Source organism: Nilaparvata lugens, chromosome 5 (genome assembly GCF_014356525.2).
Source record: "Nilaparvata lugens isolate BPH chromosome 5, ASM1435652v1, whole genome shotgun sequence".
Taxonomy (NCBI): domain Eukaryota; kingdom Metazoa; phylum Arthropoda; class Insecta; order Hemiptera; family Delphacidae; genus Nilaparvata; species Nilaparvata lugens.
In genome coordinates, this window is record NC_052508.1 from 28,910,211 (window position 1) to 29,198,568 (window position 288,358).

At 34.1% G+C, this 288,358-nt stretch overlaps 9 protein-coding genes, 1 long non-coding RNA gene and 1 other non-coding gene across 19 annotated transcripts in view; 3 read left to right on the top strand and 8 right to left on the bottom strand.

Annotated features, from left to right (window-relative positions):
- Positions 1-13,002: 13,002 nt before the first annotated feature.
- Positions 13,003-22,076, bottom strand: LOC111047346 (acidic leucine-rich nuclear phosphoprotein 32 family member B). Its single transcript, XM_022333082.2, has 3 exons — positions 21,344-22,076; positions 16,249-16,390; positions 13,003-14,607 (listed from the first exon to the last, which is right to left on the bottom strand). Exons 1-3 carry the CDS (start codon positions 21,455-21,457, stop codon positions 14,558-14,560), a joined length of 306 nt encoding a protein of 101 aa, XP_022188774.1. The 5' UTR covers positions 21,458-22,076; the 3' UTR covers positions 13,003-14,557.
- Positions 22,077-32,871: 10,795 nt separating this feature from the next.
- Positions 32,872-45,131, bottom strand: LOC111060847 (peroxiredoxin-5, mitochondrial). Its single transcript, XM_022348532.2, has 4 exons — positions 44,473-45,131; positions 41,565-41,699; positions 35,866-35,997; positions 32,872-33,450 (listed from the first exon to the last, which is right to left on the bottom strand). Exons 1-4 carry the CDS (start codon positions 44,605-44,607, stop codon positions 33,259-33,261), a joined length of 594 nt encoding a protein of 197 aa, XP_022204224.2. The 5' UTR covers positions 44,608-45,131; the 3' UTR covers positions 32,872-33,258.
- A 14,013-nt stretch (positions 45,132-59,144) lies between these two features.
- LOC111053159 lies at positions 59,145-63,554 on the bottom strand. The gene is made up of 2 exons (XM_022340010.2): positions 62,354-63,554; positions 59,145-60,726 (listed from the first exon to the last, which is right to left on the bottom strand). Exons 1-2 carry the CDS (start codon positions 62,396-62,398, stop codon positions 59,710-59,712), a joined length of 1,062 nt encoding a protein of 353 aa, XP_022195702.1. The 5' UTR covers positions 62,399-63,554; the 3' UTR covers positions 59,145-59,709.
- Positions 63,555-63,911: 357 nt separating this feature from the next.
- LOC111053162 (classical arabinogalactan protein 9-like) lies at positions 63,912-101,882 on the bottom strand. Of its 3 annotated transcripts, XM_039428099.1 has the most exons (4): positions 101,856-101,882; positions 94,616-94,744; positions 65,699-66,204; positions 63,912-65,047 (listed from the first exon to the last, which is right to left on the bottom strand). In XM_039428099.1, exons 1-4 carry the CDS (start codon positions 101,865-101,867, stop codon positions 64,861-64,863), a joined length of 834 nt encoding a protein of 277 aa, XP_039284033.1. In that variant the 5' UTR covers positions 101,868-101,882; the 3' UTR covers positions 63,912-64,860. The 3 variants fall into 3 exon arrangements, with proteins under 3 accessions (XP_039284033.1, XP_039284034.1, XP_022195705.2); XM_039428100.1 differs by lacking the exons at positions 94,616-94,744; positions 101,856-101,882 and adding an exon at positions 68,749-68,902; XM_022340013.2 differs by lacking the exons at positions 94,616-94,744; positions 101,856-101,882 and adding an exon at positions 67,373-67,677.
- Positions 69,105-166,494, top strand: LOC120351314. Of its 5 annotated transcripts, XM_039428106.1 has the most exons (4): positions 69,105-69,308; positions 158,954-159,064; positions 161,531-161,624; positions 163,113-166,494. In XM_039428106.1, the coding sequence occupies exons 2-4, from the start codon at positions 158,968-158,970 to the stop codon at positions 163,168-163,170; spliced, it is 249 nt and encodes an 82-aa protein (XP_039284040.1). In that variant the 5' UTR covers positions 69,105-69,308; positions 158,954-158,967; the 3' UTR covers positions 163,171-166,494. The 5 variants fall into 5 exon arrangements, with proteins under 5 accessions (XP_039284040.1, XP_039284035.1, XP_039284039.1 ...); XM_039428101.1 differs by lacking the exon at positions 158,954-159,064 and having other exon boundaries at positions 69,149-69,308; XM_039428103.1 differs by lacking the exons at positions 69,105-69,308; positions 158,954-159,064 and adding an exon at positions 159,912-160,365.
- LOC120351313 lies at positions 78,553-81,652 on the top strand. The gene is made up of 2 exons (XM_039428097.1): positions 78,553-79,944; positions 80,663-81,652. The coding sequence occupies exons 1-2, from the start codon at positions 79,023-79,025 to the stop codon at positions 80,911-80,913; spliced, it is 1,173 nt and encodes a 390-aa protein (XP_039284031.1). The 5' UTR covers positions 78,553-79,022; the 3' UTR covers positions 80,914-81,652.
- LOC111045651 (serine/threonine-protein kinase meng-po) lies at positions 121,483-133,249 on the top strand. The gene is made up of 2 exons (XM_022331096.2): positions 121,483-121,650; positions 129,770-133,249. The coding sequence occupies exons 1-2, from the start codon at positions 121,616-121,618 to the stop codon at positions 130,899-130,901; spliced, it is 1,167 nt and encodes a 388-aa protein (XP_022186788.1). The 5' UTR covers positions 121,483-121,615; the 3' UTR covers positions 130,902-133,249.
- An 18,661-nt stretch (positions 166,495-185,155) lies between the features above and the next one.
- Positions 185,156-212,752, bottom strand: LOC111045652 (luciferin sulfotransferase). Of its 2 annotated transcripts, XM_039428098.1 has the most exons (8): positions 212,278-212,752; positions 200,625-200,817; positions 197,448-197,544; positions 194,719-194,902; positions 193,763-193,883; positions 192,219-192,313; positions 189,117-189,314; positions 185,156-185,483 (listed from the first exon to the last, which is right to left on the bottom strand). In XM_039428098.1, the coding sequence occupies exons 2-8, from the start codon at positions 200,815-200,817 to the stop codon at positions 185,451-185,453; spliced, it is 921 nt and encodes a 306-aa protein (XP_039284032.1). In that variant the 5' UTR covers positions 212,278-212,752; the 3' UTR covers positions 185,156-185,450. The 2 variants fall into 2 exon arrangements, with proteins under 2 accessions (XP_039284032.1, XP_022186789.1); XM_022331097.2 differs by lacking the exon at positions 185,156-185,483 and having other exon boundaries at positions 186,289-189,314.
- Positions 212,753-216,183: 3,431 nt separating this feature from the next.
- On the bottom strand, positions 216,184-225,737 carry LOC120351315. 2 transcript variants are annotated; one of them, XR_005571308.1, is made up of 2 exons: positions 225,174-225,737; positions 216,184-220,007 (listed from the first exon to the last, which is right to left on the bottom strand). It is a non-coding gene; the product is annotated as an uncharacterized LOC120351315 (long non-coding RNA). The 2 variants fall into 2 exon arrangements; XR_005571309.1 differs by having other exon boundaries at positions 225,128-225,205.
- A 1,205-nt stretch (positions 225,738-226,942) lies between these two features.
- Positions 226,943-288,358, bottom strand: part of LOC111045646 (roundabout homolog 2) — a 340,611-nt gene continuing 279,195 nt past the window's right edge. Inside the window, exons 4-19 of the mRNA XM_039428107.1 lie at positions 255,331-255,484; positions 254,320-254,450; positions 252,575-252,583; positions 252,170-252,430; positions 251,321-251,598; positions 250,856-251,063; positions 249,394-249,707; positions 247,068-247,304; positions 242,512-242,737; positions 241,477-241,592; positions 240,245-240,575; positions 233,450-233,718; positions 232,083-232,230; positions 230,085-230,221; positions 228,719-228,958; positions 226,943-227,158 (exon numbers count right to left, since the gene is read on the bottom strand). Of these exons, the coding sequence (XP_039284041.1) occupies positions 226,958-227,158; positions 228,719-228,958; positions 230,085-230,221; positions 232,083-232,230; positions 233,450-233,718; positions 240,245-240,575; positions 241,477-241,592; positions 242,512-242,737; positions 247,068-247,304; positions 249,394-249,707; positions 250,856-251,063; positions 251,321-251,598; positions 252,170-252,430; positions 252,575-252,583; positions 254,320-254,450; positions 255,331-255,484 (3,260 nt within the window). The 3' untranslated portion in view covers positions 226,943-226,957. The remainder of the gene's footprint in view (positions 227,159-228,718; positions 228,959-230,084; positions 230,222-232,082; positions 232,231-233,449; positions 233,719-240,244; positions 240,576-241,476; positions 241,593-242,511; positions 242,738-247,067; positions 247,305-249,393; positions 249,708-250,855; positions 251,064-251,320; positions 251,599-252,169; positions 252,431-252,574; positions 252,584-254,319; positions 254,451-255,330; positions 255,485-288,358) is intronic.
- LOC120351719 lies at positions 227,428-227,590 on the bottom strand. The gene has a single exon (XR_005571495.1). It is a non-coding gene; the product is annotated as a U1 spliceosomal RNA (small nuclear RNA).

Sequence of the window (288,358 nt, forward strand, 5' to 3'; positions counted from 1 at the left end):
GGCTGGATCTTTCAGAATGATCGATTTTCTAAGAGCCTGTACATCGAATACCTATTGCTCTCTTATTGAAAATTAACATGCTTTCCCTGGCTCTTTTGTAATTCAATTACTCAATGATAATGAATTTGATAAATCGATCATTGAATAAGGAATTAAAAACGCGAAAACATTGATTGTACTATAATATTATCTCTCTCACAACCCTTTATCTTGTCTGTGTACTGTATATTATATGTAGAATCAATCAATAGAACATTTTGCCTAATCCCTCAGGAGGATCTCTTTTTTCAGGAAAATTATGGCTTTCACATACTTGATCAGGGAATAGTTTTCTGGTTGAATCTCTCTAATTGGAAACTACAACAAAATATAAGGACGAATATACAGAGTGAGTCATATGTATGGGAACCCTTCAATAAGTTGGAGACTGTTGTAGATATAATACTATAACTTCCAGGATAAGTTATTGGTCAAATACTCCACCTTTGGATGTACAACTGAATTTCAACCCCTCATAAGGGGGTTACTTAGGGGTTGTAACTCGAATGGGTGTTACATCATTTTAAAGGCCTTTTTAAACAAGAAAAATGTTCTATGATACTTGTATCCGAAATGGTGGCTGATTGAAGTTTTAGTTTTTAAATAAATGAGGGGTTGTAGCTCAAATATTTTGAATGTAAACACCCATTGTATGATACGTCATTTTAAATGCCTTTACAGAACAAGAAATATGGCATCAATAAAAATGTTCTATGATACTTTTATCCAAAATGGCGGTTGATTGAACTTTATCAATAATTAATTCTTTAAAAACTAAAACTTCAATCAGCCATTAATTTGGGATACAAGTATCATAGAACATTTTTATCGATGCCATCTTTCTTGTTTCAAAAAGGCCTTCGAAATGATGTACCACACAATGGGTGTTTAGATTTAAACTATTCGAGTTACAACCCCTTGGTCATCCCCTTATGAGAGGTTGAAATTCAGTTGTACGTCAAAAGGTAGAATAATTGACCAATAACTTATCCTGAAGGTAACAGTATTATATCTACACCAGTTTCCAATTTATTGAAGTGTTCCGATACATATGACTCACTCTATATTGAAGCTTGCATACCGCGTGGGGAATTCTCAATAATTGAGAATTGTATTGAATACTTGCTTTCGTATTGTGAAATACATATTTCTAATTTATTATTTGTAAGAGGAATTCTCAATAATTGATACTTGTTCTCTTATTGTAAAACTATCATACTTTATTTATTTGTGAAAGGGAAAATCAACTCTTCATGATCCAATAATAATGTATTTAATGAAAATGAATCATAAATTGGAAAGTATACGTAAGAATATGAATTCATACCATAAGTATCCCACAATATATTCCTTCTTATAAACTTGATAATTCTATAAGACAAGTGATAGGTTGAATGCCTGTTTGAAAGACTACGAAAGGATGACAATCTCTTCAACCAAGTCGGAGGGCATTTCTATTCTAGAAATTAAACTCTGATACACTAAAAACACCAAACACTAAAATGTGTGGTGAATTCAAATTCTTTTCAATCTCCACATTATTTTCCTATAACTGGAGAGATAATAGTTGGGCGTATTTGAAGATATTTTTCCAAATTGCAATTTATTCTGTTTATTCTGTTTATAATGCATTTATGATGTGGGTGTTATACTATCACCCCATACTCTCTTTTGTTTCATATTGAGGGTTTCTACCACATAGAGTGTGAGTGATATATATATGATAAGAATTATGTTTCTAGATTGTGCCTTGGTAACTGAGTAGAACTAATTTTTATTCCGAAGTTCTTCATCGAAAACTCAATTGAAATTTGATTGTTGATCAATCCAATTGATTGTTTATAACAAACAAAATCATCAAATATCATAAGGAAGGAAAGTGGTGCGCTTACCATCTTCATCCATTGATCATCCACATTCGCCTTCCAAATCACTGATGGAATGCCCTGCACTAACAACCTTTATTCTCTGCAACCGCTCTTGAATTCACTTTTATCAAATTAATATTAGCTTTTCCTTTATATGTCTTCTGCATTGAGATTGGTATTAGAATCAATTTTGAAAGGATAGATATTGGTTGAGTTTGCAGAAGAATATCACAATGAACAAAGGAAACAGCTCGAATACAACGTAATAAATAACGAGGAAGCTCAAGATAACTATTAAAGTATTCAAGCCAAGCCTAATTATTATGATGATAAAACAGTGATTGATAAAATATAGGCCTATATCATTCAAATTATTACTAGGAGAGAAAGGCTACATTCAGTATATTTTTTCAACTTTATAATTGTTGGGGTATTAAAACTTTGAATAAAACCCTCCAGTATGAAACCTTTAAAGCCATTCATCTTTTCAAATGTTGCCAAATTAAATCTATCTATTCCTTCTACGAGTATCCCTTCTCGTAGTATCAAATGAGAGTTCTTTATCTCCAAACTGTTATGCCCTTACATTATCGAGCATTCTGGAAGATCAAGGAGTTCAAAAGTGATGAGTTTCTTAAAAAAAATTGAAGATAAATATTGTATAAATCGTAGGAGATGTCGATGAGACTTGAAAGTTGTGTACTTTTTGAGAAAAAGACTCACTAAGTTGCTCAATTTAACATTGAAAAGATAGGAAGAATAGACTTTTAGAGCATCAATGACGTCACACCGACCAGCTGGTTTGGATTTGTTACTGCGCATCTTTTCGTGGCCACTACCTTGTATTCTAGGTAGATTGGTATTAACTTTGATAGTGAGAAAAGTTTTAACAGTATAAGTTGGCATTTATTGCAAAGTTGCTATTCAGTGAATGGCGGACTTGGGTAGATTGAAAATATTACCAATGCTTCTTCGTTTAATCCAATCTTATGTGGGTGACATACGATTTGTTTGTGTTGAGACCTTGTTAGTGAATACAGTAGATCTATTTTAAATCCAATCATATAAAATAATATGGACAAAGAATAACAGAGAAATTTATTATTTTCGTATTGCATGCATGACCACTTTTCACAATTCAAACATCAATACTACATTTTTAATAAATTCCAATTGTATTTAAGATGAAGCTTTGAAACTTGGTATGGCTTTATTTAAAAATAATAATAATAATATTATTTTAAATAATAATATGGACAGCTTGTATTTTTTTTAAAATCTATAGTTGCTCAGACTCGATAATAAGTTTTGCTAGAGGACCGGTTGTTGGCCGCCCTGTCGTTCAGTGCAAAACAGATTACAAGAATACACAGCGAACTATACAGAGTGTTTCAGAAGTACATTTTAGGGTATTGTTCCTGGATGATAAGAGACTAAAAATGTCGTATTTGAAATGTCCAAAACTCAGCGGTTATCCTTATAGCTGCCATTTTGTTTTTTCACTTAGAAATATTTTTATCTCAACAACGAAATGTTGTATTGATCTGAAATTTGGCAGAATCATTATGCTATAAGACTAAACTTTAAAAAATAAAATAAAAAATTTTCGATATAAATTTTCAAAATGACGGCCATTTTTAATTTTTGATTGCAAATTTCACGAAAACCGTTTACTATACAGAACATTTACAAGAGACAAAAAAGTTAGATAATTTTATCAAGATTTCAAGGATTTATTAAGATTGGTCAGAGAATAACAGAGAAATTAATTATTTTCGTACAGCATGCATGATCTTGAACAAAAAAAATGACCTTCTGAAAAACATTTTAAAATCAGCTGGATGGCCGTATGGAGCCATACCAAGTTTCAAAGCTTCATCTTAAATACAATTGGAATTTATTAAAAATGTAGTATTGATGTTTGAATTGTGAAAAGTGGTCATGCATGCAATACGAAAATAATAAATTTCTCTGTTAAGGATTCCGACACAGCCCCTTCCAATATCACCATCCGCCAGCAGCCAGGGCAGACAAGTCGGTAACGAGTTTGCAAAAAAATCCAACTTGAAATTTACTTCGTTCGTAAAGCCAGGTGCCAAGTTTTGTGATATTGTGCCGGATAGATTGGCAGACTTCGGCAGTGATGACGTGTTGGTGATTCAGGGAGGCACAAATGATGTCAGTAGAAATGAAGCAAACGACGTCCTGACAGGTCTGCGAAAGAGTCTGGCCGCTCTCTACGGAACCAACGTCATAGTATTCTCAATTCCACACCGCTACGATTTACCGGACTGGTCGTGTGTAAATGAACTGGTTAGAAAAACTAATATAGCCATGGAAAAAATTTGTAATTTATTCTCTAATTGTAAATTTATTGATATGAGTCATCTGGGTAGGAGATTCCACACATCTCATGGTCTGCATCTCAATAAATTAGGTAAGAAAATGATCTGTGATAGTATAATTGGATGCGTGCGTAGTAACTTCCTGTATAGAAAATCGACTCCAGCTATTCCTCTCTATAGTTCTTTTTTAGTTTAATTGACATAAGTGATACCGAGGTAACTGAATTTACAATACTTCTCGCTCAAATCTAGTTTTTGACAGTGACTCTCCTCTTGACAATCTACATCCAGATTTTAACCCAATCATTCCCACATATGAATCCAAAGATATTTGTTATGGTAAGATATCTACTTTTCCTCGTCAAATTCCAATGAATAAAAATAGAACAAATGTTGATAAGGTCTCCATATTACATCAAAATGTACAACACCTACCATCACGCTTGGAAATGTTAAATATCAATTTAGATGAGTTAGAGCCTGACATAGTAGCGATTTCGGAACACAAAATGTCAAATTCTGAAATAGAAATACTCAATGTTCCGAAATATCAGATAAGCTCAAGCTTTTCTAGACTAGAATGTACTGGAGGTGGGGTCATGATCCTAGTACATAATAAAATATTTTCCAAGTGTAAATCTGTAAAGTTACCAGCTATTTTGTCAATAACAACTGAAAAAGAGTTTGAATGCTGTGTTACTGAATTCACTCTTGATGGTTTAAATTTTGTAATGGCTTGCTTATACAGAACTCCTCAGCATTGTTTTTTGGATCCATTCTTAGAGAAGTTAGAAATTCTACTTGAAATTTTATGTAAAAAATATAAGAAAGTTATTTTAGCAGGAGACATAAATATCAATGTTTTAGAGAAAAATAATACTTATAATAAGTTAATGAATGTTCTCAAAATGCATAATATGATTTACATGATTGATTTTCCAACAAGAATAACAACCACATCCGAAACAGCAATAGATAACTTTATTACGAACATTGTTGACGATAGTTTAAATGCATCGAGCATCATCACTCACATATCGGATCACGATGCGCAACTGCTTGAGATCCGAGGTGTGAGTGGCGTTCTTGATAAACCAACTAGGAAATTTTATCGTAGATTTGATGAAAGTCATTTGGAAGTATTTTATAGAGAATTAGCAAATCTGAATTGGATGGAGATTTATCAATCACCGGTTGATGATAAATATGATGTCTTCATCTCAGTATTTTCACATTACTTCAACATTCATTTCCCAAAGATACTAAGATATAAAAAGGATAATAACAGCAAGATTAGGATGAGTACTGAGGTGATTGATAAAAAAAATGAATTATTAGAGTTGGAAAATTTACATAGACGAACTAAAGAGAAGATTTAAAGATTCAAATAAAAATAATAGAAAAGCTCTCAAACTTATGATACAAAAAAATAAACAGAAATACTTTGATAAAAAAATAATGGATTCCAAAAACAAGAACAAAATAGCTTGGAAAATTATTAATGCTGAGGTGGGTAAGAGTAAAAAGAATAATTCTAATTTAGGTGTAATAAGTGATGGTGCACTTTCAACGGACCCTCATTGTGTTAGCAATATTTTTAATGATTTTTTCGTTACAGCAGTTGACAATTTTGTAATTCCGGATATTCCTAAAAGTTCGATACCTGTATATGTACCAGTTTACAAAGTTGTCAAACTTCCTTAAGATTTAGATTCAATCCTATTAGCGAGAGTCAATTAATAAAAATAGTAATGTCATTTGAAAACAAACACTCTTCTGGTCCGGATGACATTCCAATGACAGTTGTCAAAAAAGTTTTACCAGCAATAATCAAACCACTAGCACATATTGTAAATTCCTCCCTAATATCAGGCCATTTTCCTAACAAACTGAAGATAGCTAGAGTCTTTCCAATATTTAAAAAAGGTAGTATCACAGATCCTGGTTGTTATAGGCCGATAGCATTATTGTCAGTATTTTCAAAAATTATTGAACGAGTGGTCTATATTCAATTGATGGAGTACTTAGAAATAAATAATTTATTGGACACAGAACAACATGGCTTTCGTTCAAAAAAATCAACAATTACAGCAGGAGTGGATTTCATAAATACAATAATTAATAATATAGATAAAGGAGAGAAAGTTGTTGGCACATTTCTGGACATGACTCGTGCATTTGACAGTGTACTTCACGTTGTTCTGTTACATTCGCTAGAGGATTTAGGAGTACATGGAAAGGAGCTTACTTGGTTCTCATCTTATTTAATTGGTAGACAGCAATTTGTAGAAATATAGCATACTCAAGAGAACAGTAACCATATATGTAAGAGAAGCTATCGCTCTGACCTGAAAAGTTTAAAATATGGAGTACCCCAGGGTCAATTTTGGGTCCGCTATTATTCCTGTGCTATATCAGGGGTATGCCCAATGTGGTTCCACCGCAAGCCTCTGTATGCCTATATGCGGATGATGCCAATATAATCTTTACTGGAAAATCGACTGAAGATGTGGAGCTCTCATCTGCTATAGGCCTGTCCTCGATTAATGAATATTGAATAGCCGGAATCTATTATTGAACTCAAGCAAATCTATAGTTGTCCCTTTTATGACTAGGCAGAGTAGGAATGAATTATGCCCAATCATAGCAGTGAATAACGAGCTTCTAGAGTCAGAAGAGACAACAAAATTTCTAGGCTTGTTAATAGATAGCAATCTTTCATGGGATAATCATGTTTGCCAAGTTATAAAAAAAATATCCCCAGGTCTGTATGCTTTGCGTAGAATGTCTAATTTATGTAGTATACAGACACTGAAATCAATATACCACTCCGTAATACATGCGCATCTAGCTTACGGTCTATGTATTTATGGCAGTACTAGTAAGAATAATCTTGATAAAATCCTCAAACAGCAGAAAACAGCTATAAGAATCATGCTCAACCTAAATAGAATTGACTCAGTAAAAGTAGCGTTCTCACAACTTGGAATCTTGACAGTTTATGGCCAATACATTTTTGATGTTATTATCTTCTTCAAAAACATTGCTGGTACAAACTTAAGGAATAATACACACAATTATAATACGCGTTTCGGTCGAATTACAGAAAGACACAGATTACATATCTTTGAGAATAAAACAATTTACAGAGGAGAGAAATATTTTCTGAAGCTACCAACTAGTTTAAGAGTATTAGAAGATTCTCAAATATTTAGAAAGAACTTGAAGGAATATCTGGTGAACTTATCGTTGTATTCGTTATATGAGTTTGACGCTAATTTTTAAATAAATTATAAATTTCTTTGTAGTCTAGAGATAGCCTAGCCCTAGAGTTGTAAAATTTTTGACACTATTCATATGTACATGTACATTATTTTATGAATAAAGACAAATTGAATATTGAATATTGAATATTGTTATCTTTGACCAATCTTAATAAAAGAGGTATCCTTGATTTTATTTTTTATAGCATAAATATCCATGCCAAATTTCAGAACAATACATCATTTCGTTCTTGAGATGAAAATTCCTAAGTGAAAAAACAAAATGGCAGCTATGGATAAGGATAACCGCTGAGTTTTGGACACTTAGAATACAACATTTGTAGTCTCCTATCATCCAGGAACAATACCCTAAAATGTTCGACACTACTTCTGAAACACTCTGTATATCTCTCTCCCTATTCTCCTCTTACAGCTACAAATTCGAACCATTTTCATTACTGAACTACAGTACAACTATGTTTTATCAAAATTGTCGATTGACTAGATATTTTAATTTATATGTTCCAAATAAATTCAATTTTGAGTAAAATATACCTATTCTTGGGTACCTATTGATTTTACTTGTTTTTTTTAGGAAGATATCAATACTCATTAAAAAATACTACCCAAGTACTTTGTAATACCAATCTTAAATTGAAATTTCATGAGTTTAATAACTGGAATTGAGACTGTATAAATAAAAAAATCCAACACGTTCAGTGGTCACCATTTAAGATGAAAAGGCACACGGCAATTTTTTTTTATTTCTTCACAATAAGACAAACCCAAGAAAACAAAGAAGGTAATATCATTAATTTGTGATCCAGAAGCCAGATTCATGAAAATATGCTTGGTAGTAGTGCGTAATTCAGTGCGCGGTTGGCTGTCTATAAAAAATAATGTGCAAACTTACAAGAATGTAGGCCTATCGGTGTCTATCAGTAGGCCTATGGCCTACAATAACGGTTGGTATGCCTGCAATAACGGTTGCTTTCTAGTGGGTGAAGCACATGCACATATATCAATGTCGTCAACCTATTCCGTTTTACAATATTTGAAAGCTTCATGAAAAAAGCATGAAAATGTACTCTGCGCAGGCCATAATAGAATAATCAAGATTTTTTTTGCCTGCCGCTTCTATTCAAATTAATAAGTTGAAATAAAATAATCCAGCAACCTTTAATATTTTATTAGTGCATAGCATGTTTCAACTCATGAAAAAATGTCAAATGTCATGGCTCTCATTTCTCCCATTTAAAGATTGTTCTCATGAATTGAAACATTAATTCCGAGCTCGGAAACCGGCCCTGGGTTTTATTGGTTTTATAGTCCACTGATTCGCAAAGTTAGTAGACAAATTATTAGTCTACTAACTTTGACTGATTCGTATGATACTTTCACCTGTAAAACATTAACGGAAATACATTTTTTTATTAAATTTGGCAGAGCTTGATATGCGGCGGAACTGAATTCCGGTACTAGGTAACTCTCTCAAGAAAATTTAGCCTAATATTGGAGTTTTGAAGAAATTGAATATTCAATGCCACAAACTATGAAAAAATAATAGAATACTTCAATTCAGAAAGTTGTTTTATAGAAATAAAACCTATAATACCTATTAAAAAAATCTCTATTAGGCGTAGGCAGTTAGGACTTTGAAGTCCTCTCTACCACTCAGCCTTGAAAATTCATCCTAATTTCATTTCATACCGATTATAGTCCTCACTCGCCATGTCGCTTGCCACGTTTGTAACCAGCTTGGCCATGTTGTTCTTTCCACTTGCCATCCACACTGCAATGTGAGTGTGACGAGTGTAGATGATATTAATGTGGATGCTTGGCTTGCCTCGCCTCGACAAAAATCGCAGCGAAGGCAAGTGAAGGCGAGCGCTGGCATAGAAGCCATCCACACTCTTGCAATCGTCGTCATTTGTACGCATTTTGCGAGAGTGTGAAAGCGGCATTACCCAACGCCAGCCATTCACAATATTCATATACATGGTTCATTGAGCCACATTGAGCTAGCCCCTCTCATCGGCTGCGCAGCAGGGGAATTCTTCCTTTCTGCCGGCGTGAGAATGGTTGTGGCGAATTTTCAAATATTAAATAGATAAGATTAGGAAAATGTAAAAAATGTAGAATGATTTGTTTTGAATACTTCGACTGATATTTTCGCAGTATTTGCTGTTTTTGACTAGTGACCCACCTTGGTTGGATAACTCGCTCATGAACTGCTGTATTGTAATCTTTAAAACAGCAATTCTCAACTAAACGAAGTTGGTGAGCTAAATATTTCTTTCACAAGAAAAATTTGACAGTAGGTTTCATTGGGGATCCTATGTGAAGTAAAAAAATACTCTGTCGCTTCAACATGTTATTTGTCCCTAATATTATCAATCCAGATTTTTTTGTGATAAATGATTTCGATACAGCGTTCCAAGAGAAAATGAAAGACATATATGATTTCGATTCGGTACAGAGTAGGCAAAAACCGCACTTTGATATCTCAAACCGATTCAGTTTGTTGATGTATAGCTTATTATTTGTTAAAAGTCGTAGCCTAAAACATGTAGCAAATTTACCAAAGTGTACCAAAGTGTTCAAAATTTGAAGCTGATTGATAATTTATTTCTATTGTAGAACATACAATCCCACTGACGGACAACGACTTTGGCCTTGAGTCAAAATTAAGAACTCGCTGACGCTCGTTCTAAGTTAAGGCTGTGCATAAAGGTCAAAAAAACTTTCTACAGGTGATATTTTCCAATGTATTCCGATTTGTATACTATCAAGCAATCAAAATGAAAAAGTTCTAGGCCTATCAGGAAATGTTTTTTTCGATAATTACCCTACCTTTTGAGATACGGTGTGAGCGCATTAATAAGTTTAAATTTTTGGGACAGATCATTTCAAATTCGGTAAGAGATAAATTCTTGATGTTGATTGAATAAAACAAAAATATTCTGAAAATATAAATTTTTTAAAATATTATCCAATTTACTAAAAATTACCAAAAATAACTTTCATTTGAGTAACATATAAGTACCTAAATACCATGAAGAATTCTCAAAATTTCATGGATTTATCTCTTACCGAATTTGAAATTAAATTTAAACTTTAGGCGCTCATATCTCAGAAAGTAATGATCGGAAAAATAATGTTTCCCTAGAAAGAGAACGTTTTTATTTTGATAGCTTGATAGTACCGGTACCTATACAAATTGAAAAATGTTTTGTAAGTTTTTTTAGACTTTCAAGTTATTATCAAGAGGCAGAGCCTAACGGCTCATATTTTCTCAACTCGATAGTAATTCCTCATTCATTCGGTTCTGGGTAGCGTGTGTATTATTGTCAATATATGTACCTATAATTATACTGCTGAGATGAAATACCTTTTGGTGTGCCATAACGTTACCTGAATGGCTGGCAACAAACTTCTTTTGGCCGCAACTATACGAGAGGTGTCTTCAAAATGCATGGCCTCTTACATTAAATTTGTCTTCAAAACTCATGACCTTATTACATTATGGGGCGGGTCTATGATATACGTTATTGAAGGGTGACCACTTGAGCCAACTCTTCTGATGTTACTGCTGCAATCAGCTAGACGGCGGTAGTAGAAGAGATGGATAGGCCGCAAGTGCCTCAATGACAGGGCTTGCTTTGCATGGCCGCCTCGTTCTTTCAACCTAACGCCATGCGATTTTTACCTTTGGGACTTCAAGGATTGTGTCTACGTGCCTCCACAACCAGTATTTATTAAGGAATCTGATTGAAGCAGCTGTTGCTACAATATTATTGAAGACACACTTATCAATGTAGGCTGGATGTGTGCCGTGTGGCTAAATGGTAGGTAGTCACATTTATAAGGTTCTTAGTAACACTGTGAGTTACTCTTTCATTTGACATATCATTTACAACTCCAAGTTCAATGTAATATATATCATAGAGTTAAAACACCTATATTCACCCATTTATTTTAGAGAAAAACCTTCTTAATGCTTACGTACGTTCCATTTCTCAGCACTGCTTTTCAGGTGACTTCAGTATCATTGAACTGGAAGTTAGCTTTCTATAGCACTGGTGAATATCATCAATAGCATATTTTAATACGGCTACTTCTACTTAAATTATTGATATAGAATTACCATTTTTTTAGAAAACTTTCAATATAAACACTACTGGTTTCAGTTTTTAAGCTGATTTTCATGTGTCCATTTGTCTATAAAAGTTTTTTAAAAGGGGTACTATGTTATTTATATATTAATCAATAAATAGCTCCAAAAGGATCGCTAGACAGATCAGGGTAGAACGATGAAAAAGCCAACAAATCTTGCTTCAACCTTATTCATTTTCAAAATCTGAAAGTATTCTGTTATTTATTCCAATAATACTGAGTAAGGTCGGTCTATAACTAAGCCTATAAAATGTTTCTATAGACCTTAATTTATTGATTTTATCTTCCACGTTTTCCCTTCAACACTATCGCCCATTCCTCAGAAATTCAAATGAAGAAAAATTGAATTCTTCCGAAAGGACCAACTACTTTCATTGAGCATCATCCTCATCTCTATAGTCATGTTGCTCATCAAAGGGATGGACAACATGAAGTTTGCACTTGTGTAAGTATAAAAGTAATGACTTAATCAGCTTATTTTACAAATATTGAAAGCAAAGACTTTTACAAACTTCTAGCAGGTAACCCATGCATGCTTTGCACTGAGGAAAATTTGTGTTCTAAAATGCAATCTCCTTAGGTCCAGGAAATATAAAAAGATTGAATAATTTTTTTTTTCAAAATTACGGGGATAATCTTCACCAGAGTTCAACATTTCCATGAAAAATGAGTTTTCTTGGTCTCAAATCTGCAGCCTTACATTAACTAGTCGCGCGTACGAAGAGCAATTGAGCTACGGAAACACTTTGAGAAAGCTCTGTTTGGTTGGGCTTTTATAGTTAAGTGAACTTTGAATCACAAATAATTCATCCTCATCATAATCCATTCTCGGTAAATTCTAAAATTACCCCGCACGATGACATGGTCATAGTGATCATCATAGTTTTTATGTTTCAAATGGAGCCATCTTGTCTTGCGAAAAGTACTACGCTAAGTTGTTCGAAGAATTATTGACAAATTCGTGTTTTTGGTGAGATTGATTTCCATTTAAATTTCGAAATTATACTTATGACAAATTTGTGATTTTGGAAGGATTTATTTCTATTTCAATTTTGAAGATTATGATGTAAGAACAGTGAATTGGATCCACAAAGTAGTCTAGTGTTAGTTAGTCTAGTGCATATTGAAAAAATATTCCCTATGTCAATGGGAAAATCATTGCAATATGAAAGATGACAGTCAGAATGTTAATTTTTTGAAATAAAAAAATCAATGTCAATCATTGAAATACGATTGTCATGGACCATCATTAATGACTTCAGCCCAAGTAAAAAGGAAGATCGGCATTTGAGAGAATATACTTTGAGAGAATTTACTTTGGAGGGCGTTTAATTAAATAGAAATCAAGAAAACAAAATACAAAAGAGTATGAAAGTAAATACTTAAGAATAATTTTTCAATAAGCATTGGAGGTCAGTCCTTAATTAAAATACATAATTTACAAATTTCATGAGAACATTTATCTTTTGTCAGTTATAAGTAAATCAGTAAAAATGGAATTTACTTAATGGACTTTCAGCAAGAATTAATTACACTAATTTATAAATATTACTGCCCTGTAGTTTTCAATATTAAAAATTGATTAAGTACAAAATGATCATTATTGAGCGCAATGACGACCAGCGCCTGCGCCTCACAGCAGAGCCTACCGAACAGCAGACCAACGGCTGGATCGGGTTAAATAAAGCAAACATCAAACTAAAATAAAAAAAATTTAGTCGATCTATTAAAATTACAAAGATTTACAACTTACAAAGTAGCCTTGTACTTTTTCAGAGAAATAAAAGACCAGGTATTACCGATACAAATTTGCAACTGCGTAGAAATAGTCGCAATGAGCGTACAGGAGGGCTGCCGAGCTAAGACGGCATTTCAACTATGTATTAATTTTCTTGACAAAGGTGTATTACCAACGACTGAAAGGAGGAAGAATTTCTGATCATAAATAAATTATGATGTATTATCAACAATATCTATGAACACACAAATGACACAAATCTACAATATATTAATACTCTATGAAACTCATCAACTATATTTTAGAAACAGTTTATGTATCAAATTACTATTATTCCTTAGAAAAAGAATAAATAAAGAGAAGATCGACCGTCGCATGTATTGGACACTGGAGCGGCGGCCGATCCCAATCTTGTCTAACTTATTGCCAGTCGAGAGCTGTTAATTCCCGGCAGCATATCTGCCGCCATTGCAATACCTTATTATAATAATATCAACAAAGTGGAAATAATAATTAATAATAAATAATGAAATTGATCTCAATGGAAATTGCATCGTGTCTAGAGTTGTTGAACGAGTAGTCTAGTCTTTTGTAAACTATTTTCACAGACCTTATAAGTAAAGAGAAGAGGACGCGGACCCAGGTGCGGCGATCAAATATCCATGTGAGGCGAATGTAACACACCGCACCGCCGAGAAAACAAAAAGACCAGTCCCAAGTCCGTAGCTCACTATATATTATATTATTTAAAATTAAAAAATTATCATAGAACCATTCGACTTTTAAATTAATTTCATTTAAAAATCGTCTGCCTCCCCCTGCTTATGTACGGCAGTCGGTGTTGGAGGGTGGAGAGGTGAGCGCCTGCTCGCCACAATAACATCATAGCAATAATATATATATATTAATAATAATTGTGAACATTACACTCGTAGATTCATTCACACTGAAACATAGCACGCGTTCGTAGCACTTCGTCCAGAATACACTGCTGTGATGAGGCGGCGACCAGGCGTTCACCGCTGCTGCTGCGGCCAGTGGGCGGGAGGGGAAGGCAGGCGGTCACACGCACGCACTCACTCGTCGCTCAGTCCATCTCACTCACTCACACGTATCGCATCGCACTCATTATGCATCCTCGTCGTCTTCGTCGCCTTCTCCATCATCCTCGTCCTCTTCTGCAAACAAACAATGCCAATTAGTTACCATTAATACTATTATCAGAATATGGTGATTATCATTACGGATCACACTCTATTACTTATCAACAACAAGTAATCCAATAATGCATCTAATTATTCAAATAAATTTCAAAAATGTGGGTGCAATGATTGTATCTATTCTACTGTCAAATGAATCTAATCATATCCGTTCGGATATTATCAATCCATAGATCGACTGTTATCAATACTATTTTCAGTTAAATCAAATAGAGTGTAGTCACATGGAGGCAATCACATCTCATTAATCATAAAAAAAATTCTCAAGATTTTCAAGTTATGAAATCGAATTTCAAAAACTTTGTATACAATAGTTGCATTTTACTGGCAAATAAATTGAATAGTTGTTAGCTCCCTGATTGTACATCGAGTTGGCACAAGAGCTAGTTTCAACTGATGATGCAATCCGACATATTCATCAGATTTAAAAATGCCCTTATAAATTCCAGTTAAATAATCCATACATTATTGACAAATAACGGGAGAGGATAACGCGAGATAACTATCTATAGAGCCAATAAGCATTTATACCGGCTAGAACTTTGAGCTATGAAAACTTTACTCCAGATTGATAGCTTAGTCATTTCAATAGTCAATCCGAATCCACCACTCGTTCTACCAAAAAACTCTGCAACATCAGTTTTATCGGGATATTGACCATAGAAACAACTTACAACATTCACCATCTCTATTGAAATTCGATTTTGTCAGGTAATTTTATTAGTATACTAATATAATCTACATCAAAACTGGGTATGACAAAAAAAGCAATGATTTTGGAAAAGTTGACCCAATCATTTGATGTAGGAATGATTTTCCTAACCTTACTCAACAATCAAAATTCATGTGTAGTTATGACTGATTTTAGTTTATGCATAAACATTTGCTTGTGCGCGGGAAATGTGGAGATAATCAAATAAGCATGTCCCAGAGCGGAATTAGATCCTACAGCTAGACGCGCAGCTCAACACCGGCCGACCAGTAATAAACAAGTTATTGTCAGATTCACTTTCAACTGTCACCTTTTTTATGAATAACGCAAACGCTTATCATCCAACCGATGATGACAGTTGAAGTGAATCTCACTAAAGTTGCCGGCCGGCCATGCTGACTATAGACTGTGCAAACCTTAGTTTGCAGTATTAGTCTTATGGAGTACAAACACATTTCATAGAATTCAGAGAACCTGCGAAATAATTGTGTAAGAGAAAGAGCGAAGAAGAGAGTGTAGGCATTTTTTATAGAATCAGCAAAAAACGGCAACAGTGTGCTTCTATTGTTCTATTGAAATAACATTGGCCATATAGCCCAGAGAGTATAGAATGTAAATGATATTACATTCTATCCTCACTGATATAGTCCGTGATGCAAAATAAAAGTTTGCATGGACTGTAGTATAATTCGCAATTTTTATTCACTAAATAGTATACAGATTCAGTATTATTTGGTGCCTCAGTATATAGTGTTCAACTAAAATTCAGTTGAAGTGACTTACTGGTGTATTTTGAAGCATCTATTTTTATAGTTTTAGGTTGACTGATTGTTCTTCATTATTTTGATAATGGATCATTTAAAATGTGGAGTGGGGTGGATATTTACCTTCTTCGCCTAGGTCCTCTTCTCCTTCAGGTAATTCCTCCTCCTCGTCCTCCTCCTCCCCTTCAACATCCTCCTCGTCGTCTAACTCTTCTTCTTCGCCGTTTTCTTCTTTTTTGGCTTTTTTGACATCGTCAACTTTGTCCTGTGAATTACAAACAAGCGAAAATGTGAATCAAAATATACATTTACGTGATATTGAGAGATAGAAAACAAACAGTGTGCAGCCTACCGTGACTATACAATATTAAATTAAAATCAAATATTCACAACATATTAATATCAAAACCACACAAGAATATTTATTCATTTTTACATTGACAGTATACACAAATTATGTGAATTATTAAGGGTCATCAGACCTAGCCCAAAACTGTCATTTTCTCAAATTAAAAAAAAATTAAGGCCCGGTTGCCCAAAATCCGGTTTTCATCATGATTAATTTCACGAGAACCTATCAGAGATAACTATTTCGAAAAGGATGCTTCTCTGAAGGTTCTCGTGAAATTAATCACGATTAAAATTCAACCGGCCTTTGTGCAACTAGCACGAAGTGTTATTCATTTCACTTTTCTATTTTTTCATAAAATACAGTCTAACTCATACCATACAAGAACTTAGAGTGTAAATGTTATGCGTTCCACTCAAACTGGAAATAAAATACTTGAATAGTTGATATGCATACTGCCACGATACAATATCACGTGTTCAGCACAGAAGTTCTTTAGAATTGGATAATTATATAAACTATTGTTGAAAACATGCGCTGAACGGTAAGACCATATATGCTAGAGCAGTGAAGTTATACAATGTTAATTAATAACATTTATTTTCTATTTTTTTTCTCTGGATAGAAGATAACGATCAAGGGAAGAGTGATGACATAAAATTCAACAATGTTTATCATGGCTGTTTCCAAGTTATAGGTAATGATGAGCTCAGTTGATAATTTATTTCCAACATGAATAATTATAATTATTATTGAGCTTCGTGAGTAGTATAGTATCGCAATGCCAAGTGCCAACAATGGTGGAGTACGAGACATTGGAAAGCCCGAGTTGATTACAACCAGTTGTCGCGGCAAACAGAGAGGGGAAGGAGAGCGAAAGAGAAACAAATAGAAAAGAGAGGGATATATATATATAGAGTGAGAGAGCGTTTATACACAACGAGAAGAGTGAGTAGCCCTGTGCGAGGCTACAGGTTCACGACCTGGCCGGGATATGCTAGCCTCGCACAGGCATCTGGCCGCCCCCCTCCCCACCAAGATACCAAATAACGAGCGTTTCGGTGGCTGTTTGGAAAGGAGAACCGGAAAGAGGCACTCTCTACTCTCTTGCTCAAACGCTCTCGCACCATCTCACTCTCTTTGGCGCGATGTTTCCCTCCGCGCACGCTTTCAAAAGCCGGCACACCATTCATGCCTTGTCTGCAGTTGTCAACCACCCTACCGAGGGAGAAAACATTACCCTCTTTCAGACCACAGGGATGTGAGCCCAAACTTTGGCATTGGCAGCACTGCTTGAGCGGGAATCGTACAGCCAACAATAACGATAAGCATAGTATCCACAAAAATTATCGATTACAATGAACTGGGTAATGAATCTCCTCATGCAGTATAATTTATATTATTCTAAAGCAACATTACTGTGTATACTGCTAAAAAACGGCAGTTGAAAGTTGAAGGATATTAGAAAAAGCATTACACAAGCATTCTAACCATTCGGAAAAAATTGTAATAAGCACATTTTATAACTGGAGAGAATAAGCCAAATATTTCATCATGTCGTTATGCTTTTAATCTTGTAAGTTACATGAACATATTTGTCAGAATAAATATTATCTTACTAAGTAGCTTTTTATGTACAAAACATAATAAAATCTAAATCATCTAATACGCGCGTCACTTGGAAGGAATATATATATATTTTTTTAATTAAACTAAAATTGGATAAGTCGAAGAGGCTCAGTCTTAGTTGTACATCATCAATGCCCACGCCGCGCTATGCTATGCAGTGACGCGTCAATCTAGCACATTCCTCCCACAAAAACACCCACATTATTGAGCCTCATATTTAAAAATTTGTCTTTCTCTTTGTACGGTAGCCAATTCGCGACAGGGCAAATCACTATCTGGACTATTAAGCAAACTGTCGAGTATATAGATAATTGGTAATGTGAAGAGGGGGGGGGGGCTTAGTGTCGCTGTATGTTGAGCGACAGCAAATATTGGGAGAAACGTGGCGGCAGTCACTAGGAAACAAGTCGACGCATTTTTCAGTCAGTCTCGACCTCACTTTGAGTGGGAAAATGATTAGCGTTGCGTAAGTGAGAGAGAATAGAAGCGGGTGGTGTCTGTGTGGTGAAAGCAAAGAGAGAAGCAGAAGACGGGGGACGGAGGAGGAGGGGTAGGCAAGAGCAGCGTGTCGATACCGGCCGGCCGGCGGATGGCAAGAGAGTGACGCTCACCCGGCAGCCATCTTGGAAATATGGCGCTCGCAACGCTATCTGTCAGGGCGCCAAGGGCTCAACTGCCGTTCGGTTATCCCTTCCATCGTCGCGATCAAACTCATCATGGCTGACGATCTCCCGCCCTACAAGTCGCAAGACAATCGCGCGTCTGGCGATCGATAGGATCAGACTGAAAATCGAGCTAAATGTGAACTAAATCGCTGCTGCTGCCGCTTCTTCCTTCACGAGGCAAGCGTGCAAACCGCGTTTGACCTTCGCGCGTTGCTAGCGAACGCAACTACAACAACGCGATGCCGACTCAAACTCAATACACACGCAACTTCTCCCCCTCCCACCAAAATAACTACCGTTTCGTCCAAAAAACATGCGAGTCAAGAGAGTAAGAGAGAAAGCATTGAATAAAACTAATGGCTGAATTTGAATTGAGACATTTCATTGAAATAATAATAAGAATTATCAAGAGAGAAGTAGATACTCCAGTAATAACTGATTCAACAACGGCTCATTCAATTCAGAAACGGCTTTTCAAAAAGACATGCTACTGGTAAACAAGGTGACCAAAGTACATGAAGTGGTTTATAACACGGTGACACCTGTTGCATTGTCAGACACGCGATATAAAATACACTATGACTTTATTTAAGTTCATACCTATAACAACATAGTTATTGAAACTTTTGATGAAGGAATTTTAAATTAGGTATTGCATTGTTGACGATTAACAAAACATGTAATTATTTATAAATCTAGTAAAAAATTCTTTTTTTTTACTGCATTTAGAATAGAATGTGGAAAAAAATATCAAAATTCACATGTAATTAGAATGAAGATTCAACTCTCAAATTTATCAAGACCTTATGTATCCTTAACTCCATTCCAAAATAAATCAACAATAAAAAATTATACAAATCTAAATTATATTTTGTCCACGTTAATTTTTTTCCGGTGAGGATGATGCTCATTATGAGCTCCACACCTGTGCGTGAGTAAAGAAACTTAGATGACGAAAGATGAATTTATAATTGTGTTTTAAGTAGATGTATGATAGTTCAATTTATAATAAGCTTTATTAAGCACACCAATCAAATAAACACATTTAAAATTAATGAATAACTCATTCTTTAAAAACTATAATCAATAAACACTACCTATATCAAACATGCAATGACATATAAGAAAAATAGCCTAATGTAAATAATGTAAGAAATTTCCTATATTTCAATTCATGAAATTATAAATTCAATATCATTCAAGTCGGAATTTACGTCAATAGTACTGCATTGTGGAATTGTAAATTAGGCTACTGGGCTCTGTTGAATATTCTTAGGTCAGTTATGAAAATATTGCTTTGTTCACATTGTCAACATAAATGTCACAGTGGAAATTAATAAGAATCAACCGCTTCCTTCCTTTGTGAATTAAGACAATTCTGCATTTGAGGAACAAATTAATAAAATTAACTAGCTACTCATGGAATTAGAAAAATTCTGGATCTTTCATAAAAGTAATAGCCTAAGTAAATTTACAATGTTGTAGACTTTCTTCAACTATGTTACAATTAGTAATAATGTGTAATAACCAGTAAGTCATTATTTGTACTATTGTACAATAACAACATATTCCAAGAGAGAAAATTTCACGTTTGAGTGAATAGGTTAATAATAACAGTCCTTTTGGCGCCAATAGATGCTATTATTGTTACTAGCAAGCTAATTTTCAGCATATTATAGAAAAGACAAAAAATTGGTGAGAAACTACTGTAAATTTTATAAAAATTGATTTCAAATGAGTGAAATAATAATGAAGGAATGCTTTGTATTTATGGAAATCAATAAGTTTATGATTAAAAAGGTGTGGAACTTCTTGATATAGCAACAATAATGACTAACATAGATTTAATACGATCGGTTAAGAGTTATGAGAAAAGTACCTATTTGATAAATCGACTTCAACATAAAACTAAAAATTATCTATCAGGCTAGTTTGGCGGCAAAAATGTCAGATAATGGATGCATCTATCACATTGTAGCAGTAAACTTGACCTGAATTGGACATAAACTTCCTACAGTAACAATCTGATCAATAATTAATCAAAAAATTGTAGAGCATCTCTACAAAATTCCATAAGCTTTGTACATCACTGTAATTGTGGGAAGAATCAAGTACTCTTCATAACTGACTTTTTCTTCAAGGAAAGCTACTAAAAGACAACACGCCGCCATCTTAAATGCTAAGTTATACATAGACTCAATAGTGCTAAGTAAAAACGCGGGATATTGATTAAAACATAAGATGAAGGGAATATAAAATTTTTAACAAATTCTAAGAGAATGTCGCCATTCAATTTCAATTTCGTTGAAACAGAAGAGTTTCTTAGTAATTATATAACTAAAACCTGTGATGAAAGTTCGACATACCGGCCGGCTTCACCACATGGCAACATTAGAAACATCAAAAAAATATAAAGAATTTAATCAATTTTCAACTCTCAAAATAATATTGGTGTATCAATTGAGATATAAATTATAAATTAAGACTGGTTGCAAGTAAAAACTAACAACAATGACATTAACTAAGCTTGGCGGCACATGACCAGTAAACAGAAAACTTAATATTTACAACATACCTCTGCTGGCCTTTTTGTTCCTTTAACTTCTGCTTTTACATCACCTCCAGCCTTGTCGTTGTTTTCCGTAACTTTGTCTACGGCGACTTCTGAGTTATTTTCTTTCGTACTCATTTTGACTAAAGTTTAAAGAGAAGTTATAACTTCCACTAACGCACAGCAACTCACTCAACCTGGCTTTGTTCAAAACGAAGATGGCGCGGTCTTGAAGCTCGATATGCCGGCGGTAGGAGAAACTGTTTTCAAAGATTGAAAATTTGTCTTTGTTAACAAAACTTCTGCTTCAAAGCAAACTTAAAAATTATAATAGAACTTTTAAAACCTTAGAATCATCTAATAAAACTTCAAAAATAAATAGGAATTCTGAAATTCGAGGGGTTTGAGAGTGTTTTGTATGTAATGGGTTTTGGGTTCAAGACTACCTTACAAACAAGCATAGGGGAATGTATGCACTCTATCGGCGTCTCCAGAAACTTTTCGAATTGTGCACCAAATTCAAAACTGTAAACAATAATTTATCAGTTCAGCAATTTGAGAATCTATAAGATTTGATCATGTAATGTTCTGAGTTTTTATCAACACTAAAATATTCTTTTTTTTATTCCTCGAGCTGCAATTGAGATAGTATTGTTGATAAACTGCCTGAGTTTACAAGTCATGTATTTTAAGTCAATTCCAAGTTCATCAAAACGATAGACAAGCCAACACTAACAAAATGTTAATAACTTAATCCTTATAGATTCTATTAGATTGAACGGAACTTGACAAACACATATGTTCATCATGTGTATAAGTAATGTTCAATCTAATAGAATCTATAAGGATTAAGTCATTAACATTTTTTTAATAACTTTGGTGTAAACGCAGCTCTATACCGCGTGGATTGTTCATAATAATTTTTAAATAGAAAAAATACCCATAAAAGAATTCCTCATCTTTTTTGTTTGGAGAAAAAGATCAGTATCCTACCTCAAAAATACTGTAACCCATATATGATAATGAATTTACAAGAATAATTTCTTGTTTATATGTTTTTTATACCTATATATAGGTACCGGTACCGTGTACCGGTAAGTTTAAAATAGTGTTGCTCCTTTCACAAAATCTTCAATAGGCTATTTGCACTCGAAATTTGCTTGAATATGATTGAATTAATTCAAGTCCCATGCTATAATTTTGTCAAATAAGCAGTTTTTTTATAAATAGGATAGACCCACTACAGATAATATAGATGAGCTCCACATTTATGAGCAATGATAATATAGCCTAAATTAAAAATCAATGAACCTATTTTAAAGAATACATTCCATGAATAAATATACTCCATGCATAAATCAATGTATCTAGAATGTATTCTATGTACATTGATTTAAATATTGTTCTACACGTGGCTTAGTGTGAGGTCCACTTCATATAGGTAATGTCAGTATTTGATTAATTATTGGTGTTGATATCCTTGTCTATGTCTATATACGGTAATTCTACAAGCCGATAGCGCTATTCGTTTTCTAGCTCCGTGACGTGGCCAGATCGTTTTTTAACTTTGTATAGATACAATTAATTTACAAAATATTCAATCTCAAGTATTGAATTTATTATTAAATAATTGGAAAATATATTTTCTTGACAAATAATGAAATATAATTAATTAGGTACGGTACGGAATTATTTTTATTAAAAATGAGTAGGCTAGTCAATAATATCACATCAGATGTACCGGTATCAGCTATCTTTTATAGAAAGCGTGGCAACGCTGTTCTCCTACTTTTATTCTATGACATTATTACGTGGACCTCACTATAGGCTAATTATATAGGTAATAATAATAATTACTATTATCTTTGTCTACTGAAGCAATGTCCTGCATAGGTGTAGGGCCTATACCTACCCTCTAATAAAACTGTCATGCGTTATTGGTATATGCTAATAATAAAATTATAAGTTAGTATGCTACCGGTAGTGTGAATAGTAAGGATAAGGTATTATTTTATAGGCTGATCATATTTTTTTGCTGAGGATGATGTAAGCGTACTTGGGCAATGATGGATTGCAAACTTAGTTTTGGGACGATTTCAATAAAAAGTTATTATTTTGAAATAAATGTTTGATTTCAAAACCATCAGAGCTGGCTTGAAACAGTCGCCTTTGCAGCAGTGTAACTGATGAGAGGACACTACTGAATAATCTCTTCTCTTCTCTTCTCTTCTCTTCTCTTTTATTTTATTTATTTTATTTATTATTATATACTTATAAAAGGCTAAGCCCCGACAGACTGAAATCACACCACAGCCCAAACTACTGAGCCTAAAAACTTGAAATTTTGCACGATTGTTTATGGTAGCCTGAAAACATCCACTAAGAAAGGATTTTCAGAAATTTGCCCCCCTGAGGGAGCTAGGCCCCCCCCCAAAATTTTGTACTTTTTAACTGCTCATTGCACAGCAAAGTCATGAGGAACTTTTTTGTTCAGCTACGAAATAAAATTAGATCTATGCGGAAAAATTTCGATCAGGAGCACAGGGAGGTCCAGGAGAGGGCATTTTTCGAAAATTTTGATGTAAAATCACACTACAGCTCAAACTAACTGTCCTACAGACTTGAAACTTTGCACAGATATTCTTCAAACATGCTAGACGCGCACTAAGAACGGATTTTGAGATATATTGCCTCTAAGGGTTTCAAAGGATGAAAAAGGATCCTATTAAGTAAGGTTATGAACATGGTAAGGTGAGTGCCATATGGAAATGAAATAATTCATTTATTGACATGTGATATTCTAACATATGTTGTAATCATTGGAAATAACAAAATAATATGATAGAAATTCAAAAAAGAACATCTGTTCTGTTATTGCTTTCTACCTGATTCCACTCAACCTCAATAATATTGTTCTGATAATTGATAAATATGTTTGATATTATTATTAATTTAATAGAAGTATTGTTTTGATAATCAATATTTTTTTCACAAACTCTGTATAATAAATAATATGGCGAATGTGAAACAGCTGCATCACAGAAATTATGTCAACAACATATATATGTTTAGGAAAACCATAGTTTTGAACTTCATTTTCCTGATGCAATGTATAGGCCCAATGTATGGATTATTAATTTTTTAGCTAGAACAGTTTTTTGAGACTGCTAAATAAACGTCTACAGTTTTATCAATGCTGTATCGGCAATACAAAAACGCATGCAGTTAATATGTCTTTAAATAAAGGTGTTGACATTCACATGAATTAATTATTCTCTACCATTTTTATTTTATTACAATTTCAAAATTATTCGAGCCATGATAGAATTATTGACTCACTGTAGAGTCTGTCTAAAATTTCAATATTGAAATGAGGGGTATTTTGGCAAGCTGAACAAAAAATAAGATCCTATGCACCTTTTCGATATTTCCTCAAATGAAAAATGAGTTTTGTGGGTTGTCAAAACTCCCCCTGAAAGGAAAACTATTCAACTTATCCTATCGTTTAGTAAATTAACAATGATTTCTGCGTTGAATAACATGTTTCTTGCCAACAAGAATCGAACTCTCTAAATGGAGGTAGAATGATAAGGTTGACAACTTTCAGTTCTGTTGTTTTAACATTTTTTTTAAACCACTTTCAAAAAGTTCATGTAGTACCTACTATTGTGTTCGAGAAACTCCTGGGGCTATCATAGTTTCACAACTATTCTGTACCACACTCCTATCTCTTGCAGTCGTTAACCATATCTATAATAAAATAAAGAGTTGGCTTATACACGTACGGGATAGGAAAATTATGTTTGACGCATTATCACGTCTGAACTACTGGACTAATCAACTTGAAATTTTGCATATAGGCTAGATTCTTAATTAACCAAGGATGGTTATAGGTCTATTTTCAATTCTTCAAAATTTCATTACGTCAAGTTTTCAGATTATCAATTTTGAAAATAGATCCTTGCGAAGCACGGGTTCCTGCTAGTTCAACATTTATATCTAATATAGGCTATTATAAACAGACAGTCTGTCTACTAACTTTGATTATAAACTACTAGCAGGGCACCCGTGCTTCGCTACGGGAATTGAAAGATAAGATTATTTTTGTGAACCATTTATAATCTAAATTCTACCAAAATTGTTATAATCGTTTTTGAGATTAGGCCAAAACTTGGCATGAAAACTATTGAGTCCAATCATTGATGTGTTGGAAGTGCTCTGTAGAATAGTAGTCCAATTACAGCGAATTTTGTAGAATATTGGGCGGGGTTCGAGAGTCAACCTCGACTTTATTCATTGGCAATTGATATTTCCCGTTGACAGTTATCAAATTAGCAGTGATCATGTTATTTTTGTTTTTGCTTGATGCAATTGAAGATTAAATTCCAAATTAAGTTGATTCGGAATTTGATGACTCTGGTATCTATGGATACTTTGCTTATTCTGGATTTTTTGACATAGCCTGTCGCTTACTTTTTATTTCACTTATCCAAAAGTGTAAAAGCTGCCAATCCACTGATTCTTTCTTCCATGGAAGTCCATTCATACATAAAACTCCATTCATAATAGTTAGTATAACATTTATTGTGGCTGATTTCTCATGTCCTAAACTTTACTATCATAAATATTGAAGTGGGATCATTTTAATGTGAATTTGCATAAATCTGAATAGAGTTTATTCACTTTGATTATTGACTACCATTATATGATTTCTTTCTGATCTTAGCTTGAAACCAAAAGCTAAGGGTTAAAAATTGGGATGTAAACTAACATTTAACTTATTTTTATTTCTATCCAAATTGACAACTTTAGAATTTACTTGTGATCTATCAATATCAATAGGTTTGTCTTGTATCATGTAATGACATCATGAAGGGAAATGGGAGCAGCTGATGGAATATTATGTTTTTTATATTTAGTTTTCAGCTGATTTTGAAACATGAAAATATCAGGCCCAGTAGCACAAAACAATGTTCAATTTCAATCAGGATTAAATTTCATGAGAATTGATCAGAGCAGGGCTTTTTTTAATAGATAGCATCTCTCATTGTTTCTCTTGGTATTTAGTCCAGAATAGGAATAAACAGTGCAACTGGCTCTCTCAAGGCCATGGCTGCGTACAAACATAGAGCAACAGAGGAACCAATACAACAAAAGCTGAAGAAATTAGTCACATTTCTATCACCTCACAATGAACATTAAATTCAACTACCATATGTTTGGAGAGGTCGATTATGAATTTCTTCTGCTATCATCCTGTCACTTTCTGAACCTATTTTACCAGATGTTCCAGAATACTTTAAAATGAGGTCGCCAAATTTGGTATCTACTATAATAAATAATACTATATAATACTTTAATAAACTACAGCTATTATAATCTTTCTCATTTGCTCACACTCTCTTACGTTTTCAACAGACTATGGAAAACTTTTTTCTGATCAGCTGCTACTTGAGGGACCAATAATCCTTTCTCAAGGAACTTCAGCAAATTTTCCCAGAGTTGAGACCTGTTCCAAAATAATGATTTTTTATTCGCAAACCCACTATATTCCTGATTTAATCAAAATCTTTAGAGCCGTTTTCGAGATCCGTCCGACATACATAAATATCCACAAATACACATATTCAAACAGAAATTGCTTACTAAGTATAATTGGCTTCAATGATTATGATTTCATTCAATGAGAGCTTATTTCACATAATAATAACAGCTGGCATCAAAAGCAAAAATGTCAAACATGATTGAAATTGAAACAGTAGCAGTCATCAACATTATTATCTTCATCTGATCTGAAGTAACCAAATTATAGTAAGATTCACATCAATGTGTCAGCATTGTTTGAATGGGGAGCATTGATGCTATTAATAAGAAATACTGCCACTCAACAAACTGTTATGCATATTCCCCAATATTTATAACGAAAGCCACCTTCTATTTTCTTTGGTAAAACAATCAATATCTGAGAATAATATTGATGCATGGGAAAAGCGCCTTAATTCTATGGAAGATATTAATTTATACATTAGGAAAAGGAACAACAGCTATTTGGCCGTTTTAATAAATAACCCCTTTCTTTCGCCCAAGTTAAATTTTGGCCGAATTTCTTCATTCTTTGCAAACAGATTCCACAACGGACACTTCTGAAGTTTTAAAAATACCCTTCATATATCATACTGAATCATTAAAATTTCATTGAAATTGTTTAAGCAGTAATCGCGATCGGATATACAAACAAAATGAAATTAGTCTCGATAGAATAGGATCAATTGATAGAAGCAACTCCCGTCATAAAAGTTTGTTTTATGAAAAATAAAAACTATCTATACTCCCAGGAATAGCTCCGATTGAAGCAGCAGTGCCCAATCAATTTGTTCTCGATAAATGCATTTTGATTAGTTCTTCAACTTGGTGCCAACCTAATGAAGTCATCTCAACTTATTGCCAACCTGTCAAAACCATTAATTTAGTTGCCAGTTGACAACTGTTTCGAGGAGGTACTCTCTCTAGATTATAGATCTATAATAACATATGATATGGACATTTCTATTATAATTAAGAGATTGGGAGAAGAAAAATATACATGCTAAAAGACGAACTTTGAACCCTTGAAAACCACCCTTAGAGTTGAAATATCGCCAAAAGATTTCTTAGTGAGCACCTAGGACTTTTAAGGAAGCTATATTCCAAGTTTTGTTGCAATCCATCCAGTAGTTTTCCAGAAATCGTGATCAGTGAGATAAGAATTTTATAAGTATAGATAATTATTTAACGAAAATCCCAATTAAATGATGTAAATCACCTTAAGACTTCTGCTACTGCAAATAATTATTAGGATTCTCGTTATATATAATAACTATTCATTAATTAGCACTTTAATAAATGCAATTTCTATCTATAACTTTATAATATTATATCCTTCTAGTTGTGACCCTGGGTCCCAGAAATCCAGGCAATTTTTGTTTTAGTAATAATTCTGCTATTGTGACCATTGTAAATTTGTCAGTATAGACACTTAACCTTGGAAGAGTGTTAGAGCTGACTTGTTGTTTTCGTGAAATGACCCTTTTGGGTCCACAGGACCCAAGGATCACGACTAACGTTACTTTTTCATTTCTTTCAATTTTACATTTCTAAGCTATAGTGATTCAAGCAGTCAATGTGAGTCTTGAACAGAGACTTCGAAGAATGTACAAATAAGACTTCTAGATATCGATTTCATGCAGTGATGCTGAAGATAAATTGATATAGTGCAAGATAAGAATATAGACCCTGAGTAGGATGATAGTGAAACCAATGAACTTGATGTGATCCCAGGGACACTAAACCTCCCCTGAAAGTGAACTATATATGACTTTTTATATTTTTCATGTTTTTAGTATTGTTTCATGTAGGTTTTATTATCTATAATAGTATTCATCACTTTATTTTTTACTTTATATAAAATAATAACTGAATGTTACTTTTCACTACCCTAAAAATGCAAGGTTTCATTTTTTAAATTGTAATAAACATAAAATTTTTTATTTACATAAGTGCTCGTTGCGTTCATTATTAACCCTTGGACATAATTAGAATCATAGAATAACATTATATCTTGAAATATTCAATATGGAAGAAGTGGGTCTCCAGGACCCATGGTCACAACTAACGTCAGAAAAAATAGGGTCACGACTAAGATATAGAAATGTAATACAGTGGAAAATATACGCTAAATAACGTTCACGTAGAGACAAATTTCGAATAACAATATAAGTTATTGCTGAATTAGTATAAAATACAATAAAAGTTTCTTGAGATGAGTCATCAGTCATTTTCTATAAGAGAAAGAAAATTTCCAATGCAATATTTTTTATACCTGATCAGGAGTGAAGCTTCATATTTGTGAGTGGCTTTCAGGGAGTGATTATCAATGACTTGTTAATCGAAATGTACATCACTATGTCATAATATTATATCCATGCTCCTTTATGACTAGAACTCACACCACTATATTATATGCGACACCAATAATGAGAAGAATGATGCTCTCGGGGTCCGAGCTTGTCGCGGGCATTGATATAGGTCTCATTGCGCTTATTAGAGAGAGTCAGTAGCATCACATACCTTAAAGGCTACACTTTCACCTTATTCAAATCTGAAAAAAGTAGTGCTCTTTGGGGTTAATTAAAATACAAAGTATTTGCAAGAAAGATTATATAAAAATACCATTCAAGGATGCACTGCGCATCTCAAATATTGAATGTGATAAGATAGATATATATGACTTTGTCGTTCAATTACAAGTAAAATATTAAAATTGTTGACGAAATGAGAGTAAAATAGCTTACCTATGGTGGATGAATTTTCAGACACTCTGTGAATGAGGACACCACATTTTGGTGTATCGAATAGTGTCTCAATTTAATACGCCCCATGAGAACTATAATGCCCCGAGACTCGCTCAGACACCAAGAGTGGAACAGTGAAACAGCGTTCTCCCCATACCTGGTGACTTAAATGTAATTACCTTATTGCTGCATGTAATACGCTAATTAAGCTACTAGATATCAGCCAAAGAAAGCGGTTAGGTACATCAGTATTGTAATATTTTCTCAATACCTCTGTAAATGAGTTGAAACAAAAACTAAGAGGCTCAGCATTCTGATTTAACTGTTTTAGCTTAGTGAAAAACGTAGCAGCAATCTATTAAACTTATTCCTTTGCAAAGTCCACTATTTCGGTTAAAATTTCTTGTGAAGTTTGAAGAGACACCAATACTTGAAATTGGCTGAACGTCTCTGCTGGTGAATAAAATTAATTAATGCCAATTCCAATAAAAAGTCGCCTTTGTCAATTTGTAAGAGGGATGTAAGTTGAAAAGAATTTTTGCAGTTGATCATGATTCTATTTTAAAATAGACTTACTTTGGGATGTGTTGCCCTGAATTTTTTAATGAAATTTGGCCTCGTCAACCATTCGCATCTACTCTGTACACCTGCGAATTTCCATCTAGCTGTTTACCCTGTTGTCAATATTTGCAGTAGCAGAAGTCTTCGGGGTGATTTACATTTAATTGGGATTTTCGTTTGATAATAATGAACCAATTAATATTAATTCAATTTGTGGTTTATAGTTTACATGAGGCCAACTCAACAGAGCTTTCACCAAGTTATTCCGTACCTCAATTGTAGCACGCGCGACAAATGAATGTAAGGTTGCGGGTTTGGGACCAATCAAACTCTCTTTTTTCTGAAAATTTTCAATCCTGATGAAGATTATCCAGGTCATTTTGATAAAATAAGAAATGATTATTCTATTTTTCAATGTTTCCTGAACATAAGAAGATAGCATTTTACAACACAAATTTTTTCAACGTGCAAAAGCACGGGTTAGCAGCTAGCATATATTATAAAAACAAATTATCAGTAAGAAGTGAGTTCTTTTGAAATATTCATAATTTTTTGGATGTTGCGCAAACCCCTAGACAGCTGCTGGAGTCCTCTTATATTACATACGAATCTGCTCTTAAAATTCACGAGACAGGGATTATACTTTATCTTACCTACTACGTGAATCACCCTGAATCTATGACCATACAACAGATCGACGGACTTTCTTCAAGTTTGAAAGTTTCTATAAATTTTCCGTTTTTTTTTTTATGGAAATCATTAAAGAAATTTCAATAGGCCTACATATAAATAGTTCACTGTGTGAATTTCTTAGATTATTTTTGTCCTCATCCACGTAGCTAGATTGATTTTTTCACGTAGAACTCTATTTTCATCTAAGAGGCTCTTCTTAGGATTGACTATGTTAATTTATGTGAATTTGTCACAAAAGCGACTATTATAGTTTATTTAATTTTCAATGATATGTTGCTAAGCGAGCCTATAGTTTGATTCAAGGCGAACGTGTGTTCTGATTAAAAGTACTAAACACAATATATTATGAAACCACGAATTGAAATTGGCAACCACTTTTATAAAAGTTTATTTATAAAAACCACCTAAAAGTGGTTGACAATTTCAATTTGTGTGGTCAATATGGAAAAGTACCACAACATCACACAGAACACAACTGTAACAATATAATATCATGATACAGAATCGCATTCGTATAAAGGAGCGACATTCTATTTACAGATTTCATCTTCCTCCATGAATTCTTGTCAACCAGTTACCAATTACAGAAATATTATGATTTTAAGAAAATTGATGCTAAATATCTATTCGAAAATACAGAATATACTCTTTCAAAACAGTACCAAGTACAGTTGTTAAGGGATAAAAGTGGCTGAGTTATAAATGATAGTACTCCAGCATTACAGTAATCTTGATCTGAAAATCTTGATGTTCATACTATTCAGAGTGTTAAATAGACCAACAAGTTTCGTGAGTGGTATTCTGATATTAAAATGTTCCATTAAATGTCAGTCCTAAAATACTTTGTTACCGAGATAATAATGGCGGATGATTGCACATCTTTCTTCAAATTTTTGTTTTTAAACATTTTTGGCGGCCTCGTGAGAGTATTTAAGTTCAATGAATGTTGAGATAATGAGAAAAATGTAATTTTCCAATTTCAAAATGATAAAACTAGGGTACTTATTGTTTAACGGTATTTTAAATCAGAGGGAAATATAAATATGTACTTTAATTTGATTCTGAAGAAGAAATCTTAAGTTACTTTTTTTGTGTAAAACACAAAGGAGACAGAACAGACAAAAAATAGCACATTTGAAAAATCTCTGCTTCGATTGAAAAACAAAATATAATTATGAGGTTTATGTGCCTTTTATCTCAACAATCATTGAAGTTGCGTATTTCAAATTGGTTTTATGCGATTTCTCAGCTAATTTCACGTGAATTGTTGATTTTAGTACCCTCATAAGGCCACATAGAATATAAAATTCAACTTTTGATAGAAATAAGCAATCTTCCGCCATTATTATCCCGGGAACATAGAATTGTAAAACCTATGTTTACTGGAACTTTTTTCTTTATTTTAATGTAAGAAAACCACTCACGATGTTTGTCTGTCTATTGCTGAAACATTTCATATACATGCATAATATGGCCCAATCGGAAATTTTGAAGAATCTGCTGAGCTCTAATCAATATCATTCATGATAAGTATTTAAATTAGAAAATGCTAATAATCTCCGCCTTTGGCTTTACACACACCGATTTTTTATTTTTTTGAATAAATATCGGCTCTGAAATCGTTCGGCACCCACTTCACGCGTTCATTTGCGCAAGGTTTATTTCAAAGAATAGGATGTTACTAGGAAAACTACTCCCGAACTATCGTGAGAAAGTTTTGAACGTTTTCGAGACAGAAAAAGGTACATTTTGGTAGCAAATCCTCATTTGGATCTTAGAGAAATTGTTGATCGATTATGATTATTATTCCCACTTTCATAAGTATTAATATTACTTGATTACCATGAAATTTTTTTTTGAAAAATAACTATAAATTGATAATTGATTTGAATGAGAGAATCTTTGTTAATTAATACTTCATATATTATGATATCTATATCTTCGGAAAAATTGAAAAATCATATAAAATGGGGTATAATAAAATAAAAATATTTATTTAAAAATTACAATTAGTCCGATTGATCACACAAGAGGTAAGTAATGGAGCAGCAATAGGCTACATAGATTCTTCTAAGAAGCAGAATGATAAATAATAAAGGATAAATTATACATAGAGTGAGATAGAAGATACATGATAGGATAGGGTTAGTTACAAAGACAGTTAGGTTCGATGTATTATAAGTGTTTTAGGAACGGTTTATTTTTACTTGCAGCTATTCAATATGTGTAACATCATTTAGTTGATTGATGCATTATTTAGTTTAATACTATCTGATAATATTCTGACAGCATGACCTAATCTAGAGTAATCTGCACAGAGCATACGAGTAAGGTGATGACTGCTGGTTGGATGGATTATATTTGCAGGTTGTTGGCGAGCGAACAGCTCAAGCCTGTGCCATCGGGCTCGACGTTCACTTTGGTGATCACTCCGTTCTCGACAATCATCGAGAAACGCTTCGATCGCAGACCGCCAAGAGGGGGAAGCACCTGCTCAATGCCGAGACTCTTTGTGAAGTCACCCGTTGGGTCCCCCAACATGCGCACCTGTAATACGAAGCAATACACTATAAAAAATAATATAAATAACAAAAGGAATAATATCGGCATGGACAGTAAATGATGCTGCCAACCAGCCCAATGGCTGTTAACCAAAGAAGAAAGTAATACACATGGATTTTTGCAAATTAAAAACAACAGCAACACACTCGGATATAATAACTATATTTTACAAAGTGATGGTCAACATCATTCAAATGGTAAAGACGCGTGACTCCAGTTCAATCTTCTCGAGTATATTTTACAATATTACTTTGCACTAAGTATCTTAGTACTTTTGTACAAAGATAGAACAGCCAGATCTTGCATTCAATAAGGGTAAAAGACATTTGAAAAGACACATTTTTGTAATTCTTGGAAATGTTATTTCTTTACTAAGTACATACAAGGATCAAAAGCTTGGATTATTTATCCGTGTGCCGGGGAGGAGTCGCTGAGAGCCTGAAAGTACTCGAATGATATTTTCAAAAAAAAGAAACTAATATAATAATAATATGAGTTCGTTTTAAGGCACAAACATAAGTTTATTTATGTATGTTCATCCTTGCCCTATAAACCTCAAAAATTGCATTTTCCAACTTTCACTAGCATAGATCTGGACAGAATAACATCTACTTTTATTCGTGACAGTGTAAAGACAAAGAAATTTTAAAGTCAATTTGGGAAAATTACGGGTGATCGTTTCTCGAGTTATCTGGTGAAGTGGGGATTCACAAGAGACAGGGTTTCCAAAATAACAATCTACATTTTTGTGCACTATTCACGTACAAATATAATATTCAACAACAATGCTACTTCACAATAAAATTCAGACGACATATATATGTTTACTCACTTCCGAACACGTCTCAGTTTTGCAAGCGGCATTGCCGATGTGTTCACACTTGCTCTGCATAGTGGGAGTGCGGCTCAAACCATTTATTGCCATACCAGAGTTGTCCACACTTTATGATGTTTTGAAGTGGTGACCACACTCGAATAGCCTATTTCTCTATTTAATCATAATTACTTCTAGAATAATCTCTTAGGCTCTATGCACATTGTCGCTACTGAAATCGTACGATCAGAGTCGCGGATACTCCAGTCCATCAGACCGTACGACTTCAGTCGCGTGTTATGTTCTTTGCCACTACTCTAGTTGCCAGTAGCCGTTCGACTCATTTGAAATTGTAATAATCGGATTATTTCTACCAAGCCTTTAACTGAATACAGTATGTGCTTTTTCAAGTTCCCTCTACTGCGCACAACTTCTAATTTTATTAAAAACAGTCTAAAATCAATTCTGTTAGTGACTGTCGAGTCGCCAAACAACGCAGTCGTCCAGATGCAGATTCTGGAATATTCTAGTCTGTGTGTACCATTTGAAAAAATACGCTGCGTCACCGAGAGACCGATTCGAGTAACGCTATTTGGGTAGTAACAGTATCAGTATAGCGCAACAGCAAGAAGAAACAACTTTTTTCTTAAAATTGATTGCCGTAAACAAGACGGGCACAGTATAGGCCTACATACTGTCTAACGGCACTACTTTAGATAATAGAATAATATTCACAGTAATATTTTTAAGCCATCTATTCCTACAAATCATAAGAACACAAATGGAGATTATGGTTGTATACAGAAAAAATGTTACTTTTTGAATATCACTCCAGTAAGGTGGCGACCATTACTTTGCAAACATTGTCTAAGTCTCACTGACATGCCGTGACACCTCTGGTGTTATTGCACGAACTTCTTGTGACATGTAGTTCTAACAGTTAACACTACCACCCCTTGTAACTGTTGTTTACCCGTTGTTTTAAAACTGTTAGTGCAAACAGGAATGACTTTCCTGCTTGGAAAAGGCGCACGAGGTGGAAGATAAAAATTTAAGCGGAACAAACGATATGTGCAGATGAAACTTGTGCCATTTTCTAAACAAGCTGTGGCAATGAAACCGCGCTGTTCACCAGTCCACCTCTCCATAGTTACTAACTTACAAACGTGCAGAACGTTCTGCTCACTGCTGCTTCCCCCAATATTACCTGCAAACCCCTTAAATAGACTAGCATTCTTAAATCGTGCGGTTTGACTGCCCCTACTTGTAGCAGTTACAATATTTGTGAAATTATAATTAGTGCACTTCTGTCGAAACGACACCACTTTTACTTCAGATTCAATCTAGATTTTCCATCGACTAACATATTTTTCGAAGTAACCTGCACATATGGAAATGATAACGGTATCACATATAGATAGGACTCACATAAATACATCCTATACATATATTGGACTGATAAGGTTATTTTTTTTCAACCCGCAGTTAAGTTTATGAACCATGAAATTGCCACCATGCCTGACATTACATTTTCAATAATGTTTTTCATATATAAAAAGGACTGTAGCAGGACAGAACATACACACCTTTCCTTGCACTTTGTGAGCCTCTCCCCAAGCAGCCATGACAAAGGGGTCATTTACGGAAATACAAAATATTTCTGAAAAGCCCTTCGCTTTGAAATCATCAGCTGACTCTACGTAGCCTGGTAGATGCGTCTGCAACACAAAATATGAGTAAGTCACACCGTGATCTAAAAATTATTAGACACACTCAAGAGTTTTGGTCAGTCATTGGCCCATATGAATAAAACCAGAGCAAATGCTCATGAGCAAGAGCATGGAGCATAAGGTTTGGCTCATGAGCAAAAGGTAGAAGCAAAAGCATTTGCTCATTTTTATATGAATAAGCTTTACTCTTACCTTATGCTCCTGAACTCTAGAGCAATAATGCTCACGTATTTTAAAGATTTTCCATCAGCTGATTCGCTTTTGTAGCCTTACTTTGTTTTTATAGCTCTCGGAAGCGCTAAATATGCAAGTAGGGGGCACCGCTTGTGTTTGCGTTGTCTGCTCTGTTTTCTATTTATGAAATGAATAGAATTTTAGGTTAGTTGAGTTTAGAATTTTGAAATAATAGCCAATAGCGTGAAAAAATGACATCTCTATAATAATCTTCAGCATATTCTTATGATATCAATAGCCTTCTAATAATCGTCTACACTCTCATCTTCTTAAATGCCTATTTCCTATTTTGTGATGGCTACCTTTATACCTTGATGGTTACCTTTCAGGTATCTTTTTATTTATTCTTTTGTAGGAATAATGGTGATATATATCATGGTTGAATCTAAAAAGAGTTTTATAGTTCTCAACTATTGGTTATGATCGTATCTGGTATATTTTCCTCTTCCTCATACGAATTAGTTGAGCCATTTTACTATGAGCAAAAGGTGATAAGCTGCTCTAGACTAGACTCACCGTTTTTGAAGCATTTGCTTCAAAAGTTGAGCAAATGATCTAGTTTATTCATACAATTTTAAGTATAAGCTTTTACTTTTGAGCAAATGCTCAAACTATTTTTTTGATGAGCATGAGCAAAAGGTTTTGCTCAAGTTTATTCATAGAAAATGGAGCAAATGCTCCATTTTATAGAAGTATAAGCAAATGCTCAACTTTATTCATATGGCCCATTATTTCATTACTAGGTTTACTAGGCTTCATACTGCCTGTGTACAGAATAAATCACACATCAATAATTCTTTTTTTTTTGCTGAGGGTGATACCCACATGAGCTCTAGGCTTGTACGTGGGTAATGAGGCGAATGACAATGAGAGGAATGGACCTACAGCTCAAGGTTGGTCCCGAACCACCGAGAAGCGATTTTACAACTCATGAATCATTTTCAGAGGAGCTGGCTCAAGCGGTCTCCTTTCCAACGGAAGTACCAGGCGCATGATTCGCAACTTATCTAAGCGATAGCTTAACAGCGCGACCATTGAGTCAAACCTCTCCCGGTTATTTTATTGTGTATTATTTTATTTTATATTTTGTAATACTGATTATTTGCTTTTAAATGCATCATATGATAATTGTCGATATGGTTAGTATTATTGTTCATGACTAATGAATAAATAAGTATGTAGGTAGGTATGTATATAATATACTTTAAATGCATACTACAGTCTAAGAAGGTCATCAATATTTTCATAAATATAACCGTTTCAGTAATACTTTTTCGAAACATGAAATTTCACAAGAAAAAACATTCGAAAAAGTTTTTAGCTAAATAAGAAAGGCTTCTTCCACTCTAAAACCAAACTTTTGTCATATGAATTTGACATGTGCTCTAAGAAGTTAAATGTATCTTCATAATACAAAAATAAATGTAACTGAGTCTGTGCCTCTAGAATGGAGTCTTTGATCATACGGTGAGAATAGAATTTGACCTCCTTGAATGGAGTCTTTGATCATACGGTAAGAATAGAATTTGACCTCCTTTTTGCCTGAAGATTACCATAGCTATGGCTAAATGGAAACAGATAACTGCTTCACGTTTAAATAATAATTTTTAATAATGACAATGGAAAAATAACTACGATGAGAAGTTGAACATAGAAATACATGGATATCATGAAATTATATTTCATGATTATATACTAAAACTATAACTTGATAAAAAAAATATTATCAACAAATGAATATGTTTTGTTATCTCTAATGTATAAAGCCATCAGAATATATCTGCTATTATAAGAGAGTTAATCAATTATTCACAGTGGTAAGAGGCATTAAAGACAACAGTCATAAACTATTCAACAACCATCACGCACAAGAAGCCGAGACAAATCAATAAAACAAACAGATTAGTTAAAAATAAACCGTTTCACTTTTCTCATTATTGATCCGATAACTAAATTACTACGGTACCTCTTTCAGAGATGATCAGAGTTTTCCAGTTATTTACTACTGGAATGCTTGCAAAAATTGACTTTATGCTACAATGAATGATTTGAATGAATTACAAAATATTGTCGCACACCTTTTCAAAATGAATTTTTTCAAGTTATTGAAAAAATTTCAATTCTTCAAAAAAAGATCAGTTTTCTACCGCCTTCACCAGCTAGGAGCAGTATGGGCAAATTTAGAACATTACAATAGTATTAATCTAATCGGACTTACCGGTAATAATTTTGTTGTATTTTCACAATAATGTGCATAGTTGTAAGATAACTCCATAATAGGAAATATTCAACTATTAAAAAAAATCAAATTTGTGAATTCGTTTCATTCATATTTTGAAAACCTTTTCTGTTTTCTTATATGGGATCAAGTAAATCAACAGGAAGTATAATTAACAATGTATGATTGTGAACTGTTCGGCATAAAATATCATGATAAAGAAAGATACAAATTATATGGCAATGAGACAATGCATCTAATTCACTAGAGAAAAATTATACAAAATAGAAAAATCGATTGAAGTAGACAAGGTATAGGAATATATCCTTTGCATTAGACAGATGATTAATAATGTGAAAAATAATAAACAATTTAATTGAGGTCAGAACAGATAACTTTTTAGAAAATAACCTTTGGCTTTTAATATTTTATCAATGCCATAATTTTTATAATCACACTAATTATGTTAGCAGTCCTATTTTCAAGTGATAAAAAGCTATGACATAGCAATTTTCCTTGCATAATGACCTGCTTTATGCGAAATTCAAGTAGTCATGATTGCATTTTGATTTGAAGCCCTACTTTGTTTAAAAACCAACATACTAATTCATTATTATCTGCATTTAATAAATTATTCTCTATGTTTAATTCAATGCTTTATGAATTGTTATCACTTTTGTTTCGAATATTATATGCTTTTATTGCTCAATAATTCACACTCAACTGTTAGAATGATTCAAGACTTCAATGATCCTCTGATCAATAGAAGATCTGCTTCTTATTTGTATTCTTGAGATATGATCATATTTTGAAGGAAATTTGATCATACAACATGAAGGTTATAGCTCATATTTTATGAGCATAAGTTTTATAGCCCTATAGGCAGAACAGAGGCAATAAAAGATTCTTATTCTCAGATGCCGTGTTTCATATTGAGAAAATACATTCCCAAGTTATATAGCTAATTTATAGTGCATTATATGGCCATGTACAGTGGCTGTTATTGTATGATGGCTGTGATAAGAGAAATAAGCTGAAAGAGTAAAAGACCTTGTTATTGTAAGGTGCCTTCATTTATATGTTAAAAAAATGAAGTGAGAGAAGACTCGAATTATTAAACCCTCTTGTCAATTATCTCCTCTCAATTATGAATCCTCTTCTCAATTATGAAACAAGATACTTTGAACTTTGAATTCATTCATTCAAATTATCAGACACTTACTAAATTAATTATTTACTGGTCAGGATTCATTATTGAAGATGGATTGGAAATAAATGAGCACTTTTACATTTAACCTATGAAGAGACAAATTGAATATAAATTAAAACCAGTCCACGGTCTGAAGGACAAGGATATCAACCTTGTCAAAATATTAATTGAATAAGATAATAGATAATATTAAGTAAAGATGAAAAACAGGATGAATGTATTACTCAGCAAACATGTGTATACATATCTGCATCAAATTAGTAAGGGCCTTCATCAAAGTCCCCAACCCACAAAAAAAGCTTGGACTATATAAACAACTTTGCCCCCTGTGGGTTGGGAGAGCTTTGAGTCGAACATCATACTCACGAATGTGTATAACACCAGGATTCACCCACAATATCCCTGATTGTCGAAGGAGGCGACTAAAAGGGACCCCAAGGCAACTCCAGAAGTTGCCTTGCCTTCAAACCCACGGGATCTACCCCATCAGGGCAGTTTCGGAGGGGCAAAAAAAAGAAACCCAAGATACCAGAGATGGGTGAAATTCGAGGCCCAAATGTAGGTCAAGAGGCTGAGTCGAGGGTGCCCTAGAGGCGATTTGGCGACCCCTCCTTCAGCGGAAGGACCTACAAAAAAGCCAGGAGTGGAACTCACGTAGGTCACGAGTTTATGGGTGGAGAGGCCAAAACTCAACAATGCTCTAAGAAGGACGGCCATTTAGGCAAAACTTCTTGGGAGAGGTGAGGCTTTTGAACCTGTGAAGTTTCGGAGGGGCAGAAAGAAAAAACCCAAGAGACCAGAGATGGGTGAAACTTCAGGCACAAATGTGGGTCAAGAGGCTGAGTCAAGGGTGGCCAGGCGCCCTAGAGGCAACTTGGCCGCCCCTTCCTCAGCCGGACCTTCAAGGAAGGCCAGGAGTGGAACTCACGTAGGTCACGAGGACTAATCAGTCTGAAGAGACTGCCAAGCATATTACACTGGATTGCGACAAGCAACCAGGTGATGAATGGGATGTTAGCATAGGAAAAAAACTCCTGGTTCTTGTAAAGGAAACAGGTTTTGGTTTGCCTAACTAACATACTACTTGGGAACACAATAAGCTTCGGTTGACGTGTGGGGTTCTTTGAACCTTTGGATACTTGAATCCGTCCCTTCAAAAATAATAATAATAATAGGCCTTTAAACAATTATTTGTTCGGTACTATTATGTGGGTCTTAAACATGGATAATAACAATAATGAAAAGGAAAAGATTAAAGTATTTGGAAATAAAGTCCTGCGTGAGATTTAAGGGTTCACTTATAGGGCTTAGAATATGAATTCTATTCTATTCACACACGAGCAACGGGAATGGGGGAGAAAACATAACAAATAAATTAGGAATCCTACAACAGCGCAGGTATTGTGACTTTACTTACTTACTTGTTACTTCCGGAGTCTTCACCACGGTCCAAGAATTTTGTCCAATTATGGGTGAACTGGTAGAAAAAAGCCGAGGGACTGGCTAGACCTATGCCATGTACTGAGAAGAGTTCAAACTGAAGAAATTGTTGGTGTCCAACCCAAACTCCAGGAAGTCGACCCAGTCAGAGATGGTTGCAACAGGTGGAACGATAGGAGAGGCATGGAGCTACAGAAGGATAATTTATATTAAGGATCGATTTTCCTAGAAGTTTCTAGTTGGAGCGGGCAGATGTCAACTTGGATATAGATGGTCTTAGGATTAAGTTTAACTAGTATACTAAGATTAACAGTAATTTTGAAATTTGATCAGTCTCTCAATGAGAGTAAACCTAGTGACCTTTGGATGAAATAGTCAAAATTCAATAGAATAAAAACATGAACGATGGTAAAGTTGTTGAAAGACAGATAGTGATAAATATAAGATAATAACCTTTGAGCAGCCAGGCGTAAAAGCACCTGGAACTCCGAAAAGTATGACCTTTTTATTACTGGTTTCATCCTGAAGGTTTACTTTGTTGGCTGGTGTGTTTTCGTAAAGCTCAATTGCTGGAATTTTATCTCCTTCCTGAAACAACATAGTTCTTTGAAGTAAATAAAAAACTTTGATAATAGACCATGTAAAAAATGTAATAGACGTTTATCAAATGCTGAATTGTTCTTTTACAAGTTTTTAAATTGAAGACTATTTATTATTTATAGGGGGGGCACTTTAGTTTATGGGCCGCGGAATCTAGCATTGAGACCTACATAGATCGATAGAGGAGATCAATACGAGATCAACCATGTATAACATTGTTGTCGATTTTCAAGGATTAGCTGAAAAAACATGGCGGAAAGTTCAAAATTTTTATATCAATTTTTATTTTTAATAATTTTTTTATGGCTTAAATATGTTTAAAACTAGTGCAATCTTATGTAAAATTCGACGAGGAATCCAATGAAACTAATTTCAGGTTCGTAACTTCAGTAGTTTTTGAGATATTGCAAAAAATGTGCAGAAAAATGCAAATTTTTTGCTTTAAAAAAGGTTAACTTGTTTTCATAATAATTAATAGGTATTTTAAACTATTGGATTTAGTAGAATGATGAATTCTAAAGAAAAAATGTCAAGTCACTTGATAGCCTAAACTCAAAATTGTTCGAGATATTTGGGAAAATAAAAAAAATTGCACACTCAATAAGTTACTCTTCAATTCTCAAATTTAATTTTTCTTTCTTTACTACTTTTTGTGACTACTAAATTGGCTAAATCTCATTGGGATTTTTGCAGGGAATTCATTAAAATAGATTTGAGGTTAGAAATTTTTATAGATTATTAAGATATTTGGAAAAAATACAAGAAAATGTAGTATTTTAGCTTTAGAAGAGTTCAATATGTTTGCATAGGCATAGTGCAGACCGATATTGAGGATCACATTTTATTCAGCTTCCAATGCAATTCAGAAGCTTTAAAAGATTGTAAAAATAATTGAATCAAATCAAGCTTTTCCTAACCTACGCTTTTTCCCAATGTAAGCTTTTCCTAACTAAAGCTTTCCCTAACCTAAGCTTTTCCTTATCTACGTTTTCTCAACCCAAGCTTTCCTCAACCTAAGCTTTCCTTAGACCCAGCTTCCCCTAACCTAAGCTTCTCCTAACTTAAGCTTTTTCTAATCCAAACATTTCCTAACCCAAGCTTTCGCCAGACCCAGCTTCCCCTAACTGAGCTTTTCCTAACCTATGCTTTCCCTAACCTTAGCTTTTCCCAATCTAAGCTTTTCCTAGCCTAAGCTTTTTCCTAACCTAAGCTTTTCCTAAGTTGGGCTCTTTTTAATGCAAGTTTTCCTAACCCATCTTTCCCTGACCTAAGCTTTTCTCAGACCCAGCTTTCCCTAACCTAAGCTTTTCCCAACCTTAGCTTTTTCCCAACATGAGCTTTTCCTAATCTAAGCTTTTCCCAACCTAAGCTTTTTTTCCTAATATAAGCTTTTCCTGAACTAAGATTCCCCTAACCTAAGCTTTTCCTGACCCTAGCTTCTCCTAACCTAAGCTTCCCCTAATCTAAGCTTTTCCTAACCTAAGATTCCCCTAACCTAATATTTTCCTGATCCGAGCTCCTCCTAACCTAAGCTTTCCCCAATCTGAGTTTTTTCTAACCTAAGTTCTCCCTAGGTAGCAAAAAATGGAGTTGCAATATTTTTATTTGCCCAAATATCTCGAACAATTTTGAGTTTAGGTAATCAAGTGACTGGACATTTTTTCTTTATAATTTATCATTCTACTGAATCCAATAGTTTAAAATACCTATCAATCACCATGCAAACAGGTTCACCTCTTTTAAACCAAAAATTTGCACTTTTTCAGACATTTTTTGCAATATCTCAAAAACTACTGAAGTTACGAACCTGAAATTAGTTTCGTTGGATTCCTCGTCAAATTTTACATAAGATTGCACCAGTTTTAAACATATTGTAGCCATAAAAAAATTATTAAAAATAAAAATTTTGAATTTTCCGCCCTGTTTTTTCAGCTAATCCTTGGAAATCGACAACAATGTTATACATGGTTGATCTCTTCTTGATCTCCTCTATCGATCTATGTAGGTCTCAATGCTAGATTCAGCGGCTCATATACTAAAGTGCAGCCTTTATGGGTCCAAGTTGAATAAATTTACACAAACTGAGATAATAATTTGGTTTGTAACCATTCATCAATTCTATTCTAGGTCTATATAATCACAAAAAGTTCTTAATAGTCTCTTTAAATTAAGTTCAAGTTAGGTAGGCGAGTAGTTAATTTTTTGATACGTGGATCACCTTAATTTATTACAAGCTAGGTAGGTAAGATTGTTTCCATAACCTAACTTGGTTAACCAAAGTAATTTTTAACATTCAAAATCAATTACAAATTATTGACGTAAGGAATCACAGATTTCATCAATGAACAGTAATTTAAGTTACTTATATTACCGTAAGTCAAATGTATATAATAATATTCTGATTAAAGAGAATTAAATTATAATTTGAGGTTAACCAATAAACTAACATAACTGCTATTGTAACTTCAACAATTCTAAGTTTACTTAGCCCATAAAATTGTTATTAGTAAGTATACCAAGTAATTAAAATAGTTCTGAAACATCAAACGTCTAAACGTCAGACAACATAAAATGAAATATTATGGGGAACCGGCAACTTGGAAGGCTAAAAATTCTATAATTGTGTAATATTACTAAAATTAGGTCGTATTGTAGCCAATAGGTACTTTAAAAAATTTCTATGATTCAAGCATGATAATATTTGCATTGGTTATATGTTTAGTTATCTAGTAGGTACCTGAATTAAATAGTAATAAATTACCTTAGCGGGCATATTGAGCGAGCAAGACAGATGAATTCGACGTGAAGCTTCAGGTAGGAATGTCCGAGTAAAGGTGTTACAACCGGTATTTTTCGTTAAAACCAAACACAGGTGCTTAGCAAGAATCGATTGCATTTATAAAAAATGATGAAACTGTCCAATATAAAAAGAAAGAAAACAGACTGATGAAATAATAATACGATATCAAACTGCAATGCAATGCCGTATTCAATAACCTTGAGCTTGAATAAAAAATTGATCTATCCGTTGTAGTGTAGCAGACGAACCAAAACGCAAAACTGACATTAGTTTTTAAAACATTCAGCAACTTGAAAATCGATATGGCTTGAAAGAAAAATAATGAGATTTTTTGAAATATGTTATATAATTTTTTCGTGTTAAACGATTATTGGATATTCATGACGCATTGAAGGAAGCGGTAATTTTGAAATAAATTATGTGTGCTCAACTCTAACAGACTACAACCGCTCAACAAATCAACTTATTCATAAACCTTGATTCAATCTTTTAAAAACCAAAACGTTTCTATAATATAGTAACTTATTTTAGTATTTCACGTTTTCTGCACGTCTCGACATTAACGATGAGTATAATAATTTATTCAACATACGTACAGTACAGTAACTATGAAAAAATGAAAAAATACCGTACATTCTCCCCGTTATTTTTTATATATATAATTTTCACCTATTGAGACATCCCATTTTTCCAATTTTATCAAAGAAAAATCGAATAATCCATCAACCTTGAATCTTTTTCAGCACGACCGGGGTCACTTTTGTCACACCTCGCGAAAAAATATTCAAATCTGTTCATCTCCAAATCTTTGTCATCCGAAATCAACGATGTTCAATATGGATAGTCGTAGCCCTGAATCAGGGTAACTTTGATCAGATCACAGAGGAAAGAAGCACTACAATATTTGGAGTGCGGCAAAGTAGGTACTTTGCCGCACTCAAATCTACATTCCCGCACTGGGTGTGGGAATAAGGTATTTTGCATACTATAATATTGATGTGAGAATGAGCACTTTTTTGGGCAACTGTAGAAAAAATGTTTTGCATTTTATCTAATAGAAGAAAATATCCACCTTGCTTGAAATTAATATAGGCCCTTCCCTGCTGAATATAACTATTGTGTTGTTATGTTGCAAATTTGGAGTGTGGCAAAGTACTTTGCCGCACTCAAATCTACATTCCCGCACTGGGTGTGGGAATAAGGTATTTTGCGTACTATAATTATTGACGCGGGAATGAGCACTTTTTCGGGTAACTGTAGGAAAAAAAATTTTTCCCACAGATACCTTGAAAATTGACCATTTCTGCACTGATTGCAGGCCGTAAAGAATCACTTTTCCGCACTAGTGTGCAAAGTGAGTACTTTGCGTACTCTAGATTTGCAGCATGACAACGAAAAATAGTTAGTAGGTTATATGGAGCACCAGTGCAGGAAAATCAAAATTAAGTTGGTAACACTCATAGTGAGGCCCACGTTATAATGACAGTGGACAACGGCATTGCCTTGCCATTATGTGCCTTGATTATAGTTCAATGCTTACATAAGATAAACCCCCTTCAAGCAGTCAGATAAATTTTCAATTGAATTACTAATCATTATAATTCAATTATTATTATTCAATTTTAAATAAATTAAGGCTTTTATTGATAATAAAATTCCACAGAAAAACATTTGATGGATTTCAGGAAATTTTACTCATAATTACCCACTTTTCATATTCAATGGTAACTGTAGGAAAAACTTAATGTGAAATACATGTGCAAAGTTCCTCTGCTGCACTCAAGAAACCATTCCGCCCTCACCTACGGCTTGGGCATAAACGTTTCTTTCGGTGCAGCAAACTGTCACTTTTTGCACTAGTTGCACAAATAACTATTCCCGCACTGGAGCGGAAAAGTGATTCTTTGCATTCTGTAATCAGTGCAGGAATGGCCACTTTTCAAGGTAACTGTAGGAAATAGTTATTTGTGCAACTAGTGCGCAAAGTGACAGTTTGCTGCACCAAAAGAAACGTTTACGCCCGAGCCATAGGCGAGGGCGGAATGGTTTCTTGAGTGCAGCAGAGGAACTTTGTGCACTTATTTCACATTTAATTTTTCCTACAGTTACCATTAAATATGAAAAGTGGGTAATTATGGATAAAATGATGGCTGAAATCCATCAAATGTTTGTGTGTGTGATGCTGTTATTAATAACAACCTTAATTCATTTAAAAATTAATAATCCAATTGAAGTTGAAAATTCTCAGCCAAAGTTCTCATCTTTATTCATTCAAGAATCAGAAAAAATACAGATAAAACAAAAAATTGCATTCAAAATACACGCCAACAGCATGGCTGAATGGCTGAACCGACAAGCGCGCGACCTAGCGGGAAGAATCGTACCTAACTTCGTTTCATCCAACTAAAAACAGTATTCAGATATTTAGACATGGTTAACTTACTAAATTACCGAAAAATAATAAAGTAAACTAAAAAATATTTATAAAATAACATAGACAACAGAAAATATTTTATTGTAGTATATTCTAATGTTATTTTATTAATTTTATTGACATGGATTTTGAACGGTAATTATTTAACCTGAAAATTTGAATTTCATAATGTGTGTTTGCTACATTTCTCATTGCTTATAGTTGAAATAATTATTACTGTAAATAGAAAATAAACATTATTTATTATTAAATGATAAGTTATTATTATTAGATAAACAGTATTCTTGTTTTGGATTTCTAGATTGGGAACTTATCATAAATGTAGGGTAGCCATTGAAATGATTCCTATCTAAATCAAACCACAGTCATTGTTACCAACATATTTTTTGTTTTCGTGCACTAATCCTCCATATAACCTACCAACTATTTTGTGTTGCCATGTTGCAAATGTGGAGTGCAGGAAAAAATTTTCCCGCACTAGAGCGGAAAAGTGATTCTTTGTGTTCTGTAATCAGTGCAGGAATGGCCACTTTTCAAGGTAACTGTAGGAAAAATAGTTTTCGCCACACTTGGATGTAATGAGCTGGTTTACGTGCGTCATATGGAGGCCGAAAGTGATTGTTTTCCGACCAGGCCGGTAAAACTTTATGGCCCTAGGGCTGTAAAATGACCTTGAATAACAGCTGATCGTGTCCGATCTCACAAAAATCATAGAGATAATCTTACAGCTTTGAACACATAGACAAATTAATCAATAAAAAATATTAATGCGCACCATATAAGTATAAGCAAAGTTTTGCTGCAAAACTTTTGTGTTTTTGGATAGGAGAATATTAAACTGTTAGTCATGGGTGAAGTATAACATTTGTGAGGCTCATTGATGGCGAAAAAACATATCCAGACAAGTAATATGGCCATTTCTACACTTGCTGATGACTTCTTGTAGATGAAGTATTATTATAATTGAATCTCATATAACTTTATAATATTCATTCTATTGTCATTTAGACTGAATTTAGAATAATTCTGTCGTTGAATGGTTGCAATATTTATTATCAGCATTAAAAATACTAAAGATTTGCACAAACAAACATTTTATTTGGTGTAGGACATGTTCACTGTCTATTACTGACTTTTCACATTCTATGGTAACTGTAGGAAAAATTTAATGTGCAATACATGTGCAAAGTTTCTTTGCTGCACTCAAGAAACCATCATTCTGCACTCGCCCATGGCTCGTGCGTAGACATTTCTTTCAGTGCAGCAAAGTGGCACTTTGCGCACTAGTTGCACAAATAACTTTTCTGCACTCCAGATTTGCAACATGGCAACTCAAAGTAGTTGGTGGGTTATATGGAGGATTAGTGCACGAAATCAAAAATTAAGTTGGTAACAATGACTGTGGTTAGATTTAGATAAGAATCATTTCAATGGCTACCCTACATTTATGATAAAATCCCAATCTAGAAATCCAAAACAAGAATAATGTTCATCTAAATCATAACTAAATAATCATCATTACGAATTCTCATAATTTAATAATGAAAATAGTTTTTTCTATTGATAATTATTATTTTAACTGCAAGCAATGAGAAAAGTAGCAAATATACATTATAAAATTCGAATTTTGAGGTTGAATGATTACTGTTTGATATCCATATGAATAAAAAAAACATAAGAATACTACAATAAATATTCTCTGTTTATGTTATTTTTATAAATATTTTTCAGTCTACTTTGAGCATTTTTCTCGGTAATTTGAGCAAAAGTCTAAATTTCTGAATCTGTTTCTGTAGTTTTTAGCTGGATGAAACAACCTTAGGTACAATTCTTCCCGCTATGTCGCGCGCTTGTCGGTTCAGCCATCTTGCAGGCATCCCAATCAGCTTTTGGTGTGTATTTTGAATGTGAATTTTTTTTCTATCTGTATTTTTTATGATTCTTGAATGAATAAAAATGAGAACTTCGGCTGAGAATTTTTAACTTCAATTGGATTATTAATTTTTAAATGAATTAAGGTTATTAATAAAAGCATCACACACACAAAAATTCTATGGATTTCAGCCATCATTTCACCCATAATAATTATTCACTTTTCATATTCAATGGTAACTGTAGGAAAAATGTAATGTGAAATATGTGCACAGAGTTCCTCTGCTGCACTCAAGAAGCCATTCCGCCCTCGCCTACAGTTCGGGCATAAACGTTTCTTTCGGTGCAGCAAACTGTCACTTTGCACACTAGTTGCACAAATAACTATTTCCTACAGTTACCTTGAAAAGTGGCCATTCCTGCACTGATTACAGAATGCAAAGAATCACTTTTCCACTCTAGTGCGGGAAAAAATTTTTTCCTACAGTTACCCGAAAAAGTGCTCATTCCCGCATCAATTATAGTATGCAAAATACCTTATTCCCACACCCAGTGAGTGCGGGAATGTAGATTTGAGTGCGGCAAAGTACTTTGCCGCACTCCAAATTTGCAACATAACAACACAAAAAAGTTAACACGCTTTATGACGGTAGAGTGCGGCAAAGTAGAAGAAATGTTGGTAAACCTGAATTATGTTGCTGGCTGGAAATTTTTGTAAAACAGCTGATTATTACCGCGAGATATTGAATAAGAAACAGTAAAGAAACAAGAAGTTTTGATAGTATTCAATATCTGTATTTTATTTCCATTCAAGTTATCATAAACGATTTTTTATGTGTGAGATGCCTATATTTTTAACTGAATACATTGGAAACATTTATCGACCATTTTTATGATCAAGGAATTAAGTATTTTTATATCTTTATTTACTTTTGTGGTTAGGTTACTCATGTTAGTGATACTAAAGCTGTGATTGTTATATTTTCAAAACAATAATGTATCATTAGGTTTGAAACATAAATATTTAACTAAAAAAAAGTTATTCAGTCCTTCAATTCCCCGAGAAATCTCTACTCACATTTTCGTAGAATAGTTGATACAAATTATTATAATTTAGAATCGTCCTTTCTTCAAAATAAGGTTAGTTTTGAAACAGCTATTTCTAATATTAAAATTGGATCAAATGGTATAAAAATATGCTAGCGCGCTTTATTTTGTCTTCCTCTTTCATTTAAAAAAAATTTGAGTTGATATCTTCAATAATAACTGAGATAACAGGAGGAGCACACGGCTAGAGCTTAGCCAAATATAATGTCCATATAATATAATTCAATCACGTTTTAAATAATGAAGTATAATCTTAATATTATATGTTTCATGCTGCTACTGGTCGCTTGGCCAGAAAAGCAAAACGATCAAATTGACATGTTTACTAATGTATTTACAAGAAGAAACAAGCTGAAACTATATTTTTACACTAATTGTGTATAATATTCATTCAGACTCAAACTTGAGGATATTTGGAACTGGAATAAATAGTACACATGAAAATTTCATAGAATGGTCAGGTTAGACTTAAGTCTGTCCTGGGCCTGAGGGCTGATCACTAGCCTAATCCTTGATCAGTCCGGGCATATTAACTTATTTATTCATTTACATTAATAGAAAAATAAAATATAAGCTTACAGCTTTGAACACATAGACAAATTAATCAATAAAACATATTAATGCGCACCATATAAGTATAAGCAAAGTTTTGCTGCAAAACTTTTGTGTTTTTGGATAGGAGAATATTAAACTGTTAGTCATGGGTGAAGTATAACATTTGTGAGGCTCATTGATGGCGAAAAAACATATCCAGACAAGTAATATGGCCATTTCTACACTTGCTGATGACTTCTTGTAGATGAAGTATTATTATAATTGAATCTCATATAACTTTATAATATTCATTCTATTGTCATTTAGACTGAATTTAGAATAATTCTGTCGTTGAATGGTTGCAATATTTATTATCAGCATTAAAAATACTAAAGATTTGCACAAACAAACATTTTATTTGGTGTAGGACATGTTCACTGTCTATTACTGACTTTTCACATTCTATGGTAACTGTAGGAAAAATTTAATGTGCAATACATGTGCAAAGTTTCTTTGCTGCACTCAAGAAACCATCATTCTGCACTCGCCCATGGCTCGTGCGTAGACATTTCTTTCAGTGCAGCAAAGTGGCACTTTGCGCACTAGTTGCACAAATAACTTTTCTGCACTCCAGATTTGCAACATGGCAACTCAAAGTAGTTGGTGGGTTATATGGAGGATTAGTGCACGAAATCAAAAATTAAGTTGGTAACAATGACTGTGGTTAGATTTAGATAAGAATCATTTCAATGGCTACCCTACATTTATGATAAAATCCCAATCTAGAAATCCAAAACAAGAATAATGTTCATCTAAATCATAACTAAATAATCATCATTACGAATTCTCATAATTTAATAATGAAAATAGTTTTTTCTATTGATAATTATTATTTTAACTGCAAGCAATGAGAAAAGTAGCAAATATACATTATAAAATTCGAATTTTGAGGTTGAATGATTACTGTTTGATATCCATATGAATAAAAAAAACATAAGAATACTACAATAAATATCTCTGTTTATGTTATTTTTATAAATATTTTTCAGTCTACTTTGAGCATTTTTCTCGGTAATTTGAGCAAAAGTCTAAATTTCTGAATCCTGTTTCTGTAGTTTTTAGCTGGATGAAACAACCTTAGGTACAATTCTTCCCGCTATGTCGCGCGCTTGTCGGTTCAGCCATCTTGCAGGCATCCCAATCAGCTTTTGGTGTGTATTTTGAATGTGAATTTTTTTTCTATCTGTATTTTTTATGATTCTTTAATGAATAAAAATGAGAACTTCGGCTGAGAATTTTTAACTTCAATTGGATTATTAATTTTTAAATGAATTAAGGTTATTAATAAAAGCATCACACACACAAACATTCTATGGATTTCAGCCATCATTTCACCCATAATAATTATTCACTTTTCATATTCAATGGTAACTGTAGGAAAAATGTAATGTGAAATACGTGCACAGAGTTCCTCTGCTGCACTCATGAAGCCATTCTGCCCTCAGCTACAGTTCGGGCATGAACGTTTCTTTCAGTGCAGCAAACTGTCACTTTGCACACTAGTTGCACAAATAACTATTTCCTACAGTTACCTTGAAAAGTGGCCATTCCTGCACTGATTACAGAATGCAAAGAATCACTTTTCCACTCTAGTGCGGGAAAAAATTTTTTCCTACAGTTACCCGAAAAAGTGCTCATTCCCGCATCAATTATAGTATGCAAAATACCTTATTCCCACACCCAGTGAGTGCGGGAATGTAGATTGAGTGCGGCAAAGTACTTTGCCGCACTCCAAATTTGCAACATAACAACACAAAAAAGTTAACACGCTTTATGACGGTAGAGTGCGGCAAAGTAGAAGAAATGTTGGTAAACCTGAATTATGTTGCTGGCTGGAAATTTTTGTAAAACAGCTGATTATTACCGCGAGATATTGAATAAGAAACAGTAAAGAAACAAGAAGTTTTGATAGTATTCAATATCTGTATTTTATTTCCATTCAAGTTATCATAAACGATTTTTTATGTGTGAGATGCCTATATTTTTAACTAGAATACATTGGAAACATTTATCGACCATTTTTATGATCAAGGAATTAAGTATTTTTATATCTTTATTTACTTTTGTGGTTAGGTTACTCATGTTAGTGATACTAAAGCTGTGATTGTTATATTTTCAAAACAATAATGTATCCATTAGGTTTGAAACATAAATATTTACACTAAAAAAAAAGTTATTCAGTCCTTCAATTCCCCGAGAAATCTCTACTCACATTTTCGTAGAATAGTTGATACAAATTATTATAATTTAGAATCGTCCTTTCTTCAAAATAAGGTTAGTTTTGAAACAGCTATTTCTAATATTAAAATTGAATCAAATGGTATAAAAATATGCTAGCGCGCTTTATTTTGTCTTCCTCTTTCATTTAAAAAAATTTGAGTTGATATCTTCAATAATAACTGAGATAACAGGAGGAGCACACGGCTAGAGCTTAGCCAAATATAATGTCCATATAATATATTCAATCACGTTTTAAATAATGCAGTATAATCTTAATATTATATGTTTCATGCTGCTACTGGTCGCTTGGCCAGAAAAGCAAAACGATCAAATTGACATGTTTACTAATGTATTTACAAGAAGAAACAAGCTGAAACTATATTTTTACACTAATTGTGTATAATATTTCATTCAGACTCAAACTTGAGGATATTTGGAACTGGAATAAATAGTACACATGAAAATTTCATAGAATGGTCAGGTTAGACTTAAGTCTGTCCTGAGGCCTGAGGGCTGATCACTAGCCTAATCCTTGATCAGTCCTGGGCATATTAACTTATTTATTTATTTACATTAATAGAAAAATTAAAATATAAGCTTACAGCTTTGAACACATAGACAAATTAATCAATAAAACATATTAATGCGCACCATATAAGTATAAGCAAAGTTTTGCTGCAAAACTTTTGTGTTTTTGGATAGGAGAATATTAAACTGTTAGTCATGGGTGAAGTATAACATTTGTGAGGCTCATTGATGGCGAAAAAACATATCCAGACAAGTAATATGGCCATTTCTACACTTGCTGATGACTTCTTGTAGATGAAGTATTATTATAATTGAATCTCATATAACTTTATAATATTCATTCTATTGTCATTTAGACTGAATTTAGAATAATTCTGTCATTGAATGGTTGCAATATTTATTATCAGCATTAAAAATACTAAAGATTTGCACAAACAAACATTTCATTTGGTATAGGACATGTTCACCTTCTATTACTGACTTTTCACATTCTATGGTAACTGTAGGAAAAATTTAATGTGCAATACATGTGCAAAGTTTCTTTGCTGCACTCAAGAAACCATCATTCTGCACTCGCCCACGGCTCGTGCGTAGACATTTCTTTCAGTGCAGCAAAGTGGCACTTTGCGCACTAGTTGCACAAATAACTTTTCTGCACTCCAGATTTGCAACATGGCAACTCAAAGTAGTTGGTGGGTTATATGGAGGATTAGTGCACGAAATCAAAAATTAAGTTGGTAACAATGACTGTGGTTAGATTTAGATAAGAATCATTTCAATGGCTACCCTACATTTATGATAAAATCCCAATCTAGAAATCCAAAACAAGAATAATGTTCATCTAAATCATAACTAAATAATCATCATTTACGAATTCTCATAATTTAATAATGAAAATAGTTTTTTCTATTGATAATTATTATTTTAACTGCAAGCAATGAGAAAAGTAGCAAATATACATTATAAAATTCGAATTTTGAGGTTGAATGATTACTGTTTGATATCCATATGAATAAAAAAAACATAAGAATACTACAATAAATATTCTCTGTTGTCTATGTTATTTTTATAAATATTTTTCAGTCTACTTTGAGCATTTTTCTCGGTATTTGAGCAAAAGTCTAAATTTCTGAATCCTGTTTCTGTAGTTTTTAGCTGGATGAAACAACCTTAGGTCGCGCGCTTGTCGGTTCAGCCATCTTGCAGGCATCCCAATCAGCTGTTGGTGTGTATTTTGAATGTGAATTTTTTGTTCTATCTGTATTTTTTATGATTCTTGAATGAATAAAAATGAGAACTTCGGCTGAGAATTTTTAACTTCAATTGGATTATTAATTTTTAAATGAATTAAGGTTATTAATAACAGCATCACACACACAAACATTCTATGGATTTCAGCCATCATTTTACCCATAATAATTATTCACTTTTCATATTCAATGGTAACTGTAGGAAAAATGTAATGTGAAATACGTGCACAGAGTTCCTCTGCTGCACTCAAGAAGCCATTCCGCCCTCGCCTACAGTTCGGGCATAAACGTTTCTTTCGGTGCAGCAAACTGTCACTTTGCACACTAGTTGCACAAATAACTATTTTTTTTTTGCTGATTCTGCAGCTGGAGGCAATATGCCTCGATGTTACAAAAGATTTTTGGGCAGAAGAAACTAAAATATTTTTCAATAAATAATTTTTCATTTTTCAAAGTGGATTTCATTTATTTTCAATGTCATTATTCATTTTAAAAGTTAAAAATTGGTTTCACTTTGTCTAAATCTATAATTATATTTTCCAAGGTGAGACAAAGTCACCCCAACCCAAAGTTAGTAGCCGTTCTGTCTACTAACGTTGACCCCAATCTATGTTAACATTGTTTCTTATTTTTAAAAAATATATCTTTATTATAGTGAAGAAATATACCAACTTTTTATAATGAAAAATACTCTTCAAATATTGCAGAATACAATAAAAAATATTGCAAAAGATTTGTATTAACTCAAGTAGGCTACTATTGATTGCAAACTATTTAAAAATTTAACCCCCGAAAATTGGGACAATACGGTTTACCGTACTGGAATATTGGTGATGATAATTCTACATACGGTAAACTGGGGTGACTTTGTAACAATATTTTTGGGAATTGAAATTTTGAATAGATGGCAATCAATATAGGTACCGTTAGTCGATAAAAATGATTTATATAAGTTACTGGATCAGGCTGAATATTGAAATCCTTCACTGAGTAAGCTAGCAGTATAATCATTGATCACATATCTTCGTTTATAATAATATTGCTAGAAATACTGTACTGTATGTTCTGTTTTAATACTAAAAATAACCTACAATGCAAAAGTTTTCTATTTCAAGCCATTCTTGTTATGATTTGAGAAGAATTCTTATTCTAATAGTGACTTATATAATAAAATGAGTGATAGCCTACCAATTTACCTTTTCAAAAAAATTATGTTTAATCTAAAAATTTCTCAAATCTAATAAAGCTATAGACTATTAGCATACTACAAAAGCCATGTTTGTAATTCCTCTCGTAGAAATTGAGCAATACTGTAATCAAAATTGAAAAAACAATAGGTAGGCCTAATTCAAAGCTCAAGCAACTCAACTTTACACTATATATTTTGACAATAATAGAAATACGTGTTTGAATTTGAAAAAGCTAATTTAAAACAAGGGTAACCTACAAATTGGTTAACCAATAACTAAGAATATTAAGAGAACTCAATGATTACTACCCTTGAAATTCATGATGAAGGATAAAAATTGTATTGGTAAAATAAAATAACAACCCTTTATTCGAAAAAGTAGTTATCAGTTGAATTATTAACGTTTATTCTTGAATAATTCCATTCGACATAGGGATTTCAATGTAAACATGGGTTGAAGTGTACGCTTTTGAACAGCTGATCGGCTGTATGTTCTGGCCATGTAGATAAATATCTAGTAGGCGATGCTTATTGTATTATTCAACTAGTAACAGAATCTGAGCTAGTTCAACTATGGATATTATGGATATATAACAATTGAAATCTAATAAAAAGACAACAATTAAAAGTACTCATATCATAATTATTCTTTTATGAAGTGGGTTTTCCGACAACGAAATCACAGGATGCAACAGGTGGATTGGTTTTATGTTGATAGTTCAACTAATTTATCAAGAATCGACAATATATATATGTACCTATTGTAGAACCTCGATAATGATCAGGGCTACGACTATCGATTGGAGATAAAAGGCTATGGATATTTTTCTGCAAGTTGAGACACCCCGGTTTCTTTGGATATAGATTAATTGACCGAACGAAGTGAGGTCTAAGATTCAAGTCGACGGTTTGGCATTTCTCTTATGCCCGGTTTCACCAACCTCGATCAAATATAGCCTAGCCATGGTCAATTAGACCATACTTAAAATTTGATCACTCGTTCAAACATACAACTGTTCCACCAACCTCCGGATTTATCAAAACTCCGTCGGTCAAATTTGAACATGGTCAACTCTTGTAGCTGTACTTTTCTAAAGTTGGCCAACATGTTTGCTGGCTTGCTATTGGCTACATCTGATTTTTATGAATAGAAATTACTGAGATATTGCAATTTTTCAAATGCTAATGAATTAATAATTATTTTTAAACGAAAATCCAAATTAAATTCTGTAATATAGTAACACCCCATGATACTCAATATCAGTTTCGCTGATCATATTCAGAGGGTAATTTGCGCTGAATGCTCTTTTTACTTTACCGTCAGGCAGTCAAAAATTCAGATTACTGTACTGTTTTGTGTAATTACTGTACTGATTTTTCATCATATTCATTATTTTGGGGCAGACCCCCTGGGCCCCCTTCTTATATACGCCCCTGACACAAACGTTTTGTATAGCCACACATCTACATTAATTTATTATAATATTTCAGATATGAATTGAATACTTTCGTACAAAGAATTTATTTACAAATCACCATTATTTTTGACAATTATTTTATGAACAAAAAATATTCCAATTCTAATGAGATACATTGAAGCAGCAAGGTTGACCTAGGGATTGGATAATATAATAGGCCTACTGTGTAATAAAAGAGTAAAGCAAACCTTTTTCAAAATCTTCCTTTATTTTCTATACTATGATAATTTGCCAATTAAAAGATTCCGAGAACAAACCTAATAAATAACTTACTACAACTAAATTCAATCGCACTAAAAACTTTGAAATATTTCATTGCTTCAGAAACATATGGTAACCTACAAACAAGCAAGGAAATTGATCCAACCAGTCTTTTGACCGTGTTCAAATAATTTGATCGCCCGTTCGGCGGCACTCAAACTTAACCATTGGTTTGACCGTGTTTAAACTTAACTGGTGTTGGTGGAACCATAGAGAAACAATAGCGTAATAGCTCATGCTATCGTTTCTCTATGGTGGAACGAATTATTTCTGATTTGACCAGCTGATAGACTTCAACCATGTTCAAATGCCTTGACCAAGGTTGGTGAAACGGGGCATACCTAAATGTTTATATATTTATATGTTTAAATGTTTATATGTTGCGCATTTACGGCGAAACGCGGTAATAGATTTTCATGAAATTTGACAGGTATGTTCCTTTTTAAATTGCGTGTCGACGTATATACAAGGTTTTTGGAAATTTTGCATTTCAAGGATAATATAATAGGAGAAAGAAGCCTCCTTCATATGCCAATATTAGAGTAAAATCAGACTATAGAATTATTCATCATAAATCAGCTGACAAGTGATTACACAGATGTGTGGAGAAGCTAGTCTATTACTGTATTTGTATAAGGTCTATAGTTTCAATCAAAGACATTAAAGAGTTATTCTTCTTTAAGCTTGGTTTACACCAAAGTTATTAACAAAATGGTTATAACTTAATCCTTATAGATTCTATTAGATTGAACGGAAGTTGACAAACACATATGCTCATCATGTGTATGATAAGTTATGTTCAATCTAATATAATCTAAAAGGATTGAGCTATTAACATTTTTGAAATAAATTTGGTCTAATCGCAGCTTTAAGGTCTTTGGTTTCAATATTTTGTTTTGCAGTCATGGTATTATTATGCGTCCCCATCAGTATCAATATTCTCACATTCGAAAAAACTAATTTAATAGGTGAATAAAAATAAAGAAATGAACTGAATAATGCTGGAGAAATTATAATATTTTTTATTCTAAAAAATTAATTTTCATCAGATAGAAAGATCATCACGGAACTGGATGAATTATATCATAATTATGAAATACAAATTCAAACGTGAACTGAGTTTGTTAACATTTGAAACAGTTGACATCTGGTTCTTGTGGATGAGAATACTGCGTGAGGTCTACTGTTCACAGAACTACTAGTTTAGATAGCTGCGTTGATAGAGCATAATGAGAGTCCTCACCAGAGTCACCATCATCAACATCACCAGAGTCCTCTGGTCCTGTTAGTTATAAAATAATAGCTATAATGAGAGCTGCATTAATTAAGTGGATAGCTTAAGTAATCTGTCTCCAACAAAGATGATTGACTAAAATAATTACCTTTTCCGAATAATTTCCATAGGCCTATAGCCTATAGCTAGGCCTATAAAATATGTTAGTGGGTACCGTAGCCCACGGTATATAGAAGAAGAATATAGAAGAAGTATTTTCATCTAAATACCGTGCCGTAGCCTACTATAATACCTTCAATAGAATAAGAATGACATTATTTTATACGATACTAATTGAGGTACCGTAAGTCAGACCGTAGGTATTATAGGCTTTGCTAGAAGTTTGGAATCGGTTGAAAATAAATCAACTTATACTTCTCAAAAAGAGGCCAAATGGTTGAGCTGGATTCATAGAATCAATTGCATATAAATTCAAGAATGTTCACACATGACTTTATTTGATTTATGACATTATTTTATCTCAATTATAACATATGTGTTCGTTTTTACTGCACTTCACTGTGTTATAGATAAGAAAACCAACCACAGGATTTAAAAATCCCAATAACAAAATGTTTTTGATAAAAATACACAAAAAATATCTTGTAGCCTACACTTGGTTGTACATTGACATCATTAAATATTTTGCTGGATAAAAAGGAAATACCTTATGAAACATGATTCATATCTACGGTACCACTTACCCTATGGGTGAAATTCTATATTTATCTCACATTATAAGCTACTACTGTACCCTACAAGAATTCTCATATGCTGCGATTTTATACCCAACCATAGGTACAAAAATATTCTATGTTTATTACACATAAATGCTCAGTGCTTTATCATCGAATATTGATGAGTTAATTGAGCGATAGGCTACATGGATAAACTATATGACCCTTTTGAATTAGATGAGGTACCATACTGTAATCTGGATAAATTTCATCTAGATTACTTTTACAGGATCCTTTGTCAAGTACAGTGCAATTTCAATTGCTTTTTAGTACTTGGGGATTGGAATCTGATGGGAATAATATGTTACTAACTATTGGAGGGAGAATTGGTGTAAGAAACTTTGGTAGTTGAGAATATATAACCGGTGGTACAAATTGAGGCAAAGCTTGCTGAATTTGAGGTATAACGATATTGGGTATTATATTGAAAATGTCTCCAAACATAAATCCATTGAATTGGGGTTTAAAAGCTTGATTTGACAGTTGATTGTTGAAATTTGTAGGCGGTTGAGCTTGATTTACTACTGTTGCTGTGTTACTTTGTAGTTTGGGTTTAATATCAGTTGGAATAATTGTTGAAGGTGGAAACTGAAGCTGCGGTGCCACTGCTGCCGACGATGGATTTTTCAATAAAATCGGCGGTACCGGTACTGGTACGGTTTGAGTCTGAATAACGGATGAGAGCTCTTTTGGATTGGTAACTACTTGTTTTGGTGGTTCCAAAATGGCGGTTAGAGGTGAGGATCCTGAGTTAACAAGAGATAGTGATTTTTGATCAGGAGGACTACTGTCTTTTCCAGTGACAGAACTTTTTTTAATAATATCCTCACTCATCATTAATGGCTGTTTTATGATTTTATCAGCCGAATCTAAAATTTCCGAAACCGGAGCCTGATCAGATTGAGGTAAAACATTAGGAGCTCCTTTGACATCACTACTGACACCTTCCACAATGTCAGCACTTTTTGATAATGGTTGAGTTATTCCAGTTTCAAAGTTGTTGAGTTGTTCAACTATATCTTGCAAGGAAATAACATTTTCAGTTTCTGCCACTGGTGCTGGTGATGAACTGGTCGAAATACCATCTTTTCCACCATTTTCAGTAACTGTCAATGACTTTGGAGCATCCTTAGAATCTTTGTCTTTCGTTCCAATATTGTAAATATTATTTCTCTCAGTCACTTTTATGATTACTGGCTCTTTTTGCTTGAACCAACCGCATTTGTCAATGAAATTTTTCACATCTTCTACGCCCTTCGTTTCCTTTTGAGTCTGCAATACAATAATTGATGACTTGAATGTGAGTTGCAAATGAAATGATGAGTCATAGTAGCACACTTATATGGATCAACGATTAAGAGAAAGCATTTTAAAAATTGTAATTTGATGAAATTTCTACGAAATATAATTGAATTTTTTCTGAGGGTGATAATGCTAATACGATCTTTAGCTCATAGCATAAGCATGCTTGTGTAAGCTGCGGGCTTGTACGGTACGTGGGAAGTTGATGATTGAAGATGATTGGAGCTTTTTGTGGATTTCGAAACACCAGAAGACTCTGCGTAGAGGAGTTAATTCCTCAAGTAGCCTACCCCTCTCTGTATCTCATTACAATGGAATAGTAAGATAAAATGATTATGGGACAATAGGATAAAATGGAACTACTGAGATAAAACCGCTTCCTTCTTCATATTTTTCTGTGCAGTACATATTAAATTCATACCGTAACATCCCCTAGAACCATAAAGTAAGTAATAATCTTCATGGAGAACAATGCGATGTGGGTGATTGATTTTGATGACTGCTCAAGATAATAATATGTGTTTACTTTCATGAAGAAAGATTATGTGTATTGCTGAAATTAGGCCTGATTAAAGAAAAAGTGAAATTTAACACCAATCGAATGCTTACTTAAAATGAGTTATGATATTCAAGATTATGGAGTATTAGGAAACAAATTTAATTTGCAAATAAGCAAGGATGAATGAAATTTAAAGTTCAACTAGTTTTGCATTATTTCAAATCTGTTTATAATAATAGGTATCTCACTTTTGTTCAGAAAAGTGAGAATCGAGAGATAAATTTTCAATCATGTCAATTCAGTGGAGGTGCTTCTCTGCAATAATTATTGAATAATGTTCTGCGATGAGCGACACTTTTAGGCGTTTTAGTTCACACTTGTAGTAATACTGTACTTGAAATAATTATATACTTGATTATTTCTGTTTAAATTTACGTTTAATAATAATGATTTTTTCCATCCAATTCTATTAGAGTAAATAAACTCTGAGTAAGAAGCTATTAAGGAATGTCTAAATAGATCTGAGTGCTATTAAGGAATGTAATTAAAATTACAGTATTTCAAACTCTTCACAAGCAAAAGGTTTGTACATAGATGAAGCAAGTTGAAATCAAACTACACAGTATTCTACTCAAAGATATCAAATTAAAAATTTAAGTTGAAAGGTACACATTGTAGCCTATACTAATCAGAAAAACATAAGCTAACTTCTATCAACTGCAATATTAATAATAATTACTCTTAGTTTCCAAGTTATACAATGGAAATAAATTCTTGTTCAATATCAGCAATTTGATTATTGGTAAGATACGTTTTAGGTAGTCTGTTCTATTATCAAATCATTAAATATGTATATCTGACTAATATTAGAGCTTTATTCTGTTGTATAACAGTGTATAACAATTCATACTCATCAATGACAGTTTGCAAATCATATGCAAAGAAAAAAAATCGTATGGTACGTATAGAACTTGGAACATAATTTGAATAATAATAATGAAACATTTTGGGCCTGTCACACTGTCAATACTCACCTTAGAGTATTATTGTAGCTGTTGTGATAAATATGTATCATTTGAGTTAAATTGGAAAACTCACCGAGAGACATAATATAGATAGAAGCTGCAATAAGATAATTTTCATGATGACAAAATCAAAGACAGTTCTTAGAACAATAATAGCTCCGTTTTATAATGCAATAATTGTGCAGCATTCAAACTTGCCTCGACTGCGCAGAGGATAAAGATACATTGTATGTGAAGTTGAGTGGTGCTTCCATAAGTTATTGTTCCTCACAATGTAGACACTATTCACTGGCACATTTCAATGATTTATTTGTGATAGTTCAATAGTGTGAGGTTTATCACCTGTGTATAAATTGGATTGTGGATTTTTTGACACGCATATGCATGTGTTGCTGGTTGAGCCTCCCTTTGGTGATACCGTACACTAGGCCTACATCAATATTATTCATATAGGCCTACCGTACAGAATGATTCACATAAGGTGTAACAATAGGTACCGTAACTTGTTAACCGTTCATTTTACAGAGGACAACTTTATTTTTTTTAATGGCAACCCCCATTTTTCATGATATTTCTGGATTTTACATAGAATTTGAGACATTTTTACGATTGTCATTTTTTTGATAAACCCAACGGTTTACGAGCTGGAGGGTAGGCCTATTTTTTGTACGTATTCTTATCATGAAGTCAATAAAATAGAGTTTTTTCAATGATTAATCACCGGTATATCAAAAACCATTGAACCGTCAGCCAACTTTAAATGGGGAGCTTTCCTTCTTTTTTGTGACTATTCACGACATGCCATTTCACATTGAAAATTTGGCCGCCATCTTCCAAAATGGAGGACATTTTTCTTTTTTTAATGGCAACCCCAATTTTCTATGATATTTTTGGATTCTTCAAAGAATTTTAAGACATTTTTACTCCTTTCATTTTTTTTTTTTGATAAACCCAACCGTTTAGGATATGTAGGCTACAGCCATTATAAGCCAGCGTGATACAATATCCATATGATTAAGTGTAGCTTATTATGGCTGGTCATCCGAAACGGTTAGGTTTATAAAAAAAATGGCAAGAGTAAAAAATTAATGTCTTAGTATGTTACGTAAAATCCAAAAATTTCATAAGAATTTGGTGTTGCCATTCAAATAAATAAAGTTGTCCTCCATTTTGGAATATGGCGGCCAAATTTTCAATTTAAAATGTTACAAAAAGAAATGAAGTTGTCTATTTAGTTCTCTGTAAAATGAACTGTTAACAAGTTACCTATTGTTACACCTTATGTGAATCACTCTGTATTGTGTCTGATTAGGCTTGGTAGAGAAATTTCGTGTCTCAATATAATCACTTGGAAAAATAATTAGATTTTTAATAGGATTTTTGATTGTTTTATAAAAGATGATTTTCCAAGAAACCTCCTAATCTTCTAATGCATTATTGTAATATTGTAAATGGATGCATGCTACCGTGCTATAAATATGGTAGAAAATGGTACTAAAAAATCATAAATATTTAATATACAGTATAATCTACATAGTACTCAACTCACGGAATCTGGAAAGTCCCCAAAAATATCCAGAGCAATCATAAGATTCATATTTGATTTGTGTAAATATAATGAAAATCGGGAGAAACATTGAAATACTATTTTATTTACACAATTTGTGTTCTTATTTTCTATCTTAAATTATAATTCCTTCTCAACTCTGAGACAGAGTTAACTGATCAATCTTACAATAAATATTATGCACCTTCAATAAATAAATATCTTATGAATTCTATACTATATACAATAGTTCATTTACTAAGATTATACTAATTTTGACATATTCTTTACAATTTCAATAAAATTTTTACAATAAGAACCATTGATACACTTTTCAAATGTAGTTTTCATCTGAGGAGATGAAAAAAATAGATAACATTTTCAGTGATTTGTAAACCTCTCAAATAAGCGAGGATAGTAAAAAAGTAAATTCGTATGGCTTTTGTTGGTGGGGAGTCCCTTGCGGGAAGGTCTCACCGCCTGAATATATAATTCAAGCCGTCAATGGGCCTTACGACTGTCATACTTCAGCCGGGACCGACAGTAACGTGTCCATCCGATAACAGCGAGGATAATATAGGCGAATAATTGTATGATTAATATAATTTTATTTTATATGAGGTATTATCAAATGAACATTAGCAAAGTTATACATTTTTATGACTAGAATCGAAGATGCTAATGAGAAACTGATTCTTCAAAAACAATCTATGATGAATGGCAAAATGTTTTCATTGAATTTAAAGATATGACAAACATGACGAACAAAGATAATGATTATCTGAAACAAAAATTATAACTCTATAATGAAATCTATCCTGAAGAAACCTGCTCTATTGAATGATACTTCCCTACAAAAGTGGGTTACATAGCAATCTTTTGATTGAATTTTCCTGTAAGATTATTTAATCTTTAGGTACTAGATGTGTCAGAATGACTTCAGTCATTATAGGCAAAAATGTCAGTAAGTCTTTTTGAAAAGTGATTTTTCAAAGTATAGCAGTCATCCAATAATTATAATTTTCGATAGGCACCTATTGAACATCTTCACCTAGCACTCTGTATCCATTTTGATCCGCAATGTAGTTGACAGTTATCCTTTTTCCTTCAGGACTTGTGTAGGCATAGCTTCCCTTCTTGACTAGAACATACTCCCATCCCTCATTGGTCGAGATAAGGCTTCCTTGCTCACTGATAGACGTTCCTTGGTTGTCAGAGAATCTGTAAAATGAAATTTATTAACTGCTGTTTCATTGGAACTACATCTTAAGATAGACAATTTTGACCTTGGAGAGTTGTGATTATGTAATAAAATAAAACAAAATTTTAGAATATAATATGATTAATATCATATTACAGTTTTGAATTCTATATAGGTTTCCGATAGTTTGAAAAAATAATGATCTCATATCAAGATCATTAGAATAAAGCTGTTCAAGATACTACCTACTCATTATATTATATTTACATGTCTGACCCACTTGAATAACATTTCACAAGATTTGAATTCACTATACAAATGGATAAACATATTTAAAGCACAAAAAACTGTTATTTGAAACGTTTTTCAAATAGATTAGATCACTCCCAATTTTTTATTGTGAGTAATTCAGAGTTAAATGTTTTTAACGTTGCCAAAGTGGGTCTTATTTGGAAAACATCTAATATATAAAATAAATCTGGGCAAAATAATTCATTTCATAATAGTATTTCTGCAGATTATCAAACAATTACAAAAACCTACTAATCCCATTCCTATAGTCTGTTTTCATATCATCTAGAGAAATGACCGATGTGATTATATAAAATTACACATAGACTATTATTGTAGTACAATGCTTTTAAAATATTGCTGATAGTAGGCCTACTCACCCATGAGAGTACTGGCCGTTCTTGTCGCGGATGTCGAGCTTTGTGTTTTGAGGCAGAACAATTTCATTGCCCTTCAGTTCAGAGCCTTCTGTTGGAGATGGACCAGCTCCTTGTTCTGGGGCTGAGTAGGTGGGTGCTGGAGCAGCATATGTGGGTGCTGGAGCTGAATAGACTGGGGCTGGAGCAGGTGGAGGTGGTGGTGGTGGTGGAGGGGCAGGTGCTGAATAGACTGGTGCTGGTGTGGGTGGTGGAGGTGGAGGGGCAGGTGCTGAATAGACTGGTGCTGGAGCAGGTGGTTGGGGAGGTGGTGGTGGTGGAGGGGCAGGTGCTGAGTAGACTGGAGCTGGAGCAGGTGGAGGGGGTGGTGGAGGGGGTGGTGCAGGTGCTGAATAGACTGGAGCAGGTGGCGCTGGAGAAGTATACAGTCCCCCAGGCGGGGGTCCATACTCGGATGGTAGATACTGCCCATGCACTAACGCAATAGTGCTGGCTATGATCAGAAAACCCTGCACAAAGAAAATTATACAATTAGTATTTGTGAAAAGTGTGTAGAACTTTTTAAAAATGGTTCATCATAATAATGATATTTCAGCTGTTTATTATTTTATCTGTAGTACATCGTCAACTATCAAAGTTAAGTCCTCCCATTCAGGGTACTAATTATTAAATGTGAGTACCTACCTGTAAGTTTCAGAATAATAACAATGGTCTCCAAAAAAATACATATACTATTTTGGTCTTCATCCATCAAAATTAGAATCAACATTTTCACATAAGCCTATCAAGAAAAAAGAAATTTATAATTTTCAATTATATAAAATGTAATTCCTAATTTATTTTGATAGGGTTACATGAGAGGTTCTTTAATGGAAAAAAACTACATATTACTCTCTGTTTGGGCTTTTAGAACACGACATGCTTTGGCTGATTTTCAAGTGTCAAATGACACATTTATCAACATTATGCAACTGAAGAAATATTATAATTTGTGTAATTTTATTGAAACTATGTGTAATTTTATTTTATTAATAGACATACACAGTACACAAAGATACTCATTATATACGGTACGTACATTAAATATTCTATAATTTAGCACTGCACTACTGTTCCCTTACTATTGAACACATATAGTAGCCTCCCATTGAGTAGCACTATACAATAAAATTGTTTTAATAGGCCTAGTCTAAGTGTCTCATATTTATAGAATGAATATTTTATCATTGATTTGGAAGAAAAATATAATATAAAACCAACTACACAGTTTGCTCATTTCAGTTGGTGTCCATCTCACCCCAAAATTCAAAATTTTAATTGGAAGTAAATAAATATGATTAATTTTCAAATAGATTAATTCGCAAACTATTTTAATGAATATAGACTTTAATCAATTTCTTATACATGAAAAATAATTATATCATTGAATTAATATAGAAAAGAGGATTAAGGGATGCTGTTATAAAAAATAATGGCTGTGAATCTCGGTGTGCACATATGGATGCGATGGAATCACTTCAATGGACATATGGGTAATATTTAATCACTTTGAGGAAAATTAAATACAAACAAATATAAATATACTGATAAATGAACTTCATTATAAAAAAATTGTCGCTACATCAGACACTAATCAAAGATGTAAAACACTTTCAAGATGACTGATTCAATACTCACAAACATGGCTGGACTTGTTTACGATGCACTTGAGATGTCAAGAGATGAACACTATAGCAGTTAATAGTGAATGAGCCTGACAGGGTGCGATGTTCATTTATATGGCGACTGGCAGTTGAGGTTTGATAGTTGGAAAATACGTTGTTGTCTCAACCCCCACCTCCATCACCCTTGCTGCGATGTCCTATCATGACTGCCTAATTGACCTTGACGCATATTAGCCTAACACTCTTTGCCCTGTTTCTAAAATTAGATCACTATGCACTATCGTCTCAAGAATCCTGTCCTTCAGGTTCAGCATCAGTCTCATGTATTTCCGCATTCCGTGCAACAAGGAAGATTGGTTTATGCAACAGATGATGGATAATCAGCAGGTGCCATTTGGTGAATTGGTTCTGATTGCAACGCGGATACTGTTCCATGCTTATCAAATCAGTTGTTCTGAGAACTATCATGCTCTTATCTGGAGAATATTCTATCTTTATACTTTACCAGTTAAAAGGTGTTACCATTTGGAAGGGTCCTAAGTGTGTGCTTGCATTCCAGCAAAGGAAAAAATGTACGTACCGGATTTTACCTTTATATTTTCATCTTGATTGTCTTTATGATTGTCTCTGCGAGAATAGTGTTTTTTTTAATTTTATTATATTCCTTACCCCTCCACTCACTCTGAATACTTGGGATTTATTTTGCTGCTGATAATCAGGTTCAATAAAATTTCAGGAGTGCTTTACAGAAAAACCTCCTGACGTACTAGATATGACTATTACCTACGGTACTCGTCTTTATAAAAGTATAGACTACCTTTTATATTATAAGGAGGTTCTCACTCACAAATAATTTCATCACTTAAGCTGGTTGCCTAACCATGCCACAACATGCTTTAAGGAAGTTTTTTTCATTATTGGTATAAAATAATACTATTACCGTAAGTGAAAGCTGCCACAGTAGGCTACCGTACCAAATTTAACAAAAATCTTCAGACTGGGTAGTTTTCATTCCTGTCAAAATCTCCATTCATTATAAATATAAAACAAAATTTTAGAATATAATATGATTAATATCATATTACAGTTTTGAATTCTATATAGGTTTCCGATAGTTTGAAAAAATAATGATCTCATTGAATTAATATAGAAAAGAGGATTAAGGGATGCTGTTATAAAAATAATGGCTGTGAATCTCGGTGTGCACATATGGATGCGATGGAATCACTTCAATGGACATATGGGTAATATTTAATCACTTTGAGGAAAATTAAATACAAACAAATATAAATATACTGATAAATGAACTTCATTATAAAAAAATTGTCGCTACATCAGACACTAATCAAAGATGTAAAACACTTTCAAGATGACTGATTCAATACTCACAAACATGGCTGGACTTGTTTACGATGCACTTGAGATGTCAAGAGATGAACACTATAGCAGTTAATAGTGAATGAGCCTGACAGGGTGCGATGTTCATTTATATGGCGACTGGCAGTTGAGGTTTGATAGTTGGAAAATACGTTGTTGTCTCAACCCCCACCTCCATCACCCTTGCTGCGATGTCCTATCATGACTGCCTAATTGACCTTGACGCATATTAGCCTAACACTCTTTGCCCTGTTTCTAAAATTAGATCACTATGCACTATCGTCTCAAGAATCCTGTCCTTCAGGTTCAGCATCAGTCTCATGTATTTCCGCATTCCGTGCAACAAGGAAGATTGGTTTATGCAACAGATGATGGATAATCAGCAGGTGCCATTTGGTGAATTGGTTCTGATTGCAACGCGGATACCGTTCCATGCTTATCAAATCAGTTGTTCTGAGAACTATCATGCTCTTATCTGGAGAATATTCTATCTTTATACTTGACCAGTTCAAAGGTGTTACCATTTGGAAGGGTCCTTAGTGTGTGCTTGCATTCCAGCAAAGGAAAAAAATGTACGTACCGGATTTTACCTTTATATTTTCATCTTGATTGTCTTTATGATTGTCTCTGCGAGAATAGTGTTTTTTTTTTAATTTTATTATATTCCTTACCCCTCCACCCACTCTGAATACTTGGGATTTATTTTGCTGCTGATAATCAGGTTCAATAAAATTTCAGGAGTGCTTTACAGAAAAACCTCCTGACGTACTAGATATGACTATTACCTACGGTACTCGTCTTTATAAAAGTATAGACTACCTTTTATATTATAAGGAGGTTCTCACTCACAAATAATTTCATCACTTAAGCTGGTTGCCTAACAATGCCACAACATGCTTTAAGGAAGTTTTTTTCATTATTGGTATAAAATAATACTATTACCGTAAGTGAAAGCTGCCTACAGTAGGCTACCGTACCAAATTTAACAAAAATCTTCAGACTGGGTAGTTTTCATTCCTGTCAAAATCTCCATTCATTATAAATATAAAACAAAATTTTAAACCATTAAATTAATACCGTAAAACTTCTGTCTTCAACTTTATGAATAAAAATAACATTCTTATATGAGATCAACTAATTTATGATGGTTGAACTGACATTTATTAAGAAGATAACTATGATTTATTGATTTTTTAATCACATCAACTCAAGTTTCAAGATTTTTTCGAGAAGATGTTCCAAAGAAATAAAAAAATTATGTAGGCCTAGAATCAGTTGAAAAATAATACCATAGTACCGCACCCTTTTAAAAACTTTTTAATATAAATAGCAAAATAAAAAACAACCAGTTTCGGATATTTACTCCATTTTCAAGTTTTTGAAATTTAGTAGCCCTGGAGGAATATTTTTATTAGAAACTATGTAAAATTATCTTATATTCCATGAAAATTCAGCAACCCAATCTAAAATGGCTGAAGATATTCTACTAAAATAGGTAGGTACCGTAAATATTGCTGAAAGCTCAAATTAACAGCACCAACTCCATAAACATTTAAACTTTACGATTCAGGATTTACAGGTTCTCTAATGTATTTTAGAATTTCTATTGTTATTGTTAGATGTGCAAAATTGATTTTCAATGCTTTTTATTGTTTTTGAAAGTTCAAATAGATCTAAAACAAGATGGTTGAAATCTCACCTTCATTTCACTTAATTTAGACGTTGGTCGTTGGGATTATTATTAAACAATATAAACATTCACAGATTTACAGTCTTTACATGTACAGCCTACACTCAAACACAATAATGATAAATCTCAGTAATCACAGCATGAGGCTCATTACTTCACAGGTCAGGAGACAATATTATGAACTTATTCTTAGCCTATATACGGTTCTTTGAAGAGTAATATAAGATAGGTACGGTACTCAATTGTAAATTAAAGACTTCATTTTATTATTTCCAAAGTAATAAACTCCAATTATTTTGTCTAGCCGAATTTATCTGTTAATCTGATCTCCTTATTTATTGTACCAAACTGCTTTCACTCGGCTCAGAAGAATTTATATCAATGAATAGAGCCGATCATGTTCATGGAAAAAATTCTTGAATTAGATTGAGCAGCATCGCCATATAGGCTACTGCCTGGAGATATCATCGTCTAATCATTGAACATGGTGATGACAAAATAACAATTTTGAAACAGAATATTCTATTTTGTACCTCTATTCTCTGAGATCGGTGAATAGGTCTAACAAATTAAATCTCAATTTGTTCATCAATGAGAAGGATCATTAAGAATACACACATCGATATCACAATAAAATACTAATATCCGGCTACAGACAGGCGATGTACGGTAATTAATGGAGAAGAGGTCACTGTAGCTTTGAAATGTAGATATCTTGCAACATTCCAGTTTGAATTCTGTTATGTTCTTGTGATTCTCTATTATGCCATCTGAGTGAGATCTCATTATAGATTAAACCTATATTGAGTTCAATAATAAGATAGGTAACAGATAAAACATCTCACATAGTTACTGGAAAAAGGTATGTTTCTCAGGTTATACTATAAACAGGAATAAAAAAAAATCAATTTGTGTGAGGAATTGTCTATGATTTCGAATTGGAAGTTTAATTTGGTTTACACCAATTATGTAAACTAGTGGAGAGAGCCTCCACCGAACCTGCATATGTCCCATATGACCAGATGACAAATTCTAAGGAGTGAGCAATATTCAAAAGGACTAGTCGTTGTTTTATTTATTCAATCGATCAAAGAAATTTCTAAATATGTTATAGCTTTATAGCAGAGGAATAATTTCTCATCACAAAGAAATACCAGCAATCAGCCTACATTATAGTATGTTACTTCCCCAAAAGTATTTTCAAAGATGTCAATGTAAAGGCAAAAAGTAACACATACTATGGAAAAACTCTTGGATTGGCCAAACTTGAAGTTTTCCGATAATAACCCCCAGTACCTATACTATTTAATGATTCATTTTAGCCAAAAGTATATATATGTAAGTACATTATAATATGTAATATGTATTACAAAACCAATATTCTCAAATGTTTAATTCTTTCATCGACAATCTAAATAACATTAGCTGTTATACCTATTAAAAAAACAAAAAAATCACAGTAAAATATTATAATTATTTGATGTTGAGAGATTCAAAGAAGGTGTTTTAAAATAAGGGCTTACATTGAGTATTTTATGAATTTGAGAATTTTGTGATTTTGAGATTTTCAAAACTAGCTTTAGGTAATAGTAGCATCTTGCTATTTTCAAGTGTGATTTTGAAATCTATCGAGAAACATTAATCACTTCTAAGGGATTATCCTAATGATCCTTTCACAAGAATTTTTAAATTGATATTTTTATGTTATACTAAGCAGAATATTGATTTCAACAAAGAATTTAATGCTTTTTATTGTCAAGAGCTGTAAAAATAATGAGCCTTTCTCATATATTTCCCAAATGTTCTTTGTGAATTAAATTAATATTGAGTCTATTGAGTTTGATAACTAGTTTCACAGATACAGCCTTCTTGTCTGTGTTAATATCCTGTAAATTTCTCTTAATGAGTTTTTATAATAAATATTATTGACTTATTATAGAAATATTATTCCAACAATTTTGAATTGAACTCAAATTCAACTAAAACTAAACTCCTTCAAAAGCCATTCCTGTAGTTCACTTTTTGTTACAGATAACCTAAAGCTTCTTTATATTAGTGAAAAAAGGCTTTATCACTACAAAAAATTTTTTTTTGCTCTTCAGGGTGTCCCACCAAGGTTGTAACAGCCGTAGACCATAGATTCTACTCGACATTTCTGACAAAAATGATCAGTAAATTTTTTTCCTATCGACCTTAGTTTTCGAGATATATGAATTTTTCGATATTTACAGAATATGACTACTTCCGGTCATTAAATACTCAATAACTGGAAAACTACTGGTCGAATTTCAATTTAAAGGGTATTGTTGAAAAGAGAAAAACCTTTCTAACAAGATTAGTGTAATTTTATTTGTTGTTACATATTTTGTAGTTTTTTATTAGGGCTCAAACTTAAAAAATTCTATTCTTCAAATTCAATGTCATATTTCAAACCGTTTGTTCTCGATTTTTCTTCGGGTAATTATAGTGGTTTCAATATTTCAAAAACTTCTTTATTTCATAAGCTTTCGAATGAGTATAAATTCGGAAAGGTTCCATGATAAAGTGTTTACAACTACTAATATTTGGGATGAACACCTTCAAAATGAGGAAATTCACAAACAGCATGCATCAAGTGATGATCCTAAAGGGTGCAGCCACCTGATTATTGCATCATTTTCGGTAGCATATAGCCTAAATCCTATAAATATGAAATATTAATCATGCACTTTTACAAGATCCAACAAAATTGATTCATAGAATAATAATTCAAAGTAGATGAATGACAGAATTAAAAAAAAACTGATGGCAATCATTCAGATGGTAATCAAGTTAAATATCATGCTCACTGCTGACAGGAATGCAAAATAGCCTTCATTTCTGTTTATGCAACTTCTGCTGCCGTTTATCAAGCTTCGAGTTGCCCGTCTCACTTGTATTAGAGGTGGCTATGGCCGTGTCTTCATCACTTTGAACGTCAATCGAATTCTGAGAATCAGTTCCTATCTGGTCTCTACAGGTTCTCTGTAAACTTCACTTTTCACAACCCTACAAAAGTAGAAAGCCATTGGAGTAAGATCAGGTGAGCGTGGTGGCCAACTTACTGGTCCACCTCGGCCAATCCACCGCCCAGCATAATTGTTATCAAGCCACACACGGACGATTCTAGCATAATGAGGGAGGCAGCCATCCAACTGGAGCCACATATTCTGTCTCAAATTGAGAGGCTTGTCTTCCATCAATTCGTGAAGCTCATTGACCAGAAATTCCATAAAAACTTCACCATTTATTCTTGCAAGGAAAATGAAAGGTCCATGTATGTGTATTGTAGAAATTAATAGCACCAGCTCTTGTGAATGTACTTTAATCTGTGATCTGTCCATAAAATGTTTGAAACACAATCTTGTGCTAACGGCAAAACTGCATCCTAGAAACAGTATCAGGTTCATTGAACTCTTGAACTGGGGTATCATGAAATGGTCGAAAGTTATTGTTCTTCAATATTTTTTGAACTATCATTCTTGAAACATCCAACATCCCAGCTGCCCGCCGGATACTGGATCGAGGATTCTGCTCGAAATACTTTAGAATAAGATTCTCAAAAGCTTCAGAAATTAAGACGGGCCTCTCGAACCTTGAAACTGATCCTAGACCCTCACCATCTTGACATCTGTCAATCTTAAAGACGTGTTATGAGATGGGTGTTTTCGGTCAGGAAAACGTCTCCTGTATACTCTCACTGCCTCTCTCGAATTGCATCCACACTCTCCATACACCAATAACATGTTCATGTACTCAAACAAGGTAAATTTCATGATAATGAACGCGAACCCTTCTTTACTAGCCAAAGTTGATACATATCATGCCAATTAACTGGAAAGCACACTGAAAAGTATACTGAAAATAGGCTGAAACATAACACTTCTTGTTGTTTTATTCAGGATTTACGGTACCTACAGGGAATAAAACAAGTTATTGAAAAAGTCATATCATTGTAGTATGTCAAAATGTTGATTGAAACTTGTGAATATTGTCAGAGAGAAATCAGGTGATTTCACCCTTTAGGACACCACTTGATGCATGCTGTTTGTGAATTTCCTCATTTTGAAGGTGTTCATTCCAGATATTAGCATAATTAGCAGTTTTGAACACTTTATCATGGAACATACATTTTCGAATTTATACTCATAAAAAAGCTTATGAGATGGAGAAGTTTTTGAAATATTGAAACTACTATAATTAGTCATAGAAAAATCGAGAAAAAAAGGTTTGAGATTTGACTTTGAATTTGGAAAATAGCATTTTTTCAAGTTTAAGCCCTAATAAAAAACTGCAAAATATGTGACAACAAATAAAATCACATTAATCTTGTTAGAAATATTTTTCTCTTTCCAACAATACCCTTGGAAATTAAAATTCGACTAGTAGTTTTCCAGTTATTGAGTATTTAATGACCGGAAGTAGGCATATTCTGAAAATATCGAAAAATTGATATATCTCGAAAACTAAGGTCGATAGGAGAAAAGTTTACTGAATATTTCTTGTCAGAAATGTCGAGTAGAATCTATGGATAACGGCTGTTACAACCTTGATGGGACATTCTGTATAGTGCTATAGTTGCTGCATTAATTAGACATCCACCACTACTAATTTACATTCAAGTTAGGGGACATAGGTTTACATAGGTAGGGGATCATGATATTATATCATCAGCCCATTCACAGAAAGCAAAAATCCTGTTGAATAGAAGTATTGATATTGTGGAAAGTTTCTCTAAGGCTGTGCACAAAGCTTTTGGAGACCTTAATGATGTCATTATTTTTAGAGTATTCAATTTCACTAGCAAGTTCCCCAAATGGAATACATTTTCAAGGGAGAACTTTTTTATTATTCTCAGCACATTTTGCGATATTATTTTCACCTTTTTCACTCATTGCCGAATTCAAAACGAATAAATCCATACAATTTTAAGGATATAATATTCTCCAAGATTTTGCTTATCTCATATATTTCTAGGAAAATTCATCTTATTTGAAGAACCAATCTTCAAGTTACTCTATTTATAAAAATAGAATTAATTTCCCTAGAGTTATTATTCTGAGAAATCAAATATTACATGAGATAGAAAATATCTTGAACAATGTATGTAATCCTCAAAATTTCATTAATTTATTTTCACCTATAGGCGCTCATATCGCAAACAGTTGAAATTATAAGAAAAGTTTTTCTTTAGAAATTTGTTTCATTTAGGGAGCTTGATAGTAAAGCGAAATAGCTATTTTGAAAAATTCCAACAGTAAAAAGGTTCCCAAAAGCGTGGTGCACATCCTTAATTTTGAGAACACTACGATTGTCTTATCAATCCAACTTATTTTAACTTATACATGACTCAGGATTATTTTATTATGTAGACGCCTTTGCTGCTTCACCAGTGAAGCTGAAAATGTGCCAATTTCATCATAAAACTATAGGCCCAGTTTTCAATCCTGCTGATTATCTTTTTCACAAACCTTTCGAACTTTCGAAAATTTGGATGATGATGAACATTATTAAAAACTTTAATTTCAATGATGGTAAATAATTATTTTGGTCAACTTCTGAAGGAATTTTCTTGACCGTAGGATAAATGAGGCTAGAACTGGATTCTAGCACCCTGAGTGTAATTAACGCAGTTATAATTTCTGCAGACGCAATGCATTCATAATAATTATGGTTCAGTAATATCTATTTCCAGTTCTTCCAGATTATTTCGGCTCAATATTTTAATAGCACAACAAATACCTTCAAATTCCATCTCATTGCAACAAGGAAAGTATGATTTTTTCCTGTTAAAATTATTGTGTATTCTGGTAGCCCAGTGTTGATGGCATGAAATTTTCATTAGGGAACATTTTAAATGAATAATAATAATACTACTTATCATTAACTGAGAGGTGTTAGAGATGTGACAAGAATGAAGAATCAGGAAAAAGTACTGGATTTAATTAATACTTTTATCAAGTACAAGTCAATAACAAAAATATAAAAAATGAATGAGTTTAGTGATAAATATTGTGAATCGGCTCCACGCAAAAAGGAATCACTATAGAAGTCATACTCGATTCCAATTTTCTCAGCTATACTCAACATTTCACCTTCAGCTTGCAAATTTCAAATTTCAAATTCAAATTTTATTTATTCAAACTCACAATATTCTCAATCAGAATCAATAAGGAAAACAAAAACACACAGCTTAGTAAGATAAGAAATAATTAATGGAAGATTAATAAAATAAATACTGGTATGTTTGATTAGAATAGAAATACGGTAAATTTGTGAATTGGAATGAAAAATACTACCTGCTGGAAGTATACAATACTCCACGTTTGCAAGCAGGAATGAATATCACTTCAACTAATTTTAAATGCATGAATAAAAGGAGAAAGAAAAAGAAAAGAGAAAGAATTGACTAGCAACCATTCACTCTCACATTCACTCACCTTGCACACTTTCCAATAACAGCTCATCTTACTAATGCTTATTGCAAGCTACCAAAATTATATTTAAACTACGAAATAACATTAAATAAGGATTCTAAATGGTCAGACATAAGACCTCTGAGCCATCTAAGAATTCTTTTTTTGAAAACAAGTTGATTTTGAACCCTCTTGATTTCAATTGGGATGTTATTAAAAACTTGGGGCCAAGAAATACAAACGATTTAGTGAATACGCGTGTGAAAGAAGGCTGGCGGACGGAAGACTACCTAATGCTCTACCGGAGGATTGCTGTCCGGGGACACATGCTTAAATTAAAACCGGTGAGTCCGTTCCTTATGGAAAACTAGTTGAAAAGGACCCTTAGGTCAATTACAAAATTCTCAATTACAATTACCAATTATCAATTACAAAATTTAGGAGGGGGCTCACTGTGAATAATATTATCAATGAAAAATAATTTCTAGTTGAAAAAGCCTTCAGCATTTTCTTAGTAAATTTTTCATTTAGAAATACTATCAGCATATTAATTTATCACGATTCAGTATTCATTTAGATTAATTAAAGATTAAGTTACCTGAGATAAAATTCACCATTCAAAAATTATTGAATTTATTAGAAAAATTCAAAGAGCACACCTTACCGAGAGAGAAGTTTACGCCTTTGGGATAAATTAAGTAGGCTATTTCTGTGATATTCATGTTAATGTAATTAAGATGATTATTTATTTAAGATGATTATACAGTATTATGATTGACTAGCAGAGTTCTACAATCAATAAAAAATTATTATTGCAGGTCCTATCCTACAAAAAGCCTGCTGTTGTTAATATTAAAAAATTATACCTATTCTAGTCATATTGAATTAAATTTAGATTGGAAATTCTAAGGAAAATATATTATTTTCATCATCAATAAATCATAGTTCTTTGACGAGACATGATGATCGCAGATCTTGTCCTGCAAGAGCTTGCAATAGGCCTATAATTGTGATAACTTCAAGGTCATTCCAAGGATTTGTGATAGGCATATTGAATAAACTGTGATAATCATACTATAAAATTATTATTATTATAAGCAGAGTTTTAATGAATAATTTATTCGAAAATTATATGCAGTGTTTACATGTATTATTATTGGAGGATAATTTATAATATAATGAATTTATTACGATATTATAAAACTGATATTATATGGATTAGCTCAATAGTCAATCGCTACTAGACTTTTTGTAGATACTCCATTAATAAAAGTTATTCATTCGTGTAAGCAAATATTTCAAATCGAAATAATATTATCTTATACCAATGTTATTGGCTTACAAATAAATTACCTATTTATTATCCAAAGTAACGATATTCTTTGGTTAATATTATAATATATGATATTATAACGATTGCTAAGTGTCTCGATTTGAATGCTTCAACATTTCCAAAATTATTATTTGAACGAACAAGTGGTATATTAGATTAATATAATACCTATAATTCCTTGTTATGGTGTGTTATACTGATGTTATCGAAATTTATGGTAACACTTTATGGAATGATTTACTAGGTTCACTATCTTGTTTAGAGCATATTACCAGTCTAATTTTTTATTTTAGTGCACGAATGTTATAAATTGAGGTAATATATTTTATTCATGCAACATTTTATTGGAAGTTCCATTATCTGGTATTATATTGTTGCATGAAAGATACTACGACATGCTTGAAATGTTGGAGTAGCCAATCATTTGCAAATAAATATTTTTTTTTGGTAATTATATGAGCATATAATGGAATGCAAATAGTAATCAAAATAATTCATTTTAATAGTCTATCGCTTAATATAAATAGAGTATTACTTGTGTTCATGTGGGCAGAAAACTTTGCGATACCTATTGGTTGTTTTCTACAATATTATATTAATTAATGAGCAAGAACCGCTTAACTTCCATCGCGCAGTATAATCATCGTTGTTCATCATTGACTGGTTATTACCTTATCAGCTATACCACTTCACTGCAGTTGGGAACTTCGTTGTTATCTTATCAATTACTCCGATGTTTCGCTTCGCTTCTATGCACTTGAGATCTCCATCGTTGCATTCTTCAGCTATCATTGCCATGATCTTCACTTTGATTTTTCTTTTGTAAAATATGGGGAACGGATTGACGACTGACGTCAGCACAGCCGCGGACGACTCACCCGGCGGACATCCACGGTCCAGTAGTCCTACGTCCATGCAAGAGATCCAACAACGCTGGCCGTCCACTCATCTCGATGTGGCAGTGGCACTTCAGGAAGGAGCGTCGCCCACCAGACTGTCGGCTGCAGAAGCTTTTTCTCCACAGAGGGACGTCACACTGGCGCCTCCTGATGATAAACCATCTTCTCATCGCGAGACTACCGAGATAGGAGCTCAACAATCGAATCAATCAACTTCACCAACCATGGCAGATAGTATGCTGGACTTTTTGAATGAGATACGCAATCAACGGAGAGCGCATCAGGAGGATCTAGAAAGAAGTCTGACCAAAATATTTCGAGAAGCACATGTGGACATGAATACACGATTGGACCGTATGCAGGGAAGCTTTCATTCACAAGTGATAAGCCTAGCTGAAGTTTCACAGAAGGAAGTGATTGGAAAAAATGCGGAAATTGGAAAAGTTATTGTCAGTCAAGTGGAGTTGACTCAAGCGTCAATAGAGAGTCAAGCTTTCAAAAAAAATGACAACTTTATCGCCCTTACAAACTCTGTGGAGGTTGGAGTGGATTCAACTACAGCCAGTCATAGTCTAGTTATCGACTTGAAAGTTGAAAAGATAGAAACAACACAGCTCATCACTACTAAGGAAGATGATTCAATCCAAAGGGAAGTTGAGTTGCTAAAACACGATGATTCAACTGCATCTACGAGGTTGGAGATCTCTACGAAAGGTCGGGATGTATGTCAGCTGAACTTCATAAGCCAACTGCAAAGCAATCCTTCGGTATTTTTTGAAAAAATTGCACTTGGACGAGAATTGTTGATCGAGTTTCATCTTACTTCTGATTCCCTTCGAAAATGGAAAAAGGGTTTCTTTCATCTTCGCACGGGGCCATACACCATTGCTCAAGCATCCAGCCAAGGTGATATCTGCAGGGTGATGTCTGTGGGCGCTTGGTCTAACTTCAGGAGGATCTTACTCCACAGGAGGCTGTTTCCTTTCAAGATTTCTGCTGAATCATTGACCTACCAGAATCGGAATGAAAATTCAAATAAGTTGGCCATTTCAAGACCTTCTATCCTGGAGAGAGCTCCACCGGAAATGCAATCTTTGTCATAGAGGCCTCTTCATCACCGTCGTCGCGAAAGTCTCTTCACTTCATGAATCATCAACCTACGACTCACATGGAATGCAAGTAATAAAGAGTAATTTGTTTGCAGTATGCTCATATTATTGTTATTATTCAGATATCTAATTATCATATTATTATATTGTAAGCCTATATGTAAATGTATCCCAAAGGCGAATTTATGTTATATTTCTGTGTCACCAACTTGAGAATTGTCAAGTTGTGTGTTGTGTCTCCTGCTGCCCATTTAATGTATAACATGTTAATTAATTGTGATACATTTTTTGTGAACTTGAATATCATAATATTCACTATTCGAGAATATTTTTCTCAATTGAAGCAGAGCCTAATGTACTCTATTCTCGAAAAAGTGTATTTTTTGAAAAAATTGCACTTGGACGAGAATTGTTGATCGAGTTTCATCTTACTTCTGATTCCCTTCGAAAATGGAAAAAGGGTTTCTTTCATCTTCGCACGGGGCCATACACCATTGCTCAAGCATCCAGCCAAGGTGATATCTGCAGGGTGATGTCTGTGGGCGCTTGGTCTAACTTCAGGAGGATCTTACTCCACAGGAGGCTGTTTCCTTTCAAGATTTCTGCTGAATCATTGACCTACCAGAATCGGAGTGAAAATTCAAATAAGTTGGCCATTTCAAGACCTTCTATCCTGGAGAGAGCTCCACCGGAAATGCAATCTTTGTCATAGAGGCCTCTTCATCACCGTCGTCACGAAAGTCTCTTCACTTCATGAATCATCAACCTACGACTCACATGGAATGCAAGTAATAAAGAGTAATTTGTTTGCAGTATGCTCATATTATTGTTATTATTCAGATATCTAATTATCATATTATTATATTGTAAGCCTATATGTAAATGTATCCCAAAGGCGAATTTATGTTATATTTCTGTGTCACCAACTTGAGAATTGTCAAGTTGTGTGTTGTGTCTCCTGCTGCCCATTTAATGTATAACATGTTAATTAATTGTGATACATTTTTTGTGAACTTGAATATCATAATATTCACTATTCGAGAATATTTTTCTCAATTGAAGCAGAGCCTAATGTACTCTATTCTCGATTTTTATGTTCTTTAAATGTTATGAGATGGTGCAGCAGGACAATGTGATAAATTTTGTGTTAAATGTAAGAATATTATGTCTCTTTATGTGCCAGTGCAGTTATCAGCACCCTAAGTGCACTCCACTGTTAGGAGTAGCCCTTCTGGTCTGCAAGACGAAATATTTGAAGCTATATTTCAAATTAAACTATACAGTTTTTTGCATTGGATAACTGCACAAAACGTTGAACTAACATGCAATGCACATGGTTGCATGAATGAACAATGATACTCATTGATCTTATATTTATATAAACTGAAAATGTTATCAACACAGACAAAACAAAAACAAAATGAATAAATAAACACATTGAAGAAAATCACTTAAACGAGCAAAAGCATAAAGTAATAAAATCAAATAACAGAACAAAGCAAAAAAAAATAAAAAATAAAAAATTAACCAAAGAAAAATGTCTGTGATATATTGTAAACTAACTCAGTATTATTATTGTTATTAGCATTAAGATTAGTATCATTGTTAAGATTATTATTATATTTGTTAGATGTTATTTAAATGTATATTATTTGTTATTATCAGCATGCCCCACTGTGAGGAAAATGAGAAAGTTATTAGATTCAAAGCTAAACATAGTCAATAAGTAATTATCAAGTTGAGTAGGAGGAAGTAGAGTATAGTAACAGAAAACAATGCACAGCCAACAAACAAGAAAAAATTGAGTAGAGAAAGATTAATCATGAAATAGAAATGAAAGAATAGAGTCCAACACAAAATGAACACATCCAAGAGAGAGAAATAATCAATTGAAAAGACAAGTTTGTCTATGGAATGAATAATGAACACAGATATACAATTTGCAAATTTAATTTTAATTGAATATCATGAACCAAACTGTGTGAGTCCAAAATATAATATAAAGAAGGTTGCTCAAATTGGAATTAGCCTTCATATGTGGCATCACAGATGTTGTCATGTTGGAGATATTGGAGTATGGCAGGCCAGCAAACTTAGTATTGCATCTTCTTTGGTCCTCCGGGCCAGATTATTATTTGGGATTTTCTTTTCTTTTTTTTTAGGTGAGTGGGGCTTGTTGCCCACTTCACTAATTATTGTAATTAATGTGGAGAGAATTCCACTTGTAAAGTCGAAGGGCTTGGACCCAGACTTATATCAATTTTGTACTGATGGTTGATTGTTTCCCATTGGGTACTACCATAATCCTAAAGTGTAATAGTGTAATATCGGAGATGCTTGGCTAGTCTTGCTGCACTTGACCCGATGTGAGGGCTGAAATGTGCTGTATGGGTGAGAAATTGGCAAGACCGTGAGACTCAACCTCTTGCAAATTTGGGGCTTTTATGTGACATCACATTTCATAAGCGGGCTGGCATAGCTCAAATTGATAGTAGCGAGCAGCAATATCAATAAGATAAGATGCCAGCCTGCTATTACTTCGGTTCATACAGCTTTAATTATAATAAAATTCATTTCAATACCTTATTATAGCTGTCAATGTATGTCAAGTTATATTTTTAATAATTATTAAAAATTTACTCTCTCTCTCGGAAAGGTGTTCTTCAGATTATCTCTACCTCCATGTTCATTGTCTATTCCTCTTACATTGAGAGTTCTCTCTTTTACAATTGAGAGGTGTTAGAGATGTGACAAGAATGAAGAATCAGGAAAAAGTACTGGATTTAATTAATACTTTTATCAAGTACAAGTCAATAACAAAAATATAAAAAATGAATGAGTTTAGTGATAAATATTGTGAATCGGCTCCACGTAAAAAGGAATCACTATAGAAGTCATACTCGATTCCAATTTTCTCAGCTATACTCAACATTTCACCTTCAGCTTGCAAATTTCAAATTTCAAATTCAAATTTTATTTATTCAAACTCACAATATTCTCAATCAGAATCAATAAGGAAAACAAAAACACACAGCTTAGTAAGATAAAAAAGATTAATAAAATACTGGTATGTTTGATTAGAATAGAAATACGGTAAATTTGTGAATTGGAATGAAAAATACTACCTGCTGGAAGTATACAATACTCCACGTTTGCAAGCAGGAATGAATATCACTTCAACTAATTTTAAATGCATGAATAAAAGGAGAAAGAAAAAGAAAAGAGAAAGAATTGACTAGCAACCATTCACTCTCACATTCACTCACCTTGCACACTTTCCAATAACAGCTCATCTTACTAATGCTTATTGCAAGCTACCAAAATTACATTTAAACTACGAAATAACATTAAATAAGGATTCTAAATGGTCAGACATAAGACCTCTGAGCCATCTAAGAATTCTTTTTTTGAAAACAAGTTGATTTTGAACCCTCTTGATTTCAATTGGGATGTTATTAAAAAACTTGGGGCCAAGAAATACAAACGATTTCTGGAAACAAGTGGTATACGATTCGGGAAGTCTCAGTAAATCAGCTGTCACTCTCCTAGTTTGATAGCTGGGAACATCCCTGAGCAACGTATGACCACCGTTTCCAGACATCAAAAAGAACATATACAGGACCTTAAACACATACATATATCCAAGAGGCAAACATCCAAGGCACTGAAATAGAGGAAAAGAATGTTCATATCTACCCTTTCTATTTATAGCACGGACTATCGATTTCTGCACCGTTATCAATGGCTTCAAGTGACAAATATAGGTGGAGCCCCAACAATTAATACCATAACTTATTTTTGGATCAACAAATGCAAAATATAACTGCCTAAGAACATTTGAAGGGAGAAATTTATTCAAGAAGTAGAATTTTCGCAGGACGAGTAACAAATAGTTTTTTATGATAGATATATGCTGAGACCAGTTAAGCTTTTCATCAACAATCACACCTGAATATTTTATGGCATTGGTCTGACCAACGACCTCACAGTCACAGTCATTCTGATCACAGGCACCATGCAACTTCAGTGCAGAAGGCAGTGTCCATGGTGTTGTTAATGTGAACAATATATATTTTGTTTTTGTAAGATTGAGCTGTATTCTATTGTGCCTGAACCAGAGCAATAGCTTATCGAAATCAGAGATTATTGCTTAGAGATTGATTGAATAAATGATTAAGTATTTCTTCAAGATACTTACTATGTTTGCGTTCCCTTTGAAATAGGCTGATTGCTTTCTTCTCTACAAGTTGAATGTTCATCTTACATTCTTCCATGGATGGCTTCAAGATAGATTGGGTGAGGTATATAGGCCTACGTATAATATATTATGGTATCTATATACATTATATAAAAGCGAAATGGTACTGATTCATTCATTCACTCACTCACTCACTTCACTTACTCACTCTCTCACCCATTCATAATCAACAGAACTAAAAATATACTAGGTCAAGTTTAAAAAAAATTGTATTGGAAGATAGTTTCGCCTTAAGTTAAGACAAGTAAGTTCTATCTCTTTTCTGTATGGGGCTACTTTTATAGAAATAGAAAGAAAAATAAAATAATTTATTTTCATTGACTTCAAAATGGCATCAATGTCCGAAACATGTTGTGATTAAATATTTCAAAAAGGGTACTAAGATTTCTATTTTTCTTTCTATTTCAAGTAAGTTCTGCCCAAGATCGGCGGGTTTTCAGGCATTTTCTAGGCCTTCTCAAGAACCAATTGACAGATTATATTCAAATTTCGTACAGAAGTTCAGCTAGGTTCTAGAAACTTATTCTCCAGAGGATCAGAACTACTAGATTAACTTTTAAAAATTCGCGGATGGATGAACATGCTAATAGCCTATATCAACCGGGTACATCTGATAAGCAGATCCCTGCTTATCTGATGTACCCGGTTGATATATATATTCTTTGTATCTCCATTCAAACTGGATTTCAAACTGCAGTCTGCTCGGTTGAGGAAGGAAACTCAGTTTCCGAAAATTTCCCCCATTTCTAATGTAAGTTTTTAAGTGTTTTCAATCTATCTATTTCTTGTGTCTCCTGTTTTAATTTATATTACAAACTATTTATATATATACTATATCAACCAGGTGCATCCGATAAGCAGTTTCACTTACTTGCTAACGTTTCGCCATAATAACAAATGACATCCTTGGAACGCCGTTTTAGCTACACTGACTCCTGTGTGTGTTTGGAAGTTCTTCCACGTGGTCGAAGGGAGTACCTCCTCCCCTTTCCTTCTTCCACGTGTTCAGCCTGGCGCTGCTGGGTGAATTCCCGGAGAAGTGTCTGGCTTTTGTGCTGTGTTTAAAATGATTTTCCAAAGGGAAGAGATATTTGTACTGTCATCTCTTTTGTTAAGGCTTCCTTGTTTCTCTATTCCTAAGGCCTCTCGTACAATCCTAACCCGAAAATCTTGAATGTTGGCTAATTGTTTTGAATTCTTAAAATTTATTTTGTGACCTGTGTTTTTTTCATGGTTGTAAAGGGCTGAAGTGGATTGTTTGTTTTTTATGTTCAATTTGTGTTCCTCTATCCTGGCTGATATTCTTCTATTTGTTTGACCTACATACATCTTGTCACTCACTGTGCAAGAACTAATAATAATTGCTAGAAAATGTTCAAATTTGGTACTCAGACTCAGCTGATGTATAAAAATAATGTTCTATTGGAATAACGCTCAAGTTCCGCGGTTTTCGAGCGTTTTCCTGCGTTTTCTACGCCTTCTCATGAACTAATTGACAGAATAAGCTCAAATTTCGCACAGAAGTTCAGAAAGGGTCTGGAAATTCTGTCTTGGGAGGACTTAAGAATTACGTCAAAGATCCCGTATGCCCAATATAGGCGCTTTTACAGCGTTTTCAAGCGTGCCCCAGCGTTTTTAGAGGGTTTTTTCAAGTTTTTCATTGAGTTTTCAAAGCATTTTTCTACATTTTTCAAGCAAATTCATACTTGACAGGGTTAGTCATGGATGTTTTTTAAGTTCTCCATATCATTTCTTTCCCAAATTTTAAAGAACTTTAGACTGAAATACAATGATTCTCATAATATCCTAACCAAGTCTCCATAATTGAGAAATAACTGAATATTAATAAATTCTGATAAAAATAAAGATTTTTGCAACCCTGCACTACATAATTCAAAGAAAACTGGTGATTGGATCGAGCCTGAGAGTCTGTTTCGACTTTGTGACGGAAGAAAGTAAGCTCAAATGAAAAATTCAGGCGAGCAAAGCGAGTCTGCTGATCCTTTTTATGGATTATCCAGCGGGGGGTCCAGATAGTGTAGCCCCCTGGCTAGACGGACGAGGCGAGCGAAGCGAGCCTGCCAGCTAGTATATTTATAATACCTAAATAAATCGAAATTCAGATAAGTCCACAATACGTAGGCGGGGTGAAATTTCAGAATTCAAATAAGTTTTAGTAGAATTAATTTATCAACTTATAGATGTAATTATTCAATAGGCTACTGGTAAACAATCACCAGTCTGAAGCTAGTAAACCAGACAAAATTATGCTTGTGAACCGCTAACTTCACTTCTTAATATTCATCAGATTTGAAAATTCTTAGCAAAAACAAATCAGTTAGATTGGTCTCGAACCCGCAACCTTTCATTCATGTCAAATCAAATCGAAATCCATTTATTGCCAAAGACAAATTACAATTTGTATAGGCCACATCATGAGAACATTACATAAATCATTACATATACAATCATACTACATAAAAACAACAAGAAATCATCACATCAACGTCTTAAAAATTCTCCATATTGAAGGCAAAATATTCATCATTGGTATAAAAACAGTTTCTTATAAGAAAATCCTTGATTTAAGTTTATATTCACCCACTAGTAAGCCTCTTATATGTAACGTTAACTGATTATAAAACCTAATTGCACAAGCCCTAAAACTAATATGACTTGATTTGTACCGACAATATCCGTTTCTAAGGTTCAACCTATTTCTTGTGATGTGCGAATGAACATCAAAATGACTAGAGAATGAGAGCAAGTTAGTGTTTACAAATAATAAACATTGAAAAATAAAAATACACGGAGAACACATAATTCTCAATCTAACAAATAGAGGTTTGCAGTGTGTAAGGGGAGGAACATTACACATGGTTCTTATTGATCTTTTTTGTAACACAAAAAGTGAATGGGAATCACTACAATTGGCCCATAATATAGCTCCATACAAAAGAAGTGAATGCACATAACTATAGTAGACATTTACTAAAATTTTTTGACGCTGTTTCTTTTAATCTTCTCAACATAAAAACACCTCTTGCTACCTTGGGGATAGTGCAGTCAATATTATGACACTTCCATTTCATATTATTTTGTATATTGATGCCTGGAAATTTGACAGAATGCCCTGAATTCAAGTTATTATAAGATACAGTTGAGTTTTACGTTTTGTTCAAATTAAGAGCAAGTTCATTAGCATTACACCAATCAGACATCAGTTCTAATTTTTCATTTAATAAGGTTTCTCTTCCGTTGAGGTCGGTTACGATATTCAGGCACACATCATCTGCATACATATTGTGCTCTCATCCTCAATATTGTCTGGCAGATCATTCATATAGATAATAAACAGTAATGGTCTAGGATTGAACCTTGAGGCACTCCATTAATAACAGGCTTGTAACCAGACATATCTTCTTTAAAATACACAGTCTGAAATCTGTCCATTAAATATGACTTTATAAGTGCTACAGATCTACAATTAAAACCAGAACTTTCAAGTTTAGAAAGTAGAATGTCATGAGAGACAGTGTCAAATGCTCTTGACATATCAAATAGTCTTGCGTTCACAGATTTTTTACCTTCCATACCATTTAGTATTTCCTGAATGAAAGACATAAAACTGCCTGACATGTAGTGTGGTTTTTCCTGAAGCCAAATTGCCTGCATAAATTATTCTTTCATTCTTCAGTAATTAATGGATGCAATATGAATACTATACAATATATATATACTCTCTTTTATTAGGTGAATAATTTTTTTCAAGATTTTCCAGTTTCTCAATGATAGGGATAATTATTTGTATAGGTCTTCTAAGGAACCATTATCAACAGCTGGTACCAATCAACTATACTTCAACTCCAAACTACCGTTTTAATACCAGTACACAATAATTTATCACAGGGTGATGTGTTTATTAGAGCTGGTAACTTTAGATGCTAAATCATATTATCACAACATGATCTTGAATCATGATCATCTTTTCGTTCTTCAGTAGCCGCTCGGCCGAAAATTTCGAAAACATATGTCTGTGAAATGGATTAATAAATAATTATTATTAGCCCCCCTATTAAAATTTCTGTTCAGAAACCATCCCCAATATTCACACAACATATTCCCAAAGTTTCATGCCGTTATGTCAAGTAGTTTTCAAGTCTACTGGGAACAAACAAACACACAAACAGACATCTATTATTTTATAAATAGATTTCCATTCGGCTCAAACAAAAGCCTCTCTAAATGAAGGTACAATGATAAGGATTCAGTTCTGTTGTTTTAACATTTTTTCAAATCACTTTCAAAAAGTTCATGTAGTACCTACTATTGTGTTTGAGACACTTCTGGCGCTATCATAGTTTCACCACTATTCTGTTCCACAGTCCTATCTCTTGCAGTCGTTAACTATATCTATAATAATTATATAAAGTAAAGCTGGCTTATGCACGTACGGGATAGGAAAATTATGTTTGATGCATCATCACGTCTGAACTACTGGACTAATTAACTTGAAATTTTGCTTATAGATTCTTAATTAACCAAGGATGGTTATAGGCCTATTCTCAATTCTTCAAAATTTCATTACGTCAAGTTTTAAAATAGATCCTTGCGAAGCACGGGCTCTTGCTAGTTACCTATATCTTAGGTATAATATTTTATACTTTCTCGGACCATATCCGATACATAAACTGAGTAGTAATTTTTTATAAATTCTTATCATTTATAGAAACATTCATATATACATTTGAATCGGCTCTCCATTGCCGCCCATCGATTACTGCAATTTGATTGGTTCATGCAAATTCATTGATGTATCCATGCGCCTAGGAATATCCTACTTCCTTAATATTCTAATTTATTTTTATTTGGTGGTTTAAGTATATTCATTACAGATAATAGATTTTTTTAGGATTTATAAGTTGTTTCTCCCTCTACAACAATTAGCCATATGCTTCCCAAAGTCCTCCAATTGCATACCATTTGTTTACAATAAATTTTTGCCAAGGTGTCTGGCTAGATTTCATATTATGCGACTTGATCGATTATTAGGTCGCCGATCAGTAGGTATTTTAAGCCTAACCTCAAATTCGTCAATACTCTATATAATATAATAAGTAGCAAATAACATTTCTTTTCTATTCGGCTGTTCTAATTTTAGCCATGGTACCCATTATTATCTAATCTTTCAATTGTTGTTATCACATTTGGCGATAATAGGTTATCTGTTTTACTTCAGACCTATAAAATTCTTCCAAATAGGGATTTTACTTGCCTACAGTAGTATAAGATTTCAATATGTTACAAAGTATTTATCAATTTCCTTATTTTCTCATTTTGCTTGTAAGGTTTGTAGCCATATTGCTCTTTTTTGCTTCTTCGATCCTATCTGTCCATTCTATCCATATCCGTCGATCCTATCCATATATTCCATCATAAATGTTGTATTTATTTCCCAACAGATCTTTGTTATTTAATATTTTAAGAATGCTCTACTTTTAAGTTTATTCAACTATTCCACTCATTATCATTATAGTTTTTTTTTACTTTTTTCATTTAAAATATATTTTTGTTTTATTTTATTTGACTGAGTATTGCTTGTTAAATTATAGTTTAGTATTGTATTGGAGGGTTAAGTGTAAGAGAGGGCCGACTGCGCCCTAACTTCACCCTCCCAGGTATAAAATAAAGGCAGTCATTCTATTCTATTCTACTCTATTCTATATTAAATTTTTTTATTAACTCATAAAAATATAATCAGGTTTTCTTCATAGCAGTGAGATCATCATTGTACCAATCTTTACCAGGGGAGCGCTGTTTATTAGGCTTAATTGTTTCCACAGGAAATAAACAGTTAACATGCAACAAAAACTTATAGAAAATAAAGAAAACTTATCATTAGGGTTATCATAGCTATACACATTTCGCCAATCAATGGATTGCATGAGATCATTAAACTGACCAACACCTTCATAATTAATAACTCCAATGGAAATTTGAAAAATGGAAGACTGTGTCTAGATTAATTGAAGCCGTCACTGCGTGGTGGTCAGAGGCAGTCTGCGGTAAGACTGCTGCATTCCATCTGGAGGGGTGAATTGATGTGATGACATTGTCAATACAAATGCCGGAGTCGCTATTATTATTAGGCCTAGTAATTTCATTGAGAATCATGGTATGCATACCATAACAAGCAAGCAAATTCATAAAATCGATAGTTAATGGATTGTGATTATCGTTTAAGTTTAAATTAAAGTCTGCACAAATCAATACTTCATACTTCATTTCAGACAAAACATGAAGCATCTCGTTAAATTTTTCCAGAAACGTAACAGTGTTACTGGGGTCAGGTACTCGGTAAAGTCATACAACAATAGTTCTTATCTTATCTAGAAATATAGCACAAACTTCAAATACATTTATTACAGATAAATTACAAATTCTGGAGGCTATTTCCCAGGACAAATTATTATTAATGAAAATAGCCGAACCTCCACGTTTCGTCGTTGGCTTACAATAGGAACTACTTAGTGTATAGCCATGCAGTTTTATGAGTTCAAGTTCCTCTCTTAGCTGCTCAGAATTATTTTCTTGAACCTGGGTTTCAATTAGTTCAAACTTATTGCACAAACCCTGACAATTCCACAGAAATAAGTCAATTTTGACACCAGGGTTCACTGGAAGAGCAGCACTAGAGTTGGCTGACACAGGATTTCGTTGTGTAACATCTGAGGTACTTTGTTGTTTCACGTTGATATGAGCTAGATATGAACTTCTTGTATAGGCTGAGCGCATCTAAAAAAGGTCGTTGCGTAGTTATAACTGGAATTTCTTCCTCAGCCTCACATCGACTATTATCAACTGCAATTGGAGGTCCAAGTTCTCTGTCTGTCTCCACGATCCATTTTCCAATGAAGTCCGAGATGTAGCGCTTTCCCATCAAATTGAGGTGAAGCCCATGCGATGTATGGAATCGCCTTCCCAGGCTATTCACATCCAGCAGTTTGACATTCTTGAAAAGTCTACAAACTTTAGCAATATCGATGTTAGTCTTCTCAATCTGGTATTGAATATTGGAGCTGAACGGTAAGTCATATCTTTTAGGAATATTCGTAGTTATAACATTCACATGCGTTAAGTTTGGGAGAAGTTTTTTTATGGAACTAAGTAGTTTATTTAAATTAAAATTGTTTATGTCATTTGTTCCTCCCATAAAAACAACCAGGTCACGCTCCTTCATATTTTCACTCTCCTTAATGCATCCAGCAGTCACTTCTTCGAATCCAGCTCCTGGCTTTATCATACCAGACACCTTGCAAATCACTTTTCTGGAGACAAGATTAACAATTTTTTCCCATGACTGTCTGCAAATATTGCTATTCTACTAGACTTATTACGAGTTGAGGAGACTCTGCTTGTGAATAATTTTGACTCATTTGTAGGGGCCTTCGAGTTCTCGAAGATATTGAAAGGGGATTGGTCGGATTCACACTCTCCTGCATTGTGACCACTTCTGCGAGCCTCATTCTATCATCGGGGAGCTCAGATCGCCTCCTGGGAGACGTATTAGTTTCTTCCCTATTATTTTTTACTCTTGAAACCTTAGATTGGTCATTGGATAGTGCCGTCAATTTTATAAATAATCCATCATGTGATGCCCTCCATTTATCAATCTCCTTGCCATCTCTGTAATTTTCTCATGTCCATGTCTCAGAGTCCTGTTGTCTCTGCCTCTAGCGCCTCAATCGACGTAGACATTAGCATAACTCTCTCTGTCAATACCTTATCTCATCTTGAAGTGCTCTCAATATTTCATTAAGCTCAGCGCTCTGATTATGATTTTCAACCTTTAATTGCTCTATTTGATGATTCTAATTGATTCTCTAATCATGAACATGATTCACTTGTTCATGTTAACAATTACTCCAGAGATTCACCTGGAGAAAGCTCTGTTTGGTTGGACTTGAAGTTTTGATCACTATTTGAATATATTTTTTTATTTATGTAATCAAAACTAATTGAACAAAGAGATTAAAATTAAGCTTATTTTTCATCCTTGATAAATTCACAATCTTTATGTAAAAATTCAAGTTACCACAATCAGTTTATTATAGTTCATGAGTGATAATCCGTCAATCGAGTATTTCCTATTTTTTTGCGGTACAATTATTTGGCTTATAATAATACATTCCCTTATAATATTGTAGTGTATTTCCTATCCCGTACATATGAGCCAATACTCTTCTCTATAATATTGTAGAAGTAAGATAGATAGAGTAATAGAAACGAAAATAGGCCTATAACCAACAACGGTGAATTAAGAATCTTTAGCCTATGCAGAATTTTAAGTTAATCAGTTCAGTAGTGTAGTTCAGACATAATGATGCGTCATTCGTGTGTTTCCCATCCCGTACATGTATAAGGCAATTCTTGTCTTTATTATATTGTAGATAGAAAGATGACCACTCAAACAAATTATCACAAACTGGAAACTTGACGAACTTGACATACTGAAAACCTGACGAATTGTGAACTTCACAAACTGAAAACTTGACATACTGAAATCTGAAGAACTGAAAGCATGCCCAAACCATCCTCGGTAAATCAAGAATCTTTTTTGCAAAATTTAAAGTTAATCAGTTCAGTAGTGTAGTTCAGACATGATGATGCGTCATTCGTATATTTCCTATCCCGTACATTTATGAGCCAGTTCTTTTCTTTAAAATATTGGAGTTATTGTATGCTCTGCATGAAATTATAACTCTAATAACCGAGGCCGATCAGAGTTTGGGTTAAGAAGCTACATCACTCATGTGAAGCCGAGAATATTTTGGAGGACCTCAAAGAGATAGGATTCAAAATTCTGAACGCAAGTATAAAGCTTAAATGGAGAACTACAGAGCCACTAGATATGTTCATGCTTGAGTTTGAAGCAGGAGAAGATGTAAATGAAATTTAAAGAATCACCAACATAATGGGATGCAAGGAAGAAATACAGGCAATGAAGAAATCGAAGCTCATTGCTCAATGCAAAAGATGGCAAGCATATGGACACACCCAATAATATTGCTTTAAAGAGTTTCGTTATGTCAAATGTGCTGGTAAACACAGCCCCAAGGATTGCACAAAGGCAGCTGGAGAAATGCCGAAATGTATTCATTGTGGTAAAAATCATTCAGCAAGCTGGGTGCAGTGTTGCTGTCGAACTGCAGAAGATGCGAAGCAAAAATATGAAAGCCTCATTCAGGACCAATCAAGCAAGTGGATTCGCGCAAGGAGCATATAAGTCAGGAATCTATGAGGAAACTTCAAGATGCTGCTGATGAAATCTCCAGTTGGGCTAAACTGTGGGAAATCAAAGTAAATGAGACCAAGTCTGTCCAAGTCAACTTCACAAACAGAAAATGTGAGCAAATTCCCCTAGCCATCAATGAGAAACCTGTTACATTTGCTAACGAGGCCAAATATCTAGGCATGACTCTGGATGCAAGGTTGCGTTGGAAAGCACACGTGAAGAAAAAGAGAGAAGAGCTAGGTACCTGATGTAGGAAAATCTACTTGTTGATAGGCCGAAATTCTGCTCTTCCACCCTACAACAAGATCCTCATCTACAAGCAAATCCTGAAACCCGTATGGATGTATGGAATCCAACTCTGACATCCACAGAGACCTGGAGGAGGAGTTCGTTGCAACAGAGATTGGGCGCTTCGCACGCAAGCATGCAGACAAGATCGAACGGCATGAAAATGAAGAAGTAGCTCAGCTACTTGACAACACACATAAATACTTCGCAGATCGAAGCGGACCAAGCCCTTCCAGTTGTGTAGTGTTGTGTACCGGTAGTGAAAATGTCAAAAACAGAGCAGTGTTGATTGTGTGAATGTGTCTATTATAATACATGATAATTTATTTATTTATATTACCATATTTTATGTTAATTTCAAGTTAGTTGCTAGATGTAGTAGTCCTGGTGAGAACTACCTATCTTGTTAGTATTCAACTCATTATTATATTAGGAAAAAATTGCTCATTAGTCTTTTTAGACTAGATTGCAATAAGAGAAAATGTCAAGCTCACATTTGAAAACAGTTAGGCTATACAATTAATTTGAATCTAACCAAATAATGAACGGCATATAATTGGTTGTGATACTTACGATTTTAGACCAAATCCAAATCATTTTTCCACAAGAAACAATTGGAGTCCGTTCACCCAGAAATAATGATAGCAAACGGGGTTGTATGTGCAATGAACAGAGCTTGTGGTTCATGACAATGTAACAGAGCTGCAATGGAAATGAATCGTTTGTTGGTTATCTCTTGTTAATGTGTTTGATGTACCAACTGTAGTGTAGCAGAATTTAAGTGTAGCAATGAGCTCTTCCACTCTTCTTTCGTGGAATTATGATGCATTTCTGATTCATCGAACAGATAAATGTGTGATTCACTTGGAATACTATACTAAAAATGGTAGGTAGGTCTACATTCTCTAGGAGATCTGGGAGAAGATAGTTGATTGAAATTGAAACCATTCTGTGCAAAATCACTTTGAGAAAAACCGCCTTCCCAAATAGTGGGAAACTACGTACAAATTAGATCCCATAAAATGTGCTGTGTGACAAGCACTCTATAGAATATTCGGATCTTAAATGCAGTCTGTGTTTGATTTTCAAATAATTTATAGATAAAATTACAATTCTACTCACAAATAATCATTGCCAGAATCAGTTGTTCAATAATTCTAATAACAAAGTTATTTTTCTTGTATTGGAATATTATTTGTGAAAAAAATGTGCCAGTAATTTTAATCTGATGTAGCTAGTCACCTATATTAATTGAGTGGCTCTCACAGATCGAATGCGATGATAGTGTAGAAAGCTGAGATTGATTTCAAAGCCGTTTCACTTTTCTCCAGATAAAATCAATGTTTATGTTCCAATGAATGTTAAACTCTAATAACAGCGGGATTCAAGGGTAAAACAATAACAAATTTTGTCATAGTATTTGTTTAGAGTAAATAGGATCAGATAATTTGATTCACGTAGATCACCATAACAGAATAAGTTTCGTGTAACCTGAATTAACAAGAATCATAGATATCATTCTCAGATACAACTGTAGACTGATTATTGAGAGACATTAGAGGGATCCCGAAAGTTCTCTCAGCCAATAAAAGTTAGTAGAATATGAATAAATTATCACTATTATTGCTTTTATCGTGTATTGGATTATACCTTCAAATTTAAAGATAATTCCTGTTAGATTGAAATTGAAAAAGGATTTGAAACATAGCCTATATGAAAATCTGAAGTTTTGAATTCTCCTACTGTTTATTTAGACAAAAACAAAAATAAAAGCTTAATAAGTCTACAATGAATTATTACTTTCAGTACGGTAACTTGAAAACTTTGGGAAAACTTTTATTTTGTTCTATAATTCCACCCAATTTTTTGGTGTGGTGTAGGGCTCTCAAGCATTTCCAGCTTGCTACGTTTATATTGAAACTTTGACGTGATTAGCAGTCCAAGAAACTGCTTTACGACTTTCCGCTCTAATTTGTGCAGTATTGACGTAAACACGACAATTCAACGATCTTCTTGGAATTCTGTTCCAAATGAATGTTAGAAGAAATCAGCGAATGATGTTGAAGAAGTAGAATTTCATGAGTGAACAAGTATGTTAGCGGAAATACGGAAATAATGTTATGCATTGAAGAGCAATCGGAAACTGAAATGATGCCATTGAACGGAAGTGTGATTTTACGCGCAATTTAATCAACAAGAAAACCTTTCAATCGCTGCACATAACGTTTGTTTGTATTTTCAAAGGAAAATACAGAAAACGATTATTTGGTCTGCAGAGGACCACATTGGAGAACGCAAGTTATAGAGAGAACAGAGTAGCAGAGGAAATACAAAATATTGAAAAGGTTTAATCACATTATCAGGGAATAGGAGATGGAAAATATAGACTACAATATATTCAATACAGAATAATTATTATTAAACGAAAAATGCCGAAGACTTCGGGGTGATTTACAGCATTTAATTGGAATTTTCGTTTAATAATTAATTAATTTAGCATTTGAACATAGTTGACATACTATCTGAGCAAACCTTTAGAATATTAAAGTTTTGAAAACCAGAGTTGTAATACGAGAGTCTCTGAATCTCGAATCTCTAAAACTATAAGATTGCTAAGAGTTGGGAGGATGAAATAATTTCATTATTCTGGTAGTCGAATGCAAGAGAATAATATTATCTAGAAACCCCCTGCCTTATTCCAAGTCTGCCTACTACACATTGCATTATTGTAGAGACTCTATGAATTGCAATTACTGCAGAACCAATGCTGTATCAAACAGTGGAGAAATCAACCTCTCATTGACCTAACGTAGTGAGGTCTATGTTTTAACTCGCATTTTCTTTTGTCTGTCTCTATGTAACGCGATACCATACCATACTCTGATATCAATAAACAGGGTGGGTGAAAAGTCCGAGAACGGCTTAATATTTTATACACAAAGGTATATATATAAACAAGAAAGCGGCAAAAAGAGTGGTGGCACAGGCGAAGGCGCTTTCAAATGAGAACTTCTATGCAAAGATTGAGACAACTAAAGAAGCTCAAAAAATATTCAAAATTGCCAAACAGAGACATAACAACTGTCAGGATATTAACATGGTTAAATTTATAGAAAATGAGGAAGGTCAACTTCTCACTGTTGATGAGGCCATAAAGAAAATATGGAAGGAATACTATAGTCAGCTCCTTAACGAAACATTCCCAAGTAAAGAACTGCAGCCAGCTCAGCCAACAATCGGGCCAATTCCATCTGTAACCTTGGAAGTGGTTGGCCTGGCTCTCCAGGAAATGAGTAACAACAAAGTAACAGGACCAGATGGGATTCCAGTGGAAGTGTGGAAGAAGTTGAATAGCATGGGATTGCTTTTTCTTACTAATATCTTCAATGGGGTGCTAAATGAAGGCATGCTTCATTTAAAAGCTTCATTGTTCCATTCTATAAGAATAAAGGAGATGTACGACTCTGTAAAAACTTTAGAGCAATTAAACTCATCTCGCACACATTGAAAATCTGGGAACATGTAATTAGCAAACGCCTACTTAGAATTACAGCTGTTACTGAGAATCAGTGTGGTTTTGTCCCAGGTAGGTCGGCCACAGATGCATTGCACCCAGTGAGAATCCTTATGGAAAAGCAGAGAGACAACAAATCTGACCTGCACATGGTTTTCAATGACCTGGAGAAAGCTTTCGATCGAGTGCCCAGAAGCTCATATGACAAGCATTGAGGGCACAAGGGGTCCAAGAACACTATATAAACATAGTGAAAGACATGTACCATAATGCCACAACAAAGGTTAGGAGCCCGGCTGGGACTAGTAGGGAGTTCAGTGTAGAGGTGGGGGTGCACCAGGGTTCTGCCCTGAGTCCACTCCTATTCAACCTTGTGATGAACTACCTCACTGCAGAATTGCAGCTCGCACCTCCTTGGGACATCCTATATGCTGATGACATTGTCCTTATCAGAAAAACGCTAGATGAGATGCAGCAAGCACTTGACATGTGGCGAGCCAAACTGGAAGGAGCTGGCCTCAGAATCAGTAGCGAGAAAACAGTTTACATGCACTGTGGTTTTAGTAGCAATGTCAGTCGGGCACCACACCTGCAAGGTACTCCTTTGGAGGTTGTTCAGCAATGCAAGTATTTGGGGTCGATCATCAGCAACGATGGAAGCATTGATGCAGAAATTTCGAGCAGGATTAATACGGGTTGGATGGAATGGAGAGAGCTGACAGGAGTGCTTTACGACAATAGAATGCCCATACACATTAAGGGCAAAGTGTATAAAGCTGCAGTGCGTCCAGCAATGATATATGGTGCAGAGTGCTGGCCTCTGAAAAAGCAACACGCAGAGAAACTTCATACTGCTGAGATTAGAATGCTGAGATGGGCTGGAGGAGTGAGTAGACTGGACCACATTAAGAACACTCATGTACGTGAAGTTGTGCCAATTGCTGAAAAAATAATGGAAGGAAGACTGCGATGGTATGGCCATGTAAAGAGACGCCCACCTGAAAACATGACTAGAAAAGTGCTGGAGATAGAGTCACAGCCAAGGCGCAGAGGCAGACCACGCCTAACATGGATGGCACTAGTGCTTAGGGATATGAGACAATTGGAACTAACGCCAGAGACGACTCAAGATCGCAATCACTGGCGACTAAGATCCAGGAGAGCCGACCCCAAATAATGGGAAAAAGGCAAGGAAGAAGAAGACACAAAGGTAATTTGACGGTGGGTGTGATTGGGGATCCCACTCAAATTGAAAATACTACTTTACTATGACTTTAAAAATCCGGTCCGCCATCTTGGATCCGCCATATTGAATGCAACTTTATTTTTTCAAATAGGAAGGTGGTCATGCGATACATGATTTCGATACGGAATTTTAAGAAAAAAAGAATGGCGAAAGCCGCATATCCATATCTCAAACCGTTTAGAAGATATTCACATTATTAATCAATACTATTCAAAGCAGAAAGGAGAGAAAAAAGTCCGAGAACGACTTAGTATCTAATAAAAAATGTGATTCCAAGGTGGGTGTCATTGGAAATCCTACTCAAACTGAAAATACTACTTTACTATGACATTACAAATCTGGTCCACCATCTTGGATTCGCCATTTTGAATGCAACTTTATTTTTTCAGATAGGAAGGTGGTCATGGCAATTATATTATATTATTATGGTGGCATGAGCTATCTGTATAACTGGAAATTTATTGGAATTAGGCCTACAGGAACAACTAAGTCAACACAAGCTGTTTTGTATAACAGTTATTTTTGAAACATTTGAAAAATAAATCATCAATCTGACTTACTTATATGAAAAATCTAACTTGTTTAAATCTACTCATATTATGCACAGAATATACTCATTCACAGACAATGTTGTGTAAAAATACTCATCAAGACTATTGAAACTGTAAGCTCTCCATCCTGGTTCAATAACTGCATAACTGGACTTTTTCAGTAATGAATGAGTTGAAAGAAAAGTTATTTGTTTCAAAGTGAGTCAGACTCTTTCTTCTTCCCATGTATCCGGATCGGGAGATTATTGTTTACTTGTCGTACAAATTTAAATAGAGAAAACAATCAACAGTTAAACCTCGATCACATGTCTGCTAATCATTTGATAATTGGATTATGAAACTTATTATCTACCTGGGAAAACCAAGTAGGCTGATATTATTTTATTTATGGGATTCTTGCTTCTTCTGAACTGAACAATAGAAGGAAAATCCTTATTCAAAAAACATATTTACCGCAAATTAAGGCTGTAAGCAGTCTTCTAATTTACAAATTTGCTACTCAATTATCTTAGTATTGAATACTGATACTCGATAGTAATACTCAAGTGAAGTTGCTGAGTACAGTTTGGTAAGTAGTTACCGTATGAAAAATAAAAAGTATCACCTTCCTATTTTATATTTGAAAACTAGTCAATATTGTTCAACAACACAACGATAACTCTAAAAGTTTGTGTGTTTCATTTGTAATGCCATAAAATTATTGTAAATACTTTATACGTAATCAGGAGAGAGAAAGTGGATCTCAGCGGTATGTAGTCTATCGTCTAATCTTGTTTGCGATTGGTCCGTTGTCCATTCGCTTTTTATCCTTTGATATCTTCTATTCTAGCAATATTATTCGCTGATTGAGACCCTCGGCTAAATTTTTAAGGCGAGCGAAGCGAGCCTGTTATCAAGTTTTCAATAAAACTTAGACATCATTGTCAAAACATCCTAGGGGTATCATACTCCACAAAAAATTGACCAATGGTCAATTAATCAAGTAAAAATCAATACCCGGAATATATTCTTAATAAAATTAGATAAGATGAAAAATAGTATTGACTGTTTGTCCTTTGAATTTGAGTCAACTTTTCCAAGCTATTTCCAAGAGAAAATTGGAAGAGATGCAAAATCCTGTTTCTTATCTTGGAACAATGATGATAATGAGGTATGAATTTTGTCACAGGCTGTCTCTCGCCTGTCCAAATGTCGCTTGGAGTTATTTAAAACTATCGCACGACTCAAATAGTAAGATGGAAGTGTTATTTTGAATTGTAGGGTTCTATTAAAAGAATAGCATTTATCAATCCTCTTATCCGAAATATCTTAGGCCTACTGCAGATTTTGCTTTCCCAACATTTATTTCTGTTACAATGTTAGGCTTTGGTCCAAAACTTCAATTTTACGAGAAATGGGTCAAAAATTTCAATTACTGAATAAAACCTTATACTTTGGATGAGGGGCGATAATATAATGTTCAAGTCCTATAGGCTATAGAATATGGAATTTGGGATTGCTTAAAATATTGAATAATCACGAGGTAACTCACAATATTTTGAATAACCCAAATAAGTCACAAGGCATGTAATGTAACAGGTCATATATGGCATATAATACGAGTATATATCAAGTGAAGTGTAGCATCCATAAAAAACGTGATGGACTAGTATACAATAGGATGATGACTACTTTTATTTTTCAGTATAGTCTAAGGGAAGAGGCAATGAGATGATAATGATAACATTATAGTTATGATAACAAGGGGCGATGATAAGATTTCAGCGGTTATGTGGAGAAACGGGAAACAAATATTTGACTAGTTTCTGCCAGCCTGGTCACGTTGTCACGCGATGTGTGAGGTCGCAACTTCAGTCTCCTATCGCAGAGCTATGGCTGGTTGTGGCTTCGAATCTCATTGCCCACACATGTCGATTCGATTGCCCAATGAATTGAATTATTTTTACCAGTTCACAGCAATTTTGTAAGTGTTCCGCTTTATTCGAAATATTTACCAGTACATGTACTCGTATTTTGAACAGGTTTTTATTTTATCTCCATATTATAACAATAATTACTCTTGAACCTATTATGATCTCTTGACGTTGATTATGCCAATAATATTTCCTCTTGATCGAATTCCTTGCCTTCCCTCTTCATAAATGAATTCATTATCATTATCCTCTTTCAGAATACTGTGAGACACTTTCAAACAACAAGATATCCAAGCACTCTCATTTGTTGCAAACAGTAAGAAATTCAATACAGTACCGAGTACAGTTTAAAAGTTCAAAATAAGAATTTTGAACTTATGCACATTAATAAATTGTACTGGTCAGATCTCTTGAAGAATCTTGTTTTGTAAAATTCTCCCAAGAATTATGAGTTTTATTCTTATGTTAAATAAATGTTAGCATATTGATTTTCATGGAAAATCCATTTTGGTCTAGGAACTGATATAGTCGAATATTGCTTGTTGATAAGCGAAAGCTGGTTTGGGTAGAATATTGCAGTTCAACAAACTCGTCTGGCCATCTTTCAGGAGCGACAGCCGGTGATGAATAGCTCCATGTAGGCCAAGCTGCTTTGTGAGTTCCGTCGTCGCGATAGGCTTTCATCGTTGAAACGTGCACGACTTTGTTTTTTAGAAATATAAACAAACGAGAATAATCATAACAACTGGCCTGAGGTTTCACATAGATCAGTAGGCCTGGGACGCCGTCAGTCAGTCAACAGTGCAACGGAGGTAGAGGGTGACGATCTCTGGAGCATTGACGTCATAGATGTTTCATAATGATCGCTGTCGACGGTTGATAAAAGACAGAAAGGATGTGAGACAGTTTTAGTGCGTGGATCGGGATGAAGGTGGCAGTATGATGCGGTTTTATAAATACGCCTACGAAGTGGAGAAGAAGATGAACGTGTGCATGAGGCAATGTCCGTGCGTCCACTCGGAATAGATCAAGCCGAGAGTCGTAAAGTAGGCCTGCGCCGCCCCAACACACCGTGACACGGACTGTGCGGACTGAGCCCGTTCGTTCATGAAGCTGCGCTCCTCATCAACCCATTTGGACCGAACGCAAAACGTGGTGCGTGCGACTTGGACCGTTTCGCGATTGCGAAATAGCGCTCCATCGCCTTATCGAGCGGTGCGGCTGACTTCACCAATAGCGGCCGCATGCGTCGGCTGTATCAATTATATTATCAGCCGTAATTGGACAGGCTGCGTAGTTTGAGGCGTACGTCATTATTGGCTGCTGCCGTCTCCTGTAAAGCTGCAAAATAGGTCGCGACGGTTAGAAGAGGCTGCTCTAAAATAAGTTGAGATGTCACGGATGGTATATTTGACTGATACTGTATAAGAATTCGGGAGGAAAACTTCATGCTTGTTTATCTTCTCACGTAATTTTCCAGGATTGGAGAATTATTGAATGCATGATTTCGATTTGATTTTATCTGGTAGTAACGGTCAATGATAAACTAGAATACTACTAAGGAGAGACTTACCGCAAATAATAGCGAGGCAGGATTGATAGGGTAAGATGATACGATTTTTCTCACGTACAATATTCTAATTTGTTCACGTATGGTATTCAAACATATTATTTGTCAAGATAATCCTATATTTAAGTTGATACTCAGTAAGAGGGATAAAAAATACACCTTTCTTCTTCTACTACTACACTCCACTGCTCTCGGTGGTTCGGAACCAATCTGAAATACTAAAATTATGAAGTAACTAGCTTTGAATCTTTGTTATCAATGTTAGATTATGTACTTTCAGTTTTACTTCATGCCCTCAATTGATGAATGTGCATTCTGATTCTGTGGAAACGTGACTAGATAGCCAGGGTCAAGATTATGGCTACTCCGACCGTGCCAAATGATCTTCCATAAATACTTCCTTCATGTATCACCCTATCCTTATCATGTTTGTACAGGGTTGATAGCGTGGGTTGATGTTATGACAGGAATTAAATGATTCCCACCCACAAAGCTGATTAATTTACTGCACAATATTCCATGCTTTGTCGGCGGATTTTCATAGCAATTAAACCCAGGGAGCAGAAGTGAATATGAATGGAGAAATAATACTGATAAGATAATTTGAATAAGAAAATACTGATGTGAATTTGAATGATTGTATATTAATGTCTCCACTATTGTGAAAATGCTCTAATAATACTTGTGGCGTATTCCAGGGAGCTGATAAATGATATCGCGTGCTTCGTAAGACAGTTTCCCGAGTAGGTTTATTCTTGTTAGAATCAAATGATGAATCAATTTCACTCAAATTATAATTAAATCGGAACTGAGTTCACAATGCACATGGGTTGTGAACTTGAAAGAATTGTTGGAAATGCTTTACACCAACTTTTTTTACACATTAAACAATCTGTTTGCATATGATCCCTCAAATGGAAAAGTCCAAGGGTGAAAATTCGCAGAATCTTTTGGGCATTTGTTTCATTCAGACATCAGTAACATGATTAGATGCATCATTCGAGTATGTGTAGATAGTATTATTGTGAGAAGGAAAACTGATTATTTTGAGTTAGGTTAGTGATGAATGGGTAAACAATTATTTTCTCACCAGCTTATGTTTTTGAATTATTTGATGATTTAAAGTTTTCGATTATTCAAAGTCACTTTTTAGATGACAGTAACGTATAATAATAGTTCAGAAAACATTCATCCGTCAGATTTGTAGCCTATTTAACTCACACTGTGTTAGCCTCTCATAGTTAATTAGATTTGGAAATATTATCTCTTGTTTTGTTCTGCATATATTTTAAAAATTCAAAGAAGAGCTTTCTAAAAATAGACTGGTGCATACGTGACATTCCATTAGCAAATTATCTCAACATCATTAGTAGAAGAGATGACCTTTAAGATATTCTTCCAGCTACATTGGATTGCGTAAACATTTCGTTGAACTAGATTGTAATATCGTAAGAACTAAATATTCCGCTGGAATGGAAAGAGAATCGATTGAGTGATTATTTGCTGAATGTTCGCCTAGATTGATTTGATCAATCCTTTTTTCATGAATTTTACTATAATTTTCATTGTCGCAACTATCAGATTATGTTCCAAGTGAGATGCATCAATATTCTATGGGAATAGTATTCATGAAGAATGAGAAAACAGTTACTATTATTCAGGGCTTTGTGAATTGTAAATAAGAATATCATTTCATCGGTTTCTTATTCTAAAATTTTCAAATCAGTATTTCTGGTATGATTTTGAGAAGATGACCTATATTTTCATATAGCATGAGTTCATAACAGAGTAGATGGGAAAGTCTTTAAATTGAAAATCTTTAAATGAACAATAAACATGTATTGTGGTGTTGCTTCCAGCAAAAGTAGAAGAACAACAATAGTTTCTGATTCATGTACATTCTTATTTATAATCAACTGCGAAAATACATTTTTGAAATTTAACACTGGAAGAAAATTAAAAATACAGGCAAACAACATGTCTCACAATTTTGAGCTTGTGTGAAGTTTAACGTCAAAGCTATAAATCATATAGCGCTATGAACATACATACAAATAATTTTGGTAATAGAAACGAGCCATTTTCAAGAGTTCCATTTTGAAATATTATGCCTGTTGGTGCTCATATATGCATTTTCTGTATCTTGCGAAGCAAAAAGCTGAGTGAATGCTCACAGAAACGTTTACTGAGCATTGTAACACTTATAAAAGAAAGAATGGTGAGTCAGAAGTGCTATTTATCAACACCAATTCAGCAGTAAAGAGTATAGTAAACTATTTGGGAGGAGCATCAAATCTGGTATTTCTCTTCTTATCGATATAAATCGATTGCAAAAGCATATTAAATGATTTTCGTTTGTTGTAGTAACATAGTCTTGATATGCATCACAGTATATTTTAAGTTGACACAATAATATTGATTTTGTTGTTACTATCCAAAGAGATATTCATAATTCTCAACTGTCTTATCTATGGACAGGCAAAAGCGTATTGATTATCGCGTGATGAAACAGAGGCGTTTTATTGAATCTACTCAAAATCTCCCAAGGTAAAGAGTTCATTTTATTGGAAATGAAAAGCGTGGGTACCCAGTAATTGTCTAATGACGACTCTGATAATAATATCTTTTACCTCTATTTAGAGAACGTGAGATATTTTTAGGTGAGAATCGGCTAAGAATAGGCCGAGAAAACTCCGGCTAGATGATTTTAGCGCCAGTTGCCTGGACATTAATGAAGTGATCGTTATTATGTGATCATTTAAAATGAAGTGATCATTATGAACTGTATGGCTCGGTTGATTGTCTGGCTATCCGACTTAATCCGCTGGGCGCCAATGAATAACTTAATCTCCACTAATAAGTTTCAGTTTTGATCTCTCTTCTCTGACATTCAGTTTGTCACATGATTATCCTCCTGTGCTCACCAATTTCTCCCCAAAATGAGATATATTATAAGACTGTAAAATTATTATTGAAAAAATTCAATTCTGTTTTCTGTTTAGAGTTTTGATATTGTCTTGCTTGTGTTGGATTTCAGAGTGTGATAAATCCGAATGGGGGGCATTCTTGTACATAGGTACATTCCGAATTAAGGCATGCAAGTTAGGTGAGGCCGGAATTCACATATTTTATTGTATCCCATTCAATATCTCATCTTACAACGCATAAGAGTTTTGAATCAAAACAATTATCCTTCAAGTAACTAATATCAAACGTTTGTCCATCCCTACAATAAGCTATTTTGAGATATTAGTTACTTGAAGGATAATTGTTTTGATTCAAAACGCTTATGCGTTGTAAGATGAGATATTGAATGGGATACAATAAAATATGTGAATTCCGGCTTCACCTAACTTGCATGCCTTGATCTGTTAGGTACTTATTTTTGAAGTAAACTCAATTTTTTTTCAGTAGACTATGTAAATTGAATGGTTTCATTCTGATAATATCAAAAGTTGAGAAAATTGAAACATTTGAGTACGGAAAATGACAATTATAGTTAGATGGCGTTCATTTGTCCATACCCTGATTCAAATTTTGTAAGAAGTTATCCATACTCCATTGAAGCGTTTCACCTATTGCTCGACTTTATTGAGTTGCGTCACACACTCAGGACTTCAAGTGGACATGATATGCTAGAGAATACACGAGGTTTGAGGTAGTTCCATGAAAAATAGTCACAAGGTGAATGGTCCGGTGAACTAGAAGGCTACTTCATATCTCCATGCAACGAAATGAGGCGTCCACGGAAGTTCTGCCTTAGGAATTTAAAAGTTTCTCTCAATGTAGGTATGACATGTTGGAACCATACAGTATTGAGTTTGATACCATATCTCATCTTTTCAATTACGGCAAAAACCAGCACGCAGTGTTGTTTGATAACGATCTGAATTGACATTGATGTTTTCTCATAAAAGCAAGGGTCAATAATGAAGTTTTGACTAACGTCACAACAAACAGTCATTGATATCCATCATTGATACAAAAGGCAAGGTGATCTCTTTTGCTACCTGAAAACTCTGACACCAGACCTGAGCCAGCTAGGTCACTCAATATTATTATTATTATTTATATCACTTGCACGGCACTCTTGTCATCAACTTCTCACTATCTCTACAGGAGAGTTTGGTCAAAAACGGCCTTCGTTTTTCAAATGTTGTTTTCCGTACTTGAACTATATTTCAGTTTTTTCCTTCTCTAATTATCAAAATGGCAAAATCCAAGTTACATACTGGAAATATATTTTTTTTAGTTTCGTTCTAGAATGATTAAGTAACAGATAATCCAAATAATCCATACTTCATTGCCCAAAATACTGTATGAACATCTACGAGAAGAAACCTTAATTGAATAGTCATTGTATAAATAAGAAATTGATCTATCAAATTTTGTTAAAAAACATTTAAAGACTGATGGAAAAAAGCACATACCTTAAATTTTTCATTCATAGTCAATAATACATTATTACCATCACAATGGTAATAATCTAACGGATTTGAAATTTTGCTTCAACTAGAAAAAAAATATTAGATATATTTTGAAACTTAATTTGTATGATTTTGAATTGCCTTGAATGTTTTCTACATTTTATTCACAAAAACAGCAAGATGATCAATGGCTTACAAACCCAACAAGAGGCATGTCTTTAACAATGAACTTGAGAGCTAAAATTCATTTTTCATCTGGCATGTCAAAAGAATACTTGATCTTGTGGGAATTTATTCATTGGTAAAAAAGCGTGAACGTAATTTTCACGGCACTCCCACTCGCTGATTCTATTACAATAGAGGAAAGCAGTTAAGCTAAGTCTAATTCCAATTTGTACCCTCCATTTAAAAACACTAACAAGCGGCTCTACTCTTGAAATGAATCCAGTATTTTGGTCGAACGCATGACTCAGGCTTGAACTAAAGATAGAGAACGTCGGTCGTTCGCCGTATAGTACGTAAACGATTTCGTCTGAACGCTAGAATTAAAGAGGCACTAAACAATTGCTCTCTTTTCCCTATTTTATTTGGAGAGAGTTTTCGAGACTTCAAGTGGACATGATATGCTAGAGAATACACGAGCTTTGAGGTAGTTCCATGAAAAATAGTCACAAGGTGAATGGTCCGGTGACTAGAAGGCTACTTCATATCTCCATGCAACGAAATGAGGCGTCCACGGAAGTTCTGCCTTAGGAATTTAAAAGTTTCTCTCAATGTAGGTATGACATGTTGGAACCATACAGTATTGAGTTTGATACCATATCTCATCTTTTCAATTACGGCAAAAACCAGCACGCAGTGTTGTTAGATAACGATCTGAATTATTGACATTGATGTTTTCTCATAAAAGCAAGGGTCAATAATGAAGTTTTGACTAACGTCACAACAAACAGTCATTGATATCCATCATTGATACAAAAGGCAAGGTGATCTCTTTTGCTACCTGAAAACTCTGACACCAGACCTGAGCCAGCTAGGTCACTCGATATTATTATTATTATTTATATCACTTGCACGGCACTCTTGTCATCAACTTCTCACTATCTCTACAGGAGAGTTTGGTCAAAAACGGCCTTCGTTTTTCAAATGTTGTTTTCCGTACTTGAACTATATTTCAATTTTTTCCTTCTCTAATTATCAAAATGGCAAAATCCAAGTTACATACTGGAAATATATTTTTTTTAGTTTCGTTCTAGAATGATTAAGTAACAGATAATCCAAATAATCCATACTTCATTGCCCAAAATACTGTATGAACATCTACGAGAAGAAACCTTAATTGAATAGTCATTGTATAAATAAGAAATTGATCTATCAAATTTTGTTAAAAAACATTTAAAGACTGATGGAAAAAAGCACATACCTTAAATTTTTCATTCATAGTCAATAATACATTATTACCATCACAATGGTAATAATCTAACGGATTTGAAATTTTGCTTCAACTTGAAAAAAAAATATTAGATATATTTTGAAACTTAATTTGTATGATTTTGAATTGCCTTGAATGTTTTCTACATTTTATTCACAAAAACAGCAAGATGATCAATGGCTTACAAACCCAACAAGAGGCATGTCTTTAACAATGAACTTGAGAGCTAAAATTCATTTTTCATCTGGCATGTCAAAAGAATACTTGATCTTGTGGGAATTTATTCATTGGTAAAAAAGCGTGAACGTAATTTTCACGGCACTCCCACTCGCTGATTCTATTACAATAGAGGAAAGCAGTTAAGCTAAGTCTAATTCCAATTTGTACCCTCCATTTAAAAACACTAACAAGCGGCTCTACTCTTGAAATGAATCCAGTATTTTGGTCGAACGCATGACTCAGGCTTGAACTAAAGATAGAGAACGTCGGTCGTTCGCCGTATAGTACGTAAACGATTTCGTCTGAACGCTAGAATTAAAGAGGCACTAAACAATTGCTCTCTTTTCCCTATTTTATTTGGAGAGAGTTTTCGATTGCTATAAATGCGTTCTAGAGCAAATTAGGTTGTGCAATTTTTAAAGGCAGCTTTACTATCATATCTTCACCTTTTGATTGTGTGCAAGTCTTGATGCATAAAGATTATTACAACAAAAAGGTATAGTCAAGTCATGAAGTGATTTTATAAGGGAATGTGATTGGAGTTTTATTGAATAGTAGAAAATCCTGGGAGAAAACCTTTTAACCCTTTTGTAAGGGGGAAATGAAAATGTCTATAATATTCTTGCCTATAAATTCCTGTTTGCTATACAACTGATCTGAGAATTACTCTAGAAACTTTACGAACATCAAATAACAAAACATTTCACTTCTTCTTGTGACACTCATGTAGCCTATCCTTTATTGAACCACTGAAAAAATCGGCTTGTCATTCCAGTCACACACACATCGATTTTTGGAAGTTCGATATTGTACCGTACTTATGAATTCTATAAGATTGAACATAACTTGATAAGCACATGATGTGTATCTATCTATACACTTCATAAGTTTGCCAAGTTGAATCTTGTGGTATTTATAAGCCGTGTCCACACTGAACAAATGTTCGACAAACATGTTTGTTGAAAAAGTTTGGGCAAATTTTATTATGTTTGACAACAATGTTTTCCCGTGGCCAGTGTGGACGCGTCACCAAACAAAATATTTGTAAGTGGGATGAACAGGTTTTATGTTTACAGCTGTCAACTCTGAAAATGATTGGATAAACAGTAATTTCTGTTCGATAAACAATGATTGTTCAAATTTTTAAAAATGTTTTTCCCTGAATTCCTCAACAAACATGTTCGCCAAACATGTATGTCGAACATTTTGTTCAGTGTGGACACGGCTATAAGTATCGCAAAGAATCGACGTGAGGTAGCATTAACATTCAATGCTAACTGTAATGTTTTATGAATGGCGATCGTTGCAATCAGATCTCATTCATTATTGATATGCTTCTCTGAAGGTTTTCTCTGAACACAAAAGGAATTATATTTATCTATTTATATAAAAGCGAAATGGCACTCACTCACTGACTGACTGGCTGACTCACTCACTCACAGAGCTAAAAATCTACCGGACCAAAAACGTTCAAATTTGGTAGGTATGTTCAGCTGGCCCTTTAGAGGCGCACTAAGAACGGATTTGGACAAATTTCCAAAGATACGCCCAAAATCTGAGTTTTCCAGCTTTTTTTTAGCATTTTCTCAGCTTTATCGAGAACAAATGAACAGAAAATGTTCAAATTCAGTACATAAGCTCAGCTAGGGTGTGATAATGTTGTGTTAGAAGGAATTTGCAATAACGTCAAAGATACGCCCAAATTAGCGTTTTTCCAGCGTTTTTTTTTTTTTGCTTTTTCTCAGATTTATCGAGAACAAATGAACAGAAATCGTTGAAATTTAGTACAGAAGCTAAGCTTGGGTGTAATAATGTTGTGTTAGAAGGAATTTGAATTAAGCATGCTCAAATGAAAAATGCAGACGAGCGAAGCGAGCCCGCTTATTAGATTTTTGGACGATCCAGTCCAGCGAAGCGAGCCTGACGGCTATAGTATAGTATATTCCTCATGTGATGAGTAGTAGGTCGATTGGGGAATTAAGAGAAAACTGATCCATTGACAGAATATATTGAAATGAACAAGAAATATTTTTATAGTGTGTACCATAGAATAACTAGACTAGACATTTAAAGTGTAGTTGTTAATCTATGGTTGTACCTACATTCAAGTAGGTTGCACCTATATTCTTGTGAAACAAGAGAATTTGCAAAAAAAAGTTGGCAGAGTTTCTATATTGTATTATATTGTACAATATACTATCATGCGATAATATAACTTACAATCAAATAATATGCAAGTCATTAATGCCATTAACACGTTACGTGAATGCATTTTTACTAATTATTATGATCCATATGTCCCATTGAATATTTGAAGATTCAAACTGATTGAAAGACTTATAACACAAATATTTTTGGCAGCAGTCGTCGGATATTATTAAAACTAGTTTGATTTTGTACAGGACTTCCAGATTTCAACACATCATCAAAATAGCTGACCGCAGAACGAGACAATAACATTAGGGCATTTATAAATACTTCACTTTTAAAACTAGTATAACAACACATCGCTAAGAATAGGAATTCTTTTTATAACTCGACCTGGAAATAGTTCACAATGATTTTAATAAAAACCATCTATTAAAAACGTATAACACTAGTTGATAGGTCATCTAGGCAGAAAAATGTGGGTCTTCGTTTTGCTTAGATTGGGGTTGAAAATTGAACTCCTAACCATCACTCATCATTATCATTTATTTTCGAGAATCGGAAAAAGATTTAAACCTTTATATTATAATTGATATTTAGGGTTAAGTTGAAATATTTCAATTATTAACGACTATCAAACATAACTTTCTAGCTTTCATCTATATAAATTAAAATCGAGCCTCAAATTTTGACGTTCAATAACTTTTTCATGTGTGCACCGAATTTGATGATATTTTTAGTTGTGTTCGTTATGTTCAGGACCAGGTTAATGGCCTATCAAATTTATAATGCGACTTCAGGACTCTTTCCTACGGTCCTTCAAAGTTTACATCTAATCCTTAAGGGAGAAGATTTGTGAGCTGGCCACACACAGAAATAGAAATCAGCTGTCATAATCATTGCGTCATCCAACAGCCGTCGATAGATAGTAGACAGGAGTGTGTGCTGCTCCATAACCAGCCATGTATTTTATTCTAAACGCCCCGACTAAAAAGAAAATGACTGTTCTGTGTGAAACCATCCAGCAGTGCGGCCACATGTTAAAGACATTGCTTTGTGTCGAATAATATTGTGCTGTCTTCGGTGTTTAGAATTTATTTATTTTCAGTAAATTATTTATTTTGGAGTTGGGTTATTATCTATATAAATGAAATCCATTAAAATCCCCCAAAGCCAGTTACTTATTCAAATATCAGTTACTCTTTCAGTTACATTTATATTAGTTACAGTTATTACATATTTTAGTTATTAGTCACATATTCAGTTACTTATTCAGACTTATTATTAATCGATATTTCTCAATACTTAATTTACTGAGGATGGTTATAGGCCTATTTTCAATTCTTCAAGATTTCAGTAGGTCAAGTTTTTATTTGGACCCTTGCGGAGCAAGAGTTACCTGCAAGTTTTTGATAAAAGTTGGTATTTGAAGTTATTAGTCATAAAAGTAATCAATTTTGTAACATTGAAGCCCTGGATTCTCCAATTACAATTCCGACGAAGCCCTCGATTCTCCAATTATAATCCCGACATCAGGTTTCATCGTCACTCACCAATAATTATTTCAATAAATAGTCTGTGAAGCAAGTAATTTTCCAGCTATTCTCCAATAAGGTCACGCATTCGATTTTTTATAAGAGTTTTGAATCCCCTGCATGTTTTGAGTAAATAAAAGGAGTGAACGGGGGAGCACATGTGATTTATGCAAAAAGATAGCATAGCTTAAATTACACGTCGATAAACTATATGCATGATCAATTAATTTGTCAGTTATGATTTTATCGTACAAGCACATGGAAGAGTATGCTGAACTGATTATTAGGTCAATAAAAAATAATAGGATGGTCTGGATTTGAGGATTGTTAGTATGGGTTATAGATTTTGAGGTGTGCATCCAGCTGAAGTTTGTCATGAGATGCATTAACTATTTGGCGGTACGAAGTTCGCCGGGCCAGCTAGTATGATAATACTATTACATGAGATAATTCAATCATACTTTCATATCCTAATACTGTAATTTATTTGGGCTGAAGAGTCTCAATCCTTAGTCTTTACTGGTATTCAGGATTGAAGGTAGAAGAATTGAAATTATAATGACAACTTATCAAATTTGATGACTTCTAGCTTTTATATGACAATTCTAACACTTTTCAACTTGAAATACTTTCATATCATATCCTATTTCTCTATTCTATTTATACCACTATACTTATTACGTATTGTACCTCAAACATAAAATACAGCTCATTGAACTTCAACCATAGCTCAATAATACTTCCTTCTGCTATTTTATCAAGCTTAAATTGAACTACAATTATTATCGAACTACAAGATTCGCAAGTGAGAATGTCGGGCATTGAAGAGACGCTTGAATGATTCAGTGACAATCGTTCAGAGAACAGTAATTTAGAACTTTAGGAACTATTTCAGGATCGCGTTAATATTAACTTGTTCTATAACTGTCCGCCCGATCAATACCGTAACGGTTGGTGTGCAGTTGCTTCTCCAGTTCAGCACTCTCTATCAGATAGCAATATTATATTCAATTACATTCAGTGACAATGACCATGACCATCGATTGAATAAATTCATCATGAAACTATAACAAGTATGACTTTTAATACATGTAGCAAAGCTTTCGAGAATACTGTTCTGGAGACTAGAGTGAAATTCAAGTATAAGACACTGCTTCTGGCCAAAATGTGTCTAGCAGAATATTTTTCAACAATAGGCTATTCCACAGACCCAAGCAATGAAATTAATGTGAATATGATTAAAAATAAATCCATTTAAAATATACCCATGACGTGGATCGTAGAATTATCATAGAAATGGGGAAGCTTGTAATGATTTTAAAACGATTTGAACGTTAATTAATCGAACATATTTCTCATGAATCGTCTAGGAAAAGCATGGGTGGTGAATTTTTCTTGAAGTATTGAACATTCTATTCATAAAGTTTGATTTTGGAGATAAGACGAGGAATTGATTATCAAATAGCACTAACGAGAAAACTTTTGATTCTATTTTTTTGTGGGGTTGTAATATACTTGAACAGTCATTCAGTCGATACTATACGTTTGTGCGTCATTGAACTGAATTTTATTGTTATATTGTCTACAGATAAAGTAGAATATTATTGAGGCACATATTGGTAGTGTGTACGTTTGTGTATGAGGGAAAAAAGACAATAGAGTATAACAACTTTTTAATTTACTCGGCAGTAATCTTTATGAAAAAAGAACTTTCCATTTATGTATAAAATTATTAATTTGAATTGTCAAGGGGATTCTGAGCGTGATGTAATTATGAATAAAATGTGTTATGTGGAAGATTTGGAGACATGATTGTTAGTATAGAAGCTACTTCAAATTACATCATAGAAGTAGACTATAAAAATTATTACCTATGTATCTCTAGTAGGCTTGTTAGAAATACTATAATATGGTGAATTAGGAAAATACCATAGAACTATTAAATTCTCAAAGTACGTAGAGACACCTAATGGAGAGACATTTAACATGGTTGGAAAGCCATAAAATAGTCAAGCTTCAAAGGGTAGCTCTGTAGGTGTGGTGAAGACCTGTATTGCCATATTGGCATATTGCGTCAATCAACGGGCGAGGGCGTCTACTTCAATAAACTTTCAAAGCTCCTTCATCCTGATAGAGCCCACGCAGGTGAATGCCAATTACAACTTCAACCAATTCGATTCAATCAGACCTGGCCTGGATCAGTCATTGCAACTTTTAAATATTGAACTAAACTTCAAAATTTTGAAATGACATTTCCATATTCACTCAAAATTATTGCAGGTGGAAAGGCGTGGGAGGATCTCTCTCGAAATGAGTTTAAACACAAATTGTAGCAAATAGACGACTCTCTTAACAAAATTAGTTTGATATAAAGTTAAATTGTTTCTCAAAACGAATTCTCGAGAATCTTTGTAGAAAGTTCTTGTAGCTTTTATTGCACTTTATTCATATACTAATTTTATACTTTAATAATTTGAATTCCAATGGAAATTCATTTCTTATTTACTTCAGAAAATCGTTCAAACATGCAAGCACTAAGTCACTCTAATGCTCTGTTCTATTGAACGAGTGAAGGGAAGTTGGTTATTGATTTTCTTTCATATGTGTTAGGATCGTTTCACACATATCCACGCTACACTGAAATAAGTCTTCGGAAGACGTAGACGTCCTATCTCCCAATATTGAAAGCTACGCTACGCTGATGTGAAAGCTACAGATACGTAGCTTTGATTTAACATTGGGAGATAGGACGTATTTCAGCGTAGCTTAGCGTAGTGTAACTAAGTGTAAAGAAACCTTTACGAAAACTAAAAGACAGCTTTGACCAATCGACTTCAAAGTCGATTTTAGACACAAGTTCTTGAAACAATTTTAGACAAAATTCCGTTGGCCAAAGAGATTGACTTAATTCTTTGTCTTTTTCAAGAATATGACATTGATAAAAACATGCTTGTGGAAATTATGAAATATTTTAAAATCCAATTTGCATGAAAGTAGGAATATTATTGAGGCACATATTGGTAGTGTGTACGTTTGTGTATGAGGGAAAAAAGACAATAGAGTATAACAACTTTTTAATTTACTCGGCAGTAATCTTTATGAAAAAAGAACTTTCCATTTATGTATAAAATTATTAATTTGAATTGTCAAGGGGATTCTGAGCGTGATGTAATTATGAATAAAATGTGTTATGTGGAAGATTTGGAGACATGATTGTTAGTATAGAAGCTACTTCAAATTACATCATAGAAGTAGACTATAAAACTTATTACCCATGTATCTCTAGTAGGCTTGTTAGAAATACTATATTATGGTGAATTAGGAAAATACCATAGAACTATTAAATTCTCAAGTACGTAGAGACACCTAATGGAGAGACATTTAACATGGTTGGAAAGCCATAAAATAGTCAAGCTTCAAAGGGTAGCTCTGTAGGTGTGGTGAAGACCTGTATTGCCATATTGGCATATTGCGTCAATCAACGGGCGAGGGCGTCTACTTCATAAACTTTCAAAGCTCCTTCATCCTGATAGAGCCCACGCAGGTGAATGCCAATTACAACTTCAACCAATTCGATTCAATCAGACCTGGCCTGGATCAGTCATTGCAACTTTTAAATATTGAACTAAACTTCAAAATTTTGAAATGACATTTCCATATTCACTCAAAATTATTGCAGGTGGAAAGGCGTGGGAGGATCTCTCTCGAAATGAGTTTAAACACAAATTGTAGCAAATAGACGACTCTCTTAACAAAATTAGTTTGATATAAAGTTAAATTGTTTCTCAAAACGAATTCTCGAGAATCTTTGTAGAAAGTTCTTGTAGCTTTTATTGCACTTTATTCATATACTAATTTTATACTTTAATAATTTGAATTCCAATGGAAATTCATTTCTTATTTACTTCAGAAAATCGTTCAAACATGCAAGCACTAAGTCACTCTAATGCTCTGTTCTATTGAACGAGTGAAGGGAAGTTGGTTATTGATTTTCTTTCATATGTGTTAGGATCGTTTCACACATATCCACGCTACACTGAAATAAGTCTTCGGAAGACGTAGACGTCCTATCTCCCAATATTGAAAGCTACGCTACGCTGATGTGAAAGCTACAGATACGTAGCTTTGATTTAACATTGGGAGATAGGACGTATTTCAGCGTAGCTTAGCGTAGTGTAACTAAGTGTAAAGAAACCTTTACGAAAACTAAAAGACAGCTTTGACCAATCGACTTCAAAGTCGATTTTAGACACAAGTTCTTGAAACAATTTTAGACAAAATTCCGTTGGCCAAAGAGATTGACTTAATTCTTTGTCTTTTTCAAGAATATGACATTGATAAAAACATGCTTGTGGAAATTATGAAATATTTTAAAATCCAATTTGCATGAGGTCTCTAGCGAGGATGTAACAGCATAGGGTTTTCACAAAAGTTAATTTTCTTGGTACTTTCATCCCATTCCCTGCATCGTTTGATGATAGGCTACAAAAACAAATCTGTATATGGACGATGCTAATATTAGAATATCTGTGCGTGTAAAGGACGATGATTATATTGGAATGGAACTTTGAAGGGCTAAACTGAGCTGTCAGGCCCTAATCATCATTTATTCAATCATCAATATTTATTAATAAGCTTTTCAGCCTTTGAAGTGGGCCTACACTAGTTGATTTTAGTTCTCATTCATTTAGAGTTTGATTTTTATTGCTGTAACAGAGATCGACACCCTCAATTTCTTCGACTGATGTTTATCAGGTCGCTAGAATGGCTTCTTATAGCACCTTAATTCCACTTGTATGAGTAGGAATTGTTTGAAATGTTGCCGAGATCAACAATAAAGCAATATCAGGTAGAGTTTGTTGGTGAAGTGTCACTGACTCTCAGCTGGTGATCGAATCTCTCTCTCTCTCTCTCTCTCTCTCTCTCTCTCTCTCTCTCTCTCTCTCTCTCTCTCTCTCTCCAAATTATGCTATCAGGTGTCAAATATCTTGGAATTGACATGTCTTTCACACCAGTAATTGGATAGAAATGACAGCTTCAACTAATTTCTGTACAAGCGGAGAGAGAGAATGTTGTAAATGATATTCCAAATAAATAAATCTGTTTCTAAATAGAAAAATGTGTTTTCAAGTCAGGTCTCTCACCTGCATCTCACATCAATCATTCAGAGCTGACAGTGACCTTGTTGTAGGCCAGCAATGGTTTCAGTTACAGTGTGAAAATTATTAAACTGCTGTGTTGTGTAACTTCATCATTGTAACTTGTAAAAAATTTCATCTAATTGTTTACATGTTCAATATCATTGTTCATTCTTATTGAAATTGAATTTGTGCTATTAGCTCATCTAGATATTCCTGAACTTCTTCATAATATGAGTTATTTCTCCAAATTCCAAATTATTTTTCCAACTGTAAATAGGTTACAGTTGATTATTTCTTGTTTTCCTCTGGTCTATTTCCATTCCTATTCTTCTTTTGTTTTACAGTTTTAACTATTTCATTAAGAATTTCTTTATTAATAATTCCCAGCATAACTCGGCTCATATGTACGGTATCCACCTTCAATCTAAAAAACATAAATTCAATGTCATTGAACCAGAACCAGAAACTATTAAACTCTTATGAGTTTTCTCAGGAATATGACATTCATGATTATTAGATTATTACTGGGATCCATTCACCTTTCCTTCATTGTAGTCTCTCAATTCTCAACTACTTCAAATCTTGACTTGAATTTTATAAATTAAATACTATTTTTTGGACCTTGAGAATAATGGACTCTGAATTGCATGAGTATTATGTGGACTGTGGAGTATTGATCGATTGATTTGTCGTATGACTGAAATTCCTACACAAATATGCATGATATAAACTCAATAAAAACAATATGAAACTTGTAGTACCCTTTTTATCTAAAGCTTTAAAATATTCCAACGATTAGTTTCTACCTACTTTGGCCATTTTCAAGTTAAAAAATAAACTAGTCGTTGAAATGTATCAAAGTTTTTAAATGTTTTGAATAGAAAGGGTATTAGCCTACAAGTTTGATATCGTTTTTATTGATTTGAATAAAGTCGCCAAAATAAGTGAAGTGATTTTATGATATAAGCATGTATGTAAATACAAGAAACACTCAAATTATCAGAGATTTCATTCCATAGTTATTTATGATTAATAGAATCATTTCAAGGTATGTGGAGTAGGACTTATTGAATTATATTACAATTACAATTGACGTAAGTAATGCTTACTTGTTTGGGTATCAACATCATAGTCATGCATAAATAGAAGATTTTTATAGTCAATAGAAAAAAATTAAGAAGTAATTAAAGCATTTTTGTAGAAATTGCTTGATATGAACAGCTCAAGTGAAGAAACGATGCAGAGCTGTTTAGGATATCAGTTGTGAAGTTGTGAATTGTAAATCCTTCACAGATAATACGACGTTTCTGATATTTATAAGAGCAGTCTCTAAATTCCCTCTTTTGCGAATAAATTCACAAAAAATTAAGGCCGTCCGGCTCGCAAAATTACTGGGTTCAAACCTCAGCTCTAGCTCAGTGGTAGAAACATGAATTTTATAAATACAAATAATCACCATAAGGTTCAGTGACCGGTGATTGATAATTCTTACCGCTGCTTCTGTGAAGTTCTTGAAGAATACCAGTGAGGAAATTAAAAGAATATTTGATGACTGATTATCAGTAACCATGCACCACTAGAGAATGATAAGGACCAACTATAGTTGTTTCTAGTTGATTCTTAAAACGCTCGTCGTGAATACAAGTATTCACCAATATACCCTTCCAAAATTCCTTAGAACTTACAACGCCAGTTCTTGAAGCTCTCTGGATCCTTATATGATATAACTGGAACCTTATTAATATAATTTCTCAATATACTTGTTCTGGTAGATGAGATGAATATCATCAAAGGATGATAAATATTGAGTGCTCTGAATAAGATTAATATTACTCGATTCAATAATTTTAAGTGCTGCCAAATATTTGTTGGTATTAAAACAGCTCAAACTGTATATCACGAGATGAGTTAGGATATAATAAAAAATGCTATGAGTTTGTATGCTGACATAAAACACAAAATATATTCCCATAAAAAAGATGTGCATAAAATATTCGATATATCTATAATTCACTTAAATAATCTATTTCTAAAATCTGAATAATTATCACAGGCTTTGCTAATATTCACAATAGTGAGTTTCAAATTCATAAATATATTATATTTAATACTGATACTTATACTTCCAATCAATACAAAATTCTGCAAACAAAAACCGGTTCGGTCTATAAGTTTGATATGATATACTTTGTTCCATTAACAAAATTATAATTAATAAATTAATATTCAAACATGAGATCTCAGGGATTTATATGATTTCGGGCTGTGCATGGAAGTAAGCTTCCTACATATATTAAATAAATTATAAATGTTCTTATGAACTATGTGATATTATTCAACACGTGGTGACTTTTTATTTAATTCAAGTTAATTTGAATAGCGCTTTTTTATTAATTCCCCCACTGTACATAGGCCTAAAACGAGCTCGTTTGACTTATCACTCACTGAATTGAAGTTCTAGATGGTCTCGTGGATTGAATTAATTATTTCCAATAATTAATTAGGTAGGCTCCTTTTCGTCACTGCTGGGCTAACGCGTGATCCAGATTTTTATAAGTTTCTTTCGAATTAAAGATATTTTTATGGGAATCGTTACAAATTACGAACTCTTTGACAGCACTGAGTTCACAGATAATTGACATTTAATACAAATACTTTACATTAAAAAAGGGTTTGGCTTAATAGTTTTAAAATTTTAAAAAAGAGGAAGAAAGAACCCTAAACTCCATGTGCATCCTCTCAGGTCGGGATCTTAAGCCAGAAGAAGGAGGTTTTCAGAAAAATTTGTCTCTTCCACGAATAATTCTGTAAGCTACTCTCTGATTGGCCTTCAATTTAATAAACTCAATGCAATTGGTTGCCTTGGGAATCAGGGCTTCCTCGGCTTTATAATAGAAAAAATTAACTAAAGAAGAGTTTTTATACAAATGTATGGAGTGTTTATCTTAAATTGATTTCATAAATAAATCCTAACATACGATGTTAATACATTTAGTTTTTATATGAGTTTTGTATACTCTTGATTTATCATGCTTTTTTTAGATTATAATAGATATTTATACAGAAATAATGGATGTTCATATTTCTACGCATCGACTTCCTTTAGTATACATAATATATCCTTTATGAGTAAATTTTATATAATTCAACCTGTTATATGGGTTGATCGAATAATCAGCTGATTCGTTCAGTATTGATTCTAGTAATTATCGATTTATCCATGATTACGATACTTATTCAAATTTCGAATAGCCTCCTGTAAACAAAAATTGTAGACTACTCCATCAATCTTATTATCTCAGAATACTTCACTCATGAAAATGATCAATAAGAATTTATGATTCTCAACTATTAGAAACTTGAAATAGGGAAGTTTCAAACCATTCCTCTTATAATTTCAGATTAAACCTATACTTTACTAAATGATGAATAACTAGGTATTTTGATTCCCAAGAATCTGGGAATGATTTGAAATAGGGAAATTTCAAACTTCTTCTTTGAAGAGCAAATTTAGTTTAGTTTCCGTTTAAAAACGAGTGGATTTGGAGAAATAATGAATGTTCGGGGAAGTTGGGACTGTTGATTTAGTGCTGAGGCTGATGAGATCAGACGTTCCGGGTAGACACTTAGGAAGGGGGCGGAGCGTTTGTGAGGCGAACAGACGTTGGGACGCCGGTTGAGCGTCGGCGTCGGTGGTCCGAGGTGCGACGAGGGGTGAGGGACGCCGAGGGGCAAGGGACGCCGAGGGGTGAGTTTGGTTATAAGTACTCTGTGGCAGCGAGCGTCGCTTCTAGTCGGTGCTCATAGCGTCGCCATGTAGTCAGACTCTCGTTCAACTCTTTGGTGTTGCCTAGCTTGTGCGCTGTGTTGTGATAACATGACGGGATACACATCTACATCATCTTCGTACAAGTAAGTTACACAACCTGAATACTGTTTGTTAAGTATAACATTTGGAATAGGATGTATTGGTTGCTGTAGGATAGTTCTATTGTTACTTGTTGTTTTCCTATTGGTATAAGGCTCAACGCAGAAGTTTTTTAGCAATTTGTATGAATAGATCACACATTTTCAAAATTTCTCGTTCAACTTTCAACTGAAAATATTGTTAGGATAAAAAACACTACTTTGTTCAGGTACCCCCAGAAGAGAGAAGAAAACAAACAAAATAAAAATTTACTGATGAAAAAATTGAAGAATTACATATTTTAATGAATAATGATTAATATGATAATAATTTACTTATTTATAATATTCTTGATTTTCGGATGTAGTGTTAAAATCTATTTTGAACTACAATGTTAGTATCCTTAATGAATTTTGATGTACAAGTTGAAATTTATTGTTCCAATAGCTCTCATATATTTGAGTACCGGTAACATTGAAAAAATATTCTTCATCTAATAAAATTGGCATTCAAATATTCTAGAATCAATCAACTATAATAAAAGAGCGGGCTCTTTTCCAATACATTCAATTCATTCAATTATTATAGGCTTGAAGAGGGGGCTGTTTCTTCAAATCTACAATATTTCATTGATTGATAAGATAAAATATTGGCAGTGACAGAATGACGAGATAGATACACAGCAGGCTGGAAGTGGGCACAAATATAGACAAGCAAACATATTGCCGTCATGTTAGTAATGAATTGTGACAGGAAGTCGATATTGTTACGACAATATTCATCAATACTCCAGGGATTACACTAGTTGATGTTGGGCAGTGCAAGAGATAACGGCATCACACAAGGAAGCATAACTGGATCAGAAATAGATTCAACCTGAATTTTATTCTTATTGAACAACTATTAGGAATTTTTATAATTCCATGAAACACGAGAGAATTCTATAATATGATGAAGTACATGGACGAGGGAAGACCTAACTGTACAATTTCTCAAAACCAATAATTTCAAACTCATATTCATTAGGTATTATAAGAAGCTATTCCGCATCCAATGTTCACGATGTATTGTGATAGTTCCCCGTTGAAAGCTCATCAATATTAATGGTATAGATGAAAGCTCGACAAATGATGTTATAGATGAAAAACCAACAACTCTTCTGGCAATTATTATAGTATAATATTACTCTATTATTCCATTCGATTGTGAGGAGGAAGAAATAAATACATATCAGTTGTGAAAGAACATTATAATCGTTATTGGTGTGATGAAAAAATCACGTATGTGATTTGATTCAGGTGTGATATTATCACAGAATATACGATAAATTATCAATACTGAGAACAATAGCCTGTTTTTCCAAATATATATGAAGCTTTCTCAGTTTTCAAAAGTTGGTAATGACTAATATTTCACTGACTTGTTTTTTGAAATGGATAACGACTAGCAGTTTGTTTGACTGTTAATATTTTGGAGACATGCCAGGAAGGTGATGTCAGGAAATCAAGCCAGGTGAAAGATGATTGGTAATGAATAGATGTAATCAATATTGATTATTCTTTTGGGGTTGATAATCAATATCTCATTCAATCTGTCCTTAAAGTCCGCAATCAAAGAATAAAAAATAAAATATAACTACCATGATCGAGTATAATTCTCAGAATTCAATAATGAAGACTACAACAATTTAAAATCGATAAAAAGATCAAGATCAAATACAGCAATCTTTTCCTGATTTCCAACAAGCTGGGTCGAAAAAATGAGATTGCTGAATTGATCAAACTGCAATATTTCCTGGTTCAGATACAATTGAAACTCATGATTCCAACCGGAAGTACCTACATAATTCAAATAATAGAAAATTGAAATAGTTGAATTGATATGGATGAGGAGTAAATCCTACCCGAGATTCGAGTGACTTTCACCGCAGAATATTTAATTGAATTGGAATCGATGACTCACGACCCCTATCTCATAGCATGTGCAGCGGGGTAGTGTGATGGGGGGATGGAGGGATGCTGCTAGAATAGAACAAATCAAGGCACAGTACTGGCCAACGAGGATTATATCGGAAATCCGATTGCGCACGCACGCACACACACATAACTTTGACCTTTCCTAATCCCTTCAAGTTGAGCACGTCAGCTGACTGCTGTCACAGTCGGGTCTCCTGCTCTCCATCTCAATTTCGGGATGGAAGCATAAGCATTACCTCCGACTGCCCAGGCAATGTATCAAACATGCACGGCCCTCTCTTGTTCAGCCTACAATTTTAATCTTGAGGTTATTCATGGAGCGGCTCAGTCGTCAAATGCAACGGGTATTAACTTGATGTTGGCTTTGATCATGTAGCAATAGATAGCACCACTAATTTCAGTGCATTTCGGGGGTTTGATGAATACTAATGATCCTTCTTGGCTTCATTGAGCGACCATGTTAAAACCCCCTCGTCATTATACAGCTTTGGAAAAGTTTGATTGCAAATTCCAACAACTTCAGTAGTTCTTCAACTTTGCCTTATTTTCTGAGCGCTCATACTACCATCGAAAACATCGCTTATCCCTTTATCAGTGGAAGTGAAATATCGAGTTTAGGAGTAGAATGGCTCCTTTGAAGCCTTGCCTTTGAATTTTCAAAGCAAAACTTTCCATAAATTCCTGGAAGGGATTGACTGTGAGTTCTCTGGCCGGATAGTTTTGCTTCTCTGAGGATTACCGAGTGTGATAGAAGAAAAATACCTTCTATAAGTTAATCTTCTCCTTGTGTGATACCATACAGAAACGGAATCTATAGTTTTATAAGCTATAGCTATAGAAATCTATAGATTCAGTTCATTTCTGGTGATACCTTCCATATTGATATTTGATGATTCCGTCAATAATTTAGAATCATAAATTCGATTTTTTGAATCTCTTCATCTATGCCTTCGAAAATGTTGTAATATCTCTTATGATAATATGGTTTGTATTATTGGGAATAAAGCAAAAGTACAACCTAATTCTTCATCTACACAACTCGTAGTTGGCGATGATTCTTGGTAGATGATCGACTCATCAATCCATCTCTATTCTCTGTAGATTAGACGTTCATTCTTGAATCTTCTTCATAGATATTCTAAGACCTTCTTCATAAGATATTTACTCGTATTGTAGTACGAGTCATTGTAGTCTGTAGTGCCATGATTTTTGAATCATTATTAATTGATTGGGTAATTTCATTAATAAGTAACCATCCAATTTAATAATTACCGTTCCGTTTACCCCGCAATCCAATATAAATATGGTATTTTCTTATAATATATTTTACAGTTGTGAACTTCCTATTTGAGATTGATTGAGTTTCCAGATTCTTCATACAATAGGATCTGTGAAAAATTTAGTCCATATTCGACCTTGTGTAGTGTATGATATGCGTCTATTGCATGGACACTGAAGTGATTAATAACGAAAATATATAAGTGAAAGCTTATAGTAAAGATTGATGAATACCCTAAGCTTTTATACTGTCTCAAATTATCGCGAAAGTTTTATTTGATTATTAATAATGACGTTATTTTGATAGTGAATGACATCTGTCTCATACCAGCACGGCCTTCGCGAAGATTGATTGGGGCTCTCCATGATCCCGAGAAACAACATGGATTGTTTGTAATTTTTCCTTCCAAGAGCTGTTTACATAACGATCAGCGAACTACAGCCGGCTAAACAACGATAAATAACACCATACAGGAAAATACTACTTCAACTCAAAACCGATGTTGGGAGCCTCAATAGCTTAGCCGCGAAATACTCGCGTTCTTTCAACAATTCCGTATACAAAAATAATTTGATATTCCAATCAAACTTGTTATTTCCATCAAAGAATCTATCTCTTCTTTAAAATCATGTATTTCCACTGAGAAATCTATCATAAAGGAAAGCTCTCAAAGTAATGTTTGGATGAATCGTGAAGTGGTGTACACTGGTGATCGGAAATCAAAGTGATTATTCAATGCATTTAGGAATAGAAATATAATCCAAGTATTCTAAGTATCTAGGAAGTATTCTAAGCTTTTCTTGATAAACGTGATGTGCAAAGTTCTATTCAGATATAAAAGATGTACGGTACAGAAACAAGAAGTCTCCGTTCATCAATATTGATATTGATCGCAGATCACATACACTACTACCTATCTTCTCCTTTTTTGAAACGAATGAATCAGTAACTCTTCCCGGTCCGGACACAGTTTTTTAGACAGTTTCACTCAACTAATTTCGTCCTGCTATTTAGTGCTTCGGTCAATATTTGCAATAGCAGAAGTCCTTAGATCTATCTATATAGCTTTCTTTGGAAATTCGAATTAATTACAAAAATATTAAAGAAGTTTATCAACTGCAATAATTTCTGATGAATCTTCCATAAATAATTCTTATAATATTGTGTGTTAGCCGTTTCTTGTGAGCTCATCAACGCGGTTCCAAAGTATACTGCTCTTGGAAAAAAACAACTTTTCAATACAGAAACATATTTCCAAAATTGATTTCAGTTTGGAGTTTCTTTGAAACTTTTCGAACTTGTAAATCTTGAAGCTTGGATCCAATCAAAATGATCAATTCTGTATGAATAATTCTGTACTGGTTTTGATGCATAGAATTCGTCCGCTGATACCATTCACCTCTCAAAAAACTTTTTTCAGCTTCAATTCTCCTCATTTTCCCGTTTTTCCAATAATTACCAATTATTTCCCTCTCAAATCGAGCTCATAGTAAATCAATTATAAATAGTGAGTTACATTTTCAGTTTTGTAGATGGATTCGGTCTCGGTAGAGCTCTCAATCAATTAAGCGATAGCTCAGTGAGGCAGTGTAGTTCGATTAGAGACCACTACTGTATTACTAATCAGATTGTCAAGTGCAGTGCTTGAAATGCAGCAGATTTGTTACGTGATTAGGTATCTGGTCGGGGATGGCCAGCTCAATCAATTCACCCGCAGCGATTACATGATAAATATCCGAACGGAAAGACAGCTAGTTGACATTTACTCGGTTATGCACGTTACTCTAATGGACGAATCAGTGGTTGGAATTGGATCACTGCCTTGTTTACATCTCGATAAGTGGTAGCGTCCCTATTTGATTATCTCAATGGAAGATCCGTAATATAATATATCAATTGAGTTTCTATTAATCATAAAACGTTATTATCATGGTTTTAGTAGTCAGAAATATCTAAAAGAAGAAGTGAGACTTGTCAACATATGTATTATTTATTTCGACGCTATTAAGGAGGCGATAGTATCCCGTTTTCAAAAATGTTAATCGAAAGAGGGTGAAGTAATACAATGTATCTAAAAATAATTAAGATATTTTATCTCAATCAGATATTTGTCATAATAACATGATTTGCATGAAATCATAAAGTTTAAAATGATTCCCTGTTTTCTGTTTTCTTCTATTGGTAATGTAGAAAATTGATACAGCAGCACACAGGATAGGTATACTCGGTTTTATTCCTACTCCTCCAGATTCGAGGACTAGAAAAACTTGAACTAATGAAACAAGCTTTGTTAACAGCCTCTTACATAATTTCAATTTTATTACACCTACATCATTTCAGTGAATGATAGTTTTTTCAATAACTTTCTAGACAAGCAAATATTTTTCAGATATATAATGGAATTTCTATTTTGAAGTACTTTATATTCTGAACCTGTGTTGAAAACACAACGCTGATATTTCTATAGTAACAAAATAATACATTCTATTATAGAACCTTATGGAACTAGAGTGACGATAATAATAATAAATTATAGAAGTTACTTAAACTACACATAATATTAACATAATAAACATAACATAAAAATAATATTTAAAGTTACCAACCGAACATAAAGTTTTGTGGTGATATTATAAAGGGAGACAATTATTATTTTCTCTGAATACATCACGAACATTTCCATTGTAGAGTTGAAGTTCATTGGTCTGTTTGTCTAGCACCTCATTATGAGACTCAGTGGTGTAGCGTACAGAGAATCATTGAAGTACGTGGAGGACTCATTAACGAGATATACATCTAAAAAGGGAATGGAAGGGCTGCTATTTTTAGTATTTTCTTGTTTCTGCCATATGACATGTACGAAATACTGTTATTGTTACACAACTCTATTGTCAAGGAATCCACAAGATGAATAAGATGGCATTCTTGATAGTTTCAGATCAAAGTTTCACCAGCCTACAAGCTATAAGGTAATATAAGCATGATGAATCCTATGATGCATTAAAACTATAGCTCTCTCCAGAAAGTTTTGATCGACATTAAGAGTTATGATATAAAAGTATAGTTTTTCAAGCTGGTTGACTAAAAGAAAGGGTTGAAGAAAGATGAAAGTCTATGTTGATTTATGTTCATTCTGAAATAGTATTGCACAGTAGTGGGTTTGATTCCAGCTCGTTTGCTAGTTGTCTTCTGATTTTATAGGCATTGGTGGATAGAGAATACAAGTTTTTATTAAAGGCTCTCTTAGACTATTGTTATTTTTTTCGGTAATTAGTTAATGAAAATCACATTTAGTGACTTTGTAGGCTAGTCAAGTTAACTTGAGAAAGTTTTTCTAGAATAATTTATATTCAATATAAGAGCATGTTATGGAAGGATGAAACGTTGGGAACTGATCGGAAACTTGTCATAATTGCACTCTACGCACTTTGTGCTCATTGCAGTCTCACATTCTGCTTATTTCTCCACTAATTTTGAAATCAGATAACAATTTTAAACTCTCTTGCCACACCATCCTGTCTACTTATTTTTGTCGATTCCTTCCATTTCTATATTATCATCATTGACGTCTGATCAGCTGGGTATTTCGCATTTGGAACTGAGCCACTTTCCCGATTCAAATGCTTCATCTCCATTGTTTACGCAGAGGCTCTGTGGCAGCACTGTTGTCAATCGTAAGCAGGGTGTTATATGAAGTTCGGACTATTATTTTCTGAAAAGTGCTGCTGACACGAATGGATGGATAGCTTCAGACAGGAAATAAGCGGATGTCCACTTTGTCCTATCAAATTGATAGTCTTAACGTCATAGTGAATCTTGTCTTTTTCAAGTACTAGTGTAGTCTAAATTTGGAACAGCTTGCTTTTGATCAAGCTCAGAAAAGTTATTATTCGAAAGAGGAAGGGCTAACTCAAAATAGTTTTGTGTAGCTAATACAATAAATGATGGGGAATTCATGCCTGATAGAATAATTAGTTACAAGACAACCGATATAATATTATCAAATATTGATTTGAAAAAATCTATTTTCTATTTTCTATGCAATACGTCTTTAGAGGGTTTAGACCTCGAGTGCGATAGGCTTTTACTATGAACTCCATTGAAAACTGATCATACACCGAACTTTTATCTATTCCCATGTCTTCTTATTTTTGATGAGACTGAAATTAATTGATACATTCCCTTTTATTGTATTGAGAGTCTCCAAAACATAAGAGTGAGACTGAGAAACAATCTCAGTCTTTGCCCAGATTAATTCGAGATACTGATATAATATTTACGATAACTCTTATAACCATAAATTCGTATCTAGTTCTATCTTTTGATAGAACGTTTCATCTTCAGATAAATATTCAAATTGATTTTTCCTATTGAGACTGGAAAGTACAGCAATTCATATTCAATTGAATTTATACATTTATACATTGATACATTGGCTACAATGTCATTCTCAACTATGAATGATTGGGAAAGGAACAACAGGCTTAAAGCCCAAAACTGTTCCTTTCCCGAATTTAGATAGAAATTTTCCAAAAAATAGGTTATGTTAACACTTCACGATTTTTGTCCAATTTTGAGTCCAAAATATGTATAAACTAGGAATTTAGAATTTAGGAAACCAAATTAAATAAGAATACTTCACTAAATCATCACTAATAACTGAAAAATACTGTATTATAATAATTAAACATTTTAAAACGTGAAAAAAACTCAAACTAGAAACACTTTTGACACCATTTTTCACAAATTCCTAGATAAACTATTCAAAATTGTTGATCAATTTTTATTCAATTGTTTATAATAGAATCCAAATCCAGAGTTTTATTATAATTAGTATGTCTAACATAGTTTACGTTTTGTTTGTTGTAGGATGCGTAACGAAAAGAGCAAGGAGAGTGGCCTGCATCGCATCCAGGAGGTTGAACTTGAGAATGTGGATCTGAATGATGACTATGAAGTGGAAAGAACTCTGGGCGAAGGTTGTTTCGCCAAAATTCTGCTGGCTACTCATCGCAAAACAAGTACTACAGTTGTACTCAAAGCAGTCCACACTGAGATGTCGACCATCAAGGATTTCTATCGGGAGTTTCACTACAGCTACCACCTCAGCCCTCACCCCAACATACTCTCCTCATACCCGGTGGCATTCCAATCTGAGGGATGCTACATATTCGCCCAGGAGTATGCTCAGCTTGGAGATCTGGCCGGCGTGGTGCGTGCGGGAGGCATCCCTGAGGAGTCCTGCAAGAAAGTCGCCCAGCAACTGTGTTCGGCTCTCGAATTCCTGCATTCCAAGCAGCTGGTACACAGGGACATCAAGTTGGAGAACATCCTTGTGTTTGCAGGAGATCTTTCCAAAGTGAAGCTGTGTGATTTCGGAGAGACACGGAAGGAAGGCTGTCTTGTGAACAAAGTACGTGGAACATGGCATCCGTTCTTGCCTCCTGAAGTGTGTGAAACTGTGAAAAACGAAAGATTCACATGTAGGCCAGCTTCTGACTGTTGGCAAGTAGGCATCGTTCTTTTCGTCTGTCTAACTGGTTGTCCCCCTTGGCATTCTGCTGATCTTACATCTGACACAGACTATAGTAATTTCTCGAAATGGCAGAAAAGAAGAACCACCAAAATACCTTCACAATTTCGCAAATTCACTCCAAGGCTTCTAAGGATGTTTAGGCGGCTAATGGAACACAAGCCTGAGAAGCGTGCTTCCATTACTGAGGTCTACAAGTACCTGAAAGACTCGTGGCTGTTGGAGAAGAATTCGTCAGGCTCGCCGGTCGAACGCAAAGACTCTACAAATCTGTACATCGACCATGATGACGACGATGATGACGAGGATGCGCATCACATCAACGACGAGAATAAAGTGAGACTGACCAAACTGCTGAGCAGCTACGGCCTTGAGACCACGCTCGACCAGAAGGCCATGACGTCGAGGATCTGGGAGTGGGTGTTGGCATGTGAATCGAATGCTGACACCAATCTGGAGGGCATATAGGATTGGGAGAAACAAGTCGAGGGCGAAGCTAGCTCTTCCAATCAGGAGCCGCAACAGGAATACGCACAGGGCCAACAGTAAACATGATTTTATCATTCTTTGCAATACTTTGAATCGAGATTTTCCGTATCTGAATTTTCACAAGTTCAACAACCATGAAATGTCCCAAAATAAGTAAGGAAATTAATCTAAAACTTTCAATAAATCATGATTTTTATCAGCCAAGTCAATTGCCCAATGGAACAATGGAAAAGGATATCTTGTGATAGTTCAACAAGGTAATTTATAATGAAAATCATCTGAAGAGTTTGATTACTCCCTGCTGTTATTAATATCTTCCTCAAGTGATTTAAGCTACATTCTTTGGATAACAGAAACATTATGTTTTGAAAAGAAACATTATGCTTGAAAAATCTATTAAGAAAAATACTAGCATTGGAAGTGAATATTATAGTTTTCAAATTATGCAGTAATGCGCATCTACTTGGGTCTACAGTTCAGACAAGAAAATAAATTTTTCTCCAAACTATCAATAGAAAGATTAGAGCCTTTTGATGATGATACAAAATTGGGATAATTTTAGGCAAAATCCATGGATTAGCAGTCCTGTAGATATTTTCGATCAACTATTAAACTTTATTGCCTGAAGCAAACATGAATTAATAACATTTGATAATTCAGGTATTTAGAATACAATGATTTTTGTCAGACCTTATTTGATGATCATTTCCAATGGAACAAATAAATTATAAATCCAAATATTCTTGTAATCAAAGCCAATCATTGATTCTTTTATTTCGCTTAGAGCGATATGAACTATTTTCAGCTGCTCCTGACCCATTTCGGTCTGGAAATAACCGTCAATCTCGAGCTCAGATTCTCAAAAACAAATATTGCAAGATTTATGAAATCAATTCTCGTATCACTGCCTCTGACGACTCAACAACTTAAGCGTATTATATTCCGAGAGCTTGGATAGGAGAATCCTGTGGATCCATTATCAATTTGAATGCTTGATTAATTTCGCTTCCAAATTACTCTCTGAATATTCAGTTTATACGCTGATTGAGTTGAGCTGTGCAGATGAGTCAATTCCACAATTGCCCACTCCACGTCCTCGGCTTGCAAAATCGACTTGATTATAAAACAAATAAAGACTATTCGAATATGAATATGTGATAGGTGATAGGTTAGTACTGAGGTTTTTATACACCTTATAGGAGTTGAACAGGGTTAATGTCTAGTCAAAAAGCTTCCAATATACAAAAAGTGATAACGTTTCTTGAAGGCTTCTCCTCCTACTGCATTTAGCGTAATATTGAGGCCAAAGTTTTGAGAGTACTGAGAAAATACTTTAAAAGGTGATTTTTAAGTGTAGAACTGGTATAACAACATAATTATCATAATTATTCAGTTGAAGTGAGTAGACTAGTAGACCAATATGAATAGTTACCTGTAGAGTAAATCTCTGTTTTTAATAGGTGGTGTATTGTTCCATCTTAGATAATAGCTTACTATAATGTCTGCATAGGGAATATAATCTGAAACTAATTCTGTTGATTCACTCGTCTTCCTTAAATGTAAGAATTTGAAGAGATTTCAAGATTTTGAGAACAAATCAATAATAAATGAAGACTGTCTATCAGAAAGAGGAATATATTTAGTGTATGTAGATTAGTCAGTGTGTCAGTCTTTTGAATTAATCGATTTATCTCATTTCACTCTTATAATGCAGAACGCTATATTAACGCCTCATTTGACATATAGGCTACGCTTAGAAAAAGTGTTTGAGTTCTTAGACTCAAGATTCATTTGTGTAAAATTCGTGAAGATTGAGAGAAATAAACACATTACCAAGATTCTTTGTTCATGAACATTGGAGTTAAGTGTAAATTAATTCATGTTATTGTGAAAAAAATGATGATGAGGGAATTTCGAATTGAGCTTTGAATATAATATGTTTCAATTGCAATTGACTGAAAAAGTAGAATATTATGAATAAATTCATAGATAGATACCGTATAGTAGAAGAGGTATTGTAATGGAAATATATATAACGCACCATTGATTTGATACTAGTCTTTAGCCAGAAATGTTTAGGCCTATGTACCTGTATTGGTGTAATTAGTGTAACTGATCTCAAGACTAGTCTAGTGTAGTAGTTACTCGTCATAATATATTGAAAGTAGTTGCAAACCAGCGTAGTATTATCCCATTAGATAAAAAATGTTATACCAACTGTAAATAGTAGTTTTTAGAAATATGTACAATATTGATGTGTATAGAATTTGATGTTGATACTATTTTTTATTTATTATGTGTGTAGTTTATTACAAGTTTAATGAAAATTGGTTTCATCATTTCAATTCCCTACTTTATAACATGAGCTCTGTGTAATATTGGCTTCCACAATCTTCCATTGTTGGGGATTTGAAGATGAGTATGATGGTGTGTGTGCTCCTGAGTTTCACTATGAACAAGTGGAATAGAAAATCATGGTTACCATTGATTTGGAATGAGCATAGAAATATTAATGCATTGTAATCCTGGAGCATACACGTTTTTGACTGAAGTCAAATACTACTTTTCTTACTACTCCATTGAATTACTCCAGCTCAGATATTCTTACTATACCTTATTATGAAGTCTCAAATTGGTCTTCAATTAGTCTTGTTATTTCTAGATCACAATAATTCCTGATCACGATAGCAATGTTTGGTTAGCATTAATTTGTAATCGTTATAGTTCGAATAATTTATTAAAGTTCAGCGGAATCAAGGATTCAAGATGGAATCGTATGAATAACAATAGCTAAGATTGAAAAAAGTACAGGAATTTCATTGGACTATCATTAAGAATAAAACTCATCCATCATTTATCTGTCTTCCTAGAAGACTTGGATATTGGGATCTTGATTACTATGAAGTATCAATATATTGATAATATATTGCCATACTCCCTGATTGCGCTGATTATCTTGATGTAAGGAATTATATTATTATAATGCCACACAACACAAATTATTCTCAATCCTCTCCTCTATCATCTACTGACCTCTGTATTTGAAGTACAAAATGTCTTCAATTATTTCAAAACAGTTTTTCAAATATATAATGTGACTCTGTGTCATGATGGAACACAAAATACTGTAAAATATGCTGATTCATAGTCTTACACTTTTTAAAAATCCTGAGTTTCAATTCTATGGAAGTTGAGCAACAGAACATAAACTATTATGATTTTTCTATCCAACAGAGTGAGAATTAATTCGTCTTTTATCATTGAAAACAGAAGGTTCACCTACAACAAAACTGGATTGTAAGGGTTGATATAGAGCTGCGTACAGACTTGAGCGCCACGAACACGCGTATTTCATTTCTAATCAGATTATTATATCTGTACTTTTCTGTTTCTGTACAAATAGAATAGAATATATAGGATAGAATAGAATGACACTCCACCACTTAATGTGAATACAGATATAATCAGCTGATGAAGAGTGAAATGAGCGTGTTCGTGGCACTCAAGTCTGTACGCAGCTTTAGACAAACAATGTTGTGTCATGTCACACAAAAATTGGTCTCTCAATTGAATATGATATTGATAATTCCCTAATCATTTATTCATTTTTCAAACACTTACCATTAAAACGATTAAGAGACAAAAACCAGGCGAATTAAGATCTGAAACTTCATTCATGAACGCTTATGTTTGTAGAAAATATAATTTATTGAGATTTACAATCTGGAATTTGAAGGAGCTTTTTCAGAATAACCACACAAAATGTTTCGATATTACACATCTCTTACAGAGATTATCAGGAAAAGCTCTTATTCCGGCTGATCCATCAAACAATTTCTCACTTCAACCTCGTTCATGCACTTGGTAAACTTACGTTGCATGCATCAGTCTACTACTAAGTGTCAGCAGAGTGATATATTGGGTATTGCTGTGTCATGAAAAGTAGAGAATCAATCAGCGGTACTCCACTTTTCTTGTTATAAGGCATGTGAATAAGATTATTTTGCCAAAGTCAATATTTTCTTTCCATAGTCAATTTACTCTTCAGTTGAAGAGACACAGGGAGCATGATGTACGGGTACCAATGATAAACGAAGATGAGAGTTAAGAATAGCCCTATTGGAAAATCATCAAGGTAATTGAGATATTTCACTTCATAAGCTGATATGAGAGGTTAGAATGAGTATACCTTTATTCCGTTTCACATATTCCGTTCATTTCCATCTTCACAGCATGGTAGCCTACTACATGAACTCCACCACTTTCAAACTTTTTAACTCTTAACAAATCACTCTAGAGATTGTAGAACCTTCAACAACAAAATGACTCCATGAACCTATTTACAATATGAATTATAAGAGAACTACTCTTCCCACTCATTAATCAGTAGTAAGACATTGCTGTCATTTGCTTTCATATTTCAACAAATGATTATACTGTTTAAAAATAGAAACTGATTGCATTCAAAATTACGGGCTCATATGATCCTCACAGTATTCTACAAAATCACTGCTCTTTATCATTGAACTGAAAAAAGATAAACCCAGAACTATTGCAATTTTATATTGATTCAACAATAAATTTAGATTAGTAGAAAAAAAAGAAGAAATGGTTAAAATTTCAATCGATGTTAACTGTAGTTTAAAAAAAGCATAATGAGGCTCTTGGTCATAAATAAGCAACAATAATGGAATCTATGAGGAAGCAAAAATAATAAAAAGTTCATTTTGTAATAAGCAGGTATAAAGCTCCATTCGCCTATAATCTCTTCTCCTACCTTGGAAAGTTATTACCTACCGAAACAAAAATCTATACTCATCACGATCTGACTACTCCAGTCGATGTCATGTGGGGTTGCCTATATTACTCCTCCTAACTATGATGTAAAATGAACTATTTCTATGAGAAAAAGCACAAAGAGGGACCTCCTGTCAGGAGTATTCGGAATAACATAACCAGACAGTATAGAAAGTAACCACTAAAGGTTATTTAATAAATATTGTAAAGCCGAATTTGACCTACATTTATGATATATATGCCTTGCTGGCAGCCTGTCGGTAGAGCATGAGATGTGTGAATATTTTTGGTGATTTGACACCTGCTGAAATACCAATAATATACTATTCTTACCAGCTCTTCAAGGAGCTTAAACCAAATTCTGCTATCCGTCACTGCAAACTGCTGCTACTCTATCAATCGGTAATTTTTACCGCTGGATTGACTGGTCTCGCAATTACAGATGTTGAATATGCTGTAGTACTGCTTCGACTTAATACTAAGATTCTGTATTTCGATCAATTTGTTTCCATTTAATAGGTTGATCCAATTAAATAAATCTTGAGAACGTATTATTTCTGAAGATTCAGGGATCGATACTGTATACCGCTGATTTATCCAACTTATTCGATGAAGAATACAGTTGGTTGATAATTTTATTAATTTGTCAATAATGATAATACCTATATCCTATATACTGTGAGTTCACTAAGCCCATGGTTTTTTATATTTGTGACATTTTGTTTTGTTTTGTTTGTTTCGTGGATCTTTGTGGTTTTGTTTTGTCTTGTTACTTTCCTTGCCCTATTACCATAGGTAAGGAAAGTATTGCTTTCCAAAAAAAATTAAGGTACCCTGATTTCAAGTTTTCTATACGTTTCAAGTCCCCCTGAGTCCAAAAACATGATTTTTGGGTGTTGGTCTGTGTGTGTGTATGTGTGTGTGTGTGTATGTGTGTGTGTGTATGTGTGTGTGTGTATGTGTGTATGTCTGTGAACACGATAACTCCATTCCTAATCAACCGATTGACTTGAAATTTTAAAGTTGAGGTCCTTATACCATGAGGATTCGACAATAAGAAATTCAATAAAATTCAATTCAAGATGGCGGAAAAAATGGAGGATAATTACTAAAAAACCATGTTTTTCACGTTTTTCTCGAAAACGGCTCTAACGATTTTCTTCAAATTCATACCATGGATAGCTATTTATAAGCCCTATCAACTAGCAAAAGTCTCATTTCTGGGAAAATTTCAGGAGCTCCGTAATATTCTTGAGAAAAATGGCGGATAATGACTAAAAAACCATGTTTTTCACGGTTTTCTCGAAAACGGCTCCAACGATTTTCTTCAAATTTATACCATGGATAGCTATTTATAAGCCCTATCAACTGGCATGAGTCTCATTTCTGGGATAATTTCAGGAGCTCTGTAATATTCTTGAGAAAAATGGCGGATAATGACGAAAAAACCATGTTTTTCACGGTTTTCTCGAAAACGGCTCTAACGATTTTCTTCAAATTCATATCATATCTATAAGCCCTATCAACTGGCATGAGTCTCATTTCCGGGAAAATTTCAGGAGCTCCGTAATATTATTGAGAAAAATGGCGGATAATGATTAAAAAGCCCTATTTATAAGCCCTATCAACTCAACGTTAGTAGACAAAAGGTTGATCACTCACAGGTGTATGATTCAAAGTGGTGGGGGGAACGCCAGCGTGACGTCACGTGTAGTAAAAATTTTCTAGAGTAACCACACTGAGCATACAGTTTATTCACTGTATCTTCAAATATATCGTCGTATAATCTCCTCAAGATTGACCTAGAACTTTAAAATTCTCCATACTTATAGCGAATGAATCACCGATTCTAATGATGTTGTTAAATATTTCAAGTTTATTCAACTTTTATGAATAAAATGAAGTTGAAAGTTTTCCATGAATCTAAAAACGTGACACGAAAAAGTTAATAAGCTGGAAAAGCGTTAGTAGACAATGTTATACAATTATAATTTCAGATTAACCCTTAAAAAATCTTGATAAACCAATGCATCGCAATAAACCGATAAACCGATCCCGATAAATCCGATGAATTTCATTCATTGTAAATGCACTGAACACATGCTGGTATCGAGCACATGTTCTACGAGAATCAAAATATCTCATCCCCGAAATTCACAAGCTGATGTAAAGCCAAACTACAAAATATAAACACGACCTAGAAGATAAAGAAACCTTAAGGGTTTGAAAGGGAAGGTTAGGAGGTGGGGTTTTTGCTTTTATATGGCAAAATGATTGTATTATTCAAATGTTTTAATAATTATTGTAGAGCAGAAACAGAAAGCTTGCATGTCAGAAAATGTTTGTGTTATATAATTTGACTATACGACACCATATGATTTTCAAGAATGCGATATTCTGCCTACTCTGTACTACAGCCTACGTCACGGCTGCAGTTCCCCCACTCCAATTGCATTTCAACGAAAATACTATAGATGAGTGACCAACCTTCTGTCTACTAACTTTGCTATCAACTGGCATGAGTCTCATTACTGGGAAAATTTCAGAAGCTCTGTAATATTCTTGAGAAAAATGGCGGATAATGACGAAAAAACCATGTTTTTCACGGTTTTCTCGAAAACGGCTCTAACGATTTTCTTCAAATTCATATCATAGATAGCTATTTATAAGCCCTATCAACTGGCATGAGTCTCATTTCTGGGATAATTTCAGGAGCTCTGTAATATTCTTGAGAAAAATGGCGGATAATGACGAAAAAACCATGTTTTTCACGGTTTTCTCGAAAACGGCTCTAACGATTTTCTTCAAATTCATATCATATCTATAAGCCCTATCAACTGGCATGAGTCTCATTTCCGGGAAAATTTCAGGAGCTCCGTAATATTATTGAGAAAAATGGCGGATAATGATTAAAAACCATGTTTTTCACGATTTTCTCAAAAACGGCTCTAACGATATTTTTCAAATTCATACCCTGTATAGTTATTCATCAGATCTATCAACTGGCATGAGTCTCCTATCTGGGAAACTAATGGGGGGTCCACCCCATCCTTGATAAATGGACTTGGTAAATGGTAACCTCCTTCTTGTGCATGAGGTAGGTAGGTAGCGCAGTTCATAAAAAGAACACATAGTCGAGATATTTCATCTATAGAACAGCTGTTTTGACGACTTTAAAAAATTAGGACTAAAAAAATCATCGAGTTTCACACAATTTACACAAAGAAAAAGGACTCTGAAAACATTAATTATATATACACATATACAGAAGTCTGATCATAGTCTCAAATATGAGCAAGGAAAGTTGTGTGAGTGTACCACACCAGATTTTTTTTTTGTTTGTTTTTAATAAATTGAAAATTGAAATTGAAAGATTAGTAAAAGCGCCAATAAGGTGATTAGACAAGTGAGAAGAAGATACATAGCTCAACAGTTAGGATCAATAGAATCAGATTTTAGAAACTACAACACACAGGGATTCTACAAGACTTTTTCAAACTATATCAAAGGTTATACCCCTCAAAATGTATGCTTTCGTAAACAGGATGTGAATCTAGCATTGAATGATGAAGAAAACTGTGAAGAATTAGCCAAATATTTTGAGAATCTCTTGAACTGCCCAGAGCCATTAGAACCTCTCACAGTATCCAACATCGTAGCCCCACAACAGGATTCTGTACCACCATCTGAGGAAGAAATTGTGAATCACATGAAAAATTTAAAAAATAACAAAGCATAGGTGAAGATTGTATTGTAGCTGAGTTTCTGAAAAACCTAGGGCCCAATTCAAGAAAAGAGCTAGCCAAAATTATACAGAATATTTGGCCCACTGAAGAAGTACCAGTTGATTGGAAATGTGCTCTGATTCATCCATTGCACAAAAAAGGAGACAAAACAAATGTAAATAATTTTAGAGGAATTTCCCTACTCGCTGTATCATATAAGGTTCTATCAGCCTGTATTCTTGAAAGAGCGCAAATCCAATTGGAGCCCAAAATTTCTGATTTGCAAGCTGACTTCAGGCCAAACAGATCATGTTCAGAACAGATACTAAATTTGAAATTGATTACAAAGTTGAGGAAAATGCATGGAAAACCAACAGTCTACGTATTTGTCGATTTCAAAAAGGCTTACGACTCAATCCACTGTCACACTTAAGAAATGTTTGTGTGAACAGTGTTATTGATTCATCACTTGAAAGAATCCAGCCCGACCACTTCTAACCTAGGGAAAGGGGTCTAATCAATCTAAAATTCACTGACGCTCATTTGGTGGATAAATTACCAATATATTAAAAAAAAATTATTAAGAACAAAGCAATACATGATTTTCAACAGTCGTTGACCACTACTTAATAATTTTCAAAACCTGAAAATGACAATCTCAAAAGGGAAGAATCTAGGGGATCCAAGCATACCCAGTACGTAACTGAAATCCCCAAAAGATCAACATTGATCTTGAATACAAGGAAAATAAACCAAAACAGATTATAAGCAAGTCCACCCAATTATTACTCAATATCCAATAAAAGAATTAATGCATGTTCAAAATAAAAAGATAAAAGAAATTACTATTCAAGGGATACTTGGATTACCTAAGATTCCACAAATACAAAATCAGTGAATCTCTGATTAGGTTGCAGTCCAATTCGTTCATCTAACATCACCCCAGTAGTGTTGCGGTCAAGTGTTCCTCAAATACACTGCTCGATCATTTCCGACTCAACACGGACAGTGAAAGGAATACAATAATTTATTATCGGGAACAAACTATTATATTCCCAACCTGACAAGGATAAACGAATAACTTCCCCCACTATTCGCCGATTGTTCCAGGTTGGTAGAAAAATTGGAGATGTGTTACCTCGATTCGGCGAACTTTCCAATTGGGAGTAACAAACTCTGGTAGTTCAACAGCATTCGGCAAAATTAGATGGTTATGCCATTGTACAGCCGTGGTCCAACAGATCGTCCGTGACGTCAGAATCAGAATGTCGCCCAGTTCGTGGAGTGTCGGACAGTACGTCGAGATCGTGAATCCCCATGGCGTGGACCGCTTTTGCGGATTTAATAAACAAGTAACAGACGCGTTTGGTTAGCTTGGCTTGTACAAAAGTCAAACGTTAGCAAAGACGAGCATTTACTCAAATGAGACATAAATTAATAGCTAGGTGAACGAGATAATTTGGTAAATGAGTTAGGCATGTTAAAATGCCAAAATTTAAATACTAAAAGAAAGAAAAACAGTTCTTTAACAACACAAAATAGCTACATTGGTTAGAACTCAAAAACCCAAGCCAAAAAACGACGCCAGCTATTCTCTTTCCCAAACAAGGCACAGAGCTTCTTAGATTGCCTGGAAGGTAGACAGCCAGCGCCCTCTACAACTTTGTTAAACCAAACTTTATTGGATTAAAGCAGTAAAAGGGAATTTATTTACCAATCAAATGATGGGCAATAAAACAGTAGAAACAATGGATTTGATAGGTTTATTTAGTTGGAGCGAAACCTCAACTACCAACCAAAGCAGTCGGCAAGGCAGACTGGCAACAAATTTAAAGAAAATTTCCCACAAAGAGTTAAAAGGGAGAAAAACCAGATGGCTTCAGCGGGAACTTTAAATAAATCAACTACCTTGTAATGGGACCATTACATTCACCCCCTCGTTTTGGTGTGAAACACCAGGGAAAATCACAATCCCAGGGTAACTAACTAGATAAAAAAAATAACCTAAGTTTGTGGTAATTCAAGTCAAATAACCCACCGTTTCATGTGCTGCAACAAACTAATAACTTGGTTCCTACCTAGTATTAAGACAAAGAAAAGAAAAGCATTCCCCAAGTGCATTACTTGTCAAGAGAAATATGACTAAGCTTACATTCTATTCATATATTACGCATTTATGTACAACATAATCACGAGGACAAAATGTTGAGACTATCCCAACCCATGTGGAAGAGTGACAGGATGCAAATAGGATTCCACAGGATACCAGATCATGGGATCCAAAGTTTCCAAAATACTGGATAAAATTCGGAAAGTATAAATCATGAAGAAAGGTGCTGAAAGCAAAATATTTGGAAGAGGTAAAGGAATAATTGCAAAAGCAAAACAAAGTGGAATGATTGTAAAAGTAAAACCATGTCAAGTTGACAAAACAAAGGAAGCAAAACTTCAAATAAACCATGTGGAATAGGACGAAGTTCCCAAAGGAATACAACTACTTGAAAGGAGAATTTGTGAGAATCCTGACCTTCCAGGTGGCCAGCCTGTCAATCAGTTTACTCACCAAAGAAATAATTAAGACAGAGATCAATAATAAAAGACGTTAGTCTGGTTTGAAGATTTTTGATTAATCAATTTTAAATATGACAACAAACAGTTGGAAACCCTGAACCAATCTAGCTTTACCTAACAAGTCAAGCAATGACTGAGTGAGCACCGGTTCTCACCGCCATCAACTCAACTTGAAGCAGAAGATTTTAAAAGAAGTGAGCAGCTCCATTCGCACACTAGGGGTTGAGAAAATCTACACAAGCTTCCAAGAGATAAACACCACAAGAAAAATAACATCGTTAGCATACTCTGCTGTTCTTGATTCTAGAATAAGACAAAACCAACAATAACTGAAAAGGGTTTAACTTGACCTATGGTAATTTCCAAAGACAAAGTTCCTAAGACAAAGTTCACATACCTAACCAACTTGAATTCACAGATGACTCTGTTGGCAGACTAACTAAGGAATAAAGATAGTTCTACTATCATAACTTCAAATATCCAAAATGCCTAAGTCTAATATGAAATCAAACAATTTTATTAGAAAAAATAGAACAATTCAATTTGTTCCCAGTGTACAATGTCAATCCTACTTTTATATACAGTCCACAAGTTAACAACTTTCAGAGCCTTGTGGTGTAAAACTCACCAATTATTATACAAAGACTTACCAAATAATTACTAAATAGCACAAGAGCACATACTGCAGTACATCAAGACATTGACTACAACAACAAAATTACAAATCCATGAAGACAATAGGACCTAGCTCAAATTTTCGAGAAATATAGTTATTAACACAAACAATACACCAAATTCTTCCAAGACTTTATACCTCAAAGTCAATGTCCACAGGAAACAAATTCCTTACTCATAACACAACAATGAAAATGTAGTACACAACCACATCGTCAGACCAACAGCTTAAAGAATAAGCTAATACCCAAATATACAAGTATCTATTAGAATAGGAGGGCAGTAAAGATGTCGCGATCATCTATTAATTACCATATTCCCATTACACAAGAATTTTCCAAATGGAAAAAACAAAGTATTCACTGTATTAGATGCTGTCCAGATACAGTAATGTCAAAAGTTGACATGAATAGAAAGAAGACAAGTCAGCTCTACTGAACAAGTTTCCCCTCACGGATAAGAAACAAGTTATTCAGTGTACTTCTTTAGTTGAGATACATGTGCTTTCTGCATATAGACTCCTGTTTCAGGATCATGCAAAGCTGCAGTAACGGGTGTCAAAAACTTCTTAATCAGATATGGTCCTTTGAACCGATAACTAAGCTTACTCATCACTCTGTTAGCAGCACTAGACAGAACATGTGATTGCATGAGCACTAAATCACCTATCTGAAATGGGACTGCTACTCTACGTTTGTTGTATTGCTCTGCCATTCGGGTATGCGCTTTCAACAAATTTCTCCGCGCTTTACGCCAGATCTGCAAGGTGCCAGGCTCCACGGTTTCAGGAAGTATTTCGTCGATTCCCCACGCATTGGTCAAGGGATGATTGGGAGCATGTCGAAACATGAGAGAGAATGGTGTGCACCCGGTACTTTCATGTTCAGCTAAGTTGAAAGCTAGGCTTAACCACTCTAGACTATCACTCCATTTGTGTTGAGCCTCCGCATGGAAAGCTATCAAAGCACTCTTCAGGTTTCGATTTACCCGTTCGGACATGTTAGGGGCAGGGTAATATGGTGAAGTAGTGACCTGTTGGATGCCCAGCTAAAAACAGAAGTTCTTGAAAGCATTAGAGGTGAATGCTGGTGCGTTGTCAGTAACCAGACTTTTGGGAACTGAGAAATTAAAAGAATATTCCTTTTAATGCTTTAACAATAGAGGCAGTATTTCCCTTCCTCAATGGTATTAACCAACAAAATTTGCTGAAGGAGTCTACACAAGACAAGATTTGAGTATAACCCTCAGGAGTTCTAATTAGAGGACCCACCAGATCACAATAAAATCGTTCCAGAGGTTTTGTGACCACCTTGGATGAGAGGAACCCAAAATTGTGTTGTCTAGCAGGTTTGCTTTTCTCACACACATGACATGACTTCACCAAGCGACAAATGTCATTTCTGACCCCAGGCCAGAAAAATTTTTCAAGAACCTTGTTTGTGGTTTTGAAAATTCCTAAATGCCCACCTAGAGCACTTTCATGGAAGTATTTGAAAACCAGGGGTATTAAAATCCTGGGTACTACCACCTTTTTGTCATCAGAGTTCCGTGATTTGACAACAAGTACACCCTTACTCAATGAATAAGGAAATTGGTCTTCATTGTTGATTATCTTGTCGATTACCTCTTTACAAAATGCATCATTCTCCTGATGATGTTTGATTTCAGAAAAGACAAGGGGAAAATCCGACAGTTTCAAATTGTTAACAAAACAAAAGAGAGGTTCTATTTCCTGAGCCGAAGGAGACAAATCAAGAGGTTCCTCCTCATCTTGAAACATGCGGGACAAAGAATCAGCACAGACATTTGATTTTCCTGCCACATGAACTGTTTCAAATTGAAACGATAAAATTCTTAATACCCAACGACCAATACGACCACCTTTGGGGTTGTTGAGAACCCAAGACAGAGCAGAATTGTCTGTAAGCAACTTAAACTTGGCATGTTGCAAGTAGACTTTGAACTTCTCCATCCCAAAAATAGCGGCCAAACACTCCAATTCATAGGTGCTGTAACGTGTCTCATTAGGTGTCAACTTCTTGGATGCATAAGCAATAGGTTGGAGGATGCCATCTGTTTCCTGCGATAGAATTGCTGCAATCGCTGTTGAACTGGCGTCAGTCTGCAAGACAAACTGTTTGGTGAAGTCGGCAGTTCGTAGTACAGGTGGGTTGGCAATGGCCTTCTCAAGTTTGAGAAAAGCCTCCTAATGAATATCAATCCACTCAAATTTGACATTTTTCTTCCTCAATGCATTGAGGGGTGCAGCAATCTCAGCAAAATGAGGGATAAACTTGTGATAATATGCAACCATCCCAATGAACCGAGCAACTCCCTTTTGATTTTTAGGAGGAGGGAAATCTCGAATACTAGTAGTCCTGCTTGGATCCACAGCTACTCCATGTTCGTTCATTATGTGACCCAGAAAAGAAATTTGGGTTTTCCCAAAGCTAGCCTTGTCAGGATTAACGGTGAATCCAGCTTGCCGCAATTTTGATAGCACAATCCGGATGTGAGACAAATGATCTGAAAAATCTTTTGAATAGATGACAATATCGTCGAGATAATGGAAAACAAATTTATATTTCTCTTCTTCAAACAATTCATCCAGAACACTGGACAAAATTTGTGAACCAACTGCCAGTCCAAATGACACGACAGAATCTGTAGGTTGCCCTCATGGTACAAAATGTTGTGTAGTCCCTACTGGACTCATGCAGAGGAACCTGATAATAAGCAGAATTTAAATCCAGTACAGAAAAGAATTTGGCTCCATTGAAGTTGTGAAAGGCACTTTCAATGTTAGGAAGAGGCACAGAATCTAACGAGATACGTTTGTTTAGAAATCGATAATCCACCACTAACCACCATGATTCACTGTCTGAGTCATTCTTATCTCCTTTGGGTACCAGAAAACATGGACTTGAATAATTGGAAACAGCTTCCTCAATTACTCCTTCCTCCAACATTTTCTTTACCTTTTGATCAACAATCTCCCTTTTGATTGGGTTCAGCTGATATGGAGGGCGACGTACAGGCTCAGTTGAGGTCAAACGGATTTTATACTCCAACAAGTTTGTTTTACCCAATCTTTTGGATAATACATCCTGGAAATCACCAAGAACCTCATCTAAACCGGACTGCTCATCCTGTGACAAGGGACTGTTACTATCAAGGACTCCAATAGAAGCAATCAGTGGTGACAACAAAGATCTCCACTCCGTGACAAAGTTGAATTTAATCCGTGGTTTGAAGCCAAAGAAATAGGAATTGTTGAAAAGATTAGGAATCAGCTGGGAAAACTTAATAAAATCACACCCTGGAATGACAGGAAAGGCAACATTTTCGGCAATAAAAAATTTGAAATTCCAGGTGAAGTTTTCAATTCTGATTTTTATCGAGACTGACTTACTCAACACAAGAGGGCTTTTATTTGCAGTGGTACAGACAAAATGTTCTTCAGAGAAGACAATGTGGTCACCATTGGCTAACAATTGATCCAGAACAGAAGAAGAAATAATAGATCTAACAGCACCAGAATCAATCAAAGCTGGTGTTTCCAAAGCCCCTAAACCCAAAAAACAAACAATTATAGGCAGGATTTCATTCATGAGTACTCTAGCCTTATGGTTGGCAGGATGCCGCTTATCCAAACGCCTGCTCCTCTGACCATATTTAGAGATAACTCTATTTCTGGGTTTACCCTTGTATCCCTCCAAGTTGGTAAACAATTTGTTTTTGGACTCATAGTTGGAATTTTCATCAAGACAAGCATTGACTAGTCAGGACCTCTTTGATGTACAGTCACGTGCAAAGTGACCTACCTTCTTACAATTAAAACAAGTTACCTTTCCACTTCCACCAATTGCGCTTGGTCCAGGCAGCTTGACATCAGGCTTATTGTTGGAGGTACCAGCGTGTTGTTGTGCCGATTTTGACCTACAGTTCATAGCAATGTGACCTCTCTTTCCACATTCATAGCAGGTCCTATCCCGGTGTCCATAAGCCGTAGAGGTCTGCCTGACGCTACCGATTCTCGAACTCTCCACATAGGCTCGCTCATTGTCAGCAAAACTCAGGTTCTGTGATAATACACTCATCTCATTTAAAGCTTGAAATGTGGTTGGCCTTTCCTGGAAAATAAGACGAGATCTTTCCGCAGGATTCAAGCCTGAACAAATTGTGTGGACTATTTCTGCCTCAGATAAGTTGATTCTGAGCAAACTTGCAGCTTCCCTGATCGAAACAATGTAACTGCAAAGTGGTTCCTGTGAGCTCTGTAAACGATAAAAACGTTCTCTCTCAATGGCCGATAACAAGCGTTGAGGAATGAAATATTGTAAAATACCTTTGTGAAATTGGTCAAAACTGATGTTTGAATTGATTGCAAAATTCAAACGTTCCCCTAAAGGCCCTACCGCAAAAGGTTGCAACAGCTAAAATAAATGCAAATTACTTACACCAAATTGGCTTCTAATTTTCAATGCCACTCCCAAGAATTTCAATAAAGTCTCAACTGTCAATCCATCAGTGACAGGTACCTCTTTCAATAAAGACTCAACTGGATTCTGTAATTTGTTGTACAAACTTCCAAAAGGTGAAGATGCACTTGGGTCTAAACGAGGGACACCTGTGGAAATTGCTGGATTAAAGTTGAATTGACTAGGTTGCACTGGCATGAATTGATGTGCACCTGCAGGCGGAATGTTCAAGGTCAACCTTGGATTATTTGTCCTGAGAGGAGCACGACCAACTGGCTCAACAGGAATATAAACTTCAGGTCTGCCTACTTTCTGCAAATTTTGTGTTGGAGGCAGCACTAAAGTAGTAGTAGTTGCAGAAGCCTCAGGAACCGTTGGAGATGACATGGCTGTTGAATACGACACTGGTGAAGCTCCGCGGCTAGGAGGTCCAGGTTGCCAATTTGACAATGATGTAACTATCCCTAGTATTTTTTCTATACGTTGATCCAAATCTGAAAGCAAGCTCTCTTTCTTTTCAAAACGGGCAAATGTCAACAAGTGGATAATTCTATTTGTGCAGTGGGACACATTGGACATACTTTTGAGGAAAACCTCCTTCCTATTCTCGGCCTCCATGTCCCCACTTAAACTAGCACACCAGCCCTCTATCCATCCTATAATATTGTCTATTTGACTTAATTCAGACTTGGCAGAGTCGTCAGAGTGATTATACCTATGTAACTTTCTTTCCCCCTCCCCATGCTCTTTTCGCACCTCTCTATACTTCTTACGTAGATCATCTACACTCATAGGTTCAATTTCCTCCCCGGGGATTCCCATGGTTCCAAGTTCAAATTGAATCTGAAACTTTACTAAATGATTAGGGTTAATAGCTCGAGCTAACCAACCTCTCATTCCCCCACCTGAAGCTATTTTCTCCTCTATCTCATGTTTTACTTCCCAAAACATACTTGATGGGGACTCTGTGGATTCTGTTCCCTGAACAGTCTGATCCCTTACTTCCCGGGTGGTATCTGAGGGTTGTCCGGACATATTTGGGATGCTGGTTTCCATCTTGTCAAGCTAGAGCAAGCTAGTACAAAAATAGAAAATAAAATAAAAATATTAATGCCAAAAAGAAAATTTCAAAATCATTGTGTTTTAAGACCAAGTCTTTAAAGTTCAAATTCAAAGTCACTTCATAACTTGAATTCAATTCATACTTCAAACTCAACTCAGAATCCAACAAAAGGTATGCAACATTGTACAAAATTAGACAAAGTAAAATTATCATGTATAAGATTCTATCTTAAATTTTTAGATCTTGTAAGGCACATTAACTAACAGTACTGTCAATATTATTAACATTTCCATGCTAAGCATCTTCAATACTAAATAACCAATGATGATTGTCTATCTCAATACTCTAAATGAAGATAATATGGATGCATTAAATTATTTCCACTCTCAGAAATTTAAATTATCCACACCTGACTACAATACCCTAACCTGTGATTGATCGACAATCAAACCACATTCCTCAGGTCAGACTGGCGGTCAAGCTGTCATGCTTGGCAAGCAATGAATCAATCAAATATATTAAGTAATAAATTTGGAAATATGGATATTGAAAAGATATGTCTGAAAAATATAGAATTTGGAAATTTGGTATAGTTACCAAAATAGCAGAGTGCGGCGCAGCTAACTGTCACACTCAAGAAATGTTTGTGTGAACAGTGTTATTGATTCATCACTTGAAAGAATCCAGCCCGACCACTTCTAACCTAGGGAAAGGGGTCTAATCAATCTAAAATTCACTGACGCTCATTTGGTGGATAAATTACCAATATATTAAAAAAAAATTATTAAGAACAAAGCAATACATGATTTTCAACAGTCGTTGACCACTACTTAATAATTTTCAAAACCTGAAAATGACAATCTCAAAAGGGAAGAATCTAGGGGATCCAAGCATACCCAGTACGTAACTGAAATCCCCAAAAGATCAACATTGATCTTGAATACAAGGAAAATAAACCAAAACAGATTATAAGCAAGTCCACCCAATTATTACTCAATATCCAATAAAAGAATTAATGCATGTTCAAAATAAAAAGATAAAAGAAATTACTATTCAAGGGATACTTGGATTACCTAAGATTCCACAAATACAAAATCAGTGAATCTCTGATTAGGTTGCAGTCCAATTCGTTCATCTAACATCACCCCAGTAGTGTTGCGGTCAAGTGTTCCTCAAATACTCTGCTCGATCATTTCCGACTCAACACGGACAGTGAAAGGAATACAATAATTTATTATCGGGAACAAACTATTATATTCCCAACCTGACAAGGATAAACGAATAACTTCCCCCACTATTCGCCGATTGTTCCAGGTTGGTAGAAAAATTGGAGATGTGTTACCTCGATTCGGCGAACTTTCCAATTGGGAGTAACAAACTCTGGTAGTTCAACAGCATTCGGCAAAATTAGATGGTTATGCCATTGTACAGCCGTGGTCCAACAGATCGTCCGTGACATCAGAATCAGAATGTCGCCCAGTTCGTGGAGTGTCGGACAGTACGTCGAGATCGTGAATCCCCATGGCGTGGACTGCTTTTGCGGATTTAATAAACAAGTAACAGACGCATTTGGTTAGCTTGGCTTGTACAAAAGTCAAACGTTAGCAAAGACGAGCATTTACTCAAATGAGACATAAATTAATAGCTAGGTGAACGAGATGATTTGGTAAATGAGTTAGGCATGTTAAAATGCCAAAATTTAAATACTAAAAGAAAGAAAAACCAGATGGCTTCAGCGGGAACTTTAAATAAATCAACTACCTTGTAATGGGACCATTACACCACAGACCCACACTTTTCAAAATTCTTGAAGAAAAAGGACTAGATCATTAACTAATACAATATCCAAAGTAAAGTTCATGGGAAAACTGTCAAAACCGTTTGAGATAAAGACTGGCGTCAGACAAGGTGATGGATTGTCTCCGTTGCTATTCAACATAGTTCTGGATAGAGTAATGGAGGAGTGGGAGAAGCAACTCAAAGAAAGAAACCTTTGGAAGCCAATCGCGCTTGGGACCAAGAAAAATAATTCACAAATACCTTTAAAGCCAAACCTTATTTGGCTTTTGCGGATGATCTTGCAATAATGGCAGACTCGGGCGAAGTTGCAATAAAACAAATAGAAACTTTGAAAGAATGTGCAGAAAAAGTTGGCTTACAAATATCCTTCGAAAAAACAGTGTTCACAACCACAAACCTAGAAGTTACCAGACTACAAACTAAATATGGAACAATCAACAGGGTTCCAGGTTTTAAATATTTAGGAGAGGTTATTTCGGAGAGATTATCATAACAGGATAGAATAAAGAAAGCTCGTAAAGGCCTAGGGCTGGTGCAATCCATTTACAATAAAAAATGCTTGTCTCTTCACACTAAAATTAGACATTATAATACAGTAATAAAGCCATCAATGCTATATGCCAGTGAGACCCTAAATCTCAACAGGAAAGCTGATCTAAAAAATTTGAAGAAAGAAGAAAGGAAAATAATTAGAAAAATTCTAGGTCCGAGATTAACTGAGAATGGTTATAGATTACAGAAAAATAGCACAGTTGAGCAACATTCAAATATTGTAACAGACATGAGAAAAAGACGTCTAAAATTCAATGGTCATATCATGAGGCTCCCTGACCATAGAATCAAAAATAGTAAAATATATAGCTTCGCTTGCCTATGGAGGAGAATGGATTAGGAATGTTAAGAAAGATCTAGTTTTGGCAGGAATTACTGATGATGAAATTAAAAATAGAAATAATTTCAAAACAAAAGTGAACAAATGGGAAATTATTCCAGAGATAAAAGCACCAAGAGTTGGCACAAGATGGAGTGAAGAAAGAAAAGCTGCATTTTCTCAGAGAATGAAAAGCTGGTGGGCGAACAAGAAAACCGCCAAGTCTAATAAAAATCGATGATCATGATTTTACTCAGCATCTTCCACTTCGGGAGCTCTACGACTAATAATGATAATAATAATAATAATAAAGATTACCAGTACAAGATTGGTCATGCAAGAAGACAGGATTAAAAATCTGGTGTGGCGCACTCACTCAACTTTCCTTGCCGTTATGGAAATTGATCATGTGACGCTAGTGTTCCCGCGCCTCTCAAGTCTACTATTCAAAGATTTCAGCCAACTGGTGACAGGGCAATAACGCTGGAGACACACGAGGTCTGCTATCTCTTCATAGTGAATCATTTATTAGAATCAACAGTTGCCAACAGTTTGCAATTGGATAATCACATTTTCTCGAATTTCAATCTCATTTTCAATTTTAGGTGAAAATGTTACTGAACATTAATTGTAGAGATTCTCATGCTCAATCTTTTCGACTCGAAAGTTTTTGTTTAAATTGTATCTAAAGCCTGATAATTGAGAATCTAAAATCAAACTTTGCATAGATGGGATGGAGCTCCTGAAATTTTTTACAGATATGGGACTTGTGGTAGTTGATAGAGCTTATCGATGACTATTTTAGGTATAACTTTAATTAAAATCGTTCGAGCCGTTTTCGAGAAAATCGCGAAAAACCCTGTTTTTGACAACATATTCGCCATTTCAGCTGCCATCTCGAATCGCATTTGATCGAAATTGTTCGTGTCGGATCCTTATATTGTAAGGACCTTACGTTCAAAATTTCAAGTCATTACGTCAATTGAGAGATGAGATATCGTGTACACAGACGCATATACACTCACACACACACACACACACACACACACACACATACACACATACATACATACATACATACATACAGACCAATACCCAAAAACCACTCTTTTGGACTCAGGTGACCTTGAAACGTATATAGAAATTTAAAAATTCGGGTACCTTAATTTTTTTTGGAAAGCAATACTCTCCTTATCTATGGTAATAGGGCAAGGAAAGTAAAAATGAAAGGAACACCATTCAATCAATAAATATATAATTACAATAAAATCAACGAGCAAAAAATAAAATATGAAACGATAAATGTAAAAAGCAATATGAGAAATACACAAGAAAAATATCACACTTCGCTCAATTAAAATTCTTATTATGCTCAATAGCATCAATTATCAATTTTCAAGATTTTTTTTTTGTCAGCATACATATTACGGATTCCAGTAGCTCAATTATTCGACTCACTTCTGCTTATCGAATTAGACCTTCTATAATTCGAAATCTCAATGATATTAAACAACTCAATAATATTTGATACCTTAAATAAAAAATCTCTGGGCATAGGTTCGGCCGTTAGTGGAAATTAGATAAATAATTTATCTTGTGATCTTGAGCTTCTATAAATCTTTACTATGCTAATAATAATACTGATATTTATATACATTAATTGAACATGTTCAATAATTTCAAGTAGTGATATATAATTTAACATTTAATTCTCATATGAATATATTTTAAACATGACTTTTCCCTTATAATATTACTTGCGCAATTAAGTCTAAATCAAGCTTGATTTTCAAATTATACCCTCGACGAGCTAGCTTTTACGAAATTTATATCAATTCGTAGCACTGAGGATCCTCATGAATAATTATCAACTCACGTGTAGATTTTTCACAAATTCTTGATAATGGCCAGGATTCGTCTCGTGTGTCCTAAGCTTTTTCTGGTGGGCTGCTGTCGTCTTTTCCAATGGGGGCATTCAATTTAATAACTCACGTCATACAGTGACATCACTGAGTTAAATGAATATATTTTTTAAAAATACATAGATCAAACTTAAACTTCTACAAAAATTAATTAATGTACAATAAGGGATTCAGTCTAATGCTCTCATAGTTAGTGGGTGTTCCTGGTGACCTCTGGCAAGCAAGTGGGTTATGGGTCTTCCCCTATTCTTTCTCAACGATACTTCTGACTTTTTGATTTGCATAAAATTCAAATATCTCCTCTCATTGGCGGATTTTAAATACTCCGCGATGACGTAATTAAGTATTGTCAAATAGTTTGTAAAGTAACAACATAGTACTATGTTAAGACTGAATATTTTAGTCTTAAACTCTTATTTTATCTTGATTACATAATTTCGTATATTCTATAACAATTTCAAATTTTTATAAAGACCAAGTGGAGATTTTGAATTGAATAATTTTTAGCGCCGAGCAAATACTGTAATTTGATTGGTACATCCCCAAAACTGTAGTAGGTATTAATACACTCTATTAAAGCAAATCCCATTTCCTTTGTCTTTTTGTTTTGTTTTTATTAATTTTTGTTCATGCTATATGATACAATAAATATTTTTGTGTTTTCTTAATCGTTTTTTGTGACATTTATTTGACATGCTTAGTTGACAAACCCTCTTGTCCTAGTCTTAATGAATGCTACCTAGATGCAATTATTTTGCTAGCGAGTGTCTAATTAAATTGTAGATGCTCAGCTTGGTCGTTATTGATATTGCCGACAAGCGCTGTTTATATAGAACATAACCTCAAATTCACACAATATATTATTATTTTATTAAATAATTGAGAAATAGATTTTCATTTCAAGTTGTTAGCCATAATCTCGGCTTTCCTAGTCGTTATCGCCTTATCTATATCTTCCCTTGATAACACCATTGGTGACAGATACTTTTGCTATTCTGTCTGAGACCTAGTAATTTATTTCAGTTTATGAAATTTCTATTGGTATCAAAATGTACCGTCAGAATATATAACGTTATTCACTGTGATGAGAATTATGTGACAACATAATAAATGATACCACATTGCAATGAGGTGTTGCATATACCACTACTAGGTAGTAACACCAAGAAGTATTGAAGAAATTATGCAAAGTTGCTATTCTGTCATTAAATAGTCAAGTGCTGTGTTTTAAATTGAAATTTTCAGTGAATAGTACTGTAGTTAATCACTGATGATACTTCAATACTTGTTCAAGGAAGTACTCGACTTGAAACCTAGAACAGAGCTTTATCTGATCTACTTATTGTTAAAAAAAGGCTTGATCACAATATATTATCACTAGATATATCTAAATATATCTAAGATCTTAAAATTCAAAATTGTAATGACTTTTCAAATAATTCGTGCAGATGTCAAAGTATTGAACAGGTTTTTCCATATAAGTATCTGGGCGTCATTTTTGATTCCAGACTTGAGTGGATACAACATATTGACTTCCAATTGAAAACCTCACGTAAATATATATTTGCATTCAGGCAGTTTGGAGAAATTCTCAATTTTAACGAACTTGAAATAGCTTATTTTGCCTTTGTACAGTCTCGCCTCTCATATGGAATCTTAGCATGGGGAGCAGCCTACCCATGAAGTTATTCAAAACTAACTAATAACTTCCCTAGAAGTTATTCAAAGCTGGCTTTCCCTCATCTTTATTATTCCAGGAAATTAGAATTTCACCCCTGAAAGAATTATACATAAGAGATTTACTCATTCATGTTTATTAACATTTTGGTTCAATTTTCCTACCATTCTCATAACACGAGATTTACAGCCACAGTTGGGATCAGAACTATCCAGCTGACGAGATCCTTCTCAACAACAAATTGTTTTTCTCATCCCCAGTAATATATCGTAATTACAAACAATTATTTCCGCAAAATAACATTTTTTCAGCTGCAAGTCTTGCAATTTAAAAAAAATGAAATATTGGTTGTTAAGTGAGGAGGAGGCTTTGGCTCTGGTCTTGGCGGGCGGCGGACTCACCTGACTGCAAAATTAACATGACTTCTACTGACTGACTGACTTTACGATACAGACTGGCTATATACGATAAAGACAGACTTTACAATGAAGAATGACTTTCTACAATACGAAACTATGAGAATCATTTGAATGGAATTAAATTTATTATGTATATATAGGTATATTATTTGTATATTAATGTATATTTATTGTATATTATAGGGAAAAATATATAATAAAGGTATCATTTTCAAAACTAGAACCGATTGCACACCGTTGCAGGATCAGGATAATAATCATTCGTTGCACATGCAAGAATAAATATTTTTATCAGTGTATGGTGCGGGGCGAGTAGTGGAACAATTTCAACCATTCAGTGACCGCTTCGGAATACTCCCGCACGCATGGTTATCGCACGTCTCGTAATAATACCGCACCGGTGTTGATCAAGACGCACTTTGTTTCAACAACAGTATTCACTAGATGAGTTTGCTTTCTTGAAAGAAGAAATAATAAATATGATAAGATGATGAATGAATGAGAATCATTGTATTGGATGAAGGCATGAATAATAAATGAAAATAATAAGTATTCTTATAATATATTATAAGTATAAATAATAAGTATTCTCAGTGAAAATGTATTTTGTGATACTTATTCGAGAGAATTCGAAATAATTGAATAGTTTGAAGGTAGTTTCTGAGTGGGACGATGTTGGTTTACAGAATATAGCAATGGGTAGAGAATTCAGAAGTATTTCAACCCCACGCGAGAGGCTCAGTTGCTAGGATTACTGGGCAGCTCTCTCCAGGGCTGGATCTATTGTGACGCAAGAGACAAAACAATGACGTCACGAGTTGCGTCACACAGTTATCGAACTCGGGCCTCCGAAAATTTTACGAGAGACTGTTTAGTTAGTCTACAATGAATCGAGTGGATTTGAGACTCTCCGAATCGATCACGTTCAAATCACCAGCAAATGATCCATTTTCCATGATCCATTATCCATGGGAATGATTCTTTGTAATAATGCTGATAGAACTGCCATATTTCAAACAAGATGATACTATTCTAGGTTCAGGTTATTTCCGTGCTAAATCATGTCTGTTCTTGTTGAATTGTTCTGTGTCAAGCAAGATTTTTCTTCGTGCCAAACTCAAGCATGAAATAAAATTTTCAATATTGATGTAAATTTAAAGCCACTTGTCAACTCTATCACAATATTTTATACTCTTACTTGGGTTAAATCATTCCCGAAAGGCCTAATTATTATTCTATCCATTCATGTATTCCAGAATAACAATAATATACATTTGCTGGCTCTTATCATGACCCTAGTCATGTAGATCTTGGATCACCAGTCCCAAGAGAAATTAGAAAGAAATAACATTTTATTATGTACTTCGTAAGAGAATGAATTACTTAGTTTACGCAATGAACACTATCAATACGTGGTCTACTGTGGTTTCTGTAGGATGTGTATTATACCTCTTGAGCTACGGTACCTTTGATTTAGAAGAGAAGGCTGTTTTTCAACTTTTAAATGTTCTCTTGTAATCGGAAATGATCTCTTCTCAATTGAAATATTATTCATCAAGTTATTTCTTCATTTATTTTTATACAATCACAAATCATATTGGTATGACTGGGAGAGAACAACAGGCTTAACCCAAAACTGCTCTTCTCCAGAATTTTATGAACAGTAAAGTCATTATCATTCTAATCTAGAATATAACCTCTTCTTAAATTCATCGAATTCAACTGACGTTGATAAAGTTGATAGGAGTTTTCAATGTGTAGTGCTATTCATTGATTTCTCTGATATCTCTTCTAACCTATATGCGGAGCTCCTGATAGAACTAGGATACAATCTCCTGAAACGGTTCTCTCCAACAACTGGTGCAGAAAACATTCGATACCTAACCAGTGCATTCGATGTAACTGGCAAAGCCAAATCAAATAACGTCGATATTCTCTCATTTATTGAATAAACAAGATACGAAAATAGCAGCAACCCCGTTCAGACAAGATTCGAAGTTTGCCGTGGACGTTCCCAAAATAGAATTGCAAGGGATGAACAGACGGTTGCCATGGGGATGATGCGATGCTCCCACGCAATTTGTATGATGACTGTGTGCTGTGTGCAACACCCTATCAAACTATCATTCTCTCACAACTCTCAATCTCTCTTCCTCCTACTCATTCTCAGTTTTCCCCTCTTCATTGCCAAATCAAATCTTCAACTGCCTTAGTCTTCAACTGCTATTGAATCTTTTTTTTCAAAGAACTTATTCATAGGCCTACTTGTGATGTTATGATGCAATCCATTCCTGTTCAGAAGCTCCAGCCCATGTATCGAATAATCATGTTCATTCGTTGTAATGTGGTTGAATGATAAATAATTAATAGAACTATAGAAGAAGACAAAATATATCGTTTTTCTTCTTTTAATATTGTTTGAATGGATTATTCCTCAGTTCGTTCATATGGTACTTTGAAATTTATTGAATAGAAAATAATTTTCTATTATTAAAACTGCATAGAATTCTTGAATCTCCAATCATATTAGAGATCTACAGAGATAATGTAATATATTTTTTTCAAATCTACTCCATGTCAAATAATCACATGAATAACATACACTTAATGAGTAATACATTAAGCTACACATCACTTTACATGAATAACACCCTCGTTTCGGTCGTTATATGAGAATGGTAAGTTAAACATTACCAGAATACAAATGCAATTCAATTATAAATCAGGCTATGATGTGGAGGATTCGACGATAGATGCAGTCTAGAAAACATGATTGCATTAATAATTCTAGTTCGAGATTATTCTCATTTTGAGAATATAGGTGATTATCACTTATATCATTATCAAAATTATGATACAGCTGTAATTCTAAAAGTTGTGTTCTACTCTTATGCATCTAGGTCATCAGAATGATATTTAATTAAAACCTTATCCATGAAAGAGGTCCTATTAGATCAATCATGGTATGTAATTAAATCCGATAAGTCCTAATTATTTATTTGATCACTTATCTATGTAATTGAGTCCTCCACGATAACTTAGCTACGTTATTACCTAATGATACTAGTTATTATCGTTATACTCGTTTTTTAGGGCCACTGTTTTCCAGGATAGAAGGATCCATACGAAAAATTACTTCTTCTCATGAATGAATTTTATCAGGTGTAAACAAACTCTACATGATAAAAGCTAAAGAGCTGCTCAGTTTCTTTGATTGTAACTTTCCTGTGATGACAGAGGTATCTATACCAACTTCTAGAGTTAGATAATAAGGCAACTCCAAACTCCATTTACTCATTACAGTACGAGTGAATGAATATGCAATGCTCATCAAGCGAAACGTTTTTCGTGGTGTTCAGCACTGAAAACATTCATCCAGCGATATGACATGACGATATGACATATTTGTCATAACAAGACGATGTAGTGGGAATATTCTCATCAATTCATTTCCCATTTTATATTTTCCCAGAGATACGCTGAATTCACAGTATTTTGATGTTAATATTTCACTCCACATACGAATAAAATACAATAGTTTTAATTATATTTCTTGATTCATGAATTTATAAATTTGAAATTATACAATTAATGAAGAAATTATCCTAATATTTCAGATAATATTCAAGATGAAGTATATAAACTTATGAACATTTTCCATATCAACACTTGTTAAGAATTCAAATAATTTTTCCAATGAAAAGAATGTTCATCAAAGTTAGAGAGAGATTAGGGCAGGCCAGAGAGGTTGAAGAAGAGCAGGGGTGTGTTTGTTTGCTAGTTTACCTGAATTTATTTGAAAAATTCGTTGTTCGAATTCATAGAAAACAGGAATTATTTGAAAAATCATGTTCTGTAGATAGATCTAGATGTTTTTCAAATATTGAATTGATTCGTCGGAGATCCAGAGTTTTAGTTAACCTTTAACATTCTCAAAATGATTAAATCCTTATCAAATGTAAGATTTTAATATTCATTTCTCAGAACGAATGATTGAAGAAAGCCTATGATCAAATAATCGATGTACAGGTCAAAATGCCTTCATGCGTCCGGTGGCAAAACTCGATTCTGTCCTGAAATCAAAGTTCAATGAAATCTGTCTACTCCTGTTTTGTGGAGATCCTCATTTGAAAAGAATGGGTAAGTACTAGTGGATATTCAATTGATCTATCTTTTCCATTGAGCGTTTATTCCAAGTTTGAATAAAATATAACTTATTTTCCATTATTGTCTGATGAAATTTGTGGGAAACAACGTTATTAAATTTATCGCCGTATTGCGAAACCAAAAATTATAGAAGTGCTCATTCATTTATGTATTGTATTTCATTTATCAGATACATATAATTTAACTTAGGTTTTAGATGTTCACTCACTCCTTTTTAGCATCCAACTCGAATTCAATTACAATTTTCAAATAATTATACTAGGTTATTGATATTTCAAATGTTATGTCGAAAGCAATTGTATATTACGTAAAAATTGGTGAATCTGAATACCGGTACATTATACAACCATCAATGAACGAGGAAAGTTCCAAGTGATAAAATTTGTTAACCAGTATTTTAATGGTGGAGAAATTCTACTCGCTTTTATAAATGTAATACTATCTGTCAAAGATCTAATCCTATTATGAGGACATTTTTGCTAACAGTTTGCTGTCCACATCTTATAGAAGTCAAGACGATGATGGAAATATGGCCTCAGGTCAACTGCAAGAATAGGTTGACCTGATAATCCCATCCATATTGGTTTTTTATGCAGATTCTTTTATTAACATCCCAGTGTTCTGAGCTGGTTGAATATTTCACTATCGAGTGATGTCAACCGCTTTTACCTTGTCCATTCTTATGTCAGTTTTTAAGATCAACGATCAATGTGATATCAAATATTCTTTATGGAAAATACATTCTTCTTGCTGAGGTTGATGCCAACATGAAGCTTGTGCGTGTGTAATGAGGCGGATGATATTGTTATGTGATGCCTTTAGAGGGATGGCAGAGGCGAGGGGTTTCCGGAATCTTCTGGTAATCAACACGGAGGAGGCAGGGGGGCTTCTAGATCATTCCAGTGTGTTCCAGTTTTGGTGCAGGGAGCCATCGACCAATAGCAAGCGCGTTCTCGAACCTTCTGGTGGTTTCCATGCATTGTGATTGGTCGGACGTTTCGCCACACCTCCAGACCCTCCTAGAGAGTTCTGCTGCGATAGGCCGGATGTGGATTCTCCACCCTATAGTCTATAAATGGCACGTGTTGCAGTCGGAGTGGAGTTGAGTGTTCGCTGCTTCTTATCGCGACAGAAACGTGATAAAGAGATAACAGACTTTCGTATTGTTTATACAGTTACTTTTCTTGGTGACAGTTATTCTTATACAGTTATCCTTATACAGTTATTTTATTCTAGTTGACGTACGATTGTGATAATTCTGTCTAATTTATTAGGTAGTTATCAGTTTATAGTTGTTTCCAGTTTACCCCCGTGTGTTATAGTGTTATAAGTAATAAATCTAATCAGTATAAATCGCCTCAAGTGTTTTATTAGTGTAGAAACTAGAAACCCGTAGCAATATTGAGAGATGAATGAACCAACAGTTCTAGGTGGGTTCCTAATCACCGGGAAGCGATCTCACAACTCATAAATCACATTCAGAAGAGTTGGCTCAAACGGTCACCCTTCCAACAGGAGTAACAGGCCTATTTCTCCCTAATGAAGCTTAAAGCCCGGTCCAGACGCTCAAGTTTAGCTTCAGTCTTTTGCTCAAGCAAAAGTCGGAGCATGTAAGTCGTTGCGTCTGGACGTAAAACGGATGGGTCTTCAAGCTTAAGTCGTCAAACTTGAAATGTATCGGCCGGGAATCTTTACCCATCAAACCGTCTGTCTTTTGCCTATCCACCAAAACCTTAATCGCGTGAAAATGGAGATAGAGAAATTGTGATTTCAGATTCGGATTCGGCGCCCGCAAATTAATTAAATGCTTCGCGAGTACTTGAAAATAAGCAAGTTTTTCTATCGGTTGTATATAACGCTATTTAACCCTTTTTTTCTTTCTTGATTCTCATGATACTGTCAGAATTTGATGTTTATATTATGATTTACTATCATGATATATTAAGATGTACTATATTGTTGATAAGAATACTATCTACAAAATTCCAATCCGTTTACAATCACTGTGTCTCGAGATATGGCATGTAAACAAAGCCATTTAGGAGTTTTGACGCGCGTGAAAGCTGGTTTGAAGTTTGGTTGACCGTAATTTGATTCTCTGTTCAATCAACGGCTTCTTTCACAGACTCAATTGAGCTCATGAATATAGGCGAACATCAACAAACGTGCAATAAATTGCAAAATTGATTTGTTAATAAATAAGTTAAGATCTAGCTAAATTCAAACAAAAACAAAAAAATCTGTTCATGCGAAAACATATTTATATACTCTTATATTTATCTCCTACTCATCCGCTGATACATTGATCACATTATTTATTCATTTATTCAAACATTCCTGCAGGAATAGAGCTACTGTATCTAATGAAAAATGTTCTCATACATTTTTTTAAATTTTCAACATGATCGAACCAATCCTTTGTGATATTTTATGTTCCAGCCACTAAAAGGGTGCACAATAGCACAGCTATCAAGAAAGAAACGAACCCTATCATTGCACCTTTGAGGAAATTGAGGATCAGCAGGAGTAGCAAGTAAGTTGACAAATTAATTTCAACCAGCAATAGCCTATTAGTCACTTTTGATTTCCTAGTTACCATTTTTGTTTAGTCCTAATGGTGCATTTTTCAGTCCTAATGATGCATTATTCAGTCCTAATGATGCAATGGTGTGTTTTTTAGTGGGCAGGCAGTGCAACAAGCTGGAAAAATTTCTAATTTACAAGCTATCAAAATAAAAAAGCTGAAAGAAAAAGACCTTGATGTCAATACCACTATATTTCTTAAAAATGATCCTACATTACAGAACCAGGTTTCATGGTAACACCTACAACATCTTCACCACACATTCCTCAACCACTTCACCTCAACATATTTCCTGTTACCATGAAACCTGGTTCTGTAATGTAAATTAATTTTAAACAAATATTGTGGTATTGACAACATCAACGACTTCTCCTTTCAATCATGGAGAGAGGAATGAGAGAAATTCTACATCTCTTACCTTACAATAAAATTATTGAATGAAAAGGTTTTCTCCGATGAGTAATTTTTCAGTTATGAGCTTCTAAAGTTAAAATTTTTGGGCAGATCATTCCAAATTCGGTAAAAAATGAATTCATGAAATGATGAGGATACATTTTTCATGGTATTGAAAAAAATGGTTGATTGAATAAAGTGAAAATTTCCTGACAATATACATTTTCACAAAAAATGCCCGAAAATAGCTCAACTGAAAGTCACTTTTATAAATGGAAGAATTCTCTCAAAAAATGTATCTCTTAACGAATTTGAAATAATCTGTCCCAAAAAATTGAAACTTCAGGCGCTCTTATCTCAAAAAGTGATAATCAGAAAACAAATCTTATCCTGAGAAAACTATCTACCGGTATTTCATTTTGATAGCTTTCTATTATACTAATCGAAAAACTTAAAAAGTTATCACCATTAAATTGTTTTTTCAGCCTGTTGTACAGCCGTGAAAGCTTGATGTTTTATAATGATAATTTTCATGTGTAATTGAAGACTCTCGGTCCTACTACCTACTCCTTTCAATCATTGCTCGGTTCATTTGAAAATAACAAAAAACAACATGAAAGACCTAAATCAACATGAAAAAAAATCAATCACCAACAATAGAATCATACATAGCAAGGGGTGGTGAAAATTATGGAAGTAGCTTGATATACTATTAGCAAGTATAATTTGACAGTAGATCTCATTGGGGATCATATTTGAATAAAAATACTTGATTCAAAAATCTAATTTAAAAATTTAAAGTGAATTTTTCAATTCCATAAAGATCCCCAATGAAACTTATTGTCAAACTATACTTGTGAAAGAAATATTTAGCTGTTTTCAAAATTTTCACTAACCCTATCTATAATCTTCACATCTTATTGGAGGTTTCTTTTCCTAATAATAATATTATTTAGAAAGTTTGCATATTTAGACAAGAAACTTGCTTGAAAATCAACTTATCAATTGAATTTTTATATGCTATAATGATTTCCTCTTTTTTAGGCTCTGTACATCATCACATACTGATGGAAGTGAGGAGAGAGTAGAAGGAGATGCATAGGAAAAGAAGCTTAACATGAAGTATATAATTGTAAATATTGTAACAAAAATATTATTATTTTTTTATTATAATTAAAAGTATGAAATTGTAAGTACTACTGTATAAAAAATATTAGTTTGACATTTTATTATAATTTTTATTCAACTTGGTCCAACAGAATATTATTTTATGTATGTCTATATAGAATTTAGTATGTGAAACTTTTTTTATTTGTTATATATTAAAATTTTGAATCTTTCATACATAATATTTTTATGTTTGCTACTCTTTTCAAATTATATAATTAAATCAATTTAAATTCATCCATGCTCATATTCTATTGTTTAATTATTATCCTTTAATCCTCTAGCCCATAATATTAACATTTTCAAATTGTATTTTGATACCTGTAAAGTATAAAACTACAAAAATGTAATAAAAAAGATATGTACAAGATGATACATAACTGATAGGTATATAATATGTACATTGCTTACATATCTAAAACATATCTGTTACATACCTGATCTATATCAGTTATGTATCGGATAGGTAGAAATGTCCGCTTTTGTGATATGTACCAAGCGAGTATCAGTGATACATATCAGTGTTATTCATCACTGATATGTAACTGATACTTATCAATTAAACAATCAGTTATGTATCACTGATAAATAACCGATACTTATCGATGAAACATATCTGTTACATATCACTGTTACATAACCGACATGTATCAATGAAATGAATCAGTTACGTATCATTGATACTTGTTTGGTACATATCACAAAAGCAGACATTTATACCTATCTGATACATAACTGTTATATATCAGATATGCATCCATATGTTTCTGATATGTATTGTAGGTTTCAAGGATACCTTACAAGGAGCATACAGGGAAACCCCAGAAAATTCCTCCTCAATCAAACAATTAAATTACAAACAAATAATAATTTACAAAACAGGAAAGATGAAGAGAAAAAATAGAATAATGAAAATTAAAACTGGAACATATCTTATTTGAAAAAAGAATTGAAACTGAGTACAATAATTCAATTACGCTATGCTAAGAACTACAGGAGTACATACTGATCAAATAAGTAATATTGCTGCTCCTATTACCCGGTTGCCCTCTGTTTATTCCTTTCAAATGTTTCTTGAATCAAATAATTGAACGAGCGTTAGCGAAGTTCTCACTTTTGACTCACTAGAGCTCAGAGTAGTTTTCTGTCTGTTTGTATGTTCGACAAGAATTGATCAATCAGCTTCAAAATTTGAGCACGAATTCTTCGAACCTTTTTACAGGTCAAGTTCGTTGGACAACAGAATTGACTCACTCCTTCGTCTTTTTCAGGATATGAAAATAACATTGAAAGTGCATGAGAGAAAATTTTGTTTTGACTTATCATTCATCAGTCAATTATTTGCATGCTATTTCTGTATTTTTTTTTCATTCATTTGAAGAAGCTGATGCTATTATTTGGCAGTTTTCTCACACACACTGTCAGACAGACAGATTTTATTAATGACAGACAGACAGATGACAGACAGACAGACAGATCCCAAATTACTGGAGGAAGTCATCCAAATGGACGAGCTGGAGAAAGCAATAACCCAATAGAAGAATGGAAAGGCCACAGGCGAGGATGACATCTGCACCGAACAAATTAAACAATTTGGAACTGGGACTGAAAATTGGCTCCTAAACCTTTTTAATAGCTGCCTGTCATCGCTGTTCCTTCCCAAAGCCTGGAAGAGAGCAAAGGGCACTTCTACCAGGTAAACCTGCAGACTCTGACTCTAGCTACCGGCCAATTTCACTCCTGTGCCATCTCTTCAAGCTCTATGAGCTTGTAATTTTCCAGCGCGTTGTGCAGTTCTTTGAGGGGAGACTCATCCCACAGCAGGCAGGATTCCAGCCGGGTAAATCTTGTACAAGCCAGATATTAAAGCAATGGCAAGCAAATTGAGAGTGGGTTTGAGGAAGGTGTCGTCACAGGCATGGCTTTAATAGACCTAACAGCAGCATACAACACGGTCAACCATAATCTCTTGCTCTCCAGGGTTTACAAGATGACTGGAGACATGCACCTCACAAGTACCATCCGTACCCTCCTTCAGAACCGACGATTCTATGTCTGCTTGAATGGAAAAGAAGAGCCGATGGAGAATTCAGAAGAACGGTCTCCCTCAAGGGAGCGTCCTGGCACCGCTGCTATTCAATGTGAACACAAATGACCAGCCTATCACGCCCAATGCCCACCACTTCCTGTATGCCAATGATCTGGATATATTGGTCAAAGATCGTTCTTATGAAGGAGTGGGACTAAGACTGACTCGTGCATTGGAGGAAATATCAGCCTTCTACAAGGAGAGCCACCTTTAACCTTACCCAGGGGAAACACAGGTATGCCCCTTCCACCTAAGATCCAGGGAGGCTAGGAGAAGACTGAACTTTACCTGGGAGGGTAAGGCCCTGGAACACACCGGCTCACCAAAATATCTTGACATGACCCTGGACCAAACTCCGACATACAAACAGCACTGTCAGAATACATCATCAAAAGTCAACTCCAGGAACAGCATCATCAGGAAGCTATGCAGCAGCCAATGGGGAGCAAACCCCAGCATGCTCCTGACATCAGGAAAGGCTCTCTGCCTCTCTGTTGGGGAATACGCCTGTCCTGTCTGGTGTCAATCAGCCCACACAAAGAAGGTTGATACATCCCTTAATGAGACAATGTCGCATTGCAACTGGTTGCATGCAACTAACTCCCATCGACAAACTCTACAGGGCTGCAGGAATGAACACTCCCAAGATCAGAAGAGCCAACCACGAATACTTGGAGAGGTTCAAACAGACTTTCAATGAGAGACACATGATGTACAGTCAGCTGGAGCCATCGCGTAGCCGACTCAAGTCCAGGAGAAGATTCATGAGGTTCACACAGCCAGAACCTCCAGACTGGTACCCACTCCGGGAACCTGACACCACTGGAACCAGTCTGCCATGGATATCCTGGAGGGTGCTGAATAGGATACGAACTGGAGTGGCCCCTGCAAAGACCAACCTAGCGTGGTGGGGCTACATAGCAGAGGATGACATCTACTGCGACTGTGGAGAGGCACAGGACATCGACCCCCTCACACAGTGCCCACTGTGCCCTGTTCACTGCACAGCTGACGACCTCTGGAGGGGGAATGTACCTGCAGAAGACCTAGCCCACTTCTGAGCTGGAAAACTTGGAGAATGTCCGGACACGAAAAAGTAAGTAAAAGTAATTTCGCAGTTGTCACACACACTGTCATACAGACAGACTTTATGCGCCGACACATGATTTCAGCTGAATAATACACAACATTGATTTATAAGTTCTATATCAGAACTTCCGTTAACGTCTGTCTGTCTGTCTGTAACATACACGGAATCAATAATTCTACTTGTGAGTGTAGCAGTTGCTATGACACATTTTTTTGCGCAGTGTTAAATTATTTGTGAGTAGAAACTACTATTAGTATTTACTAAAACCTGATTATTCAATGTATAGATACTCATACATTCCATTTTTGTATCATTCATTAGTATCTTCAAATATTGAAACGGTTTGAAATAGTGTTGTGCGGGTTCCGCCATTAATTTTCTCTTGAAATTCTGTATCGAAATCATGTATTATATGACAACCTTCCCATTTGAAAGAATGAAGTTGAAATGAAGTTGAATTCATATGACTGATGCAAGATCGCGGACAAAATTTTTGAAGCGACAGAAAGTATTTTTTTTCCATTTGGAATTGGATTCCCATGAAACCTACTACTGTAATATCATACTTGTGAAAGATATATTTAGCTGTTTTCATAATAATTCTCACCAGTTATGTATAATTACACGTAGTGGATCTCAGAGATCAATACAACAGTTCATTAGCGAGTTCTTCAATCCAGTGGTTCTCTAGTTACGATACCAAATAACACAACAGCTGTTATAATATTTTGTCATTTACTCATACTCATTGTTTCGTTTTCAAAAAACGATAAGCAATGTAGATTGGAGTAGACATAATCACTTGTGTCTTACGTCACCAACCCGTCTTCTTCCACAACAGCTTGGAAGCTAATCCAAGCGATGATGATGATATAGGCCTACGATGAGAAATTACCTAGAATGTATTCTAGATACATTTAGGCATCTTCCTATATATTTATTAATACACACTGTTCTTCTATTAAGAAAAAAAAACACTTTTTTTTGTTCATGAAAACTAACTCTGTTAGGAATTCTCTCTCAACCTCATACTTCTCTAAGAATGGATATTAATCCGCTTCATGGTCTCTCAGTGATTTATCCTAGACATGAGACCTCATCAAAATGAACTTCTGTATGTGTACACTTCCTATATTTCAAATTACAACAAAATCGTTAGAGCTGTTTTCGAGATCCGTCGGACATACAAACTTACACAGGCTACAGAAATCGCTCGAATAATGAAATAGTAATTCGTGGTCAGCCAGAATTGATGTATCAACATTCAATCAATAAATTATAATCGCAATGGTATCAGATGAAACTTTTTATTATGAAATGACCGTTCATCGATTGAAAAAAGATTGAAATATTGAAAATTATGTTCTCAAGAACGTAATCTAGTCTCCTTTCATACGAAATAGACCATACAAAACTGATCTATTCACAGAGCCTGTCATCTCTCCAAGCTTTAATCAAGGAGTGAACCGTGGGCTGCAGCACCCTGCCTCCCAAACCTTGGCTTCATGATTATCCTGCTTTCTAATTATCATCAAAGAAATGGATGGGATAATCTCTCTTTTATCTTTTTTAGAGCAAGGTTATCACTTGGGAAAGTACATTTTTCTATAATGTCCTTGTCTCAGCAACTTGGATTGGATATTACGTTATAATTTTCCAAGATAAATATGATATATTAAATTGTACAAAGTTATTGAAAATTCTACTCTACAATTTGTGATTATTTCCACAGACAAAGTGATACGAATATACTCTTTTAAGGTTGAAGCAATTCATCATTGTAATTTCTGGATTGCAAATGACTAATTAACATAATTTTCCTGGATTATGTTTCATCGCTGGAATAGTCACAATAATTTGATAAGTAGTAGTCGTTAGGCTATATTCATTCTATGAAATATTCCAATATGTAGTAGCAAAGTCTTCTGTAGCTCCAAATCCCCATTTTATTTTTCAGAACAAGTGATAACTATCTTTACAGAGTTTGAAATTACTGATCACGTTTCTAAAAATCGCTTTCCGGTGTTTTAGAAACCTTCCAAAGCTGTAGGTCAACTCATCTTTCATCTTAATCAGTTCCATTACTTAAGCACAAGTTTGGAAATTGCCTTATATGGGTAAAATTCTGAGAAAACCAGGATATTTTGTAACTCTGAGATGACTTAATGTGATACGAAATTCACGTTACGTTATTGATTCAATTAGAGATTCGATGGGATGTATAATGAGTATACAACCAATCTAAAAATCTGAAAAGTTAAGAATTGACTTTTGTCTTTGAGACCTAGACCTAGAAAAACTCTTCCTTAAATCATTGACGTGTTCAATGAAGTTGTTGGTGATTAGTGACTGGAACTATTAATAACTCTTCTCCAGAAATTGTGAAGCTATTAATGAAAAAGATTGCCTTCTGTGAAAGAGTTATTAGGTTTGAAGAAAATTTCGGATGAGAGCGATAATAGGGTCATCAGCCTGAGCTTGAAAGTGGCTGTTTCTTTCTGCGAAAAATACTCGTTTCTGTCAACAGAGTGGAGAAGAAGCATTTCACAGCATTGTGGGAGCCGTTCTGTGGCACAAGTTTGCAAAAACCAGGATCGTAAACATCGTAGCTTTCTAAACGCTCTCAATAGTCTATTTTCTCATACAGTTGAGTGTCTACTTCTTCAACTCAGAACTTGACAAGAAGTAGAGAAATAAATCTAATCCATTGGAACTCTTTGATAAGTTTTGAGAGGAAATAGAGAACAAACAATGAGTAAAATTCTAGTGAATTGTGAGTACTATGGGAGTTCCAAGTGTGCCGTTTTACATTCTCGAATAAGACAGAATGGAGGAGGAATCGAGGAAACTCTATTCAATTGGAAAATATAGCAAAATTGGACTGTCCTTAATATTCTTAAAACCTCTCCTCCCATGAAAATCCAACTGAGGGGAGAATGAAACTCTAGCCACTGAGCTCCTAGCAACAAATGATGATATTTATCAAGTCACTTATACATTTGGGTGGTGGAATGACCCAATTCTGACCCAATTATAGTAGATCAGGGTCAGTGGTGGAATCTTCGAGCGAGAACTGAGTAATATGTTTATTTTGATTCCAAAATGCAAGTCAATAATGTGGCAACTCCCAGTTCACTTTTATCAGACTAGAAAGAAGTTGCATTTGTGTATAATATTTTCTGCAATATTTCACATTGACTGTAGGTCAATTACGTCACAGTAGGTACTTGTTTACAGACTGTTTCGTACCTCCCACCCTTTCTAAGCCAATTTGCTCCATTCATTACCTTGGCAACTACAACTGTTACACATGACTAATTCAGTACCATCACATTCAATTCAACCCTAATGTGATTCATCTGAATTGATTCGATGTGTTGGATTAATTGGATGCACATCACTTTGTATTGTAATGCGGCTATATTCGGCTTATTATAAACCTACTCAGATTAATGAGATAATGGAATTACGTATACTGGATCAATTCTTATGATAATAATATTGTATCCGCTTGTTGTTGTTCAATCAGAATAACTCCTATTGCACGCTCATTATACTCCAATTTCCGTGCTGATTAGAACGGTTATCGGGTTTTACAAACATTTTTTCTCCTCTCTAATCGTTTTTACAAAGTACAGAAGATTACTTAGTTTGATACTGGAATATCGGGCATGGAAATAGGCGATTGGGAATAAAGATTTGTAAGTCAATGGATGAGTAATTTAATTCTAACTTAATTTGGAATCGTGAACTTGAGTATTGATTCGTAAATTTATTCCCCATATCATAATATCAGCCTATGTTTGCTTTGATGTGAGGGTATCATGAAATGGGGAAAAAATAGGAGCATCACTGATGAAATATTATGTTTTTTTCTCTCAATGTAGTTTTCAGCTAATTTTGAAATATGAGAAACGAAATTGGTTGAAATCACCAGGTTCATTAGCTTTCAAATTAATAATTGATGATCTACTTTCACTTTCCAATATCACTTATTGTTATTTCATTACATCATCCTCATTTTATCACTAGTAATTCACTATTCAAGCTATTTTTTTCTTTCCTAGACATTTCTGATTCAAATATCAATAAGTTTTTATTAGTATTATCATAATACTTCGGTTCTCCGCTTTCAGATCCCGTGAGGAATATATGCTATAGATACTAAATCAGCAATGGAAATTGATTGCAACTCAGTGATTCAGATGCCACATTCTTCCGCTGCAATTTCCGTTCCATCGGGCTGTCACGTATATCTTTCTGTTCCAATATTACCTGCCAGTTGATTGCTGAAGACTTATGGAGCCCTGACAGTTTTTCATTTCAATGTCTTCTTCCGAATTTTGACATTCTGACAGTTAGTATAGCCTATGTCTGACATAGTAGTTTACGCCATGATGCTTATCTACAGAACGAATTGGAATATTTCAATAAGAGACTTGATTCTTTTTGAGTCTCGTGATTTCAATAATATTATCAAGAAACTTCGGGATGAAAGGTATTAAATACATTACATCCAATTTATATGAATTGGATGATCCATATGTTTGACTTTTTCAACCAAACATACAGCTCAATCCATACCGAATATAAAAATTGGTTGTTTTGCAATATCTGATGACTAGTTATTGTTAAAGTGATTTTGAGTTGAGTGTCAAAAAAATGAAATAGTAATTCCTACTTCAGACGTTTAGGGCTAAAAGTTAAGCTTGAGATCATGAGATAATTTACCCAGTAATTAAACGACAGTAATTTATCGCAAACTCCGGGATGAACCAAGGCAACCAACAGGCATTGGCTATTGGCTATTCACCCATAACTGTTTCTATCTCTAATTCAACATGATATAAGCAGTCTTTAGGTTATGATCATAATTTTCATAAATAAGATCATAACAATTTCAAGTCTAAAATATTTATAATCTGAAATTTTGAGTTCGATAACATCCTAGACACAAAATCAAATCACCAAAATATGAAACAATCGTTAAAAAAAATATAAATTTACTCAAACTCCACGACAAAAAATCTGGTGTGCCACACTCACACAACTTTCCTCGCCGTTATGGAAATTGATTATATAAATTGATTGATTGATTGATATAATAAATCATAAATATAAATTGATTGAGATAATATACATGATAGGGAGAGGAAAAATAAGGTAACCTTGTGCTATTCCTCTCCCCAATTTAGATATGGTTACACATAGTCCGAAATAGGTTAATTCTTATTTCATCTTTTGTAAGTTCTTAATGACTATTGAATTTGTATTAGCAACACTCACCTGCGCACAGGATTTTCCATGCAGGTGATTGGTTTCTTTTATTTTTGCTGAAAGTTTTTTTTTGTATATTTATTGTTGTTGAAGAACCGATACAGAATTTTTACTTTCCTTGCCCTATTACCATAGGTAAGGAAAGTATAGCTTTCCGAAAGAAATTAAGGTACCCAAATTTCCAAATTTCTATACGTTTCAAGATCCCCTGAGACCAAAAAAGTGGTTTTTGGGTATTGGTCTGTATGTGTGTGTGTGTGTGTGTGTGTGTGTGTGTGTGTGTGTGTGTGTGTGTGTGTGTGTGTGTGTGTGTGTGTGTGTGTGTGTGTGTGTGTGTGTGTGTGTGTGTGTGTGTGTGTGTGTGTGTGTGTGTGTGTGTGTGTGTGTATGAGTGTATGTGCGTCTGTGTACACGATATCTCATCTCCCAATTAACGGAATGACTTGAAATTTGGAACTTAAGGTCCTTACACTATAAGGATCCGACACGAACATTTTCGATCAAATGCAATTCAAGATGGCGGCTAAAATGGCGAAAATGTTGTCAAAAACAAGGTTTTTCGTGATTTTCTCGAAAACGGCTCCAACGATTTTGAGTCTCAACATTCAGGGGTTTATGGGTAAGGTTGAGTCTCTGGAAGCTGCTTTAGTGACTGAAAATTGGCAACCAGCTATGATTTGTTTGAGCGAGCACTGGCTGAGAAGGGATAATTGTGGGGTTTTGAGCTCTCTTGAGGGGTATTCAGTGAGATCAGCATTTTGTAGAGAAAGTAAGGCAAGAGGGGGAGTTGCAATCTTAGTTAGGGATGATATTTCTGTCACGGTTAGAGAGGATATTAATGGTTTTTCTTCAGAGAAAGTGTTCGAAGTTGCTGCAGTTGAGTCCGAGGGATTGTGTGGTGGTAAAAGAGAATGTTCTGTTGTAGTATCTCTCTATAGAACACCGGATAGTTCTTTGGATGACTTCTTTTCGCGACTGGATACACTTCTTTGCAGATTGAGTTCGGATGTCATGCGGAAAAATATTTTTCTATGTGGTGATTTTAATATCAATGTCTTGGATCATTACTCGATCCAGTGCAAACAATTCATTAATGTGTTCTCTTCTCATGGGTTTACTCTTTTGATCAATAGTCCAACAAGAATTCAATCAGGGCCGTTTTATACTACATCAACTTGTATTGACAACATAATAACCAATGTTGTATCTGAGAGCGTTGTGGGTGGGGTGATTGACTTGGGTTTGTCTGATCATCATGCGATATTTGTCAAGCTTATTGGTCGAAAACAATGTGAGGGTGAGAGGTATATAAGTAAGAGAATTTTCTCAAGCAAAAATGTTGAAGGCTTTTTAGATTTATTGAAAGTGGAAACTTGGGAAGATTGTTTTACATCCTCTAGCTGTGATTTGTGTTTCAAGAAGTTTTTCTCTAGATTCAATCGATGCTTCATGGAGGCATTTCCAATCAAAACCATGAAGATTAAAAAGAATAGTTCAATGAAAAAATGGTTGACTCCAGGTTTGAGGATCTCACTTAAAACAAAAAGAGAGTTGTTAATGTCTTTGAAGAATGATGCAAGGCGGGATCCTAGCTTTCATTTATATGTTAAAAAGTATAGTAAGGTACTGAAAAAAACAATTACTTTGGCCAAGAAAAAATATCTTGATAGTGTGATTAAGCATTCGGATAATGTTACAAAGGCTACTTGGCAGGTAATAAGGAATACTATGGGAAATTCATCTTTCAAAAACGAATGCCCAAAATTGTTTGCGGATGGAGTTTTGGTTGACGAGCCTGTACAGGTTGCAGAATGTTTCAATGAGCACTTCAACAGGAAATCCAAAGCACATAGGTGCAACTTAGAGGACATTAAAGAGTACCTACAAGCATTCAGACAACATAGAATAGAGAATAATAGGGGTATTAGACAGTTCAGATTTCAACCATTATCGGAAGGGCAGGTTCTCAGCATAATGACAGGCTTAAAAAATAAGAGTTCAGCGGGGTGGGATGGCATTCCTATATTTATCATTAAAAAGTCATGTAATCTCATACTTAAGCCTCTAACATACTTGATTAATCTCTCTTTTGATACTGGACATTTTCCTGACTTGTTGAAATACGCTGTTTTGAAACCTTTGTACAAGAAGGGGGATAAGAATGATGTTGCTAATTTTAGACCAGTAGCTCTGCTCTCATCTTTCTCGAAAGTTTTTGAACGGGCTTCTCATACTCAGCTCAATAATTTTTTTGAAAAATCCTCTCTTTTTTGCAAGTCACAGTTTGGATTTAGAAAGGGCAGATCCATTGAAGATGCTGTTTTCGGAATTAACCAGGGGACACTTAAGGCTAGGGATGACTCTGAACAGGCTCTGGGTATTTTCTGTGACTTGTCGGGAGCTTTTGATAATGTTCAACATGATCTTCTATTGCACAAATTGAAATATTATGGTGTAAATGGGAAAGAATACTCTTGGTTCCAGTCATATTTATCGGGGAGGTTCCATAGAGTGTCAATATCTGTTGGTAATGAAACATGCAGCTCTTCTTGGTTACCTATGTCTCAGGGAGTACCGCAGGGTTCAATATTGGGTCCCCTCTTATACTTGGTCTATGTTAATGACATCGAGAGTCACGTCAATTTCAAACTCTCTCTTTTTGCGGACGACACTACAGCTTTAATCACCAGTAGGAACAGTGAATGTTTGATAAGAGAGGCTGAGAGGTGTCTTGCTGAATTAGATTCGTGGTTTGTTCAGAATAGTCTTAGTTTGAACTGCAAAAAAACTAAAGTAATTCCCTTCAGTAGAGACTATAAAAGTTTTGGAATAAACTTGAATACGCAAAGTAGAGTTGAAACTTCTGATTCCACGACATTCTTGGGTCTGATGATGGAGAGTGATTCAAAGTGGAAGCTTCATATTTCTCATGTCACTGGTAAATTGAATAGAGCCTTGTTTGCATTAAGAGTAATGGCTAGAGTAGGGAGTGAAAAAACTGTTCTTTTTGTATATCATGCTTATTTTCTGTCAGTTATGAGATATGGAGTTATTTTTTGGGGGAAAAGTATAGAGAATAATGGAATATTCATACTGCAGAAGAAAGCCATTAGGATAATTTATAAGATTAATACAATGCGCTCTTGCAGACCTTATTTTAAAGAAAAGACTTGATTCTTTTTGAGTCTCGTGATTTCAATAATATTATCAAGAAACTTCGGGATGAAAGGTATTAAATACATTACATCCAATTTATATGAATTGGATGATCCATATGTTTGACTTTTTCAACCAAACATACAGCTCAATCCATACCGAATATAAAAATTGGTTGTTTTGCAATATCTGATGACTAGTTATTGTTAAAGTGATTTTGAGTTGAGTGTCAAAAAAATGAAATAGTAATTCCTACTTCAGACGTTTAGGGCTAAAAGTTAAGCTTGAGATCATGAGATAATTTACCCAGTAATTAAACGACAGTAATTTATCGCAAACTCCGGGATGAACCAAGGCAACCAACAGGCATTGGCTATTGGCTATTCACCCATAACTGTTTCTATCTCTAATTCAACATGATATAAGCAGTCTTTAGGTTATGATCATAATTTTCATAAATAAGATCATAACAATTTCAAGTCTAAAATATTTATAATCTGAAATTTTGAGTTCGATAACATCCTAGACACAAAATCAAATCACCAAAATATGAAACAATCGTTAAAAAAAATATAAATTTACTCAAACTCCACGACAAAAAAATCTGGTATGCCACACTCACACAACTTTCCTCGCCGTTATGGAAATTGATTATATAAATTGATTGATTGATTGATATAATAAATCATAAATATAAATTGATTGAGATAATATACATGATAGGGAGAGGAAAAATAAGGTAACCTTGTGCTATTCCTCTCCCCAATTTAGATATGGTTACACATAGTCCGAAATAGGTTAATTCTTATTTCATCTTTTGTAAGTTCTTAATGACTATTGAATTTGTATTAGCAACACTCACCTGCGCACAGGATTTTCCATGCAGGTGATTGGTTTCTTTTATTTTTGCTGAAAGTTTTTTTTGTATATTTATTGTTGTTGAAGAACCGATACAGAATTTTTACTTTCCTTGCCCTATTACCATAGGTAAGGAAAGTATAGCTTTCCGAAAGAAATTAAGGTACCCAAATTTCCAAATTTCTATACGTTTCAAGATCCCCTGAGACCAAAAAAGTGGTTTTTGGGTATTGGTCTGTATGTATGTGTGTGTGTGTGTGTGTGTGTGTGTGTGTGTGTGTGTGTGTATGTGTGTGTGTGTGTGTGTGTGTGTGTGTGTGTGTGTGTGTGTGTGTGTGTGTGTGTGTGTGGTGTGTGTGTGTGTGTGGTGTGTGTGTGTGTGTGTGTGTGTGTGTGTATGAGTGTATGTGCGTCTGTGTACACGATATCTCATCTCCCAACAATTAACGGAATGACTTGAAATTTGGAACTTAAGGTCCTTACACTATAAGGATCCGACACGAACATTATCGATCAAATGCAATTCAAGATGGCGGCTAAAATGGCGAAAATGTTGTCAAAAACAAGGTTTTTCGTGATTTTCTCGAAAACGGCTCCAACGATTTTGATCAAATTCATTCCTAGAAAAGTCATTGATAAGCTCTATCAACTGCTACAAGTCCCATATTTGTAAAAATTTCAGGAGTTCCGCCCCATCTATGCAAAGTTTGATTTTAGATTCTTAATTATCAGGCTTCAGATACAATTTAGACAAAAAATTCGAGTGGAAAAGATTGAGCATAAGAATCTCTACAATAAATGTTCAGTAACATTTCCACCTAAAATTGAAAATAAGCTCGAAATTCGAGAAAATAAGATTAGTCAATTGCAAACTGTTGGCAACTGATTCTATTAAATCATTCACTATGAAGAGATAGCAGATCTCGTGTATATCTAGCGTTATTGTCCTGCCACCAGCTGGCTCAGATCTTAGAAAAGTAGACTTGAGATGCGCAGGAACACTAGCATCAGTTGATAAATTTTTATAACGCAAGGAAAGTTGTGTGAGTGGACCACACCAGATTTTTTGATTTGATTTGAATCACCTGACGCTAGTGTTTCCGCGCATCTCAAGTCCACTATTCAAAGATTTGAGCCAGCTGGTGACAGGGCAATAACGCTGGAGACACACGAGGTCTGCTATCTCTTCGTAGTAAATCATTCAATAGAATCAACAGTTGCCAACAGTTTGCAATTGGATAATCACATTTTCTCGAATTTCGAGCTTATTTTTAATTTTAGGTGAAAATGTTACTGAACATTTATTGTAGAGATTCTTATGCTCAATCTTTTCCACTCAATTTTTTCTGTTTAGATTGTGTCTGAAGCTTGATAATTGACAATCTAAAATCAAACTTTGCATAGATGGGGCGGAACTCCTGAAATTTTTACAGATATGTAACTTGTGGCAGTTGATAGAGCTTATCAATGACTATTTTGGATATAAATTCAATCAAAATCGTTGGAGCTGTTTTCGAGAAAATCGCGAAAAACCCTGTTTTTGACAACATTTTCGCCATTTTAGCCGCCATCTTTAATTGAATTTGATTGAAATTGTTCGTGTCGGATACTTATAGTGTAAGGACCTTAAGTTCCAAATTTCAAGTCATTCCGTTAATTGGGAGATGAGATATCGTGTACACAGACGCACATACACTCATACACACACACACACACACACACACACACACACACACACACACACACACACACACACACACACACACACACACACCACACACCACACACCACACACACACACACACACACACACACACACACACACACACACACACACACACACACACACACACACACACACACACACACACACACACACACACACACCACACACACACACACACACACACAACACACACACACACACACCACACACACACACACACACACACACACACACACACACACACACACACACACATACATACCAATACCCAAAAACCACTTTTAATATTAAAATAAAAATGAAAAATTGGTATGATGTGATAGTTCACTGTCCACGGCTTTTTTATTCAGGTCTACTTCAACTAGTGATTTCATCCACTCTTTTCCTAGTGTTTTATTTCAACCTATGTAGTTCAAATCCTTTTCTGACAAATGATTGGGAAGCTACCAAGAAGTCTGGACCTTTTTGCTCACGAATCGAAAGATTGAGGATAAACATATTTCAAAGCCCTTTAAATTTCTCTCTAAACTTACTTTCCTATCAGATAGAGAATCTCTCAACAGTGGGTTAGAGATTCTAAGAGTGGATTCTATTGGCTCCAATGAAGAAGAGTCTTGGCAGTTGTAAACAATCAATATTTTTTAGAACTGTTTAATAGAGTATACTGTCCCAGAGGGAGGGACTTAGAAACGCAAGGTTCTTCAACATAATAAACAATTTTCCACTTTGGAAAATACCTCTAGAAGCAATAGATAAGGCGGCTTATGAGCACAACTTCCTTCTTGAAAACCATAAAACAATATTTATCATCATAAATAAGTCAGATTTGGAACAATTTTATGAGCCTAGTTCGATAACTGAACATGGAATAAATAACTCATCAGTAGAAAGGAGAGGATAGAGTATACCTAGCTATAAGTAGGGCAGCTTTGATAGATGTTCGATTCAGATCAAGATGAATGGGGTTTCCATTTTTGCACATGCCATGTTTCCGATTGTCTTGATAGCGTGCTTACAAACATCATACGAGGCTGGATTTTTGTGAAGCCAAACATCAAAAAACTTGAGTGGCTTCAAAAAGTTGGGAACGGTTTTATACCTTTTATACCACCATCCCCTTGAATACGTCGGCCCGTCTATTTAAACTCGTCTATTATAGTTCGCCGTGGATTGTGGTGAGAGTAGCCAACTCAACATAATTATATTATAACATTGAAAATTTCTGAGGTAATATTGTAGATTAGAATAAAAAACATCATTGGGATGAAAATTTCGCTGATGAAAAAAAGTACAGTTCTATATAACAAAGGAAACTCGTTATGATTTGGTTAAATTCCCGAGACAATATGTCATTAAGATGTTCAATTTATAAAACTCAGTTAGGCTACTGCTTTCTGTTGAATATAATGATAATTTCAATGTGCTGTGTTTGAAAATACTGCTCACATTTACAATATTAAGCATTTTGATGAGCTGATTGCTGCATTCAACTGCTCAATTGCTCAAGATGACAAGTCGCACTAGATTAGGCTATGAAGCCTAGACTCACCATATTATACATCTTACCTCTATTGGAACTTCAACAGAGACACTTTAATACCTGAGAAGCTAGAGTGGTCCAAATAATAAGCATCATAAGAAATGATAATGAGTGATTGAGTAAGTGAGTGAGTAAATGAATCAGTACCATTTCACTTTTATTTCCTTTGATTCTTTTTTGCAAGCATATTTTTAACTCCTTTGTGAGTTCTGATTTTCTTCTTTTTTATAATTACTTTTTTGAGTACTGTACTCAATATTTTTGACGTGTCATATACTTCCAAGCTTTGCTTGATTCTGTAGTGCTATATGACAAAAATTAAACTAAACTAAACTCCTTTATATTCATGATTTGTGTTTGACTGGAAGAGAATGATCGAAGTAGTCATTTGAAATTGAGTCAAATATTCTAATAACGCTTTCTATGAAGCGTTCTTTGAAACCCTCTTCGCACTTCTTTCTCAGAAATAATAGCGCAAGAAATAAATACTGCAGTAAACAAACTATACGGAGAGACTGACTGTCTTCTAGCCTTTCCCCGAAGGTATCATGGGGACTGTGGATTGTGCAGTGGAATGCAATCAGTTTACTATCACTTTGGAGAAAACACAAACATTGATCATTTTTGTTTGTAAACACGTGAGTGATGTACATTGGACATTTCCAGATTGTTTTTCTTGGTGGGCGGCGAGTGTTGTCTCTGAAAAGAGTTCAGTTGACAAACAGATAAAACGTCCTGAATGCAAACAAAAAGCTCCGCTATTCAGCATTCAGCGGCTTTGTTCTCTTGCGATAGAATTATCGTCAAGTCGCAAATACAGAAGAGAGAAACAACGGTCTTATCAAATCTCTCCTTCTATTTCATTCAAGTAGCTCTTCAGAATTTCAATATTCTCCTATTACGATAGGAGCATTCATAGCAGAATGTTCAGAATTTCAGCATTATCAAATCTCTCCTATTTTATTCAAGTATCTTTTCATAATCACAATATTTTCCTATTTCGATATGATCCTTCATGAGATGATGTTCAGAATTTCAGCATTTTGTGAAGAAGATGACAGGAAAAGTATAAAAAATAGGAAAGTAGGTTTCATAGAAAATATATGAATTTTGGAATATTATTCAAGAATAGTAGTTATTCATGTATGAAGAAAATTTTCAGTACAAATATGAGAACAACATCAATCACAAGTTCACAACAGTGTTTATTGTTAAAAACTGTGCTTCATTTATTAAACCTTGTTGTATATTTCATAAAGAATTGAAACAGATTACAGAGTGCAAACTATTGAGAGAGAATATTAGTTTTGACTTTTGACTGTCTAGAAAACAGTGGAATTGAATATTGGACTGTTGAGTCCTTCCAAACTTCCAATAAGGTTTGTTCTAAAGTAAACTTCAAAGTGAGCTATATAGTTTAAAGCAAGCTTTGAAACTTCATTTTCTTCCTTACATTTTTATCTTTCCTCTTCAAACTTCTAGGATAAGAGCACAATAAATGTGGAGATACAGAGACATGTAGTTATAAAGTAGTGCTGAATATGAAATATTAAATGTATACTACTCGTAGACTGTTATTCTTGTAGACTCATTTATTGAATGAACTAACGAACTGAGAGTTTTCAGAATCGGGAAGAAGAAAAAGCTCATCAGTTTATCGATTTTGCATTATTTTGCGTATTGCATATTGACAATACAATTGAACAACATGAATCTGATCGACCTATACTTCTATTTTGCCCTATTTTGGAGGAAATGAAACAAATTTGCAGGCTAGAGGCCACATCATATATTATTACTCGACTCCTCCAACATAACGTTCCACTCCAATGAAGAGTTGTAAAGGGAAAACTAATATAAGCCATTCGTCCCGGACATTTCAGGTTGAGATGATGATTTCAACGATTTCCATCGATTCCTTGAAACTACTGATTTTTTTCAGTTTATCGACTAGTTCTATCCTACGATAATGTGGTAACACTTATTCTTTATATTGATTATTATTGAAATGTTGTCGTAAACTATGAAAGACATTTAGAGAGTAGTGGCGAATTAAATGGGATTGTGGAGCTCAAATATAAGAAATGTGGGAGAAAAATGACTGCTAGGTCTCTGCCCCAGTTTATGAGAAACGGAGTGCCACAGGGATCTGTGCTGGGGCCCTTACTCTCCCTTATTTATATTAATAAGGTTAATAAGGTTATATAATTGAGCTTGCCTAAAAAACTCCCAAGAGCTTCAGAATGCATACGTTTTGCTGATGACACCACATTAATAATAAATGGAAAAACCCAGGAGGAACTACAGTCACATTATAACACAACAATAGTCTCAACAAAAAAAGCCTTGTTAGAATTAAAATATAAACAGTTCAAAGAGTACCATAGTGAACTTTCAAACACAGGCAAGGACCATCATGAATGCTGGTAGCCAGTTGAGTACTAAGGAGGAGATTTCGGGTTCAGCAAGATTCCTGGGCATAATATTGGATAGAAACTTGACATGGCAGGAGCACACTGAATCACTGTGTAGCAAATTATCCACATCACTCTATGGGATAAGATGGCCTATCATTCATTATTCGCTTCACACATCAGTTTTGGCATAATAGCCTGGGGAAGCGCACCGCACTCATACATAGAACAAATACTGATATTACAAAAGAAATCAATAAGGATTATAAACTGTTTGCCATATGATGCTCACTGCAGGCCATATTTCAGGAGGGACAGAATCTTTAAGTTGTATCCTTCTATATCTACAAGACAATTCTATATATATAAAAAAGTATGTAACGGTTAGGCCATGTAGACACAATATACATGAACAAGAGGAAAAACGATTTCGACCTCCCATACAGTAGACTGCTGAAAACACAGAGATAGCCACATAAACAGGGTTTCCGCTTCCATAATTGCCTGCCACACGATATAAAAAGTATGAAAGAGCCTAAACCATTTAAGCAAGCTCTAGAAAAATTATTTCTAGACAATCCACTCTATTCACTGAAGGAATTACCAGTGAAGAGTGTGATTCACAAGTAGCGACTTTCATTCGCTTCCTTGACGTGCCCCTCATCCTTGTGATGTGGGTGGTGAAATAAAAATGAATTGAAATGGATACAAGGATATATTATCCAAGATTGAAATCATGTTTTGTCCAATCTTATGTAAAGGGAGGGATCCACAGTTATAGATACTTACATTTCTCACTATTTCCCTCCTCATCATCCACTTACAAGCAACTTTCTAGAGTCATGTTACCCAATTTGTTCACTTATTGATATTTTTGCGAAATATCTATTTGGATTTCTTGGAACGATTTGAGTTGATTCTAGGGAAAACAGAAGTGTATCGATATAAATAATATTCTTGATTATAGATATGATTTGAGAAATTAATTAACCTTAACAAGTAATTTATTAAGCAAGGAATCGACCTGAACAAGAAATTATGTAAGAAACCTTAATTCTAGTAAATTAAACAAAACATTAAAACATTTGAACATTTGAACATTTGAACATTTAACATTTAAACATTTAAACATTTAAAACATTTGAATATTTAAACATTTAAACATTTAAACATTTAAACATTTAAAACATTTGAACATTTAAACATTTAAACATTTAAACATTAACATTTAAACATTTAAACATTTAAACCTTTAAACATTTAAACATTTAAACATTTAAACATTTAAACATTTAAACATTAAACATTTAAACATTTAAACATTAAACATTTAAACATTTAACATTAAACATTTAAACATTTAAACATTTAAACATTTAAACATTAAACATTTAAACATTTAAACATTTCTAAACATTTAAACATTTAACATTTAAACATTTAAACATTTAAACATTTAAACATTTAAACATTTCTAAACATTTAAACATTTAAACATTAAACATTTAAACATTTCTAAACATTTAAACATTTAAACATTTAAACATTTAACATTTCTAAACATTTAAACATTTAAACATTTAAACATTTAAACATTTAAACATTTAAACATTTAAACATTTAACATTTAAACATTTAAACATTTAAACATTTAAACATTTCTAAACATTTAAACATTTAAACATTTCTAAACATTTAAACATTTAAACATTTAAACATCTAAACATTTAAACATTTAAACATCTAAACATCTAAACATTTAAACATGTAAACATTCAAACATTTAAACATATAAACATTTAAACATTAAGAGAAATGTAAAAACCGTCGACTTGAATCTTAGACCTCACTTCGCTTGGTCAAAAAAGTAATAAATTGTTCGTTAATACCTCCTTTCGCTTCTCAGAACATGCAAATGACTAAATTTTAAAATAAATAAATGTAAAGAATAACGCAGTTTCTTGAAGTGTCTTCCGGCAAACCAATTTATAAGACGTTGTCACGTCAAAAATAAAAAAATAAATGTAAACAGATGACGTTGAAAGGTACGTAATCGCGGACCACTGAGATTGATTGATTAGACAAGCTCATTTCATCCTAGAGAGAGAAATTATAGTGCTGCCGGCCGTCTCTCTTACCACGTAACCAACCCCTTCTCAAACTATAACACTCTCAATCTACTACAGCAACAAACGAGCGAATTAATTAAATATCTGAAGAATAAATGAATAAATTGGAGATTGGATACAAAAAGACATTGTGCTTGTCAAGGTATTGGGGTCAACATCATTGGTGCGGAGGACAAGATTGACAGTTTGTGAATCACTCAGATAACGACCGGGAGACCAGAGAGGGCCAAAACTTTCGTAATAATACTGACGTCAGCAAAGATTCGTTTGGAAGCAGTTCAGAAATCGTAGGCAGAGAAAAAAATAATATCCTTCTCTCGTAAGATATCAACAATCTCTTAGTAACTCATAACGAATAAAGCACTGGAACATAAATACGAGGATTTTGATAAACAGTGACGCTCTATGAATTTTCAACTCATCAGTTTACGACTCCAACGAACTATGAAATTGGAGTTGCTGAGGAAGTGGAAATGAATATTATCGTTGTGAAGAATCAAATGAGAGAATCGAAAATAGCTCGCTCCACTAATATTCATTACGTGATAAAACAATCAGCGCACACCCTAATTGCATCTGAATTCACGCGGGATAAACTAACTTGTTAATGATCTTGGTGATTCACCAGACGTAGTAACTTTTATACTGATCATTCAATAATCTGTTATAAACTTAGATATGAATCGCCTCATTTTAGAAATCTCTGATGAAATAATTGAATTAGATTGTTGGTTGTACAATAAGAGCCTATTAAATTTAATGCGGAACAATAGAAGTCAAGGAAGGCCTTTACAGGCATTTGGAGCCAATAAGCATAAATATACATTGTTCGATCTATGATAAGCTGGGAGTCGAACATAATCCAGTAGCCTATTCATGGGAGAAAGGGAAAATATTGAATCAGTTAGCGAATGAGAGATTATCATCCCTTAGAAATTCCTCTATTGTGATCAGATTGTTTTCAAATCTAAATCTCCTCAAGTGTGAATAGTTTTCCATATAGAATACCTGACTGTAGCTTGTCAAGTATACAGAGAGAAATGTAATTACTGTATTTCTTCTATAATTTTCTAATTAAATATCATCGCACATCTATGAATCACATTACTCCTGAACACATTAATCAAAGTCGAGGCATATAGGCTTGATGTAGGTATAGATACAATAACAAATGAACGTGCTGGTGCATGTATTCAAGTTTCCATTATTTTAAATTTGAAAAGATATCTACCATGGATATTGAGAAGAAGGCACTATTTACCAAGTAAGAAGCATTGATTTTGATCTATTTAAATCTATACCTACTTATATGATATTGCAAAATATTGTAAAAAATCCCACTTACACCGATTACTCACCGACACCACACCAAGAATGTCCCCCATTTGTCTGATTGAATTGGCTTACCTCTACAATCCAGCAATTGTAGGAAATTTTGGTGTCGTGTCGGTGAGGAATCGGCGAGTGTCAAAACGTTTATTGGGGCTGTACAATTTGTTCCATGAACTCAATTTCCATTGAACCCAAAAATTCTAGTGTTTCTCTAGCCTGACAGCTTTAATTCCTCTTTAGAATATATGATGGATTATTATTATTCTAGAAAATCCGAGTACTTCGAAATTCATTTTTGAATCAAGTGGGTGAGATATTTGGAATATTATATTTTGTTGAACATATCAATTGAAATCCTACAACAAAGTGGACATATATGTGGAGAGTTAGGCCTAATGATGACTGAGGAAAATGATAGATAAATGTGTCGTGTCCGGCACGCTTTGAAGTGACGTTAACCACACACGTTTGTCACGTCGACGTCACGCCGAGCAGGAAAGCGCGTGGCTGCGGCTCCATTCGCTTGACAGAATCGAAGTATGACGTCATTCCATGTCGCCATGGCAACCGCTTCGTTACAAACCGACGATTGTCAGCCCGGCTGCTAATTTGAGCTGCTACTCTCAACATGCTTCACCTGTATAAAAAAGTCACGCATCACCTCTCCTGTAGTGGATGTACTGCAGTTGACATCGCTTGATTTGACACTTAAAACCAAAAACATCATTTTCAGTCCCGCTGCATGTACTTGGCAATTGAAGAGTGGTAGACTAATCAAACAACTCAATATGCTATAATAGCCTGCAATATCCAATTTTCAGGTCCAGGACGGGTTTTGACAGGCTGGCTCAATTTATTTCTCCAATATGATCGATCTCCCCCGATAACTGGACATGCATATTTCAAATCGAGATGATGAAGTGGCTGGTTTAAAATTGATGAAGCGCACTTCCCATACATCGGTTGTACACCACAAACAATCAATCGATCGTCTAATCCACTTGAAAACCAAAATTCGGTTTCCATGTTTATCTGTTACTTGAAGCTTGTATCCCTTCTCAATACAAATCATTCAGTTTTAAATTCATTAATTTGTTTTTAATTCGAACATGAAAATGATGAAATTAAGAGATTATCAATCCATCGAACTAGAGACAGAACAAATATCCAGAAATTAAGTAAAGTGGAAAACTATAATACGGTATATTATTAGTTGATTATCAAATCATTATCTATTAGCATTAAAAGCTCTACTCAGCCAAGTTCAATCAAAATTGTCATTACTCGAGCCCTATCATACAATGAATCAAATAAGGAGTATAACAAATAAATTTTTATCAGAATGAATAATTACTAAATATATACTTGGAGGCTGGAATAGCCTCTCACCTTCACTCTTGATTGAAATTAAAGTTGATTGCCATGAAAAATATATTTTTTTGATAAATCGAGAGTCTTTTAACATGATTCGAGAAGAAATTTCTGAGTGTAATTCTGTGACTCAAAAATAATTTCGAGTAGTGATCAATCCATAAATCTTACTGAACTCTCCACTTCTCGGTGGTTCAATTGGTTATTTTAGCTGCAACACTTAAGGGTTTTCCTATTCCTCTACAATACCGCACTTCACTCTTATGATCACTTATAATGACATTTACTTTGGGTATCAGCGAAAAATATCATAATAATTTACAAATATAAGATGATTAAATATGGGCAGAGGCGAACGAACAATGCTTGATGGAATGTTACCTATCTTTTCTCAATTATATTACTTTCTTTCACACATTTTTATTAGGTCGAAATTGACGCACAGATATAAACTTAGCAAGATAAGACCACCTTGTATGGTTCTCTCAATTCCTGAGCTGAAACTCAACCAATTTATCCCTTCCAAGATACAGTATCAAATCTAGGCACTCATGTCTCAAATATTGGGAATAATGAAAACGTTTTTCATTTTCAAAAAGGTTTGCATTTTATTGTAGACGACCCTCTTCACACACAGACTAGTTTCTAGGTGAGGAGTTTTATCCTACGTATTGTATATATTTCAATTGTTCGTAAATATGTTCCTTGATTATAAAAAATGATTCCATTTTTTTAAATTGATAGTACTCAAATATTGAAATGTCTCTCTAGTGACATTTATAATAGATGTATACTGATTTTTCAAATTAGAACTTGCATTGAAATCACACTTATTCATCTAGAATAAGTGTAGGCGGCCTACATTCTTATTCTAAATGTTATAATGGCAGTATTCGATTAATATTGGTGTAACCACATCCTCGTTTATCATTCCATAAAGCAGATAGCACTATCCATTTCTAGATCCGCAACGCTGTGTTTTAACAATAAAGAAATACTTCTTCAACAAAATATTTCTCCTCAGTTATGGTATGAATAATTGTCATTGAATCATTGAAAAATATATTTTCTTGACAAATAATGATTATTTTTTTAAAACTAGAATGAACAGTTGATATTAAATCACAAATATCAGTATCAGCTGTCCTCTATAGAAGGCATCAGTGACAAGGTACAGAATCGGCAAACGTTGTTCTCCTATCTTTCTCCACTGCCATTATAGTAGACCTCACTATAGTAAAAGCTTTTCAAATACGTGGTGCCACAGAGTAAATTAATTAAATAATAGCAGTTAATTAATTATAGGAGTTTTCTCTGGTGGTGCACAACCTTTTCATGAAAATATTTTCCATAAAAGTTTGCATTTTCATAATTTCGCACACATATTTGGCCCACTTATTCAGATACACATTAACAAACATTAGATCTTCTTTGTCGCCACATGCTTAAGGGCTTCAGTCAGCATTAGCCACAACTTACAAGTTACTTATTGTACGCTGAAGATGATTTTTTGTCTTATCGAAACGCATTCGGAATTGGCAAAAAGTAGAGTTACCGGTAGCTACTGTTTTAAATGTGAAAATTCAATCATTTATTGGAAAAATGAAAAAAGGAAATCAAACCCCCGCCCTATACTCTTCATATTCAGCAACAATTTAATATCACAGTAAAATGTATATTTTCATCATATAAAACAATATTAATTATAGTCGAAATCAATGAATATTAGTCTCGATTCAATGTGATCATGTTCATTTTTTGATTAGCATTTCAAACAGAATTTTCATGAGCAGTTAAGTTGTACAATATAATACTTTTAAGCAAGATCATAACATATAAAGGAGAGTATATTATATCTTCTCTTTCATTAATTTTTAAAGTTGAAATAAAATATAGAATTAATTACAGTTTTAGAATATGAGAAGAAACATTCAAAATAAAATTATATAGCCTCTAATACATTGCCACCTTTTTATTGTGTATTTGTTCTGATTTCTGCAAACGAATAAGGGGTAAAATTATGTATTTGGACAGAAACCTCGTATTTACTGTATAACCAACTATTCTAATCTCTTGCTTCTCATTGAATCTTCTACAATAATAATTTCAAAATTATTAAAAATTTAAAATTCAATTTATTGGGAATATATCTCTATCAGGTTCACCCCAGAGTCCTTCTCTCAAATGATCGAATCAGTTGGATTGAAGTGAAACTTGAAATATTTGAGCATTGGTTAGGATGATATATTATGTTCAATTTTGATGGAATGGATTTTTGTTAGTGGGAGCCAGAAGTAGAAACAATTTGATAGGCATACATTTAATTATAGATCAGAATGAATATAAATAATTCATTATAATGTTTAAAATTAATCAATTATAATTATAATTATAGATCCGACTAAAAATAGAAGAGCTACTTTCAAATGTAATTCGATGGGCTGAATTTTTCCAATTGGATGGTTATTTGCTATGAGAATCGCTATTACCATTGGAGATCGCACCAAAGAAAATGCAATATGGTAGCTATGAGCATTCTCATGGGAAAGATTTTTTTTCGAATTCGCCTAATATTCATCGCTATGTATTATTTCACATTGTCTTTGAGAATACATTGATTTACATTACCGTATTTTTATTCAACTATAGCTATAGAATTTCATAACATAACCATAAATTTCATAGTTGACCTTATTAAAGATAATACAGCTTTTAATATTCATGTTACAATCATTTTAGGATTTTCCAAACCCAATATATATTACATGCTAGAGGGTTTTCGTAGATTTTTGGCAGACCAGAGTCAAAAAGTCAGCCCCGAATTGGCAAAGTATTTTTCGGTCCACTTATCGAACCGATCAATCAGTTGTGGTGACATTTTGGCCTTCCATTCACCAACCTTGCCACTCCTCATGAAGCAGCCATCGGCTTCTATCAGCTTGAACTTCTTGTTGATCTCCACTACTTCTTCATAATTGACGGCTCTATTATTCTTCATGCTCTCGAAGCTCAGATGCTCGCTCAATCTGCTCACTTGTTCATCAGACAAATCTTTGTTCAAGAATTTAGCAGTTTTTCTGATAACTGATGGTAGATCCTGAAAAAATCGAGCCATTGATAAAGATACACAAGAAAAAATGAGCCACCTGAAATTTCATATTTAACAGTAGAATGAAACTATATTTGAGTAAAATAAAGCAAACGAATACGTTTTTTTCAATGAGTCTATTATTCAAATTCATACACAAAATACATTGAAAGGAATTTTATGAAATAGGTCTGAACTATTTCAGAAACCGGTACAAAATTTATCTCAGAACGTGAAATGCAGTAACAGGTATAGCATGGTATTCTAAAAGAGGGTACGCGACTAGGTGCCACCCCGACTACTTGTCCCCTTTTAAAACCGGTTTTTAGGGGACAAGTAGACGTGAGCGTGCGAGGTGTCAAGTTGTCGTTTACGGTCATGACTAGTTGGCACCTTTGGTCCAGTAGGTGTCAAGTAGTCGGGGTGACAACTTGACAGCAATGGCATATTTTTCGAGGGTACAAGTAGGTAAGTATTTTGGCCTATGGCCAAAATGACCAGGTGTCAAGTAGTCGGGGTGACAACTAGACGGCTACCCCTAAAACCCACACAAGAATAAATTATATTTTCTCGAATTTTTTTTAACATTCAGTTTTTTTTTCAATAAAAATGATCATATTACACCTTGTCAATGGTTCAACATTTTTGAGAATGTGAAATTCATCAATTTACTTTACTGCGGAGTTCTCGATTTAAAAGTAGTATTACGGTATTAGAGGTAATAGAAGTTTGTATCTCCACTGGTTATGAAGATATTTCACAAAAAATGTTGAGAAACTTGATTTTTTCAAGGGGTGAACATAATGACAATTTGTGAGATGAATATAGCTTTTCCAATCCTGGAATATTGATGTATATTTAATTTGAAGAGGTTTATATAGGGTGAATTTATATTAGCAAACAAACTAGCATATTTTATGAAATTAATATATTTATAATTATTCAGAATGCAAGATTAAAATCAATATCATCTATGTTTTTAGTGTGCATTTCACACTATAAAGTCAAAAATATTCTTTTTCACCAATTATTTTATTCATTATAATCGATTCACCTCTTGAATAATCAAGTTTATCCTTTCAACAATGGATATGAGCATGAGGCTTTTCGAAATGCCTAGTAGAATATTTTCATACTGCAGGAGATACAACATTTTCTTTGGTTTCGTTCAAATCATTAGACAATTTCCACATTATATTGAAGTCCAATTGTTGCAAGCTGGGAATGTTGATTCATCTGTGATGATAAGAAGCAAAATTACAAATTTAAAAAAAAATCTGGTGTGGTGCACTCACACAACTTTCCTTGCCGTTATGAAAATTTATCAACTGACGCTAGTGTTCCCGCGCATCTCAAGTCTACTTTTCTAAGATCTGAGCCAGCTGGTGACAGGACAATAGCGCTGCAGACACACGAAGTCTGCTATCTCTTCATAGTAAAATGATTTGATAGAATCAAAAGTTGCCAACAGTTTGCAATTGAATAATCTTATTTTCTCGAATTTCTAGCTTATTTTCAATTTTAGGTGGAAATGTTACTGAACATTAATAAATTGTAGAGATGAACATTAAATTGTATCTGAAGCCTGATAATTGGGAATCTAAAACCAAACTTTGCATATAGATGGTGCAGTGCTCCTGAAATTTTTACAGATATGAGACTTATGGCAGTTGATAGAGCTTATCAATGACTATTTTCGGTATAAATTTGATCAAAATTTCGAGAAAATCGCGAAAAACCCTGTTTTTGACAACATATTCTCCATTTTAGCCGCCATATTGAATTGGATTTGATCGAAATTGTTCGTGTCGGATCCTTATATTGTAAGGACCTTAAGTTCCAAATTTCAAGTCATTCCGTTAATTGGGAGATAAGATATCGTGTACACAGACGCACATACACTCATACACACACACACACAACACACACACACACACACACACACCACACACACACACACACACACCACACACACACACACACACACACACACACACACAACACACACACACACACACCACACACACACACACACACACACACACACACACACATACATACATACATACAGACCAATACCCAAAAACCACTTTTTTGGACTCAGGTGACCTTGAAACGTATATAGAAATTTAAAAATTGGGGTACCTTAATTTTTATTGGAAAGCAATACTCTCCTTATCTATGGTAATAGGGCAAGGAAAGTAAAAATGGATGACATTCATTTGCATTCTTTCAAAGTAGCCTAAAATTCATCAAAGGTACAAATGATTGAATAAAATTCTGTTTTGGCTTGTAGAGCGACGTGATTCACTCTTTCTTCAGGACACTCTGTACTCAGATGGAAATAAACATGGGATAAAAACTGGAGGTACCGGATTCGATTCCCGGGCTGGCAAATAATTTTTGGATATTATATAGCAGTAGCTCCAATCAAATTTTCTTTCAGCTGTTCACCCAGTTGTCAAAATATGGAGAAGTGGTTTGGGGTGATTGCTGACAGCATTCAATTTGCAATTTCGTTTAATAATTATTCACACTCCTGATTTGCGTATAGAGTGCAAAAGCCTTCATACCGGTACTGAATTGCGCGATAATAGAGTGATAGTGATGATGATACTGATTCAATTACAAATTTGAAAAGCATTGTTAGGAAAGAGTACACCAACAAAAAATTATCGAAAAAACATTATTGTAGGTACTTCCCGCAGAAAGTGGGCTATATTATTTTCTGCTGAGTTAGATGAACTTTACTTACGATGAGTTATCCTCCAGGGTAATATGTTCAGGTTTCTCATGCAGAAATATTTTTCCAATATAAAAATGGATGTGCATTTGAGTTATTCTATAAATGTATAGTATAATTCTGATTTATTGGAAAGTTCAATTGATTAATGGGAAGAGAATAGAACCTACCTTTTTCAGATCTTCAAATCGTATAAACAGAATATTTGGATCATTCCGTCTCTCCCAGAAACCCAGAATGTTGCTGGCATATGGAGCAAAGCATACTGGTAACAAAAATATGAACATTCATGTGTAAAATAATAGAATATTCAATAACAAGTGACTGGAAAAAAGGTTCTTTCTACATAATGCAAGGATTATTTTCATCAAGTAGGTACTCATGTGTGAATCTACAAAAACTTTACTAGAGTGATTAGCCTGATGTCAGATTGTGTTCATTTTCAAAATTTTACATTCAGACCATTGATGAACTCGAATTGACTCTTCATAACCCCTATTTTCCATAGCTCACTTGAGTTGTGCTACCAATAAACGCTTCTCTAATGACTGCGCATTTTATATGAAAGCGAAACTTTTGTGTTTCTTAGTGATGGACTACGATTTTTGTTGAAATTGTTGAATTCTCAGGCTATTAAGAGTAAGAGTTTAATTTAAATAGATCCATCGGTCAAATATTAGTTCTCCATGTCATTTGAATGAAATTCACCATAATTATATAATATATTGCCGTGCTACCAAATTTTTTCAAAAGGTTTGATAGTTTTCACCTATCTCCTAAAGAAAAGCTATTATCACAATATATTAAAAGCTGTAACATTACAATATATTATAAAAAGTAAAAACTTATTTTCCTAATCATATGCAAGAATTATCGCTTCAGGTCTATTTTATAAACGGCTTTTTATATATTTTTTGTATTGTAGTACAGGTTGATAAAATACTATTAATATATTGACATCTGTTATAATCCATTACATAGGATAATATATAATGCATTAGTATATTATAATTATGATATAAACGATGATTTAAAATGTATTGGAGCTTCAGGCTGTGGCACTTTTCTAGAAGTTGTGTGATTATGAATGAAATGTTCCTATTTGAAACAATCATATTTATTGAAAAAACAAAAACGATGCCAACATACCATCCACATCATGATTTTTAAGAACGTACAGAAAACGTTCACTTGGGCGAATCTCGATCATGCTCCAATTTTTGAACAGAGTTTTTGGTTCGACATTTAGTCCACAGACATTGACTTATATTTATATAATTATTGTTTAAAATAGGAGCATTCATTCATTAATAACTCTGTCCTATTCCATCACTTATTTTAATTAAATAGAATAATTGGTCACGCTTTCGTCTTGACCGAGACTAAACTAAATGTAGCCTATTGAAAAATAAGTAGACAATATTTTACACGATAATTTTCTATTTCAATTTATCTAAAATTATCATTTATTGCGGATTAAAAGTTTGAAATGTGTTAACATTTTTAATATCTATTATATCGTTGGAAAACCCATGCTACAAAATTTAAAGAGCTGAAATAAACAATATTCTCTCACAAGCGTTATTGATTCTCCAAAAATTGAATGGAACATAATTGTAATAATAAATAATGCATTAGGACAACTCAATTGGAAAGCAAGATAGGGCCTAGTGTTCTGTCCTTATATGTTCACTGGAAGTGGTAGGCTACTCACATGAATTATTCAAGAACAATTCAGCGAATTCCTCGAATTTTCCAGTGTAGCCTTCCATGAGGACACAATGATGAAAGTATGACAGACAAGTGTCTTTAGGATTTCGTGCAACGTAGACGATCTGCAAACATAAGAGCACGTTGAGGTTTTTTCAATTAATGCATTTTATGGACCGTGCATCAATGTGAATTAATATTTCAAATACTTTGAAATACTAGTTTACAATTGAAGAAAATTCCGAAGAATTAAAGAGAAAGATTAAGTATGAGAACTGAAATATTGAAGTGAAAGGCCTATATTCAGAGAAAAAATAGTTTGATAAATCAGGTAAAATAATGAAAATTGATTGATTCAAAAATAATAATAATTTAATGGTGAATAGTAAAATCTAGGAAGAATCATCTGAAATAGAAATGTAATTTTTTTCTGCCTTTGAAAAATACAACAATTAATGAAATAAACATTTCAGAATTATACTGACTGTAATTGTATATAGAGGCTGCCAGTTTGAAATTCTTCTCAGTAGGTATACATTTTTAATAATACAGCGGTGAAAGTATCACAATAAATAAATTATAATGATTAGCTGCAGTCATTGCGGTACAATTATAATAGAAAATAGGAAAACACTTTTTACAGAGAAAGATACGGTAGTTGAAGTTGTTTGAAAAGAAATTTCAAACTAAATAAAAAAAAGACACAAAAATTGAGAAATTATAGCACAATTCAAAATACAATAATTTGATTCCTCATGATAAAATAGCATAGCAATGAAAGAATCCAATTATAGATTATGTCTCTACAATTACAAAAGTTACGATAATAAAATTTACGTTCTCCACATATATGAGATCTGTGCTTGAGTGGAGAACAGTGAGCTATGAATAGACCTACCGTCTCAGGTCGGCAATTTCAATTCTACTAGAAATGGCTGAGATTTCACTGTGAAAGCCCACCTTAGCTTTTGTGGTCCGTTCCTGCAATTGCTGGGGCAGCAGTTGGAATGGCAGATGGGTCTTGATGTGACGCACTGACGGCAGCCTATCAATGTGACCAACTGAGTCGGTCACATACTCCGGTAGATTACGCATTTCTGGTATCCTATCGAACAAATCTCCGTAGTCGAACAATGGTGTATGACTGCAAATAAACGGAACCTTTACAAAAAAGTTGCGAGAAACACGACATAATCAGGCTACTTGAATTTTCCATACGTTACCTAGTATTATTTCATACTGTACGATCACTAATCTATTGAAAAAATTCTAAGTATAATAGCACAGAAGAAATTATTATAATAAATATTATATCATGCGGAATGTTAGAAGATAATATGAGTGCCTCGAATTCTTTTATATTATTGGAAAGAGAGAAGATCTTCTCGCAGTCATAATTATTGATAGGATATATATATTTTTTTCTATGTCATTATTTTAGGCTAATTACATTCAATAAAATAATAATTGCTTTTAATGTAAAAATTTGATTCATGATAGGCCTAATGGATAAGTAATTTTTTCAAACTTTGGTCGAAGAAGCATGGTAGTATAAACTTCAGTTTATTTTCCTCAAAAGTAAAATTGTTAGGTACCTGCAATATAATTGATAGGTCTACATCGAAAATCGTATCACTAAAAATTAAGTTTTTCACCATGCTGGATTTGTCAAAAAAATTATAACTACCTTCTCCTTTACATGGAGAGACTTCGTGTCCTCGTATAAAGCAGTTTGATAGAACATGTGACTAGCGGGTAATTAATTTATTATGCTTCAAGGTCATCGTAATTCAGATAGCGTGGGCATACCATTAACCTCACACCAGTGTAGCCTTGACCTGTACTTTTGTTTTTATTGTCTTCCTCATTCTGTGCTATAATCCAATACCAATATTTGTTGACATATTATAGCCTAGGTAGGCTATCTATGAAGAAAACCGAAGCATATCTGCATGACTATCATATTCTATAATACATAGAGGTATTCTAAATTCTATCAAATTATTTTACAAGTGTATTATCAATAGGGGCTACTAATCAAATAAAGTTGATAAGGCAATTGAAAACCTAAAGAAGCTATTTTACGTTTATGGGACAAATTGTTTATTATAAATTTCCTAAAAACCATTTAGGGTAGGTGTAAGCTTGAATCAACCCTCATAGGAATAAGAGTTTCTAACATTTTTTCAGCAATGAATTTCTATTTGAATTGTTTTGTTATTGAAAAATTCAATTGGCCAGTTCTATCTATTCATCGAATTGAATAATTATAGGGAACTAACTCAAGTATAATATTATTCCAAAGTAATTAATCTAATACTAATCAAATCCCTGCCATACTGTATTATGATACACAGTCGCCTACACAGGCTGAATCTGTACAGCATTTAGATTTTCAGACTACCTCTATATATTATATAATTTCATTCACTTGCTTTTTGATAGATCAAGTCGAAAATCATGATATTATACCATATAGAGAAAATATAGCATAAGAAGATATCTCATGGTATAGAGTGTTTATGTTCCAAATTTCAATGTTAACTCAAGCCATAGTCGTAGCCTTAGTAATTTATCGTGAAGCAATGTGACGCTGGTAATCTCTCATACTGTGCTATTCTTACACTCTCACCCGGCCAAAACAGTAAAATAGACAGTAGTCGACAGTAGTAGGCTTGAGTTCACAAAAAATCGGCTTCAAATTTGTAACATAAACGACCTATACCATGGGATATCTACTTGTGATATCTTTCTCTATTGTTATACTTTTACATTCGAAAGTGAACAGCTTTTGCTGAACAAAAGATGCGTAAAGTTAGTAATCAAATGACCCTTTTTATACATTCAAATCATGAAAATATAGATTCAATTGCTGAAAGAATTTTCCTCTCAGAAAATTTGGAATAGACAACTGCTAATCAAATCAAGAAATTAACATTGAATCGAAAATAATATAATAGACTTTTTGGGAGTACCAGCAAAACCTCTCTAGAAAATCCTGAATTACACTGAAACGTTAAAATTATAAAGTCAATGTGAAATAACAAGCCAAGAACAAATTTAAGGAGATTGAGAAAAGATTATTGAATACAAAATGATCAGTAGCACTTTTTTAATATAATAGGCTACCACTTGTAAAATACCGTAACTTGAAGACCTTGAAACGAAACGGGTCATTAAAATGCATTTTTGAAATTGATCAATGGCTTTCCTCATATAACAAAAATTTGTTTAATTAATAAATTGAAAAGTGGTTAAATTTTAAATTATTAGGCCTATTCCTGCATGGTTAAGGAATTCTTGTGCTCCTTGTTAAGTGTCTCAATATCGTAGAGCAGGTCCTCCAGCAGATCAGAAATATGTGTGATATTTTTATTTCTCTGTATATATATCGTATCGAGTTATAAGATTATACATTTAAAGCCTGAAGAATAGTAATGTATACGGTAAAATATTATATATCCTGATTTAATTATCCTTATCATGTGAGTAAAGTCTACATTCATTGAAATTCTAGGCTACTGGTACACAATATATTTAGGCCTACCGTGTATATTCCACTTTTTTAAATAATTGAAGATTAATAAATTATGATTTTTGAAATTTAAAAAAATATTTCTAAGATGAGTTAGGAACACTGAATATTAAACAGGCGAAATAATTTGCCTTCAAACCTTCAGGATACCTACTCAAGGAAAGGAAATCTTTGAGGCAGGTTTACTTTTGCTCCTTCAAAGTCCAAATCATTAGCTATACACCAAACCATCTCTTGTGTCCATGTTGTACCTAAAATGTTAATGTTTCATGTTGAAATACATGGATTCATTCAACAAAAAAATATATGATTATAATCTATTGAAAAAACATGCAAAATGAGCCTATTATATCACAAATAAATTATGATGAATAGAAATTCATCTCACATTACAACTTGAAGAATGATACGATATATCAATCTTATAGTGTCGTTGATTATCCAGAAAATCTATATTTCTGGGGCAGACTATCTTTTCATCATGAAATAAGAATCTAATTACACTATTTTATTGAAACCTTTCAATCAAATTTTTAACATATTTTTCGAGTAAAATACAAACTGGTAGGATATGCATAATTTGTATTAGATGAATAGGCCACACGGCGAATTATTACCTGCTCAAGAAAACTCATTCAAACTGTTGGATCTGTGATAATAAAATATTAAACGAACAACAATCGTGTCCTTCGATGTATTTCTATCAAAACAGCAGTTCTCTTATAGGCCACCTGATAAAAACTCAACGAATAATTAAAATTATTTCAAAAGACTTGCAATTGGTTATTCAACAAAAAATATAACAGTAGCCTTGGAGGAGTTTTATTGGGAAAAATGCAAAAAATCTATTTTATTTTCTCATTAAGTGCTATTTTCAGTTTGATCCCTCAGTAATAGCTATCTTACCATGGAAAGGCATTCAATTGCATAGCAAAAATATAGAGATATTTAGTACTCTCCGAGTACCTAATTAAAATTATTATTTTGAATATAAAGCATACTTTACACATGAAACTACTCTCTGTGATAAGTTAAATAAAACATTATCGCTTTCGAGTCATATAATTACTTGGGTTCAATTTGCGCTCAGTTTTAATAAAAATTGGGATTGTTTCTAATCTAGAAGCACAGTCATTCTTCCAAATAAACAATTGAGAGGGTTACACATTATACTGAAATCCTCTAATTCTATTCTTTTGTGTATTCTTCCAGTGTTCTGGAAACATCGAAATTTAACAAATTCGATTTCAGATAAAATTAATGAAGGATTTTTTCATAAAACATAGAATAGAAATGCAATTTTAAAGGTATTTGGAACGCTACTTGACTTGTGGGCTACCTACCGTAGGCCACTCAGCAGTTTGCCTGTGAAAGACGGATTGGACATAAATATATGATGAGATTACAATTCCCCTTGATTTCTTCTGGTATCGAAGCAGAAAGTTGAACTCTACTCATAATTTATTATTGTAAGTTCACAATTTTGTTGAATTCAGGACAAGAACCATTGTAAATATTGAAAACCGATTTGATAATTTTTAATTTCAAACATATTTTGAGAATCTAGTACGGTAGGCTATATACATGCGGATGAAGAGTATTAGTTCACAAGCTAATGCCTTTGGCTTAAACTGGTTTAACAAGCCTAATATAATTGAAGAGACAGTTTACAAGGAGAAATTTGTTACAGTTTTAGAAATAAATTGACGACCGGTGTCGATTCCCCTTTTAAAACCGTTACCACACACTCAACGCTCCAGGAGAAACGAATTTTAGAGGCTACTCTTGCAAATCATTATCGCAATTCAAAATAAAAAAATCACATTTTCAGATTCATACGGGGAATTTCATAACAAAAAACATAATATGGGAATGGGTGATGAAATATATATTTTCTCAAATTAAGTTCCCTACTAATTTAAAATTCATTCTCTTGCAACCTTTTATTGTGTCGTGGCGGTCAGCTCTTATATTTATGAAATGCTTGAGAATCGAAAAGCTGCGGTACCGTATTTGAAAGATTGAGAATGAAGAGTACTTTCAGACTGATTATCAACAGTTGTAGCTGGAATTTGGTATTTCTAGATTTTAGTTACATAAAAATTAAAAATCTTTTTCTAATATATTTTTTCACCACATGTTTTACTTGGAAGTGACCTGAAAAAGACTTTAAAGTTGAAAAATAAAAAAATAAAAATTAAAGTACGCCCACTTTGATGAATTTAAATTTTTATGAAATCAAAAGAGTACGGTAGCCCTTTCCAAGAAAGTGAAAATTCTTTATTGTAGCTATAGACTATGTTTTATCTAGCTGACAAACATGTGAAATTTTGAGAAAAAATTGCGGAGATTGCGGTGTCGGTAGATACCGTAGGTTGTTCTGGACATAGAGTATGCATTTGTCTTATGCTTAGTATTGATTAATTTATTTTTGATCAGCTTGGAAGTTTCAGCTGGCGTCTAATACTTGCATAGTGAAAAAAATTCTTATTGTTGTTCAATCTAAAACTTTCACTCTCCAACTCGAGCTACCTACAGCAATTGTTTCATCATCCCAATATCCATCATTGGTGAGAGACAATCAAGGATAGCTTAGGCTTGTGAATTAATAGGAACCAGGCCAACGATGTGAGAGTAAAATTGAATAGTAGTGTGAATAAATAATCGGTGATCTTTAATGATTCAACACGAACAATCTCGATAAGATCAGATTTGAGTATCATTATAATAATTAAACAGAGTTGGGAAATGAATAAATACTGCAGGTAGAATAAATAATGCAATAAAACCATCAAATTGGTGAAATGGTGAATTTCTTAAATCATTGTTATACTTTTCGAGTATTACTCATTTTTATTTGAATTAATACAAATTACTGTTCAATTTGTTCAATAATAGATTTCAAGAAATCTAAAATTCCAGTTGGAAATCGATTCTATTATAGATTATAGGCCTGGATTTTTTATCCTTATTCATCGTAGGCTATACAGTGAAATAGGAATTGATTTATGACAATGATAATGAGAGAATAATTTAGGGCTGGAGAGGCTAATTTTCCACTCTTATGGTTCACTCAGGAGACTAAGCAAAAAATTGACTGGACAAATATAGGTAATTATAATTTCAACTGTTTATGGCTGATTATAATTTATTATTTGAGAATCTAGTAGCCTATCCATTGTTATCTGTTTAAAGATTGAATGTGGAACTTTTGTATTTGATCAGCCTGTACAACAAAGTAAGGCAGATAAAACTTACCGTACACGATTGCTTTATTCTATGAGATATGAGTATAAGGTCAACTAAATTTGTGCTTATTTATTTAGCCTACCTGTTTTGGGAAAACTGCAAACCCAAATATCTTCGTCGCGTACTTTCATGTCTCGAATTTGATCGGTGAACTTGAGATAGTGTTCCGGTAGCACACAGCCCTTTATTCTCACGTAACCCGTTCTGAAGCATGTTGTGAATTTCTCCTTCAACAGCTGACCATCTTCACCATCCACTATTTCATATTCAGGCATCTGCGACATAGAAAACTTAGTTATCAACAGGATAACTTTGAAAATTCTTGCAAGTCTCAAGTCCCTTATACAATTTGTTCAAAACTATTGTTGTTCAGGAACAAGAAGAAGCATATTTTCAATATAGGCTGAAGTATTTTCAAATCAAAGATCTTAAGATATAAAGGCTGAACGTAATATGAGCCCTGATTCTCCTGAAGGTTTAGGCCTATAGCAATCAGCTCAATTTAAATGAGTTTGGTTTTTCATGGAGTTCTGCTACGTGTAGCCTACTGCTTTAAAAGAAAAGTAGAAAAGCATTCTACAAAACTTATTAATACGTCATTCTATTGATTGATGTATTTGAAAGAGGACATTATTTGAACATGGTCAGACCGGGTGCGATTTACAAGTTTGCACTGGAATTAATGATAGTAACTATAGCCATAGAAATAATATGTTTTAGTGCACTCGTTGTAAAGCATACCTGATTTGATCATGTTCGAGTGTCTCTATCGAGCTTACTTGTGAAATAAGTAAGCGCATCAGTGAAATTGTTTAATGGCGGGCAGCAAGCAGTGTTTTTAAAAACTCGTTTATGATAGGATGAATGAAGATTGTTGGGTTCACTGATAAGCAAAATACTCTTGTTAAGAAATTGAATTTATCAGCGGCTATATTCGTCACTTCTAAGATTTAATGAGAACAATAATGCAAACTCATTGCTAACAGTTTATTTTTAGAATATCCTGAATCAGTACGATAGTATATATATATATATATATAATATATATATATATAATATATATATATATATATATATTGTGGAGCTCTTCCTGGGGGAGTCACTCTCACCTCCAAGGATAGGACAACACATGTAGGGTGAATCTTGTACTAAGTCAATGGTGTAGCGGCTATGAATTTGTAATTGCGTGCGTGGACGCTGAGTGAACACCAGACTGATTGACTCACTACAAGACTCAATACAATTGTCGGAATCGCGGGAGGCCTAAACGCTCGCTCACCCTTGATTCCTCTAATGACAAATTGTATAATGATGAAAATTTTTTATAAGTAGTGTAGCGATCGCTAAACACTGAATACGGATACCTTAAAATTATTACCTGTGAAGAATGAGCATACAAAATCATACAGGTCGAGCAAAAATCCCGATGTAGATAATTTACGGGACTGCGTCTCTAATAAGTTCTGAAGGATTAAAATACGGTATTTGAACCAAATATCGTTCAGAATATATTTCGAGATCAGAGTCTTGTCGGGTTTAAGCTCTATTGTAGGAATTTATATGATCTATGGCTGCCACTGCTGTGCAATTGATGTGTTCGCTCCTAAGTCGAGGTAGGTAACAGATAAAAGCTGATATATGAGCAGGTAAGGACAAAGAATAAATATCTCGATCTGACCCCACTCGCTACATCCACTTAGACCTGTTCCAATATCCAGCTTAATTCAATTATTTCGATGATCGTATTCGATCGGTTCTTGATGATATAGAACGTATCAGAAACAATAATTGACAGGCTTAAGAAATAATCGAACTCAGAAAGCGAATTAACAAAACTGAAATATATTACAATAAAATATGTAATCATACAGTGCAGATTCAGAATTTGATTTACAGGTTGATAATAATTTAGCATTAACAGAAGGAGTTAAAAATGTTCTTGTGCTTGCATGATACCATGCGTGATTCAACAGAATTTTACAATTGATAAAATTGAACAGTTTTGAAAAAATAGTGAAAAAATGAATTATAAAATATTTTTTTAAATTGCTCGGGGTCGTGGTTCAGGCAGCGGAGGATAGTTAATCAACTACAAATTCTTATAAATTTAATATGAATAAATTCTAGACTCTTAATGCTAAAGCGCTTGTCGGCGTGGCCAATAATTTAACGAAGAAAAATTTATGTTTTTCTGCACTGAAATATTTTCGAAGCGTAGATTGGGGCCCCTTATGACTTATAACTCACGTGAAATTCCTTGGTAGTCGTGGTTTCTTCTTTAGATCAAAAATCGTTTGATCGGCGGCAATCCAGGCTTCAATTTCAGCACGTGGGGAATTTTAATTTAAATATCTCCTTCACCGAATTAATTAAGGGATAATTTACTTTAAGCTTTTAAATTTATCGATTGATGAAAACAGAAATTTATAAATAACAAATAGATTGGCCTAAAATATCGGCTCACAAATAGAACATTTAAAATCGAACAAGAAATTTTACAAATAGGTCTTTGGTAACTATAAAAGAGATCTACACGGTAAGGATTTCAAAAGGGAAGTGCTGCTCTTTTCTCTAAGCTTTTAGGCTAGACCTTGCTTCTCGAATCTCGATGTAATAATTTGCATAAAAATTTGCCATTGGTAGAACGCTTGTGACGTAAACATGACGTCAGTGGCAAGTAGTAGAATACAATTCCTTTAATTACAATAATAATTTAATTTATGTAATTCTTAAAACTGCTTAATCTTCTAGACATAGTTCCTCTCATACAATGTACACGTGCTAGTGTAACTGATAAGGCAGGGTTGTTGTCTGATAATAGATTAACATGTGTTGCTTTCAAACGATCACCGTCTTGGTGCTATTTCTATGCACTGTGATTGGTTTAGACCTACCAAAGAGATTTAATTACCATGTGGTTCAGTTGAATTAAATTATTAATAAATTAATATTCTTGTACAATTTTTATTAGGTTTGAGATTATTATAATTAATTTCTGCCATTTTATCAATAATAGAATTTCATGCTATGACCTATTTAGTTACAATAAGACCTGACGCATAATACAATTTCTTAAATAATAAATAATTTCAACAATAATACATACATTTTATTTTTTTATTTGAAATTCTTGATCCTTTATTGATAGTTTTATAATTTTTAGGAATGATATTTTACCTTGCATGAGAACCGGTATGATATTTGACAATGCTTTGAATCAGTCAGCTGCGTTCGAACTGTTTTAAAAACATCTGATCGATAGTAAACAAGTGTAACCTCAAAATCGGTGAGCGATTCATAAATAATTTGTGCTTTATTCGCAAAATAATTATAATTTTATTGAATAATTTTCCTAGAAAAATATTCAGTACAGAACGGTACTCTTATCAATATACAGTTATTGATAAGTAAGCTTTATCGCTCGGTCGCTAACTATTCCTTTAGCAAATTCTTTCATTTTAAAAGGTAATCACAATTTTTCTCTCTTTTCATGAGATCTATTGAAAAATTCATCACACAAAAGCCCCCAGGATATTTTAAATAGGTAATTGGGAGACGAGTCGAAACAATGACTATTTGAAAAATCCGATATTGTGATGAATACACTATTTCATCTCCTTACTTCTACGAAAACTCAACACTTAACACTAAAAACAATATATCGTGCACTTTTGGCTACGAAAAATAAATAATTGATTGTTCCTTTCATTGGATACAATCGAAATACAATAATTAATGAGGTCTCTTTGGATCCTTCATTAAAACAACTCCACAACTTCCATTCACGGGTGGCTTATGAGCAGACCCATAACTATAACAACTATACAAGATTTCACATATTACTTCTTAAGATTTGAACAGTATTTGCAACAAATATAGACTTTCATCATTTTTTCATGGTTATTACAAGTTTCGACTCTTTGGTTTGGCTTTTACATAAATTGGGTGAGAGTGTGATTTCACCTCGGTGACTTGACAATCGTCTACCGTTTGACTCGAGCAATTCCTTATTTGCGCTTAGTACGTTGCGTACAAACAGGATTACACTTGAAATGGCTTTCTTGATTTTTATCAATGTTGGTTACAAATATTAAGTCTTACATTTATCAATTTGAATTACAATTCATGATCTTTTGATGCAACAGTAATAAATTTCACATTTAAAAGGTAAGAATTTCATTTTCTTTGGAGTTTTTTAGAGATACATTCATATAACACAGAACATGCGCATTTCGTGCAAATTAACATAAATATATATTTTTGGTTGCGTTTTTGCTTATAATTTCACATTAAATAATGGGTTACAATAATTAACTAACGATATTGCTTTGATTCTATTAATATTGACTCTAGGATTTCGTACACATTGGTTGGTGGGACGAAGAAAATTATCGAACAGGCGTTGGTTCTAAATAGATTTTTCTATTGATTCTGTATTTCAAGGTTAGGTTTACACATTTTTTCAAATAAACTTTGTTTATTTTCTTTCCTCCTATTCACTGCTAATTTCATGTTATTTCTAATTTATAATTATTTTCTGTTGATAATACAATTTTTGTTTTTGTTTTCCAGTTGGGCGGATATAACTAGGCGACTGTTTCTGTGATGACTGTAACATGAGGCAGATGGCTTGATTAGGTTGGTAAATTCTTGAAGTTGTCTCGTAGTTTTAATTTCTTCTGTTATTGAAGTTGATTTCGATTTCTTCATTTGAAGTGAATTAATAATATTTTCCTCATTATCTGAGATGCGGCGAAGTTTTAGGTTATGTTGATTATTAGGCTGTAGTAGAAAGATGCTGGTATGCAAAGATATGATTTGGTAGGTAGGCTGTGACCATGAAGTGTTTGATAACTGGTGTATTCCACAAATGTAGTTTCTAGTTGATTAAAAAATTATTATTTCCTCAAGCCCCCATCTAAATTTGATTTCGGTATTTGTTTCAAGTTTCTGTTCCAATTTGCAACTATCCGTTTTACTAAACTTTGCTTAAAACGGATGTGCCGGCGAAGTAGGTGGATCTCTTCAGCTAATATTGACCTTCCTTGTTGACCGGTGACATGTAGTTTGATATTTTTAAACCTTACATGCCGGTGGTGTCTGTGGGTTTTTTCAAATAATCCTTTTCTTTTTTGCATGCCGGTGTACAGTTTGTTTGATTTCAACCGGACATGACTGCGGTGGTTGTAGGTTCTTCTTGATATGGTCCTCCTTTTTCCTTGCATGCTGGTAGGAAGTTTGATGTGGGATTTCAGCCTTATATGACGGCGGTGTAGATAGGTTCTTCTTGGCATTATTTTTCTTTTCTGCATGGTGGGGAGAAATTTGATATTCAATTTTAGCCTTACATGATGGCGGTGGTTGTAGGTTCTTCTAGATATTCTTCTTCTTTCTTGAATTGTTTTGCTGCTTGTGTGTGGTCTTGACTTTATGCGGATTTTAATTGTTCTAATGTTGTTTTCTGATTGTTTTTGATGGATACTGATTTGATGTGTTGCAGGTGCTGTCCTTGGTGGATGGGAGATACGTGTGGTCGGCGGTCCGGGCTGCTCTTCAACGTGGTGGGCAACGTCCTTGGACTCCCGGTGTCCGGCGCGCGGTGGTACGGGATGTCCCTCTATGCCATGGATGACGTCCTCGGCTTGGCGGGCGATGTCGTCCGGCTCTTCTTGGCATTCTGCGGGGTGCGGCGCGACTCCAGTCTCGACATTCTCGGTGGGTTGGTTTTCCATACATGTGTTATGTTCGCTTGCTTGTTTGACTTTAACCACCTTTATTGTATCCTTCTCCACATGTATATGTTTCTTAATGCTGACTTCGACGCTGATTTTTCCCATATGCATATCTTCAGATATCCTATCCAATCGGTTATTTGTTTCTAAAATTGATTTATCCAGACACTCAGCTAATTTTTTGATGGTTTTATCTGTGTCACGGAATGCTACATCCATCCGCTGGCTCAACTTCTCCAAACCCTGTTCGCTTACCTTCTTTGCTTCTTGAACTTCCATTTTTAACTCTTCCTTTGTTTGGTCGCTTTTTTCATTTAAGTTTTTTATTGCTTCCCTTGTTTGGTCGCTTTTTTCATTTAAGTTGTTTATTGCTTCCTTTGTTTGGTCGCTCATCTTGGTTATTGCTTTCAGGAGGGTGTCCATATCCATTGCGGGAGCGGGTGTATGGCGAACGGTTACCTTCTGGTTTTTTATCCGAGCAACGGTACGAGAAATGGGAGTTCCTGTCTCGGGGCGTCGTCGTCCGTATGCTCTCCCGATGTTTCATCCTCCGGCTCTTGGGCTGCCGACGGATCTTCCACTAGGATGCAGCTCTCCTCCACCTGTGTCGACGATAAATCATCCAGTACATTGGGATGGAAATCGGCGGCTGCGGTGATGGATGCGGATGGCGGCGAACAATCGGGTGAGATGTCCTCGGTGTCCGACAGACTTGGATTGACCTGGTCGTTTCCTGCCATGGTTTGTGAGAGAATAACGCGACGAACGTGTGCGGTGAATAAAAAACGTGAAAGTGTTGATGTGATATACAAAATAATTAATAAGAAATCCAATAGAAATTGTTATAGCTTCGTAGTGAGTGAAATACAGAAAAAGTGGTTTAGCAATGTGTTCAGTGATAAAATGAGTCAAGTTAGCAATATCGTTAACATAAAAATGACACGAACACACAGGATACACAGTGAACACTTATGCGGTAATACAGGTACGCCTCTTATAATTTATTATTACTATTATTATAAATATTTTACTTTTATAATTTCTTGCCGCAATTCAATATATAGGCTAGTGTTCTTCGCAAAATTTTATATAAAAGCAGTGATACTCTGCTTGAATTATTCCGCAATATATCCGTGATTTAATTTTACTTCCCTTTTTATGTTTTAAAAACTTTTAAAAATGTGAATAACTTCAATCCTTTTTTCTGTAAATATTTATAAATTGTTTCAATATAGACCTAATATTCTTAAAATAATATCACCTTTCTTATGATATCTCTTATACCTATGACTTATAGTACGACCAATTTTCGAATAACACAATAATAAAATTCTGAGTTCGATTTTTTCTCTAAAAATTCATCAATCGATAAATTTCTTTTCCGTTCAAAAATTGGGTATGGTACTTCTTGTTATTTTATATAACAGTGAACAGTTAATACTAAATTCGAAGAAATTCACAACCATAAATTTTTCAAAAAATTTTCCCGTTGTCAGCACTATAGTATACTGAGCAACTAAATAATCCTCGTAGTCGATTATCCACCTCTTCAATGCCTATCACTGTTGGGCGCCAAATCATGTGGAGCTCTTCCTGGGGGAGTCACTCTCACCTCCAAGGATAGGACAACACATGTAGGGTGAATCTTGTACTAAGTCAATGGTGTAGCGGCTATGAATTTGTAATTGCGTGCGTGGACGCTGAGTGAACACCAGACTGATTGACTCACTACAAGACTCAATACAATTGTCGGAATCGCGGGAGGCCTAAACGCTCGCTCACCCTTGATTCCTCTAATGACAAATTGTATAATGATGAAATTTTTTATAAGTAGTGTAGCGATCGCTAAACACTGAATACGGATACCTTAAAATTATTACCTGTGAAGAATGAGCATACAAAATCATACAGGTCGAGCAAAAATCCCGATGCAGATAATTTACGGGACTGCGTCTCTAATAAGTTCTGAAGGATTAAAATACGGTATTTGAACCAAATATCGTTCAGAATATATTTCGAGATCAGAGTCTTGTCGGGTTTAAGCTCTATTGTAGGAATTTATATGATCTATGGCTGCCACTGCTGTGCAATTGATGTGTTCGCTCCTAAGTCGAGGTAGGTAACAGATAAAAGCTGATATATGAGCAGGTAAGGACAAAGAATAAATATCTTGATCTGACCCCACTCGCTACATCCACTTAGACCTGTTCCAATATCCAGCTTAATTCAATTATTTCGATGATCGTATTCGATCGGTTCTTGATGATATAGAACGTATCAGAAACAATAATTGACAGGCTTAAGAAATAATCGAACTCAGAAAGCGAATTAACAAAACTGAAATATATTACAATAAAATATGTAATCATACAGTGCAGATTCAGGATTTGATTTACAGGTTGATAATAATTTAGCATTAACAGAAGGAGTTAAAAATGTTCTTGTGCTTGCATGATACCATGCGTGATTCAACAGAATTTTACAATTGATAAAATTGAACGGTTTTGAAAAAATAGTGAAAGAATGAATTATAAAATATTTTTTTAAATTGCTCGGGGTCGTGGTTCAGGCAGCGGAGGATAGTTAATCAACTACAAATTCTTAGAAATTAAATATGAATAAATTCTAGACTCTTAATTGCTAAAGCGCTTGTCGGCGTGGCCAATAATTTAACGAAGAAAAATTTATGTTTTTCTGCACTGAAATATTTTCGAAGCGTAGATTGGGGCCCCTTATGATTTATAACTCACGTGAAATTCCTTGGTAGTCGTGGTTTCTTCTTTAGATCAAAAATCGTTTGATCGGCGGCAATCCAGGCTTCAATTTCAGCACGTGGGGAATTTTAATTTAAATATCTCCTTCACCGAATTAATTAAGGGATAATTTACTTTAAGCTTTTAAATTTATCGATTGATGAAAACAGAAATTTATAAATAACAAATAGATTGGCCTAAAATATCGGCTCACAAATAGAACATTTAAAAATCGAACAAGAAATTTTACAAATAGGTCTTTGGTAACTATAAAAGAGATCTACACGGTAAGGATTTCAAAAGGGAAGTGCTGCTCTTTTCTCTAAGCTTTTAGGCTAGACCTTGCTTCTCGGAATCTCGATGTAATAATTTGCATAAAAATTTGCCATTGGTAGAACGCTTGTGACGTAAACATGACGTCAGTGGCAAGTAGTAGAATACAATTCCTTTAATTACAATAATAATTTAATTTATGTAATTCTTAAAACTGCTTAATCTTCTAGACATAGTTCCTCTCATACAATGTACACGTGCTAGTGTAACTGATAAGGCAGGGTTGTTGTCTGATAATAGATTAACATGTGTTGCTTTCAAACGATCACCGTCTTGGTGCTATTTCTATGCACTGTGATTGGTTTAGACCTACCAAAGAGATTTAATTACCATGTGGTTCAGTTGAATTAAATTATTAATAAATTAATATTCTTGTACAATTTTTATTAGGTTTGAGATTATTATAATTAATTTCTGCCATTTTATCAATAATAGAATTTCATGCTATGACCTATTTAGTTACAATAAGACCTGACGCATAATACAATTTCTTAAATAATAAATAATTTCAACAATAATACATACATTTTATTTTTTTATTTGAAATTCTTGATCCTTTATTGATAGTTTTATAATTTTTAGGAATGATATTTTACCTTGCATGAGAACCGGTATGATATTTGACAATGCTTTGAATCAGTCAGCTGCGTTCGAACTGTTTTAAAAACATCTGATCGATAGTAAACAAGTGTAACCTCAAAATCGGTGAGCGATTCATAAATAATTTGTGCTTTATTCGCAAAATAATTATAATTTTATTGAATAATTTTCCTAGAAAAATATTCAGTACAGAACGGTACTCTTATCAAATATACAGTTATTGATAAGTAAGCTTTATCGCTCGGTCGCTAACTATTCCTTTAGCAAATTCTTTCATTTTAAAAGGTAATCACAATTTTTCTCTCTTTTCATGAGATCTATTTGAAAAATTCATCACAATATATATATATAATCATTTAAAAAACATTCATTCAAATCATTTGTAAAATAACATCATAGTACCATTTTTGAAAAGTTTTAAATATAAAATAACAGATTAAAAACACAAATTGAAACTGTTTGTTATTTTACAAATAATGAATTGAGTAGGCAGCCTCAAATATATACATTATAAGAATATATAATCTTATTTGGATTATAGTCAACACGAACAGTGGAAAGAGCAATAGGATGACAGGTTCATCTCTATGTTTACAATCTAATTTGAAAAAAAACCATTAACATGACAAGAAGTTAATCTGTATAGAAGAAAAACATTCCTTTCTAACTATCGAAATTTTAATATTCTAAAATAGCAGGCAAACAAATATTACTATTTTAATCTCTATCAGACAATCATACATTCGTTATTATCGCTTTGGTGATTAAGTGAGTCATTATTGAGGTAGAAATTGGATTTGATCTTTTGAAAGAGTCAGTAGTGGATGTGAATTTTCTATCAGGAATAAATATTTATAGGTATAGTCTCCTCCGATAAATCTAGATATACCTATAATATATTTGATAAGTTTTGGTACCGTACGTATAGGCTATGATGTATTGTTTTGTTCACCACAAATTATTCTTCAAATTTGTATAGACAACTAATAATTATTTATGAATGGTTTCATAGAACTTAATGCTTTCATATCACACTGACCACTAAACATTTACAAAATGTTTTAATTTATCTATAGGCCTATTCGCCTATTTGGTAACCCCAGTGATACTGATGATGATTTGGTAATGCCTCTCGTCTTACATGATTGGAATTTGGAAGTGATGGTAGAAGGAATGAGGTAGAATAATTTCTTATAGACATAGTAAATAAATAATAGTCTTATTTATCTACAATGTGGGCTGAATTAATCATTTTGAAAACACGTTATTGAATCCACTTATACATAATATGTATGTGGAATGATTTCTAATAATAATATATTTCCGTCAAGTGCATTACACATTACAGTGATTAGATGCTCCAATTAATTGAGTGATGAATCATAGAATGAATCAGCCTAAATGAAAATAGCCTAATGTTTGATAAAAGATAAAAGCCATAAAAATACTGTAAGTGCACTTGTGCAATTATCTTAAGGTATCAGGTAATAATAATATCGTGATACAGTACAACCTAGTTGATTTATCAGTATTTTGATATAATAAAAATAATCTAATAGCGTGTGATGGAAGGACCATGAACAGAATAGGAAGAGAAATTTCATGAGAATATAAGCTAGAAGCCCATGAAAACTGGATTTTTCATACAGCCTCTAATCCAAAAAAATAATGATGTATTGTATTCGAATTTATTACAAATATATTGTTATAATATTATATTTCTATATAGCTTCTTGATAGTTTTTTTTATAGAATAACTAGTAAAGAGATTACCGTACCCTTCATTTAAACCGATGATGTCTTGAAAAAATTAAGGATACGGTACCATACATAATATACAACTAATTTTATAATACATTCTATTGAGATACTATGATGATACGCTTGTACAAGATTAATCAGTGATAGTTTATTTATTATGTTGTGTTTTCTTGTGAAATATAGAGTTCTAGGATTATATTACCGTACTGTACTGAGAGATATTATATTGGTCATAAAACATGTACCGTACCGCTAATAGGCCTAGGTAGGTACTGAATGTTAATTATAGAAATAAGTCTAACTGTGAAGATAGATAGTGGATAAAAAACGTTTATTCAATCACACCAAATATATTATAACAACATACAGTGATGAATGATATAACATTTTGTTTAGCTCAGCCCATACACAGTAGGCCTATACCTGTATATTTTTATAGAGAATTGAAAAAAATGATGGTGTAGAAAATGAAGATGATTATGTTTTATTAGCTGAAATTGATCACTATAAGTATCTATATTATAAGTAGAATATAAAAGATGGTTTGTTTACTCACATTGACCAAAGAGGCGAGACCACTTATTCGAGCAAGTACTGTAAGGAGTTGACACCCGTCCGACAAGTGCGATTAATTTTGCGGAAGGCCTTTCAGCGAAACGACGATACACATGTGCGTTGTTTGTGCGTGCTCAAGTGAAACTGAAACTAAATGTAGTTGATGCGATCTGATCGCTCAGCCAGCTCGTGGCCTTACTGAACACAACTTATTATACACACTGGTTGTCCTTCGCTACTCGAAAAGTATACGGTATCAATGCTCCCACCACGCCTCATCGCTGCCAAAACTGATAAAATGTTTGACAGTCTGTCAGTGATCATCACTGCACGAATCCACGTTGTCAGACTAGTGCAATAATTCATCCATATGTAGAATAACAGTACACGTCATAAATGATAATGTATTGTCAACTCCAATAGTCTACTAGCTGCTACTTTCATGGAATAAACAATCCCATGTGTGGTATAATAGGTTTTCTATGCTACTTCCAACTGTTTGTACTGATGTAGCAGTTAAGTAACTTTTTCTGTTTAAAAATTCAAATGAATGATACTTGTCTATTCGCGACTTGAACTGAATTTTTTTTCTTCTATACACAGACGGTCACGCTGAAATAGTACCCTACTTGCTAAATGGATTTGAAATCGGACTTTACTCTTTGAACTGAGGGTAGTCCTGTTTATAAATCCTTTTGATAATTTATTGATTAATGAATTATAAAAATCATCTTATCCTCCTGTGTAGAAGTGGAAGTAGTGATTCTGTGATCATGAGTGTATAGTTTTTGAAGTTCGATATTGGAAAATAATTATTGAATAATGCTCTATACAACTATCGCACCTCAATATCAACCTCAATATTTTCCTTAAATGGAAAAATAAAAATAAAGGCATGAAGGCAGCAAAGTTGAAAGATAGGCTTGACTGAGAAACGTGTTTTACAAAATTATATAATGTTATTATAAAAAGAGAACCAGACTAGGTTATAGTTGAAGTAACATCAAAATGATGAGATTATTGATGACTTAAAAAACCGATTATTAATACGTTATTCAAAACTGATGTACTTATAAATCTAAGTACGGTACTGCTATAATATATTTTTTTTGCCTCAATATTTGATTATTTGTCACTAAAAAGTTTTTTACGATGCAGAAGATGCATTTTAATAAAACATAAAAAGTATACCTATGTACCCTGTTTTGTATGGAATTGTTGAAATCTGGGCAAAAAGATTCAGCTCCACATGTTCATTATTATTATTTTGATCAATGGTAAGAAAAAACAATCCAATTCACTTGAAATGTTTCTAGATAGCCTACAACCAGTGACGCATCTAGAAAATAAAATTGGAGGATGAATAACATTGGCGAATTTTAAGGAAAACCGGGGGGTGTAGAGGATATGGAATACCCCGTAACAAGGGGGTGTTTGGGTCCCTCCCCCGGGAAATTGAAAAAAAATTAATTGAAATCTATATAAATAAAAATTGAGCCTCAAATTTTGACATTCAATAACTTTTTTATGTGTGTACCGAATTTGATGATTATTTTAGTTGTGTTTGTTATGTTCAGGAGCAGGTTTATGGCCTATCAAATTTATGATCCGACTTCAGGTCTCTTTCTTACGGTCCTCCAATTTCTCCTTATGGGTGAAGATTTGTGAGTTGGCCACACACAGAATTAAAAATCAGCTGTTATAATTATTGCGTCATCCAACAGCCGTCTGTAGATCTGTTTTTCTACTCTCTACTGATTCACAAAATTTAAGCGATTCCAATAATAATGCCGCGTTACGAACGACGTCCAAACTTGAGTCGTAGAACTCGAAATGCTTTAAATTTAGAATATGCAAGGGAAAATCAGCAGCAAGGAGATATACCATTCAATTTCCCAGCAAGCTGCATTCAACTATATCTAAAATACAATCTGCTGCACAACTTACTAAGCACACAAAGGAAATACATATTGAGATATAAATTTAAATACCATACTGATTGTTGGATAATTTTAATAAAAATGTGCATCAGATTAAGCTAAGGCTAAGCACACCTGAGGAGGCTCGGCTACTTGGTGATATAAAGTGTTGATCTTATGGAGATTGCCTTATTACACCGTTCCACGCCATGCCCGATTCAGTGTGTGTGAGTCCTTCATTCAAACCAATAAGCAAGAATCACCTGGATGCAAAATGCCGCATCGCACCTCCTTCAGGTGTTCATCCAGCTAAAGTTTGTCATGAGATGCATTAACTTTGGCGGTACGAAGTTCGTCGGGCCAGCTAGTATATAATAGAATGCAATGAAATAGAATTTTATGTCATTCAATTTTTTTATATCAGGTACTACAAAATAATGGGTAATCATGGGTAGGTCCACTCATTCAAGGTAATAGCATGCTATAATTATTATAGCTCCAAAATAACTTTTAGTCTTAAATTTCATCATTTTACCTAAGTGCACATTATTATACAATAAAGAACAATAGAGCTTCGGTTGACGTGTGAGGTTCTTTGAACCTTTGTTGGATCATTGAATCCTTTCCTTCAAACATAACATAAGTTCACAAAATAAAATGTTTTCACGGGGGGGATTCACTCAGATATATTACAAAGACACTTATCCTTTTTTACCCGGTGGAAACTACACCCTTTGATCATAATTGGGAAACTTGTGAGTACCGTGCTCTAGTAAAAGGTGCTGGTGCATTTTGTTTAAGGAAACTAACATTCAAACACATTCATAAAACTGAATCAACTATTATCAATATAGGCTAAGATATATTGATTTTTTATTTTTATAGATGGTAGAAGGAATAAAAATTGGCCTACTTCAATGACCTATCTGAAGATAGTATTTTGCTATCTTAGTCTCTACGCAGTACGAACTAGAAGACTATTCACTGTCCAGCCAATGAATAGTTATCATTGTGATATTCTCTCAACACTTATTATATACATTTTTTCGGATCAAACAATACATGAAATAATATAAATCTTGAATGCCAATTCTTGTGACTCAATTTCAATTAGTGGTCGATCTGGTAAAAAAACATTGGTCTCATTTCGGTAAGGATACATTATAAATGAATGAAGCATAAAGGCCGGGTGAGAGTGTATTAAAGAATGGCACACTATGATAGAGACTACCAGCGTCACTTTTAGCTTCACGAAAAAGAACTACGAGGAGTATCGGTTTGAGTTAACAGTGAAAGTTGGAACATAAACGCCCCATTCTATGGCATATCTTCCTATGCTATATTTTAACTATGGCGGTATTACATATAATAGGCTATCCATTATCGATAAATATATCAATTAATATTAGAGCTGATGTGTCACCACGGCACATATCACACTTCAGAATATAGTGGAAACCAATAACAAAAACGCTATTATCCATTTTATCTTGTGCATATACACAAGATATTTGGTATTTATCCTAGTTTTTCGTTGTTAAGCCACTGCAAATGAATGACATTTCCAATGCTTATACAAATGGGACACTTGTTTTGAAAGCTTTCATTTGGTTTTGAAAACAATTTCTAAGGGAATTGTGTCTCAGAAAATCGAACAGTGAAGTTAATGTTTTATGCACCACGTATTTAGACTTGACATATTCGCCACAAATAAATGAAACAGTAAGATATTTGCCACTGAAAGAGTAAGATGCAGGTATAAGCATAGCATCAGCTGATAGAAAGTGAAAAACACGACGTGTTCGTGGCGCATAAGTCTGTACGTAACATAATAAGTTTCATTAAGTGAAAGTAATGAATTAGTATTTGGAACGATGTCAATGACATAATATTTCTAAAACCACTGAGCAGGATAATGTAGGCTATACAATACTTTCCATCAAGACCCAGGTATCAATTGGAATTAAAAAAAAAGTTTATAGGCAACACAGAATTGCATCTATTTTATTATTAAATCTATAACAAATTAAAAAATACAAAATGTACATGAAATGCCATAATAAATAATAACAGTCTATTTACATATTCTTTCAATAAAACGTTCGCTTATAAGACTAATACAAAGCTACATATTCACATTAACGGATATTAAATTAGTTACTTATGAGCTTTTTTAATACAGACTTCACATCACTATATCACTAGTAACTGCTCTATGAAATATATACTTTGGAAGTGAACGATAAATCTTATCATCATACATAATACAACATAAAATATATGTATGGCACATAAACAACAATACCGTACACTGTGTGTGAAGGAGTTGAGAATAAATAACATGCATGATATTGGTAAATCTTGAGGTACATGGACGTTCAACACAATAAAGCGAAACTATTATCCTAACTCTGAATTACTCCCTCTAATCTTGTTCTATTTTTAATCACGCGGGGTCAATATGACCCCATTTGATTCCAGTATATTTTAGCATTCCTGAAATAATTATATTTACAAATCAGTTCATAGAGAGATTTGTAACACTTTAAAGAATATACTATAGGTACACTGCTATAATTATTTTAATAAAATTATTTCAATCCAAGATAAATGTGTCAGAGTTGGGATACATTTTTGTGTAATATCATTATTTGTGTAATAAGTATTGATGAACTTATTATAGAAATTAATTGTTGAACCCTATTATTATAAATTATAGTGTGATCTTTTATATTTCCAAATTGGTCAGAAATGTAGTCTCATGAAGATAAAATTGAGAAAAAAACAAATAATACTGTACTCAAAATAATTAGATTTCAATACCTATTAGAGGTATTGTGAATAAGACCACAGCCTAAAAAAATTATTTAACATAAAAACCTTAAGAGGCAGTAGAGTTCTAAGCGCAAGAATGTTAAATAGACACTGGAACAGGAAGCTACTTAGCATTCAAGTGAGTTATCAACGGCAGAAGATGTGCACAAGAAAATCTCTATGGGGTTATATTCATCCAGGGCGAGTAATACAGAGAAAAGAGATTCTTATTCCTTATAATTGAGAATTGTTTGATTTTATTTTTCTGATATGGTACTTGCACATCTGGGCAAAATTGAAAAAAAATGTTTTAGTCTCCTTATTGTTTTCTGTGGCCAAGTCTTAAAATAGTATTATAAGTAGCCTGTACCGAAGCCTATATGATTGTATTATTTTCTGTGTAGATTGAAGATATCGGAATCACACTTTAAATTACGAAAGCATTCGAATAGAAAAAGGTTTTACAATAATACATTGAAATGGAATAATGTAATTTCAATCCGACTGGTAGACCAATCCGATGAGAGATATAAATTATGGTTTAAAGCAGTACGGGTTCAATAATGCCTATACCTGCACACAGAACAATTTTCAATAATTATATGACTCAATACGTAATGAGTTAGTTTTTTCTTCAAATTTTAAAATTATTTTCTTTGGAAGGATATCGGAAATTATTGTTATTACAATAGGCCTACTATAAATACGCAGCAGGCCTACTATGCATCGCTAACAAACACTGGTACGGTAGGTACTTAGTAATTGGTATACTTATGCCTTTTAATTTGTTTCATATAATAAGTATGACCATTCTGTTCCAGTTGAATTGAATAACGTTTCAAAAATAAAACTCACAATAGCATACTTAATCGTAAATTTCCTGCATTATGAACACTTGTTCTCATATGCTTGCAATATAATATAATAAATAAAGTTGGATGAGAAATGATTAGATGCTGAAGGATAGAATAATAACATATACATCATCCATAGAAAAATATGAATGGTTACATGAAAATTAAATTCATGATGTACAATATGAAGATAACAAAATATCTTACTGGTAGAGTAGATAGTTTTCAATGTTAGTATAGTCGCACATAATTCAAAACATCGAATTGAAGATGAATTATCATGTTAACTTATGTATTCAAGCTTATTGAAAAGCTTTTAATGTTTAGCCATGAATGGCATTCTCCACAATCAAACTTATACGGTACTCAATCAAAATTCCAGGTATTTACATGGCTGTTTTCTAATGTTTGAGCATATTCTATTTACAAAGTATGCATTTTTGTAGCTTACAAGCTATTGATAATTTTATATACTACATAATATACTCATCAGTACAATCTATACTATGTTACATTAAGTTATTATCTTTTAAAAATCTAGCGTTCTTTATACAACCGCTTGAGTTTCACTTGACTTCTGATCATAAAAAATGACGGTTTAGAGTGGGAATCCAATATTGTAGTCTATGCAAATTTTCCAAGTAGGCTACTCAATGAACAAGTTTTTTGGCAGAAGCTGAATCACCTGAGGATGCCAATACATGTGTGACAATATAAAAATCGTCCTGAAGCTTTACAAAAGTTTTTGAGAACTATAGGCCTACGGAAATAAATATTTTTCAATCAGCACAGTATACGGTAGGTACTCTGAAATAACCAATTACTGGATCATTATAAAATATATTTATTATGAAATGGATATCAAATGAATTCTGAAAAGCATAGAACATGCATTATATACTAGCGTCGCCTATGGCCATCTTCAGTAGTTTTTTCCTATGGTAGGCCTACTGTTTTTTTTTGTTGAATAACGATAAGATAAAGATGCAATTTTTATAATATATTGATAAAATATTGTCCATTTCTACTGATTTCTACTTTGGGTCTATATATTTTTTACTCAGCACAAAAAACTTGTTCAAGGATAGCTATACCTTTCAACCATCGAGATGTTACAATAAATTACTTTAACCAATCTACCACGAATTTCCCATACAAATTAGCCAACATTGATGAGATTTGTTGATAGAATGTACCTACTGTATTTTTCGTATACTGTGGTTTTTCAATGCATGAAATGTTCAAGATAAAAATGGATCTGTGCAACTACTATATTATGAATGAATAGATGGAATGTAATACTGTATGAAGGTGAAGGAACTAATAGTACCGTTTAATTAAACCAATGGAGACATCTACTTTGAAAAACATCATTAGACCACTGACTAGATTCAATTTTTGCATTATGTTCATTACAAAAAAATGATCACAACTAACACACACGCACATCTACACAACATTCCGTAATTACAAATTAATAACTGCCATTAAAATATGCAATCGGTGGACAATAATCGGTTCTGATAATATTTATTGTGATCCACAATTTACATTCAGTAATGATTGGGCTGTGGATAGTGGAGTTGAGTGGGCACTGAACTAAATACTGTATTCAACTGGAGGTAGCAGTGGCTTGGGCTACTATATAATAGATCAGCGTTCCTTTCCAATTTTGGTCATATTATAACATAACTTATGGGTGCATATTATATAGGCTCCACCTACACAGGCGTCTCAGATGGGCTGAATTTCTCAAGCTTGTGAGCCGTATGCATTGGCTCTTATAGAGTAAACTATACGACCAGAACTGACGCCCCCCATAGGAGTCCTGAAGAAACACCCGAAATAAATTCAGCGCATTAGATGCCCGTTTAGTTGGGGCCTAGAACAGCTTCAGGTGTTTCAAATTGTGTAAGATTTAAAATAAGATGTTATGAATTCAACAAAGCCATTATGAAACAATCTGACGGACGGCTTAGTGCCTTAATCAGTGCCGGCGGCGGCAGTCACAGGTTAGCTGTCATCTTGCAGTTGGGGGAGCGGTTGAGCGTACAGTGATGCTGTTTCACTGCATGAGCAACAAGTTCTTGAACTACTGCAGTCTTCGTCACACTGCTTCCAGTCTTCTGGTTTCTCATTCGCTTCTGAAACATATATTATAAGTTTTTAAGTTAGCTCAGGAGCCTTATATTTGAATAATTTGAAAGATAATGCTCATGAAAAACGAACACATTGTTTAAAAACACCTACCTATTACAAATCAGATTTGATTTGATGTGGATCAAATATGTAGTAGACAGTAGTATTGAAAATGGAGAATAATTATCATAATAGTAAGATCACAACTAGAAATAATTTATCCAATAACAACAAATCTAACCAGTACGTTGTCCTACTTATCAAGTTTTCAATATAGAAATACCGTATATAGGCTGTGTTGTTCATTGAATTGGTATTTCCAGATTCTCAAATTTCAATTCATATTAATTTAGCAGTTAAATCCATGAAAATATATGGTTTGGATCCACATTGAAAGATGTATAGGCCTACAAATCGATTTCCATGATATTTATTGGGATATAATAGTCCGGTTAGTGGTACCAGGGGTGCCCAGCCCCCCCAAGGGCAATGGCGCATGCCTCCCCCAATCCAAGTGTAATGCCCCCCCCAAAGTACCCCAATTCCCAACCGTTTAGTTTTTAACATTAGTCAGTGTATGACAATAAAATTCACATCTCACATTTTAATTATTTACAAAGGACATTATTTACCTTTGGTCTTGTGAGGAGTTCTTTCTGTTTTCATAATATTGTAAAAATATATACCATCGTTTCTTACCTCTTTTAAAATAGAAATAAAGTATCTTTTTGATATTATTTTTGAGACTAGCAGTGCACCCGTTCTTGTTCGGGAGGACTAAAAAGTACTACATTACATCAGGAAAACTACATGACAAATATTTCAATAGGATATTAAAGATAAGTAAGGGAGGCTTTGCTTTTTAAATGCTAAGGTTACTTATAAAAAGTTTTTTTTTCGAAAGTTTTCCAATTTTTTTCGATGGTTCTATATGTATTATGGGGCGCTGGATTCTAATCTGAAATTTGCTGACACGCCAGAGGGCGACTTCACCCCCAAAATTTTGGACGTTTTTTAAGTTTTCCATTTTATCTCGAGATCCTTGAATTTTCCGAGAAAGAGCATTCTCTATATAATATTAAAGATAATAAAATTTCCAATGAATTGAGTGGTCGCGCAGGACTACTTTTTGGATTTTTTATCTGAAGTGTTCCACAAGATACCTACACAACTTTAAATGTGCGAGAAATTTATTGTGATATTTCCCCCATTTTCACAGTCTCGCATATGCAACGTTGCGTATCTTGTGGAAGAATTCACATAAAAAATCCTAAAAGTAATCGAGGTTGTGATGAATTTTCTCTTCTTTTCACTCCCATGGATTATACTTCTGTTTTCAATACAGTTCAAAAGTTACAGCCAAATTGAATGATGATCTTCATTTTCTCATTTACTGTTTTTAAAGAGTCTCTAAAATGAGTACAATACATGATAGAAACTTGCGATTGGTCTTAAATGAGAGTAAATTTCATGCTCTATAAGCTGAGTTGCCTTAAATTGATCTTGCATTACTGCTTATATCGAAAAACTGTCGAGACTGTGAAAATGAGAAAAATATCGCAAATTTCTTGATTTTTTGAAACAAACGTATCTTAATTCACGATTATATTTTTACAAAAATCATTCACCTCACATAAAAGAGCTGATTCTTTTCTTTAAATCAAGACCAAGTATAATTTTGAGTTACCGAGACACACAGTTTTGAATATAGAAATCAGTCATTTTTCTATGCATTGAAATATGGGCTACAATACACTAAAGGAGGAATTTCCTATTTTATTAACAAATTTTAGTGATATGATACATGATTCTCAACCACCTTGACGAGCTGATATGAACGAGCTGTAGTACGAGGAGATGTGATCATTCAGTCAAAAGTTATAAGTGATTAAAGTTTTGATCCTGGACGTATCCTTATGTGTGCCCCCCACTGGGAAATACTGAAATCTAACGAGTGATTCTCATAGAACATAGCCCTCGTAAGGTGATTTCAGCCGAAATATGTTTATTTTTTGTTAGGAAGGCCATGAAAAGGTATAGGCCTAATGAGAATTTGAATTTTGGCTGTAGGACATGATTTTCTATTCTTGGGTGTATTCCCTCTACCACCTCTACTAAATTCAAAAATTCTAAGGAATTCTGTTCAGAATTAATATTGTTAATTCACGTGATGTGTGGCTTTCTATCATTACTGGAAAAAGATCCTAGATGTATAGGGTAGAAGTGGTAGGTTTGCATAATTTTGAAAACCACTTATAAAATACCCCTTTTTTGAGAACTCTTAGCTCCAGAATCAAAAATCGTAGAGTTCTGCGCGACCACTCAATTTATTGGAAATTTTATTATCTTCAATATTTTAGAGAATGCTTTTCCTCGAAAAGTTGAAGGTTCTCAAGATTAAATGGAAAACTTGAAAAAGTCCGAAATTTTGGGTGTTTTGGGGTGAAGCCGCCCTCTGGCGTGTCAGCAAATTTCAGAATAGAATTCAGCGCCCCAAAATACATATAGAACCATCGCGAAAAATTCTTTCGGGCTGTTTCCTGAAAAACGACCATTTGACTGGACTATTTATTATACAAAACAGAAAAAAGTAAAGAAGTATTACAATAATTAGTTGATTAATGTGTGGTAAATAGGGTGTAAATTTGAAAGATTTGAATTGGCTTCATTTGATATTTTTCAAAAAATTTTGACGAGAAGTTTTTTCTTCTGTCAAATTCACTAGAGTTTGCGATGTTGTTTATAATTGCATTCCCATTTCAGAGACATTAATATCATCATGAAACGCCTTCGAAATTAAAATAATTATTAGATTAAAATGTAGCCTACATTTCAATTTAACTTATCATTGTGCTTTCAAGAAAATTAGGTTGCAACAGCAAGGAAACTCAAACTCAGGACCATTAAAAATTAAAACTAAGCAGAGGGAATCAGAATAATAGTGGATGATGAAGTTATAATTTAGTTTTGTCAATGATTTACTTTCAAACTCATAGGCTTAAGATTAATAAAATTCCTGCATACAAAATATTATCAATTTTATTTTTTATGCTTTGTATTGAGTTACACTTTGAAAAATATAATAAGCTTATTGTAAAGGTGAGAAAAAGTATTAAAATTAACTACATTGGGATATCTCTATTTAATACCTTGACTTTTCAGCCATGATTCTAAATGTTGACATAAAATATAAAAAATCATGCCCCCCCAAAAATGTTAATGGTGCAAATTGCGCCATGCCCCCCCTTGTGGGCACCCCTGAGTGGTACGGTAGGTAGTTTTGATGCATTTCAACGTCATGTCTTGTACATTGTTAGAGCTCATCATGCAAAATTGATTAGATTTTTTTTTAAATAACTATAAATATCAATATCAATTATATAAAGAGTAAACCCCAAACAGTCAAGAGGGGACTCTAAAACAGTGAGACCCTTTGGCAGTTAAGGGCGAGGACACATACTAATGCAACATTTTTGTTCAACTGAAACGGTTAGAAGATGGTTACAATAGAAAACAAGGTTTTTCTATCTATGTGGCACCTGTCAACCTGTGGTTGTTACATATTGTTGGATGAGTGCAGTGAAGCATGAATAACCCAATATTTGTCCATTACAGATCAGTTGAGAGGAAATACTATATGAAGCTTAAATTTCGTCGCAGGAGGAAAATCAACTATCTTGAAATTCAGTGAGACATGTAGAAATATGTGATAACATTAGGGGAAAAAATAAAATATAATTAAAATTTCAGGTTCTAAAAATTTTGTGTTGGAGAAGATTCACCTTATCATTGTTCTACGGTCTAAAACGTTTCCTAGATGTGCTATCGTCTACGAGGGGAAAAAACGTGGTGATCGGGCCATTCATGCTTCACTGCACTCAGCCAACACAATTGAACAATCATAGGTTGCAGTGTGCGAGGTAGATAGAAAACTCTTGTTTATTATTCCTCATCGAAAAATCATAGAACCAAAAATGTTGCTTATGTACCCGTACCCTTGCCTGCCAAAGGGTCTCACGTTTGTATTGTTCTGCCTTGACCGTCCGGATCCATGCCACTATTCATTTGGGTTTTACCCTATATAAATATCCACAATGCCAAAATAATTTTATTAGTAATGTTATAATCATCAGGCATAATGAATACTCAGCTAAATATGTTGTTCAAGTACCGTATTTAACCAAACATAATTTTATTCGAGTAGATACAGTAGGTAGTTTTAGAGTTACACGGCGGTAGATAATCAGAGTTTAATAATGACTTTATTTTTACAATATTGTTTATCAGAATTGTACTCATTTATGTTCTTAAAAGATAAATCGATAGCTCAGGAACGGTACAGTTCTTTATTGAGGATTTTTGCACTTCAATTCTATAACATGCTACCAGTACAACTATATATTATATAAATTCTATATACACACATGATTTACTTCAGACATACGGTAAGAATGAGGCAGCTTTCTACTATCTACTTCAATACACTCATTTAACATCACATCTTAGAACTGAATTTACTGATAATGGCTGAATTACTGAATGATTCTAAGTCTGTTCAAGTACTAAAGAAAACATTTATGTGTCTCAAAAAGAAGTCAAGGTGGTATGAGATTACTCATGAGATGGAAAAACGTTCTGAGGATGGTGGAAATAATCTTCAAAATCATAACTCAATGTGAAAATTAATATAACTGAGATTGATTGAACTATTGATAATGGAATTGAAGTATTAATATTCCATACAAATTAATTTGCAAGCTCAATATTCCAACTCTTATTAATATTGAATAGGTATTCAAACTTGCTGATAACTCAAATAATTGGAAGCTCTCCTTAATTGTGATTGTGATGGAGGAGATCGAACAAAAACATTGGTTCATTATAATCGTCATGGTTTCAAAACTATTACAATATTCGTAAAAGCGATACTGATCAATTTTACAAGATACATCATAACAAAAGTTAAAAATTCAATTTAATTGAATTTATGAAAAAATGAAGGATGAAACCAAAAAAAAAAATGTAGTGACATCCACATGGAATAATATTTTGCATATTGTTTTATACACAGCAACAATATTAATTTATACTCATGCATTCCTACATAACCATATAAATTCCTTACTCTATTTTGAATAATATAGCTCACTAATTACGGTACCAGTACTCACTTTTATCGTACAACCGCCATCATGTAAGCTGATAAAATTGAAAAACTAATGTGAGAGAAATTCACACGAGAAAGTGTGAGAATGATTACGAGTGCTAATCAGCGTTGAAATCTGAATAATTATACAAACGCACTTGATGATGATGCTTGACATTTTTAACAATACGGTACTGATGAAGGTCATCAAGTTGAAAGAAAAAAAAATGAGAGTAGAGTTAATTCACTAGTAGGCGTATGCTTCATGCTCCTCTTCAATATTTTTTTAAAACTATTTATTTCTTTGGTGATAGTAATAGCTTCGTCAGCTTGAAATTCAAACAGAACATTACTCTTACAGTTGTGTTGAGTGATGCTGTGGTACTTTTCCATAATAAAAACACAAATTGAAATTTTAAAACAATTTTATTATTATAAAACACTAGGCCTATAATATAAACAAAACCTGCTGGTTTCGTGGCTTTACCAGCCACACATCTTCAGTGGTTTCAAGCCACGAAACCAGGTTCTTTTTACATTATAGTATTTCATAATAATAAGAGTGGTTGACAATTTCAATTTGTGTTTTCATTTCAGAACATAATTCCTTGAAACTGAATGCAACTTCTGTCAAGCGTATCAAAGTCTAAAGTTATTCTAATCTACCGAATTTAGTCTCAAGATTAATAAAAAAATAAACCTTCTTGAAAATTCCATAATTTTTATGTGATGAATAAATCTTGATTCAATATATCTTTGCGTAATGAAAGTCAGTTCCAATAAATTTTATTTTCCAAATCATATTACATTGAAGTAGGAGTTCGTTCATATCCTTAGTCAGGGTCAAATCACACTGATGCAACACGAGGTGAGAGTGCTTACAGCTTAATTAGCAGGTTTAATTACAGAGGAAGTCATAATAAAATATTGAAATTGCAATAATATTGCATTTTAAAATATTCTTCCACCCGCTCGTATAAATAACCTATTCAACTCTCAATAGTTAGAATGAGCAAATTTTAATAGTACGGTAATTGGGAATAGTGATGAGTAAAGGTAGACGCACACAGATCGTCATCGGACGGATGGCACGCATCGGACGGATCGGATTATTAGATTTCATGCATTGTTTTCAATTGGAGTGCGCATATCTATACTTATGCGGATAGGTATGCGCACTCCAATAGGTATGCGGATAGGTATGCGCAATCGGAGGCCTACTGCATTCATGAAATGATGGATTATTCATATAATTATTTTTTATTATAACAGTGATTCTTTACACTCTTCCAGACCTTCTAGAAAGGAGAGAGAAGACTATTTGTCATCATTGAATGTTTTATACTGCTAGCAAATCAGGGGGCGAAAACCCCCTCAATATCATGAACGCACCCCCCTGAAATAATAAATAATTATTTCCCCTCATTGAATTAGAAACCCAGAAAATGTCGTCAGTACCTGGTCATTCTAAAATCCGCTGACCTTTTTCTTTTTCCGGGACCCCCCCACCCAAGATTTGATTTTGAGCCCCCCACCATCAAAAATGTAAAGAGCATCACAGTCTGCGTCTAAGCACTCCCCCCTCTGTGGGCAGCCCTGATGATAGTACCCTTAATTGTGATTTTAAATTTAGTAGAAATTGATTAGGCCTACATAACTGAAATTTAATGACATTGAAGGTATATCCTATAAAACATTAAAAAATGTTGTCATTTATTAAAAGCTTCCAATTATTATTTATTTGCGTAAGTATTTCTATTCATATTGTTCATCCTCTCCACATTTGGACAAGATAAAAAAACTGATAAATCAATGGAAGATTATATTATACCTGTAGATCGGATGGCAACTTAGTAGAGAAGCGCTCTCATAGTAGGAATCCTGGGTATTTTCACTACATTGCGAAACATTGTTACCGTGATGTCTTTTACAATTGTGGTAGTTGTAACTCATCACTGAACCACTTCCACAACTGGTCGAGTCATTGCCGTCTCCATAATCTGACGGAACCTGCAAGCACAAGAATGAAATAATAATGTTTTGTATGAACTTGTAAGTTCATGTGAAAATGAACTGAATTGATTTGAATTGAATTGGATAGAATATGAAATCAATATTATTCACTTCATCTGCTAACATGACTTATTACTAATATGAATCACCCTGAAGCTCCTGGAGGAGCTGATGAAGACTTTTGCAAAAGGAGAAGCCTACTGTGTTGAACACTGAGTACCCAGGTAGGCCTACCCATTGCAGACCATCAGAATGAAAAAGATTGTCAATATGGATAGTAAACTATCATTTTTAGTGTAAAAATTATGCGCCCGAGATGCCCACATTTGGGGCATTCGCAGGGGTCAACCAAGTCGAAGTGCAATGACAAGGCCTCGCCCTGGGGGAACCGCCTTCTTGATCACGGTAACCCCCACGCCAGGTTGGCAGTGATAATTATTGATACGGTACTTAATAATAATACTGTAAGTGAGTATTGTAGCCTATATGCATCTTGATAAATTGAAATTTTATTGTCAAACAAGAACAATTAACAATAAGGTAGGCTACCTATGAATAAATTACATAAAAAAGTATAAGGTGCAATATGCAAATAATGTAGAAAGTAATAATACAAAATATTATATAACTGCAAATCAAATCTAATTCTGCACTAACAACAGAATAGGAAACCTTTTTTGTTTAACAGTAATTTGCAGAATGACATTTATTTCCTTACAGTCAAGTATGAATCAGTACTTAATAGATAAGATAGTGAATTTTAGAGATAAATTATTTCCCAAAAATTAGAAAAGTTTCAGAATAGATAAAGGATTATAAATACAGTGAATTATCAACAATATTAAATTTCCAAAGTCAAGACAAGAAAGAACCTCGACAAAATCCTACGGTATCAAATTATTATAGATAACGTAAATCATGCTATAAATCTGGAAAACTATCAATAATACCCTATAATGATAGATTAGCCGACGCCTGCTAATAATTTATTATAATGTTAGTCAAGACCATAAAATTGTCTGTATAGCAGCCGATGCCCGCCACAGCAGTTATAAATAAAGATGGATAAGACCAAACAATGCTTGCAAATTATCATTGCTATAAATAAAACAAGTAATTTTTGCAATCTCTTCTGACCTTGCAAAATATTGTAACTAAACTACAACTAGAAAATCAAGCCAGTATACGAGCTTGGCCTGGATAATATTAAAATTTTAGTATGGAATATACTAGATAAATTGAAATTATTTGTAAAAAGTGAATGATTTTCTGATAAGATTGTATTCTACTCTGATAATTCCTGTACGTATGATTAGAAAATAAGTTTGTATTCAAATTTTAGTTATTATACTACAGTATTATTATAATTAGTGTATGGTATATATGGGCGCACACAAAAACATACTAGTCAAAGAAAATCTGGTCATAAGACCGTTGAAATAAATATTTATAAAATATAAAATAAATATGATAAATATTTATAAAATATAAAATAAATATGATAAATATCTATCAAGGCACTTCAGTAAATGTTTCAATAGTTGAATGTTTGCTCACAGGAGGAGGCTGTTGATTGGGAGGCGGGTAGTGCCTGTGCATGGAGGAGGAGAGGCCGAGTGTGTGTGCGCCGTGGCCTGCCAGTGTGTGACAGGCCTTGTCCGGCTGGCCGGGGATGTAGACGGGCGTGTAGCAGCTGCTGGCACTGCGTGGAGGCCCCGGACCAGGGCCAGGACCTGGGCCGTTGTTACCGTCTCTCGCCGAAGTGAACGTGCTACCGCATCCGCAGTTGCTGCCAACCTTCACATTCAACACAAATCATGATTCGATTGAGTGTTTTTTTTAAAATAAAGCTCAAATTAGCCTTAGACTGAAAGTATTATGGGAAAATAAAATCTTTGTACAATAGTGCCGACATTATTAAATATTATGTGATTGTATGTATGAATTTGTACAATGAACAAATACATTTGAATTTGAATAAAATTTGTATTGAGAGAATAATTTTTTTAAAAGGCCACACTGATTGATGCTCAAATCTATCTACCCAATCAGATATTCAAATGAATACGACTATGATATCAACTTATTCCAACATAATTATTGTTAGAATCAATATTAGAGAATTAATACAAATGAAATAGGCCTAACTCAGAGCAATAATTCTATCTCCATAGCTATTTGAGGGCAATATAAATGTTGTGTTCATCAGACAAACATTGTATTAAATAATTCACTATTTTCGATTGCGAAAAGCTCCACTTCTCCCTCATATGGAGCTCTGATAGACCGAATTTATAGGTGTATCATATTATTGTTCAGTATCATTATGATGAACTTTTTTGTTTCGTATTATTGCTTGCTTATGCATTATGTTTATTTTTCAGTAAGGATAGATATCCATCATGATCCTATATTTTGTATAGAACATAAGAACAGTTTTGAAGAGGAACTTATCCTTCTCAGCTCTACCATCAGAGGCTTTAATGGTTCAAATTTCTTCGCATGTATCAAACTGAGAGTATACTTTTCAATAATATAGCTATCTTCGCTCTCACTATAATTGACTGCACCATAATAGGCTGTAAATTCCAATAACTGATATTTTGCATCGTTAAGTCTTCATCTCGTATTCGTGATGATTCAATTCGATGAGAATTATGAAATTGGATGATGTGTCTAGCGAGTAATCAGTCACAAAAAATTACACCCATAATAAAACGTAAGTGAGTGGCATTATGAATCAATTAAATAGGTACAGGATAGGCTATAATAATCTTGATCAGTGAACCAATTGAGTTGTAATCTGTTGTAGTGTTTGAAGTTGAGATCATTGATAGAGGTTGGTGAACGGGGCTGTTTTACAAGAAGGAGTTTGTTCTGGAATCATCAGTTATTAGTGACTTTCTTCTATGATTCAACTTACCTGATTGAACTGCCTCGTATCTGCAGGTGTGGGCTGTTGATGATGACAAGGTGCCATGAAATCTCCCCATTGATGATGTGCCATCATTCCTGGCTTGTTCATGATATCACAGCTCCTATCAAACTGACCAACTTCACCTGAAATAACAGAACCAATCAAATTTGAAAAAAAAATTATTTGGCACCATTATTTGCAATATACAGAGTGTTTCAGAAGTAGTGTCGAACATTCTAGGGTATTGTTCCTGAATGATAGGAAACTACAAATGTCATATTTGAAGTGTCCAAAACTCAACGGTTATCCTTATAACTGCCATTTTGTTTTTTCACTTAGGAGTTTCTATTTCAAGAACGAAATGTTGTATTGATCTGAAATTTGGAATGAATATTTATGCTATAAAGACTCAACTTTAAAAAATAAAATAAAAAATTTTCGATGTAGATTTTCAAAATGGCGGCCATTTCACATTTTTGATTGCAAATTTCACGAACACCGTTCACTTTACAAAAATTTACAAGAGACAAAACAGTTAGCAAATTTTATCAAGATTTCAAGGATACCTTATTTATCAAGATTGGTCACGAAATAACAGAGAAATTAATCCTTTTCGTACTGCATGCATGACAGTGAACAAACAAGATCATCTGACAAACATTGTAAAATCAGTTGGATGGCCATATGGAGCCATACCGAGTTTCAAAGCGTCACTTTTAAATGAGATTGGAATTGAAAATTTAATATTGACGATGTTTAAATGGTGAAAAGTGGTCATGCATGCCGTACGAAAAGAATTAATTTCTTTGTTATTCTTCGAGTAGTCTAAATGAATAAAGTATCCTTGAAATCTTGATAAAATTTTCCAACTTTTTTGTTTCTTGTAAATTTTTTGTAAAGTGAACGGTTCTCGTGAATTTTGTAATCAAAAATGTGAAATGGCCGCTATTTTGAAATTTTACATAGAATTTTTTTTATTTTATTTATTAAAGTTGAGTCTTTATAGCATAAATATTCATGCCAAATTTCAGATCGATACAACATTTCGTTCTTGAGATGAAAATTCCCAAGTAAAAAAAACAATATGGCAGCTATAAGGATAACCGTTGAGTTTTGCACACTTAAAATACATTAGTAGTCTCTTATCGCCCACGAACAATACCCTTAAATCTTCGACACTACTTCTGAAACATTCTGTATAGGCCTAGGCCTATAATGCTTCACCAGAAAAATTGAGACTGATAATGTTAAATATAAGCATTATTAGCCAATCAACAGGTGGATATTATAATGCTACTATATTTTCTATGAAAAATGAGCTATTTTCAATGCAAAAATACTTTTGTGAAGCTGAATAGTATTGCAGTTTATTATTGAAAATTATAGTCCACAATACTTGTAGTAATTATTGAATTGATAGAATTGAATAAATTGATAGTGAATTCAATGATAGGTGAAGTCTCAATAATGTTTGATATTAATATTCTATTCATTTTGATCATGAGAGTGGGATGAATTATTTCTCAGTCTTCAAATAATAAACGCAACATTCTCAATGATCAAATCAAATAAATTATTCGACCACATTATACCACAAATACCTTCTAATCGAACGGAAACTGCAGAAGACACCTAGCAAGTGTAGGCAATTGTTGACAATGAATCCCATGCGATTGAAAAGCATGCTCCAGTCAGTGAGTGAATTTTTCATATTTTTCACAATTAATATAGTCTGCAAGTCGACATTCCAGTATCCAGTGTTTTATACTTGACGGATTATTTCTGTTATTATTTCATTATTATTGCAAAGTTATTCAATTGAGAAGTGATACAAATTATCTACCTATTGGATTAATACCAACCAAGCCATTATTCAAGGGAAATTTAAAGTTGATGGTGAGTGATTGAATAAAAGTCCTATATTCAATGGAAATGGATGATTGCCTATACAGTATATTGTATGAATGAGCTATGAAATGTAACTATAAGGTAATATGATGTTACCTGCAGCAACGGCGGCGGCGACACTCGAAACGGTGGCACACTCATCTCGACAATTGATATCTTGTCGTGAGTTCGATTCACACGAATTCGAGTTTTTCATTTTGGAAGACGCACTCAAGGACACAGGAACCAGTAATGGTCCAGTCTCCTGTAAACAGAAATCGGGTTGGAGTGATTCTCATCCTGACTAGCTACTTTACTTCATCTTCATCTTTACTTATCTATGATAAGGGAAAGAACTGGCTTATACACGTACGGGATAGGAAAATTATGTTTGACGCATCATCACGTCTGAACTACTAGACTGATTAACTTGGAATTTTGCATATAGATTATTAACCAACCGAGGTTGATTAAAGGCATATTTTCAATTCTTTAAGATTTAATTACGTCAAGTTTTCAGTTTGTCAAGTTTTAAAATAGACCCTTGCGGAGCACGGGTTACCTGCTAATCATAAATAACTTTATAAATTTATTCAACAATGATTTACATGATCCAGACTACAGTACCTGAAAGAACAAAACTTCTATTCATTAGAAATACTTCAATAATAGGACTCCCTAAAATCCTTGATTGATCCAAATCAGTTCACTTATTTAGTAGGCCTTTTATAGGCCTACTCACCTATAATTACCGAATAATGCACATGGCTCTAATATTTTCACTCAATGTCTTATATTACTTTATTCCATATATTATCAGAGGTAGAAATAATACTCGTATATCAAACTTCTTTACAATTAGAATTAATTGAGATTCAATCTGACAACATTATCATCAGAATTTGATTGGATGATGAAGCGAGAGAATTGTGGATTTCTCAATGCTGAGAGTGACTAGCCTACCTAAGTTAGTTTACAAAAAAAAAAAAAAAACACACACACTAATTAATAGTTATACGGTAATAAAACCATGGCGATTTTTGCTTTTCACTCTCCTATTTTTATCATTATCTGATTATCTTTCCAAGTTGATCTCATTTGTATACATCAGAGATGCTATATTGAATTGTTTTATTGGCCAATTTGTAAGAAAAACATTATTTTCTTATAGAAAATAATATGAATTCATACTATTCAATCATATATTAATTCGAATACTCAAGACAATACAGCAATAGGAAGTAGAAACAGACACACCTCAAAACTTCACTTCTTCCCAATTTTGAAAAATTGTCCAAAAAGGAATTGTAGATTATAGTAGATTTGACGCCTAGTCAGATTGGACTCTCATTGCGATCAAATTGATGTTATTGGAATTCAGTTGGAAAACTACCCTAATAATATACCCTACGAATAATATACCCTATAGTATGTATACCCTACTATCGGTACCTATATTATGTTTGGTGGGGTTGGGAACTGACCGTATTGTATTCTTCAGTCTTATTGATGAGAGTGGTGGTGGCATAGGGGGTGGGGTGCGAGCTGTAGAAGGTAGAGAGACTGCGGGTGTTGACTTCGGCGTAGTGGTCAGCATGGTCGGCGAGCCCCCCCGCCGACAGCAACCCCCCCGGCCCCAGGCGAACCACCTTGTTGTCCCCGTCGCCCGTTCCCCCCAGGCCCCAGCCGCGGTCAATCCAAAGGCTCTCCTTCACCCCGCCGTGCACCAGGTCGCCAGAGTTCATTACTGGAACTGAATATGAAAAACATATTTTAAATTAATTTATTCATTTCAAAAAAGATATAAAAATTTCACAAACAGTAGGCAACAAAAAAATGTATTAAAAATGAATTGAGGAAAAACAATAATTGGAAGGTAGAGAAAATGCTATAGAATCTTTATAAATAAAAATCTAGTCTCAAATTTTGACATTCAATAACTTTTTTATGTATGCACGGAAGTTGATGATTTTTACTTTCCTTGCCCTATTACCATAGGTAAGGAAAGTATTGCTTTCCGAAAAAATTAAGGTACCCCAATTTCTAAATTTCTATACGTTTCAAGGTCCCCTGAGTGCAAAAAAGTGGTTTTTGGGTATTGGTATGTGTGTGTGTGTGTGTGTGTGTGTGTGTGTGTGTGTGTGTGTGTGTGTGTGTGTGTGTGTGTGTGTGTGTGTATGTGCGTCTGTGTACATGATATCTCATCTCTCAATTAACGGAATGACTTGAAATTTGGAACTTAAGGCCCTTACAATATAAGGATCCGACACGAACAAATTCGATCAAATGCGATTCAAGATGGCGGCTAAAATGGCGAAAATGTTGTCAAATACAGGGTTTTTCACGATTTTCTCGAAAACGGCTCCAACGATTTCGATTAAAGTTATACCTGGAATAGTCATCGATAAGCTCTATCAACTGCCACAAGTCACATATCTGTAAAAATTTCAGGAGCTCCGCCCCATCTATGCAAAGTTTGATTTTAGATTCTCAATTATCAGGCTTCAGATACAATTTAAACAAAAAGTTTCGAGTGGAAAAGATTCAGCAAGAAAATCTCTACAACTAATGTTCAGTAACATTTTCACCTAAAATTCAAAATAAGCTCGAAATTCGGGAAAAGGTGATTATCCAATTGCAAACTGTTGGCAACTGTTGATTCCATTAAATGATTCACTATGAAGAGATAGCACACCTCGTGAGTCTTCAGCGTTATTGCCCTGTCACCAGTTGGCTCAAATCTTTGAATAGTAGACTTGAGATGCGCGGGAACACTAGCGTCAGGTGATCAATTTTCATAACGGCAAGGAAAGTTGTGTGAGTGCGCCACACCAGATTTTTTTAGCTGTGTTCGTTATGTTCAGGAGCAGGTTTATGTCCTATTAAATTATTTTATGATCCGACTTCAGAACTTTTTCCCACAGCCCTTCAAAGTTTACATGTAATCGGGACCTCCTAAATAAATGGTATTCAGGAGGTCCTGATGTAATCCTTATGGGAGAAGATTTGTGAGCTGGCCACACACAGAAATAAAAATCAGCTGTTATAATCATTGCGTCATCCAACAGCCGTCGGTAGATCTGTTTCCTATTTTCTTTCTACTTATTCACAGAATTTTAATTCTAATAATAATGCTGCGGTACGAATGACGTCCAAACTTGGGTCGTAGAACTCGACATGCTGTAAATTTAGAATATGAACGGGAAAATCAGGAGATATAAAGGAAAATCAAGGAGATATACCATTCAATTTTCCAGCAAACTGCATTAAACTATATATAAAAATACAAGCTGCTGTACAACTAACTAAGCACATAGGAAGTCCATATTGAGATATAAGTGTAAATACTGATTGTTGATAATTTTCATAAAAATATAGGGCATCATAAGCTAAGGCCTTAGGCTAAGGCACACCTGAGGAGGCGCGGCTTGGCGATACAAAGTGTTGATCTTATGGAGATTGTCTTATCACACCGTTACACGCCATGACCGATTCAGTGTGTGTGAGAGAGTTCTTCCATTCAAACCAATAAGCAAGAAGCACCTGGATGCAAAATGCCGCATCGCGCCTCCTTAGGTGTGCATTCAGATGAAGTTTGTCATGTGATGCATTAACTATTTGGCGGTACGAAGTTCGTCGGGCCACCTAGTTTATTAATAAAAAACTACAAATTGAATGTATTTTACAGTTTAATGACAACGCGTTACGCTGCGTTTGCACCAGAGTTGTCAACTGAGTTTTCAGTGAATTGCGGTGATTTGTTGTCAATTTATTGAAAAGCACAGCAATATAGACTATTATTTTCATCGTCAACTTGAGGGAATCTTCGTTTTCAAGAGAATATTGCTCTTGTATTCCACTCAGTGTGGGAAACTCTGAGAAAGTTGCCAACAAAATGTTTCCTCAATACAAGTTCACGTCTCCACGTCGACTCTCTGGGCAAAAACAGCAACAATTACTTGTGTTTCTACACAAAAATTGACAAATTTTTGTAAAGAACTATTTCTGGACAATACTTTGCTTACAACTATGGTGTGAATGCAGCTTGAAATAAACCCCCAGAAACAAGTATCTGTTTTTAATAGTATTGAATAGATGAATAATGAGATCATGACGACATTATTCTCAACAGTGACATAGTTTCTATTATACGACGAGAACTGTTGCAATTGTGTTTCTGTTGAGAGTGATGGATTATATAATATATCCTAGTCTTGTGTGGAAGATTCTTACTTTCTCCTTATCTGTCAATTAGGTACTGAACGAAATAAGTAACTGGATCTCTCCCAACTTTGTTTCACTACCAGTACCAATTTATAGAGAAACTAGAGCTTACTCATTAATAAACATTTTATTAATTAATCATGAATTCCGAATCAAAAAAATATTGATTTTGGAGCATTTGAATCAAAAGTTAAGCAAGGAATAACCAAAGCAATGTACCTTATAGTCTGTGCGAACCTTACTTTTCAGCATTGCTCTTATGAATTACAGTGCTGCGAGATTCTACACATTCAAAAAAGGGAGGGTAGGCTTTTTGATAGAATCAGCTAAGAAGCGACAACAGTTTGCTCTTATTGTTATATTGAAATAACATTAGCCATAAACCCCCATGCTGCAAACTGAGGTTTGCACGGACTATAGCAATCTAAATGTCTCATTCCCACGTCTTTTTCATCAATTCCATATGTCTCCCAAACATTTATGTCATGACTCTGCCAGGTTTATGATGGTGACTTACCACTGAGCTGACTGATATGCTTGGTGAGCCCATGCCGCTTCCTGACGTAGAGCGTGGAAACAGTTGCCAGCAGGAGTATGACTGCGAGGAAGGCGAGGATGAGCACCAGCCAGGTCTGCGTTGGGCCAGTGGTGGGCTGCGAGTATGGGCCGAGGCGACTGAACACCAGGGGCATAGACACACTGTATGGGCCTATGCCCACCCGCGTCAAGGCAGCCACTCGCACCGTCAACATTCCATTCGACGCCAGGTTGTTCAGCAGAATAGACGTGGTCGAAACATTCATCGACATCTGTGCTACCACTTTGGTGCCGTTACTTTTGATTTGCAACTGCAACAAATAAAAACATAGGCTGAATAATGCAAGAATTGAGAAATTAAGGTCCACGAATATACAAGAGTAACTCGAACTTCACAGACAATTATTGATAATATCCTCACAAATATAGAAGGTTGTAATGTCAGGTTAGGTAGCTCAGATCTATCAGATCATAACTATCAAATTTTAGATGTTAAGTTGCAGGGCCAGAATCCAAGCAGAAAAAAAACTTTTGTGAAAGAAATTCAGCAATATGAGCTAGGAAATATAAATTGTTTGAAGCAGGAACTGCTTCAAGAAAATTGGAGTATTGTTTATAACAGTTGTAACCTAAATTACAAATATAAGCAATTCATTGATACTTTAAGATTTCACATTAGTGTATGCTGTCCGATAAAAAAAGTCAAAGTAAAAAGTAAATTGAACAAAGTAGATGAATTGATAACTGAAGATATCCTTACTCAAAGAAATATTGTTAGGGAAGCTTATGAGGAATTTAAATTAGTGAGGGATGTTCCGAGTGAGGTCAAATACAAATGTCTAAAGAAAACCTATGCAAAAGAAGTGAGGAAAGCTAAGTGTAAGAAAACAGCTGAAATATTAACAACTAGTACCAATTTTAACTCTGCTGTTTGGGAGGTAATTAATAGAAATAGGAGAGCAGCTCAAAAGGATACAGTTACTAATGTCCCTAGGATAATCGATGAACATGGAAATTATATGGATGATAGTATAGACATTTGTAACTTTTTCAATAAATATTATCAACAGGTTGCATATAATCTCCAAAAGTCACTGAACACTAATACTTATAATACAACTACATTAAATGCTGAGCCAATTGAAAAGGTATTTAAATTTCATCCATTATCAAGAGATGAGTTGTCAAGAATAATAAAAAATTTGAATAACAAAAAAACAGTAGGATTGGATGGGGTCTCAAGCAAAATTTTAAAAGAATGTGAAAATGAATTACTGGACCCTTTATTGCATCTCCTTAATACTTCACTAGAGCAGGGTATTTTCCCTGATGATCTGAAACAAGGAAAAATTTTGCCAATTTTCAAGAGCGGTGATTCTGAAAGAGTTGAAAATTATAGACCCATTAGTATTCTAAATGTAATAAGTAAAATTTTTGAAAGAGTAGTTTTAAATAGGTTATTGATGCACCTGGAAGAAATTAATTTCATATGTGATGAACAGCATGGGTTCCAGAAAGGGAAATCTACTAAGACTGCAATAGTATCCCTTGTTGAAAGACTAATAGATATAATAGATTCAGGTGAGAAGGCAGCCGCAATATTTCTTGATTTATCCAAAGCTTTTGATTGTGTGAACCATAGAATATTATTGGAAATACTAAAACTGTAGGTGTGAATGGTATAGAACTAAAATGGTTTGAATCATATCTCATAGGTAGAAACCAGTGTGTTGAGCTTACCAAGGTGGATGGGAATGAAATAGTAAAAATCAAATCTCAAAAGCTGGAGGTCCAGGCTGGAGTACCTCAAGGCTCAATTCTGGGTCCCTTACTGTTTCTGTTGTATGTGAACCATTACCAAAAGAGTTAAAAGATCACAGAGCTCTGTTGTTTGCTGATGACACATCGCTTATCTTTAACAATTATTTATTAGATAGTCTAGAAATAAATGCTTTTACTGGAGTACAGTCAATTGTCCAATTCTTGAAGCAAAGGCAATTAACAATAAATAGTAAGAAATGTCAATTCCTACAAATCAAAAGTAAATATAATTCAGTAGAGGATAGAGAAATAAATGTGTTTGTAGAGGAAAATGAATTAGACCAAGAAGAGAAAGTAGCATTCTTGGAAATTTTATTGGACAGGAAATTAACATGGCATCCTTAGCTAAGGCCTTAGGCTAAGGCACACCTGAGGAGGCGCGGCTTGGCGATACAAAGTGTTGATCTTATGGAGATTGTCTTATCACACCGTTACACGCCATGACCGATTCAGTGTGTGTGAGAGAGTTCTTCCATTCAAACCAATAAGCAAGAAGCACCTGGATGCAAAATGCCGCATCGCGCCTCCTTAGGTGTGCATTCAGCTGAAGTTTGTCATGTGATGCATTAACTATTTGGCGGTACGAAGTTCGTCGGGCCACCTAGTTTATTAATAAAAACTACAAATTGAATGTATTTTACAGTTTAATGACAACGCGTTACGCTGCGTTTGCACCAGAGTTGTCAACTGAGTTTTCAGTGAATTGCGGTGATTTGTTGTCAATTTATTGAAAAGCACAGCAATATAGACTATTATTTTCATCGTCAACTTGAGGGAATCTTCGTTTTCAAGAGAATATTGCTCTTGTATTCCACTCAGTGTGGGAAACTCTGAGAAAGTTGCCAACAAAATGTTTCCTCAATACAAGTTCACGTCTCCACGTCGACTCTCTGGGCAAAAACAGCAACAATTACTTGTGTTTCTACACAAAAATTGACAAATTTTTGTAAAGAACTATTTCTGGACAATACTTTGCTTACAACTATGGTGTGAATGCAGCTTGAAATAAACCCCCAGAAACAAGTATCTGTTTTTAATAGTATTGAATAGATGAATAATGAGATCATGACGACATTATTCTCAACAGTGACATAGTTTCTATTATACGACGAGAACTGTTGCAATTGTGTTTCTGTTGAGAGTGATGGATTATATAATATATCCTAGTCTTGTGTGGAAGATTCTTACTTTCTCCTTATCTGTCAATTAGGTACTGAACGAAATAAGTAACTGGATCTCTCCCAACTTTGTTTCACTACCAGTACCAATTTATAGAGAAACTAGAGCTTACTCATTAATAAACATTTTATTAATTAATCATGAATTCCGAATCAAAAAAATATTGATTTTGGAGCATTTGAATCAAAAGTTAAGCAAGGAATAACCAAAGCAATGTACCTTATAGTCTGTGCGAACCTTACTTTTCAGCATTGCTCTTATGAATTACAGTGCTGCGAGATTCTACACATTCAAAAAAAGGGAGGGTAGGCTTTTTGATAGAATCAGCTAAGAAGCGACAACAGTTTGCTCTTATTGTTATATTGAAATAACATTAGCCATAAACCCCCATGCTGCAAACTGAGGTTTGCACGGACTATAGCAATCTAAATGTCTCATTCCCACGTCTTTTTCATCAATTCCATATGTCTCCCAAACATTTATGTCATGACTCTGCCAGGTTTATGATGGTGACTTACCACTGAGCTGACTGATATGCTTGGTGAGCCCATGCCGCTTCCTGACGTAGAGCGTGGAAACAGTTGCCAGCAGGAGTATGACTGCGAGGAAGGCGAGGATGAGCACCAGCCAGGTCTGCGTTGGGCCAGTGGTGGGCTGCGAGTATGGGCCGAGGCGACTGAACACCAGGGGCATAGACACACTGTATGGGCCTATGCCCACCCGCGTCAAGGCAGCCACTCGCACCGTCAACATTCCATTCGACGCCAGGTTGTTCAGCAGAATAGACGTGGTCGAAACATTCATCGACATCTGTGCTACCACTTTGGTGCCGTTACTTTTGATTTGCAACTGCAACAAATAAAAACATAGGCTGAATAATGCAAGAATTGAGAAAGTTGCATAGCTATATTAAAGTTACAAGAGTTTTTAATATTTTTAGTAGCCTTCTTTTGCCTATCCATTAAATTGCATGGATGATGTATGAAAAATTAAGAATTAAGATTAGCCTACGGCATTTTAGTTTTTCATACAGCATCATCCACGCAATTGAATGAAAAGGATTTAGAAGAGACTACTAGAATGAACAATAAAACCGAGAAATCCTTATATGAACAGGTAAGTTAAGTTAATTTATAATGGACATTTTTATCAGGAATCATTGACAAAGAAGTACCTTCATTGGTTATTTGTCGATAATTTCTGATAAATGTCAATACAATAATAAACTCAACTTATGATGTGTGCATATATATGGATTTTTCCAGTTTTGTTGTTTATTCTGAGTTGAGCCGATTCTCCTGAAATTAACGATTTGTGTTGAAGTTCTAATACCATTAATCCATTATCAGGCTCATAATATAGCTTATGCGAGTCTTTGAATCACTCCAGTCACACAGTCACATAACAACAAATTCAGTTCTTATTCTCTCAACCTTCCTATCAAACTTCATATATTCCTCCCAAAAAAACCCATTCAGTCGACTCTTACACTGAAAACCTTTTGAGAATGGGAATTGTTACCGTATTCTAGTTTCTTCTCGTTATCGTGAAAATGATAAGCTTCAAAATCTTTTAAAGGAAAACAAATTTTACCTATTCTTTCAATAAAGGCCAAGAAAATCACTTTCACCACTGTAAATATTCATTTTGAATATATATCAAACTTTTTTGTGTCCCATGGAACATGAGACAATATTTTTGGAGAGTGAAACAGTGAAAACCATGGAATTCAGTTCAAATTCGAACTTACCTTGTAACCAAGTATTATTCCATTGTAGTGTTGCGGTGGAGGTGGCGACCAATGTACAAAAACTGCAGTAGAATTGATACTGCCTACTTGAATATTGTCAGGTGGAGCTGAAGGAACTGTAATAGAGAACAGAGTCTGATGAATGAAAATAAGTAAATAAATTAATAAAAATTTGATTGTATGATTAAAAGAAGTTCTTAAAATGAAAATTATGAGGTAAATATTTTAAAATTATAATGTTATTATTTACTCTGATAGAGTTATTTGATATTCATTGATGAATATTTTGGTGTTGAATGATTCACAATAGTTTAAATGAAGAGTAGCCTAAGTTATTTGGTACGGTACCGTAATACTTTCATTTTCATAACTTCCATAACTCAACGCTGTTTGATATTAGCAAGAAGAAATTAGCGAACTTTTATTTTGTATTCGAGTTTTGATAGAATACAAATTTGTCATGGAATCAAAATATTGAGATACACTGTTAGTTATGTAAAGGCTAACATTTTTTTTCGCAGAGGGTGATGCGTGTATGAGCGCAAGACTTTTGCGTGGGTAATATGAGATATGTTAATCAAGGCGAATGATAATGAGAGAATATATCCTTATACTGAATAATGACTCATAGATAAAATAAATAAATAAATATAGAGTAAGTAGAGTTTTGGTAAATAAAGGAATCAGCCAGAAAACAGCCAGTATGAGTTGTGAATAATGATCTACCAGGGTACCTATATTATGAATTATTAAAAATTTCACAAATTTCCAATGGGAATGAAAAAAGCTTTGAAACTTTACACAAGCATAGAATAGCTTTACTCCATATTTTGTACAGTACTTATTCACTGTAATTAGTAATATACTATATAGCAATATACTACATTTGATCTAAGATACTACCTAACCACTTATGCGCTTCTTTGAAATGTTAGTGAAAATATTTAAATTACCTGATGCAAATTATTGAGAAATTTACTATTTATAATTCACTAAGAAATCTTAAAGATAGAATAAAAATGTATTGTGACTCACCATCTTCAAGGGTTTGGACGATTTTTGAGTTCGAAGGTTGACCTTCAACAGTCTTGAAAAATGGTACAAGGAAGAACTCATATTTGGTAAACTTTCGTAGATTGACAACTGTGTAGCTTGTGGCTCCAGCATTGAGAACGGTGACCATATTGTATTTTTGAGATCCTCCAGACAAGTCACGAAATCTTACGTATAACCCTTCTACAAATTTCTCTGCATTCAAGATCTGTAAATAAAAGAATCAATCAATAAAACCGAATTAAAGAAAATATGAAATAAATTAAATTAAATCATTTTTTTTATTTATTGATATACATATACATATAAAGGCTCACAGACAATACCATGAAGAGCCTTTTTTACACAATTAATAGATAGCCATACTACATAATAAAGAAAACTTAAAAGATGAAAAATATTATGGAAAAAAATAAAGAAGAGAATAAGATAAAAAGTAAATCAAAAATTGAAATAATAAGAAAAATTAATAATAAAGATAAAGAAAACAAAAAGAGTTTCAGCCAGAGCTCATAACATTTCATGACTCAAACGAGCTACAAGATAAATTCATTTCACAATTTTTCTTAAAGACATTAAATGAGTTCGAAAACGGATCTATATGTTCATTCAATGTATTATATAATCTTAGACTTTCAATAAGAAACGAATTATAGTGATGACTAGTTCTCACAAAAGGGATGTTGAACAATATATTTTTTCTAGGCCTAGCATAAGGTACATTGAAATTCAATAAATTTATGAATGATGGAATATGAACTTTATGATTTAAAATGTTGAATAATAGCAATAGAGCATTTACAGATCTGCGTAATTCTAGAGAGTGCACTTTAAATATCGATCTTAACTCACTAGTTGGAAAATTAAAGGGACAAAAGCAATTAAATTTTTTATGTATAAATGTATCAGAATTCTATTTTGAATTTTTTCAATTTCATGAATGTCTGTCACATTATAAGGCCCCCAAACTACTGCAGCATATTCAAGTTTACTGCGAACTAGTGCATTGAATATTCTTAAACTAACATCACAATTATTGAATGGTTTGGTATTGCGGAATATAAAACCCAGTGATTTATTAGCACTACCTAGGGTATAGTTAATGTGGTTCTTGAAATCAAGCCTTGGGTCCATGATAACTTCAAGATCTCGGATGTTATTAACACACTCAAGATTGTCACCTCCCAATGTATATAAATGGTGCTGAAAATTCATCTGCCTTGTATACACCATGAATTTAGTTTTAGATACATTCAACTTGAGTCTGTTCTGACAACACCAAAGGTTAACTCGATCAAGATCATCCTGCAATCTGACACAATCATCAGTGCTTTTTATTGACCTGTAAAGTTTTACATCATCTGCAAATATCAGGATTTCAGATTCTTTAATGCAATCAGGGAGATCATTAATTAAAAGAAGAAACAAAAGAGGTCCAAGATTAGATCCTTGTGGGACTCCGGTGGGGTTATCATAGTTTTCAGATGTGTGATTATTGTACTTCACTTGGGAAACTCTATGAACCAAATAGGTACGAAATAATTCAATTAAGTCAGGTGAAAACTTGTACGTAATTAATTTATCTAATAATGCATTAAAATTAACTGAATCAAATGCTTTCTTGAAATCTAAATATATTACATCTACACGGCCTTGCATGTCAAGGTGAGAGGAAACAAACTGTGTGAAAGTCAGCAAATTACTCACAGTTGATCTACTGGGCATGAAGCCATGTTGAAAAGGGGTTATTACATGCTTCACATGATCAAAAACTATTCTGCATTAAGCAGAAATGCACTCTTCAATGATAATGTTATTATTATAAATGATAATGAGGGATTCTTCAAATTTCAAAACATATTTGTGGTCATTTTCTTTCAGCCCAAAAAAAATTCCAAGGCCCATTTTCGAAGATACCTTCATCCATATTGTATATAAATTCATGATTTCTCAGGTCCAGTCAAACCAGACAACTCAATATGAATATAAGTAAATAACAGATTTTAACACATCAAATAAAGTGAATATGAATGTATGAATGTGTTCTGTACAAAAATGAAAAGTTCAATGAGAAATGAAGTCAACAAGTCATTCCTTGAATACTAGGCTAGTTGGTAGATTCTACTACAACCTACTACATCCTCCCGTCAACCCATTCCATTATTGAAGTCCTTCTTCTTCAACAAACTTTGGAATAATTCTTCTCAATCATGTAAGAAACTGCTTCACAATAGTGCTTGTATTGTACCGTATGTGAGCAGACTTTTCTTTAATCTTCATCAGCGATCTTCTGAATAATAGGCACTTCATACAATAGGCACTAGATTGCTTATAATAAATGATTAATACCAGGCGCACACCAACGCGAAAGTTTTGTTGCGGTGCGGAATCAATTCACAGAACTTGCCGAAATTGCAGAAATTTAATACCATTGCGGTGTATGTGCTGGCGCAAACCAATGCGTTGCGAAATATTCCCTTGCGAATAATTTGCAGCTTTTGCTACATGCAGCATTTGCAGCGCTTTTTCGTGTTGCGAATTTTGTGGCAAGTTCTGGAACTACACTAGTTTGGTCTGCCTTGTAAAGCCGGCTCCAGACATGCATCATTCGGCAAACACCGAGTAGCGACTCGCCGAATCGCTAGTAGTGTGGATGGATGTTTGGTATTCAGCAAGCAGTGAACATTCGTGCTCGTTGTTTTCCCGGTCGGTGTGGGACTTTTGAACACATCAAAGTGGACGAATGTTCATGTGAAATGTACATACCATATGTTAATATAGAAATATAATCTAGAGATACTACCTCTCCGAAACAGATGGTTAAAATATATTGGTAACTAAATTAAACCCACTCCAATTTTGTAAGGTTGGCATTAAGTTGAGGAAGGTTTCTAAACAAGATTTGAGTTCTGTTACTTTATTATCATGGACGTACAAGGAAAATGCACTAAGTGCAATTTTTCCAAACTTTGATTTTTCATTATTTTTAATTGATTCTATAAACTATGAATATTGAATCATATCAAATCAAATAATCAATTATCAAACAAATAAAGAATATTTCATTCCTTGCAGTATGATATTATTTTGTGAAAAATCACTATAAGGAAATTATGATTGATGTTAGAAATTAGAAATTGATTTCTTGAGAAATTTACTTTAGAGATTTTCCTTGTATGCCCACGTATGTTACTACCAAGTTGAAGAACTTATATATATTATAATAAAGAAAAAAAACTGGCTTATACACGTACGGGTTAGGAAAATTATGTTTCATGCATCATCACGCCTAAACTACTGGACTGAAATTAACTTGAAATTTTGCATATAATTAACCGAAGATGGTTTTAGGCCTACTTCAAGCTCTTCAAGATTCTACTCGATCAAGTTTTTAATTGGTAAACTTTTAAAATAGACCCTTGCTGAGCACGGGTTACCTGCTAGTTAATGAATAATTCAAATGTTGATGAAAACTAGATAATAACCAGTCCCATCCAGGTTACTGAATTATTTAAATATTTTTTTTAATCAATTGAAGTTAAATTTCTAGGGCTAATCTAGGTTAATCTGAATTTCTAGGTTAATCAATTTAACTTCAATCGAAGTTAAAATTCTAGGGCTTTTCATGTCCTATATACAGTTAGTTTAGGTACCCGGGTACCCATGTACCCGGGGACATAGGGTTAGTTTGGTTTATTTATAAAAGCAGAATAAGCATGAAGAGCATCTTCAATATCGAGATCCACGTTTATTTATTTATTTGGTTAGTACAAACAATACAATGATCGAGAAAGTAAAAACAGGCTATTGCCTAAGACTTTTCCAATTTTTTAAGTTTCAAATTGTCAAAATATTTTACATATGTTATGTCCATTCCATTTCAATTTCTACACCAAATCACAATCCGAGAATATAGATTTGAATAAAACAAGCAATTTCTGATTAGGATAGATTGATAGTAAAACTTTCGTAAAAACATGAAACAAACTCTAAATTCACAAAAAAAGAATAAAACCACTTAAATTTTGAGCTCGAAAATATCACGTTCACCTCAGCTACATAACAGCTCTTCCATGTTGACGGTAGATGAGATGACATTCAGTTGACGAGTATTTGCTATTCCCAAAACGAGCAACTGCTCGGCAAACCACACATGTGTGTAGATGTGTGCTCGTTAATCGTCAAATATCTAGACGAATAGTTCGCCGAACGATGAACATTCGCTGCTTGCCGAATGACACATGTCTGGAGCCGGCTTAAACAACATATAAGTCAACTCGAATATTCCCGCGCTCCACATTGCGATTATTTCGCTTCCCAGTGTGCGTGCCCCAATATTTCGCAACGAAAACTTTGTTTGGAAACCGCAGTCTGAGTTCATGAAAATTCCGCAACAAATTTGTACGCATCGGTGTGCGCATACCTTAATACTATGAAGCTTGATACAAGAATTCGGCATGACAATCCAATATATACATTTTTTGTTTCCGACAGAATTTCTAGTGAAGAGATGTACGGAAAATGTATTGGTAACTTACCTCCCAGACCAGCTTGACAGAGGTGGAGGAGACGGGGCTGAGGTCCTGTAGGACAATGACCTTGGTGCCCAACCGAACCCTGGCCTCATCCAGCAGCTGCGGCGGCACAGTCCTTGTGCCCTCACTGCTGCCCAGGGTTCTCACCACTTTCGACGTGTCACTGGGCACTGACAGCCCGTGAGCATTCTCAGCTCGCACTACGAACACGTATGATGTCTCCGGCTTCAAATCTCCTATCTGTATACCATAATGGAAAAAATTATCATACCTCTGAAACTGAGCATCGTTGAGAAAAAAGTAGGATCATGAATTGCTACAGTAACTATATTACCCACAGTATGGTGGTATGGCCATTGGAGTTTTTTTTCCCGCCGCCGCCATGAAGATTCCAAATATTTGAATTTTACAATGGAGCTTATATGCGATTATAAGTAAAATCGCTTGCCTTTACTTATTAAAGCATATTTTTGTGAATATTAACTTCGATATAATTTCTTTAATGTTTTTTCTATATTCCCAATATAGTTTTTGAGCTTGAAATAGTTATTCGTAGATAATAGCGAGTAAAAATGAAAGGTAGGTAACGTAACATGGAAGCTGAATCTCCAAATAGCTTTTGAAATATGTCATGATATATGTAATAAATTTTGTTCCATTGACAAAAAATAATGAAGTTCTCATATCTATTTGTGGAAATATGATGGAATTCTCATCGCAATAGATTCCATAACATTCAAATATTTTGTTTTATAAGTTGACAGCCAATAAGTCTGACGAAAATATTTTAAACACAACATTGGATATAAACTGTGGAAAAGCCAATTGTTCTAGCCATAGTTCTACTTAATGATTTTAATAAACATGTAAGCAATTGAAAAAGAAAACACATTACCATTATTATTCATATTTAGTAATATTTCAAATCTTAAGCTCGTGGTAATGCAACTCTAAATCCATATTATATCAATAACTATTGACCAATTATTGAACATGCTATGGATAGGGTACTCAAAACTGAAGAGAATCAATAATAGAAGTCAAGACGTACTACTTAATCAGCACTTAATCACGGTTAAAAATTTCATAAAATGTTATATTTAATGGAGCCGCAAAAAGTATTTTGAAATTGGATTATTTGAAGTTCAATCCAATAAATTGGATGAGGAAATACAATAAAATTGAAATTTATCTTTCTGATATTTATCTAGATCACTGGTTCCCAATAAGTTGTCCGAGAAAGCTCTAGAAGTGGTCTGCGATGAGTCCGAAGGAAGGAAAATCAATGTTTCAAGCTTTATTAGTGTTTTTAAAATTGCCTATATTAAAGTATAATCAATTTCCCTTCGAAAATGTTATATCAAACTCATCGTGAGTTCAAAATATGTTTACAATTGGTAAAATAAGTGATAAGTTCCAAATTTCTAATGCTATAAGATAGGACTTGAAAGTTTGTTCGGAATCTTAATGGCGGATTTGTACCATATGTGACCGAGCTAACCAATCAGAAGCGTGACAGTCAATGGCCATACTGTGGGTAATATAGTTACTGTAGAATTGCTGTATTTTCAAAGATAACGGCGCTATACACAAAAAAGTCAGTTTCTGGATGGAGATTAGACTTTTTAAATTACAAAAAACCGGAGGTCTTATCAAAGATCGTTACACATACGTTTCTGCGCCTTGTTTCAAAGAATTTGCCTACCAAATTTCATCCAAATCGGACAATAACTGCGACTGTAACTGTGATACAAACAAACAAACAGACAAAAGCCGATCGAGTCGAAACTAAGACCTCAGCTTCGCTTCGGTCAACAATTTTCCCTTGTATTTGTTCTCATTGAAAGGAAGTTATAATCATCGGCTTATGAATTGATAAATATTGTGAGAATGATGTCATACAAATATAATGGAACTCGAATATTTTACTTCAGAGATGTTAAAAATGAATTATTATAATGGAATAAGAATATAAAATTATCTTGCCTTCTTTTACTGGCATTTATTATAAAACTGGTTCATGTTATCGAATCATCTTACAGTTGTATTTTCATGCAACTGACGGTTAGTATCAAAATTCAAGTTTTATATAAATATAAAACGCAGCTATCCCTGCGAAGAAAGACAATATTATATTACATTTTATACCTCTTTGTTGATAAATTATTCACTAGCAAATTTAATATGGTGTCTTAAATATCTACAGATGAACCTGAGTGTGAGGAAATACTTGATAAGGGGGGGAGAGTATACTGTTCACCCGGTCCAAACCCTTGATTGATTGAGTTATAGCAAAATCACAATCATTATTTCCTTCCCAAAATCTTACCGTGATAGAGCGGTTGTTGATCCTGTGCGCAGCGACCACCCAGCCGGTCTGCAGGTCGGAGCTGAAGTACTCGACAGTGTAGCCGATGAGGGGAGCTGCGTTCTCCCCCGGGTCCCAGGTGATGGTGATGTTGGACTGGGTGATGTTGAGCACTTGGGGTGTCCCGGGCGGTGATGGGAACGTGGACGGGTCGGGGCTGCGGTGCAGGTGGGTGCCAGGCGCCTTTTCCACGCTCAGCGACGCTGACCACGACGTCTCTCCACTCTCTGACGACGCTGTGCATGTGTAAAGGCCGGAGTCCACTAGCTGCAGGTCTATGGAAGGAGAATAGAGTAGAGAGTTGGAGTTGAATGAATAGTTGGAGAGTGGAGTTGAATGAATAGTTGGAGAGTGGAGTTGAATGAATAAGAGTAATTATGTTACTAGGGAAAATTATTGAATAGAGTTTCGCTGAATGGAAGATACAAATGAATGAAGTTGTGAAGTTGAATTTTCGCTGCATTGATTGTAATTGGCCACGAATAAAAACAATTTATGAATTATCATGAATAGTTAATTCTCTTCAGAAGAATGATGTAAATTATTTGTTAAACATATAATAAATATTGATATCATGGACATAATACATATATCATAAAATATTATTCAAATTGTCAAATCAAATTGACATAAATATTAAATTCTCTTCTGAAGAATTATGTATATTTGTACTTCAGGGATCCATTTATCCAAGAGGCTCAAGAAAATAACCACAATTCGCCTAATAAGAGACGATGTTCTTGACTGTGTTCATGGCCAATAAGTAGTCAAGATTTGTGGCTTGAATTTCAAAAAAAACTTGTAATAATTTGTAACACTAAAATTTTAATACAGCTTTCTCAAATATTGAAATTATGCACCTCAAAGCCCAAATTCAATGCCGCATCTACATGTTGGCCCAATGAAGGCCAATGTCGACCAGCGCCATTGTGTGGATGTGTGGTTTGTTTGCGAATGCTGGCCTTCATTGGGCACTGGTCACATTGCAGGCCAAGGCTGTGCAAAAATAAATCAACTAAATGTTTTTTTGGCCATTTCTGGTAAATTGAATAACTTTCTTAAAAATCAAATTTTTGTTTTATTTAATCAACAATACCATTTAGAATTATTTATCCTCAAATTTTCATGAAAAAAATACCGAATTTGAACTAATCTTTACCAAAAAGTTAAACTTTAGGCGCTGTTATCTCGAAAAGTAAGTTAATGATTAGGTAAAACATTTTTCTTTAGAAAACTCTTCTATTCTTATAGCTTGATAGTATATGAATTGAAAAGCTCTGAAAAATATCAACAGTAAAAAGTTTTTTTTAGCCTTTTGCGCAGCCCTAATGAACCAGTGACTGGACCAACATGTAGATGCGGCATTAAACACACTAATGAGCTACAACTCAATTTTGCTCAAGTAAACACGAGTTCTCCTTACCATTGATTTGCAATGTTCCAGATGTGAGAATGTTGACTCTGGGATTGACAGTGGAGTCGAGTGGCTGTGAGTCCTTGTACCATTTTATAATGGGATGTGGAGTACCCCGCGCTTGGCAAGGCAGATTTGCAACTGAATCAATTGGTAGAGTCTGGTTAGATGGACCTATCTCGACTATGGGAGGTGGAACATCATCAACCGATGTCACCTGCAACAAAAAAAACATGATATGTAATTATTGAAGTAAGCTCACACAACTAAATTTGCATTTTTACGAATTGCAGCATTGCAATTGTTGTTTTTATCTGCATTGTTTCTATTGTATATGAATAAATGAATGTAATGAAAATTATAGCGTAAATGCAAGAATATGAGAAACTTTGAAGATGCATGCGATCAACTAATAGGGAATCCTTTAATAAAAAAATCACTTTCTTTATTCAAAGGTTATTAGAGAATAATTACCTGCAAAAAAGCTCTGACAGTGGTTGAACCAGCTACACTCAATGCAGAGCAAACAAGGAACCCGGCGTCTTCCCTCTGCGCGCCCTGAATGCGCAGTGAACCCTCAGCAGTGACGTGCAAGTGGCCGTACGAGTTGCCCGGGAACATCAGCACTTGGCTTCCTTCCTTGCTCCAGAAAACACTTGGAGGCGGATTTCCTTTGGCAACACAGTCGAACGACGCTATTCCATTTAGGCCAACCTTCTGATCTTGTGGTTTGGTGATGAATACTGGAGGTGCTGTAAAAGGAGGTAACAATATTATTACACGTAAGGTATCAGTAGTACATCCAGTAATTTGAATAGAACTTGACAATAAGGTCAACTATGCTAAGTAGATTCATAGTGAAGTCTGGTCTGTGATCAGTTCAAGTTCAAATAAACAAAAAGTTCTATTTGAAATTTAAAAAATGACACTTCTTTTGATTTACATTATTTCAATCGCTTGGAGCGGTGTTTATATTGACACTATGGATTTATGAAATACGCGTACCAAAAGTACTCCTTTGCTCAATTTATATAGAATTATACTTTTATTTCATTATACATAGCTTAAGAGCCAAATAGGTTAAAATTGGCTTCTATGGTTTCTTGCGTACAGCTCATGCGTCACAGACAGGATCATTAATACGTTCAAGGATAATAGGAAAACTTCCTATAGTTTTCAAGTTGTTCGAGGTAGGTGTGTGAATCAGATTTAGTGGCTTATAGACGGAGTAAGTGAAGACGACAGGTTACATTAAATAGAAACTGAACAGCAAAATAGTGTACTTCCTTTTTTTGTTATAATATAGGATGCCTACAGACTTACAATGTACAGTCAGAGATGCACGAGCGGAGACACTTCCAACAAGATTCTCGGCGTCGCAGATGTAGAGACCCTCATCTTCAGGAGTGACATGCTCGATTCTCAATGACTTGTCATCGAGCAGGTGAGCCCTGCCGATGGGCATTTTCCCGTCGTCGCGACGCCACAGGATTTTGGGCGACGGGTCGCCGCCCACTCGGCACTCGAAGTCAACCATCTTCAAGAGAGACGTGGTTGTGACACTTCGGAGTTCAAAATGCAGCGCTCCCTAGATTAAGTGTGACGAGGACCCAGAATTTTTAGCAATGCTATCAATGAGAATGAGTATTGGGTGTTCGAGTACGACCCATTACCATGTGTTCAAAAAAATGTTCCAAAAAGTATGGCTTTTCGTCACACTTTGTTCACGAGGGAGCACTGCATTTTGAGCTCTGACACATTACGAAAATGTCTCTCACGGAAATTCCTGTAAAAGCTGTCCGGTAGGGCGAAGTCAGCTTTGTTCAGAAGGCCACAAACTACTAATCTCCTCAGTGCCGCAGCACTCTGGTATGTACAATGGATTTTGAAAAATTATTGACATCATTTTCCGGCCATTCCCAGTAGTTCAATCATGTCTCATGGTCCAGAGAGTGATATTTTTTATTTTATTTTTAATGAGAGAATAGAAGGGAGATTTTTTTGAGGATAAATCAAAATAAAAGGCTGCTTCAGTTTTAATGTGTGTGAAATTCAAATGAAGTGATAACTGCGAAAAGTATGAACCGTTGTGAAATTTTATCGGCAGAAAATTTGCAGTAAAATAATTTCATAGCATCTCAGTATGGCTGGTAATAGATCAAAAATGATAATTCTCCAGTCAAATAGCTAGTCATCTCGACTACTGCATACTGTTAATGGGAATAACGATACATTTTATTACAAGCCAGTGAAAAGGGAAAGCAAGCAAATTATAGAAGGGCAGAGTGGTAATGGCCCATCTCATTCAATGCAAGACACATTAGCTGGTCTTTATCTAGTTTGCTCCATACAACAGCTAAGGGATGGAAGAGGGATGGATCAGCACACGATTCATTTAACTTACAGAATTGGCTCCCTCTGCATTTTGGCAGGGGATGCTCCACTTTCATATTCTCTAGAACTTCTCACTCTCTATGCATCAGGGGTGCTGAATCTTCCTCCAGATCTGATAGATCTTCTGATGTATAAATTCAAACTTTCTATTCCATTCACTCGGAGGGGGAAATTGAGAGAGAACTTGCAGACATTTATATTTTAGTCGTACACAGAACACCCCTTGAATATATTCCCTGCATGGTACTGCTATTTGTGAGATTTGAAAGATAAAGTAAGATTGGAGGCAATTCGTATTTCCATCGTCAACATGGGGGATTGCAATCAAATCAGCAGCTCAAGTATGCTATACACGAGACAAAACTTGTAGGCTGTTTCGAATGCAAAGTTTAAAGGAGACAGATTCAACTTTTGAGCAATCTAAAGAAAATTCACAAAGCTGTTTATTATTGAGATTTGACAACTATCGCTCTTAAGAACTTAATTTTTTGGAATAATGTTTCATGTTATTCATGATTTGATGGTGTTTTGAAGTACAGTATCTAGGAATTTTGGGATGTATTTGTTTATCTATTTTGAATGAAGAAAGAAATATTTTTTCTTATTATGTCAGAACAATGTCCCTTACCATAATATTCATGTGAAGTACAAACGATCACAGTGGAAAACAGGCATAAATGATAGAATGAATAACTATAATAATATTATATCAGTTCATTGAATCTGGAACATTGAACTTTCATTGCTGGCAAATTATACTACTATGAAAACTCCAACTTTTATTGAGTTTCAGTGCTTCTGCAATATAACTACAATACCAATCAATATCACACAAGATGATTGGAGGCCCGATCGTAATACATGATCAACAATAATAATTCTTGGATATTGGTTAATTGTTTTCTTTTTTATTTAAGAAAATTTTATTGGACTTCAAATTAAGTTCCTCAGTGATATGATTTAAATGAAAACGAATTCTAACATTAGAATTTCTAAAAATGAGAAGCCAGATACAATATCAAACATTGATAATATAATATTGACTACTATAATCTATAATCTATAATCTATTAACCTACCATGAACAGTGAGCGTAGCATGACCAGACTCTCTCATTCCAACCAAATTCTGCACGAGACATTGGTAGCGACCTTCATCTGCCTGCCTCACCTCAGTCATCATCAGGTTCCCTCCATCCACCACCCGTACTCTTAAAAAAAACCAAAGTTCCAATTGTTGTATGAGTTCTTAGGATCAATGAATAGTTTTACCATTTCCTATTTTTATGACACATCATTCCATAGCAGAGGTTTTGTCCTATCCTTCATATGAGTAACATTTTAACTCTCAAGCTTTCTATTCTCTAAGACTGGATTATGGTTTCAATTACCCGTAAACCGTCCTACCGTAAACCGTTCTTAGTCTATCACTATAAAAAATGAAAATATATTAGAAATTTTTTTCTAGCAGCAGTTTTCATAGGAAAAAATAATTTTACGTGTGTAGTAATGGATGATCAGTAATGTGGACATCCAGTTTCACTACTATCAGATCGAAGCAAAAATTCACTTACGTATCATCTTTATTGATACTGATAACTAAGTGTAGAGAATTTTGATAATGCACTACGAGATAATATCAATAATTTCTATCAATTGATTGATTTTACAATGATAATTCAACTTTCAAACTCATCTAAGCTAATGATTACATTTACTCATCAAACATTACTAATGATTCAAGCAACAAGCGTTCTTGTCTTCCAAGTTGACCATTATACAAATGGTGTAATAGCTAAATGGCTACACATTATGTATAGCCTCCTATGAGTATAATTATTCTTGAATAATGAACAGGTTTTGGTAATGAGAATGATGGAGTATGAACTTACTGTGAATTGAATTATTCAATGGCTAAGGTGAAGTGTCTCTTTAAGATATTCTCCAAGGTCACTATTGAATTACAGGACATCTGCAGTAACTCTTTTGTGAAAACTAGTCTTTTTGAATGATTGAATGGGAACAAGTTTACTGTTACCTGTTCAAGTAAATTGTTACAAGTCAAAATTTAAAAGTTGAAAGTTTAGTTACCTGTTGGATGTTTCCAGATCGAGCACCTGACCATCCTTCTTCCAGAACAAAGTGGGTTCCGGGTGACCCTTGGGAGGCCCACACTCCAATAGGGCCGTTTCACCTGCTGCAACACGTGTATCTTTCGGTTCGGCTCTGAAGTCTTCTCTCAGAACTGTAAAAGGAAGAGTTCATGATTATCAACTCGATCATCATAACTTAGGCTATTCAACACATCATATAAACTCTTTGTCCACAGAAATCTTCAACTATAATCAATGTTTATAAATTAACTGTCTTTAACAATAATTCATTATAATTACATCAATATTTTTAAAAATACGATATTTATAATTATTGTTTTGTTCAATGCAGACTTGGATGAGAGAATTTTAAGAATTGCATTAAGAATACTGAGTTCATCAGTTCTTTGGCAAGCAGAAACCAATGTTGCTAATGCTTTGAAAATAAATTGATAGTTTCTCACTTTTTCCATTATAGCGTCTCATATTCCAACTTCGATATTTCCCAAAATGATGAATAGTACAGTGATGCTAATGACGTATATAATATTATTTGTCCTCTTTGAACAGACACGTTACAATGATTATTGAAGATAATTATGTCAATCAACAGAGTTATTAGATCGTGTCAGATGATTTGATTGGAGATCTTCCTTCATGCATCACAGAAATGGAATCAATGGTTGGGAATTATTCCTCTTATAAAATTAATTTCGCGCCGGCTGTGATGTTCATCGTATTAAATAACGGATTCTTGATAAGGGTTGACTGCCAGAATGGAAGGGAGGATTTCATGCCGAGAAATATCGAAAATCTGACAAGAATCGTAGGATGGATAGTGAGATTTTGAGAGACAGAGGGGTGCAGTTGGAATGATAATATAACGAGCGGATTTAAAGGGAGGACGATTTGATTTGGAGCGACATTTTAGCACGCAGATCCGTCGCAGTGTGGAACGAGTGCATTTTCACCATGGCAGGGAAGAGAGAGAGAGAGAGAGAAGGTGATTTGTTAGGAGAGGGGTGAGAAAATTCTAATCTGGCCACGGAAGGAAATGTAATTAATTTTCAATTCCAAAACTCGCAAAGTTCCAACTCAATTACCTCGGCATTATTTCATTGATCTCTTCTGAAAGAGAATCACCACCCCTTTGACAAGACTCTTTCACTCTCACTCAACTTTTCACTTTCCATCAATCAATTTATCCATCAATAGCTCATCGTATCATTCTGTCCTCTTCTGACTGTCGCCTCCCTGTTTCTCCCAGTGGCAGAGCTGCTACTTTCTGCTCCACCGACTGGGTTCATCGCCACCACCACATCTGAAGGTTATAATCAAATCAACACCTTTCACGGTTTCAAATAGGATTTTAGAACATTGAGAGAAACAATATTCAGTTAGACACTACAACACAGTACTCTGCTGAGTTAGTCACAACATTCTAGAATCAGTATTTCAGGGAATATTATTTGCAATCCTCAATTATCTGGCAAATGAAGTCTTTTCCAGTGGTGCTCACAGGAGGGGGGGAGGACTCCGTCCTTGAAATTGATATGAGAGGGCCAAAAATCACATTTTGGGGGTCCTAGAAAAGTTCAGCAGTGTTAAAAACTACTACTAACGACATGTTTCCCCTAAATTTAGGGAAGAATGCATCTTCGGGAGGTGGGCACACCTGTCTGATTGTTTCTGACTCGAAGACAAAGAGGTTGGCCTTGTGTGATGTGAAACGTACGTTACCCTAAACTGTACGGCCAGCCTGATAAAGTACGGTACCAATTTCATTCTGACTCTTGAAGAATGAATTTCTCAGTTTTATACCTGATCAGCATGTATCAAATTTCAAATTCCGCATTCTCAAATTGTGTATTCTGCTGCAGTTAAATTGTGCTCTTTTCTGTGATTGATTCATATTCCTGATATATTAAAAAAACAAGTGAACTACCCATTGAAGTAACCAGAGTTTAGTGATCGACCAGAGAATCAAATGGAGAAGTGCTGTCCTTTCTATTATTGGAATATTGTCTTTCATACATGTTATGTGTGGAATTTAGTGAGTTTTCAAGTCTCCCTGGCTGTCTAGAAGGCTGTAAAACCTCCATCTTTCGAATAGACCCCCGTATCTCCATAGATAGATCTATCTTCCAGCTAGACTCCTGGACAAGGTGATTTCAATTAGGAATGGTTGACCATATCATTGCTAACAGTGCATTCTCCAACTACAGAGGTTTGAACTAATTCAAAATTCTCAGCTTGTTTCTGGTGTGATGTTTTGATGAAATTGTGAGATGATTAGTCGAGAGCCGCTAATTAGTAGGAGCTGATGCTAGACTGACAGAGGAGAGAGAGTGTGACCGTGTTGTGTGTTGCCAGCACTGAGCACTGAGCACTGAGCATTGAGTCTGGTCCCGAGCGGAATTGCCTAATTAATCCGACTCACGGGAGACTGTTCCATTATCTGCTGGCCATTCCCCTTTGATGTTCCCGTGCATTGTACGCGATCCATTGTTGTCACACCCGCGCCAACTCCATAATAATATCAGCATCTCCTGGTTTAGTATTATGCCTCCTGATTAGTATTGTACTGTGCCTGCCCTCCCGCCAACTAGCAAATGGCCAACTAAGCGTCTGTCACTAGCTTCACCACAACTACAGATTGCCAATCCCTTCAGTGTCAGATGAGTGTGAGTGTCAAGTTCGAAAACAGCTGGAGCCATATTTATTTATTCATTTATTTATTTATTTATACATCTATTTATTTATTTACAATGTCAAGGACGACGACAGGCATAACGTCCAAATCAGTCTTCACTACTATTTACCAACAAATTGAACGTGTAAAAATGAAAAATAAATCCTATACTATTAAACGAGCAATTTCTGTTTATATGTTCACATGTTTAGATGTTTAGTTGTTTAGATGTTTGGATGTTTATATGTTTATATGTTTGTATTTCACCGTATCGCGAAAACGGCTCTAACGATTCTCACGAAATTCAGGATATAGTAGGTTTATAATATAAAAAATCGATTGCACTAGGTCTCATCCCTGGGAAAACTTGCTGAAGGATAATTACATTAAAAGGATAATTATTATTCATCCTTGGAAAAACAGCAGATAATAATCATTTCGTCGTCTGTTTATATTGGAAGTGAGTGAGCGAGTTCATGTGTGTGGGACTGTGTCAAAATAATTATAACTTAGCTGTTGAAATTTTGTAATCATTCAATCAGGTTGCAAAAAACCGGGTTATTTTCAATACTGATTAGTTCCACTAGATCCATCTTTTTGAAATGGTCTTTCCTGATTTGGTTGACGTGAAATTTAATCAGGATTAAAGTTTAACCGGCTTTTGTGCAACCGGGCCTATGTGAGGGAAATTTTTGCATTCCTCTGGGAATTAATCTCAATTTACTGTGATCAGATAGAGCATTTCTGTATGAACTAATATGAATGTTATTATAATTTCTTCTTTCGTAATAAATTTTCTATGCTTTTGTACACCAGAGCGAAGCGCGGTCCCCGATATTGGTGATACAATGAAATATACGAAAGAAAATTATGATACTACATTCATACAGTGTATGTTGTGAAGCAATTCACATAAGGTATAAATATAAGCATGGTGAATTGAAAGCATGTGAAAGTAGAAATTGATTAAAATAAAATTAACTAAAATTAATACAGAAATTAAATTTAATTTGAAGCAATGGATAAATAAATTGGAAAACATTATTATGAAGCAAAGAAATGAAAATATTGAGGTTAACAAGTCAATCTGTACTAAATATTATATAAGTGTTACATACATAATCATGTGAATTTGAAAAAAGGAAATTAATGTGAGACTAATCTGAGAATTACTAGTTTGAAAGAGAGACAAGTATTATTGAACAAAACATTCATGTGCAAAAATAATAAACAATGCATGCTTGAGAGAGAATAATTTACAATGCATACTTGAGAGAGAATAATTCATCATCCTAGGCACATTATCAGGTCTAGAAGGCTTAGCTAACAAAGAAATAAACTTTGAGGAATAATTAAAGCATTTCTATTACAAGAAAGTGGAAATCTCAATTCGAGAGTAGCTGCCAAAACAGAAATTCTGGTATGACTACTCATTTATTGACAAATTACTATGATTCAGCTCACTATGACATGTTTACTGATTGATAGTTTTGTTTTGTGGATTCTGGATTTTGTTTCATTATAATTTGTTAGAACTGAAATGAAGGAGGATACTCTACATGATTGTTACTTTTCCAAGAATAGAGTGATTGAGATTGATAAATTAATAATCATTATTACTTATCGGATACTACATGCATCTTGGACACTGCTTTAACAATTCTACTGTATAGTTCTAATCCATTCAACAGAAATTCAATTATCGAAAGCTATTATGGATGGTTCAGACCTGAAAAAATTAGAACTGGAGCAGCATAAGGAAATCAAATCTTTGTCTCGTGACAGAATCATCTACAATAATGAACTCTAAATTTAAATCACTGACTTTCAAGAATCTACATGTGTTAGGAGTCAATGTGAAGGATATCAAGGATACTTATATTTTGAGATTTTTGTCAGTTTAATTAGATCTCAAATTATGCTTGATTCTCTCAACATCAAAGTATCGACATATGAAAAATATACAATTATTATTTAACGAAAATCCTAAATAAATGCTGTAAATCACCCCGAAGACTTCTGCTACTGCAGACATTGACAACAGGGTTAACAGCTAGATGGAAATTCGATGAGAACTACTATCCAAAAATTATTTAAAGTCTATTTAATTCCATCTGAAAAATATACCGTTGAAAGATATCATCGAATTTTTCGTCTCCGGTATTGACTCTCACTTTATCCAAATTTCTTGTTTTGAGAGCTAATAAATCTCTAATGAGAGTAAAGGAGAAGTTATAATAGAGGAAGTCTGAGACTTGATCAAGCAAGCGCAACACCTGATGATAATAGCATGATACAGAGTTGCAATATCGGGTTCAACCTTAGGCACTATAGGAGCTTGGGTATTATACATAGGTCTAAGGTAATCTCAGGCTAACAAAGCTTCAAAAACATTCTGGATTTGTTGCAATGGCGGAGAAAGATAGCATCTTGTGCTTTACTGTTAATCCCGATAACCTAATAAATAACGGTTAACGGTCTGAATGTGTAGCAGGCGAAAGCCAGAAATCCAATTTAGCCAGGGCGGTATTGCAAAATTGCTCCCGTCAGAATTCAGTCCGGACCTTGTTAGTTGCTCGAGTCGCGGAAAGCATAGCTCTCTGCACCTGTTCAACCCCTCCCTCCTCCTCATACTACCCTTCCCCCAGGGTGACGTCACTCTTCCAGTGAGCACTGGACGCAGTTTTCCATCCAACGTCGTCGTCGTCATAATCTCAATCCTTGGCCCTGAGCCTATAAGTTCAGCAATCGGCTCAATGGAGCAGACCTCATCACTTTCAGTTTTACTCGGTTCTGTGTCAAATCAGCAGTCTTTCCTGATTGACTCAGTTCGTTTGGCAATGATCTTTCAACTCCCCGAATCAAATATACCTTCACCAGTCCGAATAGAGTTGAATTTACAGCAGTGTGTTGGACAAGGGCTGGCTGGATCCATCAATATTGAATTTCAGAACTATAAACATATTAAAGTTTTTGACTTTATGATGTTTTTAACAATATTCTTGAACTTTTATAATAATTTCATTCGGAACTTTCTCACTGATGAGATCAGATGAAACACGCTAACAATGTATGTTGATATTATATTGTGACTTTTATGATTCGATTTTTAAAATTATTTGGGACCTGATTCGAGAAAATCTAGGATTCCTGAGATACAGTTGTTGCATGCTCTCACACTTGGCATGTAACTTCAATACGCTTGAATTCAATCTTATGACCTTAATGACTTTTTTATTGATTGACAATAATCTTATAAATATTTTTACTGTGTCCCGTCTTGTGAATAATTTTCTTATACTTCCTGTATAAAGAGAAGTATCGCCTCACCAGAAATGAGTTTCTTTCTATTCTATTGAAGTAGACGCTATTAATAATGTATTTGATACTATATTTTCTCTTTAGATGATGATTGATTAGCATCAAGCGACAGATTTTTGATTGAAACTATCTCCTATTTTTGGAACACTACTCGTATTTGGTTCCCAAGTAATACAGTAGATTCGATAAAACTATATTGAGAACCAAACATGAGAAACATGTAACTTAAAAGAGGTTTTCTATCAAAATATCCGACCAAGTTCTCGCGTCACTCACATTGAAACTTCCCACTCACAGCAAAATGATAAGATAAGTCGGTGCATTACAATAAATCTGGGAAGGACTTTGGCGAAGTTCTGCGCAAAGTTTTCGGCTGACCGAAGTCCGTATTTTCTTATCGCAATGCATAGTTTATATTGGATCTTGAGCCAGCTCTCAAGAACTTGGGACAGGAAACTTGGACCATACGGGTAGAGATATCCGAATCGTAGGGTTTACTCACTCTGAGAGCGATTGCGTCAGAAGAGGTTCTTGGCAGATAGAATTATTATGAGAGTTGGAAGGGGAAGTAAATATTAGGAAGAGTAGCAGTTGATATCCGGTGGAAGTCCGGCTGAGCTCAAACAAGTTTCAAGAGCTTCAAGAATGATATTACAGTCGATGATGGCAATGATGATACTCACAAAACCGGAAGAGTAATACCAAATGATCAGCCTCAGTCACGAAAACCATGTCTGATGATGTTGATGATGAAGGAAATGTTGTGGAGGGGGGGGGAGGTCAGAGCATCCCTTTGGACACGGTATATGCACTTCAAAGTTCATCATAAGTAACGAATTTTCATCTAGATTGATCTGTTCCAGAGTAATTAGTACACTGCCCTCTATATTGTAGCTCTCACATCCCTTGAACCTTGATTCTCGCGCCCAACTCAATCCCTTCCAGTCCTTTTGAATCGCTATTGACTGCTGACATCAAAAGTGAGACCTGATTTATGTGATAATTCCACCCTGCACAACGTTTGCCGCCAAGTTTCGACAACGTAGCAATTAGTTGCCCGTACTATGTTTTGTATCAGTCAAAAGCAAAGTTCATTTGAATTGCATGGCAATCAGGAGTTCGGGGAATCATAAGAACTAAACCCGCTAGTACGCCGATTCAATGATGAATCAAGGAATAGTTCAATTGGATAATTGGATAGTTTGAATGCTTCATGTTATTTCAAACATAATAATAATAATATTCTAAGTTCGAAAATAGTACATCATGATGACTGTGTTTTTGAAGGAAACACTTCAATTAATTAGAACATAAGAATGAAATATTGATAAGCAATAACTGTGCCCAACCAATTAGTGGTGAGTCATTACACATTTCTCACTCTATCTCATTCTCTCACCATACACTAATTATAATATTCAATCAAAAAATTCCTAGACTATTACCGTTGAAATATATTTGATCATCCACTACATCTAACGAAAAATGATGATTGGAGACGCCGATAGCTCTTGTGTGTGTGTTAATAAAAATAAAATTGTCTTAACCTTCGTAAATCGGTGTATCAGATTAATTTTCAATCAGTTCTCACGTTCAATTTTCCATTGTAATCAGCATGAATAGAGATATCTAATCTGAACAAAAAATCTAATTTCATCCAGATGATAAAATAAAAGGTGAGGTAGAATCCATGTTTGTTTTGTAGTAGTCTTTCTTGAACACGGAAATTTTGTTAGTAGAAGTTTGTTGAAATAATTCGAACCAGTCGTAGATTCCTTCTTATCTGGTCTATCAACGGAGGGTAGGGGAATACTAGAATTGATTAGAGGATTCAAGTAATTCTGCTTGAACTAGAATATCCTAGTGATGCAGTTTTAATGATAAGAACTTCTTCACTTGATTACTAGCCGACGAAGCAAGGAAATCATTTATAATTAAGAACACAACTATCCTGTAATTGTATTAAGAAAAAGACAGAACATTTGTGTAGCAAATTCGGTTTGGGGATGGAGACTTGCTTAATCGAGAAACTCGGTGAGAGGAGGAGAGATGGAGATCTCAGGTTCGGCGGAGTAAGAAATAATGACAATTTGGGGTAGAGAGTGAGATAAGTGAGTGGAGTAGGAGGAAAGCAGATGAGAGATAAGAAGGAGAAGTTGGAGAGCAGAGGTCTTGACAGAGCAGCAAAGGTGGAAGGGAACAGAAGATTCAGCAACCGAAACCCGTGAAGTTTAATATGAGGAATAGCTAGTCTCTTATCTTGAACAGATGAGAGAGCTTCTCTCGAGTTTCCACAGTGCCGTCGCTTTGTGAGCACTGAGCACGCACACATGCACACACTTGCAGCCAAAATCCCTCTTTGCTAAATAGAGACACTAGAGCATGAAGGTCCTGATCGTTGGACCACTTGTGTGCGCTAACAACAGTACTGCTCTCCAAGCATGCAGCACCATGCTTTCAGCCAGCGACCTGTGCCCTGGCCCTGAGCCCTGCTCTCGCATTCTTGACGTGATAGAGCGTAAACCTCGTTGTGCTCCTTGTTACCCGGGACGACGCGATCTCTCTCCTAATAGACCGTCGTCGAGCAAAGGGCGCCGACTTCAAAGCAGGTCTCGCCTTTGATGGCATACCAGTCGTGCGTCCAATTTTCGAATCGTAAATTAGGGGTCATGAGAGCACAGGTAACGGGATACGGTTCAGTCATTCCTGCTCGAATGTAATGCAAATCAACTGTTACCAATTACAGGTAGAGGGTAGGTCCTCTCCTCTCACTTGATTTGAAATGATTTGATTGGGAGAGAATTGGTTGTTCACCAGTAACTTCATTCATTTCAGTATTCTTTCTCTGTATCCAAGCTTATATTGCGATGTACCAAAAAATTATTCCATATTGTTTTGTGCTATTCTAAAGCTCCAGATAGAAATAATGAATAAATTACAGAATGTTTTATGTTTGATGCTTGTCTCTATAGAATTTCATTTCTTTTAATTCGAGAAGAAAATAGCAAATCATTTAACAGCAATTGAGAAAATCAATAATTTTAAAAGTTAAAAATCAATGACCTTATGCGAAAAATCTGGTAATGTTCTTGGGTGAGGTACCTGTCACTATATATAGTTATTACTTATCGAAAGTTATCACTAGCATGAAATTCATCCTGCAAAGACTACTTAATTTTTTTTCTATTTCCAGATTTAAATCGCCAAAATCAACTACTACTTTGAATAGAGTGGAATAAATCAGAAGCGAATTAATAAATTACATGCAAATCAAAAATGTCATTCGGAATAATCTCATTAATTTTGTGATTACTAGTATATGGTTTGAAACTTTCCTCTGTAAATTTCAATGAAAATTCTTCACTGTAGAAAGTAATCCAGTTATTGACATGAATAATTCATATTAAAATATAGTCATCATGATGAATACTGTGAGATTCATCCTAGACCTCAGATCACTACCTCCCTAAACAAAGCCGTAGTGCATTCGTGTGACCTCAGCACAGGTAGGGCTCCTACACCAATCAAAACACTAGCTGAAATCAACGAATTTTTATTGGTGTAGTACCCCTACTTGTGCTGACGTCTCACGAATGCACTACGGCTTTGTTTACGGAGGTAGTGATCAGATTCGCATAACTACAAAGGCCTGCCAAGATTTCAAGTTTTATAAGAACCCTAGATGAACATCTGTATGAAAAATGATCTGGCCGTAAATAATAGCGAGCTTTAAGATGGATTAAAGAGTAGGCTTCCACCGTACCGATATCCATTGGATGGATGGTGGGTTGGCCGATGGGTCGGCTTTAATATCGAAGGGCTTCTCAGAGGGTAAAAGGTGGATTATAATAGCTAGTTTATCGTATTACAGTCTGAGCCATTAATTACGTTATGCTTGTGATTTATATGTAAGTGTAATAAGTGGGAAGGGACTGGAGTAAATAATTAGGCAGGGCGGTTGGATAGGAAGTAAACTTCTGGGAACGTTTATATAGAACGAGGAAGGTGCAGCCCTAATACTGACTGGTGTGGGTTCACTTTCTCTTCCGCCACAGTTTCCAACCAACTCACCCCTCAACGCTGCACACTCTCAACAGTCAGTTCAAATTAATGGAAAAGTTTGCGAAATTATTGGCCAAGTTTGTATGTAATGGTCTATTATGTTACGGTGGGCTGGAGAGCCAAGTGGAGACCAGCAGTAGAATTCTCAACTACACGCGCACTCTCACACCTTTGGCGAGTTTGTAAGCTCACAACCAAATCTGGGCCAGACTTGGCTCCAGTTACACAGGTTGATACTATCAGCCTGAGTTGATACTACATAGCCGACGAAGCGAAATCAGTGTTTAATAAGGAGGAAAGTTACTACTTGAAACTTCTACCCCACAAATTTTAGTCAGGAAATCAATAGCAGATAATGCACCCACATGACAAAGCTATTTCTAAAAGAGTTTGCAGCGGCATAATAAAGTATCATTATCATTTTCAGTTAGAAGCCAATCATAGTATCACCTATTATCATTTCAATGGAGAAACTTTTCTGCGGTGAGATTTAGAGACGAATATTATTTGAATATTGAACCATGATTACTAGAAAAAGGGTTAATCAGGATGAAGGACAATATTGGGACTAATGGTGTTCAATTGAGAGAGCAACTAACTATCAAGGCATTTCACCAAAAAAAGTAATCTCTCCAGTAATTCTAAGATATCACCAAGCTTTTAATGAGAATCAGGTTGAGAACAGAATATAGAATAGAATAGGAAGTTAACTCTTTTCATTGAAAAAAAAGGATGATATCAGTTTTCAATCTCCCCCGTGTAATAGAAAATTGTTAGCAATCTCCCCAGTAATTCTAATATATTACCAAGCTTTCAATGAGATTTAAGTTGAGAACAGAAGAAAAAAATTAAATAAGAAGTAATGTATGAAAAGGATGGTATCATTGTGCTTCTGATGTTGGATTAATGGATAATCAAAAACATGAATCATAACATTATATTGTTCAAGACCAATATTAACTATATAATTTATCTATATGATATTATTATCTAATATTATCTCACAGAAACCAAACATCGGCACCCTAATAACTGTAGCATTGATTGTTCAGCTCTCTTGTTCTGGTTACTTAGCTCGGCAATATAATACTGATATACGAGTACCACATTAGGCTTGCGTGGAGCAATGATGGAGAGATTGGACTGGTAAGTAATCATAATATTCTTCCTGTGAACTGTATTTATTTGATGATCTACCTAGATCATCAATTGAATACAATCCTAGATATTGGTAATTATTATGTTTCTAATTCTGTTGTAAATTTGTCATCAGGTTTCTGTATCGGGCTGAGAATTTCCATTGTAAAAGGGCCGGCGACTTCTTCCAACCATGGATGGAATCGTACGTCATTGAACGCTGATGAGGAGAGAACAAGACTAACTCCCTTTGGATCTGTCGCCGCGACGCCTGAACATTCCTGGAGGACGACTAATCATCTTCACCCTTCATCCATCTCCGCCAGGGACTCCGGACATCGCGACGACAACTACAAGATGAGTACTTGATCTTTCCCCACCAGAATTCAATGTGTCCCTTAGATTTTGGTCTCTTAAAGACGTAAAATGATTAAATTTGGTCTCTTAAAGACAAAGATAATCTTTAATTGAAGAAAGTATTTATTGTAAAGTGTTGTTTGAATTTAAATATTTAATATAGAGGCAATCAATCGTCAAATGATTTTTATTTCGAATTCCTCACCACTAGAATAGTACTAGAAATTTCACTAACCCCTCCACCATCGGGGTCTAGCATGATTTCCAAACTTAATTATAGTTGTCTGAGAATTTAGGTTCTCAAAAGGCACTATAAAATTGGTAGCAGAACGTACGGTTAATTAGTGAATTTTCTGGTCCTATTTTTGTGTTGGAATTGGAAATTTAAATTTGAAATGGGAAAATTGAATTCTGATGGAATATTATTAAATTAATGAAATTTTTAAGTGATTTAATGAGTAGCGGTTTCCAGACTATCAGGTTCCATTTATTTATCTAAAGTAGGAAAAATTTTAGTGATATTGAATTATCAAGCTTTTCAATTGTGTAGAAGTAATAAGTATTAATAATTAGTAGATTTGATTATAATAGGATAACATGGCGGTTACACTGGAGATAGTGAAAACGGCATTTACAAGTAACCGTGTAATTAATTCATTTTTGTCTCATAAAATTAACCCAGATGTATTAGTAAAAGATGAACTTCTGTTCGAATTGGAAATCCTAGGTTTAGATAGATCGGAAATGCAAAGTCAGACAGTTGATTGTCTGAGAACTTTGTTTAGACAAAAGATCGCTGACCTCACTGAACGTAGACAAGTGTCCTATGAAACGTTAAGATCTCATAGCACAATAAAAGAAATTAGCTCTCGAATTCTATATTTATTGGAAGAACTTGAATCCATGTCGGAACTGACTAGGAAAGAAATTGTGAAATTAGAATCGAAGATTCTTCATTTCATTTCAGTGATTGAACAATCTTTGAAAGCCTTTCCAACAATAACACCAGATAAACAAGGAAAATCATTGACCTTGTTGTATGAAATGATAAATATGTTGCCTTCTATCATTGCTCGTACTGTAGATTTGCAAAGTAAACAAGTTAAGAGTAGGCCTCCTTCTCCAGCTAATATGAAATCGCCTAGTGCATTCTCATTTCCCAGTACATCAAATGTTGTAGTTTCAAATCAACCAGGTACAAGTAAACTATTGAATATACCTTCTGTGAACATAATAAATTCGCCAAATGGAGAGGTGAATGCAGCTGCAGGCCCTGACAATAATATAATTTTGAGTCAAAATCAAAATCAGGTACAACATTCAATGTATTCAAAAATACATAACCCCATTGAATCTTTGACTAAAAATTTGAAACCTACTGATGGTCTGAACATTCATGATTTGTTATCGTTTCTAACTATTGCACTAAAAATTCAGTCATTTTCTCAAATAGATGACGGCCAGATGCTAAAACTATTAGTGCCATTCACAGTTGGGCCTCTATGCGATAAAATCACTATGGCGATCAATTCAAGTCACTCTTTTGATAAATTCCACCAGGAGGTTCTGAACTATTTTGTACCACAGAGACTTATGTCAACAATAGTCAAAGATCGATTTTATCGACTGCAAGCGCCGGTTGAGCCTATATCAGCTTACGTGGTGTCGATAAAAGAGAGTGCTTTGCTATTGAGATTGGAAAAATCAGAAGCTGAAGTCGTATCTACAATATTAAGTGGTCTGAGTCCTCACGAAAGGTCAAGGTTAATTTTCATGAACAAACCTACAACTCTAGCCCAATTAGATGAAATCTGTATCCAGGCACAAAATTTACATTTTGCAGACATCGAGAGAGATGCTTTCTATAGGACTAATAGGGATAATAACAATACACCTCAATTTGAAAAGAGACCCATAAATAACTATCCCAACAGAGGACACAGGCAGGGATTTGTATGCTATAAATGCAATGGACCCAATCACATTGCAAGAAATTGCACTAAGAATTTAAACTTCAACCTAGCCTCATCAACAAAAAAAACTTAGTGTCAAAAGTAAATAAAGTAGAAAAACAATCAAAATTGAAATCATTGAAAAATAAAATTTCTAATTCTAAGAAACGTTTCATTCAAAATTTGCAAAGAAAATCTGAAAATAAAGTGTGTGGGATGATTTATTCTAACAAAGCTCTTCCCTTTGTACCAGCGAATTTCAATAATGGTGAAACTACATTCCAATGTCTAGTTGACTCTGGTTCAGCGTTTTCAATAATAAAAGCCTCCACACTTCAGGAAATAATTAGCAGTAATAAACTTAAAGAAATTGAGATCATTGAAGATCAAGTTATTTGTTCGACTGCAAATTCTTCTAAATTAGTTATGAATACGTCGTGCATTTTGAAAATTAAAATAGAAATATTCTCATGGAAATTCCGATTTTTAATTGCTGATAACTTGCCAGTTGAAATAATTTTGGGATGTGACTTCATAGAGCACTCTCAGATCCTAGTGAATTTAATAAGAAGAAACTTTTTCTTTGACTTCAGTCCTCACTTGAAATTTCCTTTAATCAATAAAGATTTTTCTAACAATTCCGAAATTCAAGTTCATAATATCATGGAGAGACTGGCCCCAATGGACTTATCGCATTTGAGTTATTTTGATAGGAGTAGTCTAGAGAAATTGATCAGTAAACACGCAGATGTTCTGACTGAGAAAATTGGATCAACCGATCTAATAAAATATGATATTAAATTAACATCCAACAAGGTTGTCAGATCTCAACCGTATTCTATGAATCCAATCAAGTTAGAATATCTGAGAAAAAAGATTCAACAGCTACTAGATGAAGATATAATTGAGCCTCAACATCGCAGTACTCGTCACCTTGTTTATTGGTGCCCAAACCAACTCCAAATTCTTATCGATTGTGCATTGATTATCGTCGCCTCAATAAGGTAATAGAGTTACAGTCAGCTCCATTAGGAAATCTTCACGAATGTTTTCATTATTTTTCAAATGCTAAGTGGTTTTCGTGCATTGATTTGACTAGCGCTTATAACCAAATCCATTTGACTGAAAATCGAAGCATCTAACAGCGTTCATAACACCATTTAACTTGTATCAATTCAAGCGTTTGCCATATGGAATCAGTTGTGGATCAGCTGTTTTGACCAACTTAATGCAGAAATTGTTTGGTGACTTGCGTTTCAAGGGATTATTTTTTATTTGGATGATTTGATTATATATACTGACACTCTCGAAAATCATTGGAAATTATTAGATGAAGTTTTCTGTAGATTAAAACGATCAAACCTGACAGTGAACCCTCAGAAATGTAACTTTGCTGCTAACAAAATCAATTTCCTAGGTCATTTGGTTTCTCATAATAGTATTTCGATCGACCCAGAAAGAACAAAACCAATTGTTAATTTTCCTGTTCCTACTAAAGTAAAAGGAATTGAACGATTCTTGGGAATGGTGCAGTTTTTCTCTAAGTTTATCCCCAACTTAGCACAGATTTCAGCCCCATTGAATGCCTTGAGGAAGAAAAATGCGAAATTCATATGGAATGAGGAATGTCAAAAATCGTTTGATAAACTAAAACAGATTCTGTCACAGCCTCCGCTTCTAAAAATGGCTGATTTCAATGAGAAGTTTATTTTGAGCACTGATGCTTCTTCAATTGCAATAGGATGTGTGTTGGGTCAGATGCAAGATGGAGCTTTTGCCCCAATCGCTTATGCATCACGCACCCTATCACCATTAGAACGAAAATATTCCACCTATGAAAAGGAAACTTTAGCTGCACTTTATGGAGTTGAGAAATTCAAATATTCCTTGAACATACAAAATTCATTCTGAGAACTGATTGTAATGCACTGCAATTTGTCTTGAACCACCCAAAGCAACTTGGTAGGATAGGGAGATGGGTTCTAAGGTTATCTGCCTTCCAGTTTACTACAGAGCATGTGAAAGGCGTTGACAATAAGGTCGCCGATTGTTTAAGCCGTATGTTTGAAGACTCTCCTCCCGAAGTAATAGAACAGAATTATGTAGTATAAATTTAGTAGATTTCCCACTCAGTTTCACTGATATTTCAACCTATCAGAAGCAGGACGAATTTGTGAAGGAGATAATGCAATCAGCGAGTGCTGGTAATGATATTTTTCCGTATCAAATAAAAAAGGGAATTCTAGTATGCAATGTTCGAAATTCACTGAACCAAAAATAGTACTTCCCCAAGTTCTAAAACCTATGGTTTGCAAGTATTACCACGAATCTTTGTTTGGCGCTCATCTAGGATATACAAAAACTTTGAATAAAATTAAACAGGTTTTCACTTGGAAAGGAATATCTAAAGATGTAGGAGTATTTATTAAGAACTGTAAAATATGTGCATTATCTAAACCAGCACAGAAGGCTAATTATGGCTATATGGCTTCCAGTGTTGCTTCTTACCCCATGGAGAAATTATTTATAGATTTTGTAGGAAAACTCCCAAGATCTTCTAAAGGTAATTGCATGATTTTTAGCTGTCTCGACGCGTTTAGTAAGTATTGCTGGCTGATTGCAGTCAGAGAAGCCAATGCTAATACCGTTTGCAATGAACTACAAAGGATTTTCACTAATTTCGGTGTACCTAAAATAATAGTGTCAGACAATGGACCACAATTCAAATCTAATATATTCAATAAGTTCTGTTTTCAAAGAGGCATTTTACATGTCACGTGTACTCCATACCACCCTCAATCCAACGCTGTTGAAAGAGTACATAGGAATTTGAAATCTGCACTTATTGCATTCTCTTCTCATGATCACACAAAATGGGATGTACCACTCAGTTGGTTACCTCTAGCATTTAATTGCAGCTTCCATGAAAGTAGTAAGTATACTCCTTATGAGTTGATATTCAGGCATAAACCAACTCACCCACTCACGAATATATGGGTAATAGATGAAATACTGCCCCAGAAATTCAGTGAAAATACGAGAAAATTGTGGAAACAAGCTCATGAAAACCTCTTGAAATCGCAGAGTAAAGTGAAGGAAAGATTTGACTTACAAAGAAGTAGAATCCCTTTCAAAACTAATGATAGAGTTTTCCTAAAAGCTAATCCAATAAGTAGAGCTGCTGATAAAATTTCGGCAAAGTTAGCACAAAGATGGTCTGGCCCATTCATAATAAAAGAATGGATTTCACCTGTATCTGTAAAGTTATTTTCCATGGATGGAAATACATTCATACGACGTGCACATGTATCACAATTGAAATTAGATAAGAGCATTAATACAGGAGACACATAAGAAATCAGGTGGACGCATCTGAATTTCGTGACTGTTGTATCATGTCTTTGAAGTTATAATAATTGAAAGTCGACTATAAACAAGAGAGAAATTTCCTAGGTAGTAATATAAGTTCATGGCCATGATTATAGTGATAAGAATATTAGGAAGATATGAGTAAAATATGATAAATAAGTAGAATTATTATAATAACCGTAATTGGAGTATAATCTTAAATAATATCAAATTTTATATATAATCAAAACTATATCGTTGTGAATAAGGCATAATCAGTTTATTATTGTGTACTCAAGTAGGATTATTCAGTTAGGTTGTAGTATTTTATTCACGTACTATAGTATTCATTGGCAATATAGAAATAGGTTAGTAGTGTTAATGTGTAACTAGATAAAGTATTGAATGAAAAGCTTGATATATCGATAGTTCTCAGAGTAGGCTAGTTCATTGTTCTAGTAAGGTTTCATGATAATTCTGTTGATATTATGATACCGTAATTTGTGTAATGTTGACATCGAGCGGCTAGCTCCGTTCAGAGAGAATAGGATCCAGACAGAGTCAATCCTATTTTCTCTGACTGCGTTCGACGTAAGTTACTCTCGCACACTCTCTCACAACCTTCATGACTTGTAGTACGGTAGTAGTATGTGTTTGCTCGGAAAACCAGTCAACGACGCTAGATTGCGCTGGGCCCGCGCTTTTCTTCGTTTCGACTGACTCCGAATGCTGTGGATTCTCCCCACACCCTTTCAATTGGCGCGCTCACCTATTCAAAATTTTGGTAGTTTTTTTTATTTGGCGTCCAACTTTCCTTTAACGGGGGGAATGTATGAAAAGGATGGTATCATTGTGCTTCTGATGTTGGATTAATGGATATTCAAAAACATGAATCATAACATTATATTGTTCAAGACCAATATTAACTATATAATTTATCTATATGATATTATTATCTAATATTATCTCACAGAAACCAAACATCGGCACCCTAATAACTGTAGCATTGATTGTTCAGCTCTCTTGTTCTGGTTACTTAGCTCGGCAATATAATACTGATATACGAGTACCACATTAGGCTTGCGTGGAGCAATGATGGAGAGATTGGACTGGTAAGTAATCATAATATTCTTCCTGTGAACTCTATTCTTCTGTCTCTGATTCTCTTATGGAACTTCAATAAGTACTCCTTCTCAATTCTTTCTTGAAAGTAATTTTTCAAAGATTTTTACAATTGCTACAAAATGGTATTATAATAAGAAATATTTCTCATTTTCAAGAAATCTTTTTCCTTTGCTGATCAATTCGATTATTGATATGATCACGTGTTCTTGAGAATTAGACTAGGATACAGTGTGATTTCAGTTGCCTAATCTGATCAGAAAGAAGCCTAGAGCCCATTCTTGTATGCGGCACTCATCCACTTGAAAAGGCGGTTGCTTTTATGATATCTGAGAGACTCTTACTTCTATCTATCGACCAATCTTTGTCTTTTCTGAGGAGAGACTTAACTTCTTCCATCCTACTTCCTGCAGCTTTATTCCTCTTCGAATAAGAAGGGTATCACGCTACGAAGCTCTTTCATGCTACCGCAACCCCATCAAAATATCTTGTTCATTATCTCCATTCATTAACAAAACCCATCAATTAGGCTATCAGTCCGACTTATCAATGGCTCTTTAATTCAATTAATACAAATTGAATTGACTTCGTAATAGGTTCGATGGCTCGTTTTGAGAGGGGAGTTCCATCTCATCCTTCAAATAATAATACGAACCTCACAATGCTGTGCGTCTCAGATGCTTTAATTCAGTCGAACGAATGTTTAAAAGCGGTCATATTTTCCACGGTCGAAAATTGAAATTGAATTGATCTGATCTCTTGTATGTAATGAATGAATAGAACTGTACATTTTCTGAACACGTTGAATTTATCTCTATTTATGAAACTTATCCTGTACAGTAGAATAAATTACAGTTATTCAATAATCAAAGTGAATTTTCCAGAACTACGACGATGTAAAAACTTTACCTTATGTGTGGAGTTGAGGAGTAATATATTGAGTAAAGGAGTGGGAACGCTTTTTGTGGACTGTAGCAGCATTATTATTATTAATTATATTAAAGCACGCATCCTTTTGTGATAATGAACTTCTCTTATCAGAACGCTCTTTGACACTGTGGAAATTATTCAGCAGTACGATTCACCATGAAATTCTTTCAGTTAATTACATGGAAATTGCCTCACTCAATAAGCGTTTAATAATTCATAATATTCACAGAGTGAATTAATATCACAAAGGGTTCTACCAATGTACCAGAAATACGGATACATGTGTATTCTAGGTAGACTACATTGGTTTCTACTGCACATTGGTGCATTAGAATAGTAGTCAGTGACGCAATGACGAGTTTACTCTAAATCATATAGTAGTTATACACTACTAGTACTTCTGTGAACAGTGGACCTCACGCAGTATTCTCATCCACAAGAACCTGATTTAAAATATAGACCTTATGGAAATGCAGCAATAGACTGGCTTCACCACACATCTGTGTAATCACTTGTCAGCTGATTTATGATGAATAATTCTATAGTCTGATTTTTACTTTCCTTGCCCTATTACCATAGGTAAGGAAAGTATAATATTGCTTTCCGAAAAAAGTTAAGGTACCCCAATTTCTAAATTTCTATACATTTCAAGGTCCCCTGAGTCCAAAAAAGTGGTTTTTGGGTATTGGTCTGTATGTGTGTGTGTGTGTGTGTATGAGTGTATATGCGTCTGTGTACACGATATCTCATCTCCCAATTAACGGAATGACTTGAAATTTGGAACGTAAGGTCCTTACAATATAAGGATCCGACACGAACAATTTTGATCAAATGCGATTCAAGATGGCGGCTGAAATGGCGAAAATGTTGTCAAGAACAGGGTTTTTCGCGATTTTCTCGAAAACGGCTCCAACGATTTCGATTAAAGTTATACCTGGAATAGTCATCGATAAGCTCTATCAACTGTCACAGGTCCCATATCTGTAAAAATTTCAGGAGCTCCGCCCCATCTATGCAAAGTTTGATTTTAGATTCTCAATTATCAGACTTCAGATACAATTTAAACAAAAAATTTCGAGTGGAAAAGATTCAGCATGAGAATCTCTACAACTAATGTTCAGTAACATTTTCACCTAAAATTGAAAATAAGCTCAAAATTCGAGAAAATGTGATTATCCAATTGCAAACTATTGGCAACTGTTGATTCTATTATTAATGATTCACTATGAAGAGACAGCAGATCTCGGGTGTCTTCAGCGTTATTGCCCTGTCACCAGCTGGCTCAAATCTTTGAATAGTAGACTTGAGATGCGCGGGAACACTAGCGTCAGGTGATCAATTCTCATAACGGCAAGGAAAGTTGTGTGAGTGCGCCACACCAGATTTTTACTCTAATATTGGCGTATGAAGGAGGCACCTTTCTCCTTTTATATTATCCTTGAAATTCAAAATTTCCAAATACCTTGTATATACGTCAATTTTAACATACCTGTAAAATTTCATGGAAATCTATTACAGTGCTTCGCTGTAAATGCGCAACACATAAACATTTAAACATTTAAAACATTTAAACATTTAAACATTTAAACATTTAAACATTTAAACATTTAACATTAAAACATTTAAACATTAAACATTTAAACATTTAAACATTTAAACATTTAAACATTTAAACATTTAAAAATTAAACATTTAAACATTTAAACATTTAAACATTTAAACATTTAAACATTTAAACATTAAAACATTTAAAACATTTAAACATTTAAACATTAAACATTTAAACATTTAAACATTTAACATTTAAACATTAAACATTTAAACATTTAAACATTTAAACATTTAAAACATTTTAAACATTTAAACATTTAAACATTTAAACATTTAAACATTAAACATTTAAACATTTAAACATTTAAACATTAAACATTTAAACATTTAACATTAAACATTTAACATTTAAACATTTAACATTTAAACATTTAAACATTTAAAACATTTAAACATTTAAACATTTAAACATTTAAAACATTTAAAACATTTAAACATTTAAACATTTAAACATTTAAACATTTAAACATTTAAACATTTAAACATTTAAACATTTAACATTTAAACATTAAACATTTAAACATTTAAACATTTAAACATTTAAACATTTAAACATTTAACATTTAAACATTTAAACATTTAACCATTTAAACATTTAAACATTAAACATTTAAACTTTAAACATTTAAACATTTAAACATTTAAACATTTAAACATTTAAACATTTAAATATTTAAACATTCAAACATTTAAACATTTAAACATTTAAACATTTAAACATTTAAACAATTAAACATTAAAACATTTAAACATTTAAACATTAAGAGAAATGCCAAACCGTCGACTTGAATCTTAGACCTCACTTCGCTCGGTCAATTAATCCATCATTAGCTATAGTCTATATAATAAGAGAGAGTAGGGTTGTGTTTGTTCGTGTGTTCGTTTGTTCGCATCAAAACATGTCAACTTGTGGATTGCATACCGGAAAAACGGGAATGATTTAGATCTCCAAATTTTGCACATAGATTCTAAAAATATCAATCTCGTGCACCTGGAAGCCCAAATTTTAATTTTCCTTCTAGATTTTTCAGAATTAATGTTTAAATTTCATTAATGGTACATTCGATTTCATTAAAAAAATCACCAAATCATATGGTCGAAATTAAAAAAGGAACATTTGTTTCTATATTGCTTTCTAACTGAAAAACAGTTTTGAAACTTCGTTTTCCTGATGCAATATTTAGCCCTACACGTGGCATGGATTATTAATTTTTCAGCTAGAACAATTTTTGAGACAAAGTGCTAAACAAACGTCTACAGTTTCATCAATGCTGCATCGGCAATATGAAAACACATGCAGTTAATATGTCTTTGAATGAAGGTGTTGTTATTTACATAAAGAAAATCATATTCTTCCATTTTTATTTGATTAAAATTTCAAAATTATTCGAGCCCTGATAGAATGATAGACTCACTGTACAGTCAGTCGAAAATTTTAATATTGGAATGAGGGGTATTTTGGCAAGCTGAGCAAAAAATAAGGTCATATGCACCTTTTCGTTATATCTTCAAATGAAAAATGAGTTTTGTGGGTTGTCAAAACTCCCTCTGAAAGGGAAACTATTCAACTTATTCTATATCTTAGTAAAATAACAATGATCATTCATCCATGTATTATCTTCTATACTATAATAAAGGAAAGAACTGGATTATAAACGTAGCCTATACAGATGTAAAGTATAGGGAAATTATGTTTGACGTATTATCACATCAGAACTACTGGACTGATTAACTTGAAATTTCGCATATAGATTCTTGCTTAACCGAGGGTGGTTATAGACCAATTTTAAATTCTTTAAGATTTGATTACATCAAGTTTCCAGTTTGTCAATTTTTCAATTATTTGACATGCTTCCAGTTTGTATGGAAGCAGCAGAAGATTTCTCTTAAATGGGAAATTAGAAGATAGGTATGATTGGGGATCCTTTTCGAATGATAAAAACAGGTTCTCCATCACACCCAAATTTTTTCTGCCATTTTGAATCCAACTTATTTTCTTAATTGAAAGGTGGTAATACTGATTTACTTGAAATGCAGCATATAAATTCTTAATCAACCGAGGATTCTTATAGGCCTATTTTGAATTCTTCTAGATTTCATTACGTCAAGTTTCAAGAGAGACCCTTGCGAAGCACGGGTTACCTGCTAGTTATGTTATAATAGGTGATTCTTAATTATGGTGAAATAATTCAATACGTGATAGTAGAGGTAAAAATGGAAAAAAGTCCTTATAAAAATTTAACCATAAACGCTTCATTAGTGAGTTATACAGAGTGAAAGATTTCGGGCCCGGAATTCGGTTCCTCTGGTGAAATACACCGATGCTGAATTGTTTGTCGACTAGTTTTTGAAAAACTTATGCTGGATTCATATGGATAAATATCTGTAAAATTGAATAAAACTAGTCTGGAGCTGTAGTGTGAGTAGTTTTCGAGAAAAAAGTTGAAATTTGCAAAAAATCTAAGTAGATAAACATAGACTTCTACGTTTGATGCCCAATAACTTTCTTTAATGACCAGTAAACAAATAATTTTTTGCGATAATAATTGTAGAGAATTTAATTCTTAAAAGAATTATGTAAGCTGTGTAAACTAAATTTGAATAAAAATTACACCATTTTTTATGAAAAGTTTGATTTTTATATGAAAGTAACATAATATAAATGACATTAAACTTACACCATAAGACTAAAGATGATGTTCAAAGTGACCTCCGTTGTTCTTAATGCATATGTTCAGACGTCTTCTTATCGATTGTCGGACCCGTTCAAATATTTCAGGAGTCTGCTTTATCATTTCTATTTCGTTTAAAATCCCTAATCGGAGTTCATTGGAGAACTTCAATGATATCAATCGTAGTATTGTATACTAAGGTTTTCAAGTGTCCCCAAAGATAAAAATTCAAATGATTCAAGTCTGGTGACCATGCTGGCCCACCTCGGCCTATCCATTGATTTGGAAAGCTGTGATTCAGGTGTTCACGAACAGCAACACCGAAGTGTGCTGGAGCTCCATCATGCATAAACCAAATTTTTCAGCGCAACTGAGAGGTACATCTTCAAGTAAGATAAATAGCTTATCTCTCAAAAAGTTTAAGTAGATTATGCCATTAAGCCTGGAAGGAAGCTCAAACAGAAATAGATGATCTCCTATGATTCCTGCCCAAATGTTTACTGAAAACTGATGTTATGGATGATTAGATTGATAGCATGAGGCATCTGCCCAAATATGTTGGTTGTGGACGTTAACAATAGCTGTTCTTGTAGAGTGTGCCTCGTCAGTAAATAAAACGGTTGTTAAAAAAATTGGGTTAACAAGTTTTTCTAAAAACCATCGGCAAATACCAGAACGAGGAATACAGTCTCGTGGCAATAGAGTATGAACTTCCTGGAGGTGATATGGATGTAATTGTTGCTCTTTTAGTATCCTCCAAATAATAGATTGATTGACATTAAACTGCACTGAAAATTCTTTCGTGCTCTTCTCTGGATGTTCATAAATTTCATTAAGAACTTGTTCTTCTAACACTCAACAGTCCTACTAGATCGGGGTCTGCCTGCATAAATGTGCTCTTTGTACATCAAAGAACGTGTTTCAGACAGAAGTTGATGAATAGTGGCAAAAAACCATGAACTTGGTCATACTAGGTTATGAAAGTTTTCTTGATACAAACGTCTTGCTTCAGTACTATTACAGTGTCCCATCCCATACATTAAATGCATGTCAGCTAATACGGAGTATGAATAATGTCTAAAATTACCTGCCATTTTTTAAAAAGTTAACACTTAACACAAAAGCAAAGTGAAATGGTTACAAATAACTGGTTAATACATTAAACAAAAAACACAGCGCTGTTACAGTAGGCCTAACTTACAGTTTGTTGTTTTGTTCAACAGTGAGCTGAAATATTTCTGAAAATAGTTTTTAGCTGATAATTTCTTTCGAATATTTTCTTATTTAAAACAAAATTAATCAGCTGTTTTGGAACAGCTGTTATTTAAATCCATGTTTTATTTGCAATCAGCTACAACCTATGAGTTATCTCCTCATAGGACAGCAAATTTTTGTGGTGTAATGTACTACATAAGTATACATTTCATTTAAATTTTATTCAAATTTAGTTCACACAGCTTACATGATTCTTTTCAGAATTTAATTCTCTAACATTTTTATCGCGAAAAATTATTTGTTAATTGGTCATTAAAGAAAGTTATTGGGCATCGAACGTAGAAGTCTGTCTTTTTCCACTTAGATTTTTTGCATATTTAAACTTTTTTCTCATAACTACTCACACTACAGCTTCCAGACTAGTTTTATTCAATTTTTCAGATATTTATCCATATGAATCCAGCATAAGTTTTCCAAAAACTAGTCCCCAAACAATTCAGCATCGGTGTATTTCACCAGAGAAACTGAATTCCGGGCTAAATCTTTCATCCTGTATAGCTCGCTAATGAAGCGTTTATGGATATATGTTTGTAAGAACTTTTTTCTTATTTTTACCTCTACTAGCACGTAATAAATTATTTCACCATAATTAAGAATCTCCCTGTATTATGTGATCTATTATAGACATCATGGTAGTTTATAATAAAGCACTTTGATGGGAGTATTATAGCTTAGTAATCGAATGTATTCAATGGTTTCTACAATAATTATTTTTCGGAATAAATGTTATCCATGAAAAAGCAGCAGTGACTACGCAGCGCAATGAACTGAAGTTTCGTTGCTAGTTAGTATTGAGCAACTCAAAGGGATATTGTTTTCTTAAACATTGAATTTTGAATTACTATACTTCCTTAGTGAAAAATACTTCAAGAGTTTTAAATGATAGCAATTATTATTATCATGAGATGATTCAACAGGGGCATCATACGATCAGTTTTTTCTTGAAATGTTACTATATAAGGTGATTAGAATAAATGGTAATGTATTCTGATATCTTGATATCTTCCGAGCAATCAATCACATCTAACAAATAAAACTATCAGTCCTATTCGATAAGTCATCATCAATCTATGTATATATGCAGTCTAACTGATTTGAAACTAATAAACTAAATAAAATGCTAGATATGGAACAACATCAAATTTTGGACATTTGTATCGATAGCATGCTTAACTTGGAAAAATAGAAACATGTACTGAAAATTTGCAAGAGGATGAATTCAGGAACTTAGACGGCTGGAATATTAATATTATTATTAATAAAATTGTGGTATAACAACATGTGTTTATGAATTTGTTATTGCTGTTACTACAGTAACTATATTACCCAATATAGTAATACAGTTACTGTAACTGTTACTGTCTTCAAACAAACTCATTCCAACCGCAGCAAAAAATAAAGGTTGAGTGCCTTATGAAAGTCAGTGAATATTTTCAATTTTTGATAAAATTCAACAATTATACTAAACATAGAAAAAAATATTGAATATGAGTTGAATGAATTGAAACTCAATATCAAAGTCTGTACTGATTTGTGAAAAATTATAAGAGGAATGTTAGCTTTGATAAATGTATTTTGTATTTTATAATATTCATATCATATCAATATAGACTATCCGAATCAGATACTTATAGTTCATGTTTTAATAAGTGATGGATTACATTTGATTTATAGATTTTTCGATACGGTAATGAATGATGTTAAAATAAATATTATCCTGAAAGTGATCTATCAATAGGCAGTTAGGAGTATTGTATTGCTAAATAATCAATCGTATGCCAAATTTACTCATATTTTTATTTGGTTACAGGGTTACAGCATTTATTCATTTGAACTTATACCATTGATGAAAGTTAAAGTTTGGGCAAGCAGTGTCACTGTCAGTGGCTTTTCATAATACAACTAGCAGGAACCCGTGCTTCGCAAGGATCTATTTTCAAACTTGATAATCTGAAAACTTCAAACTTACGTAATGAAGTTTTGAAGAATTGAAAATAGGCCTATAACCATACTTGGTTAATTAAGAATCTAGCCTTTATGCAAAATTTCAAGTTAATTAGTCCAGTAGTTCAGACGTGATGATGCGTCAAACATAATTTTCCTATCCCGTACGTGTATAAGCCAACACTTTATTTTATTATAGATATGGTTAACGACTGCAAGAGATAGGAGTGTGGAACAGAATAGTTGTAAAACTATGATAGCGCCAGAAGTGTCTCAAACTCAATAGTAGGTACGGTACTACATGAACTTTTTGAAAGTGATTTGAGAAAAAATATTAAAACAACAGAACTGAAAGTTGTCAACCTCATCATTCTACCTACATTTAGAGAGCCCGAATGAAATCTACTATCTTCTATATATATCAAAATGAATGTCTGTTTGTGTGTTTGTTCCCTATGACTTGAAAAATACTTGACATAACAGCATGAAACTTTGGGAATATGTTGTGTGAATATTGGGGATGGTTTCTGACAAGAAATTTTAATAGGGTGGCTAATAATGATTATTTATTAATCCATTTTACAGACCTATGTTTTCGAAATTGTTGGCCTAGCGGCTACCAAAGAACGGAAAGATGATCATGATTCAAGATCATATTGAGATAATATGATTTAGCATCTAAAGTTACCAGCTGTAATAAACACGTCACCCTATGATAAATTGTGTAGGCTACTGGTATTACAACGGTAGTTTGGAGTTGAAGTGTAGTTGATCGGTACCAGCTGTAGATAATGGCTCCTTAGAAGACCTATACAAATAATTATTATCACTCCCCTATCATTGAGTAACCGGAAAATGTTAGAAAAAAATTATTCACCTGATGGAAGAGAGTTGTTCATATTGCATTCATTAATGGCAAAATAATTTCCATTTTTTTAATTTAGCTGACCTTATATTCATCCTAAAATGGAAGATGGAAAGAATATGTAATTCTGTGTGATTCATCGTGCATCGCTTATTTCCTGGACCATCTATTGACAATTAACAACTATGAAAACATTGAATTCATCTTTGAAACACTGATTTATCCTATCTATTTTTTTTAAATAAACACTTTACTGTTATATATTACTACCAATTGATTGAGAAGAATATGTTTTGGGAATAAATGAATAATGAATGCTGCATGACCAAGCACATAGGAAGTCCGTATTCAGATGTAAATGGAAATATTGATTGTCAGAAAAATTTCATGATTCACCAAATAAAGTAAAGTGTGACATGAGATACATTGACTTTTTGGCGGTGCGAAGTTCACTAGGTAAGCTAGAATCGCTAACTGCAGAAAGGGGACATCTACAAAATTTTATATTTTTCAGGAGAGAAAAAAAACGTTATAAATTCAATATTAGTTGATTTAAAAGGTTGTAATAGGGTATAAATATTCTAGAGTACTTCTTAAAACTGTACAACCCTCTAAAAATGCATTACCTTATTTTACTGATTATTTAAAAATAAATAAACATTTTGCAAATGTCCCCTTTCTGCAGGAAACAGTGAACATAACAAAAAATAATTGATTAAAGTTGATAGATTTGATGAAAACATTTATTAACCAACCTTAAAAATGTTTTTAGTCAACATCTTGATCTTTCCATTATTGGCCATGCCATAATATTTCTCCAAAACTGCATAGAATCTTCAGGAATGTATCTAATGGTCTTCTTTATGTCGTTCATTTTTGTACACATTATTGGTCGCACTGTCTCGTATGCTCTGCTAAGAATGAAATTGTCCAATTATTGGTGTTCCGCAATCTGAATTCATGCTCTTCCAATCCATTGATGTACCTCCTACACTTTAAAATTCCCGGCTGGATATTGTCACATCTCATGTAGTGGTACACTGATACAGAGAAATTTTGCTTGTCAGAAAGTTTTACTTGCTTCCCATAAGATTGAACACTCAGACAGGTTTTCTTAAAATACTTTTTCCACCATCCATTGAAATCAAGAATATTGTCATGGGTTACTTCTATCACTTCAAATTTTCCAGGTTTGATGAAGCACTCCTGATTATTTCAATAAATTCATCTGTTGTATACAGCCGATCAACCTTTCTCAATTTACGTTTTATTAAACTAAAATCCCGGTCGCATGGGAGATAACTGTGTCCTCTAATAGGATAAAATAGTTCTACAGCATTAAATCTTTTATTTTCAACTAATCCCATGATGAATCGAATAATAGCATGATTTTTGTTTTGTCCGGCACAATTGTCGGCAAAAATTCTCAATTTTCTCACTTCACTGTCCTGTCTGTCAATAAAAGTTTTGATAAATGTACATACCTCATTGCAGCCTTTTCCACCTTCTCCTTCATGATATACAAAACAAAGCATTTTACCACTTTTAATGTCATGAATGCCGAACGTGTTCACAGTAAACTGGCGAAAATAATATAAGTCCTGAACTGGTATTTTAGGCAAAGAGACATTCGCCATAAAATCAATAACAATTGAAACTGTTTGATCGTCTGTTTCTTCCTTCAAAGCACTGTAAAACTTCTTGCTTCTTCTTTTATGAGAAGATATATTTGAGATTTTTGTCGACAAGCAGCAGCAAGTCGATATCTGAGCTGCATAAAATAAATGCATATGATTAATGATTTTAAAAAGCACATGTTAACGTTTCGTGCTAAAAAACTAGTGAGCTAATCTGTGATACTTTCTTTTTGATATATTTTGTTCTTATTTTTACTATTCTTGCTTGTTGCTCTATACATTCTATATTTATTTATTCGTTGATTTTTTTTGTGTAATATACATATTTGAAATTTTATGGTGTATCCTTTATTTGTTTCCCTACTTCCATGCATGACCAATCTCATTTTTATTTATCTAGTTGCCAGTATTGAAATATTAATAAGATTACCATCCGACTATATTCTTCACGAATAAGTTGGTTAAGACAGCAATATACAGCCTTGATAGTCAAATCTTTGGAAATAATACGTTCCAGAGGTTTATATAAATTATCCAATATCATTAAATTCGACCAGAAGAGTCTCAAATTTATAGTATTAAGTTGTAGCAGTGCAAGTTCTCGCATCTATACTTGCAAATTTCTACAAGTCAGTCACAGAAATTGTGAACTATTGGAGCAGCCGACGTCAGTAACCGGCAAGAGCAGAGAATTGCGGGAGCACCTGGGCGAGCCAGTAAGAAATTGGTATAATATATATTCTAAGAACCACAATAGGGTTATATATTTTGTTACTCATGCTCTATCGACTGCAGCCAAGCAGGGCAACCCGTTATTGAAAGAAATAACGTGAAAGAATAACGTTAGACCAGACCAACTCGTACCGGTATAAATAATATTGAAAGGTTATTTCAGAATTATTTCCATCAAAATTACTCATTTTAGGTAGGATTTCTATTTTTCTATTATGTTTGAAAGAAATTGGAATAGAATACCTAACAAATAATTTGATTTCTGTTGTTTTGAAATTCAGATTGTTGTATAAGAGCTTTTCAAATTAGCCGCCATTTCAGGTTTGTATAAAAATAAAAATCTGATCTCAGTTATAAAAGAAAATTTTCAAATAAAATTATTATGGAAAGATTAATTTGACATGATATTGATTATTTTATCAAGGAAATGATAATTATTATTAGATCAAATTTGATAGGACGAATTGAGTAACAGCTGTGTTCTCAGATTAACGGCCTCAGCTTAACTTAACAGCTGAGTAACAACAGCCACTGTACACTCAGTGGCAAAATGGAGAGACTTGGCAACGTTTTTCTCCTATCTTTCTTCACTTCCATTATAACGTGGACCTCACTATAGTCTCCTGATTATTTAATCTGTAATAGTTTTGTCCACTTTGTCTGAACTACATCCTATTTTCGTTAAAAACAGCAAGTGTACTGAACTGTACTGTTTACACATTACAATATATAGATGATGACTGATCGTTATAGAGTAGGAATCAGCGATTGTGAGCATCATTTCATCACTCCAATTGTAGAAATATAGTTTACATCTTCACTATCTAATGAAATAATGAACATTTTTAAAAACTGAAATGTGTTACCAACAATTAATGGCTCCCAGGAATGATAATGGAGGCGGTAAGTATTGCACTTGTTTCATATTTGTACTTGTATCATTAATGGAATTGAACATCTCAATTCTTGAAATCAGCCTACTTTTCAATCAGTGGATCTATTATTTATGAACCAAACATTAGCGAGATAAATTACGATTATTCTCAGATCTCAGTGATACCTTGTTTCATGAATTAGTTTTCTAAGCTCGTGTTTGATAAATCTCATTAAACATATTTTTTCCTATCCAAAAAATCAATGTTCATCAATCATTATCAGGATCTCAGCCATGGAATTTACACAATAGAGAACAACCTTGACTGAGGCATCCGAAGCACTATAGACTGTACTCATTTTTCATTCATGTCTTTATCCGTCCGTCGTCGGCACTAATTTGAATATGAAATAGTTCCGGGGGGAGCAACTAGCAAGGAGAACGAATGCAGATGCATAACTAGAAGAAAACCCACTGCAGCTAGATCTGTCCTGAACGGAAACTGATTCAGCCCTTCTTCTTATCCAATTTCTCACTCTCCCGGAGTCTGTTCCTCACACTTTCAGTTCCTCCGTTCTAAACTTCCATTCTCTGTTTTTAATCTCCATCTTTTTCATTCCTAGACGTCACGTGATCAGATAGGTCACTGCAGTGGGATTAATATACCATCTCACTCTATTTAATTTAATCTATCTTTTCCATGCCTCTTACTCCCATTCTCCCTGTCACTATCCTTCCCACTTCCTCCTCTTCCTGTCTATCTTATCACTCCTCCTCTATCTAACTTATTTATCCTATTTTCTCTCTCTACTTCCAACAGAATGTCCAACTAGCGGCCTGTTGACCCAAATAGAGCAGCCCTGTCCCCGGTCTGTTCTGATTAAACTGATTAAGTATGCATTGGAATGAATCGAAGTGCTCCCTTGTTAAAATCCGGGATCAAATTACTGCCAAGAGTTTGACGAATAACGCCAGCCAATGTGAGCGAGCATTCAAGCATTTTCTCTCCCATTAATTCTCATTCAAGAACATTTGGCCAATGGATGTGAAGTGCAAGATTCCAACACCATCAATTATTATCTATTTCAAGACTACTCCAGTCACTTGGGTGATGTGTGTTTCCAAAATACGTTTTGCTTCCAAAATACCATGCTTCCATGCTTCCAAAATACATTTTTGAAATAACAATTTCTAAAAGAAAGTTTAAACGAAAAAATATGAAGTTTTACCACGGAAGCGTGAAATGATTGTAAAAAATTGGAATTTTCATTTCAAAACTATGTCTGAATATAATTTCATAACATAATTCAAAACCTATTGTTTATTCGTGAAAACTGAATAGATTTGGGCGAAAGCAACAGGCCTTCACCCAAAACTGCCTGAGACCTGGCTCATCTGAAATAAACGATACTTGGATATGGAAAGTATTGTACATGAATAATTTTCCTTGTAAGACTCCCAATTTTGAATTTTGTTATAGATTTCTGAAAGAAAGATAACACATGAAAAAAATGACTCATATTTGACTTTCAAGTAGCCAAACTGTCATCCTTATAGAAAATTAGTGGAACTCTGAATTGTGATTTGATATGTAGTGATAAATTATTCAGGAGAAGAGGAATGTTTAGATGCGAGTCAAGTCTATGAAGTCTATTCAAAGGAGTAATAAAAATATCAAAATTCCTGCTAATGGGCGAAAAACTTTGCCGTTTAATATTTTTCATCTGCTTGTGGGCGTGGTCAAGTGGATCATTATTGAAAAGTTGAGATTTTTTTAATGAGTAGAGACTACGTCTTCAGCTCCTTTATCATTCACTTATTTGCAGAAATCAGTGAGTTAAGAGGTAGTTCACTTATTGATTTTTGGATGAATGCTGAATTGACTATTTCATTCACTCACTTCAATCTATCAACCTATATGAATTGATGTTTCTAAGATGATCCAATTATTGAAAATCAAAGGGAATGAAAAATGAAAATATGGAGATATATGTAGATATTATACATTATAACATGATAAACCTACGAAAGAGTATTCTTCTTCGTCAATTTATGAGGACATTTGAGCCAGCATTATTGAAGATTATCCCAATGCAACTTGTCATACTTACTGCAGTGTTCCTCCATAAAAATAACCACACGGAATAATTTCTCAAATAATAATAATAACATTCAATTCAATAATACTCATTTTACTAAAATAAAACGCATATAAAAACCACAAAAATACAACGAAATGACGTACAATAACTAATGAGAAACAAGCATCAATAATAGGGCAGTTGAAGTGTGGAATGAATGAGAATTATAAGTTCACCAGCAGTGGTACCAAAGTACTAGGAAGACCTTAATTTTATTTTTAATTTTTCATCAGAAATGCAATATTCACAGTTGATTTCAATTTCTCTGGTGTGGAAGTCTTTACATGTAAGTAAAGAAGGCAAACACTGTTCGAAGATCAACTTGCAAATATACATTTAAATCAATCACTATCT

Coding starts and splice junctions, on each gene's coding strand:
- LOC111047346 (XM_022333082.2), bottom strand. CDS start 21,457: ATGAGTACGAAAGAAAATAACTCAGAAGTCGCCGTAGACAAAGTTACG. Junction 16,391..21,343: donor GAACAAAAAGGCCAGCAGAG/GTATGTTGTAAA, acceptor TGTAATTCACAG/GACAAAGTTGACGATGTCAA. Junction 14,608..16,248: donor AGAGGACCTAGGCGAAGAAG/GTAAATATCCAC, acceptor GTTTGTTTGCAG/AAGAGGACGAGGATGATGGA.
- LOC111060847 (XM_022348532.2), bottom strand. CDS start 44,607: ATGCAATCGATTCTTGCTAAGCACCTGTGTTTGGTTTTAACGAAAAAT. Junction 41,700..44,472: donor CGCTCAATATGCCCGCTAAG/GTAATTTATTAC, acceptor ATGTTGTTTCAG/GAAGGAGATAAAATTCCAGC. Junction 33,451..35,865: donor CTCACAAAGTGCAAGGAAAG/GTGTGTATGTTC, acceptor TTCGTATTACAG/GTGCGCATGTTGGGGGACCC.
- LOC111053159 (XM_022340010.2), bottom strand. CDS start 62,398: ATGAAAATTATCTTATTGCAGCTTCTATCTATATTATGTCTCTCG. Junction 60,727..62,353: donor TATCTATATTATGTCTCTCG/GTGAGTTTTCCA, acceptor ATTGTATTGCAG/ACTCAAAAGGAAACGAAGGG.
- LOC120351313 (XM_039428097.1), top strand. CDS start 79,023: ATGGGGAACGGATTGACGACTGACGTCAGCACAGCCGCGGACGACTCA. Junction 79,945..80,662: donor CCTTCGAAAATGGAAAAAGG/GTTTCTTTCATC, acceptor AATGGAAAAAGG/GTTTCTTTCATCTTCGCACG.
- LOC111053162 (XM_039428099.1), bottom strand. Junction 66,205..94,615: donor TTTGGATTTGGTCTAAAATC/GTAAGTATCACA, acceptor TTCTTTGTGCAG/GGTTTTCTGATCATAGCCAG. Junction 65,048..65,698: donor AACGGCCAGTACTCTCATGG/GTGAGTAGGCCT, acceptor TTCATTTTACAG/ATTCTCTGACAACCAAGGAA.
- LOC111045651 (XM_022331096.2), top strand. CDS start 121,616: ATGACGGGATACACATCTACATCATCTTCGTACAA. Junction 121,651..129,769: donor TCTACATCATCTTCGTACAA/GTAAGTTACACA, acceptor TGTTTGTTGTAG/GATGCGTAACGAAAAGAGCA.
- LOC120351314 (XM_039428101.1), top strand. CDS start 165,885: ATGAGACAATGTCGCATTGCAACTGGTTGCATGCAACTAACTCCCATC.
- LOC111045652 (XM_022331097.2), bottom strand. CDS start 200,817: ATGCCTGAATATGAAATAGTGGATGGTGAAGATGGTCAGCTGTTGAAG. Junction 194,903..197,447: donor CAAAGATTTCCTTTCCTTGA/GTAGGTATCCTG, acceptor GTTTATTTGCAG/TCATACACCATTGTTCGACT. Junction 193,884..194,718: donor AACGGACCACAAAAGCTAAG/GTGGGCTTTCAC, acceptor TTATGTTTGCAG/ATCGTCTACGTTGCACGAAA.